The following is a 288,358-nucleotide window of genomic DNA, read 5'->3' as shown; positions in this document are numbered from 1 at the left end:
TTGCTCTCTCTACGTACCCTGATTATATATAAAACTCGCTTACGCCTGCACACACACATGCAAAGTTAGGCAGGCAACTCGATCGAGTTTGCAACCCTTTCGCCAGCGAAATTGTTAAATTACACGCTCTTGAATTTAATTTTCCAACACCTTTTCAATGTTAACACAACTTTTATGAAATATATATCGTGAAGTAATTAAATGAAGTGGATTTTTTTTTAAAGCCGGAGACTGAATAAAAATTTGTATGAATTTCCCTCCACTTTTACAACCTGCTGCTCGTGACGGGAAAATATTATTCGTGCAATGCATACCTGGCTTGCTTTTTACGCGCACTCACTTTTTAACTTTCATACAAATCTTTCTCGTCTGGAGTTTTTATTTTTTATATACCTCGTTTTTCACCATCACGTTGAAAGTCGTGCGTTAAAAACCCACTCAGTCTGAAATTCTAAAAAAAAAATATATAAAGCTGGAATTATTTTTCACGGCGCTTACTCGCTTGGAATTGATTTGCGTGTGCGGATGATGTAATTTATAAAGTCGCAAATGCACGACTGCCTCTTTCCCAGTGAATTTTGCTCTCTTGTGTGTCATAATGTTTGCAGAGCCTGCGGGGATTGCGGCTTTTGTGTCTTTCACTCATCATCGCGTGAGTTTATGTACGCGTTATTATTAAGCCCCAATTTTAATTAAAATTCAATCTCTCCCGCTTTTCACCGTCAATTTCTTTAGAGTGAATAATAATATAATCACCTCGGGCCGCCTGTGCTTTTTGGTTTCGTCGGAAAATGAGGGTGAGATTTTCGTATCCGGCAAGAGAAAGAGGTAATTAATGAGTCACCTGTCGCAAAAGGCGGCCTGTTTCGTATATCACACCTGCTGCTTTTGCTACACTCTGTTGTGCACAAAGGGATACAAACGCACAAACCGGCGAGAAGCCGAACAAGCCTCTTGTGTCCTTTTGCCAAGGATTGTCTCACTAGCCACGTCCGGACCTCACACCAGATTTGGGAACGATAATATTTGAGGCAGAAATTACCGAGGGTACAGTTTATATATTTATTTGCAGTTATTCAAAATAATAAACATATAATATATTATAAATTTTGCATAAATTATCACTTTTTATTTTACTAACAATAAATTCAAATTAATAAATAAATTTTTGACAATTTTTTTTTTATTTAATATTTGTTAATTTACTTTAATTTTGAATATAATAAATTTAATTAAAAGACAAATAATTTGATTAAAAATTTTAGCTTTTACCTTTTTTAGTAATAATTATATACAAACTTTTGTGAACAAGCATAATGTGTGGAAAGACAGGCATTAAAATGAGTTTTTTTCTTTTTTCTGAGTTGTTAGTATATATTATATATTTTATAACATTCAAATTACATCTCAAATTTCAATACACTGTGAAATGATCTTTTTTGTTGTGTTTTCTGCGTGGTTGTCTCATTCAATAAATTTGATAGTATATACATTTTTTTAATGGTAGCAGTCAATACAATTTATAAATAATTGTGTATAAATTTCAAATTCCATTAAAATATTGAAAACGTTTAAGATTCCTCCTATTGCAAAAATTCAGAAGTTCAGCAATATGAATAAATTGATTTGCATTTATTGTCAGTTAATTAGTCTGCATTTCTCCGACTGATAAAAATTTAGCTATCAAAAATATAGGTTTATTGACATAAATGAGAAGACATCGTGTATCATTTTTGTAGAATATAGATATGTGTAGATAAATAGAAATCTTATAAACTTGAAATTTCCTTAACAATCAAATTTTCATATGCATATTAAAGAGTAAAAAATTTAATATTGTGCAATAAAGTTTGAAGCACAAAAACTTATTTTGAAGGTCAACCGAGGCTCATGACCTTTTGATTTCAGAGGTTTTAGCGAAATTCTTGCTGTCAGTGGTGCCACTTTGTCCAACAATTCAATCTTTCCCTTAAAAAATCTTTCTTTCTGTTATTATTTTTATTAATTAATTAATTTTTTTATAATGGAGAATATAAAAAATAATAAAAACCCTTGTAAGCATTTTCTTCTTTTCTAAATTTTGGCCCTTCGTATTTTTCCACCTCAGATTTATATATAGTTGAAACTCAACAAGTTGTCACCGATTTCCTTCCAATTTCCTCTTCCAAGAAAAGTTCGCATTGCGTGCGCATCGCTCGGTCTCTCTATATCTTGGAAATAGAAACTGGGAATCCAATAAATCGAAACAGCCAAGGCCGTGCGTCCTCTCGGCTAATATCAATGCGGATAAATTAGTTTCCACGTCTCGCCTCGGCTGCAGCGAGTTCGTTCCCAGGCAGGTAGATACACACGGAATTTGCGATTCAATCTCATCAGGGGTTGCCATGGAAATGAGCCGCGCGTCGCTGCGCTCCTTGAGCTATTTTTCCACGTTGACCCTCGCCCCAGGCTGGCGAAGAAAAGGCGGAAAAAAAGCAGAGATTGGTATCGTGGAGTCGAGTGTAGAGATTCGACGACAGGACGAATTCCCCCTGAGCGACTGGGAAAAGCCAGGCAGTGTAAACAGGAAAGAGCAACGCAAGCTGCACGCGCTGATCAGCCACAGATATGCGCCCACGGAAGAAAGGAAGCGCACAACAGCAGAGATGAGAATCTCTTTGGCAAAAATTAGTGCTTTGTTAAAGGGGGCAGAAATAATTACAAGTTTGCCGGTTTTATTTTAAGCTCGACAAGTACCCAATACAAATAATAAGGAGAAGCTTTGTTACTTATTTGAGGTTTAATATTATATTGTTGATTTTCGACGATTCATCCAAATTTTGAAATTTACAATTGATTATTGATTTTTAATAACATAAAAATTGGAATTGTATATATTTGTCATGTTTTGAGTGCGTTGCAAATATTTCATAGTTTTAAGTTTTAAAACAATACGAAGAAGATTCTCATGCTGCAAAATTTATTTATATATTTATTACAAAGTTAAATAACACAAAATATGCCTATACAAAATTAATTCCATTATGTTTTCTAAAAATTACATTAATTTTTATAAAGAATTAGTATTAAAACAAAATTTATAATTATACATAAAAAATTGTCAATTCATTTTATATCTTGAATAATCGTTATAAGTAAATGTTGACATAATTAAAAACTAGTTAAAATTGTATTCTAAAAACCTTATACATTACATTAGTGTCTTCTCTACTGATGTATTTGACGTGGACTAATTAACCCTCGATAGTGCAATAAATTTTTACTCTTCTATAAAGAAATATTTATTTTTACTAACAATTTTATCAATATTGTTAATTTTTACCTCTATTTCTTTCAGTTCTTAAAATTCTTATAAAAAAATCTATTATAATTTTAAACATTATTTTTTTGATATATTGTTAAGCCACTTAATTGCTCGTCTACACACGCAATAAACCTTTTCAACCAGATTAACAATATTTGTAGAGAGGAAACAAAACGCGAACAAGGAAGGAAAATCCGCGGCAGTTTCATCAAGAATTCCGCCTCCGCTCTCTGGCAACAACTTTTATTTAAACGCGGCGCGCATTCACGCTGCGACTGCTGGAAAAGCGTCTCTTTCTATTCTAATTTTCCTTGTTTTTGACTTTCACTCTTTTTCATTTCAACTTTGTCTCTCATATCTTTTTAGGAAATTAAAAAAAAAAGAGAGAACCTTTTATTACTTGAAATGCCAAAGTTTATGTGCGTCATCTCGTCCGACGGCTTAATCACCACTTCCTTTGGTTTACGCGTGCTTTTTAACAGCAACTCGCACTCTCTTGTCGCAATTAGACTCTCGGCAATAACTGTCGCGCGCCGAACGATTGCTCTAATTAATTCGCGCATCCACCTCTCGTTATGGCAGGCGGTGGTTATGCAGCCCGCCCGACACGCCAACGGAAACGTGCTTTACCAACTTGGCTTTTTGCTCACCGAGAGGAAACTTGGCTCTGCGGCGGCGGTGGCGGATGCAAGTGCGAGCGAGACACGCGGAAAAACTTCATGCTCCGGATCAACTTTCTTTTTTAGACAAAAACTTCACCGAAGGATAAACATTTGAGCTAAAAATATGTCGACATTTTTTTCTAATTACCTTACGTTAAAAAATTGTAAAATTTTCTGAAAATTTACCAATAACAGAAATATAAATCAAGTGATATTTATTCTGAAAAATCAGCGGATTGCGCAGACCGTCGTACAATTAAAATTTCATTTCATTTCAATACAAAAATATGTAAACACTGGAAAAATGGGAACTAGAAGAAAAATAATTCAAAAAGAGCTAGTCACGATGAAATAAAAATCCATTGGTTGAAATAATTTTATATTTAAAATGAAAGTGAACAGTAGGGTTTTCATTTTAAATATATGATATATCTTTATTGATTGTCAGCCTTTCTCATACAGGTTGTAGTCATTTGTTGTTTTATGGAACATCCTAGCGATACATAAATAGTTCGCAAACATAATAAAAGAACTGTGAAATTATCTCTGACCAAAAATTGTTACTCTGTTCAATAAAGGTGATTTAAAAACTGAATTACGTTTGAAATATCAAATTAGAAGGATGCAATAACTAGATTTGTATATTTTGGAATTCATCAGTAAAATTTTTTAAATGTTATGATTTTGTTTCTTTTTTTAATTTAATCATCAGATTATTCCATTGTAAAATAAAAATAAATGCAATTTTAATTTAGGATTACGGATTTTGTGGATTTCGGTCCATTTTGCATAGACAGTGATGATGAAAGTATTTTAGATTTTTGCTATCGTTTTTCAGCAGGGTGTCGAATTTTGATGAAAAATTGACGGGTTTTTGTTGGCAGGCGAGAGCCACTGTCAGCCAGCGGGCCGTGCGGGATTTGGAAACGCGCGTGACGAGTCGTGCTCAGTGTGGACCTTGCTTGTCGCTGAATTCACAAAAGAATACGTTACGGGCGCACAATTCGTTTTGCAGAGCAGCTCGTTCGGCGGATTATTAAAATTTAATGACATGTGCCTATTCACATGTTCAGCAGCAGCGGCAGTTTTATTCTGCACGGCCATTCAAGCGCCCGCTTTCATCCGCTCTCCATTTTTTTAATGAAAAGGAAAACCGCCGTGCTGGAGGAGAAACAAAAATTCTGCATTTACAAAAGCTGGCGGCGAACAAAAGAGAGCGGCCGCGATAATTGATGGCGCCGGCGAAAAACTCGCCTTATTTTTTATTCATGGGGCCGGCGAAGATGGAGCTGCTCGCTGCTCTGCATTACGGGCCCTAATCCGCGGGCTATTTGCTTCGTTACTCCGTAATTGTTTCATCCCCGGCGAGACTGCAATAACCATTCAACTAGGCATCCCTTTTGCTGCTCTTTTCTTACCCGTTTTCGCCACATTTGTTTTTCTGCGCGCGCGTGTGCGGTGCAAGTGCAGATAAAGGAAGCTGCGAAACGGGATGAGAGGAGCCGTGTGATTATGTTTGGCACAGCGAACTGCTTCAGGAGTAATTTAAGTTTTTGCCGCACAAGTACTTAACTTTCCCAAGCTTGCAAAGTTAAAAAAAAAAACATGTAAAATTGAATAAAAGTTTCAACGCTTTTGTAATTCTTTTCAATAGGGAATCATGCGAACAACAAGCTGCTCTTTTTATTGGACGGCTAACACGAAAAAAATTTTATATTTCGTAAATAAGAGACCTATAACGTCTGATTCTGAGAATTTTCCAAACCTTAATATTTTATCATTCAAACTATTCTAACTAAATATTATAATCCCATCAATGGAATTTCATGATCGAGCGGTCATCATGATTTTATGATGAGGTGAATTGAAAAACGAAAACGTTTTCCTTGTTGTTTTATGTGTTAAAAAAAATCAGGATATTTTTTGTAACCCGAACAATTCGAGGAAAAATCTCTTTTAAAATTCAGCTCATCAATCATGAATATTTCATTTTTTTCCCCGTCATTTCAATGATAATAAAATCGTACTTATTTGGGAGGGCTTTTTTTTAAATTTCCATCATGCCATTTAAAAAAAAATCCTGGCATAGGTTTTCATGCTCGTTTTGTGTATAAAAACCATATTCAGTACTTTTGAACGTTATGAAACGCAACAGAAGGAAATTGTGTACCGTGATTTTATTTACATTTTTAAACCATAAGCACGAAGACGACCTCGACTGCCGCAATTGCTCTTTACTGTTTTCGCGTCATGAAATTTAAAAGAATCGGCACTGGCGAGAAATCACGAAATCCCAAGGGCGCTGCGAAATCCGCGAAATACGAAGCGAAAACGAGACGTCGTCGGACCAAACGAGAATTGCTTTTAGATGTGAAGAGGCGAGGTAGCGTCGTCGTTACCCTCAAAAGACGATTGCTTCTTGAATTCAACCACCACGCCCTGCTATCGGACGGAATTCCATTTGCGATCTGAAAATAAAAATAAACAAGATAGCGGTTGATTTTTTTTTCCTTTTAATTGCAATTTTCGGCCTCGTTTGTTATTCGCCATATTCGACGCCGTTTCAAAACTAAAAGCACCCCATTAGCGAGTTGCAGGTCATAATCATAAGTACGCGGCGGTTGATTCATTTACAAGTGCATCGCCAGCCAAGCGTCGTAAAATAATTGCATGCATGCAGCGCGCGGAAAGTGCAACACTTTGTTCGCCAGTGAAGCAAGCAAGGGATTGAGAGCAGGTCACCGCCCGCGAGGGTCATCGAGGAGCAGCGCTGAGCAATTAGCGCTAATTGCACGGAAGGAAAAATGGATGAGAAAGAGGAGGAAAGAGGAGTGGATCTTTTCATCTGGTCATTGGACGTAAAAAGCAAAGGAAAAGGAGAACGTGTAATTGCCCTGAAAAAGGAGATTAAGAAAGTATTACTGTATTGCAAAATGTATAAAATGCATTTCAGTCAAGTCAATATCAGTACACATAAAATAATTCAAATTAAATAGGAAAACGTGCATTTTTTTTTTAATTACATTACCTTCATTGCCGCTTCAAAAGTTCCAACAATATAATTATTTTTAAAATCAAGTGTTTTCAAAGGAAATCATGATTCCTCCCAATATAAAACAATAATTTAATGCTTAAACACAGTTTATTTATTATTGGAAAAGAAAAACAACTCCATATTTTTCATTTTGACGGGAAAAGATTGGAAGTGAATTGATTTACATTGAATTTGTTTTAGTAAAATGCTAGAGGCTTTTGATCTGGATGTGTGTATAAGGTCTTCATTTTTATCAAAATAGTTTAATTTTTGTTAAGATTGAAACATGTACATGAACGGCCTACATTTCACGCTAAAATTTGTTTTTTAACGTTTATATGCGTTACTTCATACATGTGATATAGTGCTAAGCAAGCAATAAATAATTGAGAAGCAAATAATACATCTTACTTAAGTTAATATCAAAAGTCGTATTTTTGTATTGCAAAATTTTTTGTAAATGGACTGAACTATTTAAAACACATATTTAAAATAAAAATGAATAACTATCATAAATAAAGAAAAAAAAATTAATAAAAATTTTAAAAATCAGTTTTTTTTGTTAGTTTTAAAAATAATCAACATAATATTGTCTACTATTATTTAAACTCAAATTTGTGTTCTCTGTAAGAAGAGGAAAGTCTTGAAGGTTGTTCATCCGACTGGGTGAGTCGTGGAGGCTGAAAAATTCCATCTTTGTTTATCTTGGCGCCTCTTCCTCGCTTTCCCTCGCTATCGTCAGAGCGATCATTTTACCTCCACCGCTTTCTGCATCTCTTTTCCTCCCTTTCTTTCTGCAGCACGGCCAGGCACTCTGGGGCATAAAACGAACGCGCGCGCGGCAATTCCTCTCACTCGCTCGCTCTCTCTGCAGCTCTTATTTCTTCACCTTTACATACGGAATGGCGCTTTATGGATGGCGAAAATAGCACTTGAAAGACACGATCGATGGACGTGTGCCTCACGCGGTGAACAAAGATTTCCTTCGCCCTTTCTTTGCCTCACTGATGGCGGAATGCATGAAACAATGATTGCGCCATTACCGAGGAAATTGTTCTTTTCATTCCCGTGGCTCGGTAAACAGCGGGCGATATCGAGAGCAATTATTTTTCCACCGCTCACCAACAAGTGTTTCTTTTCCGACCGCCGGCAGCCGGAAAATTGCTTTTCTCCGTTCTTTCATCTTGTGCGGGTTCTTTGAAATAAAAAAAGTAAGTAAAACGCAAACGCACTACTTGTTGTTGCTGCCATTAAATTATGACTTGGTTGTGCGGAGGCTGAGAGGATATGAGACGATTTTATTTTAATTTGAATAAAATACAAAAGGGAAGAGGCATAAATTGATTTAAGGTGATTAAATCTAAAATTAGTGTGCTTTGAAAATATCTATTTGAATATTACCCCATGGCTTTCAGCTGTTGTTTCATAGATCCTATACAAATATTTGGATTTTGCAAAAACAATCCTCGCAAGTTTTACTGCATTGTGAGAAAATCCTCTTTCCTCGAATCAATTTCGCAAGCACTGAGCCCTTTTCGCTTATTATAAGCAAAAGGTCTCTTGTATTTTCGGGGTCAGGCCGAGGCAAAGGCAGCACTCGACGGCAAATTGCCGCCGGCCGTCGCAGTCCTTCAAAGCAAATCCTTTGAACTCGCAATCAGACCGATGATCCGACTGCTGCACTTTCATTTGCTCCAGCAAGGTCAATTTGTTGCTGAGGAAAGACCTTTGACCCGAGCGTGAAAATCAGCCTAATTGGCTTAATTATGCTGGCGAATTCATATTTATTTCACCAGCGGGGACGCAATAGGCTTCCTGCCGCACGCCGCTGTCCAGCCGGTTGCCTACCCGCGTTTAAAATTGCATGGAGATGTAAAATTAAAACGCCAATTTCCAGTCGGTTGCTGACAAAAATAGACTTAACACGGGAAGGATGTGGTAATTGTAATTTGGCGCGGTAATTGCATTCCGGCGGCCGCATGAAAAATTCACCGGAACGTTGCTCGGTTCGCCGATCCATTATGGAGAGGCAGCATCAGCCTCCGCAGCTCGACCCAACAGGCGAATAATTAAGAAGCGAGAGATAATGAGCGGGGATGCAGGCAGCGTGCGTGAAGCGCTAAGAACGGATTTGCACGCTCCAATCGGCCCTCCTGCGCTACCCTCTGCGGATACGTTTGCAAAATACGAAAAAATTAGAAAAAAGACAATTAAATAATCAAGTAATTCTGAATCCTTTTAGGTAAAAAATGTTGCTTCAAATAAAATTATTGGAAGAAATTGAGGGAATTATGGTGTTAAAAATATTATCATATCATTAAAAAACCTCATTTTTGCCAACTCAACTATAAAAATGAACATATTATGGATTAGATTACATCACCCTTGACGTGGACAGTCGGCTCGGTCCCGACTGAATTAAAAATTAGCAGTCAGAGAGCCTCCGCCGCTTTCATGAGCTTGAGTTGCCATTTTGAAAATTAAAACATGCGGTGTGCCAGTCGGCGACAACTGATGACTGGCTTAATTAAGCAGGTGACGTGCGTGCGTGCGGCGGAAATAAAACACACACACACACCCACAAACGACACTGTCACTCGTCAGTCCGACTGCAGGGATTTCAGGGGTTATTTGCATCGCGCTCCTTTTTGCAGCGAGTTGCGCCGCGAGATGAGATGACAGGTGAAATCGTACGTGCGGCAAATAATCCCACACGTCGCTCGTGCAAATTTTTGTTTGCGCCTCCACGTGTCACTTTTTACACAAGCCGAGAGAGAGTGCAAATTTGATCCTCGTCTCGGAGCCAGCCTCGTATTTTCTCACAGTCACCACGGCACGTTTTAAGCTGGGCTGGGTGTAATTTGATGTGTTTCTCACTTTGTTTGAGAGTGCAAAAAAAGAATACTGAGGTTTGTTTTGTTTAACTGAAACGAGATGATTTTGTAAAGAAAAAGAAGAAGAAATAGAAGGTAGGCCAAGGGTGGAAGAAAAAGAAAAGAAAAAATAGCTTCGAACTATTTTTTAATTAATGGATTTTTTCAAAACACTTGAATCTACTAATTTTTACAATGAAAATGAATAGGAAGTAGAGTATGCTTGGAAATATAACTGCGAGAAAATCAGAATTTCCTAGCACAGCTGAGGGGTTCTGGTGAAATTTTGATTACTAATTGAAAGTATCTTAGAAAATTGCTGTGACCCAATTAGTTACTGTCCAATAAAAATTGTACCTTTTAGAAACTTAATAATTAACCCTATTCTAGAGTTCATATTAAAAAAAGTAATTAAAACAGATCAGATTATAACATAAAATTGTTGATAGAAGAAGATGATAAATTTAAATGTGGTTTTCAAAATCTATTTATTCTTTAGAAATATCCACCCCCCCCCCCCCATGTAATATGATCGCCCTGAAAGTTTTCGAACCGTTTGTTTTTTTTAATAAAAACGCTTTTTCATTTTCAGACGCATCATGTTTTTACTTTTTACTTTTATAAAAAGTTTATTTATTTGCCTCTTGATGCCCCAGTGGGTGCATTTAATTTCATATTGCCAAAGTTCGAGAATATTAAACCATGATTATAATTCATTCATATTCATTGAGAGCGCAGTGTAAGAAAATCGCACAAAACACTGAAATAATGAATCATACCATACTGAATAATAATTCCGAGCTGCTGTTCCGGAACCAGCAACTTTTGCCTCTGCGCTCGCGACTGAAATATATGGGAACGTAATCCAGCAAAGCAGGAAAGAGAAGAAGAAAGTTTAACCAAGTAAGTATAAGTTGGTTGTGTGATTATTCAGACGAGAAAAATGTATATACTCGAGAGAGTTTAGAGAAGAGAGAGATGCTGGCTTATTATTTGATAAATTAGTCCGCGGCGGAGAGTTATTATTATTTCCGTGAAATGATAAGCGAAGCAAACAAAGCAGACAGATAAGAAGCAGATTCTCCTCCAACATGCGGGTGAAAGGGCCTCTTCATGAAGTTCGAGGAGCCAGTCAGTCATTCGGAATATAACGTGTATGTGTGGATGGAGGAGGCCAAGGAGCAGATAGACCGACGCCACTTGTGGAGCCTCACGCATCACATACACTTGCAGGACGGCAGACGAGAGAGAGAGAGATGATAAAAATTTTAGTGGTCCAATTTCGATGAGCAGCTGCTTTACGGTCGCACACGCAGCCCTTTAGGTTGGCGGATCCGTTACTCCTGGCGGGGCTAATTGATTGGCGGAGGCGACCAAGCTTGAAAAGTGACCAAATTGGCTTATTTTCAGCTGTTTTTGTGCTAATAATTTTTTCAATAAGAAACTTTACAAAAACAAGGTAAAAATAATTAATATCAATATAATATTTGAAGAGAATTTTTTTTTAAATTTAAATTTTATTTAAACAATTTTATTAAAATAATGCATTTAATTTTTTTTCTTATGTGGTATTGTTTGGTGCAATATTTAATCTAGTTTGTCGTCTTATAAAACCAATAATATTTTTATTCACGAAAAATTAAATTTATTTTTATTATTATTTAAGAGATTTGACTAGATATAAATATATAAGCTGAAGAAGCAAATGAAAACAAAATAACATTTCACCTTTTATTAGTGAAATAAAATTTAATTGATCGGTTCTAAAACGTCTTAAGTAGTATCAAAGCTGAAGTCAGTAGTGGTAGCTAATTAAAAATATCTGCGAGAAACGAACCAATTTGCACCGGGTCGTGCACGTGATTCGCGCCGTCCCGACGGACACACCTTACGTCTCTGTGTTTTAAACAATGCCCAAATTACAAAGGGACCATCGGGCGGGTCGGCAATTCGTCGGCCGCGTCTCGCAGGAGAAATAAACGAAGAGAATGAAGGAGAACACGTGGGAGGAACAGCGAGCTGAGCGTAAAAAAAACAAACAAACGAAAGAAGGAATGAACGGACCGACGCTTATTGCCTGGCGCCTTTGTGCTCCGCCGAGGGCCGTAGGTATATCGGAGCTCTGCTAATTGCCCTCTGGACGCTTCTCAGGGGCTTCGGTGGAAAGGTCGAACGGGTTATTAATTTGGAGACTGGGCTGCTACTTTAGATCTATGTACTAATATACCTCTCTGGATTAGATATTAATTACAGATAAACTTGATAGGAAAAGTTAGAATTAGAAAAGATTATAAATTGATTTTTTTGTAATAAAAACATTTGATTTTAATTAGTTGATTATTAATTAGTATTATAGATATGGATATTTTTGTTGTAAGTATTACTTGAATTACATGAGTTATTCATATTCATAATGTTCAGTTCAAATGAAACCTAAATAAAGATTACAAAACAAATCTGTACATTTTTCATTTTCAAGTACAAAGCACCTGATTTCCAAGCTTTAAAACTGAAATAAAAATAAAAACGAAAAAATTACTTTCTAAAAAAAAAAACACAATAAATGCTGAAATAAATTATTAATTTTAAATAATTATATTAAATCAATTGAAAATTTGAAAATTTCATAAATAATTGTTGGAAGTTCTTAAACTATATTTTGAATCATTAAGTTGTGTCATTTTTTTTTAAACAATGTTTTACAATTTTTAAGCAGTCTTTTTTTTAATTTTTCAGTTAAAACTTGATTAAAACTGGAACCAAACTCTTGTAAACCACATTTAATTAAGACATTTAACTGTTTTCCCAACTAAACCAATGTACAGAACACTCTTCAAATCCAATTCAATCGTCTTAATTTCCAAGATAATTTAATTTAACTGCTTCTTTATCAAGTCTCTTGCATCCGCAGTGAATATGGATGGATGGATGCTGAAACAAATCTGGATTTCTCGCAATTAAAGTTTTGCACACGTCTTACTTAATCAAGCTTCCGAGGCTGGTGAAGTGTGCAAAACTATTTTCTAGAAGCAAACTGCTGGAAACTCGTTAATCACCGGGGATTATTTTCGCTGTCGGTGCAAATAAATGTGTGTCAGCCAACAACTGCAGAGCATCTTCTGAGCAAACTTGATAATCATCCGTTTTATTAATTTCCAGTAGGTATAATCGAGTGAGCTGCTCTTTGCCAGACAATGAGACGCAAATTGCAATCAAGACCGACAAGTGCATCGCGAGTGACATAAAAGTGACGTTAATGCGCGCGATAATCGTTAAATTCCCGCATCAAAGTTTTGCAGTTTGCGAAAAGCTCATTATTTCGATCAGTGTAAACGAAAGGAAAGGAGAGGCGCAGGTGAGAAAAGCACTCGCAAGCAACTTCTCAATTCGCTCTGATTAAAAGTTTTCGGACGTTAATAAACTGCGCGCGGACCTTTGAGCTAAGTGAGCTCGTATTTTATAATCAGCCGCCCGAGCCGAGCCATTTAGCAGACCCTGCTCTTAAATAATGAAATAGCACGCAAAGGAAGCAAACAAGAGGCCAAACTTTGAAATTTAAACGCTGCAGAGTGTCTATACCGCGCACATGGGCGCCAAAAGTGAAGTGTTTACGCCTGAATTTTAAGTTATCTTTTATGACTTTCAAAAATCGGCAGTAAACACGTCCATTTGAGATATTAATGGTCGAATAATGGAATTATATGCATGCATATTTAACTTATTTGTACCTCATCCAGCAAAGTTTTCACCATTTGAAATTAAATTATATATTTTTCATCCTGCACATTCAACCTCAAAATTAAATCAACGATTTCATTACTCGACAAAAATTATTCCTATCAATAGAAATGACCTCCTCATTTAAAAATGAATGTAAAAATATAATCTTTCAATATGAAAATTTTTCTGGAAGGTACAAAAGTTTTTGATATATTTTTTGTCTTTCTGAATTACACATCAAGACAAATTGCTATGATTGGAATAGATGATTGACTCACCAAGAAATATCATCTTGTACTCATAAAAAATAAAATTCATTCTGATAAAAAAAAAAAACGAAAATTTAGGTGCTAAATAAAATTGTTTTTAAGTCATCAAATGTATTTAATTAATAAGATGATTCAGTGCTTTGATCTAAAAAAAAGCTTGATTAAAACAAACGAGATCACTAATTGCTTTTTTATGTCCAAATAATTAAAATTGATAGTTGGAAAAAGGAGGCGGAGATTCCAAATTGCCTCATAGGCAGTTTTCGCCGGCGCTCTCTGTCGGAATGGCAAAGGGACATTTGGGGTGGTCGCAAATCAGGCGCGCAGGTGGAGATCGCTGGCAACATTACTGCACCTGTATAATCCTGCGGCCGCAGGGCCGACGGTGCGCTCCGGCCATTAGCCGGACCATCTGCTCGCTCGTAAGCCGCCGCTTGTTTGCAATTCATGCCGTGCGAAACACACACACAGTGTATAAATTCGGTAAAGCCTCCGGTGCCACTCTCGCTGATCGCTCGCTATGCAACCGGCAACAACCGCCTCTTTCCGAGAGGGTACACTTGCAGTTTACTTCGAGCGCGTTGAGCCCTGAATTTATTGCGTGCACACCTGATCAGAGCACGATATTCAGTTGTTGTTGTTTGGTAAGGTCTTAATTCCCGTTTTTTCTCAAATTCTTTTGCTCCTTAGCCCTGACGATGTCCGGAAAAGAAGCTAAAGAATCCAAACCAGGATGTAAAATGAAGGAAGGTGAAATAAAAGTGGATTGTGACATTAAAAACCGAAAGCGCCATGAAACGGCAGAGCTACTGCTAAGTCCACATCTTGGAGAAAATGGAGGCGATCAATTTGATGATGATGAGCAGTTTACTCTGCACACTAATAAGCGTAGAAGGAGCTCCACTTCACAGACAGCAAAAAATCCTCAAATGAATGAAGCCTTTGACAAAGTTCAAAAAGAGATTCTTCCAGGTATCTATCTCCAGTCTAATACCTTACAGCGTCTCCAGGATGTCTCAGTAGCGAAAAAATTACATGAGCACAAACTCAAATTTCATCAAGTAATCTCTAAAGGTAGAAGCCAAATACTGGTTCTGTTTGAGACTGAGGAAGATGCAATTAAGCTAATGCACAACTCAGAATTATTAGCAAAAATTGATTGCAAAGCAGAAAAATATAGGCGCAGTGAGTTTGTAAAAGGTATAATTAGAGGTGTAGATGACACTATCCCTGAACATGAAATTAAGGAGGAAATTCAAAGAAATTGTACCCCTGAAGTAGTAAAAGTCAAGCGACTAACCAGAAGAATAGAAGGAATCTCTGAAAATAAGTTGGTTCCTACTACATCAATTGTTATTATTTTTTCTGGCAAAACTCTCCCAAGCACAGTATCCGTCTACAGTGTTCGAAGAAGAGTAGAACTGTTTGAAGAAAAGCCTCTTGTATGCTATAACTGCCAGCAATTTCATCACATTGCTAAGCAGTGTAAATCGGCAAAACCTACCTGTGGTTATTGTGCGCAACAGCATAATACACGAGACTGTCCTGTAGACAAAAAGATTGTTCCACCTGTTTGTGCTAACTGCAAAGGAGATCATGTTCCCCATTCAACAAAATGTCCAGTAATGCAACATAAGCACCTACTCAAGTTTAAATCCACCCTGCAAAATACTCAATTTCTAAGCCCTAATAAACTTCAGTCCTCACAAATGTTCCCAGCTTTGTGCACTGTTAGGGGTGAAGGTAGTAAGGCTCAAGATTTCGAGGCGGACCATTTGGAACTTAAGCCAAACATCCTACCACCTGCAGTGCAAAAAGCAAGAATTAAAAAGTTTAGTGAAATTGTAGCTGCTCCTCATCTAACTGATAAAGATAAATTGAAAAACAGACAAGAAAAATTTATAAGCTCCCTACCTAAAAAGCAGAAAGGTAGTATAACTTCAGCAAATAAACCTCAAGAACGTGCTGGGCAAAACCTGAAGTCAGAAGATAAGAAGAGTGAAGATAACATAGAAGTAAAAATGCAGATCGACCTGGAACAAATGGCACCAGAAAAATTGTTAGAAATGTGTTCTAAAGTTATTAGTAACAAAACAGCCTTGACCATGTTAGTGTTCATGTTTCAATTGATTATGAACCTTACTACAGTGAAGAAAAATCAAGCTGAGCTAACCGATGTACAGATGCTGCAAGAGCAATTGCTAAATGGATGGAAACAAATCTTAGATAGCAAAACAGTTATATCAATACCTAGTGAGAAAGATTCAATGGAAACTGAGGAGGCAGCTAGCGAAGAAAGAAATTCATGATGGAACGCACCGAAAAATCAATATTACAATGGAATGCAAGAAGTATTAAAGCAAATCAACTAGCCCTTGAACACTATGTGCAACAAAATTCTAATATTCAAATCATTGCCCTAACTGAAACTCACCTTCAAAATGGTGAAAATTTTAAATTTTTAGACTTCGTGTCCTACAGAGCAGACAGATCAACCAGCAGAGGAGGAGGTGCAGCTATTCTATTAAAAAGCAATATACAAGCACATCAAATTCACTTGCATACCGAACTTGAAGCAGTAGCAGTAAAATTGAAGATTAATGGCAATCTCATAGTCCTAGTGAGTCTATATGCCCCACCTAATATAGGAATTAATAAAGAAATTGAAGATTTGCTGGAACAAATCCCTCATCCTGCAATCATATGTGGTGATTTTAATGCCCACTGTCATCTATGGGGTTCTACCTACTCTAACTCTCGAGGAAGGTTTCTTGAGAAATTATTGACAAATGTTAACTTCACAGTTTTAAACAATGGAGAACCAACATTGATTCAACGTCCTGGAACAAATCCAACCACGCCTGACCTCACATTGGTGAGTGAAGACCTCTTAGGTGAATTTACTTGGCAAGTTTCAGAGCAAACGCTAGGAAGTGATCATTTCATAATCACCATTAACTACCAATTTAGTCTACCTTCAAATCTAACTGTGAAGCCTCCTCCTCAACGTCACTTTGAAAAAGCAGACTGGGCCAATTTTAAAAAAGTCCTTGAAAATCTTCAGCTCCCATCATTATTGGATACCGAGATGACAAACTGGTATAATTCATTTACTAAAAATCTTAATGCTGCAGCAGATAGTTCTATACCGTGGAAAAAACAAAAAAATCCATTATCCAAAAAAGTTAAAAAGCCATGGTGGAATGAAGACTGCGAATCAGCTTATTTATCAATGATAGAGGCTCAAAAACAATTTAAAAAAAATCAAGCATCGTACCAGAAGTATGTTGAGACAAAGCAAACGTCAGCTAAGTTTAAAATAATAAGTAAAACGGCCAAATTTGAATTCTGGCAACAAGTTTGTAACTCACTCTCAAGACAAAAAGGCTCTTCGTATCTGTGGAAAACGGTTAAAATGATGCGAAACAGTATAACAAATCCATCTAGTCAATCAATAAACAAAGGAAACTGGGAAATGGAGTTCCTTGAAAGAGTCTGTCCATCTAACCTTAAGAAAGATGAAAACCTTGACTGGAGTGCTCTACAAGGAAGGCTAACAAAACAAAGTAAACCCAGTAAACCCTTCTGTACAAAACCCTTTACACTTAAGGAACTTGAAGGAACCCTAAACTTAGTTAATAAGCATGCTTCTCCAGGACCAGATAACATATCATATATGATGCTAGCCCATCTCCCGGATAAATATAAAGAAGAACTCCTCCATTTCTTCAACATGATTGTCCAAAATAATTTCTGCCCAATTGAATGGAAAAAAGCATGGTTAAAACCGATCCTAAAGGCAGGTCAAAAACCTGGCATAGAAAGTGCATATCGTCCAATAATGTACACTTCATGTGTAGGAAAACTTTTTGAAAGTTTGTTAAAAAGAAGACTAGTAGTATTCCTTGAAGAAAATCAACTCCTGCCACAAAGCCAAGTTGCCTATAGAAAAGGTCTTAATGTTCAGATGTGTCAAGCAGAGCTTTCAGCCTCAATTCAAGTGTCCTGGTTGAAACAACAAAAACATTTTGCACTACTAGTTGATGTTAAGGGAGCGTTTGATGGCGTCCCTCATAAAAAACTCCTTGAAGATCTTTTTCACATAGGCCTTCCTAAACAACTGGTTCAATGGATAGAGACATTCCTTTCTGGAAGAGTGTGTCAGTTTTATACAACCTCAGCTGGGCTACAACGTAGAACAGTTTATAAAGGAGTACCTCAAGGTGGAGTGCTCTCCCCACTGTTGTATATAATTTATGTCAGAGCACTAGAGGATCACCTGAGTAAGTCAGTAAAAATAATTCAGTTTGCAGATGACGTCTTGATTCATTTCGGACAAGCTAATATTAGCTCAGCAATAAAAATAATGTCAGAAACGATTGAAGCCCTGTTGAACTTCTTCCAAGAAAAGGGTCTTCAAATTAACCTGAAAAAAACTAAAATAATACCTTTTTCTCATCAAGTGATAAACCTTGATTCAGTGAATACAACACAAGGACAAGTTGAAGTGGTAGAAACAGTCAAATACTTAGGAGTTCTCTTTGATGCAAAATTAAAATGGAAACCTCAAATCGCAAGTCTACAAAAAGCCTGTCAAAACTCACTGAATCTTATAAAGTCAGTAGCGACGGTGTGGTGGGGAGCAGACCCGCACTGTCTACTGCAAATTTATAAATCACTGATTCTTTCCAAGTTGCAGTACTCCTCCTTCCTTTGGCAGAATGCTGCACAAACTGAGTTGAATACATTAGATGTGATGCAAAATACAGCCATGAGAAAGATACTGGGTGCATTCAAAAGCACTCCGATTCATAGCATGCAGGCCGAGCTAAACCTCAAGCCTCTTAAAATTACAGCTAAAATACTAGCTGAACAACTAGTAATAAAACTACTGAGGTTTGATCGTCAATGGCTGAGACAAATACTTGAAGAATGGAGTCGGAGAATAAAAGTTAAAAATCAAGTTGTTGCTAAACACCCACTTCTTACAGCTTTTAGAAAATGGACCTCAGATACAGCTTCTACAATTAAAAAATGGTCACCATCACACTTGGAAATCAGCCTAAATCAACACATTTCAGTGCTGGAAACTCCATGGTCTAAGTTCAGTAAGAACAGCCTGCCACCACAGACTAAGCAGCTAATTCTACAGTTCCTTCACACAACAGCATCAGAAAGCCTTAAGATTTACACAGATGGCTCCAAACAAAAAGATGGATCAGTAGCAGCTGCAGCTTACTTTGCTGGAAAGAATTTTGCTCTCATAAAGACCCTACCCTTAACTTACTCAATTTACTCAGCAGAAGCGATGGCGTTGTGTATGGCACTAAACTACATCAAACATAATTTGCCTCCTCAGAAATCATACCTTCTTTCAGACTCACAAAGTCTCCTGGTTGAGCTTTCAAATGATAAATTTATTGAAAGCAAAAATTTTATTATTGCAGATATTCGAGAGCACATACACGAGCTTGAAACAGCGGGATTCCAAATTCATCTGCTGTGGATACCATCCCATATAGGTATAAAAGGAAACGAGATAGCCGATAAAGTTGCTAACTTAGCTTGTCGGGGACCTTCTATCAGACAAATTGACACACCAATACCAGATTTGGAAAAATTAATCCGTAAAGAAGCAGCACAACAGTGGAATACAAGCTGGAGAGTATTAAATATTACAAAAGGTAAAAAATATGCTCTGCTTCATCCGTCAGGAATTGTTCCTCGTAAATCCTGGTTTACTGCCTTTCCTGGTCTTTCAAGAAGCTTTTATACCAGTATTCATAGAATTCGCTTTGTGCATGCACCAACCCCTGATAGGCTCTTTGCATGGAAAATAGCACACTCATCAGCATGTGTCTGTTCCCACGACCCCTGTTCGCTAGAGCACCTTTTGCTTGCATGTCCTCGACTAGCTCCTGCAAGAAAAAATCTGATGAGCTGCCTTAAACAGCTCCATCTTAACTCCTCTATCAATCTGTCTACAATCCTCTTAACAAATAATAGACAAATCTATTTTGCATTGCATGCCCTGTTTCAGGTCATCTTTCCTAAATGTAAATACAACTAGTAAAAATTAAACCAACATAAATAAGACCTGGCTAAATGGTATTAACTATAGCCAATTAAATCAAAATACAACAACAACAACAACAACAACAACAACAATTTTGCTATACTCTAGTTCTAATGCAAAGGGATAAAACAATATTTGTTTGGCATTCTGCATTAATCTTGATAGTGCTATATATGCTTGGCTAATCTGTCTATTTTCCATTGCAAGTTTGCAGTATTAATTTGTGTAGCCCAATGGTAGGTCATTTGTTCTAAAAATATTTACTCCTGAACATCTGTTACAATATATTAATAACAAACATATTTTTACATCATACCTACAGTGATATTGGTCCAAAAAATACTTAAAAAGCAATATAAAATATAATGAAACCTCGTTAAAAAAACATTTAAAAACAAAGTTCAATTAAAATAGTTGGAAAGATTATTTTATTTTATTGTTGATAAAATAAATATACATATAATAATTTATTATATTGAAAAATATGTTTGAAAGTTATTTTAATCAAAATATTTGATTGGAATTGTTAAAATAGGATTAAAATTGATTATGTATGTAATAAGTTTGATTGATCATCTTTTTAGCCGCACTTATTGCGATTATTTTCTTGTCTTTCCATAAATAACCAGATACAAAACAGACTGTCAATAATTTTTGTCTAATACCACAATTTTAATTACATATGTATGGAAAACTGTACATTTTGATCAATTGAATGAGTTTTTTTAAGTTATAATTTATAATTGATCATTAAAAAAATCACGATTCTATTTTTTATTTTTCAAGTTTTGCAATTAGGAACGCTTCCTAGTTATAAGAAACCGAATTAAACACGTACTTTTATTTAATTAAATAACTCCAGAGAAAAGCAGAAGAGAGCAACCGTTTTGATTGCCATTAATATTGACTGAGAAGAAACAAGCTGCTTTAGATTTCTTAGCCTCTCGCCGGATGGAATTTGCAGTTCAGTGGGTGGCGTCGTTGGGCATTATTAATATTTGTTTTCAGCCGTCGGTGGCGGCGGCGCACAAACAATGAGAGCCGGTATGTATTATTCCTCGTGCGCGCGCGTAAATCTAAATTTGCGAGTAATAAAACAAAGCCCGCTCAAATCCTTAACAATAACCCGTTGCCAACGAATCTCGTTGCTGTTTGTTTGCTTGTTTGTTTGTTTGCGAGCGCGCGGCAAAGGTAAGCAAGCGGGCGGTTCGCAACAATTAAAATAATAGCACCTGGCCGGTTGGTGGAGCTGCGCGTTTGTTTTGCTTCGCAGATAGCAAGCAGAATTCCGCAGACGAGAATTATTATTCTTACAATCACAAAAGCGAGTTGGCAGGGCGGGGAGCGAAGCAATTTCAGGAATTCGCAGCAAGGAAAAGAGGAAAATTGGATGAGATTTTGTGTACGGACCGAAAAAGAGAGAATTCGCGGAGTTGTTTACTCTTTCGTAGGACGGGAAATAAATTTGGTTATTTTGGGGATTGGTTTTGTGCCTTTTGATACGAATAGTTCAGTAAAATTAATTAAAAATAAATTAATCGCAATGATAAATTATCATAAAACAATCTGAGAATTTTGCTAGGAGCAAAAATAATTATTGCAGATCAGGGTAGATTCAATATTTTTTTGCACTGCTTTTAGTCGATAGAAATTATCAAAGCAAAAAATAAATAATTTAAAGAAAATTTATATGACCAAATCTTTATTGAAACTAATTGTGTTAACTGAAAAAGGAACTTGACAATAATGATAATATCTTAAATAAATTTAAAATTCATTCTCGCTTTTGATTATTGTCTGTTATACTGCCAAAAACTTAAAATCTAAACAATTTTTGGTAATCCAAATGCACATATAAATTCGGCCTGCAATCAAATCAACAAAATAAATGTTGAAATTCATATTTGGAGAGCTAATTGATAAATATGAAAAAGGAATGTCAAGATCGTGATTTTTGTGCAAAATATTCTTAAATGAGAACAAAATTATACATATCTTGCCTTTCAAAGTTTAACGTGAGTCTTCTCTAAGGAAATTTTAAAATAATTAAGAAAAAAAGCATTGAAAACATGAAAAAAATTGTGTTTAAAAAACATGTTCAAGTCTAAGCAATTATTAGTCAAAAGTTTTTAATTTTTTATAAATATATGATTAAATTAAAAGTACTGCAAACATTTTGCTCAAGCTTACAAAGGCTTGAATCAGAAGTAAAGAAAGCGGAAATCCGCTTCGGGATAAAAAACGAATGGCTGATAAAATATTTAGGCAGTCTGGAGTCTGCAGCAGGAGAAGCAGCAAATCTGCTAATGAATTATGACAAACGCCAGGCGTGAATTAATGATGAAATAACAGCAGAGCGAAGCGCTGCAGCGCCAGGATTGAAAGCTATCCGTGAGATTAGATTGCGTCCCAAGGTGCACGAGGCGCGCGCGCTCATGCCTTAATATAATCTGCCCATTCTTCGAGGTGGAACTGCGCCTCAGACTGCGGTTCCTCCGCACAGAAATTAACGTATATCGGCCCGACGAAGAAGACGTACCGAACGAACGAACAGCGAGCGGGTAGAATACCCGGAGGATCTCGGCAGCCGGCACAACGAGAGAGAATTGTCTCCTGATTAAATTCTCCGAGCGTGCAAAGAGCGCGAGAGATATGGAGATGGTGCGGTTTGGTAGGTCAAAGGGCGGGATCGTGTTAAAGGTCGCGGATCGACACGTTTAATTAATTGAAATATTTATTATCTTAATTAAAATCCAGAAATCATTCTGAATTTTGCAAGAGAAAATTATTTAAACATAATATATAGTTAAAAAACTTCTTTTGTATTCTCAAAAACAATTTCATTGGAATTTTTTCATTGTGTCCTTCTGAAATACCATATACCAATTTTTCTTAGAATTAAAAACTTTCTATATATACATTAATTCCTCCGTCCTCATTGTAAGAGAAGAGATAAGAAATATAAGACAATCATTAAAATTAATCCCAAATCGTTATTCGGTGCGGCAATATTATTAATTTTTTTCCCAATATTTTGTCTGCCAAATTTAAATAAGGTCCGCTTCAATATTGCTGACGATGACAAAAATGCAATCACACTAATTATCTGCAAAGAAATCTTCTCACAAAATGCCAATTTTGGCAAACGCCGTATTATCGGCGGTTGTGCAGGTTGCATACATTGCAGAATTATTATAATTTATAATAATAATTTTTCAAACTTTCATGACCCATCCATTCAATTTTTGGGAATACTAAAGAAAACTTCATGTTTCAAGAATTATATTTTATGAACATGAAATTGAATTTTAAAAAATTAAAAGTTTTTCTACTATAAATTTCCTCTACTTTAAGAGGAAGTACTTTTTTGTATTTAATTAAATATAAATGGATGACGATGGATTTATAATAATCAAATTGTTAATTATAAACTAGTGTGCTTCAGGGATTTCCAGCATGAAAAAATAAATAAACAATTAATGACCACTGCATTATATCATCATTCTTTCTCTCTGTATTACTAACGGAGCAATCAATCCTCCCTCTCATTCTTTTTTCATCAACTGATATATTAGGGCGTTTAGTCTGTAACATAAAGTTTTTATCGTTTGATAACAAATGTTGTTGACGATTGATGACAGTAAAAACCGGATTGTACTCTCTGTTGCACGCATTATTACACCCTCTCGGTACATGTATGTGGCGTGACGCGAGCTCATGAACACACACATTGCTTGTTGTTAAGCACAAACACACCGCGCCAATGACGGATAAATAATCCAATGCTCCGGAATGTATAGATTTCGCATCAATAACGCGTCCGATTGTCATTTAATACCTCCTGGGCACGGAACGAGAACTCAAAAACATGCACTCTCGGCGAATGAATAAAACACAACGCGTAATCGTGCACGCAGAATGGTAATTAATGAAAGCACTGACGCCGACGAATTTGTAAACGGAGATAGTTTCAGCTACATGCATGTATAAGCCTTCCAGAGAATATTTAACTTATTGAACATAAAACATTAAATTCAGTAAAGTTTGCTTGATATTCTATGAATAATTAACCTCCAAGTATTAAACAAAACATGGAGAAATTTAAAAAAAAAAAAAATTTCAAAATGTTCTTTTGATAAATAACATGAAAGTTATGCTTTATGCTCTGGTTATGCTGGACCCAGAGTAATACGTAAATGAACTCAAATTCAAAATTTTACCTAAATTTGTAGATTTTCAATTTAATTGAATTTCGTAACAACTCTGCGATCAAGTATTTATTAATAAAAAATAGACAACTGGGATCTTTTTTGCGTTATTCAGACGGCTTTTTTAAATTTTTGTAAAAATAATTACTTTTCAATGGCAATAATTATGTTTTTAGTCTTTTGATTCATATCCTTCCCCCAACCGAACCTTTTAAAATTATCAAATAACTTTGTCAAAGATTTCCTCTAGAAATAGGATCATAATAAATTTAAAAAATGCTGTATTCAACGATCTTAACCATTTTTAATTACAGGTTTTGCATGAAAAGCAGATTAAATTTTTTTCTGAAGATCCATCATCACGCTTGAGGTCTGAAGAAATTTTGTGATTTCCTCTTTTGGCTCCGTGGAGTCGTTTTACCTTCCAAAAGCGCACGCAATCTGCAAAGTTTTCGGCCGCTGAGCAAATAATTTTGCGCGTATGCGAACTTCCTCTCTTTCTCGCAAGTTTTGCTCGCGAGAGCTAAACCAGATTGGATTTATATTTGTGCTCGAACAAGCGGCACAATTCGGCTGATGCGATATTGATTCTGTAAGAGAGAGAGAGACACGCGCGCCCTGCGAGAAGATGATGCGCCCCGCGATTGAGCTGTTGCGGTTTTTGAAAGAGGCACAGAACACAGACATGAACAACAGCTGCCTCGCGGCCGTAAAGCCAAAAGGCAGCAGCACCTGCGAGATGCTCGCTCGCTCCAGCAGCTCTCATGCATTTTGCGCGCTCTCGTTTTATTGGCCTACTTGCGAAAACACCGAGCCCGGCCAGAAACGACCCAGTGTGTTGAATTTCTGATTTTTTTTTCCGCACAAACGACCTCTCTCGGCGCAGATATCGTAATGGGAAATCATATTCTCGCTGGCAGATATAATACGAAAGGTCCCCTCAAAAACTCTCCGATAATGGAATTGAGAGATGGGATTTTTATCAGCTAGATGGAAAATAAAAATATACAGATTCAACCGCAGAACGGCGCTTCTAAATCAAAATTTATATAAAGCAAAAGCCTTTCATTAAAATAAAATAACGTTTCCAAATGTTTGATTTAAAAATTATCTTATTTTACAAATCAGAATTAAGAATTACTTTTAATTCCATAATTTAGGTATCAATATTTATTTTATTATATTTTTCCCAACATATTTTTAAATAACTGATTAATTTAAGAATTGTTCAAACGCAAGAACTTCAAATAATTAGTTTACCCAGGAGTAGTTTATTTCTACTTTTATTTCAACATGTATGCGTGTAGGTGATTCAAAAGCTTATTATTATTATTTTTTGTATAATTATTGAAAACATATGAGTTTTAGAAGGTCTCATAGCTATAGCTGGGCTGCTGGCTAACCTCTTTTCCCCCCGAAGCTTAATTATTTTAATAAAAATCAACACATCCTTCAAATTGAAACAACACAAATATTACTGAAAAAATCATTTGAAGTTAGGTAAAAACAAAGTTACAAAATTCTGACTTATTTTGAACGTATTGAAATTTTGAAAGCTGGGAAAAAAGTGTTAAAAAAACGAGCAATATGAAAATAAAATTAAATTTTAATCAGTACCGAAAACTGGAAAATTTTTGAATCAATGAATGATTCATATTTTAATGTCAAACCTTTGATGAAAATTTTGATTAAAAATTTAATAAGCACGATAAATTTTTGAGTTGAGTGCGTAGCTCACTGAAATTAATTGTATACAAGGTGTGGGACGAACAATAGCAGAAGAGGAAAATATCGAAAATTAATTCTCGCTCTCTACGTTTTAATTGGAGCAGAAAATGAAAATTAATTATGGCCGAGCAAATAGAGCAGGCCGAGTGCGCCGCCCGCCACCGCATGCAGCGAATAATGAGGCGGCCCGTGTTTGACCCTTTGCCGCGCGCTCTCCTGTTTTATTTGCCCCTCTGTACTTTGTATGTTCATTTGCAAGAGAGTGATGCCGCGCCGCGTTAATAATTCAATTAATTACACGCTGCACTCGGTCTCGTTCTCGCGTCCAAATGCACTGACGTGCGCGAGTGCGAGGACCGACTGCTGGCTCTGCCGACCTTTGACGAGTTTTGTGCATCATTTAAGCCAACCGGCAGACGAATTGATTACACGCACCACTCGGCAATTCCATTCAACCATGGGCAGGCAGAATGATTTAATTATTGTCAAATATTTATTTAGTTTATAGAATTATTTAAAATGAAGCAATTTAATTTTACAAAATTGTATCCAAAAGAGTCAGCATAAATATCGGACATCGGAGAGCTCATTTTCTTTTTGCAGAGAGAGTGCATTTTTAGCATAATTATGCTGATTATTGAGTCAACACAAAATTGTTGATGTGATTTTCAAATATAAAATTGAAGAAAATATCTAATTTTTTGCTAAATTAAAAAAATTATTTACAAATAGTTATTCTTCTGAACCTAGATTTTTTTTAGCATGGACGATCAAAATTACGTTAAAATTTTGGGTTTCTTTGAATAATATTGCCTTTTTTAATTATCACATATCAAAGGAGTGAAGAAAAAAAATCAGAAAAGTTAACGAATTTAACTGTGGAAGATATCATTTTAAATTTTATTGGATTGGGCTTCGCATTACAGTTTTAATTCAATAATATTAAATTAAAAAAAAATCAAACATGATGAAAGAATAAAAACGTTTCTTATGATCCAACGCACGTCACCTGTGCTTCTGTTTCCTTTATCTGATTGTGAGTGAGACTATACAATGAATTTTGCCGACAGAAACCAGAGCCATGTAGAGAAAACGCGCGGCAGCGAGGTGCGAACACCTCATTAAAGTGGTGAACATACGCATGCTAATGCCATGCCATTAGGCTTTATTGACAAAACGATGAAAGAGCTTTCGCTGCCGCGTGCAGACGAGCTCGAAATTCGAAACCTTTGTTTGGCAAACACCGATCAATTTGCCTTCAATAACGCCGCGAAAATGTAACGGTTAAAATAAGCGTGAGAAGCTCGTTCTTCGCCCCCTCACTAAAAACCCGCACACGGCAACTCCTTTTCACCCTTTTGCTACAGATCGCGTGCTTTTAACAAGGTAGTGTGGAATTTCGTTGTTCATTTACTTTGATATTAACCAAAAGGGTAAACTTTATGTTCTCATTATGGGCGCATTTGTCGGTTTTCTACTGTAGTTAAAATTATTTTTGGCACAATTTTAAAATTCCAATGCACTTATTTAATATTATATTTATATAACTGAAAAATAATTTATTTAAGCATTTTTCTTCACTTTGCCTTAAATTTTTTATCATCATCAAAATATTTATTAAACACATGTGTGTACGACATACAAAAATGGTAAAAAAATGGTAATACAATTTACAATGTTTACAAAATTTACTTTTTATAATTTTTCCGAGCAACTTCTAAGAGACTTATTTTATTTTTACTACATTCAAACAAGTGGTACAAACCGACTTTGCATCCGCATTTTTCACATATACATTCGTTATTTGTTATTGTGTGGTAGTTTTTATTTTTACAATAAGTGAAGTGGAACCCGTGACAGGCATACCTTGTAAATGCGTGTCTATTAGTAAAACATGTTTGCTTCCAACTCGGGTTATTCATTGCGGGTGTGTCATAGAATTTAGGATCAATTTCAGAAATTTTGGAAATTTGATTTTCTAAAAACTTTTGATAACTCTCGGTCTCAGGGAGCTCAAATTTCTTAATTAAATCCGACACCAAAAAATTTGAGTCGGCTAGCTCGTAGACCAATCTGGACTTGGTGAGTTTCGACACTTGCAAGGCTCTCTTCAGGAATCGAGACTTAGCTTTTTCAAGTGTGTTCAAATCATTTAGAGTTAAGTAAGGCCAAATTGCCTCGATCCCGTAAGTTGCTATTGGCTCAATGGCAAGTTCAAATAGTTTTAGAGCAGTGTCGAGCGAGGACTTTGGCAGAGCGTTGTAAGTGGCTGAGGCGTAGATCGCTGCTTTCACTCTTTTATTAACGTGTTTGGAAAAAGAGAGGCCTGAAGTTTGGAAAGTTACTCCGAGATAGGAAAATTCAGCGACAAATTCAATTTTTTCATTTAATAAGGTAAGAGCATCTGACTTTTTGTATCTACCTCTGCCTTTATTTCTGAATTTCAAGATTTTACATTTTGTTAGATTTAGTTGCAAATTTTTTGATTTTAGGCACTCGATCATTTCGAGTACGGCAGATTCTAAATCAGATAAACTCTCCGAGACCATTGCCACATCGTCTGCATAGTAAATTACTTTAATATTTGGATATTTTTTAATAATTTCTTGCAAGTCAGCAATTGCGAAAATGAAAAGAAATGGAGAGAGACTACCTCCTTGTCTTACGCCATTTGATTGAACAACTGGGTCTGATTGGCCGACATCATCAAAGATAGTTACAAAATTTAACTCTAGCATTTCCGTTAGTAAATTTAGCTCTTTGAGTGAAAACTTTTTGCAATTTATTAGTTTTTCAACAATAATTTTTCTGTCGATTGAATCAAATGCCTTCTTCAGATCAAGAAAAAGTGAATATAATGGTGTTTTATTTTTATTTACAGTTTCATTTATTTCATGAATTAAATATTTTACAGCCTCGATAGTTGATTTTCCTCTCACAAAGCCAAATTGATTTTCGGGAATTGTTTCAATCAGATTAGAGTACACTCGGTTTTTTAGGACTCTATCAAGGAGATTATACAATGAGCAAGAGAGGCTGATGCCCCTGTAATTATTTACATCTGAAACACTGCCTTTACCTTTGTATAAAAGTTTTAAGTTAGATGTTTTCCATGATTTTGGAACTTGTCCTTTTTCCAGGCAGATATTAAAAAAGGCAGTGATTTCAGGTGCGAGAGAGAGCCATAGATTTTTTAATGTTTCATTTTTCAGAGAGTCTGGCCCAGGTGCCTTGCGATTTTTTAATTTTTTAATTGCATATTCAATTTCGTCTTGTAAAATTTCTCTGTGGGCTTCAGGACTTTTATAGTTAGAGAGCAAGCCCTTAAGCCCAAGAGGCTGATCGGCCTTGAGCTTTTTTTCGTTAAGAATGGTCTCGAAATGATTTTCCCACTTCGTTAGTTCAATATCATTAGCAACTTTTTTAAGACTTTTATTCTTGAATTTTAAAAATTTATGACACTTTTCTTCCGCCTCTATAATTATTTTGTTGTCTAGTCTCTCCTGATGCTCTGCTTTCTTTGACTTGCACATTCTTCGATATTCTCTTTTAGACAGTGAAAATATATATAAGATTTCATTTTGCTCCTGAGCACATCCACTGATAAATTGGAGAGAGTCGATAAAATTTTTGAGGAAGATTAAATCTTGTTTTAGCAAATAACATTCTGAATCAAACCAATCTTGGCTAGTTCTTTGTTTATTCTTCACTGGGGCCTTAGACTCCTGAACCAAATTCTTAATATTTTGATAGAAACTTTCAAAGTCCTCGCTCATAATATTTTCTTGCAATTTCTCTTTATATTCACTGATTTTAGAATTTAGTAAGTCTAATTTAATGCGTGTTTTTTCTTCGCAAATTTGATTCTTTTGTGCAGAAAAATTCTTTATTTTAAAATTGACTTCAACTCTTCTATGTTTCCTTAGATAAGAATCAGAAATTGTAAATTTAATTAATTTAATTTTAGCACTCAGTAAAACTAAATCAATAACACTCTTTCCTCTCTCCGACACATAGGTACTTTGATAAGGGTGGGAGTTTGCGAGATAAAAATCGTTGAAGTCTAAGAAATCACAAATTAAATCTCCTTTTTCACTGTTTTTGTCCATTCTCGCGTTATAATCGCCCGCCAAAATTGCGTGGTCGATGTGCTCAATATTATTTTGGATCTCAATAAGTTCGTCCCAGAATGTATCTGTTGACATATTTGGCTCAAAATAAGAAGCCACTACTGAGAGGCTAGAGAAATTTAATACAAGGCTGTTTTCTAATATTTTAAAACTTTTTAGCTCTCCAAATTGTGATTTATAAAAAATTGACACTCCCCGCATAGGCCGTCCGAGTTGATTTTTAACGCCAAAAATATTTTTACTGTAATAACCCGGAATTGAAAAACTCCCTATCAAGAATGTTTCGGTGAAGATAATGAGATCAAATTTTTGAAAATAATTGTGTTCAATAAGGGGATAAATATTATTCAGACCTTCCACATTCCATAGCAGCAGAGAGAATTCATTTTCAGAGTTTTTCCCGGGAGGACACTATTTCTTCGATTTCTTCTTATCTTTCTTAGCTGGGCGTCCACGCCGCTTCCTGTCCTTGTCCAGTTTCTTTTGGTCGCCAGTCAAGCTCTCCAGGCCATCGTCTTCGATTCTCTCCTCCGAGGCAGCGCTCTGCGAGATTTGCTTGACGGGCGCCTCGGGTGGGACGAGAGAGTCCGCTCTCCGGCCGACCCCAGCGGGGCGAGCTCGCGGAGGCAGATGGTAAACGTGGGCCTGGACTTTTTCCCCCTCAGCCAGGTGCGGTAGGTTGATGAACCGCTTTTGCATAGCGTCCTTAACCCAGACCCACGCCATACCATCGAGGCCGGCGCACATTCTTGGCATGGCAAACTGGGTGATTTTGTTCGCCACAATGTGCTCGACAAACTTGTCGAGTGCCGCCTCAACAGTGGGGATGAAGTCCTCTGGGCGCTTCCTCAACTTGTGCCACGCCCTCTCCTTGGTGACAAGACTGAGAAGGACGCCCAGCTCGCCGGCGTCCTGGACGATGACGTCACCGACCTTGGCACCTTCGGCAGGGGCAGGTGGTTTGCCGAAGCGTTGGGCGCACTGTCCGGCCACGCCGAGCTCGCAGCGAGTGTCCGCCGAGATGGCGTGCACGAGCACTCCTTCCTTGGCCGAGAAAAAGTTGGCCTCCTTCTCGACGAATTCTACTTGACTGTCCTGGCTTTCGACGGCGCCGCTCATCAGCTCATCGATCCTGTCCAGGTAAGAATTTGTATTGGGGGTGTTTGGGTGTCTGGTGGGATCCGAGTAAACTCGCCTCGGTCGGGGCTGCTGATGGTGCCATTGCTGCCACCGCCCCTGCTGTGGGTTGCGTCCCTCCAGTTGTGTGAGTCGATCGAGGACCTGCCTCAGCATTTCCTCGCTTCTCGCGGCTCGTGCCTCCGCCTCACGTCCTTGCTGCACTGACCTGTCCAGCATGGTTTGGTAGTGCAGAACTGTTCTCTCAAGGAAGGCCAGGCGGGCTTCCACGCCAGTATTCTCAATCGAAATCGGCTGCACATGGCTGGGGGGTGGCCGGTTGATTTGAAAGGTCAATGGTGGTGACTTGGCCGCCGTAGCGAAGGACTTCATAGGCGGATATTGTTGGCCGCCGTCCTTCGAAGGTCCCCCAGTGGTCTGTTGTTGATGAACCATCTGGGAAATGGTTGATTTTTGCGAAAAAACGTGGTTTGTTTACGCAGCGACTAAAAACGCGTCCGATCGGTTGCAGTGGTGCCAACCAAAAAAAAAATTTTTTATGCAAATGAATTATTGAAATTAATTAAATAATAATGAGTAAAGGCACTGATAATATATTTTTTTGGCCACAAATGAAAGTTGCGTGTAAAAAAATATATATTTTATTGATTTTCATTATAATGTGGGCACGATTAATTTTCAATCATACTCTTTTGAAATTAAAAGTTTTTTTACAACAAAGCGAGAGAAGTAAGTGAATGTTGAGGAGTGAAATGCTTAGTTTCTCTTTATTTCGGCGGAAATTTTATTATTGTGATTATAGGACTGAAAAAACTAAACATATACTTAATAAAATAGGTGAGACAGGAGATTCTGTATATTATAATAGATCAGATTGTTCATTATTTCACCCTCAATAATGCAGCAAAAATCGTGAACTTGGAGACTGTGTTTTCTTGGAATATTTGTAAACAGAGATGAATTGTTTTAAAACTTAAACTTAATGACCTTTGCTAAGATTTCAAATTTAAAAGGTACTGATTTAATTTGAAGGCTCCAAAATTGTAATCCACCTACAATACAATTTTTTTTTGGTTTTATTGAAGTTTTTTTTTACAATTAATAGACCTATTTAAACAAATTTGCTTGAAAATGAAACCAAAGGATTTTTGCACGAAAGCAGTTTGAAATAATTTGCTTCAGAGGCCGTAGCAAGTAATGCTCTAGTTAGTGAAACTTCTATATTTTCGTTATACGTGTGCGGTCTCGGCGCCGAAACACAAAGGGACACGTTAGCAACTCTGCGGACGCTCTATCGTTGCAAAAGGCGCGCGCGAGAGAGAAAGAGCAAAGAGCAAAGCAACGTCCATAAATCATGAAACTGCTCTCTGTGTGGCTCTCATTGCGCGCACTAATTACCTCTTCTCGGGTCTCTGCTTTCTCTCGCCGGACGATGATTGTTATTTGCAACTCGCGCCACGACCCATTCTTCCCGTTGCGTCCGTCGGGATTAATTACCTGCTGCTCTGCCCCCGCCCGGACAAAGTTTTGTTTCAATCGACTCTCTCTCTCTCTGCTACCAGCAAACAAACTTTGCAAAACACAAACAAGCTGCCGGTTTTCTTCCCAGCTCTTTTCCGCTCGTGTTTTATTCAAAAAGCAGCGCCGGTTGTAATTCCGCACTAGCTGCAGCCACGCCATGCTTTCTTTTTCCGCGCACACGACTTTGATTATTGCGTTAGGGCGACGGCAAATATGAAAAAGCAGCAGTAAGAAAAGGAAAAGGAAAGGCGGCAGTTTGGCAAAATGCCGACAACTCAGTGTAATTAGCCTCGTCGTCTCTCTATACGCACACACAGAGGCAAAACGACTGCATGTTTTTGCAGCGCAAGAGGAATAAACTTAAATGAACGGATGCTTTTGAGGCTCATTTTAAACATAAAGCGAATTAACCAAATTTTACTGTCTATGGCTGAGTAACAAATGTTTAATTTCTTTAATAAGTTTAACTAGACAATATTTTCTTATTTATTTGGCATAAATTCCCTTGAATTTATATGGAGCATATTCTGAAGTTTACTAAAATAGTTGTTAATTTTTTTTTTCAAATTAAAAAAAAGAAACTTATGCAGGACTTGCCTTAGTTTAAATTCACAGAATTTAATTTTAAAGAGAGGAAACATAAAAACAATAAGTCTCCAGCTATGTCAGAAATTCTAAACTTTAAAAAAAAACATGCAAAAATCCATTTTTTATTTGACGATTCAAAAGCTTTAAAAATTACCATGACCAGAGATATTGTTTAGGTTTAATTAATTGATGTCAATAAAACTTATTTTACATTTTGTAAAAAAAAATCCACATATACATAGTAGGAAAACCATGATAAAAAATGCGCTCAAATTATACACAGTGTCCAATCAAAATATCAAACAAAAATCTTTATTTAAAGTATAATTAACAAAGAAAAGGCACTGCAAGTTTTCATTTAATTAAAATAATTTATATTAACAAAAAGCAGCCGCTGGTTAATAATATAATGTGTAAAACGGTAATTTTAATCGCTCTCAATCTTAAATTTTTCTTGAGATGTATATTAATAACTTAAAATTAAATTTTGCATAATATATAAATATTTTTATAATTATATAAATAATTATTGTTGTTTATTTGTCCACATTGTTAAAAATACATTGTTTCTATACAAAGTCTCTATCCTAAATTATAATTTTTTTTTTGATAAATTTTACTTGCTCAAAAAATTGAAGCAATTAGAATGAGAAAAACAAAAATATACCAAATTTTATTTACTTGCTCTTTTTTGGCAATTTCTTGAAACTTGGTTTTGTAGAAAAATCATCAGTAGTAAAAGAAAATTACTCCCAGTAATTCAGACCTAAGACGAAGTGTATATAATAAGAAGCAGTCATTCGTTACTTGGGCAAAATGTACTTTACCCTTTTGGGGGAAAAAATAAAAGTACTACACTTGACCAAGCAGAGCGAAGAGCTCCATTTCTCTGCTGGCTGCAGAGGAAATTGTACTCAATTTTGAAGAGCAGCGCGGCCGAAATTCGCCTCATCTGCCACGGGCAGGGTAAAACAAATGAAATGACAGGCCACTTCACTCGGCGGCGTTAACCCGTCCGTGTGCCCCTGTCTGGCACCATGCCCAGCTAGGTTCGTCCAAAATTTGACTACAAGCAGAGCGACGCGGCCTGTCTAGCCGCAGCGCGCAGCCTTTGCCCTTTTCGCTGCTAGGGGCCCCTGCGGAGAAGAGTCGCATGCCCACACATTAGCACGCCATTTCCATGCAGATCTGCTTACCAGCAAACAGATTTCGCTTGAAAATTTCATGGCTCATAATTCCGACGCCGCCGCCACATGCTCGACACCAAAGGGGCTTTTATCAGCGGCAGGCCAAACGTCCCACTTTGGGCTTTGAATTGCGCCTGCACGAATTATCATGTAATTTGCCTTGCCTCTGAATCTGCACCATAAAAACTCCATATTATGCTACACAGAAATTAAATTTAGTTCCAAAATTTAAAATTTTAGGTTTCTGTTTTGCACAAATATAAATAGCAATACTCAAAATTGTATAAACATTGGAAGAAAAATTTAAATCAGTTGGTTCTATGGTTTGAGTTTTTTTACTGAATAAAATATAATTAAGTTTTTTCTAGGAAAAACAATTATTTTTATAAACGATTCGTGAAGAGCTCAGAAGACATTTGCTCTGGAAAGTTTACTCTTTTGTTTTTATTGTTTTTCCTTCTTTCTATTGCAGTCAAAACCCGTTGTGATTAAATAAATATTTAAATAATTTTAAAATAAGATTATTTTCATCAAACAGTATATTATTCTGTTTTTAAATTTACAGCTAATTTGAACTATAAAGAAAATATCAATTTGATGCAAATAAAATGACTTCATTCAATCTTTAAAAAAACAGCAAGCGTTTTAAATTGACTCTGAGCCGCTCATTCTGCCCTAATATTTGTTAAGCGTGCTCCTGATCTCTACGAAACTTTCATTGGACGTGACTGGGTTGTGTGCCTTGATTTCGCCGAAGATCCCCTCAAATGATTTTTCTTTGAAAATGAATAAGGAGGCGGAATTCTTTGAAAAAATGAGATGGTTGAGAGTTTTGAAGAAATTTAGCCAGGGCGTGTATTAAAACTTTGAACAAAGTCTGAAAGTTGACGCGCAGGGTCTGGAAAAAGGAATTTTAATACTGGAGAAGGAAAACGCAAAATTTGCATTTTTACAATAAAACCCGCGTTTACAGCCGCTTGCATATAAAATGGGTCGGGGGTTTTTGATGCCGTTTTACAACCGGTTTACTGTTGACACTTCACCTATTATAATCTGCCGAGAGCAAATAACAACACGGCGGCGTGTGCGAAACGACCGGCGGCGGACCCTCTCAGCATTTTTTCGCCTTTCTTTCCTGATAAATATTTTATTCGCGCTGCTGTTGGATGATGGCGGAAATAATGTCTTTCTAATGCAGCAACAGCCGTGGTTGTGCGCCGGCCAAATTTTTATACCGCCTCTTTTATGGGCCGAAGATAAAAGTCGAGGCAACTTTTTACTCTCATTCCCAGATAAAAATTATACTTTACGACCGATATAACCCACTTGGCGGCCCTGGGCGAAAAAGTGCAAAAAAGCCGAAATACCGTCAGCTTTAGACACTTTTCACTTAAACTTTTACACTAACTCACTTGATACATCATTGAAAAATTTCAACCATATATTTGGCATTAATTTAAGAGATCTGCTAAAAAAAATTGTGATAACTTTGTGTAAGTTTTGTTTTAAAAAAAGGCGAATTATCAGAAATTTTGTCAAATAAAGAGACAATTGATGGCCTGTATTTATTTCATTTTAATCAGCATTTATGGGTAATCAGTAGATTTGCGTTTGCGTTGGTGTGGCTTTCATGCATTAAGAAAAAAGTATGTATAGATTTCTTATCTTTTCGTTAATTTTTTCAACATTAAGAGTAAATTTTTTTGCCTATTTTTCTGATTTATATTCAATATTTAATTATATTCACATTAAAACGACGGTAGATATAGCTGGCCCAACAGATCTGAGCCTATGTAACTGATCACTTTGACACGCCAATTCACCCTCGAATGAACTTTTGTGCTGTTTTTTTTATTTATACCTAAAAAATATTATTTATGTGTAGAGAATAAAAAGAATTATCCACCTTGATTCAAAACAAGATTTAAATTAAGTAAAAACATTAAGCCCCTCTGTCAAGAATAAAAATTTGAAATACATATACGTACAAAATTTTAGCTGGACATCCTCCTGTGCCGTACCAGCGCATCTGCCCTAGCTGTGACCGAAAAGTGGTGACCAAAGTCTATTATCACCCAAACGCCAAGACTCACTTCATTGCCACCATTCTGTGTTGCGCGTAAATATTTCGTTTTTATTAGCGTCAAGCAAATAAATCAAATTTGGAAATCGCAGTTGCTGCTTGATTGCCTGCGTACCCTACTGCAGGGATGATTGCAAAGAGCCGCACCACTTCTGCTCTCATTGTGGAGCTTACTTGGGTCACGCTGCTTTCTAGCTCATACTGCTTTTTCCCACCGTCATCCATTTGAAAAAACAAAAATATGTAATGCAAATTCCACTGACACATTTTTTTAGTTATATACGATCAATTAAAAATTAATTTGACATCTCAATAAATTATTATATTTGTTATACTTTCGGCTTTGTACAGATCAGAAACATAGTTATTAATCAAAGAAAATTAGAGGTTAAAGCAAATTGCAACAGAACTTAGACTGAAGGGAGGTTGAATATTTGATAAAAAGAATTAACAGATACGAGGTTAATTTTTTATTCCCCCTATGGTTATAATCCAAGTTTCATGGTATTCATCTTGAGAAATTGCATTGACAAGAATGCAAAATGCCTATATTTCATAGTCAAAAAATATTCATGTTACAATAACTTGTAAAAAATTTAAATTCTTACTTAGAATAGATTAATTTATTATTATTTATTCTTCTCGGTCTGTACAAAAGTTTTTAAATTGGAGAATAATACAAAACATGATAATTGATAAATTACAACAACTCACTGAAACTCGTAGCCGAGTATTTACCAAGAGGCAATAAATACCCGAATACTTGCCGCACTGCAGCCTAAACTACGGGGAAAATTTTTTCAAATTTGTTTTACACGCTCTTTGCACAATTTTGGAAAATCATATGACGCACACGATTTTAACACAGAAGGGAGGGAATTCCATTGGGATGCGAGGCAAAAGCGAAATGAGTAGAGGCGCACTTTCGGAGGAACGAGCCGGTGGTGCTCTTCGTCATTATTACTGTCTTTTATCTTGCAGCCGGTCTTGATTCGCGCCATCGCGTCCATGTCAGTGTCTCCGTCCAGAAATTTTCAGAAGAAAGTCAAGTCATTGTATTTAGGCTGCTGCTGGACAGTGAGCAACTCGGTCTTGGCCGCCTCGGAAATGTGCCGCCCGTGCACAAACCGAAGGGCTCTATTTTGAACTCTCTCAAATTTTTATCTTTCTTTCAGCTTTCTTTAGAGATATAATATTTTTAGATTACCAATTGACTAAAAAATTTATTTAACTTCTTAATTATACATTGTTACTTTTGCATGATGCGTTATAATAGATTTTAGTATGCTGTTTCACATCATGTAGACTGACGTAGACAAAGAATTGTGCATCATGTTCACACCATGAACAGTATTCATATGCAATTTCAAGTCGAGCATTTCCCTTTTGCATATTTTACATTTCATTTTCTTTCTTATGTGAGCTGCGTCAAAGTGACGTTTCAAATTTGAAGCAGTGTAGAATTTTCTTGGACATTTCTCACAACTGTAGCGCGTTTCAATCACTTTGTGCACAACTGCCAAGTGCTTTCCCATACTTGTTTTGTTTGATAACTGCCTACTGCAGTGAGCACATGTGAGGCTTTGATAATGGGGATTATGAACATTCTTCATGTGACTACTTAAAGAACCGCTACTGGAAAAATAATCAGTGCAAATTGTGCACTTAATTCCAAGGTTTAAGTATTTTAAAGCTCTTAATCTTTTAACATTGAAAATATGTTGTTTATGGATGTGATATTTCAAAGGTGATAAAGAATTGAAAACCTTAGGGCACAAGTCACAATAGTATTCGGGCCTGCATCCTTTGAGTTTGTGCTGTTCAAGCTGACCTCGACAATCAAATTCCGTTTTGCACTTAACACATGAAGGCTTTTTTAAATGAAAGAAAAAAAGTGAGGCAGATATTTGTAAATTGCAAACTTGACATTTCCTGAAAATATGAATTTTTTTTGTATGAGTCTGTAAGGCGTTTCTGGTAGTGAACTTTTTGGGACACTTTGAACACTTTAACATTTCAGCTTTTCTTTGGTGGAACTGAATCTCATGTTCAACGACAACAATTCTACTTTTGGACCTAAAATTGCAAACAGAGCATTGAAACTTTTTGCTTTCCTCAATGCTTTTATGTTTAGCTTCTATGTGAGGGGCCAATTCTGCCTCAGATTTGAAATAACTTGCGCATCCCTTAAAATGGCACTTAATGGCAACATCAGAATGCTTCAGCTTGACATGGTTCAGGAAGGTAAATCGTTTCATTGCTTTTAGTTGGCAATAAATGCAATCATAGAGTTCGTGTGATTTTGGCTTCATGTGGAATTCTTTCACATGGGACTCCCTCTCGCCAGTAGTTTTAAAGTAAGTGCAGCAATTTTTGTGATAATTGCACCGAATTGCAGTTTTTGAATGTTTAGATTTTATATGGAAAATCCAGCGTGATTTTCGCGCAAAGATTTGTCCACAATAACAGCATTCTATATTCAAAGTTTTTTGTAAATTATTTTCTGGAACATTTGTCACGGTACTTGCTCTTTCCTCACTTTCTTGATGTTGAGTCGCTTCCTCTAACTGAACTTTGGTCAATGGAATCCAACACTGTTTTACCTTTCCAGCTAAAATCATAATGTTGTGTTATTAACCTTGCTTATGTTAATTCAATAGCGAACTTTCTTGCACACCTTCATAACCTTTATAAAGAATCATGTCACAGGAATCAAGCTCTGGCCACCAGCGCGAATCCAAAGTTTTTTCTTTATTTTCCATCAGTCTGGCAACGCTTTCGTAATAATATCTGCGTTAAAAATATGTAATGAAAAATTTAGATTGGATAATTTAAAGTTAAAAACAAATTTTATAAATTGGTCCCTTAATTCTCTCTTCTATTATTCAAAATTGATAAATTGATTTGATCTTTTATATAAATTTATATCATGGATAATAAACTTGCAATAAATATAATGGACCAATTCTAACGACTGGAAACTTTATTATTAGTTTATTTTATGATTGATTAACTGACCTAGCATCCCACACGCAGAAGTAGCAAAAAAGGTCGTCATCCTTGACTTCGTATGCCAGATCAGTTTCTAGGAAATTTAACAACTTCTCCTTGTCCAATTCGGCCGCTCGGTGGCCACCGTCGGCCGCCGGCCGCTCGCAAAGTCTGCACAATTCAGCCCACATTGGTTTGTTCTGGTTTTATCATCAGCGAAAGCAAAATAAATCCGATATATCCGATTTTGTTTACAAAAATGCAGTTGTGCAGGTCCAGCGTTGGGTCCAGCTGCTCACACTTTCACTTGTTTTGAACCCCCAACAGCCCTGTGGGCGGGGCTTATTTTTTACCTGCAAAGGGCGCAAAAAGAGCACGTGGCCCAAGAGCACGTGGCAACTGGTATCATGTGAATCAAGTTTTTAATAAAAAGCGGTTCAAATGCAAGCATAGTTTTAGGATCACATACATTTTAGAGTTGAAAATTATTCTTATATTTTTCTACGTTCATAGTGTACTGCTATTTTTTTACACTTACCTTATTCTGTATACTTATTTATTATATAAAAGTGTTAATTTAGTTGCAAAGTGTCTTGATTAATTTTCATCGAACTGATTGTTATTGTAAAACATTTTTAATTGGGCTGAAAGGGCAAACTATTTTTTTTAAAAATTATTACTTCAGATGGAAAAGAGTTTGAATTCGTGTTTGACAATGTGACAAAAACATAAAAAAAATAGCTTATGTTGTTTGACCAAATTCCAACTTAATTTATCACACAAACATCAAAGCAACTATAAAATAAAAATTTCATTTCAAAAGCAACTTTAGAAAGTAAAAAAAATAATTTTTAGCTATTGTTATTATTATTTATTGATATTGATGTTTATTTGTCCTCAGAATGACAACAGATTTTTTTTTTTAATTTTTATGTATTTAATGTATTGAATTAAATTAAATTATTTTATTATTTATTTTATATGTTGATTCATTTGTTGTTGTTGTTTTTTTTTTGCAGTAATGTTTACCTGGTGTATTTTTTTTTATTTGATAGAATTTAAAAAAAAAAATCTTTCTAATACTGGTATACTGACATATCCAGCATGTTCTGAAAAGCAACAATTCTTTTTAAATAAAAATCACACAATCAGAGTAATGTATTCATAACAAAATGTGGACAAATTAATATAATAATAAGAAGAAATTTAATTATTTTTAATTTCTAGCAGCATATCATGAACCCTTGCACCAATCCATAGCAAATAATTAGCTGGTACAAACAAACATTTCCGTACGTCATCGAAATGCAAAGACGCGTTCGGCAAACACGCGCGAATGGTAGAGAGAAAGGAGCTCCATCCATCCTCATCTCGGGGATGAGATGAAAACGCAACCCCGCCAAAATTAGTCGGCTGCGAACGCATAGATAGGGTGCGAGAGCGACAGAAAACTATTTTCGTGGCCTGCGGGCGCACAACTCCATTCGCACATACGGATAACATCGCACACAAGCAAGCAGCGAGTTTGGTGCTGTTTTGTAAGAATTAGCCGGGGCTGGAGAACTGCAGCGTCCCCCAGGAGCAGCGCACGGAGAGGGTGGATGCCGCCTGAATGAGAATTGCGGCTAAATTGTAGTGTATTGCCCGCAGCTATACGTTCGTTCGGTTGATTCCCCGAAGAACACACAGAGAGAGCGAGAGGCCTATTATTTGGTGTGCCCATAGTTACTCCCGACGAGAAAAATCACTTTGCGCTCTCCGAACCGGGCGCTTATTTGGCCCGAATGTCTAATTCACCCCTGCGAGAGCTACACATGCGGCAAATTAACTTTTTTTACCTTTTTGTTAGACCGACTAAATGAAACTAGAGAGGCAGCTAGGAAGAATATAAATATACTCAAAATGAAGACAAAATACCAAATTTCCCAGATCTAATTTGTTATGAAATATCTGATAATTTTGTATTATCTGTTGAAAGGGTCCATTATATTAAAATCTACTTTTTCCTGAAATTAATGGTCCATTTCGATAGAAAAATAAAATATTCAGACAATATTTTAAAAACATTAGAAATACAAAAATGTACATTTTAATGTTAGATTAAATAAAATATAAAATAAAAATTTTGCAAAAAAAAAAATGATAAATAAATATTTCTTGCTTCATTTTTTTATATTTTTGTTTGCAAAAAAATAGTCTTTAATTTGAAACTTGGATTATAAAAAATGCGAAAAAGTAAATAATTATTTAATTACTCAATAAGCGTTCAAAAATTAATGAATTATTCAATACATTTTCAAAGGAACAGAAATTGAATTTAATTTAAATATTAATTTAATTAGCCTCAGGAGCATAATTATTTGCCTATCGCTTTGCCAAGGAAAAATTTTGTGTCTGCATGTGACACCGTGAGCTCCGAAAAGGACAAAAGATCTTCTCTCATCCTCTTGTGTTTTCTTTTCTGGGCACACCGCATGTGTCACGTGTGTGACTCTCCGCAGGAGTGTGTTTGTTGAAAGTCGAAGCACCAAAGGATTTTCATCAACGCAAGGAGGTGGTGTCACGTTCAAAAAAAAAAAAAAAAAAAGGAGCTGGGCTACACTAGACCAAAGTAGAAAATGCCGTAAGCAAAAATCTCGGGCTCACGTTTCGGCTGGCGAATTATTTTGAGGTCTCGCCTGAAAAGCGATACCCCATTCTGAAATTAAATTAACTAATTAAATTAACAGAGTTGCTGAGCAAAACAGAAGATTGTAAAAGAGACCAAAAAGATAGAGCAGGTTTGCTTCAAGGTTTTAAACTACTATAAAATAAAGATACACTCATATGGAAAGAAAACTTTTATTTTTATTTTTAGTGGTCTTGCGTCTTCACAGCTCACCTTATTAAAAAGCCACTATAAAAATTTTTTTAATTTATGAAGAAGTAATATTCATCCTGAATATTCCGGGTTTTCGATTTGCTGAAAATGATTAAATGAAATATGAATAATCAAAATATTTGCGTCAAAAATACTTTGCATAAAGTGCAGTTTCTCTTAACTTATGACATATTATAATAAAATAATATTAAAAAAATAATTACATTACAATTAAATCAGATTAGATAAGGAAAACGTTACAAATTATTAAATTAAAATTATTTGAATAAAATACTTTTTAATTAGTTAAAAAATATGTTTTAATTTTAAAGAAAAATAAAAACTGAAAATTGCATTACTTTGATCAGAACAATTAGAAACAAACTCTAAAAAGTAATAAATTTAATAAAATAATTAATTAATAGCTATAGACATTATTAAAAATGTAATGTCTAATATCACATTTTCTTTACGCATATTTTTTTTTTATATTTTAATCAGCCAACAATAGTTTGAGCTTGTTGGACTGGAATATCAGACGATTGGCTCCTCACAGTTCTCTCTGTGGAACACTTAATCAACTCTTGAGAGAATGCAATTGATCGCCGGCTCGTCTTGCCTGGGCAACGAGAGATAAATTACCTATTTTGAATTGAATTCAACCCTCTCTCTCTCTCTGGCTCTTCTCCTTGGACTAGCTCTCTCGCAAAGTGGTAATTTATTAGGAGAGAGACGCACGGTTTTGTATACGTTCTGCGACACATGAGTTATACGAGCCGTATTATTCAGTAGCGTGTCGACAGGAAGAAATTGTTGTTGTTGGTCATTATAATATCTCGTCCGCTGCAGCCATTGTTCCTCTATTCGAAGGGAAATGATAAGCTAGAGATGATGAGTTAAGATGGTGCCCCCGAAAGGACGAGAAGAAGTATTAATATAATTAGCAGAAAGAGAGAGAGAGAGGCACCGCCTTTTTAATTTGCATAATGAATTGTCCCGGGGGCCGCGGCTTAATTGCACCACACGGAAACCCGCTGCGGAAAAGAAGTGACGAATTTCGCAAAGTGCTGCGCGTCGCATCTTGAGGGGTCAGAACAAAAAGTTTTTTCGTTTCCTAACTCCGCTAATTTTATTAGTTTCACTTTTAGAATTCAGAAGTGTGGATTTTAATAACTTTTTTAAAAAAAAAAGGAAAAATGTTAAAGGAAATAAAACTATTATTAATTTGGATGCCTTAAAAATTAGATTCAAAGTTAATTTTCATCAGGGTATACTTTTTTACTACATATTTTCAAACAAATATAAGTATAGAATTAAAATTATTCAATTTATATTTACTAAAAAATACGTTAAAGACGTTGAAGCTAATAAATAATTAGTACAAGAAAAAATTGTTTAAATTTATAAAAGTTAGCCCTCTATAGTCTCAAATATTTAATATTCAGCATCATATTAAAGAATGAAAAAATATCTATGAAAAAAAAGACAAAATCTATGTTTCCAGCGGAGTAGATTACACAATTAACTGAGAAATGACACAAGACGTAATTTATTATTTGTTAAGATTTAATTATAAATTTCTTCAAAAATCAACAGAATTAAACGATTTTTTAGCTTATAATTTAAATATTTTTTATTTCGAATTTTAATTAAAAATCCATAATTATATTTAAAGAATTTATTAAACAAAAATTATTTTTAATTATTAAAAAAAAAACCATGAATAATCTACCGTTTAAAAAATAATATTCTTTTGTTATACACCAAGTTTGTGTTTGCCAAATACAAAATAATTGAATAAATCTTTGTTTGAAAATATTTTGAAATAACAAGCAAAAAACATAATTTCCTGTTGTGAAACTTTTATAAGCAGGATTTTCCCAATTACGCTGGACTTCAATTCCAGAACAGTGAGATCAAACTTTTGACTTTTGGTCCGTGTGCTTGGCGTAACTTTGCAATAAAATTTGCTCATTTGTCGGGTCGCTTTTAAACTACCCCTTTCTGGCTGGCAGCAGCACCATCTGTTTTCTTTTGACGTCTGTCGCTTTTAGCCTAATAAGAAGGCGCAGACAAGATCAGCAGACCCTCTAGTTAGGGACAAAAAGCCGAGGCAATCAGCCCGCCGACTACAAGCAAGTCTTCATTGCACACACACACACACTAGGGACAAAAAGCCGTGCGCGCGTCATGTTGTTGTTCGCTCGCTTTCATTGCAAATTGCGCAAAACATCATTTGCTGGCGCGATTAAAACGCAGAGCAAAAAGCGGGCCGACATTCTTTGCACGCGGAGAGAGAGACAATGCCGATTCATAAATTCGGACTAAAAAAATCATTGCGCCCATTAAAACCAGAGTACCGGACAAAAATAATGTACACACTCTGTGAAATCAAAACAAAATTGCAACATTCTGCCAGAGAGCTTTATTCTTTGCTGTTTGTTTGCTGCTGTGGGTGGAAAAAGTGAAAAATAATGTGCTGCCGACACGCAATTTTGCAAACAATCTCTCTGCGATGAAGAGAGAAAATCTCAGTAGAGTTCTTTTGAATTTACGTAAACTCTTTCTGCCGTGATGCCAGGTTTTCTTTTAATAAGAATAATAACTTTTTCTTGGAAAAAATCTGGAGCTGGAAGAATTTAGGAGAATTTTTCCTCTCACATATAACTTTGTTGTGGTTATAAATTATAAACTGAATTTTACTTCTTTTTAACACTTTTTAATCGCACTGAATATGATTGTTTGTTTCCGTCAAACTAATTTACAATAGTTTAAATTCCAAGTAACTGCAAAGGAAACAAAAAACGTAAGTATAAGTTTTTTAAGTAAAAAAAGGAGCTTTAACAGAAAATTTTAAATTAATTAATAAATTAAGAAAATTTAGCTTCTTCTTTCAGACCAGAAACGTAAATACGTATTGCTCATTTGATGCATATAAAGTTTATCAATTTATTTGACCAGTTATGAAAATAAATTAATAATACAATGATATGAGATTCCATTTAATTGTTTTGCCGTTTGAGCCATCATCAACACAATGGATGGGGAATTAATCTTGTTCTTTATTTTTCACAGCATGAAAATTATGATTTAAAATGATAAATATTTTTTTCAGAATATTATTGATGCATATTTTAGAATTAAAAAAAAAGAATAACTTACATTTTTAGCCATACATAAAATATTAGTTGATTTAATAATATTTCTTGCAATGAAAAAGTATTTTTATCAGTTATAGATTTTCATATCAGCACTTCTGCTTGTGCTTTGTGCACTGAATTTCTGAGAAAAGATAAGAGCATGCAAAATTTCTGTGAATTCATACGCTATTCAATTTCATCTTGGAATATTGAAATTTCATTTAACCGCGGGCGCACTTTTCTTATCAGCGCGTTAATTTTCGCAGCAGCAGAACATATTCATCTCTGCGCGAAATGTCTTTTTTTTTATCGCAAGCCGACGGCTTATTTTCTTCTCATGATATTAAAACTCGGCAGCTCTCAACGGCAGCTGCTGGGCTGTGAACAGGGAGCACTACCTGTGGAGAGGCTGATTTGCATGATATAATATTTATCGATTTAGGCATTATCGTTGGATGAATTATTTCCCCACTTGGGCCAAAATTTACGACGCACCTAATTAAAAATCGATCTCGCGAAGAAGGCAAGATGAAAAAGAAGAAGGGGGTATTTTATATTTTAATAAAAATCCGCAGACCTGCTTCATCCATCAAGTGACAAATAATAAATCCCGGCCGGCGGACAAAGGCAGCATTAAAGGCTCGACGATAATCAGCGCGGCGAAATTGAATTTGGCGCGGATCAATGCGCCCTTTGAGCGAGTTTTACCTCTTCGGTTTGTTTTCATCCCCCCTGTAATGCAGGAAAGTCGCAAAATCAATCAATCAGACGATTTTCTCCAGATTTAACCCCGTGTCGGGGAAAATGGTGTCGCTCGCAGCTTTTCTGGAAGCAAACGTTTTTCCAGAACGTGCCATGGAAAAGGGGTCGAAGGTCAGCCCGAGCGATGCTATCACCGTCGACACGGGGTGTTAACTCGCACAATTGGATTACAGGTCGGCTGAAGCCGTCGCGTCCTGAATGTCAATTATTTTATTTGCTGCTCACAGATGCATCGAGCGAGAAAAAAAATGCTGCACTGCTTTTACGACTCAATGGCGACCTCGTTTCGTTCTTTCTCCTTTTTTATGATGGATGAGCTATCTGCATTTCAAGAGCAGGTTCGGCCCTTGGCCGCCAGAATTGAATTTTTATTGCGGTCCTTTATGGCCCTGGGGACACCACATACAGACTTCTCTCAATTTAGGCCGCTTTACTACTGGTGTTTGATATTCATTCCTGCACTGTGCGGCCCTCCAGTGCGATTCTCCTTAAGTCGTTATTCACCAAAATTGGCTCTATCAGATATCAGAACCGAAATAGGTTTGGAAAATGTTGTTCTGCACCAAGTCTTATTGGATGTTCCAACATTCTAAATAAATTTGACTTGTGGTGACTTCTGAGAGCTTTAAGGGCAATCAAAATCTGCGAGCGTTGGATCGAAATTTTTCTCTCCGTTAGCAATGCAGAAATCTCTCGGAACGAATTTTGGATAATGGCAAAAAAAAAATTGTTTTAAATTATTGCAGTACAATATATGGATGTACAATATTTCTTTATTATTTATTTTTTTTTCTGCTAAAGACATGATAATAATTGAAATGGGAAAAATGAGCAGAAATGGTGGGTATCACTTCTAGCGGCTAAAACGCTCGCCATCGAAAGAGACGCTGCCGCAGCAGCGTATTCTTGTCCGCGTGTGTATGTTTCTTTTTAAGAAAGTAAGAAGTAAAATAATTGTTGCTGGGTTGCTTCTTTGAAGATTTAACACTATATTACAGTAAAATGTATGAAATATATGCGAAATTCATATTTTTCGCAAATACAAATTAAAAAAAAAAAAATAAGAAGTTGTATTAATTATTTAATGTTTCAACTCCAAAAGAAAACATATTATTCGCAACTTCCATTTTTTGAAATTAAAAATACGAAAGGCATATTTGGCGCAATTTTGTTTGAGGCCGTTGTTTTATTTATACATTATTGTCAATGGTTAAATTTAACCATGGTTATTGCGTAGAGTTGAAGCGTCTCACTGTTCTCCCATATTTTACTTAATTCTCGCAATGATGTGGGAAAATCACCAATAATTCAGCAATTCATCCAAGTGGAAGGAAAATTTACTTGAGGATTATTGTATTCAACTAGTTATTTGTATTTATTGGAGTTCTGAAAAGAGGAACCAAACTACCAGGACCAGGGGAGGGAGGAAAGAGGAGGGAGTCATAATAATGAAGCAGAGGAGTAAGGAAATGGGAAAGAACCAGAAACCAGAACTGTAAAGGAAACACCAGAATCCAGATTGATTTACAGAGTATGTAACATATTATATTATTTGCTCCACAGAGATTCCACATCAGTGCAATAGTTCATACCAGAACTGGAGCTCCTCGGGCACAGTGCGTCTTGAACGAATCTGCTGTAGTGTGTGTAGCAAAAGCAGCTTATACGAGGAAAAAGAGTAAGAATTTTAAAAGGAAAAATTTAATCAATATTATTAATTTTAATTCAACACAATATTTTTACACTTATTAATTAAACACTTCCTTTCTAATTATTATTTTGATATGATTAAAAATAAGTTAATAATTTTGATATAATTTTTTCACAGCTCCATTTAAAAATGTCACAAAATGGTAAAGCTGGCACTGAGCAGAAGATCAAGGATTTGGAGCAGCTGCAAATTTTGAATGATTCTAAGAAAATGATGACTTGGCTGGAAAGTGGTGAACACTACGACTGCACTTTTCTGGTTGGCAGCACCAAGGTATATAATTTTTAGCTATACCATTTTGAAATTTGGGAAATTCGATTAGTTTTTTTTTTTTTTTTTTTTTTTTTTTTTTTTTATTATTGCGCTTTTAAATTTGTCTTTTGAATAACCTTTTGTCAGTAGAACCGGTATTTTAATTTAAAAAAATCAAATTATATTACAGGAGAAACTTTTCAAGTGTCACCGTTTGACGCTTGCAGCAAAAAGCCCAGCACTGGAGCAAATACTCTTTGGTCACTTTGTGGAAGCTGGAAAAGGAGCCGATGATCCCATCTCAATGCCTGACGTCCAACCACCCATCTTTGAGGCTGTTTTGAAGTACGTAAAATATTAAAAATTTATCGTTTCATATATATATTATTAAAAAAACTTTAAAAACAGGTACTTCTATGGACGAGAAACTTCTGGTTTCTCAGAGAGCCTTGATAAAGCCATGGCCGTATTTGAGTTTGCTTCAAAGTGGCAGGTGCCTGTTTTGGACAAAGTAGCTGCCACTATGTGCTTCAGCTTTGATTTCTCAGCGGAAGACCTGCTCATCCTGCATCACATGTTCAGTTTGCATAGTTTTGAAGAAGAGGCCAAGGAAATCATGGCTGTAAGAATGCATTTCTCTTGTTAATACGAGAAATTTCCGTTTTTCCTCTTTAGATGATCTGCCTTCGAGGAAGTGAGGTGCTGAGGTCTTTGGCGATTGCAAACAAGGACACATTTTTGGAGATTTTAAGCAAGAAAAAGTGAATGTTTTCGGCGAGAAAGACTTTTACGATGCCCTCATCAGTTGGTGTGAAGCCCAAGGAGGTGAATCTAATGAGGGTGGAGCTGTTGACACCTCTATGATGAATTGTAAGGTCAGGGAAATGGTTCGAGGTTTTCTCTCGCTGGTTAGATTCAAAGCCTTCAATGACAGAGACTGCTCTCCTTTTATTGGTCAGGGAGAGATTTTTGCTATGCTGGTAGCCAGGCCTTTGTAGATTGCAGCTAGGTTACATCAAGGCAAGTAGTAATAAAACAAATGTCTGTGTGAGAACTTAGCAAGAGATTTAAACAATATTGTACCTATTATAATAAATGAAAATATATACTCATCATTCAAGTGACTTATTTTATTCTTAAAAAAAGGAATAGGTAACTGTATAAAAAATTTAATAAATTTAATTAAAAATTTAAATTTTTTTTATAGACAAAGAACAAAGTAATATAAAATTAATCTGGACAGATATAAAAATTAATTTTCTTAGAATAAATATTTGGAGTTGCCATTTACAGTTGTATCAGATAGTAGAATTGATTATAATATTATCATTGTTTATTCTTCACAAGTAGTCATACATGAAATCGAAAAAAAAATGTGAAGAAACGGCAGCACCTCTGGCGAACACGTCGATAAAACGCGAAGCCTCAAGAGAGGTCCGCGCCGAGATGGGCCGCAAGCTAATGTATTTAGATATTCCCTTGCATTCGGAAAGAGAAAAACGCTTTGCAGAGGATAATCGTACAAAACTGCATAAACCATAATGAATATCTGATTAAAACTCATACACCGTGCTAGCGCAGTCTGAAAAGGAACTAATTTCCCGGCACCGTTCATTTGTGAGGCGCTTCAAATTGCGGCCAGCAGCGATATTTCCAGCAGCTCTAGTTGCGCCGACCTTTTGCTCTCAGCAGCAGGTTTTTGATTTGCATACATTTGAATTACAAAAATATATAAAAAGAAAGAGCCGTCCATTCACCAAGCGTTTTCCGTATCAACAGCCGAGATTGGTTCTCCCCAATCGCGCTCTAATATATTCGGCCAATTATTCAATATTATGGAATGTGCAGTGCAGGCGGCAAAATTGGCTATTCCTCTCTGGTGTGGAATAAAAATCCGAGCTTTCTGTTGCTATTTCTTTTGAAATGCAAAATCCTCCACCGATTAATTTAAAACCGGCACCGTAATCAATCAAGTCGGTTTAGAAATTTTTTCCAAGTGAACAACAGCTTAAAAAAAACGACTAATTTCCATCCCGCTTGCGAGGAAAGCCACTTTTCAAATTAACAGCGCACGCAGACTGATAACAGCTTGTGACGACCCCTTGCGACGAGGATGGTCGGAGAGCAGCGGCTTTTTAAAATTTATTGCCCCTTTCTCTCGGCCGCTGCTTCAAATTTAATGAGAGGACCCACGGTGCTGATATATTATTTTGCACCAAACTCCTCGCCCTGCCTTGGCATACGCAGCGTTTTTCATTTTACTACAATGCGGAGAAACACGGCCGACCAGGGAGCGAAAGAGACCTGCCTGAGGGACCTTTGTTTCGGCTGATGACCCTCATCTCTGCTCACATCAAAAACCTAATTTGGAATGGCCAGTTCTTGAAATTTTTCATCAGGTCATGTATTATTCTCCCAGAGTATGGACATATTGCATTTTCAAAATAAAACTGACTAGGGAAACTTTAAATTTTATCAAGAATATTTTAGCAAATAAAATAAAGTGGAGAAATTCGTTTGTTTCCATGGCTTCCTTTCCGTGCAGTAAAAATGCAACCTGAACAACGTGCATGACAAGAAAGTTAACTGAAATCGCCATATATTTAAAGCGATCTATGCAATTCCTCAACATATGTGTCCAGCAGGTTGCATAATTAAAAGATTTGAACGAGGATTACGTTTAGACTTGTGAGCAAATGAATGTTACAAAAAGCAAGTAATTATTTCAATTTTTTTACATGAATAGGCATTGAAAAAATTTAAGGAAAAATAAATTTGGACTTTGTTTAGAATTACATGAATTTACATATTTTTAAGATTTTTTTTGGTAATTAGAGTCAATTTCAGAGAGGGAAATGAAATTCCACATAATGCGGCGTCTCCTTTTATGACGATGGCTTAAAAAATTGTAAAACTTTCTGAACAGTTCTTTACTTAAACTCTCAGCTCAACGTACTAATTATCAAGTGCTCTTAACAGCCGAATTTTATACAAGACCACGACTGTAAAATTTCCCTAATAAGGAGAGCAGCTCATTCAACCATAAAAGTTTGGCGCCAAGTGCCGAGCGGATTAGCCACAAAAAGATACTTTTTACTTTGCTAACATCTTTCTTTCGTTTTTTTTTTATTCCACACGACAAGAAGCAGAGAGTGACTTACAAATAGCGAACTTTTCGCGCCTTCTCACGAGCAGTTCGTAGCTCCACTTTGGCGCAATAAGGAACAGCACAATAGCGTGTTAAGCACACACACACATTGGGACTATAATATGCGAAACCAACCGCTTTTCACTTCTTCGCAAACACCGCACTGCTCTTTAGCTATTTAAATGCTATTCATAACTCTCGGAGCCCCCGAATATTATGTGAGGGTATAAGAGGGGGTGGGCAAACAAGGCGCTGCTTTTCGCCCTTTCTCTCTTTTTCGGCGGGCAAAAGTTATGAATGATAACAAGAAGAGCAGGCGAGCTCGTTGCGGTGATACCAATCTGCCGCTCTCCTGCCCTGCTGATGTTTGCCGTGGCGTCTTCTTTGTGAGTTGCCAAGAAGAAAGAGTTCGGCTGCGGGAAGCGTCGTGACTCGAGTGCGCAACGACCCCGGAAACACGCACAAAAGTAGCGAGGAGAGGTGCAAAAATAAAATAAAACAATGAGATGCAGATGGGGAGAGAAAAAGTGCATAAAAAAATCAGACTGCGATGCTTGAGAGCAAAATGCAAATTGACAATCTGTGTTGTAGGATTGTTTTGGGTATGCATTGAATTATTCCGTGTTTTAAAAGACAAAATTTTATTAAAATTAGACTGGTTGTGGAAAATTGAATTATTGGTCCGTAAATTTGAGTTACGAAATTTGAAATTCAAATTATAGGGTTCTTCAATATTATAGTCTTCCGTGATTTTAAAATATTCTATATAAAAATTTCAATGTACAGAGCTGGTACAGAGTAAAGAATACAATATGTCTCTCATTGAAATTTATTTTTTCGTTAAGACAACTTGATCTGAACTAATTACTGATAGTTATAAATATTACGATTATTTATTGTTCAACAGCATTTAAAATTTACAATTTAAAGTATTTTAAACTTAATGTACATCTCGACAGTTTGATTTCTGAAGGCGATTCAAATTTTGCAAATAAGATGGTACACAATATATATTTATAACAAATAAAAAAATTAAAACAGATAAATCTAAAATTCAGACAATAAATTTGTAAAATTAATAGTTAAAATTATAAAATATAACAAAAAATTTTTTTATTAATTTTAATTGTTAACTGTTATAACAAAACCTTAATAGTTTAATTATTATTTCTAACCACTGTTATTATTTTTATATTTATTTTAACGTTTAAATAAATAAATTTTTTTTAAATCTATATTTCTGCCAAAACCATTTGATTGAAGTTCTCCCACTGGGAACCCAATCAATGTGCAATATAATTTTATTATTGATTGGCCCGTGTTGAAGTAAAATCTAGCCATTTCACACACACACCACACTCTCTATTTTTGATTAATGAACGCCACGGGCAGTGCTCGCCGTGCTCGCGTCGGAATCAATTTGGCTGATGGCAGCAGCGGCAGCAGTTTTCACACACACACGCGCGCTCGGCATTTTTCGCAAATGAAAATGTTGCAGTCTTTTTCTCTGGACGGCCTTTCTTCCTGCGATTAAAAATCGCCAACCGCCGCCGCAGCACCGTAAGCGAGGCCCACGCCGATTCGCATGCCTGCACGTCTATGGAGAGCGAGGGGTGCGTAAAATTTTACGGTGCAATTTCTGGTGCGACGCACCAACGCAGCACCACTACTCGTATGTACGTATATGACACGACCAAAAGGAATCATAATAACAACACGACGACGCTGCTGGGACGAGAAGGAAAGGAAAACGCGGCGTGCCGAGTGGGCCGTAAAAATATTTGCTGCTGCCAGCGTCCAAATCTTTATGGCTGCGGTGGATTTTGAGCAGAAAGAAAATCTAGGAAAATTTCTGAGGCGAAAAAATAATAATAATATTGCATGTGATAAAATCTCAAAATCGGTGAAGTTAAAAAATAATAATAATTTTGCTTGATATTTTTTTTTTTAACTAATTTAAGTTAAGTTCAGATCTTGGAACTTGAGTTTTTGGAATGAAATATTTACTTATACTGATTTTAACTTCAGACACCATGTGCGTTTTCTTTTGTAAATAGTGGTCATTTGGATATTTTTTTTAATGCTCGTAAATTGATTAGTTTCATTGATTATACTTTAAACTATGTTATTTTGATTTTTTGTTGCTCATGAAATTGATACATTGATAAATTGACAAAAACCGTTTTAGTGGTTTCTTTCAATTAAAGAATTTCTCAACGAGGAAAAGAGCCTGTTTGCAATACTAAAGGATTTTATTTGGTTTCAAAAATAATTTTATATATCCTATCATTTATTCTTATTTATATTTATTTATAAGTATTTCTGCACTTTTCCCTTAGCGCTATTTCCGTGGATCCCCTGCTAAAAATTTCCATTTATTTTCCTAATCTTATTATTATTATTCACAAGATTTCACAATTCCTTTATTCAATATTCTCAATCTCTATAATCCAAGTTTGCTACAGTTTGCAATTTCCAATAAAAGTTCAATATAATTTGGCAAATTTGCTCTCTGGTATAGAATTTGAAGTTGGGAAGTTTCGCTTATTTGGAAATCTGAACAGAACTCGTCCAAAAAGTTATACACAAGGTGGCAAGTTTCAAAGCCGTTCAAAATTGACTTAATGCAGCAACCCTCATCTTGCTCCGACGGATCAATTTTCAATCCATTTGGAGCTTAATTTAATAGTAAATTCTTCAGCCTGAGATTAGCGAGCGCTGAGCTAGTTTCTGTTTGCGTCTTGTGCGAATTTGCTTAACCCCCGCTCATCCGCAGGGTCAAAAGTTTGCTGGCCTTCTCAAGTTCTGTGTGTAATTGGAGTCCGGGCGAATTATTTTCAGTGGGCGAGCAAAAGCAAAAGAGAGACGGCCGTCATTCACCACCAGGAGCACCACCCGCTTTATTGTGTTTATTCAAATTGATTGAGTGAGTAAGTAAGTTGGAGCCGGAGGGATAATCAAGCCTCTTTGCATTTCAAGAGAGAGACCGGCGGCAAGCGACGCCGCCACGAAAACAAACATTCGCCAAAATCTGCTGATACGAGAGACCACAGCTCTTAATTGAATTGTTCCCCACCGAGATCCGCCACAGAATTCGTACCGACTGAAATGATTACTAGACAAAAATAAATGCTGCAATTAATTTGATTACCCCATTTTCAATCAGGGTGAAATTTCTGGCTGCGTCTGGACCATTCTGAATTGCTGATTTTCGTCTTCGAATGGATGAATATAAGTTTAATATGAGTAACTTGTGGATCAAGAACTCGTTACAGATATTGAAATGTAGCAAGTAATTCTGAATTCTGATTGCGAGTAATTAACAGATTGATTCACGTCCCAATCTCCAATTAATAAAAAATAATGAAATAATATTAATTAAATTGAAATTTTATATTTTGATACTTTAGAGCAAAAATACTCTCTTTTCTAGGAGCCTGACGAAATATATGGTAGTAACATTTGCTTTAATAATTAAAATGAAATCCACTTATTTCTAATCAGTTATTTTTTCTCCTCACTTCGGTTCCAATTGGAAAAATTAATTTAAAAGAATTACTTTTTATATCAATCTTCAACGCTCAAAAATTAAAAAAATATCATAAAACAATGGTTTTCAAGATGTCGCACCAAATATTTGCAGCAAATTAACACAATTAAGGGGGTCGCAATTATTCAAAATAATCTGCTACTTTCACAATAATCTAATTTTAGCAAAAGATCTAGACTTGAAAATATTATTTTACCTGCTTCTCTTATTCTTATCATTAAAAAATTTCTATCTGATAATTAAATTTTTTTAGATCGCTCTTCATATTAATAATTTCTTTAATTTAACGGGTCGTAAGAGCTTATAATATGGGTGAAAACCGAGAATCTACTTATTTGCTGTTCACACGAACCTCTATTTCGCTTTTGCGAATTTTCAGTCGCATTATATGAAGGCCGTGGCCGAAAAATTGGCAGGAATTTGGAAGTCAAAGGCCGCGCACAGTGTGCTTTGTAGCGTCGCTCGTCTCTCGTTGGCGCGTTTTGGCGCGTGCAAAAAGCGTCGGTTTGGTCTTTTGCGGTGTGCATCTGATGTGTCTTTGAATAGTTAAGCCTTTTGCCTCTCCCTCTGTGCGTTTCTCTCTTTTTCACTTTTCCGAGCAGCAAGCGTGACCGCAAAAATGCACGCTCTGCCCTCGCGAAATGAGCTTACGTTCAGCAGCTAGTTTAACTCGAGAGAGGGCAAGCAAGGGTGAATTAAGACACAGCAAACGAGAGAGTCAAAGCTCGTTTTAAGCTGATTCCGACAAATGTACAGGAAAAAAGCGGCTCGTCGAGTTTCTGCTCGTTTAGCGGGAATGTGCGCTTTTTTCATATTTTATAATATTCTGTGCTCATAAACAAGCTTTTAACTTTTTCCCTTCGTTTTAAAAAGGGACGAAGATTTGACGGTCTGGTGCCATTTAGAGTTACTGAGTTATTATTTGATGTATTAACTGTTATCGCACAAAATAATAGAAATGACTTGTAATTAAAATGTAAATAAATAATTAAATAATTAAAAAACCGATGTGTTATGAACCTAAAAATAACAATTATTATTTATAATTATACTTTCTTTACGTTTTGTTGAATATACCAATAATTTATTTCTTTAAAAAGTTACATTATTTAATAATTTTAAATCTTTAATTTCTTGTTTGTTCAAAACCTTTTTCTTTAATAAAGTGTGAAAATTATTTAAAATCTATTAAATATTATATTTACTGGAAAAAAATATAATTAGATAAATTAGATTTTAATGAAAAACTAAAAGTATTATTGTCAATTCAATGACATCATTATGAGATAAGCTCCTTTTGTAAGGACATTAACTTAATCTATTACATATTTCTTCCTGCAGTTTTCCAGCGAGCGTAATTTAATTGTAATTAAATGGCTCAAATTTCAATTTTAAGATAACAACTTCAGTATTTTTTTCCGTTCAAGCAGGCAAAGTATTTAATTAGAGAATATTTAATTTATTTTTTAAAATTTATTTATTTTTGTAATATATAGATTAAAAAATCAAAGTTTTCTTTTTGATTACAATTAATTGACGTTTTGTAATTGCCATTTGATTATTTGTCAAATTTCATGAAAAGTCACATTCATCAATGCTTAAATCACAAATATTAATAATTTGTCACAAAGGAAGATGTTAGATCTTGAGATTGCTTTGTCTCACATCATCTGAGACGGAGCATATCCAATTGTGAGCGGAAAATCGAGCGGCAGCCGTGGTTGGAGGTCTCGAGACAGATTGAGCCCTGAGCCGCCAGCAGCACTATTTTGTATTGTGTTCATTAGCAGACAAGAGTAAATACGAGGGTTTAATTTGCATGAATTGCAATTTAGATGCGCGCGCGCTTGGTGGCAGGCGGACGGCTGCGTTCGGCTCGGCTTTATTCCTTGCAGCGAGGCGCCCATAAATAAATTTGAATATTGCGCCCCGAGAAACGGCGGCGGCGGCGGCTTAATATCGGCGAGAGAAAGCAGCGAGGTCCTTCATATTTATAGGGCGGCTGCTTGCGCCCAACATGCGTGTGTGATAGTAAAAGGTCGTCGGCAGTTGATGAATAATCCAATTACACCGAGTTGCTCTCTGCATGTTTCAACGGTGAAAATCGACCCACTGGATGTGCTGCATGTGTGTATTTGCAGACACACACTTGTCAACTACCGAGGACGAATTTGATTATTTTATTCCAAATCAAATTTAAAAGTTGAGAAATATCCAAGTAAGGGAAAGGCAGAGGAAAGTAAAACAAAAATAACTTTCCGCATTAATTTTGAATTTATTTCCTAGGAGTTCTGAAATCAAAATTAATAAAAAATTAGATTCATTTAATTTTATTTGTGAAGGCAAAATAAAATTAAAATTAAATTTGCAAATCTGCAAGAGATTTGAATTTTCCACAAATTTCAATTTTAAAACGTCTTGAAATTTTTGATGGGATATGAATTTAATGAGAGCGGTCCCAGGGCGGCGCAGCTGCTTCCTCCTGCTTGTCGAGAAGAAGGAAAATTGTTTTCCTTCTCGAATTCGGGGCTCATTTAAAGAGCAGGGCTCAGTTTTGGGCTTAAGAGTTTTACATTCGCATGCGTCGTCTCTCTTGAGAACGGCTTAACATTTCCTCCAGGGTAAATTAACTTCTAGCTTTTGCTGACGCCGCAGCAAAAGCCTACGCTCGCGTTGCAAACAATTTCTCTTTTCCTTTTGTTTGACTGCACGAATATGAATAGCAACATGAGACAGGCTGTATATCCTGCTAATTTGGAGCAGTGAAAACTCGCTTTTGTCTGGAATTCTTATACACAGAAAATAGAAAAAAAAGGTATTTGCTAGAATGTTGCTGTTAAATTGCAATAAAAATTTAATTGAACTTGGAAAAGTTAGGGGTTTTTGGAGTTTTGAGTTTTTTCATAAGGTAATTTTTGGTAAATTTATCACAAAATTGCCTTAGAAATTGAGTTTTGAACGTTTTTAGTCGTTAAAATTGTCACCCAATATATGATTAAATTACTTTGGTAAAGGGCAAAATCTCTTCAAAAGTCGCTAATCCACCGGGCCATGGAGGAAACTGATTTAATAATACACAGGAAGAGCCGTCAGCGTGGTGCCGCTACAAAGGGGATATAAAACTGATAAATTTGGCGGCCGCGCGTTTTTAAATCTCGGCGGCCGAGCAGATTAAATTCAGATCACGCACTCGATAGAGTGTCACGAGAGCTGATAGACGTTTCGCCCAAATTGCAATAACCAGCCTCGCTTCGAAATAATAATAGAAGGCCCTGTTTTTTATCGGGGCCGCTTTTTTCTCGCTCTCTCGTTATATTCAGCGTGTCCGCGGGGACTTTATCTCTCTGCCAGAGGTGCTGATGATGCGTGTGCGCGCATTATGTAAATCACGTTCGCAATGCGCGCACACTTTTTATCTGCGCTGGCGAAAGAGTTGCAAATAAACAGCACCCGCAAATGACGCGCGCGCCAAGAATTATCACCAGGGGAAAAAATTCCGGCCGCGCCACACTAATGAATATTGCGCCAGCCTTGCTATACGCAAAATCCACCTACTTAGTAGTCTCTGTGTAGCCTCTGCCTGCAAATTGGCACAATCTAGAATTTAGATAAAAAATTGTGGAACATTCAAATTCCTCGCATCAAATTATTAATATTTCACCCAAATATTATGCATTTTTTTGACACGTATAAAAAACATTTTTAACTCTTAATTTTTTGCAATCAAGATTAAAATTTAATAATGCACTTTTTTGGCATGATTAAATTACAACTTTTTATTATTATATAGAATAACTTTCTTGTTAGACAACAGCACAATTATTATAAAAATTAATTTGCATAAATTTTATCAAAAGTAGCTGGTTATTAATTTTAAAATGTTTAATTTTGCTTCTAAAAAATTCAATCATTTTAAAATAAAACAAATTTTTTAAATATATTTTATTAAGTTATTAGTAATTTTATTTGATTGTTAAAAATTGGTATGAAATACAAATAAATAAAATAAATTTATTTAGTATACTTGCAGCACACAAATCCAATCACATGCTTTTTATCAAATATACCAAGGTACTCAATTTAGATTTATTTTTAAGGTAAATGTTCCTTGCATTGCATTACTTTGCATAAATTCTAACTGATGTAATTACTTCTAATGAGCAAACTGCGACCTCATAAATATATATTCTGCACTTTTTATTTTACCACTTCAGATTGGTAACAAATTTATAATTAGGTTAATTAATGTTAGAAAGAACTCTTTTAAAATGTCACTAAAAAGAAAAGCGCAGTATAAATTTCACACAAGGTTCGTTGCGTTTTGCCTTTTGCTACTTGCAAAGTAACAAGAGTTTTTACTGGAGCGTTAAATTAGAGCGCACTCGCCTAATTATTAATCGCGCTGGGATTTCGAGACTGAAATTTGAAATTTATCCGCAGTCGAAAAGTCGGATTTTAGAACTGCATGGGTGGTTGCCACGCGATTTGGAGCAATTTCACGGGCGAGTGCGTCTTCATGCGTGTTGCGGTCGAACGGAACCGTGGGGGATCGCGTTGAATTCGGGCAATGCAGGATTGATTCAAATTTCAATTCATACTTTGGTTTTGGGAATTAAAAATTGCTTGCAAACATACTGCTAAATTATTTGATGAATTATTAGTGAAGGCAATTTGGAAGTTGGCAAGGCAAAAACCCTTTGGCAATCGATGAACCGGAATGATCCACTTAATCTGACCAAACCGATTAAAATTGTCAAAAATATTTGACGTGCATAAATTATATTTTAACAAATATACACTGATTTTATTTAATTTCAGCTATTTTTAGAGAAATGGTTTGAAAATTTAATGGTTATGCACCGTGCTTTGCACGGCTGTAGAGCAAGTTGCATAAAACTTAATTTTAACTTTCTCATCAATTCAGAATTCCAAATTTTGACATAATTTGAGTGCAAGATAAGTTTTATTGATGATTTCCGCTTCGTCAGCAGCAAGAGAAATAAAAATAATAATTAGACCGAATGTTTTGGCCGCGTTGCACGAAGCATAGGGTGTTGTTTGTTTGCTTATCTCTGGCCGCCGACACACACTCGCTTGCATGCATGAAGAGCGTCGCGCCTGAAAGGTATGCAGCCGGCCGTCGTAAACAGCAGTGTTCCCTTATCGCGTCCCACTTACGACTACATAAAATAATTATTAAAATGAGGCCGTTCTCGCGCGCACTGCGGGTGGAAAGCGGGTGGATGGACGGCTCGCTTAATGTGGGCGCCGCATGCTCTTCGCTTCGCAGCTCGGTGTTCTAATTACTTCTGCGAAAGATGCAAGAAATTGCAGATGTTGTTTCGAAACATTACTTTAGAAAGTTATCAGTTTACTGCAGACTCTGTGAATTGATATAAAAATAAATAATTGTAAAAATCAATAATTTGCAAATTGAAAGTTTTATTTTTTAAATAAAAATATTCATTTTTATATAATTGTTTGATGTGGCGAAATTTATTTTACTTTCAGCTAAGACGTAAACTGAAATTCATCGGCTTAACTAAATGATCGACTTATCAGGCCCATAATTTCAGGACATGGTTAATTTAAAAATAATAGTTAATGGTCATTCCAGATTTTGAGCGTTAATTTTCCGAAGCTCGAAAACGTTTTTTTTTTTTTTTATTAATTAGATAATTAACTCTGTTTATAGCTTACTTGAATAGTCCTTTGGAAAGGATTAAATTGCTGTTTCTTTTAATTTTAAATTAAACTACAATAATATTGTTGATTTTCTCATTATTTCAAATATTTAAACGTTTTTAGGTAGTTCCATGAATTTTACTTCTGGCTGTTGCTTTTTGCAGATCTCAATTTTTCTGTTACTCAAAAAATGTTTGCTAGTTTCACTTTTTCCCTCTTCATTTACTCAACCAGCACATTCTTGTTTTTAGTTTTAAATTTTTGACAACTATTTCCCCTTAATGACACAAGCACATCTCGTGTTTCCTGGATCCTCCCCGCGGACACCAAACGCAGAGGCACGAGAGATAATCTTGCCTTGCTGTTCTCTTTTTTGTTTGTTCTCCCGCTATCGCACGGGCAAGAGAAAAAAAAAAAAACAAGCCCAAAGCAAAGTCTGCGCGAGGGAGAGACGAAATACGAAATCCCTTTGCCTTTTTTGAAGTTAGTTAATTCTCGCAGCGCTTCAAAAGGGATTAAGAGTGTAATTAGCAACATTTAAAAAGACGCCGGCCGGGCATTCGGTGAAATCTGCGCCAGCAGCCGAATAAAAAACCATCCAACGACGCCAGGCGAAATTTACGGGCCATTAAATTAACAGCAACAGCTGCTTTTTCCAGCGCCGCGCTGGATATTTTGTAACAAAAGCAGCGGCGGCCCCTTCGGCTCTTAATTAAACCAGAGAGTAAGTGAAAGGAAACTTCTAAACAATGCGTCAGACGAAAAAAAAAACTACCTGAAAAAGCGCATTTCATTGAAATTCAAAGTAGCTAAATTTTAATTTTCATTACTTTGGTTTAGAAAAAATTATGCTTATTCTCAAAATAATTTTGATATCCTTACACATAATGAACTTTTCAGAAGTTTTTTTTCCAGATGCACCTGTAAAAATTCAAGAAAAAAGCATCACTTTATTAAAAAACAGTATATTATTATGAAATTTGGAATTTGTTGACATTAATTATTTAAAGGAAAGAACCGGTATTAAATATCCAAGATCAAATTTGAAAAGAAATCCACTTTTCCATCAATTTCAACAAATCTTTCATGGTTGGGCAAATTCAGTTTATAATGAGGCGCCGCAAGTCGCACCAAAATAGCTTTCTTTCTTTTTTTTTTCATATAATTTTTTTTTCATTAGAGCTTTTAGAAATTGTTGTTACGCCGGAAAAAAAGCAGTGACGGATCTCGCCCAAGGAAATAAGAAGCTCTCATTTTGCAATAACGCGCGGCACTCGGCTGTGAAACAATGGCGCGGAGAAAATTCAATTTCGCAGATGGAACAATGGGAGAAATATCACTTTTCCAGCAGCAGCACCACCACTCTGCCGCCGTTCTATGCGTATGTATTATGTTTGTGTGTGCAAAAGAGAAAGAAAAAAAAGGAAAGAGCCGAGTTTTTGTCGCAAAATGATCGTGCGTATAAATATTAGATTTTTCCTCGAGCTCTCTTGCGTCTTGCGGGGAAGTGGTATTTATTTATAGCCTTGAGGGGGATTGCTTACATTGCTATAATAAAAAAGAGATAAGGGATTATAAAAAATTCATTTGTCAGCACAACAGAAATTAATTGCAATTAAACAAAAATATAAAGTCAAATGCTATAATTTTTCCCACTATACATTTTTTTCATTTTTATAAATATATTTTATGGTTTGTTAATTCATTGATTAATTTTATAATTATAGGACAAAAATTGCTCACAAAACAAAAGAACTTAAACTGCCTAAATAATTTTTCTTTAAATAAATTTTTACAAATTGTTTATAATTTTTTATTTCTTAAGATAAAAGACTGATACCTATGAATATTTAATTAATTTGTATCTTTTAATTTCAATTTTTCTTAAAATAACTTAAAACAAAAATTTAAGAATTTTTTTCTGTGCCCTGACTAAAAGTTTACTCAGAAACCTTTTGATTCACGCACATTAAAATTTTTTTGTGATTGTGATAGAAATAGAACAATTATAATTACTCATTTGCATGATTGGAAGCAAAAAACAGTAGCAAAGAGCACAGTTAAATTTTAATTAGAGAATGTTAAATTGAATTTCGCATTGGAGAGATCAATTATTTGCGCAGCAGTCAGAGTCACGCGTGAATTAATTGAAAGTCATTGAAGTTGAATGAATTGCAAACTCATTATTTAATCTAGTTGCAGTGGCGCACACACGTTTCCTCTCTCTGGATTATATTTTTTGCGCTGTTTAGCCGCTGCCGGATGGAAAGCGGAGAGGCGGCGAGTGAAAGAGAGTGAAATTGATGGCTGCAATCAATTGATTTTTCAATTTAGGAACGGCGGCGGCGGCGGCAGCGGTGGAGGCGAGCTAGCTAGCCCAGGTTTTCGGCTTGGCGGTGGTTGTGCCGAGCAGGGTGCCCAGCAATTTGCCAACGCTTGAAATGAACTCGCCGACTTCAGGCAGAAACGACCTCCCGCCCATGGGCTCTAGAAACTGAAACAGATTATGGGTTGAAAAAAAAATGGCATTTAATAGATTTAATGCAATATGAATGGTAATTTATCCTCTCTAATTTCATTTCTTCATTTGGGAGGATGAAACTTGTAAGAGATATTTGCTTTTAATACTTTTAGAGTAAATTTTGAAATTGGCATAAATTTTCGTTAAAAAAATAATATTTTAAATTGAATTCATACGTCATATATTTAACTGAGAAATCATTACCAAAAAATTCATATAACAAGATCTTTTTTAAAGGATTCTTAAGCGGTGTAAATTTAAAAAAAAATCTCTTTTCTTTAAAACCAAGGAGATTTTTACTTATTTGTCTTTTTAAATAAGTTAAATAATTGACAGAAGAAAAAGAATAAGGTTCATCTGTAAAACAATGAAAGAAATAATGAAGAAGAGACGCAGTTCAATATTGCAAATTGAATCACGATCGTGACGTACTAATGAGAGTAGAAAAATCTCAATGCTAGTTAATCCCCTTTGTGAAATATAGGAATTCTATCGAGTGCAATTTCTCAAGTGTCTTCTGCAGCATAGCGATGCATTTGTATATAAATTATTGCAATAAAAGAAGAAGTATATTTTATGGGCGCGCAGTTGCTTCCAATCTTGATCAGCGCTGCGTGTGATCGTGATTGGCACTCGGCTAGTTACCATTTCTTCTTGTTCTGCTCGGCGCGCCGTGGCAGGTGTCAGCTTGTCTTCCGCAGACGCTGACGATGAAGCACGATGAGGAGCAGAGTCGTCATAATCAAGGAGAAGAACAAGTCGGATTTTCGCACACCCACCGCAGACGCAGACGCGTCTCCTGCGAAATGAGTCAAAAGGATTTATTTTAACGGATTCTGTTGGCTTATAGAATAAGAGAGAGACAGCATAGTTAATTTCATAGAATAAAAAACTTAGCAAAATGGCGTTCGTCATTTTTTTCTTAATATCATATATGTAGAGTCTCAAAATGGCAGATCTTACATTCATCAACGTTCATGTACTTTGATATTTTTTACAATTAGTGTACAAATTTAATTGATTACATTACTATACAGAATTTATTTATAAACTCTTCTTTAAATTTGCTTTAATGCATATACTTACTTTACTATATATGTACAATAATGTAAATAAATTTTTGTTTGAACTTAATAGGCTTAATAGATACAAAAAAATTTAATGCTAAAATAATTTTTAAAATACTAAAAATATGTTGTTAAAAAAATATATTTGTTTGAAGAAGTTGACACTCGAGGAGATGATCATGGAAATGAAGATTCGGGCTTTTCCTCGTTGCGAGGAAAAGCCCGAATCTTCATTTCCAAAAAAATATATATTAAAATTAATGATGAAAGTAATAAATTTAAAATGATACATTTTATTGCAAATTACTTTTAAAAAGTTAAAAAGACTAATTAAAAGAATATTAATTTCTATTGATACATTGATTTTTATCAGACAAGTTAGTAGCATAATTTTGAAAAACTTTTGGAGAGAAAATCATTTTTACACATCAACATCAAATAATTTTCATTGAATCTAGGGTATGAACATAACCGAAATACCAAGTGTTAGAAAAGAGTTTGGTATAATCAGCGGTAAAATTCACACTGATGCTTTATAGATGGGCGATGAAACCGATAAAGTGCGCGCCAAAAGTGATTCGACCGCACGCAATTTGCGGCAAAAGCTTTCAACGCGCACAGCGGAAAAATCGACGAATCGCCCTCCGTGCAGCGAGCAATTATCCAAATGTCACCCACCGGTCCGCTAAATTATCGCCGAATTTATTGGCAAATCGATTCCCGAAACTCACCTACGACGATGACGAGGTAAATAAAAAGTCGCATCGAGTTCGAGGGAACCATCGCACAAAAACGCTTCAGCTGAAGTGATGAAATTTTGAAACAACAGCACCATGTAATATAAAATGTTATCAGTTTGTATAAATATACGAAACACAATAATTATGTTGTCAGGACAGTGAAAAGAAAATTGACTTAAATGTCATGAAAATTATAGGTCTAAACAAAAAAGGATTGTTTTCGAGTGAAATAAGATAATTTTCTAATTGCTTCTTTTTGGAATTGATAAGATTAGTTGCACAATGGAGAAGTTTTTTAATGTTTTCAAACACTTTCCTTTCGAAATGCACCTGGTAATGATGGTCGTCGGCGTGCTCTTGGGTTAGTATTTGCAAAGTTTGAGAATGTCATGTGTTAATTCGCGAGCATAGCAGTGCAGGTGGTCGCGGCAAGAAGTCTTGCAGAGGAAGACGCGGAGGCGCGCCACGGACTGCCAGAACTTGGCTACATTGTTCAAGCGGTTTTTGAGCAGATTGCAAACGTCTTTGGTCGAACTTCAACGACCACAACAACTACAAGCACGACAACTTCAGTTTCCACCGTAACAACGGCAGCGAAATAGTTCCAGTGCTTTAATGGCTTGAATAACTCCAAAATTAATTTAATTTTATTATTTGTTTACAAAGCGTTTCTAAAATTATTTCAAAATTGATTAATTAAAATTATGAATTTTTCCACTTTAATATAAACCACAAATCTGATTGTTTTCAATTGTCTGAAGATTGCCATTTTTGTTTTTAAATTTGAAGAATAAATGATAATGATTTTTTTTTTAATTTCTTTTGTATTTATAGTTCTATGAAAAATTAAAATGTGATAGTTTTAAAGTTTTAATTAAAATAAATTGTTATTTTAAAATATTTTATTTCGTCTATTGAATTTTAAATCAATTTAAATTCTACATTTTTGTGTTTGTAACTCGACTCTTTTAATACGGAATTGCCCACAAAAGAGCGACTTTTTATCACGTTGATCATACACCAGCTTTGATTTGGTCGATTACAAACAACCCATCCCCTTGATTAAATGTTTGAAACAGACTCATCACTAGCCATTTAATGAAATTCCAACCTTCACCATCAGAGATTATAAAAAAGTGATCAATTTTCCCGACCACTTAAACTCATCAATCCTCACAGAGAGCTTTTTTTATTATCACAAGCATGAATTGTTATTTTTTTTTCCGCCCAAAGGGCACATTATAGCTTTCGAATTTGAGGCTGGCGTATGGAAATGTCGGGGTCACTTTCAGTGAGAGCTGCGGATTGTTTGAAACAAGCAAGGCAGCTAATTAAATATTAATGTCCGAACGCCAACAAAGAGCAGAATATTATTTGCGCTTTTGTGCCCTCTGTGTCGGAGCGCGCCCGTGTGTGTGCACACGCAAAAGAGTGAGTTTTTAATGAAAAAAGCAGCTCAGCATGCGTTGCGTCCGGGGGCCGCGTTTTGCCGCTCCGAAAAGCGGCGCCGGCACATCAAGGAGCAAAGAGTATTTACCTCTCTCGCTACGTGCACGATGAAAAAAAGCATGCGAGTTTTTCGCGCAGCTGCGTGTATGTATAGCTGACGATAATATACCTCGCGAATATAAAGAGAGAGAATGGCCGAGTTTTATTCACGTGAGGCAATAAAGCTGGTGGAAAATATGGGCCCGTTAGTTCTTTGCTCTCGCCCGCCGTACTATAGGTATCATCATCCGGCGAATTTGCTCACTTGACTTTTGCACATATTTCTGTTTCCCGACGCGGCAGCTGCTGCCGTTAGCGAAGAAAAGAAAAGTAAAAGGGTATAAAATTCGTCCTCTTTTGGCAACTCGAAGAAGTGCTGGAGCCCGATGAATTTTGTATGAGCTTTGTCGAAACTTGGCCGGAAGAGACCCAAAATAGACCATTTCAGCTTTTGAGATTTTGAATTTTTATTATTTCCGTATCTCAAAATAAAAGTCACGCTAGATTAATGAAAGGGTTTGCAAGGCTGACAAATAATTATTTATTTGAATATATAGCTTAACTATTATAAAATTATGTATTTATGGTGAAAAAAGGTATTGATTTTATTAACATTGTGTGATTTTTTGAAAGCATGGTGAATATGACGAAATGCTAATGTAGCCCATTATAATTAATTATTATTAAATTCAGCATTGACTGAGTAGGATCAAGGTTATTTACTAAATTATTTTGAAATTTACAAATTAACAATTTAAATTTTTAATAGAAAAATTCAAAAATGTTAGCTTTAAAATACTGAAAAAATTGTTTATGGCTAAAAAAATTATATATTATAAATTATTTTTATTTAATATTTAATTTTCCAAATCAAAAGAAAATTTAATTTTATAAAAATAATGTTTAAAAAAATTTTATATTTATTTTTATTTTTCACTTCTTGTTATGCATAAAAGGTCATTTAACGGTGAACTGCGTGAGAAATAAGTATTTACTTGTGCAAACTGATCCATCTCAATACTTGTTGCCGTTGAGGTGCTGACTTGAGTGACGCGCCAGGTACTTCATAAAAATTCATTCATTCGTCTTCTTCCTCGTCGTTCTCACGTCGCACCGCGTGGCAACATGATTCATGATCGCCTGCGAGTTATTGCTTCTTATTGCCGTGCGAATTGCGTTTGCCGAACACGCAATTTCTCTCTGCGCGCCAAGGCATTGCAGATATCGTCTGCAAAGTTATCCCTGAGCAAACTTTGGTTCGGCCGTCGGAAGAGGAAAGGAAGCGGGTTGGAAAAGCCACGAAAAGAGAAAAGTTCAGGCGCTCAAATTGAGTTTATCTCTCACTTGATGCTATTCTACCTTTGTAATCTGAGATTCTCGATAAATTGCTTTTCATTGTTTTGGTATAAAAAAAATCCTTTTAAATATTTTAAAACTAAATGAAATATTTATTTTATTCAAGGTATTTGTGGTATAATTATGAGGAATAATTTAGTAAATAATAAAATAAAATAAAAAAATATAAATTTGATGGAAAAATATAAGATGCGCACACAAATCACAATTTATAAGGATAGCACTACCAAATATCAAATTGAGGACAATACAAATTCTTTTAAAATGTATTAATAAATCTAGAGGCTTCTTGATACTTGGAAAAAAATGAATTAAGTCAATAAATTGGTCCATTGCAAACATCAGTCTCAAATTAAAAAATATTCAAGCAAATATTTAAATGCAAATTGTATTGCAAATTTGTATGTTCAAAATTTTTTGAGGGCAAAAGAACAAGTCTTTGAAAATATCAAAGCAATATTTCTCAGACCTTTTTTTATTTAATTTAATGTAATTATGTTTGCTCATTCAGGACTAGAACATGTGTATTGAAAAAATTTTGTATAATAAATTTTTTCCATTGCACTGTTGACGACAGTAATTAATGAATTGTCACTTTTCAATCACAACATTACCATATCTTGACTTTTTGTTAAATAACTTTTACACACGCCTTTTTGATCGATTTTTTTTTACCCTCAATACACTATTAATATCTGATGGAATCTTATTTAATAATTGGAGGCCGTTTTAAAATGTTGATCGTCTCCAAATTTACTATTGCTTTTGGAAACATAAAAATCTCCAACTGCTCTTGTTTCATAATTATGTATGTCACCAACAATCTGCATTTCTTGAACTAAAATCTTCAGTAAACAAACTTGTATTTAACTAACATGACCTGCCTTAGCAGGCGTGACAGCCGTAATATCCTCTCTCGCGCTCGTCTCCACTGCTGAATCATTATCAACATGACCAATAGCAAGTGTAAAAACAGCGTCAACTATATGGCGGGTCAAAGGAGAAGCACCTTTCGAGTGATTTGTAATATCCGCATGACAAGTTTGCTAATAGCAAATAATAATACGTAAAAAAGTAAATAAGAAAGTAAATAATATGGAGGCAGAATAATAAGAGTAAATAAATGCCCCGTATAAAAAACGTTTCAAAACAAACAGCGGAAAATTCTCGCCCGCGGGCTGCGCCTCTTCCAATCAAGTCTCGTTTGAAATTGCGAGGACTGCTCGTCGGCTTTTTGTTCGTCGGTCTGAATTGGGTGCTGAATATTTAAACGGGCGTCCATTCAAAGCGAGCAGCAAACGGCGGACACGCTACTTTTGCGCAGTCTTCTTGCACCGGCCGTCGCGCGCGTTACAAAAGAAGGGCCGTGTTTTTCATTTTCCTCGGTCGTTTGAGGGCGGCGTGCAATGAAAAGAGAAGAGCCGCCGCGCCAATTTGCCCCGCGTATAATAATTGAGCGGCGGCGAGAATGCAAGCAAGCAAACTCGTCGTCGGTCGGATGAGAGACAAAGTGACGCAAGAGATGGAACACTCTTGGGAAAATTGAGATGCACACAGCCTCGGGCCAACGCTTTTATAAGTGAACAGCAAAAATTCATACCACCCGCGCGCGCTCAGTCAACTTTCCTCGTGATTATGTGCAGCAATCAAATTAAAAGTTGCCTAATTGCCGGGTAGAGATCGACGTACGCGTCCTATCAAAGAAGGTTTCTTTGTGCGGGACGACGAGAAATTCGACGGGCAAAGGCTGCAAATTGGCCCATTTATTTTAGCAGGCGCGAAAGATCCTTCGAAAGTTTTGCTGAATCGGTGGAAGATGAAATCCGTTGAATGTGAGAGCCAAACTTAAAATATTTATATTGAAGAGGTCTTGTAAAGGTTGAAGTTTCGTTGAAGTAATTGGAGCTTTAGTAACATTTGAGAGAGCAGCAATAATGCCAAAACTATCTTCTTTATTACTAAATAGGACCAAAATTAAATTACAACTTGGACAAAAACTTCAAAAATACACTCATTTAACTATATTCTGAAATTTCTTATTCATCGTACAACCCGATTTAATCTTTTAATGTTTGAAACAAACCCCTAATTTATAATTTATTTATGTTCACACTGATTTTTTTGTTTCTATTTACCATTTAAATTAAATTACCAGAATGAAGGGAAATGGAAGAGACATGACAATTTTATTCTTATAATTAGAAATCCCACTTATTAACTTCTCACCCACTTCTCACCAAATCCATCAATAATTGAAAGACTCAGGTCACTAGTAGCCAGGAGCCCGTAAACAGTCTTCTTTTTATTTGATATTTTATTGTTATTATTAATCCTTAGAATAATTCATCTTGGATAGTTTCAAGAGAGTTGAAGCGAGAATTAATAAATTTTTGAATCATAACTAACAATAAGTGATATTGGTCGTCACTGCTCCTTCACAACCTTTAAAAATTGGCAAAAGAAAAGATTAAAATCAAAACTAAATGAAATTAGTTCAAATAATAAATGAAGTCTAATAAAAATACTTTAATTCATTTATTTGAAGAAAAATTTTTTTGCATTAAAATTATCAAAATTTTAACAGCGAAAAAGAGCATAAATTAATTTAATAGTTTATTATATTACTTTTATCAATTTTTTTATTATTAAAATTTTCTGTAATGCAAAAAACTTATAGAATTAAAATAATATTGGGAGCAAATGTGCCAAGCCCGGTGAAGAAGAACGATTCGACCGTGAAGAGATGAAACAAATGGGTCACATCCAATATATTTCAACAAGATCAATGAGCAGGTTGCGGGCGAATAAATCAAATCTGAGAGCGCCGGCAGAATAGGTCACGGTTCACAAATTCCAATCTGGCGCGTACGTCGTCTTTTCTTCTCGAGAACAGAGCTAGAGCTGCTGTGTATAAATCTATTTATCCGCTGACGAGCTCAAGAGCAGAGAGCAGCCGATAAGAAGAATAATGCAGCTAATGCTGTTTTATAGCGCAGGCAACCTAATTTCCCGCCGCGCGAGCTTTTTTTGTTACCCTCCATATCTGCTTCATATATCATTTTTGCTCATCTCTCTCCCTCGGCCTGAAAAAAACTAGCACGCACGTACACGCAGCGATTCCACTTTTTTTCCGACTGCTTGTTTAATTTGATAGTTGGCCATAAATTTGAAACTATGAAGCAGAAATATTATTTTGAAATGGTTCGATGGTTCTTCAGCTTTGCTTATCATTGCTTGAAATGATAATGGGGGAGATTCAATAGACTTAGCTCTCCCGGGATAAAAGATATCCCGGGATATATCCAAAGGGATAAAATTTAGACCACTGTCCCAGGTTAAATATTTTTTATCCCTCCTTCAATTTTTTCTCGCCAAGTCATTGGGGGATATCTTTTCTTGGCCCCCTCTATACGGGATAAATATTTAACCCGCGCTAAAATCAAATGAGCTGGTAAATAAAAGGTCGTCAACATGCTCGCAAACTTTTTAAATTTTGGCCAATTGCAATGAATAAAAAACTTTTTCAAATCAAAATTTTGTGAGGATCATGAAAATGAGGGCAAAATTGAAATCCAAAGGTAACACAAAATTCTGTATCGAACTTAATTTAAAATTGCTTATTTATTTTGCTCAGAAATTTCTAAAGACCTCTTCATCAAAGCGAAATTATGCAAGGATTTTTTTCTTTTCTAATTTTGTGCACATAAAATTTCAAATTTCTCAACGCTTAAAAATTAAAATTCTCAAGCTTATTTTTTTATTTGTAGATAAATTAAATTCGCCAATTTTTTTTAATTACACTTAACAAATAAAAAGGAAAAAAATTAGTGAACGTGAAAAGTAGAAGAAAAAAGAATTTGCTTTTCTTTCATCTTAAGTGTTTCCCAAATATTTTCGTCAAAGTTAATTTGGGCAACTATATCTTTTTCTTATTGCTATCAAATCAAGTATTGAACCAGGAACCAGTGGCTGGCTACGGCTGCCGGCTGTCAAAAGTGCATCTGCAATGAACACTCAGCTCAGCCAATGTCAAGAAAATTTTTGACTGAATTTAATTTTTTATTACTAGCGGCTGACCTTTTTGTTTCAAAATTGATAGCAAGGTCAGGTGGTTCAACAGTTGAAATAGTTGACGGCTTATTGATGGTAAAATTGTTGGGATGTTTAAGCGAGGTGGTATATAAATATGAAGGGAGAACGAGCTTTGCGTGTTTTAGCGCATTTTGGGAGTCGTATGAGAGTCGAAAAAAACTCCAAGTTGACTACAAATTCACTACAAAACGACTACAAACGACTCCAAGTTGACTACAAATTCACTACAAAACGACTCATTTGAGGTGCTCATATGAGCACCTAAATTGAGCTGCTCATATGAGCACCTAAAATGAGCACCTCATATCAGGTGCACATATGAGCACCTAAAATGAGCACCTCATATCAGGTGAACATATGAGCACCTAAAATGAGCACCTCATATCAGGTGAACATATGAGCACCTAAAATGAGCACCTCATATCAGGTGAACATATGAGCACCTAAAATGAGCACCTCATATCAGGTTCACATATGAGCACCTAAAATGAGCACCTCATATCAGGTTCACATATGAGCACCTAAAATGAGCACCTCATATCAGGTGCACATATGAGCACCTAAAATGAGCACCTCATATCAGGTGCACATATGAGCACCTAAAATGAGCACCTCATATCAGGTGAACATATGAGCACCTAAAATGAGCACCTCATATCAGGTGAACATATGAGCACCTAAAATGAGCACCTCATATCAGGTGAACATATGAGCACCTAAAATGAGCACCTCATATCAGGTGAACATATGAGCACCTAAAATGAGCACCTCATATCAGGTGAACATATGAGCACCTAAAATGAGCACCTCATATCAGGTGCACATGTGAGCACCTAAAATGAGCACCTCATATCAGGTGAACATATGAGCACCTTAAATGAGCACCTCATATCAGGTGAACATATGAGCACCTAAAATGAGCACCTCATATCAGGTGAACATATGAGCACCTAAAATGAGCACCTCATATCAGGTGAACATATGAGCACCTTAAATGAGCACCTCATATCAGGTGAACATATGAGCACCTAAAATGAGCACCTCATATCAGGTGAACATATGAGCACCTAAAATGAGCACCTCATATCAGGTGAACATATGAGCACCTAAAATGAGCACCTCATATCAGGTGCACATATGAGCACCTAAAATGAGCACCTCATTTCAGGTGCACATATGAGCATCTAAAATGAGCACCTCATATCAGGTGAACATATGAGCACCTAAAATGAGCACCTCATATCAGGTGAACATATGAGCACCTTAAATGAGCACCTCATATCAGGTGAACATATGAGCACCTAAAATGAGCACCTCATATCAGGTGAACATATGAGCACCTAAAATGAGCACCTCATATCAGGTGAACATATGAGCACCTTAAATGAGCACCTCATATCAGGTGAACATATGAGCACCTAAAATGAGCACCTCATATCAGGTGAACATATGAGCACCTAAAATGAGCACCTCATATCAGGTGAACATATGAGCACCTAAAATGAGCACCTCATATCAGGTGAACATATGAGCACCTTAAATGAGCACCTCATATCAGGTGAACATATGAGCACCTAAAATGAGCACCTCATATCAGGTGAACATATGAGCACCTAAAATGAGCACCTCATATCAGGTGAACATATGAGCACCTTAAATGAGCACCTCATATCAGGTGAACATATGAGCACCTAAAATGAGCACCTCATATCAGGTGAACATATGAGCACCTAAAATGAGCACCTCATATCAGGTGAACATATGAGCACCTAAAATGAGCACCTCATATCAGGTGAACATATGAGCACCTAAAATGAGCACCTCATATCAGGTGAACATATGAGCACCTAAAATGAGCACCTCATATCAGGTGAACATTTGAGCAGTTGACACGACTTATCTTGGCTCCATTGAATCTGGGGAGTCGTGCACTTTTGAGAACGGATTGAGTATTCCCATGAATATGCCAGTATCTACGTTAAACGACTATGGTATCATCGCAATCTCATACTATTTTAAGGTAAGGCGGCCTTTACGATTTTAGTTATAATATACAAATTTTAATTAACATTTTTGCTTTAAATTATAGGCAGAATTTTCTCCAAAGGGCATTTATCGCGCTTTTAGAGTTGTGCTTCCAGTTGTGATGGGCACGATTCCCCTAAAGTGACCTCAGCTAAACGTCTTCCACTAATAATTGCTGACCCTCATAGGAACAATGAATTTGATACCATGCGTATTGATAATATGTTTATTAATTAGCATTAATATTTTTTATGAAGAGGCAGTAGTTCTTTGCTTATCAAACGCGACCATTCTGATACAAAGCATCTCATTGGATTCCTAATATTTTCTTCAAAGTATGTAGCAATATTATTTTAAGGGTCTTAAAAAATTGATATTTTTGTTGATAAAAATATTGAAAAGACTCCAAAAGATGCACAATGTGCAGTTCAGCAGTAAAATGCAAATAGCTCTGGTGGTGAATTTTGAAAAATAATTTTCAAATTTTTCAATGAATTAAAAAAAAAACACTCATTTAAATCGTTACCAAACATTATCCATGTTCAGCTCAATTTTTTAAACTTTTTTTTTAATTTATTTGGCCCATTTCTTTTCATAAAGATTTATTTCCTAATATATTTACGAAATATAGATGTGTTTGCTGCGTCACTATAATCGAAACAAAGTTTCCTCAATCTCCTTACATGCCACTTTTTTATAACCAATATTTTATTTTTCATTTCCTCCGATGATAAAAATCCTTCTGCTTTGTCAACACAACACCATACACCAAGGAAAGAAGAGCTCCAGCGATTCCTATTTACTTCTTTGTGCTCATTGTGCCCCCATCCCTGTCGCTCTGTGGTTTTCAAAATGGATCTTTCTGTATGATGTCGCCGCACGCCATCAGTGGCATTTACAAAGCAGGTATTAAAGTCAAAGGTGCATGTATACATAGGCGCGTGCTTGTTATTTGCAAAACAAAGTCGCGCCGTGTGCTGTTTACGACTCGCTTTGTCAAGCAATCGAGAGCAACACGCGGTAATTGCAAAATTTAAGTCCCCGGGCTGCACCCTCTGTGCTATTAATTTGGCCAGGAGCGGCACTAGCAAAATTCTCTTTCTTGTGTACTCACGTTTATGTGTTGCGGGGGTTTAATCGGCTTATTAGTTCAACTTTACTCCCGCCGCGCGACAACGCACGGCGTCAATTAAACCACATTAAACAAACACACACGCGAGCAAGCGCATGCAGTGCCGAAATGCGGCTGGAAATAAATCAAAAGCGGCGCAGAGTGGGGTAAATTAATGGGCTTTGCACAAATTCTAAACCGCTTTTTGCTACCGAAAATTTAGAAAGTTTATTCGCAAAGAGTAGGAAATGCCAGGAAACCTAATATAAACAAAAAGTTTACATCCTTTTTAGGAGTTTAAACAAACAAAAAGCTCAAAAAAGCTCATTAATTTGTAAAATGGAAAAAAATGGGGTTGTAAAAATATTTAGTGATTATGAAATGAAAAAGCTGAACAACTTCACATAAGTTTTCAATTGCTTTTTCTTATATTAGATTTCAAGTACTCTAATGTTTCGGGAAAATAATTTCATTTTTACCAAAAATTGAATTCATTAGATATTATCTTTGGCTTAATTTTAATAATAATTAAAAAAAAAATTAATTTTGAAGAAAGGACCAAAAAGTTAATCGAACTTTGAAGGAAGAGTGATGCTAATTATTTAATGAAGCACGCATTTAGTAATTTGTCTTTGGCTCTTAGAGTCTCACATTTCAACAGGCACTCGCTCGCTTTCTTGTCGCGCGGTCTGGGATGGAATGAATAATTGAGAGCGGTTTGCCTGCCCGGGTAAATTAGAATCCAATTTCGTGCTTGTGGAGAGCCACCTGCTTAGCCAAACATCCCCCCCGTCAAACAACGCGCGCGCAGAGTCACTTAAGGGGCTTAAGGGCAAATAATCGGGACGACGACAGGGAGCAACATCTTAATCAGCATTTATATTTGCAAAGTACGCTTGGGTCGCGGCAGCTGCATCGTCGTCTTCGACACCGAGGTGGTGCAACTTGTTATCCGAGGTAAATCTTGCTGCGGATGCAAGGGCGACTTGTCTCCGTGCAGTGTCTCCATTACCGCTCATCGGCAGAATAAACAACGGAGAGAGCAGAGACCGGGATTACGGCCGGGATTAGCGACGAGTGTGTCGGCGGCACCACCAGAGTTATTGCACACCACTGGAGAAAATCTTGTCTGCTCAGCAGCACCCACTTAGGGGTGCGCGCCAATTTGTTATCGGAAACACGGGAGACGATCTCGAGGACAATTATTTTGGACAAAGATAACTCGCCGGAAGCTAATTTAGGTTTTCCAATAATGTTAACAACAAAAGGGCCCCAAAAAAGCGTTTGTGTATAATTTTCCAATAAAATAAATTAATTCATACAATCGATAATAAAATAAAATAATATAAACATGGATAAAAATAATACAATATATTTTTATTAAATTGGCTTCTTTGAGGGAGGGATTCTGACGCATAAAGGGGCGCTCGCATAATGACTGAATTTTTCATTCAAGATGTTGTTCCTGTTGAAAATAAGGATTCTATTTAAAAAAAATTGATTATAAAAATAATGGGGAAATGTGAATTCTAAAATAGACTAAATATATTTACTTTTCAAAATTTGCAAAGGGGTAATAATTTCTGACTGTGGTATTGACGCTATTATTACTGCATCTTGTAAATTGAAAAATCTACAGAATCTCTTGAAAGTATACTTAATAATTAATCACAGGTGAGAAATAATGCCAATTTATTTTTATAATTTAAGCATAAAATGGATTATAATATTAAATACTTTCAAATTGAAACGCATGAATGTAACTTTAAATATTTTCTAAGCTCTTTCGCGCCTCTGCTGTCGGACGGAGCTCATTCGCGAATTGCCGCAATGGTCTAACGACCCAGCAATAATCATTCCGCGCCACACTTCAGCCCGCTGCGTCGGCCGGCTTGTTAAAAGCATAGAAACGGCCGCGTGTTTGCCGAGTTATTGTCACAATAAAGCGCGCGCGTTGTGCCTGCAATTCGGCGGAACGAGCAATAATCGCCTGCACTCGACGCTTTCGCATTCCGCCCCCGGATTCTTTTTCGCCAATCATCACGAAAAAGACGCGGAGAGGATCGAAAAAGAAATAAAGAAAAAGAGAAATTGCGAGAGGAGATGAGGCGCCCTTTCATATTGGCGCCGTAATTTAACTTAGTTAACGCTAAAAGGGCGCTCTCCGCCGGCGTGCGAACATCCTGTAGCTTATTAACGCGCCCAGTCAACTTTGCAAAGGCGAAATTATTTCCCTTCTCTCTCCACCGGCTGGCGGAGCTTAAAAATTTCTTCTGAATATCGCCAATAATAACTTTTTATATGCACGAGGGGGAAGAGCAGAAAATAATATCTGGAGTAAAAAATATATATAAATGGTAAAATTGGAAAAGAAAGAATTCCTCTTTTATTGGAGTTTATTCGCAAAAGAGATGAAAATATTGTTTCGCAGCGAAATTGAATAAACTCCGAGTTGAGAGCGGAAAAGATTTTTATAGAATTTGGCTCTGGATTCAGGCCGTGTGGAGGTAAAATCTCGTTTGCTGAATTGACTGACTGGCAGATGAAATTCGTGCAGGAAAAAGGGCCAGTCAAGCGAGAAGGCGTCGGATGGTCCTTTTAAACGTCGCCAGCTCTAAAAGGGTCGCAATCCCTGGTCATCTTCGCCACACACACAACCGACGGCCATCTCTCTCTTTCTCTTTTGCATGTGTGTGGTGCCGACAATAAGTAAGAAAGCCAGACCGGTGCTGCTTTTTGCTCTTGTTTATCTGCCGTGATCGCCGCAGAAAAGGGTTGCCTGCTCTCAGAGCGGCCGCTCGTCCCTAAAACTTATTGTCACTCAACTTTTGCGAGTGCCGGGAGAAAAGGGAAAACGCGCCGCTGCCACAAACTTTGCTTCATTCCCATGCACGAAACTTTTTACAGTGATCCTTTCGGCCGACGGACAAGCTGCTGAAGTTTGTGGTGTGTGATTTCGTACGGTGGTGGTGTTAGAGCAGCGCCCAAGATTTTTTGATCGGATTTGCCGTTTGGGCTTTTCCCAGTATTAGTTTGTGGTGCCAAGAAGTTTGAAGTTTAATTTTTATAGCAAAAATCTCTTAAAGTTGTCTCTTTTAAAAATGAAAGTAATAAAAAAAAGACAAGATATTGAAAAAATATTTGTTAAAATTAAAACGTTAAAATTGAAGTCGGTAAAGTTTTTTAAATATTTATTTTTTTTAAATTTAGCAAAAATACAAAATGAGCTAAAACTAGACAACTACAAATCCGTGAGAATGATACAAAATTTATTTTAAAATAAACTGATTTGCTGTTTAAAGAGTTACCTGATACATGTAGATGTATTTGTGTGTTTTCCTTATTAAAAAAACTTAATTGTTTTTAAATCCAGTACCTTTTTAATTATCTTTTGTTATTCTTCTGTCATTTTCTCAATAACAGTAGAGAATTTTAAGAAATCATCGATTTTAAATTATTTGCTGAAAAAAAATTTTGTTTGATATATTATAAAATTAAATGCACAAAGTTTAGGTAGCACTTTGATTTGTAAATTCAGTTAACTCTAACTTTGAAGTCAAAGAAACCCTTTCAAGTTCTATGACCTTCATCAAGTTAGAACATTTCACTTATTTCTCGCAAGTGCTTGATGTTCCTTTTAGACTTATTACTCGCAAGAAAACTCATCGAAAGTTGGCGGATTAGAGGCACGCGCTATAGTTTTCTTCCAGCAGCAAGTATAAGGTCAGGTAAGGCGGCGATTGTGGCCGGCGCGCTGAGTTATTTATAAGGTCTGCGGAGCGTCGACCGCAAACTGCAGATTAGCAGCTCCTAACCTTAAACTCTTAATTCGGGCCAAAAGCGAGCCGTCCGTCCACATGTAAATAATCCGCTTACACACCCTCTATTCTATCTGAATTAAGTTTTCGCTCTGGTCAGTCGTGTGTGCGTCCGATAGGCCCTGGCCTAGTTGTTTAGTCCCAGGCCAGCCAGCGTCTTTGCTTCATTTCCAGTCGGTTTTGTTGCTGGGTATTTATGCATACAAAGGCTCCGTTTGAAAAACGTCAAATTTTGTGACGGAAGCATCTGCGCCTCTGCCGCTTATTCACTCCCCCGAGAGAGCGGCTGCGGTTTCAGAGCTGAACGAATGAACGGATTGCGAATTAAGCGTGTGTTGTTGTGAAGCGGGTGGAAGAAACTGATGCGCCTTTTGTTTGCACAAAGCACGTATGCATGTGGGAGGAACGTTTCAAAACTTTGAAATCTACCTGTCGTATAGGATGATGAAAGGGGTCGAGAAACGTCCTAAACTTCAGCTTAGCACTTCAAGCGCCACAACGGAAAAGGTTTATTTGTGGAGGATGGAAAATTCAATTTACGCATTATAGAATATAATCATTGGCAATGCAAGATAAAAAGAGTACCAAGTTTATTTTAGCAATAAGTTCAATTAATCTCATGAATGATGAGGACACAAATATAATTTAAAATGTTAATATTTACTTTTCAGTATTTATATTTTTTAACCCAATTCATTTAACAAATAAATTAAAAATGCTTTTTCTTAATATTAAATAAAACTAATATTATAAAAAAATTTAAAATCAAATATTAAAAAGTTAATATCTATATCAACATAGAGGCAACAATATTTAGTTTCTTTATTGATTTCTTAAACTTCTCAAACACACACACACAGTATTTTCGTATTTATTATATTTTATATTAATGAAATTAATTGTAGTTTTGCTGTATAAACTGTTGAATATATTTGCTCTTGTTGTTTTAAACTGCAGTCTACCCTTTGACAGAGAAAATTAAATTTGTAATGCACAAAAAAGTAGTATTGAAGAAATTATTGTGTTCACATATATATAAATTTATGATATTATATTTTGTTTATTTATAGGGAGCATTTTACATTTTGGAATTATTTAGACCACTATTTTCTTCAACAATTACCATTTTCAACTATTTTCATTCAATCAGATTGTGAGCATATGCCAAATGCGCTCGCAAGTTTTTCTTTCTAATCACCTTTTTGCAATGAGTGCATTCAACATCTTCCCAATTGTGCTTCAATTCAATGTGCTGATTTTTATCAGAGCGAGTAAAAAATTTCATCGAACATTTACGACATCTGTGTCTCCTTGCAATCAGTTTATGAAAAAGTGCCAGATGACTTTTCAAGCTCACCTTGGTCAAAAATTCCTTTTCACAGTGCGCACAACTAAAAGTGCATCTTAAAGCTGGATGACTCCTCTGGACGTGTTGCCACAACTGATAAGCCCCTGAATAATAACGATTGCAAATTTTACATTGATGCTCCGTCGGCTTGACTTTCAATTCCTTTACTTGCTTATTTAAATGGCTAACAATGTGCGCCTTGATGGCCCATTTCTCTTTACAAACTTTCGGGCACAGGTCACATTTGAATAGTTTCATTTCACAAACACTTCCGTGCTTTTCCAGCAAACCGAAACATTCAAATTTGGCATTGCATCTTCTACATGCATGTTCGAGTAAATGGTTGCCAGAACGCATCTTAGAACCACAAAATTGGCAAACACTGAGTCGGTGTTGCGTCTTAAAGTGACTTAAATACTTCAATTTGCTAATAAAATTAGTCGAACATATTTGACACTTGGTCAACTGTATTTTCTTGTGCTGTACAGCCTCGTGGTTGGCAAGGTGAACTTTCACAGTTGTTTTGAAATCACAAAATGAGCACTTGTGATGTTTAATCATCTCTAACCTTGGATGGTACAATTCAACGTGATTAATTAATTCTGTGCGATTTCTAAAATATTCACTGCACAATTTGCTTTTGCACGGAATAGCAACTTCAATGTGCTCTAGTTTTACGTGTGCAGACAATTCTCCTTTCGTCAAGCCACCAATTGGGCAAAAGATGCAGTCGCGTTTCTTGGGCACTGGTGGCTTTTTGTGATAAGTTTTGACGTGAACATCCCGCTCAGCCTTTGTATCAAAATATTTTGTGCAAAACCTATCAAAATTGCACCTGATTGCAATATTTCTGTGTTTTAAGTTTACATGTGTAGTTAACAGTCGAGGCTGATCTTGAGGGAAGAATTCTTCACAATATCTACACTTTTCTTCCAAATTTTCTTCACCTACCTCATCAATCAAATTCTCCGCCTGTTCCGACTGTTTTGATTCGGATAATTTTAGTTTCACTTTATTCAAGGTAACCCAGCACTGCTTCAATTTTCCACCTGAATTGATAAATTTTAATTTAAAAATTTTATTTGTCACTTTCAAAGGAAAAAAAAATACCTTCGTAGCCTTTGAATAATGGTCCATGAAGAGAACTTTCTGTACTTTCCACAGGCCACCAGCAAAGATAATTCAATTCAGTGTCAGCATTCGATTCCTTTGCCTCCATCGCGATTAGAAATCTTCAATAATAATGAGATGAGTATTTTTATTATTTTATGCGCAGAATAATAATAAAAAAGTATACCTAGCGTCCCACACGCAGAAGTGGCAGAAAAGGTCGTCGTCCTTGACCTCTTGGGCCAAAGTTGTGCCCAAATAATTCAAACACCACTCGGCCAGCGCCTCGAAATCTATTTCGGCCCCTCGATAGCCGCCTTCGGCCGCTGGCCGCTCGCAAAGACGGCACAACTGCGCAAACATTTCAAGTTCAACCTGTTCAACTCAAAACATAAATACAGCTGACGATCTTCATTTCATTCCTCCCTCCACCCTGGCCCACCTGTATAGAGGGCGGAGCTTCTTTTTGACGTAAATGGCGCGAAAGGGTAAAACTCCCCAAGCACGTGGGGGCTATAGCGAGTAAAATAGGTTTTACGCTCCTTCGTGGGGGCCACGCTTGCTCTCATTTCAAAATTAACAAATTTATTCTGCACTGCATGAACTCTATAAAGATATCGTTCCAAATTTTTTAATTTAAAAATTTTTAGTAACAAAATTTTTACTACCAATTCTCCACAACATACACAATTCTTATGGTATGGCACCCATCAAAGCCACAAGTGTTAATGAGCACCTAACAACAACACACAACAACAATAAAAAGTTTAGTAAAACTACGGAGGTTGCGTTTTTTTTTAAATATTTGAGAAATGAAAATCTGATGAAAATTGTAAATAATTTCCTAGTGAAAATATGAATTTACTAATATTTTCAGCTTCCATCGAAGTATTTTTATAATATTCTGCTTGGCCTCCTCTGACGCAAGCAAAGTTCCTTGGTCATATATTTGAAAAATAATATTAACAAAAATTTTATCAATGGTTTCATTATTAATTATTACAGGTGCAACTTTCAAGAGTATCAAGTTGAAAGTCCGCCGGGGCCTTCAGCGATTCGGATCTCCTTACCGTGTTGATATCCAATCTGACGCCTGCAGGTGTGAAAAGCAAACAAGCAAAGTAATTAGCAAACTCCTGATGGCGCGCGTGGCCCCTTAATTAAATAAACAAGGTTGGTGCGGAAAAGCAGGGGAGGTTATTTTTGGCAGATTTTCAGCCGAGAGGCCGAATAATATATATAGATGGCCGGCAGCGAGAGAGCAATTGCCGCTGCAACTTCTGACTTAACGAACTTAGGGCCATTGTCTTGAGAGTCGCGTGTTCGAACGAACCTTACCTGCTTTGTGCAAATTTGCATAGCGCGGGCATTGTCTGGCGCGCTTTGAACGGAAAACGGGCGCCGAACGCGCGAGCCAACTTTGCACGCCGATTAATTATCCATGCACCTTTTCTGATTATTGTCTCTCGCAAGTTCTTTGTGCGCGTGCTAAGTTACTTTAGATAATTGATTCCGGGGAGAAGAAAAGACAATTGGCCGGGAAACTCTCCGCCACTTTGCTCTCCCTCTGATTTACAACCCTTTTCTTCTGCTTTTCGGACGCAAAGAGAGAATTAAGACCTTCGCTGTCACCCGAGGAATTTTATTTGCGCGAAAACTTCGGGCCGGGCCAAAAGTTTTAAAGTAATTATCCGCGTGCAAAACGTCGTCATCTACAATGTTAGTTTGTCGTTTTGCATCAAGAGAGGCGAAACTCACTCAGGGTCGTATAACGTGAGAGAGAAGAGCGTCTTGTTCGCCCGAACGACGAACGACGGCGGGCTATAAAGTCAGTCGTAAAATCAGCCAGTAAAATATCACAACAAATCTCATATTTGGTCAGGCCAGCGTTTTTTTCTTTCTTTTATTTTGCTCAGCACCCACGCGCTCAACACCCGAACGGTGGTTTTGTTCTTGGTTGGAAAAAGCTATAGGGGCGCGCGCGTTTTTTCTTCGGAGGGAGGAAATTATTATAAATCGCCGTGTTGGCGGCGCACAGAGAGAGCGGATGTAAGATTAGGGTCGGGCATGGCGCAATTTTTCATTTTGGCCGCCGCCAAAAAGGATACATGCATGTGCGGAAAGGTCATAAACTAGGGCATGTAATTCGACAACCATAAATTAGGCATTGTTTTGATAAAATACGGAAACAACAACAAATTCCCGGGCCAAACACTACGATTTATTATGGACGTTTTGGAAATTATTAACAAATACAAACCGAGACTGAATATAAAACAGGCGATAGTGAATAATAAGAGTACTTCCTATTCTATTATTTATATTATGATGATATTTCAGAGAAAACTGATCATCAAATTCACATCAAAGAGACACATATCATTACAACCAAGAAAAAGCAATTAATAGTCAAATTTCTTCTGATATTCACAAATTGATGCAGTTTCAACTCCACGTATATTCAATAATTAAGTAAAAAAAAGAATTGTTGGATGCAAAATAAGGTGTGAAAAAATTTAAATTAAAATATGTAAAACAAATTATTGTAGTACAATGAATATTAATGCTATAAATCTTTTTTTAATAATTTAAAAAAAAAATTATAATCTGAAAAATTACTCGAGTTTGATTATTATTATTGCTGTTATTTTTATTTTATTTTTTTTTTTAAGTTTATGTTCTATTAACACTGCTTACAATTAGTGTTCCACTATAAACAATATTTAACATTTCAAACTCTGTGGTTTTGGACAACAAACATGGTTGAAGATTTAAAAAATGATGCAATCATAAACAAAATTATATTTTCCTATTGTCACAGAAATTTTTTTTAATACTTATAATCAAACCCGGAATTAGAATTTAAAAAAAAAAAATGTTTTACGCTTTCAAGCGCCCTTTATTTTCTTCGCAGAACAAAAATTTCTTCCTCTTTAAAAGCAACTTTTTTCCTCCAGCGAGTAAGCGTTGTTTTGCACCTAGACCAGAGGTTTCTTCATCCCTCTCATTTTTCCACGCTCTCTCGTCCTCTATATTCATAAAAAATATATTTTTTGATATATTCCTCGGGTGCTATTTTGCCAGCAGCAATATCTTGTCCAGCCGCGTCGTGTGTTTCTCCGAGGATCGACGTACGGACACGGCGTGTCCAAACAGCCGCCGCTGCGGCATATAATATCTCCGACCTAACCCTTTTCCTTCCCTTTGGCATGTTGTAGTCGGTGGCGGTACGCGGGTGTAATATCTTATAATATGAGAGATAGAGTAGAGAGGGCGGATGGGCGGGCGGGCGAGAGATCAATACATCCATCCTTGTGTTCGCCCTGTTATTTATGGGAGCTGTGTGTGTGCACCGGCACTTAAAATAGTATGGGAGAGAGAGAGAGTGGCTGCTAGAACAGTACATACTACACACTACTTATTCCCTTGTACACAACACGCATCGAGAGAGCGAGTTCACTGCTCACTCCATTCCCCCGCTCGAACCACATCAGACGAACTTTATCGGCGGCCAAGTTCATTACTCGGCGCGACTCTCGACCACCCTCAAAATTCGATAACCTACTCAATTCAGAGGGTCCTTTCCTTTACACCCCTAAATGTTTTAAGAGCAGTTTTATGTGTCAGTTCTAAAAGGGTAATTTCATCTGAAATATAAAACCCAGAAAAATAAAGTTCTTAGTTGATCATAATTCATAATCTCCGTAGGTTTCTAATTGATCCCAAATCATCCGTCAGCTAGAATTTAGCCAAAAGACAGAAATGATGGATCTCTGATTGGGACGACTGGGATAAGAAAATGATTAAACTCTTACCAATTTTTGGCAAAAATTGTTTTCAAGAAAACACTTTCTTATTGTTTTACAGGGATAGAAAGTTTACAATTTGTGCGGTTTAATTGGTTTAAATGATCAGAAAGACAAAAAAAGCAGCTTATTGTTAGACTGACTTTCCATAAATATTTTATACTGAACAAAACAATTATGCTGTATCATTTGTAGTTACTAAAGTAGTTTGAAATGTTTTAAGTGTGAAAATATTAAATTTAGTACTTAGTAATTTAAATACAACTAAAGTATCAGATGATTTTAGTAAAATATTAAATTTTATTAATTTATTTTTATGTACCTACATTAAACACAAGAATTTATGATTATGTGCATAATGTCATTTAAATTTTAATTATATTTAATTTCTTTAAAAAAATATAAAAATCTAAAGTGGTTTCTGCTCTACTAATATATATATATAATTATAAAATACATCACTTCTTTCTTTTGCTGATGTCGATGTCTAAAATTAAGCCAGAGTTTCATTAACTTACTAACTTCCTAACCTTCCAAAATAGGAATTATTAACAGCCAGCAAAAGGAACTTTACGAAACAAATTTGCTAATTTTCCGACGCGATTTCTGCCCGCCCACTTGGAAATTTCGACATTTGGCTGCGCCGCCCTTGGCTACTTTTTCTCTCATTTGCCGGCAAAAGTAAATTTGTGCGTGAGGCCACAAGGAAAATGAACGAGCCGTGGTGACCGGAATGGCAAAGAGGGCCGGGCCGCTGCTTCTATGCAACATTACCCAGTTTGATTACATTTCCGCCTTTATTACTCTCGGGCGCGCTCTCTTTCTCTCTTATTTTCCGCCGCCTTCATTCATTCATGAGCAGCTCGCCACGGAGCGTCACGTCTAAAAAATATTATTTGTATTCCGGCCGACGGAGCGACGCAATTGCCGCACTGAAAGGGATTACTCATGACAGCGCGACGTGACTTTGATTGCGCGCCCGCGATAGCACAAAGGGCGCGTGCCACGATGATTGCGTTATGCGTGCGTTATTTTTCCGAAGAGAGAGGCAAAGGGTTTCGTTCGAACGGGAGACGAGTGCGGTCAAAGCTGGCTTTTGGCGACATACGGTCCCTCGAACGGCCGCTCCGACCGAGCACGGAGGTCTTTTTATTGGAAAAACTGCTCGGGATCGGGAAATTGAGTGACGGCGGCCCGACCGATATCGAGTGAATGAAGTTGTTCCAGACGACACCCACTGGATTATCTTCCCTGCGGGCAAATGCCAAATCAATCGAGAGCATTGCTTAATAAGAAAAAAGGGTAAAAAAAAACAGCAACAACCGGACGCAAAAGGATTTCGTAGAGTGCACCATGAAAAATTTATTTAGTAATTGATATTGCTTTGACGATTTATATTTTTCAAACGCGTCAAAGCAAAGGAAACGCATTTCTATCCGTTAGTTCCATCAAAATAATTAATTTCTCAATGTTGGCAAATAAAAAATTATATAATTAAAATTGTGCTAAAAATTTCGAATATTCCTAATAACCAATAACAAAAAAATTTTGGTTTGTTCAGTAAAGAAAAGGCATGACATTATTGTCCTAACAAAGGGTTAATTCTAATTAAAACTGTCAGAATATAGAAGAAATCTTCTGCATTTTTATCCAATTTTCTTTTTATAGAGATTAGATGATTCTCCTATGAATTCAAGTTGTTAACTACAGATTTTGAAGTATGCAACCTGCTTGACACGAATGTAAAGCAAATAGCCTAGATTAGACTAAAGTAAATTAGTAAATTAGTATCTTCAGGCCACATTTTGTTTGGAAAAAAAGAAGAAATATTTTTAAAACTTTACATTTTTTTGAACACCTCATTTATTACACATATAAATGTAAATTGGAAATTAATCTTCATGAAATCAAAATTTTGGGCCTAGAGCAAATAATAAAGGAATTATTAGATTCATGCAGTCAAGTGTTGACGAAATTTGAATAAAAAGAGCTTGATTTCATTTATTCAAATTAAAAAAAGCTTCCAACAACAATATATACAAACATGAACTGTTATAATCTCTTCACACATTTTTTATTCTAGAATTTGGAAAAATTTGATATTGTCAGAATGAAATATTTGATTCAAAGTAGTCACAATGGAGCTTTGATTTTAGCATTTAAACTATTTGCAAGTAATTTTTGTATCACTTAATTAACCTAATATCCATCTACTTTAGCAAATTTAATAATGAATGAGGCCGATCCAAAAGCCCATCCCCACCCAGGTCCACTATTGAATGGCTACGGTTTATTTTCCACCTATTTCCGTTTTTTTTTATCTATATAAAATTTTATTTTCCAACTGTTTTATGTTCAAGCAATATCTCGCCCACCGATAATTTTATTATATTATTTCTGTTTAAAACATAGAATTGCATTATTGGAACTTTTTACATTGTTTGATAATTAATATTCGTTAATGAAATAAGCAAACAATTCTCCTCCTTAATGGTCTGAATCAGGGAACAGGCACATTTTTTCCTCTTTAAATTGAAGCTAGAAGTTAATCCCCACGGAAAAAAACACATCGGATAACAAGGAAGAATCGGACAAAGCTTTAATTATCCCTTAGCATCGCAAAAAGATCAAATGAATACACAATGCGCGCGGTTGGCATAAAGGCCAGTTAGTTGACAAAGTTAAAAAGTCGAGTGTGCATAAAATGGTGCGGCTGCCGCAGAAACAATCAGGTACGTGCTCTGTCTATAGAGATCATTGCAGTTCAAAGCCTTTGTTTTCCATGTGGCTGGTGCTGCAGTGTACTCCAGCGATGCGGTATACATTTTTCCACACGTACGTCGCAACATCTATCCATCCATCCACCTACAACGTGCACAAAAGGCTGCAGAAATAGGGCTCGCAATTGCCGTGCTGCCGGAACAAAATTTCTCTGCAGCGCGCGCGAGAGAGAAAGAAAGAAAGAGCAAACGGGTGCGCCGTGCGTTTTTTTCGCTTCATCTTTGCGCCGTCACGAATCGCGCGCGCCGCCTGAAAAATAAAAACGCGACATGGAACTCATTATGCAGAGCAGAGCCCATCAGCCGGCGACCCTGGATTATTTGGATAAAAATATCAAATGGAAGAAAATAAACCAAAAGAGATTTTCTCCGCAGTGAACACTCTGACATTTTTGTTTGGAAAAAAATGGAAATACCTCAAAGAAATAGGACACATTTTGAGGCGTCTCTGATAGTGAGGGTTTCAAAATTTCCTGTTCTGAAGGGGAAATTTTAGAAAATATTCATACTCACAAAATTTCTCACTGATTTCTTCAATCTGGAGTTATAAATTCACATATTTATTTTTAATTAAACAATTTTAGTATTTAGTACTTAATTTTCAATTAAAATATCAGTTAGTAAAAAATAAAATTTTTAGTAAAAGGTCCGGCTACAATTTCAGAATTACCAAGTCTAGACAAATAGCAGCCAAAGAGTGGCGAATAAAAAAGAGGCCGCCCGTATTTGCTCGCATAGGTTTTCATTATGTTCGAGATTTGGTTGTGTGCGTGCCCTCCACCCAGCTCTCTTTCTCCCTTTGCTCTAAGTATAATTAGATTTTTAATAATTCAGTAGGTACACGGGCATAGTACGTGTAGGAAAGAGAGTGCGCGCCGCAGCATTTTTATTGCAAAAAGCAGCCGTGGGACTGTTTCTGTCGGTGCGTGCAGAGGAAAAGCACGACCATTCTTTCGGCCAGAGATTTGCAAATAGCGCGGCGGCATTTTAATAATAGACCACGTCGGGGAGGCCCGCCCGCCTTTCTGCTCCACGGCCAGAGGAAACAATGCGATATGATATTTGGAATTCTGCTCCGCAGCACAATGTAGACACGGAATTCTCGTCGCTACCCATAATAGCGGGGCAAAGTCGTTACACTTTTTTCATTTCGTCTCTCGTTTTTAAATTGAGAGAAGCTATGAAGGAAATTGAACCCATGAAAGCAAAATTCAAGATTTTCCTGTTTGAAATTAAACGATTTAAGCAATTTCTAAATAATAAACTACATAATCCTTAACTATTGAAATTAATTACCTATTTTACGAATTTAATGTAACATCAAGCGTAAAATATGAATCTTTTCAGCAATTTCACACAGTTTATTTATGCCTGCTTGCATAGTTCACTCTGGAATCTTTCAATGCCCAAATTTAATCGTTAAAATGATGATGCATGCAAAAAAAGAACAAATTCCAACTTTACTTCGGAAGAGGTGAATGACTTGTCAGCAAATGAGAGCTTATTGCCAGGTAAGAAAACACTTGAAGCGCGAAACCGTGTGTTTTTACGCGAATAATTAATTTCAATTGTCTCCGAATGCAAATGACGCAATTTACCTTCGGCAGCACTAACGGTGCCTCCGTCACAACTGCACACGTTTGCAGCAAAGGGTTCATTACCGTTTTATAGTCGCTCTCTCGTCGGGACGGGTGTATCTAAATGCAAGATGTAAATTGAGTTGTAAATGAATGGCAGCTTCTGGTGCCGCCGACCTTTTTCCCAGCCGAGCTAAGAGAAATAGAAAGAATGTAACATTAAAATTCAGAGACAAAAAACTGAAGTTAAAAAAAAAATTGTTAAATTTATGTGAAGTTCGGACAAAATTTTTTATTTTTATAAAAAGTCTACTTTGAATAAATAGCTCATTTTATTTAATTAGAAAGTGTCTTAATTTTTAATAATATTTTAATCAAGTTTTTCCTTACATTAAAATTAAAAAAAGAGGTTAAATACAGAAACTCGTTTAGTGAAGGAGGAAATCTGGAGCATTCCTAGATTATTGAATAATGAAATTTTTTGACTGCAAATTGAGCTCTGACATGAAAAAAAGACTTATCAAGCAAATCTCTTTTCTTTATTTCAATGATAATTATTATAATTTTTTTTATAAGGGTCAAAGTTGACCATAATTCAAACCCAATAGAGCCTTGCAAAAAAACGCCACAAACAATATGAAAAGAATGTCGTGCCAAAAGTGGGTCCCTTTTTGGCGACATGCAGACGATAACCGTTTTCCGATTCAATTTCGCCAGCTCCTTGGGTTGCTCCGTGAGTACGGGCAAAAAATTGAGGTCTTGCTTGCATCAGGAATAATTCATCGCGCACAGCCATCCATCCAAACAGCAGCTAGTGTCGGTTTACATAATGGAGAAGTTGCGCAAAGACAGCAAAAGCACTCGACGCGCGGCTGCATCTCTTCGCGTCCCCGCCGCGCCAGAGTTGCTCTTCTCGGTTATGTAACAATTCCTCTCGCATTTCCTTCCATACCCCATCTCTTCTTCGCTTCTACGTACTGTACGTCGCTTCAATAATGCACCCCGCGGCGTCTTTTTAAAAAATATCGCCCTTTCTAGCTTGAGCGAGAGATGCTTCCACCGGCGGCAACAACACGCCAGAAAATCAGCCGCCACCGACTTCCTGACGCTTGTCTGTCAGTCTTTGTACGCTTTGTTGCTTCACGATTCAAATATAATATCAGCATGGAAATGGTTTTTGATAGATCAAAATAATTGAAAAAGCGTGGCATGGACCAATCCATCAAAATATAGAGTGTAAAATTAAACAAAAATTATTTGAATGCTCCAAAAGTTCTTTTAGTACATTTGCAAACATTTAACTCAGTGTGTGTTCATCCACTTCTATTCTAGAGCAATTTTATGGAAAAACCATAATTATCTATTTGGTTATTATTATTAATTTTGTCTTTGGTATTTTGCAAATGGAATAGAGTTTCAGAGTCAAAAGTCAAAACCTACATAATTATTTTGGAGTTAAAGTTTTTAAATGTGTTTTGTCCAATATATAAAATTTTATTTTAAAAAAATATTTAATAATTTTTGAAGATGTCACAAAAATTATATTTAAAGTTAAAAATATTTTAATTGTATGATTTATAACATTTTTTTTAAATTTTATTTAAATAACTAAATTTTTTTACTCATAATTTGGATATTTATAATAATTTTTTTTTAATGCTAGACATTTCTATATAATTTATTTATAAAAATTATCTGATGAAACAAAATTTTTACACTATATCAAGTTCAACAACTCGTGATTCGACGGCAATCATCTGTTTTAATCACTTCATATTTGAATTTTCTAAACGAATGTCCTGATAGGCTTTGTTTTGGAAAAATAATTACGTTCAGGATGAATAAATATTTCAAATTTAAGAACTGTCAACTGTCACCAAAACGTTTAAAAGAATTTGAATTAATCAATGGTTACACTCAATTTCACATATTGGATAATTTTAACACATCCAGTGAGAGATGCTACGATTTTGCTAATTAAAAAATTCATCATTTATTCCAATTTCTTCTTGGCAAATTCGGGGCGCAAAAGCTTTTAATCTTTTGTAAATTAAATTTACTCCTTTTACCTCTCAAAATCTAATGAGAATTTATAATTCGAAAGACAAACGAGACCAGCAGCAAAGTTTTAATATCATCCCTGCGAGAAGGGCGTGTGCATAATTGAATCAAGCCGGATTTCTGCGAAATCTGACTCTCCCTGCGAGCCAGAACATCTGCTTTGCTTTTCTTGAGTAGAGGGTGGAATTTTTTATTAGGCCCATTCACGATCCACAGGAGCGGTGCTGAACAATTTCTCGCGCACCAGAATAATGAGGCGTTAAAAAAGGTGAGTTGGAAAAGGAGATTTGCTCCGACGCGCACCCACCCTGCAGCAGGACACTCGCATCCCTCTCACTCTCGGGGGATATGATTGATGTTAAATGTGGCGCAAATGGAAGAAAAATGGCGTCATTAGGTAGCTGCGATGGGAAACGTATAGCGCGTGTGTGACATTTTGGCGCACCTCCAACTGCAGCTTTAAACAATCCACGCAGAGAGATGAAATCTGCTTTAATATATATCGAGACGCGCTTTGCTTTGCCTTTGCCTTATTTTATATTTATTTTTTTTTCAAAACTTGCGCAACTCTCCGGCAGACATGCAATTTTGCCATAAAGATGTATTGTTATTATATTCAAGGAATGCCTTTCTTTCTTTCACTCTTTTTTGGTTGGCAAGACGAGAAAACGGAGAAAGTAGTGCGGCGCGTCTGTTTTTCTCTCCGTTCTTTCCTCGTCAACGCTGTTTGTCCTAGCCCAGTTTAATTTGAATTTTTTGCCTATTGTTGGAACTCGTCGTCGTCTCTCTCCATTCGCTTGCCACGTTTCTTCCTCTGGCTGCCTCCAGAGAATTTCCGCTACAACTACTTTTCCCTACAAAGTAGCAATTCGCGTGATAATTAAAACATTTGACAACCAGAACTGTGTACAACGAATTTTAACTTTTTAATGTAAATTTATGATATGATTAATCAATTTTTCCCAAGTTAGATTGCGACTGGGGCAGTAAATTAAATTTTTTAGTTCCCCTTGCTTCATGTGAATTTTTTTGAAATGAGTGTCTCGTTCCTCGATTGTTTTAAAAAGGTTCTCAAGCATTTCACTTCTAATTACATGTAATCAAACCATTGCGTAGTTTAATTTTGCGTATTGCAACATACCTGTATTTCTTATAAATTTTTCAGAATCTCTTGTTGCCTGCAAGTCAGACTTTCTTAGATCTAGATTTTATTCTGTTTCGTTTAGATTATTCAAGCTGCGCTATCTCCAGTGGCACATGTTTACTAAAATGGAATATTAATATAATTTATAAGTATTATACAAACCAAAGATATATAAAATTTAATTCATTGCACCTAGGTATTTTTCAAATAATAATTTCCTAACACCAACGTTCAATAAAAACAGATCTAATGATTTTGGAATCAGATTAAATTTGGAATAAAAATTATATTCATTTAATAGGTTATTGTATGAATGAACTATGAATGTTATTCTCTCATTATTAGCCAATGGAGCAATTGTGCAGCCCTCAAGGCGTTTGTTCGATTATTAGCCGTTCAAGGCAGGTGCATCAAATATAAACGGGGGTGCACATTATACACCCGGGCTGCGAGGACAATATTGTCGAACAGGGAGAGATGCAGCGGGCAAATATTGGCTCAAGTGGTTATAGCTGCAGAGCAAACATCGCCGACAGCGAGATCTGTGGTGTGTGAGAAGAGAGCTGGAATTATGATTCGTTAGGTCTTTGCAATTCCGAGGATATAAAATAAATCCTCGCGAGTGCAGCGGAGCCTGAACTTTTGGAAAAGTTCCCCTTGCCTGATCACAAGCGGCAAAACCGCCACGTGAGTGTGTCTCGGCATTATTTTTGCCTCTCTTGCTCTTCACTTTGAAAGTCAAAATTCTTCCCTAAGGGGAAATAAAATTTATTTGAAACACGGCCTGCGAGAAAGGAAATGTTTTACGTCTTCTTTCATTCGCGCTGCGTGCCGTGATGGGCACGGACGGCGTTTTAATATTTTCACAAATTTTTTCCGAGCGGCACCCGCCACGCCTTTTTATTACCGCGCGAGAAGAGAGCAGAAGTGACATATAATTTAAAAATCTTATTAACTTTCTTTCTTTCTTTCTTCTGGCGCTCTTGCTGCACAAGCGAAAAATGGAAATCTCTCTCGGGGAGCAGTGCGAGTCTCTCTTTCCCTTCCTGCTGCTTATATTTGAAGTTTAATCAAATTTCGGAACAATGTCGTGAAACCCATCAAAAGGTGGAAAAGAAAAGAAACGCGCAAAGCCGCTCTCGGTAATATACATACATTTTCTCAAATCATCATCCGATGAAGAAACTCGCAAAAGATGGGGAGCTGAGAAAATTTGCATGGTAATAAAACGCCCAGAGACGTAAAACGTGCTGTAAATTGTTGGAGGGCACTTTCAGTTGAGCGTCATTGATAAAAATGCTTAGTGAGTGACAATCAAAGAAATTTTAACAATATTTTGCATTTTTTTTTTTTTAAATATTGATTTCTAAAAATGATGGTATTTTCATTTTTACATGTTAAAAAAATGTGCAGCAATAAAATATTATTATTATGCTTTAAAACAATTTATTATGTGATAAAACGTTATCAGCACTGTCTATATAAATTGAATTTTGTAATCTGTCTATTTGTATTAATTAAATTCTCTTTATGCAACACCTGTGCTCGAAGGGAAAATATATTAATATGAATTAATTCAAAATATCGCAAAAGTTGACTTGTAAATATTTTTAATCTGGGTATTATTTAATTTGTTAATGCAGCTTCTAATTAATCAAAATTAGATTTCATAATTTTTTATATTCCAGAGCAAAACTGAAGCAATTAATAAAACACCCTTTCCCTCTTTTCTGATTTATAAAGTAGGCCACTTTTTCTCTCTCCCTCATCGCCGGGGCATATTGCAGAAAGTGGCAGTCAGTTAATTCAAACTTGAAAGATGGCATGCTGTTAGCTCATTTAAAGCGAATCGCGACATTTTTCATGCGAAACGACTGCAATTTGTTTGTGCGCTCGTCGAGCAGAGAGGCCTATTTTGCACCCAGCCGCGCCCGTAAATCGCATAAATGGCCCAGTATATAGTCCGCGTATTTTAGTTTGGGCCAAAATTATACGCGAAATAAAAGCAGAGGCAGCCACGATTTAATTTATCTGCAGCGAAACAACTTTTGTTTCTGATGGGGTTTCCACCGCCGCCGCCGACCGACCACGCAGACGTTCAAAGTTTTCGGGAAATCTCAAACTATTAAGATGATTTACTCCCTTCTTGAGCACACGAGGGTTGAACGGCGGCCGCAAGACTTCGGGCCTCTCTCTATGCTTTGACAGCCAACGGAAATCTCGCTCTCGGCGTTTGCAGACTTACCGAGGGGTCAACTTTTGAATACCCGCCGCCCAAATCCGAGGGAAAGAGAGAGAAGAAGGAACGTCAGCTTGTTTTCCGGAATAAATAAATAAATAAAAATAAGGAGGAAGCAAATTTTTGCCAGCCAAGCAGGTAGGGGAACTTTTTAAGCCAAATTTGGCGCTGGCAAGTTGGAAAGGGATTCGGAAAATATATTATTTGTTGTTCATTTTGAATATTTTTACTGGTTTGTTTGGCAAGATTTTTTCATATGTTAATAAAAAGAATAGAGTTTTTGTAAGAACAAGATTATATACCACTTAATTATTTTAAATAATAAAATAATTTTTTCTGTCCAGTTACAAAATAAAGTGCTTATTAATATCGATTAATTTCTCTAAACGCTTTGATATAAAATGCAATTTGACTTAGTCTGCATTTTACAGTTGATTCATATTAAAAATAATAAGAATATAAGATAATTTTTATTAATAATATTTCTTTTGTATTTTTAAAACTTTGAAACTTGCTCCTCAGCATATTATATGGGCTCGCAGAGTTCACATATCTCTCTCCTCTTGACTTCTCAAGATTTGCCTCGTTGAGTTTCCACAAATGAAGGGGGTTGTTAAGGCTCATTCTCAGCCAGCATCGCTGGAGAAAGCAGGCAACTGGCTCGACGGAAATGAAGTGCGGGTGTGCCTGCTTGGGCCGCGAGCAGGCGTTCGTTTTCTTGTTGTTGCAGGAGAGAGCGAGCGAGAATGCAGGCCAACAAAAACAAGCGCGCGTTGTCGCCCTCGCTCGCTCGCTCTCTCGCTGCCTGTATTTTTGCACAGGCATAAGTCCGGCCATTCATAATAGTTTGTTACACCTGCTCGTGACGCGAGCGAGCGAGCGCCGAGCCGCTCCACATATACACACACCTTTGCTGTTTTTCTTTGGGCGAAATGAAAAATAATGTCGGCGCAAACTAAGTTGCGACATAAAAACGTACAGCATAGGCACACAAAGAGAGAAAACTCGGTGTCGTTTTTTTTCGGCTCCGCACAGGGGCTGGTTGATAAATAGGGGGCTATTTGTTTGCGGCCGGCTCGGTTTTAATTAGCTGCAGGTGCTAGAGCGCAAATCCCCACACCTTTGTTTCCTCTCCAAATGAAAGTGAAATTGTAGAAAAGATTGTTTTAAAATTACCGTGCCTGTGAATATTGATTGCATTTCCACAATCAATTAATTTTAAAGTGATTTACAAACCGGGTTGATTTTTCCTTATAAGTTGATAGATATTTTCATTTTAAATCATCGTAGCACTGTTTTAGAAATACAACTTACGTTTTTTACAATTATAAATCAAATTTGAAATCAAATTAATGATAATAAATTAATAAGATACAAAATATATATTTTTTATATGCCCAATTTGAATGTTATAAAATCAGTTCATGTACAGAAAAATAAAAATTTTACTTGAAATTGACAATACAATCTAAATTTAGTACACAGCATGGACGACATTACTATAAAATCATGAAGTAAAATAATATAATGAAATTTGCATAACTTTTACTGCATGGCTTCTAATTATTTAATTTTATTAGTATAATTATTGATATTTTAAATATTTATATATATATGCATGGAAGCTTAATCTTTTTTTATAGATAAACTGAAAATGTGGAAAGTTTTGTAATGTTTAGTGGAATCAAAGTTTTCTTAACAAATTAAAAAAACAAAGTGGCAAGTGCGCATTAAATCTAATGATTGAATAAAAATTTGCAAATTGCTTTTAAAGCATGATGCGTGATGGATACAAGATTTTTTAATTTTAAATTAGAAACATGTTAACCGTCATAAATAAATCCCAACACGCTTACGCTTATTTCAGCGTGAGAGATGGTGTTTGTTTCCACGTGCTCCCTCCTTTCGCGCTTCACACTTCTAGCCCCGCCCTTCTTCGCCAGGTAGAAGGTAGATAAGTTGGCGCAGAAGCAGAAAGGTTTCAGGTCAGGTAAACAGGTAGAAGCTTGTTGGGTAGAAGCAGCTGTTTCTTCAAAATTGTACACAAGCAAACTAAAACAATTCGCGATTCTGAAATGTGGCCCAAATTGTGTCGACTTTGCGAGCGTCCAGTGGCCGACGGAGGCTACCTGGGCTCAGAGTTGGACAAGGAGAAGCTGGCTGAGTGGTGTTTGAACTTCTTGGGCACAACTTTAGCTGACCAGGTTGACGACGAGGATAACTTTTGCTTCTACTGCGTTTCGGATGCTAGGTTATTTTTTTTTTTTAATTTTAATTAGTGAATTTGTGTTTTAAATTCCCTCTTCATTTGTTCGTATGTTTTTATTCATTTTTAGGTTCCTATTTGAAAATGAGGGAGGCGTCGAAACTGAATCGAGTTTTCCCAACCTTTGCTGGTGGCCTGATCAAGCGGCGGAGACTCATATTAGAAAATTACTATACACAAATTTTAAAGGTTAGTACTTACATTAATTAAATGAATATTTTTATAAAATATAACTTTAAAAAATTTTTGATTTAGCTAACCAAGTTCTTCAATGCTGGGTGCCTTTAGAGAAAGTAAAAGCATCCAAACAAGACCAACAGAGTCATCAAATACGTTCTCGTATGGGGATGAAGCAATCAAGTGTTGAATGTTGTATTTATTGCAACCAAAACTTATCTCGGGCGTCTTTGCTGGCGCACGTGCGGTTACTTCATGCAGATGTTATGCTAAGATGTAATTATAATGCAAATAGAAACTGTGTGATATTTTTTAAAACAATCGAATCTCGAGACAATCACGTCAAAGAAGTTCACCTGAAACCAAAAGAAATTAAACTCAGTGACTGCATTTACTGCTCCAAGCCAAATTTAACAAAAAGTGATTTGTACAATCACATCAAATATTACCATTCAAAAATTGCTATTCGCTGTACAAAATTTAAGTGTGCTCAATATTTTTTTAGTCAAGCAGAACTAACGAGACATTTTGAGGAAAATCATGTGCTAATCGGTGGAAAAGAATTCAGTTGCAAAATGTGTAATTTCAAAACAGACCAAAAAGCTCACTGGAAAAACCACATGGATAGGTGGCACAAAAAGACGCAGTATGTTCAATGCCCTCACCCTAATTGCAAATCTATGGTAAGGAAGCTTAATTTAAGAGCTCACATCACCTCATTTCACAAATTAAAAAAGTGTCCTTTCTGTTCTTTACAAATAGGGGTTCATAGCTTCAGTAAACATTTGATGAAAAAGCTTTGCAAAACATGCGGCGATGTGTTTGTATGTTTGGGATTGTTTAACAAACACCAATTAGTGTGCAAAGGTAAATTAAAAATATTAAAGTGTGACATGTGTCCAAAGGTTTTTGGAATAAGGGCGGCCATAACCCAACACATACTGCAACATTTAAGGAAACAATTCATAAATCACCAGAAACCGCAGAGACCTACCAAATATCAATGTAAAATATGCTCTAATTACTTTCCCAGTTCTCGTACTTTGCGTCTCCATTTTGAAAAAATGCATTCAACCACTAGAAAAAAAATTTGTTGTGCTCATTGTGATAAGAGGTTTTTAAACAAATGTAGTTTGCAGAACCACCTATCAATGGATCACAATCTAATTGATAAGTCCAATACATGTCAATATTGCGGCAAGAATTTCTACTTACTTTCAAATATGAAATCGCACATACAGACTAAGCATACTAGGGAATCTGTTGACAGTCATATTTGTGGCAAAGTGATTCTAAGAAAGCGTTTCCGTAATCATTTGGCTTACCGGCATTTATTATTTTAAGTAGGAAAAATTTGCTCTTGCAAAATGTAACATAAATTTGAGAATAGATTTTCACTTACTTGACAATGTCATTCTTTTTTTAAATATAATAAAAATATATATATGATATAATAAATATTTTAAACATTTTTGAACATTTTTCTTAACAGTCATCATTTTCATTATTTCATTAATGATCTTCGCCAATCTTTGTTTTGAGCGTGTAATGAGCCAGTGATGAAATAAATTATTTGCAATGAGGCAAAGGGTAATAGTTGGCATTAATCTGAAGGAAAATATTCTTCAAGCTTTCATTTCAAATAATTCCAAGCATTCCAAAGATAGTTTAATTTGAATGGTAATTTAGATTTGAATGAATCCATGTTTCCGTAAACATGCTCTTTGGTTATTTTCTTTGAAATGGTCGACAAGTATTTTTTTTTTCTTATGTCAAAGTGGTGATTGTTAAGTCATTCATCTTTCTAGCTATCCAATACAAGTGGGCTTCTTTTTCTATCCTGCTCCAATGGTTAGGTATCGCATCAAGATCTTCTTTGAGTTTAGGGCACCTAAAGAGGTGCTCCTTGTCTTGCTTTTCTGATCTACAAAGTTTGCTGTTCTACAAGTATACATTCTTATGGTTTAGAATGTGGTAAAATATACTTAGCATGTTAAAAAAGTATTAATATTAATTTGGGGGACATGACAAGATCAGAGATATAACAGCAAAAGCCCTGTTCAGTAAATCTTCCGATAAATAATATTGACATCAAATTCTTCCTAAAAATTTATTCAAACAAAATTATAATATTTGTTCAGACACCAAAAATAATTTTAATTGAAAATAAAACAAATAACAAATGAATGTTTAATAAAAATTTCAATAAATTTATATTAACAGTTAAAAAATGGCTGATTGAAAATTCTCCAGCTTCAAACAGTTGGAAGAAGCAAAAATAAATCCACGAAATCAGCCGCACCAACCACGAGTGATCGCAAAAAGGTCAAACTAACTTTACAGGCCGCAAGCAGAGAGTGGCAAAAAGCACCCAATTTGTTGGCGAACAGAACGACGGCAGTTTCACTTGAAAGGCGCATTGCTAATTAAAAATATCATCGGCGCCGCACTCACTTGGCGCCCCATAAAAAGAAAAGCTCGAGGGACCTGGCTTGAAAATGAGCAAGAAAAGGAGGCTTTTTTATTCTTCTTTTGGCCCGTTTTCATTAAAAATTTACGCCACCCTCGTGCACTTTGCTGCTCTCTCTTGAGTTAATCTCGTTTTAAACACAGGCTGTTTTATTTCGGACGGAATTAATTTAGCGCGACTGCATTTGGCCGCTGCTGCACTCCTAACGACGCAACAATGGAGCACTTTGCGGCCGCGTTTTGATGCCACTCGATAATAACGGCGGCCTCGTTTCGGCTGCGGCAAAAACACACGCCCGAGCGCATTCCAGATTATCTTTCTCGCTATTCTCTGCAGGCCCGTTTTTGATCCGGGCGAGCACCAGGAGGGCTCGAGACGTGAAAAGGGAGAGGCTCCACTTTTGCAAAATTGCCTGTTTTTGAAAGAGCAGCTTGGCGAAAGGCGAGACGACGTGTTGCGTTTCTGCGCGTCCTCTGCGCTCCGGAATCGGATTTCGTCAACATTTTAAGGCGCCTACATTTGCGAGCGGAGGCACACATGAGAGAGACTTACACTTTTAAGCATCAGCATTTTCTTTGATGCAAAACATTTCCAAGTGAAAAGGATCATAATACTATCTTCCCTGAAGATTTTGCAGGAAGATTGGAAGAAGATTTAAAATAAAACAACTAAATTGAAGCTGAAAATATTTGGGAAAAAAATTATATATTTTTGGGTTTTAATATTTTGATTTTTAAGACAATTTTTTTATTTTATAGTAAATACGATTTTATCACCTTAATAATTAATATTATTAGCAAATATTATATTTTTTTTGGCAAACAAATACATAAATAAATACTTATAAACAAATCTTTGAAACTATAAATAATATCACCTTTACTTTTAGTTCTCTGTGAGCGACATTTTGTCAGCTATGTGAGGAATACATTTATATATATCTTAAATTTTATATGTAAAAAAATAGCTTTTTTAGAAATATTTTTTGATTGCATGAAATATGCTTGATAAATGAAAATAAAATATATTTTTTATATATTTCTTTAATATTTTTCAAGTGAATTACATACAGATAAATAACTTAAAATAATTAATAATTAAAAATAAATTTTAATATTAAAAATATTCTGACGTGAGAACAGACCACGCACCCTTCAAGCTATTACTTTTGAAATAAAATGATATGCAATATTTTTATTGGTGCTGAATAACGTTAGCTTGTACCTTTTCACCAAGTCGCTTCAATTTTGGTAAAAATATAATATATAATAATTATTTATCAAAATAACTAGGAATTTCAACAGATATACATATTTTTAAAGGAGACGAGATTGTGGAAAAATTTCAAAATAATGAATAAAACAATTACTAGAAATATCCCTACTTCTTTTATTAAATAATAAAAATTTCATTTTTTTTCCATTTCGGTAAAAATGGAGGCCTAATTGTCCATTTGGCTGGTTACCGTTCTTGGTAATAATCATTTTCAATAAACAAAACTCATAGTCGCAATTGTCAAAACAATAAAAAATCAGCTTCTGGAAATCGTTTCGGTTTCCATTTGCCTCCCATTAAGACTTTATTGTCCGAGTCACTGCTGCCGGTCGGTTTCATGCACGCAGAGAGAGCAATTTGCAAAAACAACAACAGACAGCTAATTTCGGCATCCGACCGCATACTCGGCAAACTAGAGCAAACAGCGCCAAATTGTCGACTGCTCTCCGCAATAATATTTGAAGTGGCCGTTGAAACGCACGATAAATTACGCAAACAAACATAGAGAGAGAGAGAGCAAACCAAGGGGACACACAAATAGTATAATAATATGTATTTTCGCAAACAGCAGCACCACCCGACGAGCCTGTGTATTATCCGATCCGTCATAGACTCTTATACCAAAATTTATATTTGCAATGTTTGATGGCTGTTTTGCGGTTTCGATTCATTGCGGTGTGCGTGATGTTTTGTCTCTGCTAACGCGCGCCAACCGCAAGATTCGCAAACAATCGATTAGACGCGGCGGCGCTTCTTCTGCTACTAATAATTGCCTCTTCGCGTGGCCTCGGTCGTCGGTTCGCGAATATTCATCAGTTGCTAACGAGCCGCCCCTTTTTGCTTCTCGTGTCGTTTTCGCCTCGGGTCTCCAGACTGACGCAGAACGGATATTGTCCTGTAATTAACATGTAAATCCACACGTCTTGATTGTTGCGAGCAAGACAAAAAGCGTCTCCGTGAGTGGTCGGATTATGGTCGATTACAAGCACGAATTTGCATATGGAAGGGTAAAAAAATATTTGAAATTTATTTTGATAAGGAATTGTAGCCAGTTAAGTGCTTTTTTACTATTAATATTTTGTCTAATTTTGTATTGCAGACTTGGCTAAAACGAAGCACTTAATAATTGTTTTAAAAATTTAATTAAATTGTACAAACCCATGGTGAGTTACTAGAGAAGAAAAATTTAAAAAAATTGATTTAAATCATTTATAAAAATGCATCGCATTGACAACTCAGGTGATTGTGATAGTAACAATTTTATTAATAATTTTACTATACTTCAACCAGGTGTTGTACAATTTATATAATAATATATTTTATTTGCTAGATTGTTGAATGAACTATTTGTTCAATTTTATTATTTAGCGGTGTGTTTTACACTCTTTAATTAAACTATTTTTAAATAATTTAATGTGCTATTAATATTAACTAATTATACAACAAAATAATAAAATAAATTTATGTTTTAATAATGCTTGTAGAAAACTTTTTTTTATCTATGTATATATTTGAATTTTAAAGTTTATCTAAAATAAACAGTAATCATGCTGATCATAATCAATGTGTGCCGTGCCGGATTTGTTTGTCTGAATATCATTATCAACTTCATCGCCGCACTTTAGCCCACACAGATTTAACGGTAGACTTTTCGTTTTTATCGTCAGCCCGTACATACGCGAAATCATAAAGGAGAGTTTAAATGGGCGCTGTTTTTTCGTCAGTGCGGTCTGGGCAAAAATTGGCGGCGTGAGAGCGAGTGGGAGTTGCATAAATAATGAAACTAGGCCTGGCAGGTAGCAGGGCAGGTTTTATCAAAAGGTGTCTGCGCCCGGCCGCCATCGGCTGCACAACCGCTCGGGGCGTAAATAAAAATAGCGGGGCAATATTTGCATTATTTATGAGCGAAGAGAGTGTAAAAGTAGCATTAAATCATGCGCCGAAGCACAGAGAGTAGAAATATAAAAAAAGCACCACACGCATGCGAGCGTATGTGTGTAATTTTTTAATCAAAAGCAGTAAACTTTTTATAACTTTGGTGAGTGCTGGAAATTTCACGGATTAAAGAGAAATTTTCAGCAACCGAGAGTGTCATTCAACGAGATTCAACTCAATTTGCATCACGATCATGTGTGGGATGTGGCATTTAAAAAGTTTTACGTTCCTTTTTGACTCGATAAAAAAGGGTTAATTTAAAATTCAGAGTGTTGTTGCGTGCGTTATTTCTAGGTGGTGGCGTTGGGAGCTTTTAAGGGGCGACAAGCCAAAGCCCTCGTGACTGATTGCACTCGGAATTGTCTGCAACAAAGAATTTTTCGTCGGATTCGTTTATTATTTCCGATGCCCGGCGGCGTTAATGAATTTCTCGGGCGAGACACTCTGCGAGATTCTTCTTGGCTGCGAATGCTGATTTAATGAGGTTGCTGCTGCCACGGGTTGGACGAGCGCCAGTTGATTAATGACCTTATACGAGCGAGAAGAAAGTAGGGGTGCGCCTTTCAAAGGAAACAGCATTGTGTGTAGGAAGAATATCTAAATTTTAATTGATTCAGAAGAGGGGAACATTTTTATGCGATCGCTTTTGTGTTGTCTTCGGTCTGTAACAATATATTGATGATGATGCTTTCGGAAATGTAACTCACTTCGAAAAACATTGATATTCATTTTACGGTCATCATGCACAAATAATTTTTTTTTAAATCTTCATGTACAACGGTTTTCTTTATTTCTTTCATTATCATTTTGTTTCAATAATAATAATAATAATATTGTGTAAATTACTTGTTTCGTCGTCAAGAAATATATAAATTCTCGGGGTTCAAAAACTGCCTGTTTTATTTATTAGTTTTTCACTTTCCTTCTCTTTTAGTTTATGTACATGTTTTGTTAGTTACTCAGTTCATTTTTCGCGATTGATTATAACAAAGATTACTCTCGCAGGATATAATATGTCATCGTGAGTACTCATCTCGGCGTGAGTATTTGGAAATTAAACACACGATTTTTTTTTAATCTTATTAAACGGATGAACTGCGCACTCTTATCACTATTTTGTCCCGCAGTTTTGTGCAATTTCGTCCTTCCTTTCAAATAATGTTCTTCATCTTTCGTGATCACTCCAGGGCATTTAGATAATCGGCACTAACACGAAGGATAAAACTGACAAGGGGCGTCACTTCTCGTCGTAATTGAAACAAAATTCTCCATTTAAAACATAAATTGAAAATTCGGAGCAAGCAGGAGAAACGATTACAATACATTAGGCGTACAATGGAGTGCGAAATTCACAATAAGGGCAGGAATTCTCGGATGCTATTAATCACTCGGGCAGCGGAAAAACTGGCCGAGTCGAAAATTGCTTGTTTTCTGCTGCAGCCGGAGTAGGTCACTGGGAAAAAATAAGACTGGTTCTGACTTTTCGAAATACGCACTCGAGACTTCCTACCCTCTCTGCCGGAGAAAATTTAACGGCTTGGAAAAAATGCGCGCGTGGTTGCGAAAAAGAACCAATTTGCATAATATTACATGACGATGAACAGTTTGCACGAGAAGTGGACGCCAATTTCTGCTAAAAAAAATTATAATAAAAAAAACAACAAGCGTTGTTGTGCCAAAAGTTTTGGGGTGAGTGGAGAGGAAGAGGGCGAAAAATGTTCTTGTCGCACAACAAAAGCACCAGGCAAAATTCCAAATAAAAATTTAAATTCTCCGATCTTGACAAAATAAAATGTAAAACTCTCGTCACAGCACAGTTAGAGTGACACGAATTCGGGCGGCAGGGGTGTGCACATTGGGGGTGGCGGAGGGGTGGGTATCTCCTGCAGTTTTTGTCCTTTAGGGGAACCACTCATAGCTCCGTCCTTGTCCTCCTCCTCTGCTGACACTTCTGGAAGGGACAAAACGGAGCCGCTGCCACCACTGGCCGTCACCCGAGGCCCAACCGTGTCGTAGTGAGGCCGCACCCGAACCAACGGTGCCACTTTTCCACCCGAGTTGGTTCTCGGCCGTCGTGGCAATGTCGCACAGGCGGCCGCCAACATGGCGTCGCCGATGGCCACCTCGGGCACGCACTGCTCGAAGACCTGCGAACAGCACTGGTGCGCCTGATAAAACTGGGCCTGCTGCTGATGGTTGTGGTGGTGGTGGTGGTGCCGCAGCGTATGGTGGTGATGAAGATGCACGTGCTGATAGGGTCGTTCACTACCTAAGGTGACACTGATGGCGCCCTTTGAACGATGCGGCAGGTCAAGCAAGTCAGGGTACCGAGTCACGTCGTCCCCCGAAGGCGAGGCCACGCCCGCGGGGTCTTTGACTGAGATGAAGATGTTGCCAAAGGCGCTAGGAGGTAACGTTGACGAGAACTCTGGCGGAGGCGCCAGGGCGCCCCTCGGCAGGATGGATCCCTGCTGTGAGGTCTGCGGCAGAGGCGGCGGAATCACGTAGGGGGCGCCGTTGCCAGGGTAAGGTCCTCCCGTGTGCGAAGAGGCAGCCGCGTTGCCGAGGACGCAGTCAGCAGGGAGTTTCTCAATGGTGATGTGTGCAGGTTCGGAGGTGGAAAGGTCCACGGTCGAGGGGTCTCTAGTCAACAATTCCATATCAGTCTGCGACATGCCCTCGAAACTAACCGTGCCGGACGCCCGCTCCGTGATGCTGCAGTCCAGCAGCTTCTTCTCCTGGTCCGTGTAGCTGACGCTGCCAGACAGTTTGGACTGGCGTTTGTTCTTTTTCCGCCTCTGCCGAGAGCAAAGGCAGAGACAGAGTCCAGCCATGAGAGCTGTGGCCACTGTTCCTGCACCACCGGCCACTAAACCGGCCATAAGTAGCCAAGACTCTGCTTTGCTCAAGGTCGTGGCCGTTACAACCTCGGGTAGAATCAAGGTGAGATTCTTGATGGCTCTCCCGCGCAAGTTCTCAGCAACGCAAGAGTACTCGCCCACGTAGGCATCCGTCAGGTTAGACAAGGTTACGTTCAACCAGCCTGAGTTGTCGGTGTCTATTTGCACATTGGGATCTGTTCCGTTGAAGTTCAAGATATGGCCGTTGAAGTGCCAGTCCCGACTTGGCTCAGGGTCTCCCCTAACGAGGCAACCAAAACTTGCATTGCCCCCAACTTCTCCCTGTACCATGGTGTCTGTCAGCTCCACTTTTGGCGCGCAGGCAAAACTTTGAGACTCAATATCCCCCCACGAGCGATCCTTTAGAGCCACAGGTTCAGCACACGTGAGGGGAAGGGAGAAGAGTTTGGAGCGGAGATACCACTCTTTGAAGTCGCGCAGGTTGCAGTCGCACATCCAGGGGTTTCCGTCTAGAGATAAAGACTTGATCTGCGTAAGTGGCTCAAAAACGTTTGATGACAAATATTTAAGCTTGTTGTTGCTCAGGTTCAGGGTCTCCAGGGCTGCCAGGTTGACAAAGGCACGTTTTTGCACGTGCTTCAGCCTGCACGACTTCATTTCCAAAGTCTTCAGGTGTGGCAAGGTTGGAAACTGCTCCTCACGCAGCACATTGAAGGGGTTGCCACTGAGGTCGATGACTCTCAACCTGTTGTTGCCCTGGAAGGTCTTGATGTCAAGTTGCGTGAGACTGTTGCTGGATAGGTCAATCTCTATGAGAATTGTGAGGTCTCGGAAGGCCGTTGAATCGATTTCTTTAATTCCGCAGCCGCGTAAATAAATTCTCTGCAAATTTAAAAGTCCGACAGAGCGAAAGACGTCTTTTGATAACACCGGGATAGGGTTGCCGTTGATGTCAAGCACCTGGATGTCTTCATTGAGTGAGCTGGGCACGGTGGTGAGACCAGCGTCGCGGCAATTGGCTGTCTTTTTGCCCGATATCCACTTGCACTTGCAAGACACCGGGCAATGGTCTGTCCAATCGGCGTCAGCAATAGCGTCGGCCGAAACCAACGCCGCCGTCGTTGCCAACAGCAGAATGGCTAAAGCCACCGTTCGTTGCATGTCAACAACCGGGGGATGAAGAGGTGGGCGCCCTCTGTACGGAAAACGGGCGCCCTGCTCGTGGCCTCATCCCCGCACCTGCGGGGCAGGAATCGTCGGCCGCCACGCCAAGAATTTGCAACTCCGCTCCACTGTCATCAGCACCTGCAACAAATGAAATCCAGATTTAAAATTGGCAAAAAATATTTTAACATAAAACAAACAATGAAAAAAAAACTAAATAAATACAAAACCTTGTCCCGCTTTTCAAAAAATATATACCATATAAAATAACTCAATACATAATATTTATTCCGTTCTCAGATTATGCTTATTGTATACCTCAAACGCTTACTACACTGATTTATTTTTATTAACATTATAATAATATATAAATAATATTTTAATTTGAATTTTCCCAGTTCATAAATATTACTCGTTTTTTTCATTTATTGATTTATTTGTCAAAATTCATTATTTAAATTTACTTTTGCGCTTAATTGCCAATTTAAAATTATTAATTCTAAACCATGTTTACTATAAACGTTTTTTAAAATTTACAGAAAATGCAGCAACCTCTACAAACTATCTTATTTTAATAAAGTATTACATATTTTTCAAATTTTAAACTACATTAGAAAAAATTCTGAACCAAATCAATTTTGACTGTGAATTACAAGTTTCCCTTCCTCAAGTAGATGAACTTTTTTCCTCAGAATACAAATTTTATTCTTTGGCGAGATTTGCTCCGCATAAATTATTTCTCAGAATAATTCCCACTTGTCGCAAGAGAAGCAAAACGCCTTCTCACGGCATGAATAATTAGCGCCCGCGGAGAAGTTCTTATCTCCTAATTGGAGGTGTATAGCTTTCGCTTTCGCCGCGATATGCTAATTTCGTTACTCTTGCGCTGCCGCCAGATGCATTTCAATTATTCCCAAACACGCTTTTATCCGCAGCAGGAAAATAATTCAACCTATCCTTGGCAATCGAATATAAATAGGCAGAGCCTGGCGTGGAGGAAACGGAGGAAAGGGGCGCGGATATATTTTGGCCTGTGCTCGTTACAGAGCGATGTTCGCAGCCCTCAGGGAATCGTCGCCGACTCTGGTCTAGCCCGATAGCAAGCGAGCCTCTCGTTATCGGCGCCGCCTTTGTCGGGTACATATATATGTATGTGAAGAGAGGCTGCGCATTTTTGGCAAGGTGACAGCGCGGGACACCTTTTATGGATTAGAAAGCGGACGGGGAAACGAGAAAAAACTCCATCTCGGCGAAGTGAGTCTGAGAATAATAAATTCGTATATTGAATCGTCTCTCCTTTTTCCTACTCGTGTCCACTTTTTATGACACTTCCCCACAGCAGAATTAAACGAATAAATTTACGATGTTTTTCTACCGACCGCGATTGAAATCAGCGGGGAGAAAAAGGTTTCACTGGAAGCCATTAAAGAATTCCATTTGAGTGCTCTTAATTTCCATGCCACTGCATTTTTCGACTCCCTCTCTGCATAAATTCGATTTAAACCTCCGATTCTGGGCCTTGAAATGAAACCGACTCGTTTTACACTGTAATTAGACAATTATGTTCGCCCGTTGCCACGCGGCGCAATTAGCGCGTTTCTACTACACGCTGCTGTTTTGTAAATAAATTATACCAGGATCGAAAAGTGGGAGTATTTTTTTTTATTCCAATGCAGCTCCGACGTGACACGACAACAACAACAACAGGCAGCGACGCGCAACAGCACGAGAATCGATTGACTTCTGTTGTTGTCACACACAAATAAAAATTCCATGCATTTAAAATGAAAAAGAGCTGCCAGAGCGAACAGGCAGGCGTGCTGGCGGTTCACTGCTGCGACATCGTTCCGCAAAGTGATCTTAATATCCGCGACAAGATGCTCGCGGAATGCAAATTCAAATGGAAAGGAAAATAATAAACGTACGAATAAATATACCGTGGGTGGCGAAAGAAAAGGAGGAAAGATTGGATAAAGCAACACTGCCATGATTGTCTCTCATAATGGTTTGTTATGACAAGCAAGAGTTGATTTGCATTTTCTTGTGTATATTTCTTGTAATTTGCTGTAATAACACTGTCGTGAAATTTCCTGTTTATGAACGGAAGAAGTGCAACTGTGGAGGCGGACGAAAACTTGAAAGCAGAATTATAATTGAAAATAGTTCATTGTTCATTCTAATAACAACAAAAGTAATAAGAATGAAAGAAAGTTGAAATTAAAAATTTATTATTATTACATGGAAAACATGATTTCTTTTTTAATTATTTGAATCAAGACTAATGAGAAACTTCGGTAAAGTTATTTTACCAATTAATTGCTACTTGAAATGAAGTAAAAATTATGCAATTTACTCGTTAAAACTAAGAAACTATATATTATTTTCTGTTGTGGGTGATATTTTGTCAGCAGAAACAGGTGATTTTAAGCGAAGAAAATCAAATATGTGAAAAATTGCTGATTAATTTTTTTACACCTAAATGATGTGTTTTAAGGTGTTTTTGTGAAAAGTATTTTTAAATATTCCATTTTTGAAACAACAGATATGTATGTAAATAATGAAAAGATTTGGAAGATCTCGGATTAAATTAATTAAGTGAAATTTGATTGCAATGTACTTAAAAGGTCAAAGCATAATATAGATGATTTCCAACGTGAAATTTAATACACATTACTATGAATTGTCAATGTTTATATAAAAATAATATTTCTGCCTTTAAATATATTTCCAACAAATGAGTGAAAAGGAGATCACCTCTACTTTTCCCATCCCTAATGTGTGTTAAAATATTTAAATCTAATTAAATATTTTATTATCCATATAATTCAATAATAATCATATGTAATGTACAATATTTTAAATCAAAAATATTTGAAACAAATAAAGGCTTTTATTATTGTTTGTTTCATCTTGTTGATTGTTTTAAGAAATATTTTTCTCTCAATTCAAGCTCTGAAACGTAATTTATATCCTGGTAGTTTCTGGAACGACTAAAAGCAGAACGCACACGATCACATTATTCGTTTAGGATTTTCACCATCATCTGACGTCAATGGTGAATTTCGTTCCCACTTTTAGACCGCACTTCATGTACTGCACGATACGCGATCCCTTTTCGCAGCAGCGAATGAAAGCACCACTCTCTCGGCTCTCGTGTTAAAAATGCAAAGTCACTTGTTTCGCCGAGTGGCGCAGGATCATCTCCGCGTCCGCCAGCCCGCCCACTGTAAAGAGCGGCAATTTTGCGAATGGGATAATCGTGCTCTCGGCTTGTTTGCATAAGACGAGGCGCAAAACACACATACATACACACGGGCCTCCTCTCGCAGCTCATTGAATAATAATTCTGCGCGATTTTCCTCAGCACCTTGGGCGCTGCGATTTGCATTTTACGCGCTGATAACGCGCCCTGCTATTATATTTGCCTTGCTCTCGACGAGCGGCGCGTTTCGTCTCCTCGCCAAACGCACACAAAAACCGCCTGCTCCGTGCCGGGTCATTTGCATGCCCTGCTTTGTATCGTGCGCGTATTATATAATCTGGCGCAAAGTGCGAAACTTTCCTCTGCGATATTATTTGCGGTCGGGCTGTGAACTAATTGCGAACTATTTGCAAAGTGGCCTGCGATTGAATTAGCGGTCCGAGTGCCGGGCGCATTTAAACCCGGCCATTAGACGACAGGAATTTGGTGCTGCTAATTTGAATTATGCATTAAATTGCGCCCGGGGATGTGTGAATGTTATGTGCGGCAACGACGAAAACGAGAGTGGCGCACATTTCGCTCTAATTTGTCAGCACATTAGCTCCATTTTCAGCTCATTGTTGGCAGAAGCTTCTAATATCCTTCACGAATCAAGCAATAATTGAAAAAAAATACACTAAATGTAAAGGAGGTGAGAAAACAAGGCATTAAATCTATGAAATGAGGGAATTTAGGCATATTTCGATTAATAAAATAAATGCGAGCACTGCTTTGTGTAAGTTTGACAAATTTGCTAATTAATGTGATAAATTTAAATACAAAATTAAATCTGCATGTTTGTGTTAATAAAATTTGCATTTAATTTCCATAGCTTAAAACTGGAACTAAAATTAAACTAATTTTATATGGCTTCAAATTGTGTTTCATTAGCGCTCCTAACAGCATTCTCATAATTTCCATACATCATCAGATTTAAAATTAAGCACAGAAGTTTCACATTATATTTTGAAATTTCAAATATTAACTTAACAATTATTTCATTTAAATAATGTTTCACGTCTAAAATATTTGTGTATTTTTAGACTTTTAGACTTAAGAGCATTATTTATTTTATTATCTAGTCAATTTTCAAATAAAAATATTTGGACTAACAAAATGTCATACGTAAGTCCACATCCAGTTTCGAATTCCAGATAAAATTAATTGCATAATTTTATAACAAGATTAAATAAGAAATTATCTTTTAATTTCCATGCAAATAATTTGGAACACTTTAAGCACTTGAATAATCTAATTAAACGGTTTAAGCTTTTATCCTCATGCATGCGAGCACTTATTGCCAGTGCTCGGAAATAAGTCAAGTTGAGCCCCAAATTTCGTGTTGTGTCGGCAATCGTGCCAAAGCTTTTCGGAAGCCGTTAACAAAAGCTTGTTTCGCGTTATCGGGTCGACTGGTGGCCGCTTGATAGCGCCAATAATTGTTAACCACCGCTCTACTGCTGCTGCTGCTCTATCGGTTTTCATTCACGTCGTTAAAATTACGACCTGTTCTCGGATCACGCGAAGCCGATTTATGCAACCGGCACGATTCGTCCGGCCAGCGGGCTGCATACTCTGCGCCTGCGAGAATCTCATCTGCGAAAAGCATGAAAAAATATCCAACGGACGGAGATAAACAAGCAATAATTTATTGGTAATTTGATTAAACTAGAAAGTCGTACGTTTGCTCGACTGACTAATGCTCGGAGCGTAATTGCCAGAGCTGTTAGAAAAATTGCAGCAGCCAGAGCTAATTAACGGATTAAACTGCTAAAGCATCTCGTCTCTGCTGCTTTTATCCCTTTATATAAATTACTTTTATCAAATCGAGAGCACTAGACTGGCAATGACAGGTCGAGGAAAAAATTCTTCACGAGTAATTATCAAAAGTTTGTTGGAAAAGAGGGAAGGGGAACTCTGCGGGGGAGGGCAGAAAGGTGTGTTTTTAATCGGCGCCTTTTCTCGCAAAAGGGCAAACGCACACTTGACGCCCCGCGGGCGAGAGAATAAAAAAATAACATGCGTGTGTGCCCTTTGTTGATGCATGAATACGCAAATGCGTCGGAGGCGATATTTACTCTGCGGAGAGGAAGAAAAACGGGCGCAACACTACTTTTCTTCCACTTTTCCCCCGAGAGCAACCCGTTTTTTCCACCACCGGCACTCAGACCGACAACATCAAGTTCTTTACCGCCCAAGGCCCACCCGACCCACTGCAACTCGAGAGCAAAAAAATTAATGTAATTGATTTTGGATTTTTCTTCTGGCAAACAACGAGCAAAGTTGGGAAGTTTGTGATGTGAATCGCAAACAGTTTCCGCTTGAGTGAATATTTTTGCCAAGAGAACGGACGCTGAAAAGTTTTGAGAATTGGCCGTTGTAAAGAAAACTTATGCAAACAATTTTTTGTGCACGAATATATGATATTTTAGTTGATATTCAATAATGGGAAACTCTTTATTAGGAAATTAGTGAAACTTTCGATAACATACACAATCATCTTGAACGAACCATTACCACTTGTTTCTTCACTCTGTTTTGTTTCAAAAGAAAGTTAAATAGAGAAAGCTAATTTTGGAAGAGATTGTAATTTTACGAAAAGGAAAAAATTTTACTTCAGCATATCAAGTTCTTATTTTACATTTTTAAAAGGGCTCGTTAATCATTATTCATGCTATTTCTTCTAACTTAATTTTTATATCTATTAAGATTTTATTACAACATTTGTGACAATTGCAAAAAAATACCAAAAAGTATTTGTGCAATAATGTAATAATTGGATTAAATAAAGTTATTAATAAACAATTTTCATATTACAATTTTTATTAACGTTATTTTCTTGATTAACTAATTTTTCATGTTTTAAAATAATGTTTTTTTCGTTTTTTTTTTCTAGAATAGGCCGAGATGAGCGATAAATTACAAAACTTGATCATAAAGTGGCTCAGATTCTGTGCAATTAACCCAATTCTCGGTTGTTTCGCAAGTCTTGTCTCATTATTAAGCACCGCAAACGGCAGCAGCTCATTGGGTTTTATGCAACCCGGTGCGCGCATCCATAATCAAAGCTCCGACAGTCGAGGGGCGCGAGACGGACGAACAACGTGTAGGTGCTGCGCGGCGGCGGCAATTTATCATCTCGTCGATTCATTACGAGCAGACAATGCCGATAATGGAAACACGGCGGGGCCCTCGAGACCAGCATTACGGCTGCGATTACATCGCACGCGCACAGAGCAGGGCCCTCTCGTGGGGTCGCCGAGGTTCACTCCCGAGAGCACTAATGATGTGCGCGATTTGCTTATTAATTAGCCAGCCCGTTCCATGAGAGGCCTGCCGTAATTAATCGAGCATTTTAATTAAATTTCAGCCGACAAAGTCAATATCGGCAAGTGGCGACGAGACATGAGACAACGCGACGCCTAATCGGTGCACATATTGACACAAAGTGTGTGAGGTCTTAAGTAGATCCAGGCGTGAGATTGGTAGCGACAGGATTTGCAGAATTTAACGTGCTTAATATTTTCCCATTAATAAATAATCAAAACTGATGAAAGAAATAAACTAACAACATTTTTAAATAATTTACCGTTATTAATTAACCAACTCAACCGAGGCTATCTGTGGCGGCTGATGTATTTTTTTTTTGTCTGAGAAGTTTCAGCAAAATTGTTGCTAGTGGTTCTGCAGTTTTTCCCAACAATTCCTTTTGTTAAATAAATTGTTTTCTATGATTGAATGTAAATAACGTGATGCAACAATTTGGAAAAATTAACAAGAATAACTTAACCAACTTAACAGTAATTCTGTGATAAGAAAAGTCTCATTTGGAGAAGTATATTAAAATTAAAATTTGAATAAATTATTTTTTTACAACGTTGGTGTAATTTACATTCTAATTTTTTTCTCCTATTGATGAGCAAAGTAAGTAATTGAATTATTATTTACAGGCAGTGGGAATTTCTAAAGGTTAATATTAAATAATTTTATTCCATATTTCATCTGTTAATCTTTTAGAATCAATATTTCCAAAATGAAAGAGATTCTCTTTAAATAGGGGCATTTGTTGCTCTCATCCGACACTTGTTTGGGTGCAACTATAGGCACAAGTTCATGTACTTAAAATAACAGAAATAATTTTTATTTCGGTTTAAGTTTCTAAAGAGAATTGAAATAATTAACAATATTACTAACGCAAATAACGTGGAATTTAAAATTTTTATTCTTTGATATTTATAAAATAAATATTTGATTAATTTGATCTAATAAATAAATAAACAAAAATAAATTACTATCTTCTACAACATTCGGGTACTCAATGAATACTTGATGTCTCCAATAATTAATGGGAAAACCAAAAAATTATATTTTGGGCCAGTTAATTCACCTTTTTTAATCAGAACGAATGCAAATAAGTCGGTAGAATAAATTTTTAATAACAAATATTTGATTTTCAAACCAAATCCAATCATGGCTCTATTTGCGCTGCAGAGTAAGTGCAATTTGGCTAATTGATTTCCATGATCAAGCTCAATCCCATTAGACCACTCGGCAAATTTACAACCATATGATTTTTTTTTTATATCAGAAAATAAAAAAGTGAAAGAATTGAGAGGGATGGAGTAAAAAAGACATTTTTCCGGGTGCGATATTTAGGATATTATTTTTTACTCAACCGAGCAGAGGACTTTGAAAAGAATCTCACAGCGGAATAAAAATATAAAACAAACGCGTTTCGTCGGCTGGTTGCCGGCGGGCGAACGAATGAAAAGAGTCGGAAAAAATGGGTCCGAGCGCCTGTTGTGCGTTATCTTAGAATATTCGAGCGCCGTTTTTCGCGTTTTGCGCATTCGTGTGTGACGATAAAGTTAACACTCGGCTCCGTATCATTACATGGACTGCTGGCGAGTGCCACGCATGCAGTGCTGGTCGAAAAAAAAATACAAAAGGCAGACACAGACTGCGCTGTAATATCGCGCCGTTGGCTTTTTTGCGCGGCGAATGCAAATAAACACGCCGTTTGGCCGATGAACGGACGTCAGCTCTTGTTTTTCGTTGGCTGGCTGAATTTAATTTCGCCGACGACGCGGGCAATATTGCATCAAAAACGAATCTGCGCGCGTCCGATTCAATTTCGCGCCAGGCCTCAACGCGCGGCTTCCAATTAAAATGTAAACGTCTGTGTGCCGCTTTTTGACCGGGAATAGTAAAAAATCCGCGGCCAGTTTGTGACGCACGAGTGGATTTTAATATTGCTGTTTTGAATTAATGAGTTTTTCATTTCTGGCCTGATTTGTTTTAATTTTGCAGTTAAATTCAAAATTTGTGTCGTTTGTGTATGTCCAATAGACAAAGGAAGATATTTTAAAATCGAGAAATAGCAAAAATGCACATTATTTGCAATTAATCAACCTTTTTCATCACTCCAGAAAGTGAGGAGAATTATGAATAAAGTAATGAAAGCTTCAAAGTTAACAACTCTTAAAAAGAGTTTCTCCTTTTTTTCCAAATCCTATTAGTATTTAGTGTGTAAGAAATTTTGATTAGCATTGATTGAAGTCTTAATTATTATAGATTTCGCATTAATAAGAAAGCAAGTAGACATAATCAATAGACAGGCCAATAGTACAAAAAGAATTTTATTTACATCCAACTGAAATAAATTTTCATACTGAAGTAATATATAGAATAAATTAGTAATGTTAAATAAACAAATAAAAATATGATACATGTCATTAATGCTCAACAATATTTCAACACTTATTTAAAAATAAATTTAATTTAAAAAAAAAATTATATTAGTTAACTACAAGAAATAATAAAATATAACACTTGCTTAATTAATTTCTGCAATTTTTGTTTATTAAAATTAAATTCTTCCATTTTTATTTTTAATTTTTATTAATTCCTCCCACTTAGTTTTAGTTGGACACAAGAAACCCTAGGTTTTAAAGTACCAGCAGACCGCAGGTCGCCTTTGGGGTCAGTTGTCCTTTATATTTTTTCATTTTTTCTTTGCAACGAGGTTCCCCCGGTTTCAATCTTTCATACTCGCAATATTTATACTATTTAAAAAAAAATTTTAATTTTATTGTTATTAAATATTGATCCTCATTTTTCACTACATTAGAATTTCACAGTTTTGCAATTTCTGTGATTTATTTACTTTTGCCCAATACTTTGCCAGTTCTTTGATCAAAGAATTATTTCTTAAGTAGATTATATTTTTCGTATGTATGTGATTCAGAAGACATTATTCATCGAGTTGGGCCGTTGAACTCGTGTCGGTTCAGCGACCCGCCAACGCAAACAAACAATCCACGTAAGCACCTCTGTAATTAGTGTCGCACGCGGGCAGAAATAAATAATAAAACAGCACCGACTGAATATGACGAATTGACACAATGGAATAAATAATACGTTCTCTCCACACACAGAATGGACATTCGTCACAGAGTGTTTGTATCGAATAAACGAGAGAGAGCTCGCTGCATTGTGCAACCACAAAAGCTGACAAGCGGCTCATCTATTTATTAGAGGGCCAAAAGGGCCGACGGATAAATAATAGGCCCGTGTGTGCGTACGGAGCGATGAAAGTGTAATTATTATTCCCGGCAAAAAGAGAGAGAGAGCTTTGAAATTGACTTGTTTTTTCGGTGCGTGCGGAATTTAATTAAACGCCCGCTCATTTGCGTCTCCGTTCGCGCCACGCATGCGAAAACACATATAATTATTAATTACAGAGAGAGCTGAAATTCGGTTTGAATGGCGAATATATATGTCTGTACAATAAAGCCAGCCGCAGATTAAATTAATGAGATGTCAGGGCGCAGCTCTGCGGGCTCTGTTTTTAAAGCCAATTCCGTTTGCGGCAGACTAGAGAGACGTGTCGTTATAATTTACGGCAGAGTTCTCCGTCTTGATTCGCAAACTCACGCATGTGTTGCCTGCCCGCCGAGTGTAGGCGGAAAGTGCTGCGAGGACTTATGGTGTTTAACCGAGACAGACTCAATGACTCCTTCGTCGCAGGCGAAAATTGAAATTTATATATGTACACGCATAACTCTCTCTTGGCTGGTGCTTAAATCAAATTCAGTTATCGAGCAGTCTCAACTTTGGTGTTCAAATAAAGACGAGAGCGTCAAATAGAAATTAGCAGTTCTCGCAATCCGCAAGAAATATTCAAACCCATTCTCCACAATTTTGTATTTCATGAAAGTTTTATTTTCCCGGAGAATAAAAAAATTAATTTTGAAGAAGCATAAATGCAAGACACGTTTTTGTGAATTTACTTTCACTATCCATTTTGCAAATTTTATTTTTCTTAAAGTAATATTCACGATGCATTAACAAATCTTCCAAATATTGCAGCAAAGATATAAATTCTTGTATCCATGATACTTATTTTGAAGGAAGTTAAACGACTCGAAGCAATTTTCTTATATTTTTTTGATGATTTTGAATTACAAAATGTAGTTAAATATGTTATCATAGTTGGTGGTAATTTTTATCAGAAAAATTTCACTTATTTTAATAAGCTCTTCTTTTCAAGCTGGATGATTTTGATATTTATGTTTCCCATCTATTCAAAAATTATTTTGCAAACTTGAAAGGCTTTGAGTGTTCCCAATTAGTGGGGATTTTCTCTCAAAACAAAATAAAAATTTTTTCAAATGCTTTCCTCATTGATGCCAATTAAAACAAAAATAACCAACAAAAAGGAAACATGCTTGCTTGGAACATGAACCTAATTAAATTAGGGACTTAATATTGGAAATTTAGAACCTCACTGCTGTTTATGCCGGCAAGGGAACCTTTATAAGTTTGTTTTGTTTAATTGTCCGATTGTAAATAATAAATTTGGAGGATTTTTTTTTTCAAAAACAGCACCTCACGAGCTAGAATTTTGACAAAAAAAAAAAACAATTTTTTTCTTTGTACAGGCAGAATTAAAAAAATTCAATCTTCTCTGCTCAATTTCGGCTTATTTCAAGTCTGTCATTTACTTAAAGATAGCTTATTATTTCTAAATGATTTTTCTAAATCTGATAATTTATGTTCAATTTTGTTGAAGAAATTAAAACTAATTGAGCAAGCTGTAGTGAAATATAATATGAGCTGGGTTTTTTTGGGAAAGAAGACATCATAGGCTCAAATTTAATTTTCATTTGTCTTATTCTTGTAATTTCAATCTATAAGGAAAACGCTCATAAAATTTCTACGAACTCCAAAATTGGCTCGCAAGGCGATCGTTTGTCTCTGCTTGATTTCATTTGATCAAGAAATGAAGCGTGGGCGACGCGTTTTGCAGCTTCTCACTTTACCGCATAGCAACCGAGAATTCACTTATAACTCCGCAACGACCTTTTCACCGCGCGACAATGCCACTTTTTGATAACTTCAGCCATTGTTTCCTCGCACACTCAATTTTTGCCGACGATTCCATATTGAAAAAAATAAGCCATCGTGAGGAGAGCGAAAGCTTTCTTTTGCAGAAACTTTTTCAATTCGATCGAATTAGGTGCCGGAATCATAATCGACTGCTCCCGGCGCGAGATTACACAACTTTTTCGCTCGTCCGACTGCAGCCGATTTTTTATTTTTATATCTAATACGGCTGCATTACTTTTTATGGCGGAGGATGACCTATATATCAGAGAACGTACAGCGAAAAGGCACTTGCGCCGTGCTTGTGTATGTGTCATGAATATTATATGACCCGGCTCGGTCGCCCACGTTCGCTCACTCGATTTTTGAATAAACACAAAACGACCATGCTCGGCGGACATTTTTTGCCAATGGGTTCGAATAGAGTCGTAACCTGGCTGGTGACGAAATCACGTTTTGACATTTCACGCACCGGCGCGCCTCCAAATTAGATTCCACATCGCGGGCAAAACAGAGGGAAAGAAATTCGTCTCGCGACTGAAATAGTATGCAAAGTTAATCAACAATATTGCAGCCGTCGGAGAAAAGGAGGAAAAAGTTTTTATTCGCCGGGACGTTTCTTCGTCTGTGTCGGGCGAAGTAGGCGGACAGCTGCGTCTTCCCACCGTGTCTCGTCGCCTGCCAGATTTTTCACACTGCGGGCATTTCATTCATTACCGGAGCTTTTGTGCAAAATTGGCGCCGACACGACTAGAGAAAGCGAAAGACAAAAGTATTTTGTGTATATAGACAGCAGCCCATTTATTCACTGGGATGTTAGCCGAGTTCTAACGAGATTATAAATTATCAATCATTAAACACCGTAATTTTTTCTTGTAATTTTTTTTTCTCATTTGACTTGATTTGTGAAGAATAAACAACAACAATAATTATAACACAAGAAACAATTTCTTTAATGGTTTGAAAAATCTTTGAATAAAATCCATTCATTAATTATAATTCATATTTTATCTAATATGTGGCTTGATGAGGATCACGTTAATGTAAGATTTTTCAACTTCTAATTTTACGATATATTTGGAGTAAAATTACATCTTCAATTATGTGTCACTAGTTTCGGATGCCTAATGTTCATAGAGTCCTTCACAAAACGAATTTTGCAAATCGAATTGAACTCATGGAGCAGAAAACACTTATATTAAATATTTAAGTTTTGAATGTTTTGATACTTGAAAATTGTAAATCGAATGTCATTTTTTAATAAAAATATATTCATACATAAAAATACAAAATATTTAAATTAAGAAATTATTATCTTTAATAATATATTTTAAAATTTTTATAACTAATTATTTGAATTTTTGTTTGAAACTATTAAAAATATAATTAAAAGATAGCTTATGTAATATATTTTTGTCTTTTTTTTCTTTTAACTGTTATCTACTTGCGTTCAAGAAAATTGAAATTATTTACATATGTTTGGAACATACTTGGCAATGTAATGCTAGGTTACCACTAATAAAAATACATTGTGAGTTAAACTTGCCATGTTATTTAATAAATAAATTAAATCTAAATAATATGATAATGGAGTTAATTGTAAGAATTATGAAGGAAGTATCAGCTGATTTCAGTATTTATATAATTTTACTTTTTAATAATACTGAATAAATTCATTAATTAACTTTCATTCATCTCCATGGTTTGGAAATTTTTCAAAATAATATTCAATTTATACAATTTCAGTCAGTAGATCTCTGAAAATAAAGCATCAAGACAAATATTGAAGATGCTGTTCATTGTAGGCGCGGTTCTCGCAAGAAAATGAACTTAATTAAGCGGGACGGCGTTCTCAACGCTTTCTAATCCCTTAAGAAGTCGCCTATCTGTGTTATTCTAGCAGCTCGCCCGTCGGGCAAGCGTCGCACAATTTGTTGCCGCTCGACCGAATTGTGGAATCCGGCGGCGAAAGAGCCGGAGGAGCCTCAAGACACGCGGATCGATAATTTTGTAGCAGCGGCCGCATCTAATGGAGCCGACGCCTGACGAGCAAAAAATAACATCCTCATTTCGCTAATTAATTTAAGCTCGCCTGCGGGCACAATTCATCAACGAGGAAGGAGGCAGGAAAACTGCAAGCGGTGCAGCCTGTGCATATTAAATGGGGAACTTCCACCTTTGTAATCAGCCGAGTCCTCCTTTTGAATTCCATATCGGTGCGGGAGGGAGAAAGGCTTTAAGTAAGATGGATTTGCAGTGTAGAGAAAAGTTTCGCCGGGTGGAGAGGCTGATCTATTGACTCGGTGAAACGAAGCCAACCTGCTTTTATTGTCGGAAAGCACTCGGAGAAATGTGCCAAGTCGCCCACTTTCTGGCGCCGAGAGCTCTTTAAGGACGCGCAAAACTTGTATAAAGAGCGCCGATCCATGCTGGTTTGATTAAAATTCATGGAAAATTGGCAGCACACTCTGCAAATGGGTGCCTCTTAGCTCGAGATTTTTTATGCAGAGTTAAGAGGTGCCAGAAAAGAGGGCTTAAATATTTTAATTTCTGCCACTCTGTTTTAAAAAGTGAATTACCTCATCCGTGGAACAAGTTTATAGAACTAGTAATAATTTTTGTTAATGAGCTAATTGAATACACAAAAATTGGCATAATTTTTATGCGTAATATTCAGAAATAAATTTTAACAACTTAATATATGTTGAAGTAACATATTCTCCTCTCTCCTCGTTGAAAAAAAATGCTTAGTTTTCATGGTTCTTAGAGTAAAAAATCTTCATAATTTTTAATTATTTAAGAACTAAATTGTCCAGATTAAATAAGGAATTGTTCAATTCCTCATGAAGAAGAAAACAAAATTTCAAATTTTGCAATTGAATTTCCCTAAAGAAAATCGTGGTTATTCAGAAAGCCACACTATTTTATTAGAAATATTAAAAAATAATTTGATAATAACTCATATATTCATTTACACGATCCTAGCATTATTAATTAATATAAGACATGACAATATAGTATTCAATAAAATTATTAGTTGATTTATTAATAAAAAATTAAATAGAGATGAGACCGTTTTTGTTGTCAAAAAAAATCAAATAATAATTCCATTATTTCTGCCAATTTACGAATACAACGAAAATATATCTTCATATATTTTTCTAATCATTACGTGCGGGTCAACAAGAAAGTTAATGGTGCGTTATAACTTTTAATAAGCACTTCCTGCTGGCACTTTTTGAGTGAATGACGGCACAAAGTGGTTTCACAATTGCAGACGTATTATATAAATGGCACTCGACCACTTGCAGGCTTATCCAGCGGCTCAAACCCTTTCCACTCACTGGCCGCTCCATCGTGCAAAATGCAGCAAAGTTTGTTATTGTGCAGTAGCTGCAGCGGCCAAGCGGCCTGAAAGCCTCGCCATTATTCTCCTCTCTGAATGCACTTTACTCACTCGCGTATATTGTACATTCACTCCATTCACTTCTCACAGCCCAGAGAGTAGGTGCGTTTCAAACTAACGCAAACTACTCTGGATTTGCGCTAATTAACTGTAAGCAGCCGAGAAGAGGCGTTCAATGGGAACTTTGGCAACTTGTTTTGCATGTATGTTCTAGAAGGTATTTATTTTCCTCACGATAATTGAATGGTTGTATTTCTTACTCCACTTGCAAAACGGAGTGAAAGAAGAAAGTTCAAGTAGGGTAGCAAATAAAAACAAAACTTGCACAGCCCCGGGTTGAGGAAAGAGGAAATGATGTAAAAGAGTGCAAAGTGGTGTGCTTGTTGAGTTCATTATTGATTCCCTTTTTTCCTAGACTCTTTTTCCTGCCTCTTTTTTTTAAATAGCATTGATCTAACTAAGGTGTGCTGATGGACATGTAATGAAATCAAGTATTTACAACAATGGTGGTTAAAATTCCCCGAGTTTTTTCTTCCAATAATTGCAAAACTTTGTACATCACTCCGATTGTTTCTTGAAAAATAGATTTTGTAGCGTCAATAAGAAGTTCTGAAATGACACTGAGAGCTATATATGTTATTATTTGAGACGCTTCTTAAAACAGAAATACATAATTAAGTATTATTATTGCTCGAAAACTGCTCACGAGGAAGTTACCCAAAAATGTGGTAAGTGGTGTATTTTTATTAACTTAATTATGTTTTTTATAAATAGCGATAAATGGAATAAAAATAAAAGTTATTTCCCCCTCTTTAAACCTTGCTCAAATTGTAAAAAGACGAATAAATTCAAATAATAACTCTTTTTTCTCAACTTCCCCGTCTTTGATATTTTAGAATATTCAAAAAAGTGATTTTTTTATAGAGGTAAATTTAATAACACCGGCAAAAATTTTGCCCGGAGCGTGCAACGTGTTCCTATAAATTGTGTAGTCAATCGCAGAGAGTTCCGAATTCCCTTGTCAAAATTCGCAAAAGCTCCGGGCTCAAAATAAAATCGGCAAAACTCTTGGATGTTATTATATTCCAGGCACCAGCCCACGCTCCTGACGCTCCTGTTTGTAGTAAATCCTGCTTAATTTTAATGCTCGATGACCCCTGAAATTCGAACAAAGAGCTGAATGTGACGCCTCGCATGTCCGTTTTGCGGACAACATACATATTTCACCGCGAGGAAAATTGATTTGGCGAAAGGATGGAAAGGGCAGGAAACGAACGGCGCGGCGCGGTAATCCGCTTTGGCAAAATAATCGTCGGACGCTCGCTCGTTCACTGCCTGGCACTTTTAATTCTGCCTATTTTTCAATCAGCCAAAGCGATAAAATGGAAAAGCTAATATACCTGCCTGCCTGTGTGGGCCAAACGCACGCCCAAATTCGCTGCCTGCGTGTGACGTGAGCTTGAATTATTCCTCTAAATATATAGTATACGCGCGCGGCAGCAGCAAATCCCACTTTTTGCGCACATGCTACCCACGTATATAAATCCGCCGCCGCCGCCGCGATATACTTTATTATTATTCCGTGTTTGGTTCCCGAGTAAGCCCTCGAACTTTATGGATTCTCGGCTGATAGAAGAGAGAGAAAGCGAGAGGGTGGAAGAGACTCGCCCACCCCGAGGCATGCTTGTGAATATAGTGTCGGTCACTTTGCCAACCACTGGCCGAAAGGGTCTATTAGGAAAGGGATGTAAAATTTATCACAAAGATAGGAGAAAGGTCGAATACCAAAATACCAACATTTTTCCTTTAGATTGTACGCATCTTTGGTGTTTTTCAAAAAATATAAACAAAGCAAATTGTTTCTATTTACTACATTTAAATACATTTTAAGTTATAACTTATAGGATTTCATATCTCATCACTAAAAAAGAGTAATTAATTGGTCGCTTTTTTTAAACCTCCTTGTATTAAATCCCTGAAAAAAATTCAAGTCAAGCCTTTAATCGGTGAGCATTGAGGATCTGCATATCCAAAACAACACTATTTTACATTTATTTTAATGATAAATGACAGTTTACTCATTTTTTTAGGACATTAAAACCAGTTTTCACTTATTTTGATACATGTCATTTGGAATTTCAGCTAAAATAATATTTTGTTCAGAAATATAGCCAACTGAAATATATTTACACTAAAAACAGCCTAAAACAATTTAGATAAAACAAATAAATTTTTAATTTCAACTCCTTTGGCAATTAACACTTGATATCACTCTAATTGGCTATTTATATTAGCCAAAAAATCAATCTCAGTTTAATACCAAGCGTAAGATACAGCGAGGATAATTGCTTATAATTTAAAAGGAAATATGAATTTCAGAATATTTCATGCATCCCCACTAATTTAATGCTTATATTGCGACAAAAAGGCAAGCGTTATATCACAATAATAGTTTTTTTATTTACAATTTGAACTGTTTTTTCACGAGAAAATGAAGTCATAAAATTGATGTAGTATTAAGGAAACGTGCGAGCGAAAATGAAGGAATCATTTGGGACGAGATACAATTTTATTTGGTTTAATAACGGTTCGTGACGGCAGAATCGTGTGCCAGGCCGCTATCTCAAAACTCCACTTGCTATATTTCGCCGCTCAGGGGACCGCTTTTGAGGTGCCGAGAGCAAATCTCACTTGAGCTGCGAATTCCTCGCACGCACGTTTCGCCCTCGCCCAACTCGGGGCATCATTCCATCCATCCATCCATTCACAGGCAATCGTTAGATTTATTTTGGACCTGGCGAAAACGAGCCGGGCCGGAGAAGAAAGTGAAGTCATCACGCGCCCCGCTCAGTCACGACGACGGCCTAATCCTTTTTGGAACAACTGCTATGTTCGCCCAGCGCAGCACATCTGCCGCCCAACTTTGAGCGGCCGGGGATAATTTAACTTTTGCGCGCGCCATTAATGGGGGCTCAAGTTTGGCCCTGCCGTGCTCTTCTCTTGGTCAGAGGGGCATAATTTTAGATGCTCGGCCGAAATCTTTCTTGGCTAATAATTTTCCCGAGCTGCAACAGGATTGTTCCATTACAAAGGGTCTCGAGTTATGGGGGATTTTGCAATTAAGGTCAAACCTCCCTAGTGCCACCCCCACCCCCACCCACAGGGACCATTATTAGTTTGATCTTATCAGCCTCGTTTAACGCTAGCAAGAAAACAGTTTTCGTTCCGACTTCCTGGCTTGAGCTCGTAACTCGAATGACACTGCAAAATTTAATCTGAATGTCTCATGAAACTTAGTTCTAAATTCAACGCAACTTTTTGGCTGACCTGCATACATCTCCATCGATTAAGATACCTGGTACAGCGATACTCCAATTTGGTATAAATTTATATCATGATATCGCTATCAACTGAGCAAATATGTTAGGCTGTGTAAAGAGGAAATTCGATATACATACAACGAATTTCAAGAATAAATATCAGTTAGATTCAGCTACTTCATTGTACATGAAGAAGATAATTATTAATGCAACTTTTAAAAATTGAGATCAACATACCGCATTACATAGTATTCTTTTCGGAATTATTCATGTAATTTTGTAAGACACATATTATATATAAATATACTTTTATTCAATCTCCAACGTGGCGTCGTACTTTGAGCCTAACATGTGCGTCGATCAGTTTTTGGAATGGGCTAGTTAATAAAAATAAGAAACAAACAAAAATATAATAATTTTATTTTTTGTTAATTATAAAATTAAATACAATTAAATGAATTAAGAAAAAAATAATTATATAAATAAGTATTAAAAGATTTTTTGCAGTATTAATAAACGGCAAGTAATTAACTCATTTTCACGGCCAAATACGCTTTTTATAAGAGCAATAATTTGGGACATTAGAATCTTAATGACACAAAATTAAAAAAATATTTAAAAATCCTGGAATTTTAAGCAAAATCGTTATTAAAAACTTTCTATTTTTGTAGATTTTCCATACGATATACCAAATAATATTGTTTTAGTTTTTGAATAATTCATGAATTCTCGCAATTTAATGCAATTTCTAGCTTTTTACAACCTGAAGCACAAGTTGCTTGAACCCAACTATCAGCATATCTAATTTTTCAAACTGTCGTTTTTCATATTGTTTGACGGATATTTTATTCAAAATTGAGAAAGAGGCAGGAAATGTAATATAAATTCATAAATTGGAAAAACAACGCGTTCACAATTCCAAAGCCCCTTTTCCAATTTAGCTTCAGCAGTCGGGGTTGAAAACTTCCATTTTCTGTGGCAGGCAGAAATGTGCGCTGCTATTAGAATGGGAAAAATTGCAGCCCTTGGAGCACTCGGATGTTTTATTTACGTCTCGAGAGCAAAAACTCACTCATCCAAGCAAGAGTGGAGCTGCAGCGCCATCAAAAGCGGCGTTTTTGCCGCAGCAGCCGTGAAAAAAGTTCTCGCGCGCTGTTATTAAACGCACACGAGGGCAACAAACAGCCCAGCGGTGCGGCTGCCCACCTGCGAGAGCGTACATGTAATTTGCATCGAAAATTAATTAAAACACAAACATACACGCGCCAATATTATTACAGCAGCGAGGTCGCTCGCGTGCCCGCCGAAATTTACCTACGCAGAAAGTTAAGAACGGTGACCCGGACGCAGCGGAATTTTTGCACGTGATTTAGTGGCGGTGCTGCTATGCCATGCCGTGCCAGCGGATAAATTATCACCGTGTCCCCTGAGCAAACCGACCTTGCTGCGGCAGATTTTGCGTGCACGTGTACACACAGGAGATAACTTTGCCGGCAAAACCTCCCTCGCACAAAAACCCATTTTTTCCAGAGACTTTCTCTTATTTAATGCGTTTGCTAGGTTTTTTTTTGCAGTACTTTTCTTTTCCTAATTTTAAGATCGTGGCAAAAAATAATAAATGAGAATGAAATATTGAATTTTTTATATATCTATAACCAAGTGTATTCAATTTTTTTTTTAAATTAGTAAAGATGAGTGAAATTTTCTTTTTCATCTCTTTGTCTTGTTTGATTAAAATGATTAACACCAAATTTTTAAATTAAAGAAAAACAGCCTACAATTTGCTCAGAGTGCCAAACGGGATTATTTGTTTTAATTGAGGAAATAAACGCTTGTTTCCAAGCTAATTACAAAATAACATTAACAAAACATGAACGTTTAAAACAGAAAAAACTCGCGACAACTTTGAGGCTGCTAAAATTGGATGATGAATAAAAACGTTTCAAGCAAGAAAATTGAAAAATAAAAATTATATTTATCTCATTCTAATTAAATAATTATCAACCCCCTCCCCCTCACAATGAAATATCTGAGGAAACAAAGCGGTTGAATGTTTTTATACCCTTTTTGATTTTTTTTCTTATTAATTTCTTTTCTCTTCTTCTATTATAATGAAAATTCTCAAATTAATTTATGGATTATGGCAAACAATCGTTTTTCCTACTATTTCTTCTTCTTCTTCTTCTCTGATTAATATCTAAATAAACCCATTTATTTCTTCCTGTACGTGAACCTCAAACTTAAAATAAATACCTTAAAAAAAAATTAAAAAAAAATAATAATAATAATTTAATTCAATTCAGATTAAAACAGTAACAACGTCTTTAAAACTGAGTAATTTCTTTCTTGTCGTAAATTTTGAACTCAATTTTTTAAAAATAAAAAAACAAACTCAATTGCTGTGAAATTTAATTGGAAAAAAGTAAAAATTTCCAGACCTATAAACAAAACCAGTTTTTTTTTTTAAAGAAGAAGCAGGAAAAAGAAGCTTTTCTGTACTTGACAGTTATAGAAAGAAAATTAGTTGAAGAAATTAACTTTCACGACTGTTTCGCTAACGGAGAGAATTGTTAATTATTTGTGTTCCTAGAAATGATATATTTTTTTTCGCTGCGAAACTCTGCCCACACCAATTAAAAACTGATGATATTAAACCCGACGGTGAAAAAAAGCACCGCTGCGCAGACAAACGAATTTTGCTCATACTTTTTTCGGGCAGTTTCAAACACTCCTTTTTTTCGCACTGAGAGGGTGGAAAGATTAAAGGGCCCTTTTAATGCGTGTGTACGGTACACTCGCGCAAAATGAACTTTCTTCCTCTCACTCTCGTGAATAATAGATACTTTTTCACACCTCTTCGCACCTTTCTTCCTCGTCCCGGCACAAAGGCTGCTCTCGAGAACACACCGTACACTTTTTGGCGCTGCCACGCCACTGCAGAGGGCATTAATTAAATAAAAAGTCCACGCAGCAGCCAACGAATATAACGCACGACAGAGAGAGAAAGAAAAGCCGGCGGCCATATTTCCGACGAGGCTTAACTTGTTGGTCCGTTTGTTTAACAATATTAAGGGGGCCCTTCCGCATGCATCGCTGTGTATAAACTGCATATTTATTTTGCGACCATTACTCATCGCGTAATGGTCGCGTGTCACGCGGTTAAAATAATGCTGCCTCCGTCGAAAAATGGACCCGGTTTTTATATTCTTTTTTCTTTTGTTTTTCTTGTATTTCATTTTCTTTTCCTTTCTTGTCCCGAGGCGAAAAACGACACACGGGCGTCAAACGAGCTCTTGTTGACACATTTATCAACTTCGATTGCGCCGAATTTCCGCCATTTTCGCTACCCCGTGACAAAAGGAAGCTCTCTCGAATATTGGAAAACTTTGTCGGCGGTTGGTTTATGGAAAAGCGGCTGAAAAATGTCAAAGTCTGCGGTTGGCGAAGCGGAATTTTTAATCGAGTGCAACGGCATTCTTGCTTTTCACTGGCGTTGGAAAACGCGACCGCTGGTTTAAAATTCAAATTTTGAAACACACCGTGTGTCGTGTGTCAACCGCAGAAACAACGCAGGACGAGAGAGAGCGAGTGAGTGCTCTTCTGGGAAACGACAAATACTCTGTTGAGCACAAAGACTGTCATGGGTTTATTTTGAAGCATCCCCAATATTTATGTATGTAACTTTGTTTCAAAATAAATGCACTGAAAGCTTACAAAATTTTAGCTTTTTGCATAATTAAAAGAAATTAATTCTTGAATTATTTGCAAATAGTCATGAAAAAATTAAAATAAAACTGTTTTTAAAAATTTAAATAAAAATTTTTAATTTCATTCATAAAGTGTATAACTTTTTATATTTTACAAACTTAATATGGAAAAATGTTATTTTAAATTAAATAATTATATTTTCATTTTATTTTATTAAAAAAATTTGTGACGCGACGGCTTTTTAAGACCGTGGGCAAAAATAGGCCTTTTAATTTACGTGTCAGATTATTATTTTAATATAATATTTTAAATAGCAATCAATGCTGTGACTTAATTAAAGATTAAAAAATCTGTCTTGGTGTCACAAGAAATAGTTTGATTAAAAAATTATGTTCACAACATATAATTAAAAAAAAAAAACATTATGTACTTTTGATCTCACAAATTTTACTTCCCTGTGCTGTGAATGAGAATGAGACAACTTGCAATTATCTTTTACTAAAATTTTTAAAGTGAGATGATGAATAATTTATGTTTACAATGTTGTAAAATATAGTGCATTATACATAATTAATCCATTTTTTTAATAAAAATCAGTCACTGTATCATTGCTTTTCTTATTTTAAATTAAGACTTGCATATTCATAAACATTTTTATCCCAACCTAACGGGTGAATTATTTGTCATTTGACACGTGGAACATAATCGTGACGTCAGCAAAAGTCAAGAGTTCAAGACATCAGCCTTTTCGGCTTCTCAAATAATTGGAAACGGATCCCCGCCCACCGCTTTCCTTTTCATCGCCAAGATAATCAACAGTGTCACTCTATACAGCTGAATGAACTTTAAATTATTCACGTGGGCAATTATTAAATTCAATATTTCCAGTTTGAAATGTTTGAATTGATCAGCCCACGCTTGTCTCGTTCCGATTTTTAGAATCCAAAATCTGATTTTCGCTCTGTTGCAATTCAAATCCGACTTTATGACTCGTTTCAACGCACGCTGCTCGTCCACATTCAACGGAATCCGTTTTATCGTCAAAACCACTGACAAAGGGGGTATCATTAAGGGGAAGGCAAAAACTGCAGCACAAAAAGGGCCCGACGCGAGTTATGTTTATTTTTGCGCGCACGCAAATGGGGACCGCGAGCATTGCGACGAGGGTCGTCCTCCCGCAAACCACCCGGAGAATTTCACTCTGCAGGCAGAACAAATGTTGGTTTTGGCGTGCGTTTTAAATATACGTATGAACATCCTCCAAAAATAATAATGGTCCTCCCGCTGGATTCCGACGCCTCCGCGGGCAATCGATCTTTTTGTCTGCCAGCGAACATTATTTTCACCAGAGCTTTTATATTAATGCGGCATTCATTTTTTTCCTATTCGCCACTTTCACTGAATAAAATGTACTCTTTTTGCGAACGTAATAATTGTCTGCAGAAATAAACTTGTCCGCCGGAGAGTGGATTGGCAATTTATTGTCTTTGACGCGTGCAGCAGGAAAGCAGGTGATCGAACAGGCTGTATAATTTCCCAGGAGGATGAAAAGGCCGTGGAATGAGGCAACGAAAAACTGCTTGCGAAATGACTGCGAATTTGTTTTCCAATTGGAGACGAGCAGGACGTAAACAAGATTGTCGAGGGAAATAAAAAGCACGGTTGACAAAAAAGGTTATTTTATAAAATATTTAAATAAATAAAAAATACAATTTATATAAAATGAATGACTTCTACAACAACTAAATAGGCAAAAAAAATTCAGTATGCTTATTTGTTTTTAAATATTTGAAAGATTAAATTTGTTAAAATAACTGTTCAAATTTTGCTACTAATTATGTCATTTAAATATTGATAAAAGTTTGTAGTTTTCTGTTTTAAATGTAATTACTAATTAGAAACTTACTAATTTCAAATAATGAAGTTAAGTTTGCTACCAGGAATTACACAATATAACAGCCACAGTTTTTTTAAAAATCTGATTGAATTGCAGTTTTCGAGAATTTTATTTAGGTATTTTTTTTCCAAATAATACAATTAAAATCTTCATCACCTCTTTTATCAAATAAATACTGATCAAAATAAAAAATATACTGAAGTCTGCATATTCACCTGTTTTCAAAGGAATGAACTTTCATAATCTTTTTTTTACATTTTAAATATGTCAGATCTGTGATATTAAACGTAATGAATTTAAAATTATTTTGTGTGTAGTAATTATTGTTTTTTGTAATGGAAAATATAAATATGTAAGCAAAAAGTTCTCACGCTTTAAATCACTTCATTCTACGCTTTTGGATCTTATCGTGTTATCGCACAAGTCAAAAAGTAGCGTGGGAAATGTGCTGGCCACTTAAACGGTAAGCAAAACACACGCACGTTACTCTAATCTATAACCCCGTCGTGCGTCTTTTTTCTCCTTTTTGTTTTTTTGCTTTGGATCGATTGGGCCACGGACTGCGAATTCGGCTCTCACTTGTAGAGCTGCGGGATTAAATTTATTTCATCGCCGCTCATTACACCTCCCTGAAAGAAGGAAAACGAATTGGAGCAGCAAACGAGCAGTTTGTTTTCCTTCTCCAGCAGGTTGTTTTGCATTTTCAAGTAGAGGCGAGAGGCAGAGATAATGCGACGCCACTCTTCCCCAGCAGCAGATTTGAATAAAAACGAGCTGAAATATTAGGCCGCTTCCTTTCTTTGTTTGCTTGTAAACGATAAAAGAAAAGGGCTGGGGAAATGGAGAAGGGTGGAAAAGTAAAATAAAAAAGCGAGGAAAGAAAGAACAAACCGACTGAGGATGAGTAATCACGTGTTGATTTCCTCGCTTTACCGGAATGAAGTTGTTTTGCACCAAAGAAAAAGACAACACGCCGTTTTAATATTCTTTCCAAACTCTGAAAGCGGTCGAAGAAACTTTCTTTCTTTCTTCGCACTTCCTTTTACTTAAAAGTCCTATTGTTGTTCTTGTTGATTAAAAAAAGTTGGGAGAAACATTATTGGTGCGGGGTGTATTTTAAGAAGAGTAAGTTTCAAACTTAGATTGCCAGACTCCTTCCATCATCGACGCGAGAGCACTAGGGGAGATTGAAAGCTGCTCGCTGATTCCAATAAAAATAAACACACGCCTTCGTTTTCTCAGCTGTCGAAAGATTCCCGGGGCTGTCAGCCGAAGCATCCCTCTCTCGTCGTAAAAGTACCGAAATAAAAAATTCATGTGCGCCCAAAAACGGCCAAAATCTCATCACGTATGTGCGGCAATAATTAATCCTGTGCGGTGATTTTTTCGCCACTTGTCAAAGTTGATGATCGCAACAGCTGATGCCCAGGAAAATCGATCGCGGTCGGTTCGTTTTATCAACTGTCGCCGTAATTAAATAATCAGGCTGCCGAACCCGGCGTGTTATTTGATTGAAATCGCTGGCGTGGCAAATTGAATGCGAGATGGGAAGTATATATAGAGAGCGAGCTTCACCAACCGTCATCATCGTTCACGCAAAACTCTTCACAAGTGCTGCTGCTTCCTCTTAACCATTCAGCCCGGCAGAATTTTCAATTAGCGAGGATGTTGAAAAGATCCGACGATGGGAGCTTTCCTTTATTTCTCGCCACTCAACGTACGTCAGCAACAAATTTCTACCTCCTTGAGTTCTTGAGAGCGTCTTGAAGATTGACGTTTGATTGGACTTATAGATTATTTTGAGACTTGGTTGTCCTGTAAGTTAATTTAAACAAAGGCTTCGAATCTTCATGTACATTTTCAACAGCGTAATATATAAAAAATAAAATAGAAAATTCCACTTGAGTGTTTGATATGAGTAATAAATTAAAAAAGAGCTTGATGTAAATTAAACGCACTTTCATTAATTAGCATTAAATACAATTAATATCTAAAGACAAATTTTTTGAAGTTATCTTTTAATACTTAATGAAATTTTCAAATCTTATCTTTAACCTTCGAGTTTACTAAAATAAATTGTATCTATGGTTCTTAAGAATGCCTGAAGGGGATTATGAAAATCTGCATTTTTTTTAGTAGCATTTCCTGCGACAATTAAAACAAACAGATGACTTTGCAGAGAAGTTTCTCCTTCTGTTAAATTATTTTTTTGTATTTTTAATAAGGACGGCGGAAAAACCACGCAAATATTTGCCAAAAAATCTCCAATTAAAACGGCCTTCCGGAGCTGATGATAATTAAAAAAAGCCCCACCGCGGCTGAACAAACGAATTCTGCCCTGGATTCCAGAGTGGCGCACTCGCTAGCTCTTGCGAATTTGTTTCGCATTTTAATGGGCCCCCGGTGTCTGCCGTGAAATCTTTTTATCGCATCACACGGAGGGAAAGGAGCAGGGCTCGTATTTAATGCAGGCGCGGCCCGGATTTCTTGCCGCCGAAGCAACGAACGAACGAAGCTTCTCTCCTTGTGGGTGTCTCTTTTGCTCGCCTATAAATTAATTTTATCACGCAGCCGCTGACGTCGCAGCTTCGCACGGAGGCTGCCCTATGAAAAACCAATATTATTTCTACCGAGAGACTTTAATAAGCTTCGCTCCGTGCGCCGTGAAGCTGAATTATTGCCTTAATTAAACGCAGCCGTCTTGTGTAGCCGCGACGGATATCGTCGCTGAGAAAAGGAGGACGTGTCACATATGGTCCATTTGTGACAGCTGAAGTTTTCTATCGTTAAAATTATAAATAGAATATTTGGTGATACACAGAAATTGCAGAATATTGAGTGTAAGAAAATTTGTAAGAAATGTTTTCAATTAAAAATAATTTTTCTGTAAAATCAGAATCAATTACCAATTATTGTAACTCTTTAGAACTTATTGCTTTTTAGATATTAATTGATTTTTGATCAAAATTATTGCATTACTATTGAAAAATTAATTAATGGTCTATTTTCTTTCCTTCGGTGCCTTATAAGACCACCAAAAATCATGCAACTTTAAACTGAAAAACAAAATCGACAAAACACAGCCTGAAATTTATTCCTAGAAGCAAACATTATCTTATTAATTAAAATTTCTGCTTCAAAATTGAGGAGAGCTGACAAAATAAAGCAAATTTTTAATGAAAAGAAAATGTTTTGATAAATTCTAAATATTCTGAATTTCGGCAACGCAAATGCACACAAATTATCAACTTCAACCAGATTATTAATGGCAATAGCAAAAAACCAAATTTGTTTAATATCCTAGAAAATTAATTGATGAAAAATAATAGAATTTTTTTGCATTTTGTTTTTCAAATTAGTTTTTTTTTTCTAAATCTGATAAAATTAATCCATAAAAACATAATTCTGACCGATTTAATATATTTGAGTAATTTTCCTTTGCAAAATATGACGAAAGTTTGCAAGTCAAATTATGAATCCTTTAGTTATATAAACTGAATTTTGAATCAACCTTATCGATCCACGTCGTCGGTTATGCGGCGTCAGAGTAACCCTTCAAAAGGAGATCAAGCTCTTGATTGCTCACGTGTCAGTTTTAAGTAACTTTCACCCTGTTTAAGGCCGGGCTGTCGGAATTGCCCCCTTTTTTAACGGCTTCTCATTTCAAGCCTGCCAACCTCGAAAGTGCAATCAGGTGTCCTTTAGCATCCCCTTTAAATTCAATTTGCCGCGAGAAGTTCCAAGGGGCTGCCTCATCAATTCGCAAAGCCCAAATCATCCCTGCGCTGGATTGACTTCTGCGTTTTCCGGCCCACTTGCGCGCACTGCTGCCGGCACTGCAATAAACCGCCCTTAATCAATACAAATACACACACACAGCGAAACTTTCCTGCTGCAGAAGAGGCAGTAAAGAAACCTCAAACTGCTGCTTCTGCCAGTGTTGTGTGTGTGTCTCTCTCGTAAAATTTAATTCACGGCGTTTCTTCGCCCCGGGCTGCTCTTTCCTCCGCCACCGAGTGAGCACCTAATTCGTGAAATATTCACAAAGCCGCAGCTCTTTTCTCCGGGAGAAGCGGATTTTCTCGCTTGTGTTGCAGAAAGAAGCAGCCGGCTTTTCTTAGCAACTCGTTCCCACGCAAATATCAATAAAGCCAGATTGCAATGGGAATGCGTTTCAATTATGAATGCCGGATCGATCCATTTTTGCGCCGCGGTAGGAGGCTCTTTTAGTGCATTTAGAATACTAAAAAAAAAAACGTAGAAACATATATAACTGGTGAAATACTATGTAAAAGCTATAAATGGCAACATTTAAGCATACAAATTTTAGTAAAATCGATTGGTAAGTCGTTTTCAACAATAAAAAGGGACCAAGAAAAATAATTCACATAGATTTATTGTCAGAAGGAACTTAGGAGCAAATAGTGAAGAGGTTCGGCATGTTTTGATGAAAAGTAGTGGCAAATTATTTGTGACACTCAAATTCAGGGATATTCCAAGAGCTGGTTTATAATTTAAAAGAGAATAATTTATCTGAATAAAACAAAAACAATGCAGGATCAGGAAGAATTTGACTATTAAGCTTCTTTTTTAAGTGTTCTAATATTGAGAAGAGTTTGACTTTAAAAATTATTAAAACAATACACAGGATCTATTGTTTTACCAATTATCATCCATAGTCCTTACTGTTTTCCGTTTATTCATTACATTAATAATTCAAAACATTAATAAATATAAATTATATTGAATCAATTATATTAAAAATTTGTAAAATATAATCAAATTATTGTGCATTTTTAAATTAAAAAGTTTTAAACGTTAAAAAATTAAAAACAATTTATTAAATCATATACATTTATTAGCATTATTTTTTTTTGTCTTCTGTTGTTATCCAATAGAAGAGCACAATTGGCTGCCTGGTTGGTTAAAGCCTGTGCTTCTGCTTTCCCGCTTGCCATGATGTAGTGTCGGGCGAGAAACAGTCGTTTGCGAACTTCTTCGCAATGCCCACCGGAGGATGGCAAGTATGGAGTTTAGTGAAATATCGCGGCCGGAAAGTTTCTGCCGCGCCTCGCTTGCAGCCGTTTCTCCTTTTAATTTACGCGTGCACGCCCCAATTATTGGAAATATTATAATTTTTCAGCCACACGCGCGACCTCTGACCTTTTGACCTCGGCCACAATGTGTGCGTTTGAGCGTGGCCGCTGGAAAGTTCCACTTACGCTCACCCGACTGATTTTATTGGCCGTCAAATAAACACACAAGGCAAAAAGCGCTCTTTGTTTGCAATAAGTCTACCTCTGTGCTGGAAATCATCGTCGGATTGTTTTTTTAAGCAAAAACTGTTGCGCTTACAAAAGAAATCATCCGTTCGTCCCAGCGAGCGTCAGCCATTCAATTTCTTTATCAACCACAGTGCTTTCATTGTCACTGCGATTGGACAATGTAAAAAATTGTTTGTTCGGTAAAATTGAATTTTTGCTGATTGCCATGGGGAGATTAGAGAGGCAGACAAATTCGCAGATTTGCAGGATTTGTTGACTTTTTACGATATCTTGATTTTTAATCTGTTATTTTCACATGATGAGTGTTGATTGAAAATATTTTTATTTTTATGTTTCAAGAGTATTTAGAAAAAAAATCAATCTAATTATATATTCTATCTAATTATTACATTCTTACTCATTTGAACAGATACACAATTTCTGTAGAAAGGATTAATAATAAAATTTTTGCAAACTCATGTACAAAATTAATAGGTTTTAAAACTAAAAATACAATATTAGAAACCCCAAAAAACCTCAAATTTATTCAAATGTTTGCAATAAATTATAAATAAAAAAATTATATAAAAATATTTTATCATAATCAATAAAAATTTTTCCACAAAAAAGTTTTTATTAATAATTTATAAATAATAGAAAAATCTATTAAATATTAACACAATTTATTATAGTGCAAATATTGCTATCATTTGTTCCAATCGGGAGATTTTGCTCTAGTTACAAAGTTGGTTGCCAACAGAAACAAACACACTGTGTCCCAGAGCGACGAGAAGCGCCCCAACAGTTGATTAAAAAGTCAATTTCACGCGAAGCCTCTGCTCGGATGGGGAAAACAAGTTGCGAAACTGTGCGTGCGTTGCTCCGACTGCGAGTTATGCAACCCGGCTGTCGCGCACTTTTTCCAGCAAATCCTCCGGTTCCTGATATTATTCTCAGGAGCGGCTTCCGAGTGAAATCGCGCGAACTTTGGCCCTCGGCTCGTGCGTTACAACCCTTGATTTTATCGAATCAAGGAGCGAGGGTGCGTGGAGAGAACCGCACATTTTTCTTCCTCTTTTGTCGGCCTAGATGAAACCATTGATCAAAAGCATTAGTATGATTTTGCTCGGCTGCGGCCAGCACGGGCGAATTCCTTTACAAGTGGATAATGGGATCGAAAACATGAATCACCCCCTTCCACGGTATATATGAAACCCGCCCTCGCAACGGCCACTTTAATGATGATTCAAGAGGCTCTCGTCGGAAAGAGATTTTCCGTTTCATTCGGACTCCCACGTGATCCGTTTTTCCTCCCCTTGGCAACAGAGTGGAATAGTTTTTAATCAAAAATACATTTTCTATTGCAGTTTGTTGGATGAAATACGGCGGAAATTTGCACACCGTTGTGAAGGTAGGCTGATTTTATACGGCCAATAATAAAAAAAGTTTATATTGCAGTAATATTTTCATATTATAAAGTTGGTGCTGTGGATAATAAAAAAGAGCAGCCCGGAAGAACGACCGAGATGATGCTGATGTTCTTATTTCTTTCCTTCTTTCTTTATAACTCTCTATGCGGATGGGCAGGAAAATAAAGCTATTGACTTTCTGTAAGTCAATTTTATCAGTACGCGCATTTGTTTTTGGGATGAAAAATGTGTAGGTTTGGGAACTTGAGCCTATTTTACAAATATTTGTTTTCTGTTTATATTCTGACTGATTTTGTAAGTTCTTTTTGTTGCTTTTCAGATTCTTAAAAATGAATTAAAAAGCAATATCATCTTAATTAGAGTGAAGGTGAATTTTCAGGTTTTGTTTTTCAAAATAAGCAAAATCTTTCGTTTTCTTTGAATTTTTAAAGTCTCTATATAAACGCTTATATCCAGAGGTAATCTGCCAATATAGTTCTGGAATAAGGTGTTTATACTAATTGAAAGAATTTTTGGCTATCTCATAAATTGGAACTGCCATTTACATAAAGAATATTTTTGCGCAAATATTTTATATTTGAAATATATATAATATTTTAAATAGTTAAAGTTGGATTTTTTTTGCATCCTTATATTAATATTTTATTCAGATTTAGGATATCAAAAGTCCTGATTTTTTTTTCATAAATTTTACAGACTTAATCATAATGAGTTAAAATGTGAAAAATCTAAGTTTCCTAGTCCACAAGAATGCAAAAAATGCAAAAACCCCATATTTTCATTCCTTTTTTATATTTTAATAATTTTCTTTGCCGTGCTATTCAGGGAGCATAAATTATTCTGTCGGCGCGCAGGAAAAGAACACTGCAGGGGACAAAAAGCGGCGCAGCATCTCTGGAGGCATTTATTAGAAAAAGTGCCGGCGGCAGAAGTAGCGAGCCGACGACGACGAAATTCGTCTTTATTTTCTGTAGGAAAACAAGCAGCGCGGAGAGCGGAACGGTCTGGCTTTGTCTAAGTGCCATTTTTGTAGTTTTACCAACTTTTATGGGCTAATTGGACTCGCAGCTTTATGCGAGCCCCGGCCTGACCGCATTGAATCGATTTTCGCAACAGCAGTAAAATAAATCGAGACACTAAGATGATTCTCTTGCTCTACATAATATATGTGGAAAAAAGAGACAGTTTTCCACCCCTAGGGCACAAAAAATATACACAAACGGAGGAATCCGGGCCTCGTCGTTATTGGAACATTTTCCCACTTGGAAGTGGAATTCGTTTGAAGTGGATGTGATTTACAAGTAATAATAAAATTGAGACAGATATATATCGCGCGGCTCCGAAAGCTATCGGATGACACGTTCGTCCCTCGGCAAATAGATTCGCTGCTCTCTCTAGCTTTTTCGGGTCATTGCACGGCGGTTTGAAGCGCGAAAGTGGGCACAATTTCAGCCCTATCGTGACCTGCAAGTTGATCAATCTGTGTCAAAGTGTGTTTGCTTGTCCAAATTTAATTTTTGAATAGAGCCTCATTATAATATGATAATATGTTAAAATTGTGTTCAATTTCATTTCACATAAAATATTGGTAATATCGCCCTAAATTTTAAATAACAAAATTATTCCATTATAAATGTTTATAATCAATTTTTACTTGGATTACAAAACAAGGCAGAGGATTGAAAGTAAATTTGGCTTTGTCAATGTGAGATGCAACCCAATTCTGATGGTATATAAAATAATTTACAGATAAAATATTTACTGGAATTCAAAAATTAAATCATTTTGTAAAAAAACATAACTAAATTATGTTAAGATAATAAAATTTAATAATAAAAAATTTTAAATAAAAGAAAAAACTAAAGATAAAATGAAATTGTAGTGATTAAATTATCAACGTTTTATTTTTCTAACATTCTGAGGGTTCAATTTTTATATAACTCTATTTTATAAAAAAGAGCCTAATATTTAATGGTTTAAGTAATTAATAGAAAAAATCTGATCAATGTATCTTTTTACAGACAGTGATTATCTCTGTGGTATGTCATTAAATATTGTTTGTTATTTGCAACTATAATTAAAGTTGTTATATTAACAAGAATTTTTGTATTTGCATACTTTGCTGTTAAATTTTCAGTTTCTAACGGCATGTGATGGACGTTATGGACTTGAACATCTCAAATTATAATTTTTTTAAATCATTTGGCCTCCTCCTTTCAATGAAAAAAATTATATTTTTATTGGCCCATCGGAACGGTGTAGTTTGACAGTTCCATTTATGACCATCGTACAAACAAAGGAAACTTGATATCATTGTTGCAAGGGCCCCCATTGATTTCAATTTACTGCATTACTGATGTTACAACATAACTAAAAATATAATTAATTTCCATATTAAATTTTAGATTATACAGTTCAAGCAAATTTGTATTTAAATGAAAACGACTTTTAAAGTTTGAGTACACATTTCCATATCGGACAAATTGCTGTCAAAAAGTTATTTCGCGTCCAAAATTCAGAGCCAGCGGCGAATATACATACATCAGTCATGCAACTTGTGAAGTTTTTGCTCGTAAAGCCAGGGAGAGTGCTTTTGCCGGTTTAATTCGGAAAGCTCGTGTGTCGTTCCTCTGCGAATGGCTTGTGTACATAATTGTGTGGACTTTTCATGTGACAATTTCACGGTCCGGCAGTAAAGCGACGGCGCATTTTACGTACTCGGCGTCAATTTGAGTCGAGATGCATTATTGAGCGGGTAATTTGAATTTTCAATTGGGACGAGCGCCGAGATTTATGGAGAGAGATCATGAGTCATGCATGTGGCGCGACGGCTCAATTATGAACCAGCCAGGCAATCACTCACTTGATCAAATGTGCATGCTTCGCTTAATCAAGCCGGATTTCATTAAAAATTTATTGGCCTTAACACGACGTGTAGAGAGGAGCACGTTTATCCGCTTTCCTGTACATAAAACCGACCGGCAATTTGTGTGAAAAGAACCAGCCCCGTGTGATGCTACATAAAATTTTTATTCATTAATTTTCTTCCCCCGGAACGATGTTGATAGGCCGCACCATAACCAATCAAAATGATAATTTTGGAAGAAAAGAAGGAGGGAGAAAAACGCCATCAATCAGATTTTGTGACTTTTTCGCTTCATTTACGAGATAAGAGTTTTCTCGAGAACGCAGTCAATTGAAAATTTAGATATTTTTGTCTCTATAAAGAGTAATGAGCGTCGTTTTGACGAATCAAGAGAGTGTGTATAAAAAGAAGAAGTGCTTCAAACACTGTGGTGCGGTTTTTAAACGTTGGCCCCTTTGAAGGAGCAAAAAAAATTCATCCACTTGGAAAAATGTATGAAATGAACGATGGAGGAAGAGAAATGGGAATTTATTTACTCGTGATGAATTTATTTATTATTCCGAGCTAATAAATTTCCGCCTTCATCCGTTGTTTTCTTGACAAATCGTTTGGCTTTTTTGCGCATCTCAGCCGAGAGAAGTGGGTTGAAGGAAGGATTTGCGCGAAAATGCAGCTGCATCTTTCTCTCTTGGCCGATCCGAATGAAATACGAGCGTTTTTCCGAGAAAATAAGTCTGAGCTCTGCACATACATGCGACGACTTTTTGCCTCGGGCTCGATGCAGTATATGCATGCGGGTGCAGCGAGAGCTAAAATACTGGTGCAGCGCAATAATGGCTCTCGTAATCAGCAGTGACACACGGTGGGCTCTGTTTGCTCGCCATATTGGATATATAACAGCGCGCGAGTAAGTATAAGATGATTTATCTTCTTTCTCTCTTGCTGGAGAGCAGCGCGACAAGGTATTGTGAACGTTCAAAAGATTAATGCACTCTGCTCGAGCGCAAAGAGATGTAGCGTACGAATGTGCGGTGTGTTTTGCTCCGAGCTTTGCAGCGGAAAAGAGAGACACACCCGCGCTAAATTTATATCTGCGCAGATATCTTCATTTTCAGAGGTTGAACTGTGACATAAATTCAAAAGTGTTCATAAAATAAAAAGTATATCTTGATATTTTGTGTACGTTTTAATTATTATTTGTTCTTTTTGCAAGGCGCAGCAGCGAATTATTTTAAAATATTTAATATCCTGTAAATTACATTGCTATCTACTATAAAAATAACGAAAAAAGCCAAATATTTATCTGCTTTTAAACCACTTTTGCCTAAATTACTTGGAATTCTTGGAAAATATTCAAATTCTTTGAATTTGAACAAAATTCAATAACCACTTTGAAATTCTCTAAAGGTAAAGTGAATCAAAGCTTAAAGAAGGAAATTATGAAATTAATGTTAAGGAACGGTTATCTGATTGTGACTAAAAAAAAAAAGGAAAAATTGTCAATACATCTCTCAGAATCTCCAATATGAGAGGCAATAGGCAAGAAAAACTTAGCCAATACCACAAAAATACAACATGATACATAAATTTATCTCATAGCCACTCATGACTATTGTACTAGAATTTCAATATCCAATGCGTATTTAGGTTTAAAAAGCTATTTCAATATTAATTTCAGATTAAAATTTGAATCTCCATTTCCATGTTTTCTTAACTAATATAAAAAATTTAATTTACATCAATTCCAAAAAAAAAAAAAATACAGAGATTTTTTGACTATAAAATATTGAACTAAACTTTTTCTTTGTGGAACTTTTATTAAATCGGAACGGTGCTTTGATATTAAAAAGATTTTTCCGCTCCGTTTCCACAAAATTTCCCGTTTGATCGTTTGATTCGTTCGATATAATCATACTTCCTTTATGGATTATCCGTCCCTTTGCCCACAAATCGTTTCTACCTGATAGCTATGCTGAATTCCACCTATAATCGAATCAGTTTGAATGCCTTTTATTAAACGGTAGCAACGCGGAAAACATGAAAACTTGCTCTAATCAAACGCAGAGAGTTTGAACCCACCACAAAGCAGTCACGAATTCGGCGTGTGCCAAGAGAGCGAGCGTTGAAATGGATTCAATTTGGAATCTCCGCTTTGCGGTCTCGCGCGCTTTGCCTGCTCGCGATCCTTAATCATTTGCAGGCTCGGTGTGTGTTTGTGTTTCAGTATTTCTGTGTTGGCGAGGCGAATGCAAATGAGCAAATTGCACCGCTGCCTTGATTACACCGAGCTGGCGAAGCAGATTATCGACGGCCGCCGGATAAAATGTGGACGAGCAAACACCAGGTCGCTGTTGCTGCCAAAGCGCACACAATGCATTTGTTTTGCTGTTTGATGCGATGTCAGAGCAAATAATGCTGCCGGGGGAAATTCATAATTCCGCGGATTGCTATATCGCCGCCCACGCACATGTATGCAAACAACACAGTGCAAATTCATTCTGGCGTTGTGAGATTTATCGTAGCGGTTGATCGACAATACGGAGCAATTAGGATTGGAGCTTGATTGAAAAGATAGAATTGATCAAATCCATCTGTTGAATTAATAAAAAAGAACATCAAAGGGGAATTTATGGCTGTGAGTGGATTAAAAATGGTCTATTTTTGAAAAAAATAAAAACAAGTTTTGAGATTTTTGAAGACAGTTGTCGTTGAATTGATTTTTTTTTATTATTATGTTTGATTTATTAATAAAATTGAATGTTGCAATAAATTTAGAATAAAATATTAAATTTTTTCCATTCAATTAAAAAAATTACTACAAAACAAATGTATTTGTAAGAGAAAAAAAGAATGTAAATTAAATTCTGTACTCTAAAAAAGTTTCCTTTCCTTTCTAGTGATTGACAATTTGATTGGAACTTGGCGAGAACGGAAATCTTTGTATGGTTGCTTAAAGTAAGTAATTTATAACAGAATGAGAAATCAAATTACTTCCTCTCTGTTTACTTACGTTTCCACCGCTTTATATTGAGAAGGGGTGCTTTTACAAAACTCCAAACTCCCCAAATTTCAGGATCCTCAGTAACATCGAAAAGAGGAATTTGTTTTCGGTTGCCAGGTTTCACCAAATCAAAAGTTTGCTCCGATTTATTCCAAACAGGGAAGCCTTTGCAGGTCGCGACTCGATCGGAATGATCAAATAAAGTGCAACACCAGTGAGTGAGTCGGTTGATCAAATACACGGTGAGTGTCAACGTTTATTTTCAGGCTGTCGCTTTTGATATGCGAGTAAATATGAACCGAAAGGTATACAATGTTTTTTGTGAATTTCGGAACAGCTTCCACTAACATCGCAGCTCATGCCGTTTAATCAAAAGTCGTCTAAACAGACGGCAGAAATTAATTCCTAATTGGCAACTACAAGTTGAAAAGTGGCGCTCGCTTTGCTGCCTCCTCCGCAGAGTTAATTTGCTCCAGAAACGTCGTTGCCGCGCTTTTTTCCATAAATTCCCGCGTCCCTGAGATGCTGTTAATTAACCTAGGACGAGCAGTGCGCCGTTAAGTTTTAATTAGAATGACTGCTCTCGCAGTTACCTTAAGGTGCGCCGGCCTGAATATTTTCTTTTAAGACCAACTCGTGGTCTTTTTAAAAGTGTTAACATATGAATTTAATAAAGGTATCCTCACAAATTTTAATTAACATAAAAGTAGAGTTTAAAAAAAAAACTTTTAAAAAATTATATGAAATTCTGGAAAATTTTATATTAAGTCTTGGTCTAATTGTGAGAATTTTTAGAATTCTACGAATGAAAATGATGCAACCTGCTGGGCATGATTATCAATAAGTTGTTTAATTATGCGCAAAATTATAATCATTTTTATTTGTTTGTTATTTAAGAATGACCTAAAACTTTTTGAATTTCTTCCTTCAAATTTTATATCCTTAGAAATTCTATTAGGATTGGAAAAAATTTACAAGTGGCTCATTTGAAAGTGGAAACAACCCTTTCCAAGTAAATGGTCTTGGGAACAATTTGCTAAAAACACAAACGGCCGTTTCGAGAGTCGATTCCGTGGCCGTATTTTATTAAGCGTGACGGGCTCTTTCTCGCAGTCCCAAAACGATTCTCAACTCTCGGCTTAATAATAAATCCCGATGAGGGCGGCTTTCCGAAAAGCGGGCGGTCCAAGTGCAAATTGATATTTGCCCAAAAGAGTCGGTCGGCCCGTTTCAATGGCGATGTTGTTGCCGCCGCCGAGACCCAAATCATTTCTCGCGCGTTTGGATAAAGTGATTGTGCGCCCATTCGTCCGTTCTTTTGATGGATGTCGGTGTGAAAGCTGAGGCTCGGGGGCCACTTTGGCCCGACCACATTCATCGCTCAAAACCCGCCGCCCCGCTTTAACTAACAACCAAGACACGACTTTTCTCCTTTGTTTCGGCCGGCGTACGCAAATCTTGCGGATTTGGAATTCGTTCCGAGAACACGCTTTAACTTTGCACACACACAATCCTTTTTCCTCCTGCTCGCCACCACCGCCGAGAGGGGCTTTATAGCGGCAAGGGGTTGGAAAATCGCACTCTCTTGCGCACTTTGTGCTAATTCGCACGTTCCCCCCGAAAACAAACGTTTGTTGCCTGGAGAGGTGAAATTTACTGCGCGTAATCTTGCGTGGCTTCATATTTGCTCGGAATTGTGTTGGGGAGAATAATGGACCCTTTTGTAAAGTTCAAATCTGTACAGAAAATTTCAGATGAGGAAAAGTGGATTCAATCAATTTCATATAAAATATTCTTCAGTTCTAATATTAGATCAAATGAGGCGGCTTTCTGATCTCGGAGGCTTCAGAAATATCTTTGATGGTTTTTTTTTTTTTTTTTTTTAATTTCAAGTTACCCTCAAACTAATATTTTATTCCTCGAAAGTAAAATTAGTGTAAACTATCTGGAATTCAAAATAAAATTGACGAATATAATTTTTTTATCAAGCAAGATAGTAAGACTGAAAAGGGTGAAGAATTTCAAAGTCAAATAAAATGATCCGTCTCTTTTTAAAAGAAGAAAAATTCAGCAAGGAGTTTATTCAAGATCTAAATTTCATTGTATAATTTTTAATTCTAAAAGCACTTAAAACTTAAAGAGGTTTTCGTATTTGATTTTCTTCTTTTTTATCATCTTCACTCCAAAAACACTTTCGTCAATTTAATATTTTTCACAAATCTGAGGTATTGGAAATTGATCCTAAACTAAATAATTTGTTAATTTTAAGCCCTAGAGCTTATGAGATTTAAAAAACAATTGGATGGAAACATTCTGATTTTCTCAAACAAACAAAAGTTATTTTGGTACGTTTCGAGAAATACGCTTCTAATTTCTTTGTGATATATATTTCTGATTCTTTTATAAATTAAAGAAGAGAATGTTTAAATTAAGTGAATAATTTCACGCTTTATATTTTATCTTGAGAGTTCAAAAAGAACAAAAGCTTTTGAAGAAAAGAAAGGGGAATCATTTAAAAAGGAAGAAATCGAAACCCGATGAAAGAGTATCAATTTAGATAAATTTCTCCCCCACGTTTTTTATATATCAACCAATTTTTCCTTCGTTCTCCTTTTCCACTGACCCGAAATGAAGCACGCAGAAAAAAACTTGTTTCGCGTGCAGCTTTCTTGTGTGTCGAACGAGAAATATCACTTTTCCGCCGGGAATTCGCGACGGCCAATATATAGGGAAAAAAGTGCGCGGCCCGTTCATATTATATATATTCGTATTTTCCTCGTCTTTCTTCCATTTCTGGTGAAACCCTCTCGTCTCTGTGCGACTCAAATCGAATTCGGCTAATGGCTTTTCCTTAACTAAGGAGCGACGGGGAGAAAGAAAGTCAGACTTCGGATTGCTTTCAGTGACGATGACAGCCCTGCTGGGAATCCGTGTCGCCGAATGAATGCATTGAAAAGACGCACCCTATCTATCCATCTCTCTCCGTGCACACAAGTTTTTGGTCCTCGGAAAACAGACCTGTAATTAAGGAGAGAAAAGTACCGGTCGCGCTAATGGCCTCACTTTTTGCCCTTTCGCCCCGTGTTAACGCATCGGGAAAAAGCGGCCGAGAGGAAAGAAATTCCGTGGCCAAATTGCTTTTTAATACACGAGCCGCTCGGCCGAATTTAATAAAGATGAAAGGAACAATAACGGTATTAGTCCGCGTACTACATAAGCCCCTGCCCGCCTAAATTAAAAAATAATAACACAAAAGGGGTCGAAAAATTAATGAGTTGGCAGAAAAATTAAAGCAGACCGTACCTGTTGTCTTTTAATCCAAAGTGGACGCAAATCCGGCGGTCTCACGACGATTTCATTTTGCGGTCACTTTTGTCACTTTCAACTCGGATGCTGTGTTGCGGTTTCTGCACCGACTGACACACACCTTTTCCACCGCGAACGACTGCAAAAGAGCGTCACTCGTAAAAACACTGCTGATGCTGCACGTTTCTTTCTTCTTGTTTTTTATTCTCTCTGATGGCAGGGCCGATGGAGAGAGTGAGTGAGTGAGAGGTAGAGCGCGTACTTTGGTTCCAGGACGGGAGTTCGGCACTCGCTGCCAGCCGGAATGCTACTGCCGGGAAGAGCGCAGGCGGTCCTGCCGCAATCGCCCGCTGCTGCAGCGCCAGCCTGCCGGCAACACGCACAACAGGCCAGATGTCGCCACTCGACGATGCACTTCTGCCCCCCTTTCACTACCCCAATCAGTTTTTCGGTGCGCTTAATTAGTTTGCTGAATTAGCGCTTCATTTTAATGTTTTAGCGCCCCTAGGAAAAAAGTAAAGCTAATTTGAATAAAATTATTTGTTGCATTAAAAGATTTCAACTAGGTTTATATAGTATTGTATAAATTTTACTTGTCTTCATTTACATAGATGAGCAAAACTTTTAATTAATGATTATAAAAAAAAACGAAGTGCAATTAAGTTTGGATTTTCAATTATTATTATAATTAATAAACATCAATATATGAGAGAATCTTGCTTACCAATAAGTTCAATTTTCTATAAACATTTGATTTTGCTTTATCTAAGTTTGAAACTTTTTAGCAGACAAATTTATTTCTGTGTAATATTAAATATCAGATATGTATATTAGCATATTATCGTAGTTATTACACCAAAAATTTTTCAATCCGCTTTCAAATTTTAATGCAAAGGATTTGATACAGGGGTTAATTAATTTCTAATTGCAATCATAGTTATTAATAATTTTTATCAAGAAAAAATCTATTGCTTGTAAATGAATTTAAATGTAAGTCTCGAAAAGATTTTAATACTGAAAATAATTTTGGTTTTAGTGATTTTTAAAATATATTAACACAACTGTTAGATTTACAGTGATTTACAGATCTTAAATTTTTATTTTACCAAAGGGCTACTCTAAAATTTTGAACACTCACAAAAACGAAATGAAAATATATTTTCTGATTTGAAATTTCCATTGCAACTAAATCGAACACGTAGGCGTGTACGTATGTGTGCAGGGAAATCGGCAAAATAATAAAACGCTTTTCATGCTCGCAATCGAGCTCATTATTCACATCCAAATACCACACACGGCCCTCCATTCTCTTATTCTCTCTCTCTCTATTGCGCCGCCGGACGAATACAATACGGCCCAATTCGTTTGTCGGCGGTGGGCACAAAACAGCTCTCGAATGGGCTACATTCATTTGGAGCGCGGCGGCGGCGGTGGAAACAATTTCCTTCGTTCTTTCAGGTCGTTGCCCATTCCATTACACACGCTGTCGTTTTTTTCCGCGCGCAGCACAACTTTTCAACAAGAGAGAACGAACAAAATGTACACACAAAATTTCTTATTACACGTCGTTTTCCCGTCGGTCGCTGCAATATTACAGCACTAGCTGGAAAGTGCAAAACACACAAAGAGCAGTTTTTGGCTTTTTTCTCTCTCCCTCCGGTCGGCAAAGGATTTTTAAAGCAACAGGGCGTTCTCATAAAGCAGTCGTGAAATTAAAAATTGAGATTAACCCGTCGCGTGCACCCGTAGTCTTGTAAGCACCTCTGATATTAAATATTTCATCTCGAAAAAGCCGTCTTATATGAGAGGGTGGAAGAAAGAAAGAACTTTTCCCCTCTTAAAAAATAAATCTGCGAGGAAGTTGAAATAAAAGTCCATGAATGCGTGTTTGACCACTTTTCGAAGGGTTATGAATGTGTAAAAATGGTCGGTTATCCAAAGACAAAGGATAAAAAGATCGCCCAAAAGCTTTTCGCACTCTCTCGATCTTTTCTCAATTAAGGCGAGTCAATATTGGAGTGAAAGGGGTCGTGCTTGAGACGGTTTGTTGATCAAGTGCTAATCAATTCAGAGGCCCGGGTGGAAGATGGAAAAAGCGTGAAAGCTCTTTCAACTCTGACCTTCTCCGCGTTAAATTGATTCATCATCCATTCCAAAAGCTCTTTGTTGGAATTATTTTAGTTTTTGTCGAGAGCTTAGCAAAGATTGAAAATTGTCTCAAAACGTAAAATTAATTATTGGGCAGGATCGGGCAAAAAAGGAAAATAGTTTCTCCTGCGGTTTGATGGTTAAATTTTAAATTTAGCCTCAAGTACTTCAAGTAGCCTATTAAAATGCCCGAGAAGATATTATTTTATTGTAAATTTATTAACAAATTTTATTTTTCTAGGTGATTAAATCAGTTTTTTTTTTAAATTTGTAAACCCATTCAACACACCATCAAAGATAAAAAAAATATTTTTAGTTTAAAAGTTAGTTATGTTATAATTAAAAAAAAAATTAATATGTATTTGATTAAAAAATAATTATGAACCGTTTTTTATATAATTAAATTTTTTATCAATATTTTTATTTAAAGTTTAAAAAATTTAAAATTTGTCAATGCTTTTATATTTCATTTTGAATTGAGACCTCAAAATCATTTAAAACTTACGTGTAAAATCTTTTCAATAAATATTTATATGTAGTTTTGTCAATCAAATCAGTAAATTACGTACGATTTATCTGGCGATAAATTTTTTTCTTTTTATGGCCTCCGAAACGTTTTATGTTGAATCGTGATGAAATATAAATCAGAAAAAATCTTATGATTCTTTTTAATAATTTGATCATCTTTGCTCAATTATTGTGCATGTTCTTGATTCCGTTTTTAATTGAGCTTACATGGATGCAATTGACCTGATTTGAAGACCAAAAGGTGACACACAAAGTGAATCTGCCGGCCGATTGAAGTCATTCGCGCTCAATTGAGGGTAGAGAACGAGCAGTTGACTGGCCTTTGTGAGGGAATCTCAAAGGTCCGCAGCTGATGTGCTGGACGAGCTAGACGTTTTCTTTGCTGCTCGTGGATTGCTGTGGGAATTGAATAAAACAGAGATCACTCTGCTACATGTTTAATTTAATGAGGTGCACTTGAAGTGTGTGCAGCACTGCAGCAGCACACCCTTCAACTCTTGGTTTGCGCAATCGAGGAAGATATAAAGAGAGGGCGGAAAGAAGAGGGGTAAAAAGGAAGTTGACTCAAGAGCTTTCGTTCCTTCATCGGTGAATTTCATTTAACGAGACGTGACACTTGGGAGTGATTTTAATGAGTATCAATATCAATAAGACGTGATTATTTCTGAATATTCAAATTTAATGTAGTTGTTTATTTATTTATTCATTCAACGTTCATTAAAAATAACAACGCAATAACATTCGTACAAAAATAATGCTGAAACTCAATTGATTAAAATTAAAATATATTGCCATAATGGCTTTTGTTCATTTTGTTATAATTTTAACTTATAATACTAATTGATATCAATTGTTTATTTAAATTGTTTTTAAAAATAATTAAATGATGTTCCAAAATTTGCATTATTTATGTGCAAAATAATTTTGAGCTTATTTAATTATTCAGTTATTCTTATCAAAAATTGCTGCTTGTTAAAAAAGTATGTGACTAAAAAAAAACGTGCTTCAGACAAATGCTCCCTGTTTCCCGCATCAAAAATAATCACAATCGATTTCTTTTTATGTGCCAGTAAATTTAATTTCCAGCATTTCATCACATCTCATGACTGCAAATGAATCAAACGGGCGTTCGTAAATTTGGCGCAAATGAAAATTGCAAATCGCTAACCACCAGCAGATTTGGCCGGCGCGAGCTTCAAACGCGTATTTCCCAATTAAACCAGCCGTCGATCGATGCAAAACATTGTTCGCAGCAGCACAAGTTGTCACAAATCAATCGCGCGTGCCGCTGAAAATGTGCAAATCCCGCGTTCGCTGCCCGTCACTCGACGCGGCAAAATTTAATGCGTCCCCTCTGCGTTGTGTGCTCGGTTTTGCGAACAGCATTTCCATTTCACACATCAAAGCGTTTCGAGGGCAAAAGAACGAAACCCTGATGTGCATTCAAATCCAACGATTGGCGGTCGGACGAGGAACAAAAATAATAATAAACATACACTCGCCTCTGATCAAAATTTTTTGGCTTAACAAAATGAATGAATTGTTCCGTGTGGCATTATTAGCTGTAATTAAATGCCTATTGTTGGAAAAAACAAAGCGGCTGAACAGCCCGGGGGGAAAAGTTGAAAACATGAATATTCATAATTGGCATTTTTTGTTGCATTGTTATTTTGTGGCAGCTCAACAGCTTCAGGGGCGGCCGATTCTAGATTATAAACAATACTGAATTACGCTGAAGAGCTACACATATTTCACTTCCTTTCAATATAAAAATAATATTATCAAGCCACTCTTTTATTGATAAAAATAGTTAAAATACATCGTAGATATTTGAAAAGGTAAATATCATATTTTAATGTCGAAAAATTGTGTAATGGCATATAATTTTTATATAAAGTTTTCATTGTTTTAAAATATTATTTTTTTATAATTTACATAATATTTATAAAGACATTTGATTTTAATTTCTTTTTTCCTTAATAAAACACATTTTATATTTATAAATAATGTTCAATACTTAATATTATTTAAAAAAAATAGCTTCATAAGGAATGAAAAAATTAAATGTACTTTTTTATAAATACTGAAGGTTATCTAACATTTTGCCAACAAAATTTTTTAACATGACATTTGCTAATCCCACTGGGGATGAAATTTGTGATCTCATTTGCACCAGATGACATTGAATGTAAAATAATACAAAAATTGAAATAAATTTTATCAATTCAGTTTTATTAAGAAAGGATGAAAGTAAAAAAATATTCACAAGAAAATAGGAACTCAACTTCCAGAATGACCTTTGCCTTTTTTTTCAGAAATATGTACACAGTCGAAATGGACTCTGTCAAGAGAAAAATAAATTAATCTCTACTCCCTCTTTTGTTTGACAGAGTGGGCAAAGTGTCAAAATCGGGGAGCCGCAGGATGGATGTATTTATATGTCATCAGTCGGCGGGGGTCTATGCGATGATGGATGGGGGCGCGAGATTTTTCACGGCTTGGTCGCCTCAGTCGCTCTCCAGTGTTGCACCATGTTCGCGTTACACTGCGACGCCTCGACGATGTCGACTGTAACTTCAGAAGTGCCGCAACTCGAACTCGGTCTCGGCTGTTCTTTCGAGCCCTCTGAAAATAGAGATTTCACGCTTCTTTGAGCAACTGAGAGCAGACGCCGGCATTCCTTCCTTTGTTTGGTAGAAACGAAAGACAGAAAGAAAGTCTGGCGAAAACTTTCTACCTTTTAGAGAATGAAAGAAGAGAAAGTTAAGGACAATTTTTCCTTGCTTGCGTCTCTTTTTCTCAAATGAAATTAAAAAGAAAAAAAAATTGTGCGACCAGAACTTAGGGATTAGGGAATTGTTTATGAAAGTGGAAAATTCTAGTCTCATGAATAGAATGCAAATAAAAACAACAAAAACACACTGCATATTTTTAACGTTTCTGAAAATTTCTCATTCTGAAACAAAGCAAGAAAATCATATTTTTGCAACAATTTTTTAACTTTATATTAAACAGAAATTAAAATCAAATTTATTTCTATATTTGAGAATTTCAATTTTTCATTAAAGTTGTTTTGGTTGATATAGTTTTATCTCAAACAGTTTAGAACCCCAAGTTAAATTGATTGACGAAGTTGCAAAAAAAAAAATAGTATCAAATAAAAATTAAAAAAATGAAGAACTATGCAACATGCTCAACAATGATGTTTCGCAAGTTGCCTAGCTCTGGCACGTCGATCGCCGTCGATCAAAGTGCTCAAGTCAAAACCAAAAGGCACTTTTCGGCTGAAAAAGTTGTCGTGAAAGTGGCGGAGATTTGGCAGCAAAGTGCCGCATTTCGGTTGCAAAGTTGCCCGCCGGGGAGTTGGTCGGTTGTTTCGAGGCTTTGCGAGGGCAAATTTACTCACCTCTTCTGAGGAAGATCTTCTCCAGGCCCAGAATGGGCGACTCAAACATCAAGGAGAGGCCGAGGGCTGCGAGGAATGAGACGACGATGTCGCCGCACGTAAACCACACCTGCGACACGCAACAAAACTATGACTTTAGTTCTGAACTTGTGCCAAAAGACACTAGAAATGACTAATTGCCTTCGCTAAAACATGAATTTATATAGTTTGATAGAGGAAGAACAAAAGTAAAAAGTGGCATTCAATACACTATTTACATAATAATATGAAAAAATATTGAGAGAAGAAATTTCTTATTAGTACGATTGAATTGAATTTTCACAAAAGTTTGTTTCTTAACATGCAAAGTTTTAAAATTTAATAAATAAAAATTATTTATTTTTTTTGGATTTTGAATTATAAATTAAAGTTTTTGTTTTATTTAATAATAGTTAATTATAGAACGACTGAAAAAAGGATTTACTTAATTATCTTTGCCGTTAGTTTATCATATTTACAAAGTTTGTTACTTTCTCAGTTTATTGTTTACAGAACTCAGTAGCCAACTCATTGTATCTTTGTTTGCAAAAAAATATAGATATATAAAAAAGAATGGTCGGACTTTGGATCTTCCTCGTTACTATCTTTTTTAGCGAATGCGGCGGGCAAACAAGCCACGCAGACAATTCGGCGGAAAACACCACTCAATTTCGCCAAAAGCGGCGGGCTCTGCGTAAATAATGCCCTTTTTTCATTCCTTCTTTTTCCGAATCTCTCTTTCTCTCTCTCTCTCTAGTCGTCGGCAAATATATCATGTAAAAGCATCAGAGAGAAATAAACGAAATAACTCACGAGATTGTAAACAGAGCCGTAGAACGGGTTGCCACTGGAGGCGACCGAGTAGAGCTGCAACCCGCCGTGCGCCAGGAACGCGCAGTACGTCAACCTGCTCAGGGGCACGATCGGCCGCCAAGTCAGAATCGGCTCCATGAAAGCTGGAATTGAAAGAGATACAGGCACGGTAAGTAAGTGAATGTGGTTTATTGAACTTCCTTTGACATGCAAAAAGTACATCAAACTATAAGAATAAGAAGAACATCTTGTTCCAGAAAGGAAGGGTTAAAGGGAAATATGAATGTCATGATTGTATTTATCAACTAGTTTTCTACTTTCTTTTTCTCGGAGTGAAGTAGAGAAAAATATTTAATTTCTAATGTGTCCATAGACCTCAATTTTTCCTCAACAAGATCTTTTTTTAAATTATTTGTTGAAAAGATATATTTGTAGAAACAAGTTTGGGCCAACTCTTGACCTATTTCTGATCATTCCGGTATTTTCAGCTATATAAAATGAATAAATAAATTCTATTCCCATTCGGAAGTAAAACAATTTTTTTTTTCATTCATTTTTCTTTCGAATTAGGCATCGGTGGACAAGCGTTGCGTGATTGCAAAACATAAAAACGGGCGATCGCTCTCAAAACATTGGTTGATCTGGCAATAATAAGTGTAATTTATTGCCGCCCACCAACAACTCTTCATTCCAATATCCTGTTAAAAATTGAAAAACGTACCGACGGCGAATTTATTCATTATTGACACATTTCGCTCGCTCTCTCGCCGACATTTTGCACGGGAAAAAAATACGCAACAGCGATCATAAATTTTTCGTTCAAACTCGCGCCGGTGAACACTCTTTTTTTTATTTATTCAGCAGGCTGCCATCATTTCCTTCCTGCCAAATAATCGACGCGCGTTTTTGGCTCTTCACTCACGATTCGTTTTTCCGCCTCTCTCGACAAATCGACCTATTTTTCCTTTCTCTATTCATCGCGCGAAATGACTCTCGCGCGCGCGTCAGTTTCCATTCGCGAGAGCACACATTTTCGGCTGACACGACGCTTCCTTGTCAGCTCCCGCGGGAACAATGGATGGAAAAAAATATTCATGGAACATTGGAAAAGCTGTGCGAATCGGTTTTTGTTTCACGCCGGTAATTAACAGCGGGGCCTCTCACCTGCCTTTGCCGCCACGTCCGTCTGTCACCGGATTTTCGCGCCCTGTCAATCACTGCGAATTTCCGTTCGTTTGAAACCTAACCAGACACTGTCGTTTGCAATTGAATTGGACTTGGGTATAAAAAAGTTGGAACTTTCGAGTCGAATTAGCTAATTGGTCTTTCGGCTCTGGTTAAAAGAAAAGCGCACCACTCTTTTGTGGGGGGAATCAGATTGAGTTGAAGCAACGTTTGGCGCCGGGTTGAGTTTGTTTGTTGTTACAATGTATTTATGTAACAGACACTCTATACAAAATCGTGTTCCGCAGCCAAAAACACGCTCACACCAATCGATTGGAAATGCCTAGCACTAAATTTTGCCACTTATTCTGATCAATTAAATGGAATCAGTATTTATTTTAATAATATTAATTAATTTAGTATTTGGGTTCTGTTTGTTATTATTATGAAAATTAAGTTTTTTGTGTGTTTGATGAACCGCAGGGCATTTATGCCAAAAATGAGGTATGTCATTTATAAATTCAAAAGCATCCAGAAAGCATATTATACAAAACATTTGTTGAACTGGATTATATTTTCTTAAAAATTATTTGTTTTTTAACAATTTATATGCTTGAAATAAATAGAGGTGTTAATTAATTGCAATTTATTACTTTCATCTGAGCTGAAAAAAAATTTTTTTTTTAAATTTTCCTCCAATTTGACGAAAACATTTTCTCATACAATTAATTACACAAATTTCCTCTTATTCTAATCCAAAATTCATTCGCCCACCTTACCAACCAATCCATATTCAAAATTCTCGTTAAATAAATTCAAAATTATGATCCATCCATACTTTAAAAAGCTATAAATTGATTGATATTCTCGAAATATAAACATATTTTTGGAGTGAAACGCAGCTTTTTTCAATCAGCCAAACCGATGGTGTGTCATTTCCCACCGCGGCGGCGATGGGAAGCGTCGTCCCGCGGCGCCAATTTCCGCCGAAATCCACCACCACCGAACTCTGGTATATAAATATGGCAGAGACACTCACCTCCGTTGCCCGTGGAGATGGCGAGGATGAGCCAACTGGTGCCGACGCTCCACGTGATCCGGTGGAAGGCGCCGTAGAGCGCGTTGAGCAGTGCGTTGTACTCCCTTCCGGGCAAGTAGAAGACCCACGCCGAGAAGATGGTGCCCTCAATCAGCACCAGGGCCACCACCCAGCCAAGCCACACGCCGATCTGCAAACAAGAAAATTCGTTCTTATTTCAGCCCCGATGATTTTTCGTGCATGCGGATGACAACTCGAAAGTGGCCGAGTAAGCACAAAATAAAACCCTCTTTTGAATTTCAGCCGCGTATACAAATTGCGAGCACGCGCTCAGAATATTGTGTGTATCCGCACCAGAGCCATTTGCGAACGGCAAATCTGCTCCCAGTGGCAAATGCGACTTTTTTGCGACCCGCGAGAACCAACGCGTCCGAGCGTGCCAAAACTCGTGCGGGCGGCAAAAGAGATTTGATCGGCCAGAGTGATAAAAACTACTTGTAAACAACTCTGTTTTCTGCATAAACACATCAAACGGCAGTTTTGGATTTGAAGTGCCATTTGGATATTTTGCATGTGCAAGAATACTAATACTTTGTATTCATATAAAAGGAAAAATATATTAAATTAACATTAAATTATTCCTTTCAAACCAAATGCAGAAAAAACAAAAAACATACAATTAAAAAATTTTATGTAATGCTCATTGGAACCAACAAAAATATATTAAATTTTATACTATTTAAAGCACATATCCAGAAAAAAACTAGTTTTTGCCAGTTTTACGAACCCCAGAATTTTTAATTAATATTTTTGTATGTGCTATTTCTTGAATTAATACAAATTGCAATAAATTACAAAGCTAAATCGTTCCCTTCGAAGTAAAGCAAAAATTAAACAGGATTGTTAACACCCACAATCAAACGCAACTTCACGTATATAGCTTTACATTTTACGTGCCATTAATAAATATCTTGAAATTGATATCCGACATGCAATCAGGGAATGTTAGGCAAGACCCTGTGAGATCCGATATCGCGGCGCGAAACGAGTAAAAAATGTGTTCTGCTCTGCGTCGCGAATGATTTTCGCCTTACCTTAGGCAACTTGGTGTCGTTTTTCTTGATGAGGTATCGCAGGTAGCCGGCGGCCATGCCGATAAAGTAGGGACTCGCCCTGGTATGAGTGGGAATGTACATCTCGCGGAAGGTGTTGTTGGCAATCGGGTCACTGAGCGTTCTGCAACACAATCGATAAATCATTACATTTGCAGTCGTCTCGTCTTTTGTCAGCGCACCCAAGCACTGCCGATTTTTTACCCCAACCCTGTCACAAGTATTAAGAGATTTCGCTTCACTGCAGCAAAGGATATACGACCTCTCTACGACCTACGCGACTCTTCAATGCACAATGGAGTTGCAATCTTACTTTAAGAACTGTTTCACATGCATGTAAGGTAGGTGAATCTCAACATAAAATGTGCAGTGAATTCTACAATAAATCAAATCAAGTCAAACCAAAGAGAAAATTCTTTGAAAGTAAAGAAAGGTATTTTTTTTTGTTAACACATTTTTTATAATTTTGACTAATTTAATTGGAACATTTCAGACTATTTTTTGGCATTTTTCTGTGGAAAAAATTGAAACATTAATTTTTAATTAAATAAAACTAAAATAAAAAATCAAATTTCATCATCAAGGAGTGTAGCTGTTTTTTTTCATAATAATTAAATTTTGACTCCGTTTTATTTGGCCCTTTCAATTTGTTCAGCAAAATTCAATTAAGGCAGCACTAATTACCTCCAATTAATTAATTATTATGTCTCAAATTGTCGTTAGCAAAGCGTTGGAAATTGAAGACGAAACAAAACGAGAGCGCGAGATGAAAGGAGCAGCACAGCCGGCTCCATCCTTTTCACTCTGTTATTACTCTTCCGTATCTGACGGCTGCTGGCTGAACGGAAGCTGCGCCTTTTCGCTCTTTCTTTATTCTCTCCAGTGCACATAATTTGCTTATTATTGATGTTGGCAGTCTACCGGAATGATGATTTATTTCAACTCAAAGCCAGATGAAGTGAAAAATCTCTTCTGCTCGCGCCAGCAGATGAAAGCAGCCTAACGTGCCTCTCTTTGTATGGAAAAGAAAACACGGCGTTCCGTGTGCTGCAGCGGAATCTTTCATTTTCAGTAATGAGCCAACATTGCAGTGAGAAAGAAAAATGAACAAAGGAACACGCGTTCGAGTGGAAATATATTAAACTGCATCGCAGGATCAAGAATGAAATATTAAAAAACTATTTTCCGAAGGCTATAGAAAATTTTTCATTTTTAGAAAATAAAATTGCTTCTGAAAAATATTAGATATCTACAATAAATTAAAGAAAATCCAAAAAGTGAAACAAAATTGAAAACGTCGCCTAAATAGACAATTTACGGCTAAAAGTCACAATTTTTCAGTTATAAATCTCGGAAACTTGCAAACAGAAGTGCAAACCAAAACTTTTTAAACTTTCAAAACAGTATATTATTGGAAATTTGAAAAATAATCAAAATTATATCAATTTTCCTATACTATTGTACAGAAAAGAGCGCGTATTATGCATAATAATAAAAGAGTTTGCAAAAAGTAGGTAAGGGTACCAGAGTTTCAGTGACGTCTTCAATTTTAGCACTGAAGCACCTCTCAGAGAAAAGAGGGGTGCACATAATATCTCGCAAAAAAGAAGCCGCGACTCATACAAAGTAGCACGTGGGTACTCTCTCCGTCGGCTGCGGCTGTGAAACGAAACCCTCGGCTGTCTGTGCAGTGCCTTGATTAAAAGACTAGCTAACTAGCTGAGCGCAGAGCACCACCTAATTACTTTATGTGAATGACTGCGCTAATATGAGGCCGCAGCGCCGCCGACGGGGACGTTCACCATCGCGAAATTACTCAGGAAGTATTTAAAACAAAATTAAATTTAAAAATTAAAAATTGAAACCAACAAAGATAAAAAGTAAGAAAGAAGTATTTTGTTAATAAAGAAATTGTTCATATTTAATTTTAAAACTGAGTCCTCTGGTTTTGGTTACAGTAAAATATAATTTAAATCTGCAAAAATAATCAAAAATCTTACTTCTTGACTGATTTTAACTGGTAGAGCTGTTAAAATATGTATAAATAATAACTATTTCTTCAAAGACAAGGACAAATCTTTAATTTACTTTCATAATAATTTGAATCTATATTAAATTTATGAATATTAAATTGTTATTGCAAGGGAAAATACCTTCTCCACTTTCCTTTGCAGAAAAATTATTGGAAAAGAAATATATTTTGCGGAAATAAATCCGATTTTCTTCAAAAGAGGACGAACTATATATGTACAATTTTTTTTTTCTCGCACGGCCCTTCTTTCTCTTTTCTCACCCGCTCTCGTCGGTATGCAAAAGGCAGAAAGAACGTGCAGGCTTTTCCATCTTCCATCTAGCTCTGCATGTGCCTCTACGTGCACCTACGCTCCTCGCGTAGAGGCGAATGCAAATGCAGCCCAGCTGCTTGTGAGCATTTACGTGTGCAAGAGGAAAAGTGGCTGCGAGCGGTTCAGCCGGGCGTCCTCGCGTCTCGCGCGACCTTTCGTCAGATGAAACGCGGCAGGTGGCAATGAGCGCCAAAGTTCATTTGCTTCGTTTCGCGACCTTACTCTCAGCAACGAGATTCTCAACTGGAAAACGCGGCAAACGATTCGCGTGCTCGGATAATCGCTGTTGCGCCTTGCGAGTTAATTAAAACCGATGGAATTAATTTCTGCACTCACGCACTGCCACTCAAAATAGACGTGCTTTTCTTTTACATTAATTAATTTTTATAATATCCCAGATCAGAATAAAAAGAAGAGACAACGGGGAAAATAATTGCGATCTCTATAAATTTCGCATAAATTTCTCTATTTAAAGTGTTTCTTTTTAATATTTCAGAGAGTTCAGTTATATCTTATTGAAAAATTAATAATAGTACCAAAAATCTATCAAAATATTGCAAATATAAGCATAGAAAATATATTTTAAAATTTTGAATGGCATATTTTATGATTAATTGAATCAACTGAATAACTTATTCAGTTTGCTATAATACTTTAAGGGATTCAATGAAATGGTATTATATTAAATTTATAATATGTTTAGTGCCTTTTATGCAACAATTAATCCTTCTCATATTGAATCATCAAATTATTTATAGATCTGAATTACAAAAGCCACACGTCATGACTACAGATGTACCCTTACGTGTTCTACATTATAATAATAATTCTAATCAATGATGGAAAAATATTTATTAATTTTATATTAAAAATATATTTTACATTATGAAAAATATAAAGACCTTCAAATATTTTTAATGTAAAAAAAGTAAAAATTAAAATAATATTCACCTGCATTTTAATTTATAAAATTTTTAAATTCTAGAAATTTAATTTAAATATCAATAATTATTAAAAAAAGTTATATTTATGTTAATAATTTATGTACATAAACTAACTTTAAATGTTATAAATAAAAATAATCTAAATAATCCATAATTTTCTCATCCTACAGTTAATTTTTTTTTTATCTCATTAATACTTTTAAACGTAGTAAAGAATTACTCAAAGTTAATATCAAACAGTTTGAAAAAAAAAATTGTACTTACTTCATGTACAGGAGAAGAAGAGCGTCGAGCTTGCCCCAGTAGGTGACGAAGAATGCGATTAGTACCGAGGTCACGGTCACCGTAGCCAGGGTGATTTTGCCCCAGAAAGGCTTCTTCCACAGCAGCCAGATGATGGGCGGCGAGATGATGAAGAGGTGGAAGTCGCACGTGATGTACCACGACTGGAACATGCACTGCAGCGCAAAAATTCAAATTTAATTCGCGTGCTTTTGGCTCTTTATAGCACTACTAGACGATAAATAATTCGCCGAGGTACTTTTGCACGCCTGCATTAAACAACAACAAGCATGTACATATGCATGCACGTACATACAAGAGAGAACAACGAAAGGGGCGCGACCGCATGGTGCTGGAGCGCCTTGAATAATTGATGCCGGCGTCGAGCACCACGCGGGTCTCACTGATAATGCATTGTCAGTGTTGCCGGCGGAATTACAACGCAAACAACGGACGGCGGCTTGTTACTCTCTCACTTCCACGTAGCGAATTTAATTTCAACCCCTGGCCAGTGAAAAACCAAAATAACACCGCCGGTGCAATTATTAAAAAGTTTTCCCGCGGGGTTCGGAAATTGAATTTTACATTTTACGAAAACAATTCTTTTTTTCAATTTTTTTGCAAAGGGCATTAGAAAACAAGTAGTAAACAATATTCTTTGTGTTTTTGAGGACAAAAATTTAGAAAAAAATCCATTTTTTTTTTAAATTTCATTCCTGCTGATGTTAAATAAAATATTTTACTCAAAAATACAGTTTTTTTTATTTTTGATTGATTCTATAATTCTATATCTATTGAAATCTATATTTGTATTGCAATGTCCAAAAAAATATTCGGGAACAAAAATTTTGCAGAGAGTCAACACTATAATATTTTTTTTTTTTTAAAGCTTGTATTACTTCAAGTTTTTACTTTAAATGTCACTAAATAAATCAATATTTTATCATTTTAATGATGTTATAAAAAAAGCAATTTGTGAACTTACGAGTTGGTCGGTGTTGACGTAGTTGTTGATGTAAAGGATGTTGGCCCACCAAGAGGCGACGCACCTTTCCACCTCCACGCCTACTTTGCGTTGCCACAGAGGCCCAGAGCCGATTTTCGCCAACAATGTCGCGTAGAAACCAAGCACCACCATGTAGACAGGGGTCAGTCTGCCGGAATGGTTTGTTTGCTAATTAGTACCCGGGTCGATCGGCAAACAGTTTTGCCGGATTAGAAGGGCTAAATGTATGTTTGTACGCACCGAACGTATCGGTGGAGGTAGAGGGCGAAAAAGTTGAGTTTGCCATTCCTGCGGTTGAATTCCTGAAGAAGAAGGTAGCAGACCAAGAAGCCGCTGATAGTAAAGAAGGTGTCGACCACGATCGGTCCATTGAGCAGAATCATGGCGTCAATGCGACCATAAAACTGAAAATAAAAAAATAAAATTATATTAAAAAGAAAATTGCATTTCATCAATTCTATCTGCAATAAAGAAATCCCTTTAAATAAAATTTATTTTATTTTTTGGAATTATATAAAAAAAAATGAAATCTTTCTTAAATGAAAGTGGCTTTCTTCATATTTGTTCACTTAAAGTAAATTGAAGTTGAAATTAGATAAATAGATTTTGATCAAATCTATTAAAAAATTCAAAAACTGACCCCTTCGATGAACTCCGTGTTGATGAGAGGAGAGCCGAGGTTGAACATGAGTCTGTGGCCCATGATGATGAGGAAAACTGACATTAGTTTCAAGCCGTGGATGCAATCCAGACCGTCGGGACTTTTCTTGTGCGCCAAAAGTTTACCAATGTTGGCCACGGCCGAAAAGGACATGACCACATTGTGGCCCACATCTGAAAATTAGGAAAAAATATTGCGTTGCAGTAAAATTCCAAAATTTGAAAAATGATATTAAGAATATTAAAAAATATTAGCAAAAATATAAATAATTTTTTCAGGCACATGCAATGTAATGTAACAAATATTTTTAATCATTTTAGCAAGATTATTATTTTGTATATTATTGAGGCTATAAATTATTTTTTAATTATTGTAGGTTTTGCTCTAACGTTTATAAATATTGAACTTTTATTAGAAATTGAAATCAAGCACGTTTTACTTCCTGTTCCTTACCAGATTTCAACTCGATCCACTTGAATGTGCGAAACCGCCTGATCAAGTCATATCCGGTGCTAGCAGAGACGATGCTCGCGAACAAGAAAATGACGCATCTGTGGAAAAGACACACGTCAAGCCTAATAAGAAACTTCCTTTCATTCCCATCGCGCACACAACAGGTATTTTATATAAATATTGTAATGAGCGCGCGGTCACTCTCGCAAACCAGTTGCTGCACTTGATATTTATGTATTTATGACGCGACAACCTTGGCCGTGATTATTTCGCTCCTCATCGGGAGCACAAACGATAAACTACCGCGCGGTTCAACAAACGTCACGCAAGCTAATACGCCTGTTCTGTATAAAACCACTTTTATAAATTTTTCCGTGACACGCGAGAGCGTGATCGAAATTGAGAGTGATCTTGTGTGCAATTAAAATAATGCAACTTGTTCACGGAAGATGTAAGCGTAAAAGTGGAAGTCGATTGCAAAAACGAGTTTAAAGCTTTATTTTTTCTTCAACTAGAGTCTGCGTTAGGTTAGATTTTTATTATTATTATTATTATACTTATTTGGATTTGCAATTTTGGAAATTGCTTGTACAGCTATCAAAACATAAAACATAGCTTGGTACAGAGTAAATATTGTGCATAATTGTTAATTGTGCAGTCTCCATATTTCAGTTTCCGTTTTCAATAAAAAGATATGTAAGTAACCCATCAATAATCTACATAGTGAAATCTAATCCATAAAAAAAATGACCATGCGTTGTTAAAAGATATTGTTATCTCTAATTGCCTTTAATGATCATTGCATGGTTTATACTAATTTATATTTTATTATACTTTTGATTCCATTTCTATCTATATAAAATGATTCTTGGAGATCTATTAAATTATGATTAAATTTATAAAAATCAATTAAAATAAAATTAAATTTGTAAATTAAATTATAAATTAAATTAATAAGTAAATTTATATATAAACATGAATTTAACATATAATAAGTTAAAACGCTAGTAAAATCTTACATTCTTAAATTCTTACATTGTTATGATGTCCCCTGTGGTAAGATTGAAGTCCTTATTGACTGTGCACATGTCACCTTCAACGTCGACGCGTGCAACAAATCCGTACTGCTCGGTGTAAACCGAAAGAGCGTCTTCAAGGTGCACGGTCAGGTCCTCAGGTTCACACGAGGACGGGATGCAAAAGGCCCAGTGGACTTCGTCACGTCGCAGTTTCGCAGGATCTTCAGCGATCATCTGCCAATTTCGTATTCAAAATTAAAGATAATGGAGTGAAAATAACCAAAATAGATGGATTGAATTTAAAATTAATACCTTTTTACTACATATAAATTATGCATTGATAAACAAAAAGATTAAATTTTGAAAATAAATCATATTTCTTTTTTTAATCGTGTAAGTTGTTAATCAACAAATGATGCAAATGGTTTAGAGCTTTCCTGCTTTGACTGTAAAAATTATATAAAAATTCCAACAATTTTATTTCTTTGTAAATTAAAGAAATTTTAAAACCAAAAAAATTCAGGTTATTAACAAGGTTGAGAAGAAATATTAATGATATTTAAAGGGTCCTAATTAAATTCATGCTTAGAATCGCTCAGAAGTAAATTATTTCAGATCTTTTTGTGGGAAGCACATTTTTTTACAATTTTGTTTGTCAGCAAAAAAAGAAAACAGAGCTAATTAACGGACGCAAGAAACAAGCCGTATTTTCCGGGCAAATGAAATTACCTCGATTTTCCTCCAGGCAGACTCGTTGTTGACCCCAGCACCGTCGTCAACAACAAACGGCGTGGTCGACGTGGGAGGCGCCACCGAGGTGGCGGTCAAAGTTGCCTCGTCGGGCATGGAAGTTGAGGAAATTGAAGCGGCTGCCGCGTCGGGAAAAATTCTGATTCTAGCCAGGCAGTATTTGCCCTGAATGTTGTCTCGTTTCGACTGCACTTGCATGCACTCGTCGAAGTTGCCAAAATCGTAGGTCGAGCCGTAGAGCACTCCGTTCGGGAACTTTACTGAAGCGTCGAACACTGCAAAAAAAAATAATAAATTAATGAAAACGAGAACTTCAGTTAGATTTTTTTTATTCAAAATAAGAATTTAACTCTTCAATATTATCAATTGCCCTTTTCATTTTATTTCCTGTTAATTTGAGACAATTTGAAATGCCATCAAAATGTTTTTTTTTAACTAAAAAAGGTTTAATTCAATCACAAAAGGTTATGAAAGAAAAATTTAAAAGTTTGAAATGCCAAGGGCTTCGTAAAACTTTTTTTAACTCTCAACTTGCACGGAAAGATACAAGAGTAAACCATCTTGAACATTATCACAGTTTTCGCAAAGCGATTGATGGTGACCTTTAAAATTTTGGATATTTCCAATTTTCCTGCTTAAACAATTACGCGTCCCAGATCGGCTTTGTAACGCGCGCGTGGGCAATCAATTTTATTGCTGTTCTACAAGAATAAAAAGCGGCGAGTGACTTTGATGAATGGCCCGACAAGTTGCGAGCAAAAGTTCGCAGGAAAGAAGAAGCGCTACCCTGTTATTAATAAGCGAACGGATACGTTATCATCATCGTCCTTGTGCGCAATAATTAACAATTTGAGAGATGAAATTCTTCGCTATTTGACGCCGCGATCACTCCCGGGGGCTACAATTTCTTTCTTTCTTTCCTCCCTGTCTGAAAAAGAGAAGAAAGAGGAGAGAAAGGAGTCTTGCATTGACAGCTTCTTTCTGGCAAATTAATTGCGCGCAGGGGGATAATATTGCTTTTAGGCCCCGCCGCCTTTATTGGGAAAAAGTTACTTTCCCTGGGCGGCTGCTCTTTGGGGACAAGAAAGCGGAGTTTGCTTTTAAATCTTGGCCTCGAAACCTTGATCAAAAAGTACAATGATCCAATTTTCTGTGATTAATCTATAGCAAGTCCGAAACTTCTGACAGTTGTGGCATTTCCAAAGTTTTAATTTCACTTTAAATTACTGTGTCGTGTTCTGTTCGAGAAGCTTAAAAGTAAATTTAATAAATTTTCTCTTCCATTGAACAATTTAAAATTACTTTTGTAGTTCAACGAAATAAATTGGATAAGAAAATTTCTTGATTATATTTTCTCAAAAAGATTAATTGCACTGTATAAAAAGGGGTGATTTTTGATTTTTTGGCATTTTAGAGCTCAAATATTGTCGAGTCAAAATAAAGTGTTACATTAATCAATTATGAAATTTAATGAATACCATGACTATGAACAGAAACATTTTCATATAAGCTCAAATCTCAGCACATTCTTTACAAAATTACTTGTAAAATAATGTGATACGTTTTGCGCTTTTCAAGGTATAGGAAAAATATGTTATTTAAAATTTCTCCTAGCTATTTTTTTCTTTCAAATATCTGCTCTGGTGGAAAAAATGCAAGTTGGGAATGAAAGAACAAATGAAGCACAATTAAATAAAACAATATTGATGAAGTCAATTCATAAAATAATTTTTCTAATTCACATTTGACCTAATTATCATTGTGAGCGCTTCTTTGATATTAAATTGCCTTTCATTAGTAAATTGTTCTTTCAGAAAGTTGAATTTCCAACGGTTATGTTATTTCTATAATAAAACGTTGGCGTTCCAGCAAAAAAATTTGCTTCAGCATGTGATTTATTTTGTGAAATATACGCAGCCCACATCTGGCCCACACTTAATGTAAATTTTGAAATGAAAAATAAAGCCTTTTTGGTTTTATTTTTTACTACTTTCTCGTCCAGAATGTAAATTTAAATATTTTGTCTAAAATATTAACAAATGTGTGTGTTATGAATTGGTTATCAAGTATTATGTAGCGAATATAATATATACATCACTGTTTTTTAAACCACGCTATTTTTCCCTTTTCTTCATGAAGGCTTTTTCTATAATTATGTACTTTTGCATATCCTTTCATTGCTTTTAAATTCATTTCTTAATAATAAATTATAGCAAAATCACAAAAAAAGTAGAGCCAACAAAAAAATTGTCTGATAAAAAAAAACGCAAGACTCACTTTGTGTTGCCCACAGGGTGAATTTGTGCAGCTCACGAAGGAAAAGGTGGCTGTCCCTTCGGCACTGCTCGTTGACCACCCTGTCGGAAACGGGCGCGAAAACGGTCATGATGGCCGAGAGATTGACTCCCTGTTGCAAAAGTTCCGCGTACTCGCTGCGATGGGCCTGGGCCGTGCAGAGGCCCATCAGCAGCACGAGGAGAGCGGCCACCCACAGAGGGGTCGGCACGCGGACTTTGAGGGCCACCATCTTCAGACTTCGCTGTCCGGAGTGCGGCTCGCAGCAGACTGACCATTTTCCCGCGCACTCCGCTCCTCGTCGACTCGCTTTTCCGGCTAATTTGCGAAAACACGCCAGGAAGCGGCTCAAGAGCTGATCGGCCTTCGGTCCACTTTTCGCATTGTGCGTCCATAAAGCGCAGACAGGTTTGCTCTCGGCCGGGAAAACAGGAAGGAGATGGTTCGGAGTTCATCTCTTTGACGCCTCCGACTCCGCGCTGGCCGAGCGAGAACGGCGGTGGCGGCAGCCGCATCGATCCATTTGTTTATCTGCCGAGCTGCATCGGAAAGCAAACGGGTTGTAATTACGACACCGACAAAGTAAAGAACTAGTTGCGCTAATGCGTGGGCGGCACTTAAGCGCTCAATTAATTTTGGTGCCACATTTATCCAATTTTAGGGAAAGAGTGTAAATTTTTATAATTTTGAATTAATTGCAATTTGTGATAAAAATAAATAAATTTTGCGTTCTTTGGCGATTAAATCGGATTAACAAAATTATTTTTGACAGTTTTTACTTTCTCCCTGATTTTGGAACCAAAATGTAGATCTTTTTTAGATTATTTCTTTGCAAAGTATCTAGTAACTGGCAGTTTTTGTTCCTTGGAGATTTATCATTATAATTTGTTTTGGTGACCACTAAAAAAAGGTGAGTCACTCACTTTAGCCAATTTGTATCACCTTTCATTTAATTATCACCATTGTTATCTTGATTAACCTTGATGCTTATATTTTGTTAAGAGTAATTAAATTCAATAATTTTAGGGACACCTGCACAGATTTGAGTTTAAAAGTTTAATTTTGTAAAATAAAATTAATAAAAAAAAGGCAAGTCTTTAAAAAATTGACAGTTAATAATTTTTGTTGCAAAAAATATTCTTTTCCTGAAAGCAATCACTATTTTTAATATGTACATTTATTTATATATTTTAATTTTTTAAATATTTCTACTTTTTGAACCATTTTGGTTATTTTGTACATAAAATACTTATTACAAAGCATCATGGTAACTAACGTGATTTTAATATAATTGCAACTATATCCATTTCTCTTCTTATTTCAAAACACATTTTTTTACCTTACATAAATATTGACGCTCCTTTATTTTGATCAATTTGTAATTTACAGATTAATGCTCTAATGTGGCTCTAGGGTGTGTATTTGCTGAATATAAATCAATCCGCAAACCAACGACGAACTCACGTACACGTAAGTCTACATAAATATCTTTCTGAATATCAGCTACCGCGTCGTCGAGTTGGCGGAAATCACCTTGAGAGGAAAAACTCGCATGACTGCCTCCGCTACGCGAGTTCATCAGCATCTCTCAAGTTGCACTCGACGCACACATGCAATATTCAGGCGGCAGATGCGTTCAAACGTAATCTCGTTTCACAATTGCAAACGCTATTTGAATGGGTTAATATTTTGCATGCTGATCGATCAGAGGTGGAACACACAAAAGACCTTGAGTCCCTTTGAATTTATGTTTGGTAATTTCGAGGCTGGGTCGACCAATTTTTTTCAGGCGAAATTGCTGGTGCTTTAGCTTTTCATTGTTTTTCACTTGGTGCGCAGGTGTTGCAAATTATGCACGCCGTAATTCAGAAAAAAATTATCCTACGGTGAATCATTGGTAAATTTTATATTGCACAAGAATTAATGGTTGATCAAAATTTGGCATCTTACAATATATTTATTTGCTTATTTTGTAGACTTATAACATCACAAACAATTAAAACGATCAATAAAAAACAGCAAGGAATTATTTTCAAATTAAATTATTATATAATTTTGACACTAGAGTTTTAAGAAATTCCCATCATCATTATTGCGTCACAGAAAAAAAAGGCAAGGAAGTTTCAGATTTCAGTTGTCATTATTTTTTATTCAATTTTCAATTCATTATTTCTTTTAAAACTTTATTATTATTTTTTTTTTAATTAAGTTTCAAATTACATTCTTTTTATTCAGTCACGCATGCTCAGATAATGTTTGAGGGATTAAAAATAAATTTGGTATCTTCTTAATTTAAAATATAATTTGTCTAGCTCTAATTTTGTGAATTCACAAAAAATCTCTCTTCGCAATAGAAATTTTCAATAAAGGGACGCAAAATATTAACCAAATTGTTATAAATTCTTGCCTCTAAATTAAATTTTTGCTAATATTTAATAATATTGGACAAAAAAATTTTCCTTAGTAATAACCATATAACTAATTTAAGTCCACATATCGCATCCGGCAATACAATAAAAATTTTTGAGAAAATAATCATTTTGTATTTAAAATATATAAAAAATATAATTTGATCTTCTTTTGAAATTTTTTTATTATTATGCTTGACACTTAAAATTAAAAATTGAGGTAAGGGTTTTGATTCTTACATATAATATAATATGAACTATGTTAGTTTATGAAGCATTTTGGTGAATCATCATTTTTGTCTCCCATGTTATAACACAAATGGGGCAGTGCCAGTCACGATGCAAATTGAGCGATTTATTCAAACTGCAACATTAGAGAGGTGCTTGAAATTCAGGTCGGCGCTGGGCGTGCAGACACCGGAATCCATCGAGGAGGACACGCCGTTCGACGCGACGTCGCTCGACGAGTTCAGCTCTTCCATTGGCAGCTTCTTGTTCTCGTCCATCTGCATTTTGATGCTGCAACACAACAATGAGAATATTTATTTATTCTGCTCATTTCCACGGATTTTCATAGCGCCGCTGCTGAATGCACGACCGACCCACTTTTCCATACAAAACGCGCTCATCAGTGCTCTGTCGCTGGAAAAGAGCAACGCCAAACAAGCGCCTCTCTCGATATAAATATAAATGCGGGTCAGGCAGCAACAAAGGCGAGAGGGAAAATTGAGAGAGAAAAGTATAAAATTCCTGCATAAAAACTCCCAATCATTATAAATATTGCAACTTTTAGTTGGTAAAAATGATGAAAAATACACTTTTAATAACAGAAATGTGATAGGAGCTCTATGCATAAAATATATTATTAAATTTGTCCTAGCTGTTGAGTAAATATTTGCTATTTATATTGTAACTCTAACGCATTTTTTTTTAATTAATAAAAAAAGTTTTGTAACATTATTTTTACTTTGTACCTTTTAAAAGATATTTTCAATCTACTGACCAATTATTTTAAAAAGAGAAAAAATCTAGGAGATTTTTTGTTACATAAGGATCGCTGAAGAAAAGTAGTCTTAAAAAGAAAAATTAATTATAAATATTTTATTAAAACTCACAGATTGATATCAATTTAGAAACAGTTTTGAAACTACCTAAAATTGACCAAATGGACCTCAAAACTTAAAAGCTAATTTGTAAATATTTTTCTTTAAATAAAAAAAATAATAATAATTTACACACCTTTTTTTGAATGATTAAATTATACGTCAGCTTCTGTTCAAATTTATTTGGACTGAATTTTTGGGCTTATTTATGAAAGAATTTCCGTTTTTTTATGTTCTGAATTTTTAAGGGAAAAAATCATAAAAAAGTAAAATATTGCACACTTTTGGGTTTATAAAAAAGAATTTCTGGGGCCATTGGAGCAGGAAGAGAATTATCACGTCTATAAAATGCTAAAATAACGACATCGCATAAAATAAAATAAAAATTCCAGCGCCTTAAAAAGTTAATTTTCTGCTCCACTTCCGTGGAGCCGAAGCCAATCAGCGCGGCAATCGATTTTCGCGGGCGCGCCCCGCTCGTTCTTCGCACTTATTTCAGCGAATTCGCTAAAAAAGGACGGAGATGGCGGCAGCCGATATCAGAAGCAGGGAGGACTGTAACTTACCGCGAGCTCAGCGCTAATTTGGTCATATCTCTGATCGGCGCTTCGACGGCGAGGTAGAGCAGCAGCGCCACGCCGAAGGTAACCGTCGTATCGCCCATCGTTTTCAATATCTGCCAGAAATAAATGGCTCCATTAATTTCATCCGCCGCCGCTGGATTCAATAAAATCCACCGCGGCACATAAAGAGCTGAAGAAGATAAGAATTGCTTGCTACGGAAATAATAAAAAAGAGCGCGTCACCGTCTTTGTCGTGAGCGGAAAATTACAAAATTAGCACCACGGAGGGTGTGATTAGTGATTATATTGGATTTTTTTACTCGCATAATATAAATTTGCAAATTCGTTTGTGTTTTTATTTAATATTTATTAGTTTTTATCTTTTTCGGTTATTCAATTTTAAGCTCAATTTTTGTTTTAGCACGTTTCGGTTGCTAAATTAATTTTTATGGATTAAAATTTCAATTAATTTAGTGATTTGATGTTCAAATTAAATTAGTCGGTTAGCCTAAATTCTAATTATTTCAGAATAAAATTATTGTATACCACAAGGAAGGTGTTGTTGTAAGTGGCTTCTCTAGCGGTGCCCGCACTGTACCAAAGAATGATGACGTGGATCAAAAAGGCGCCGTAGCTCAGTTTGCTTAGAGGAATTAAGGGTTTCCAGCTGAGAATTTTGCGCATAAAAGCTGTCAAATAAAAACAGAAATAAGTTTAAATTATCATATTCAAAATTTTTACCAACGTATTATACAATTTTGAATGGAGTGAAGAAAATAACAAAAGTGTTAGTTTCAAAATTGTGTTGAAACTTCTTGAGAGTGAAATTAAATCGGATAACACACTGCATTATCAAAAAAGAAAATGAAGCTATGCTATTTTAATCACCATTAGCCTAAATTAAATGTTAATAATATTGTAATGCACAGGAATGTATTCACCCAACAAATTTTTCTTTACAATTAGAATTGAGATTAATAAAAGTTTCAGAAAGAAGGAGAGTTTTTGATTATAATATTTTTAATTTTAGGCACAAAAATTAAACTGGAAAGAAAGGAGATTATAAATTTTCAAATAATATGAAAAGTCTAAATATTGTTTTTAAAGATAATATGTGTTAATTAAAAATATTTAAGTAAAATGTTTAGAATTTAATTAAAAGTTAATGCATTTTTCATTAAAAAATTTATCAGTTTGATAACTTCTTGTAATAATATGCTAATTTAATTTACTTAATCTTCCTCGTGCAATGGCAAGCACTATGAGTCCCATGGCGAGCGTCCACATGGGCCTGTGGAAGGCACCGTAGAAGGCCCTGGCGGCCGGCGAAGTGGCCACGGCGCCCTCGGTGTGGTAGAAAAGCGCCGCCGAGAGACTTGTCGCCAGCGCCAGCGCGAATCCAATTAGGAGCAGGGGTAAGGACTTGGCCTGCGGATTATTATTAGTCAGACAGGCCAGTACAAATTGACTTGTCGTCGCCTACTTTGGCCAATCTAGCCTGCCTCTTGCTCATGTAGATTAATCCAATTATCACTCCGATGAAGTAGGGACTGGCACGCACATGACTCTTAACGTACAACGACGAGAAGTACGGGTGAACCCTTGAGCCGCGCAAGAAACTTGGAAGCAGAATGGCAAAAATTTAATTATTTTTATTCATTTAATTGAAAATTTATTCTAACTGGGCCTTAAATTAAAATATTCAATTTCTTGTGCAATAAAAAATAAATTAACTATTGAGCCACATAGTATGGCGAGGATTTTTTTTAATTAGGCTAAAAAAATCGATCAGCCGGGTTAGTGATTATAAATGAAAACCGTCTTACAAAACTAAATTAAATATAGCAAGCAAAAATTTTTTGAATAATAATTTTTTCCGCAAGTTCATGATCCTCGCAGAATTGTGGTTTAGAAATGTATATTTTTTGTTAACTTTATTCGGAACAACGAATAAATTAAAATAAAAAAGAGGGAAAGCCAACTAAAAATTCAAATTACCATATAGATAAACCCCGATTGTGAAATTCAACCAAAAAAACATTAAAACCATATGATTTTTTCGTTTTCTAATTTGATACAGAATAAACCTTCTTATTCAGACAAAATTTTCAATAATTAACTAAGAGATGTAAAATTACTGCGAACTCACTCGAGGAAGAAGAGGAGCATGGCGTCGGTGTCGAGGATCCAGATGGTGAGCAGGGGTGCGATCACCGAGGCAAAGGTGAGCGCCCCGAGCAGCGGCAGACCGACCTTTGGCCTGCGGTGCACCAGCAGCACAAGCGGCGCGCAAACAACAAACATGTGCATGTCGCAAGGCATGTACCAGCCCTGTTCGATGCACTGCCGGGCCGAGCGGATCAATTAATTATTCGTAATGGCGAATTAATTGCTTCGGAGCTCAAAACTCACCGAGCGCTCGACGCGCACGTAGTTGTTGACGTAGAGCGCGTTCGCCCACCAGTTCTCGCGGCAGTACTCGCTCTCCGGCACCACGGTCACTTTCCACAGCGGCCCCGAGCCCATTTTTGGCAATATCGACACGTAGAATAAAATGGTCAGCATGTAGGCCGGCGTCAATCTAACAATAAATTATTGAAACAGTAAAAAGGATTAGGCAAAATCGTAGGTGACAAAGTTGGCAAACCAGATTAAATTAAATGTTAATACGAGGACTTTTTTAACGTTCACTGATGCATTTTTTTTTTTTAACTATTAAAAATTTTCTTAATGATTGAATGTCTCTTAAGATGAAAATCAAAAAATGCAGTCAAATTAAAACATTATCAAGAACCGAGTAAAATTGAATTAGAGTTGGTGGTTAAAAAAATTATTAATATCGGCTTACACTGCGGTTTTCTGCAATAACGTTTTAAGATTATACAGATAAATCTTGAGAATTACTATTAATTTTTTACCTGTGGTTGTGCACTATTATAAGACTGTAAAAAAGTTAATTGCAAGTTTAAAACACTTATAATTAAATTTTTTTTATGTTTTAGTAAAAATCTTTTAATTAATTAAAATATTAAAATATAATTTAATTTATCAATAAATATTATTAAACTTTATTTTAGTGAATTTGTAGACGAGAAAAAAATGGAGATTCTTTAATTTAAAACTTTATTGCATTTAAAAATATTATAATAATACTAATGTACGTACATGTGAACATTGCCCCTATCAAGGATGAGTAAATCATATTAATGCATTTTAACCACTAAAACCACTTTGCGCAATTTATGTTAAATATTCTTTACTGTATTATGCAAAAAATGTTAAAATGTTAATAAAGCCTAAATGATTCTTGACATGAATGAGTACCTAAAACCTGAACTATGCAAAGCGAATAGAATTCTTTTCAAATCAAATAATATAAGTATAATATTATCTGATATGATATGATAACATTTTTCTGAAATTTATTTACAAACCCCCTTAAAATTGATCATCATGTTGAAAATTGATTAAGTAAACCTCAAAACTATAATCATAAAATTATATTGTTTCTTTCAAATCAATACTCTGATTGATTGATTCTTCACATGACTCAGAGAAAGTGCAAAAAAAAAATTGTGGTAAATTTCTGTGCAACATCCACCTACGTCGAGGTCGACTAATAAATCTTCTCTGGTTAAAATTGCGGCTCCCCTACTGACGCACTAACCTTGATCTGCGCCCGAGCGCGCTGGTGGGTCAATTATGCAACAATTTCGCACCATTCTGACAGGTGGGTGGGTCAAAATTATTCAATAAATTCGCTGATTCTTTCTCTCGGGACAAAATTTGAATTACACACGCCCCAGCAATGAAATTTGCGAATTAGAAAAGGCCTTGGATTCGAATCCGCGGGTCGGTTCTGTTGGTGCAGAGCCGAGAGCAGAACAGAGGGTTTGTTTTAAAACGCGTGCGGGAGGCTAAAACTGCAATTTGGCCGGCATCCAGCTGCGATGGATGCCTACAATATTGATCCCAGGGCGGATTGAGTGCCTAACAGAGTGCACGAGGGAAAACGGGCCGCTCTAGAGCAAACACACAAAATGATACTGCTGAAAATAAAAGGGAACAAGTAGTGCGAATGAGATAAATAAATAAATAAAATAAACAGTATTGTTGGACGGGGTTGAGGGTTCATAAATACAGTGGGCTCAATAAATATAAACTTTCAAGTACGCGCAATTTTCTTATTTTGAGGGGGATTTTTTGAAGTAATAAAGTTGTTTTATTTTTGCAAAAATATAGTTACATGAAGAAGAAAATTCACGTTCTCCATTAAAAAAAAGAAAATGTTATAAATGGGATCCAGGGATCCAGATATAAAAATATAACTTTTGCAGCAGTTTTGCAGGATTAAAAAACGAATGATTCATTAAATTTTTTTTCAATTCTTTTTATAACCATACAGAAATTATTTCGGAGAACGTTTTTCACTAGCAATTTTTAAAGTGCTTTGGTTGAAATTTCCGTGATTCTGTCTTCATTATTTAATTTAATATTAATTAAGTTTAGAAGATTATAAAACAATAATTTATTTTTCAAAAAATTTTAAAATGGAAACTAAACCTTATTATTTTATTTTTCAAAGTTTATGAGTGCTATACATTGTGTAAAAGTAATGTAATTTTGAAATGGATTCGATTTTGAAAAAAAAAATCAGTAATTGCTTTTACTTCTTTGATTTTCAATTGTTTAAAACTCCACATGTTGTGCAAAGAGCACTCTATATTTGATTTTCTACTAAAAATATTCATTAATTTTCCGTCTTTTCTGAAAATGCTAAAGAAAGCTAAAAAAAAAAATCCTGCAAAAGTGAAATCATTGAGTGGTGGTTTTTTTTCTTATTTTCTTTCCAGCTATCCATTTGTCTCTATGGTCTTTATTGACTTACCTCAAGTATCGGAAGAGGTAGAGCGGCCAGACGGATACTTTCATCCCAGCGATGGGTCTCCTGAGAGCTTTCAGCAGACCGACGGTGAGCAAAAAGCCGGCCAAAAAGAAAAACGTGTCAACCACCAGGTCACCATGCAGCACCGGCATGTACTGCAGTTTGCCGAAAGACTGCAAATAACAATCCCTCGGAAGTGAGCAAATCTCTCTGATAAGTGCATTAAAATTGATCCGACCTGTTCCTGAAAGTTGGGGTTTTTGACGGGGCCGGCGGTGGTGAATCCGACTTTGTGGCAGGCAATCACCGTCAGGATGGAAAAGAGGCGGATGCCAAACAAGAAGTTGAGATCGGTGTCGCTCTCCTTCTCCATGTTTGACAACCCTGAAAAGTTTTTGCCCGCCGCGAAACACAGAAATATCTGCAGACCTAAAGATTGTATTGCTGCGAAAAAAATTAAATATAATTTTGAATTGCAAGATCAAGGCAACATTGAAATTTATTAAATTTTAATTTTTTTTTTGTTTTTATTTTATATAACTTTTAATTATTAGTATTTTCAAAAGTAATAATTCATTGAAACTTTCAAAGTTTTACTAGATTTAATTTAAAATGTTTGCTTGAGATTCCGTTTTTGTAAGTTCTTTTTCGTACATTTGCAATTCATCCTTTCATCCTTTCATCTTTTCAAATTGTAATTTGAAAAGTGTTGAAAAGAAATGTTTATTTTCTTTGTGAGAACTGTTGATAATTTTTTTTACACATTTTATTTTGAATTATTTTTCAATACATTTTCCATGAAAATTTTTTGAAGTTCAGAAATTGATTCCTGTTTTGCTCTGTACACCGATCTCTTTTACATTTTTCCAACTATGTATCCGCATACAAAAAATCTAATTAATTTTGTCAGCATTTACCTTTTTCATCCCTCTTCTCTCTTCTGCTCTTCAAAACGTGTTCATAAATAGAAGCCGTTACCACCACAACAAGCAAAACACCAACAACGGCACTGTGAAAATTCAAAATATGAAAATCCTAAACAACAAATAAATAAATAGAAATTCACAAAAATGCGATGTCCAGAGAGGATATTTCGAACGGCTCGTGGGTGGAGCACAATCGTTGGGGCACTTCAACGTGCAGGGTGCCGTTCAGAAGGGCAACCCGGGGGGCGAAGGCGGCGTGCATGGCTCGCTGTACGTCGCTGTTCGAGCACGTTTTTGGCACACAAATAGCAAGTTTCACCGAATCACGCGGTGCACGCCATCGCTCACCTCGATTCTTAAAAGAAAAATAAACAATATCAATCATAAAAATTGAAGAAAAATCTATAAAAAAATTAGTTTAAGATATTAAATTGAAGTCTAAGAATTTAAAAAGAGAAATTTTAGTAATCGTTTAAGTACACGGAATTTAATGATGCACGTATTTTTTTTATTAAACATAAAAGTTTCTTTCAGAATAAAATTGTTTTGAAACTGACTTGTATGTGGTGCCATGCATTGCTAAAAGGGTATGGCGTGAGTTGAGCGTCGTGCACTGGCCGTCCCCTGAGGTTCTCTAGGCGAGGACCATCCACGTTTAGGGAGGCCAAACAGTATTGGCCCTGGATTTGTCCATTGTCGACGGAGAGACACTCGTCGAAATCGCCCAAATTGTAAATGTTCCCTTCCAGAATTCCTGATGGCGTGTTTGCCGATGCATCCAACACTGAATTTGAGCGTGTTTACGATTTAAATTTTATTGAATAATAGAAGAAAGCTAAAGTGAATGATGTATAATCGGGAGAAAAGATATTTCTTTTAAATTTTATTCAAATTTCTGTTTAATGCTACATCAACATTATATATAAAAAATTAAGAAAAGGAAAACAAAAACTTTAATAGTTGGCTTTGAACTTGCGTAATAAGTTTTAGTGAAAATATAGTTATTTAACAAATAAGAAAAATTAATAATTAAAGGAAACATATTAAAAAATTATTTAATCTTGTTCATTATAGTATATTTTTCTTTCTTTAGAAATTGTATTTGAAAACAAGTTAACCTTGTAAATTAATTAAATGTTCAAAAATTTACTTTTTTCAAAATTTACTCACTTTGGACAGCCCAGAAAGTGGCATTTCTAAGACTTTGGAGCAGCACCTTGGTGTGGTTTCTGCACTCGGCACTTTTGCCCTCCGCCAACTTCTCGAACACCTCGATGGATGACCAAAAATTCTGCAGGCTCTGCGCTGAAACATTCTGGCTGAGAACAGGGGCCGACAGCGCGAGCCACGCAAAAAGACAAAGCGCAGCCCTCGCTGGCAGCATTTCTCGATCAAACTAATTCGATTTACCCACCCTGAATGAGAAATGCATTAAATTTCAAAAATCCCTACTACCTACGTGAGGACGATATTTGTTATTGAAACGCAATATAATATCCCAGATTTCACAATAACAAATCGTCGCTTCCGAGTAAAAACTATTTCTTTCTCAGCGGCCGCAGGCGCAATTCTATATTTCATTACTGAGGACAATCGCACCTGCGACCTCTGCCATGGTAACGACGATATTTGTGAGAAAACTTTGCATTCCTACCGCGTGCTTGGTAATAATAAAGAAGAAGTGTAGTGCAAAAAGTTTGCAATGCAATATTCTGTTTTATGAGAGACGTTACTTTTTCTCATTCTTCCTTCTCTCGTCGTAAAAAGTGCGTTCCTGATAGCGAGTGGAAAATAGAATCATCGTGACCCAATTCCGGCGCCACCGCGTGCATTAAATGAATTCATTGTGTGGGTGCCGGCTGGTGAAATGGGTGATTCATAACAAAGATGACGAACGGCTTATGTATATTTTTATATTTTCCACTCCTATGGCGCAGCGGATTAACGCCCTTGAGGTAATTGGATGGGCTTTCAAATGAGAAATGCATTCGGGGATAAGTGAAAAATAAAGGGAGCTCTGCATTTCTATTATGCATTAATCCGATGAGGGGAGGAGGGGGGAGAAATGTCAAGTGCTCTTCGGCAAAAACAGTTCAGAGAAAAGCATTCACGGTTTAAATTGGATGAAAATCAATCACGTATAGTAAATTGAATAAAGCAAATAAATCATAAATTCATAAAAGACCAAGTTAGCCTTTCAAATTATTATTATTTTTTTTTCGCATATAAATTAAGATAAATTTATGTTCTCTGTTTATGATTTATTCTAATTAATCAGCGGTAATATATTTATTAAATTAAACTGCCGAAAAAAGAAAATGTAAAATCTCGGTTATTATGCAATTTTATTAAAATAAAGTTTGATATAAAAAAAAATCTTTGGTGATCTTTGGATGAAAGTTGCAACAATTTAGAGCTGTTAACTGTTAATTAACAAAGCGACAATTTCTAGAATGAGCATTGTTGAGTTTGGAAATTGAAATATTATTAATCAACTAGTTTAATTGCTTTTGAGCATAATAAATGTTAATTTCATATATAATTTGGTGCTTGGATTATTACACAACTCAGTTAATTTATTTAAAAGTTCCCTTTTCAGTAGAGAAACATCAACAACAAAATTGTTAATTAAATTGACCAAATTGACCCAAATAGTTTTTACTAATTAATAATTTGCGGTGGTAAACTTCAGTGTTAAAAATTAATCCACAGCCCTGAGCTGAAAGGGCGGATGCATTCTCAGTGTGTATGTGTTTTTTTGTTTTTTCGCGTAATGAAACGCGAGAGGGTCGATAATTAATTTCGCATTCAAAATCGCCAATCCGCTCGCTGGCAGTTATTTCGGTCTCGTAATTAAATTTGGCCTGTCATTGGCGTTGCACATGAAATAATTACGAGAAATTTGACGTTTGCCGCCGACGCTGGAATTATTTTCATATTCGACGATGACATAATTGCCATTGTTTGGCCGCGCGCACAAGTGAAAGGCGTCCGCGTGTTGACATTTTAATAAAGCCGCCGAATTATTTTTGACTCTTGAACGACGAAAGTAAAATTTTGAGGCGATGGGACGGCGAGATTAACGTTTACTACGTGTTTGCGGGCGAGGCCTGATTTACGATCGCATTGTCTTGATAAGTTTTATATGTTATAATGTGGTACAATGTCAATGCCGTGCGAACTACGCCCTTCAGCCGCACTGCTTTTATCCCAAAATTCCAGATGATTCAATTGTTATTTCACATATTTGCATAATTCCAATTGAAGTGAGTGATATAATGAGCAGGTTGCACTCTTTTGCAACAAGAGGAGCTGAAAAAATACGTGTAAGTTAAAAGACAATTGATCAACAATTAATGAAAACAGGCAAGCAATTTTTTAATAAATTTGAAGCGAATTTCCATTTTTGTTTTCAATTTATTTATTTTTAAGTAGAAAAATTTGAAATTCTTTATTTAAATAAGCTTTCCTTTTAATATTACTTACTAAATCAGCTACGATTCAAGTACGGGAAAAATAACTTTTACTTTCAGATTATGCTACTATAATGCAATGCATTTTTTCTTTGTTGATATTATTTGTAAAAAGAATAAACTCAACGTGTCAGACTGAACATTGAAAATTAAATTACTTTTTTTACTTTATCTTATTTTTCTTTTCCAATGAAAAATAAATCATGATCGCAGAAGTTGGGAATTTTTAGATATAGTGCGAATGCAAAATATTAAATCTTCATAATATTTTAAATAATTACTTTTCATGACGCTAAAAATATAACATGTTTTAATTTGCTTGTCTAGGCGACTTGATGTGAGAAAGCAAGAGTAGCGTCTGCAATTTAAGATGAACGTGTTGTCGCCCAGAATTAAATAGTTAATAATATTGAGACTGCGCGACCAAAAATCAATATACTATAAATTTTCTCCTTTTGACCAATTCAGTATACTTTTTATTACAGTGTGCTAATTAATTATGTGGGCCGAGAGACGATAGCAAATCTTTCCGCAAATACGCCAAGGTCATCAACTGCATCTTGTTTGACAAAGAGTGACGGTGGCCTAGACGAATTTCTCGACCTTGATGCTGAGAAACCCGATTAGTGATCGGTACTTAACACAGTTTCCTTAAACCTGAGAATGGATCAGCTACTAAACCAGTTATTTCTTACTTTTTGATTTATTTTTTTAATGGGTCGTGAAATTAAGCAGGGATATTTTTAAAATTGAATAGATGTATTAAAACGAAAATAGAGATGAGCTATAATTTCAAATTAAATTTCCCTGTTGGATAAATAAGAATCAACACTTTGCAATTTTCTCATGTATTCTTGTAAGATCCGGTTGCAGGCAGTTTTCTTTCTGTTGCATCTGCCACCAATGAATGATGAATTATTGAGCCATTAGCACTACATGAATTTTTCATAGTGACGCGCAGAAAAACCGGAAAATGAGAAAGATTGCCCTGGGAAAGACAACATTATGGCTATGTGGAAACTCAAAATAGAATAAATGTTGAGATTTTCCAGCTGGCACAAAGACGGCGCGTGTCGTTTGCATAACAATTGATTTAGAAAAAAACACTCACGTTTAATTGACGTACGCAGTAGAAAATAGACTAGCATTTCTTGCCGCGATCAATTTGATGTTTATTTAAAAGAAAAAAGTAAAATAATTCATTATATTACATATTAATTAATACATAATATATATTTTAAATTTAACCAAATTTTAAAAACTTAAAGAACCTTTCTTCAATTTTCAAAGATATTACAATAATACATAATTTCACATCATTTCAACCAATTTTAACATTTTTTTTTTAATAAATCATTATTATATTCTTCTTGTGAGAAAATGCATTAAAAATTTGACACAAATAATTCAAAAAAAATTAAAATATATTGTTCTGTGACATGGTTAACTTAAAAAAAAATTACATTTTATTCTCATCTTCTGTTCTCTAGTCACTTTCAATTTTCAAGTAGCCACTAGATTATAAAATATAGTTATGAAATGAATATTTAACATTGGCATTGTAACTATGTATTCGTTTTAATTAATTAAAATTATAATAAAAATTTAGCAGGTATTAGTATTTTGGTGAAAACCTTTCCCTGCCTTTAAGATAAGTTTCACGCCAGCAAATAATTATGCAGAATAAGTTCAATGAACAAAACAAACAACCGCGTGCGTGTCTGCGTGAAGCACCAAACGCATTCCTACGTATTTAACCGCGAGAGGTCAACCGGCCTAATTAGCCGATCAACAATCGCGTCTGCAAGTTCACTAACTCGAACGGTCCATTCGGGCTGCTCCAACCTTGCAGATGCCCTGCCAGGTTGAAGGTGGCGGGAGGAGTGGGCACCGCTCTGCTCTGCTCTCTCGATCCTCACTCGTTCGCCGCCAATCTCATTCATTTCGGCGTGAGATGCGTCCCGACTGACTTCAGACCATGCTCGTCACAGTGCTTGCGCTGGCCGTCGCGAGCTGGCCGTCGGCCGCCGTGGCCGCCCCGCCCCAGTTGCAGATGCCGCCCATGCCGCTGGCCATGGCCACCCCCTGGTGGGCGCACCTTCACGGTGACAAGTGCAAAAACGAAAGTGCCATGTTTGTCGAGGAGCTGCACAAATTGACCTTATGGGCTGTTCAGAGTAAGTAGACTTAATAAATTTATCTAAAAAAAAAACGTCTATCGGTGTAAAATTTTTTTATTTTCAAGTGTAATGTATCAAAAATAAAAGTAAAAACGCACAAAATTTTAATTATATGTTAGTGAGTCTTGCCAGTTTTGTAAAGATATTCAATTTTTTAATATTAACTGGAACCTTTTTTTCATATCTGATAAATTTTATTGAAAGCAAAGTGCAAAGGAAATTTTGCAATGCAATTATTTACGGTTAAAAATATTGACAATAATCTGATAGGAAATAAGTTTTATGTTAAGGGATGCTAATCGATTATTTTTTTATATTCAATGAAAATTTTTGTAGAATATAAATTAATTTTTTTTAATAAACACATCATAAGCAATATTAAATTTCATCTTGCTAACTCTAATTGTAAGCTTTCTGAAATTGTACCACTAAAAGTGAATTTGCAACTCATCACAATTCACAGAAAACATGGTCATACAACCTCATATTTGCACTCGTCGTTTACAATTTGGGTTTGCACTGCTCCATTCATACAGTTTTTTCTGTTTTCTCTTCACGAGAAAAACGGAAACATCTCTCTTAAGAGGTGAAAGTTGCTAAAAAGCAATAGTTTTTTTTTTTTAGCAAAATATCAATTTTTTAACGTTTTGAATGAATTTACTCAATGTTGAAAGTACATAAATTTGATACAAAATTTCTTGTTTTCCTCCCATCCTTCATCAAAACAAAAGAAAATAAATTCAACCAAATCAAATAATATTTTTTGATCTGTGTATTAACAATAAGTTATTATTTTACTTTGCGGTGGTGCAGGATCCCATTGAAGCCTTAATTTTTTTATTTTTGTTCTGACTTTTCATATATGACTTTTTTTATAAATACGTATTTTGATAAATATGACATTGGCTTTGAAATGAGTTGAGCGTAAATAATATTAACTATCCATTGGTACCGTTAACGTCTGCTTAATAGCTTTTCTTTTCTTGGTATTGCTGGCTAATTTTAATCAATTTTTATAGAAACAATGCTGGAACGATACCAAATATAATTAATTATACTATGAACCTTCTCAGAGGTAGCTGTGCCAATAAATAAAATTTCAAATTTTCAATTTAATTCCAATTGTGATTGTTTAGCACAAGTAAACTGGATTATTGTTATTTTTAAATTTTTCTTAAAACAGAAATTAAAATAAATCACAAAATAAGTAAAAGGTAGATAAATTGTTAAATGTAAAATTATTAAGTTAAAAAGATTTTCATTTTGAGTTCCAACAGCGTTTTAATAAATTTTTAATAAAATATATTAAAGTGTTTGTATCAGCAATTATATTAAAATTCGCTGCTCTGCTTGGGCAATGCATTAAGGCTGTTCATCTCAAAGGTTAAAAAGTTTGCGCACAGCTATTGAATTATGGACGGCACACCCTTTACGGCCAAGATTAAGTGGATTTGCGCTCGGTGCTGCTGCTGGTGCACGGGGCGCGTGATACAAAATACTGGTTACGGAGCGCGAAGCCTAATGCCCAACTTTCGTGTTTAAGCCACTTACCTAACACAATATTACACTCGCGCCGCTGCTGCAGCACGTCAGTAATAGAAGAGCACTTCGCACGTGCGCGCCGCACAAAGAGCCGCGTAATTGTTTCGCAGCCTTGGGCTCCATTAAAATCACGACGATAAATTAATACCAGTTTGTGTGCAAAATTTGCGCGCTCCCGGCATTTAATCTTTCCTAAATTTCCTTAATTTAAATTAACAGCATGAGCAAAAAGCTTTAAAATTGCGTCTAGACGTCTCATCTTGGTGCTGAATAGCGAGTCGATATTTGACCTTTTTAATGCATAAAATTACCAAAAATATAGTTTTATGGCTTGAAATTTGGAAGGTAAAATGCGTAAACCGTTAAAAATTGAAAACTAAACCAATTTTAAAAAGTAACATCATTTTCAAGATTTGATTATCAGCGAAGTAAATATTGTACGGCGACGAATTGATCCCACCTCTTCGATGAACGTTTTCCACGCCCAATTTTGTTTCTAAAAGAATCAAAATCAGGATTTTAAAATTTTTTTCTTATCAAAATTTTTCAAATTTAGAATTAGTGGAGTGCAGATCTTGTGCAAAAATGGTACATAAATTGTGCAGTACCGGTGCAGATGCTCTGCATCAGTTCTACACAATCTCTGCACCATTTCTGAACCAGTTCTGTACAAGGGGTCCAATTAAAGATAGAATGGTTTAATTTCGTTTTCCATGCTTTATTTTTATGCCTTTTGCATAAAATATTTGCAGTCATTCCATTTCTACAGAAATTCAAGCATTGCTTTTACTAAGGTTTTATAACTGTGAGGAAATAAATCAATAAAGTAGCCTGATAGATACATAAGCATGTCAAAAATTTAATCCTTTAACAAATCTATTAAATTAAAATATCAGAAGATTTTACTTGATTTTGACTGTTAAATTTAAGCAAAATTCCTTCTAATTAAACGCCACAACAATTTTCTTTCTAATCGGTTTTACTTATTGTAAACCAAGATAGAAAATGACAAGGAAAAATAAAAAAAAAAAACTAATTTGTTATTTTGTTCCAGTGTTTGACTCGTCGGCAAAGTTCCCTTCCGGAGTGATGTACGGTCAGACGTACGCCTTCGGCAATTACGACGAGTGCATGAGCCTGTCCAAGTCAGGGTCGCCCGTCCCAGGGCAGTACTGTCTGGCCAGGGTGCAGCTGCGGCCGAGCGACCACTTGCCCTGGGGGTCGGCGGCCGAAGACGACTCGGCCGCCCGCACCTTCCGTGAATTCATTTCGGCGCCGATGCCGCCCAAAGAACACGAGCCACGAATCCCCAAACACGACGACGATGACCCCAATGCATCCGTCTGGCTCAAAGTGCAGGTCAGTCTAGCCACCTAATACCTCTTTTATTACTTTTTTCCCTTTTTCGTCTGGGAACGCAAAGAGTGAGAGAGACGCTTCTTGGGAGAAATCAGAGATGCTTGGGTGTTGGATTTCCACAAGGAATATAAAGGGTGGGTCGGTATTTTGGGTCAGGGTTGAGTTTCCTCAGCTTTCGTGCTCAATTTCGCTTCATTATTTTCTCAACAGTCGAATAATGCAAACATTTCAAGTTATCTAAGATATTAAGCAAAACTTTTCAAAGAAAGCGATATTGAAATTAATCTAGCTATTTATTTTTTGGTAACGTGGAAAATTGGCTTTCCTTCCTTGATTTTTTTATTATTCAGATATAAAAAGCTCTTCTAATTTGATCTCAATACGCAAGAATGATAGAAAAATATCAAAATTTAAAACAGTGTATAAATTTGTCCAATTTTTTAAATCAGAGCAAAAATCAATATCATTTTTAATTAATCTAACATTCTCATTTGAATTATGAGGTGTGGAAAAGGAATCTTTAAATAGGTACCGAATTGACGTGTGAAATTTTTACTTGAATTGTTGTTGCAAAACACAAAAACGTACAAAAGATGTTAGTTTTTTGGTATAAATTTTTGGCACTGCAGATGCAAGTGCTCTTGGAACCATATATTATCTGCAGTGCCGAAAATTTCCACCAAAAAAACCGTCAACTTTCGTGAGTTACAAACAAAAGACGAGCGTGTTTAATGTACACACGGCACGTATCTAAATTTCATTCCCCACAGTCCCAAAATATTTAAAAAATTTAAAATCTCATTTAAATAAAATTGAGTCATTAATAACATATTTTCTTGGAAAATAAATATATTGCGGATATTTCCCATTATATCAATTTTTGCTGAAATATTTAACCTAAATTGCAAAATTTTCTAATTCAAAACAAAAATATATACGTCACCTAATTAGGCTTTACAAAATTTCTCATCTTGTTAAAAATTCAAAATAAATATATTTGACATTTACTTTGATTATGGAATAAACATTAAATCATTGTAAGTAAAACGATAGTGACTCTAATATTTATTCACATTAGCTCACAATTTCTATTTTTGTCTTAACGTGCAAAATTCCAGTCTCAAGGTTTCAAATCGCAAGTGTAAACAACAACAAGGTGAAATTTCAGCCCTCGTTATATTCACAAGCGTGCTACCAATTTCTCCTCCAACATAACATGACACAAACGAGTTCCTTGCGTGCATTTATAAATATTTCATGTTTGTTACGCGGCTTGTTTGGACTGACTCACTCTCAGCCTCTCGCACAAGTCACTTTTCCATTTTGCGCCCTCCTTTGGTAAATATAAGAAGACCCTTTGGTGCGAAATTGGCGAAGGGCCTCGCTCTCGTCGACGGTGCTGGAGAGGCGCGAAATCGAGTTTCCAGGGCGCGAAATTGAGGAAGGATGTTGTAAATAAATTCGACCGACCCCCGCGCTTTGCCGCCTGGCTGCTGGCCAATCTAGCCCGACCAACCGACACACATGCAAATTATGCCTCCGTTGCCACCGCCGCACCTCCAGGGGCAAAAACTAGAAACACCGTGTCGTCGATATATTTCACAGATTCATTGCTGAAAATGGCCGCAAGGGAGGAAAACGAAAATACCCACATGATGCGAACAGGGGATGGAAAATAAATTTAAATAAACATAAAACAAAAAAGATTGTGTCTTTTTTGAGTAGGCCAGTTCCCTTAAAATTATCTGATTATTAGAAAACTTTATATTATTCTATTGCTGATGGTATTTTTTTTAAATTGCCCAATATGAATGTAATTAAAGAAGATGTCTAAATAAATTTGTTTATTAAATTAATTAATTAATCAAAGAAGTATGGTCGCAAATTATTAGTGATCCAATTTTCTATCCGTGAACATTTTTACTAAGAATTATTATTTGTTTTTCTTCTTTAGTGTCTTTTTTTTACTTAAATATAATTTGTCAATAATTCATAAATTTCTAAAAAAAAATTTTTTTTTAAATCGTAAATGAAAATTACTTAAGATTTTGTAAAAATTATCTTATTTTTAAAGATTTTAATAATCAAAATAAATATTAATAAAAGTGGACAAGATGCTAATCTTCATAAAAATCGGTAAACGCCCTTTAAAAAATAAAATAGATTTTATTAATACTTATAGAGGCTAGTTTGTCTTTTCTTTGAAAATTACTTATAGCTGTTTAAGCTTTTTGTTATTTCAAACACTGAAAATATCTTTCTATGTCTCTTTTTTAGCGGACAATTACGGACCCATCAAAGAAGCGCCGAGACGTTTTGCACTGGGGACTGTGCGTTCCTTCCTCGTGCGATAAATTGGACGTGGAGGCGCACTTGAGGGCCATGATATCCCCACTGGGCGCATCTTTGGGCCTCGAAGGCTCCATAAGAGTGCAGACCTGCGAGAAGGCCGATACCGAAGAGCCTCTTTCAGTTGCAGCCATTATTTTAATGCGAGTAAAAAGTTACTCATCTTGAGAAAAGAGTTAATTAGTTTGTTTCCAGAATAATCATCTGCGTTTCGGTGGCATTTGTGGCGTTTGGTACCACCTACGATCTCACGCATTCCATCAAAGACGGACGGAAAAACACTAAGTGGAAACGTATGTATTATAATATATTTTTATTTATATAAAAATGCACAGCATAGTAAAATTAATTAGTAGAAATGTATTTTATCCTAATAAATTTAATTTCTTTTAATATTATGTTATACATAATTATTTCTTCTTTAGTTAATTTAATTATTTTACTTTATAATTTATTCAATTTGCTGAAATTATAAATAGCTTTTTATAAACTATTCAACTTTTGTTATTAAAGTCACATGCCATCATGGCGATCCTCAAGATTTTTGCCTTATCGGAGATTGCATCGCTCCAACCAAGTGTGTTTAAATTTTATGAGTAATTATGATTTTACCAAATTCATGGACGCGGATATTCATGAAAACATACGTACTCATCATTTTCAAATTTTCATAATTACGAAAAATGTATATATACATTACATTATTATACAAGGTTTCCAAGAAGAATAATTAATTAAGTAGTTCATTATTATCATCATCATCATTTTATCCAAAGGAAAATAATGATCATAAATTTCATATTAAATTTTGTAGTAAATATTGAAAGATGTAGACAAGAAATGGAACTATCTGAAAGTCTCCTGCATTATTAATCGAGCTCCACGCCAAGCCTCCTATTCTATTCCCTTTTTTTGCTGACAGATTTTTTTTGCAATTCTTTTTATTTCTTTCCCGTTTCCTTTTTTCTCCGAATTGCACGTCAGCCGGGCGGAAGTTTTGGCGTCGCTCTTCCGACCGTCTCGCGGCGCAAATCCGCAGCAAGCGTGATTAATCTTTGATTCTTCTGCTTTTGCAGCGTCGCGCGGCGAGCAGGTCGTGCTGTGCTTCTCAGTGTATCGCAATCTCAAGCGGCTGGTGAGCACCGAGGCTGACGAGCACCACTTGAAGTGCATGCACGGCATCAAGCTCTACTCAATGGCGTGCGTCATGCTCGGCCACCGGCTCATGTTTTCCCTCGGCAGCCCCATCCACAACCCCGAATTCATCGAAGGGGTCAGTTTGCAATTGTAAAAAAAATCAATGCAAATTTTAAAACCGTACACGAGTTGATCTAAATATAGAATTAGCTCATTAAAAAAATAGAATATCTGATATTTAAATATTAAATAATTATCAGAATGTTAATCGAATGATTTTTTTACAAAGTCTGGTAAATTGAATTATTTTTTTTTTCACTTATTAAGTTTATCACAATTTGCACCTAAAGTTTCATTTGAGATTACTTGATTGAACTTGATATTAAAATCCCTCTACTCTATTGAATTTGAATTACAAAAATGACACTTTCTTAAAAGGCTTTACCAGCATTCATATGAGACACAGTTTGCAGTTTTTATGATGATTTTTTTATAGTACTACGAGCGGCTGGACACGATGATTTTGCTCAACGGGTTCATCATAGTGGACACGTTTTTCACGATCAGCGGCTTTCTGGTCTGCTTCCTCCTCTTGACCGCGTACAGCAAGAACGTCAAGGTGCCCATCCCAGTGCTCTACATTCATAGATACATCAGGCAAGTATCTTTGCATTATTTGTGCCGTGAAATCGCCGCAAAAGTATGTTCCTCGTTTATTTGGGAGGAAAATGCAAGTCGATAATTGATAACTTAAAGTTTTAAATTTAACTGCAACTTGAAATTTTGAAGAAAAAAAATGTAGTTAATTAAAAAAAAAGTAATTTAAATAGAAGCGTTAATATATAATGGCAGGATTATTAATTAGATTACAGAAAAATATTATTTGAAAATATATTTCGCAAGGTCTTGTACCAAAATTTACGCCAAATTCTTTACTATAATATAATTATACAATGTTTAAATTGTTGTATGTTTGAAACACAAATACTTAAGAAATTAGATCAAATGTGTCCAATTCAAAAGCAGATACAAAAGAAAAATCGACTGTATTGAATACTTTTGTTCAAATTATTAATTATATATTTTTCTACACGTCTCTCAGGATATCGTTTAATTTTCCTATTATTCGCGGCTATTCAGATTGTAAGAATTCAGATTTCAACAATTGAAACAGAATCATTACGATTGAAATAAATCAGGACAAATCCAATCAATGTGCCATTAGAATAAGCTTTTCGAATTCTAAGTCATTTTTTTTTTTAATCGCAAGTAAGTTCTAATCATCAAAACTTCTTGTTAGTTCCACCCCCTGTCAATGCCCTTTGGATGCACCTGTTTAGCAAGTCGGCGTGCATCGTCCATTAACAGAAGTTGCGTCTGGCCAATCAGTGGCCGGCTGCACTGGGGCGAATTTGCATTTCGCAAGCCAAAGGGGTTGCGGCGGGCAAGGCTCTCTCTTGCGTGTGTGTGCATTTGTATATTAATGGAAGCAAACGGCTCATGTGTGTTTGTGTTTGTCGGACAGATTAACGCCGGTGTACGCGGTGGTGGTTTGCGTGTACGCCTGTCTGCTGCAGCACCTCGGCTCGGGGCCCATTTGGAGCGCCAAGGTGGGCCGCGAGGTGACCCGATGCGCCGACAACTGGTGGGCCAATCTTTTGTACATCAACAACTACGTCAACACCGACGCCATGGTGAGTTACCGACATTGAGCCAGATGCGTTTAATTGCACCCGGCCGCAGCGTTCGATTATTCATCCACCTGCATGCGCTAACCGCTTTCATTAATTTGCCATGCGTCAAAAATCGTCAGGCCAAGTGAACCATGATTAATTTCCTTTAAATATTTCTGATATTTATGACTGTTTTTCTAAACTTAAAAGCATTAAATTAATTTCCAATGATTTCCCAATATTTATTTATTATAATTAATTAATCTGGCTAAATCAAAAAGTCACTTCCATGTTCTCATTCTCTTTTAAGTCAAATAATAAAAAAACCGCACTTGGAAATTACTCATTAAAATATGATTTAAAAATTTCTATAACAAAAAAATTTCATGTCCGATGTGATAAAAATTTCAATTTTGAGACACTCGAATTTTATAAATACGATTGACTTTTCTTTGAAATTTTACGACTATTTACTATTTTATATTTTTCATCGCAAGGTAGAAAATAAATTGTAATTGATTAAATTGGGGGAGAAATTATTTTAAAACTTCATCAAATGCCCGACAGTTGTTAATTGTTTTATTCAAATTGCAAATAAAACTTATTTTAAGTAAATGTTGACCAATGTTTATGACATATATTTTGCGGTAAAATTAGTCTGTAAAAAAACTGGTAAGGTTAGCAACCTGCACGACGCTGATGCCAATCAAATTGCATAGCTTTTCTGTATCAATTTAGCAGACCGGTCAAAACAGCATTTTTTTTCTTAATCAATTGAATTTTGAAATATTTTTATAATATATTTAGTTTTAAAAGGATCTCAAATTCAGTTTTAGAATCAAATTAAGTTAAAACAAACCTTAAAAAAAATCGTGTCTGTTGTCAGTTTCTAAATTAAATTTACAAATAAAAAGTTTCAAATTTGCCAACCTTGTCTTCTAAAATTTCTAGGAAAAAAAAGTTTGCGGAGAGAAACACGATTCTGTGATGGAATAACTTGGTTTTGTTATCTATTAACGGTTTGTGGACCTTTTCCTAAGAAAGTTTTTTTCAATTTTCTGGTCTCATTGCACTGACAATGAATGTCAATTTAGTCTTGAAGCTTTTCAAAAGGATGCATTTGATTTATTGAAAAATTGAGTTAGAATTTTTGTTTTAACTTCTCACTTTTAACTGTGATTAATTTCAGATGAAAATTATCATTGTGCCGCAAACCAATTTCCTGCTCAAATACATCTGGAAGTTGAAAACTCTCGAATTTAAAATTTGTTTTAAGTTGGAAAGAAACTCCTTCCATCGTAACGCACGGGCACACAAAGCAAAATTCGGGTCACGTGAGAGGTCTGCTCTCTTTGCCGACCGCCGGTTTCTCCATACATTTCTCAGTCAGAAACCCAATTAACGCTGCGCCTGAATAGCCACTCGTCCGCAGCCTGGCCGACGGACGTGCGTCGCAGATTGCCTACCTTCCCGGCCTTTCGATAATAATTTTTCGCACATCTCCATATTCTACAGAGAATGCATCTCCGTGTTTTGCTTTCAGTGCATGTTCCAGTCGTGGTACTTGTCCTGCGACATGCACCTGTTCGTGATTTCCGTACCGATCGTCGCGTTGCTGTGGAAGCGACCCACGCTCGGAAAGGCCGTCCTCACCATGGCCATCGTCACCTCAATCCTGGTGCCGTTCGCAGTCACGCTTTTGCAGGAACTGGACGCCCTCTTGCTGCTTTATATGAAGTGAGCCAATTTTCATTTTTTCCGCAGCTTATTCATACAAATTAAAAAACAGAACATGATGATTTTTAAAAATTTTATAATGATTGCTTTGTATTATTTTTAGTTTTAGAAAATCTCGAGTCAATTTAGTTAATTCTCATTTGAGAATATTTATTTTACAAACGTGAAATTGATTCCGCTTTTAACTTAAACCATCAAAATTAATTCAAAAGTTAGTATTTCATTCAGTTTGATTGAACTGGGTAAATTGTCCCATATCTTTTTTTTAATTGTAATTAAGATAAGAATGAAAAGATAATAAAATAGAGTCAGTTAAATTTTCTGCTTGAGTATTATCTAGTTAAATTCTGAATCACAATCATTTAAAATTCCATCGCTTAAAAGAGAAGAGTAGATTTCACGCAGCAATAATTAACCAAAAGAATTACTGGAAAAACGGCACATCTAATAAATATAGTGATCATCCCCTTGGGCTTCACATTGATTACAATGAGGAAAGTAAATTAATAATTATATTGTATTTTCCCTGATTATCAGAATGTATTCAAAATATAAATATAACAAGTGGAAAAATCCGTTTGAATATTGAAATTTTCTAACTAACTTAAAAATTGATCCAAATGTTGCTATCGACGGGATAAATACAAAATAAAATGACAAAAACTTCGTATTATTGTCATATTTACGATTAGAAAAATAAATTTAAGAAAATCTAATAATGGAAATAAAAATTAAAAACAGTTAAATTGAACTTTATTATTATTAAATAGAAATAACAAAAGAAATATAAAAAACATTTTTTTAAATTCATATTTAAGATTAAAAAATAAATTTTATATAAAAATTACAAATGCAAAATAAAGCGGTCGTTGTTCAAGATGAATAACGATCGTTCCTCTCGATGCGTCGCTGAATCAATTTCAAGCGTGTTGACGCAGAAGGGTGTCGTTGGCGCCCGGTCGAATTCCTCCAGCCACCCTGCCAGAGTCGTTAGCATGCGTCGCGTCCCTTATAATGCATAATAGAGGGTGTAATTTTGAGTGATTGACACGCGTCTTCTTTCTGAGAAGGTCGCTCGCGTCATCACATCTTTCCGCTTTTGCGCCCGTGTAAACATATCACTCACTTTCAGTCTCTCATTCAATCTCTTATCTCTGCGGCTCATAATTAATGGACGCTGCACCCTTTCACCCTTTCTCGCCCTCTCTTTATCAGAGGTCCCGGATTTCTTCAAAACAGCCACGCATTCAGTGTTCAGTTCAGCAGTTCCTCTTTGCCGGCGGCGGCGGAAAAGCGGCGGCCTCTTATTTTTCCATGCGCGGATGTGTATTTCATTGGTAATTAATGAGCGCCCATTTATCTTTCCGCTTGATTAAAACATCGCCTGGAGAGCTTCCGAAGAAAAAGAGTTTTCTCACAAAGGAGCAGAAACGCACCTGCTTTATTCACCGTGAAAACTAATAGCGGAATATAGTAGTTCGGAAAATAAGCTTCTTATCTTCACAAAAAAAAAAAAAAATATTTTTCATTAAACGGATGAGCACGATTTATCTCATTAAAAAAGTTACGCAGACAACTTTAGTTACAATCAACGTGATCTCTGCTACACTCTATTATAAAATATATTTCTTTCAATTTTTTCATGTTAGCTAAATTTTTCTAACCATTTATTGCCGGATATATTTTCATGGCCAAAGTATGTCAGATAAATTTTGTTACCAAAATTTGAGTGCCCGGGGTATCTTTTTGTGGTATTGACCTGGAGCGCTACGCTTGATAATATTTATCCTTAAATTCAAAAGGACATATGACAATTGAATAATACGTACTCAAAAATACGTTGAGCAATTCAATCTTGTCCTAACAAGGGTTCCTCTCTTAAAATTTAATTTTCATTTGATCATCTAAATAAATATAATCTATTCTTTGATGTGAAAGTGGATAATGAACTGAGTTGAATCATGAACAAAAAAATATCTAAGTGCTTTTGAATTGCTCAAGGTAATTATTAATTTTTTTACCAATGAAGCTAATCAGGATTACCTTCCCTCTGGGAAAAAATTCATTGGGTGGCAAAAACCACCTGTGATGAAACGGCTTAAAAACTACAATTAAGCTGTGCCATTTTTTCTGGTCTCCTATTCAAGATCAGTCCGGTGATGTCATATGTTTATATTTTAATTTGTAAAACTAAATATAAACTATTGTGGCTCTTCAATTCAAAGATATTTTGTTTTAAGGAGAGGCTTTTGAAAAAAAAACGATTAATTGTGATGGCAATTTTACTCTACATATTATAATCATTGGATTTTTTTAAATCAGTTCCAAGGAGACAAAGTAGGAAAAATGGAATTTATTGATGGAACTGAATTTTTGAAATTTAGCATACTTTCTGATCGTAATTTTGTAGACTGATTTATTCTCAAAAATTGGTCAGAACAAAATAGATAAAAAAAAATACAAATCACGTTCATATCCCCCCAATTAATATGTAAAAAATAAAATCAATAGGTCAGGTGACTTTGATCTTGTCGGAAAAGGTTGAGAGGTTTTTTAACAAAATATAAGTGTATAAGTTTCCTGGACGAATTTTTTTTTAAATGCTTGTGGTTTCTTAGTTCCGATGCAGAATGTTTTTTTTATGCTGTTCAAGAGATCAATTTATGTTATGTACAGCTTTTTTGGCATCTAATGATATCCAGTCACTCATATATAGTTAAAATGAACCATATCCAACAATAAACGGTCAAAATGAGGATTTAGCTCTTTTGCTTTTTATCTCCTCTGGCACTTGGCATCTTTTCTACCTGACCGGCTATGGATTGAGCTCCATTGAAAGGAGCGCAGTTGAAATCATGAACAAAAAACTTTTCCTCTAAGAGCTTTTGAGCCGCTCAATGTCACTCTAGCTAGAGAAGGAGGTAATTATATTTTTTGCCCAAATTATTTCGTGATTTAGCAAATCAGGGCTCTTCCCTGGGGGGAAAAATTCATTAGGTGGTGAAAAGCCAGGTGGGCCTCTAATGAAACGCTGTCTAAAAACTACAATTAAATTGTGCAAAATTTGTTTATCTCAATGTCAACATCGGTGATGTAATTTGCGTATATTTTCATTCAAGAATAAAAATATTCAATATTGTGGTTCTTCGCAATTCAGATATATTTTTCTGCTGTGGTGCCAAAATGAAAAGACATTCATGTTTAAAATAAATTTAAGTGTAGATCAATGTTTGAATAACCCAGTTTTCAGAATAGAAAAAGTAACGTTAATGCTTTCGATTGTTTCTTTTTTTTCGGGAAAATGGTAAATTAAAATTTTAATCAACTATTTTAATCTTATTGATATTTCTTGTTGCAGATATTTTTGCGTGAAATTGTTTTGTGTTTACCAGAATCCTGAGATTATTATTACTATAATTTCTTTTAATAGCTTTTATTATTTTTTATAATATAATCGAAATAATTAAAAACTTTCAGTGTGAGTGTTTTTTTGAATGCTTTTTTTAATCTCTATTAATAATTCTTGCGTGAAACAGTAATTTAAAGCTTTTTTTTTAAGATTTAGAAAAATAAATATCTGAAAACTCTCTTTGAATTGTTAAAAATTACTTGCGTTCTTCACCCATCACAATTCAATTGTTTTCACCGCAAACTTCCCGTAATCAAATTTAGTAAACAACCTGTCTGATTGAATTTTAACAAAGTTTGGAGGAGTGATTATTCGCCTGGTTTCGTGTTCGCAGCACGCTGGAGGACCCGATTTCGAACCAAACGTTCCGCATGATGTACGCGCCCACGCACACCCGCGGCAGCCCTTACTTCATCGGCATGGCGTTCGGGTACCTCACCTTCCTCGCCAAGCACCAGAAATTCAAAGTTTCGCAGGTAATTTAAACTGTATTATTCCGCTTGAATGCGAACTCGGGAGAAGCGCGGATTTCGACTACACAAGGTAGAGAGAGATCGAAAGCAAAAGTATATATGCACGTGAATTTTCGGTCGATCGCCGGAATTGAGACTCTGCGTTCCTTTTGTGTGTCGAAATGACGACAAAGGACAAATAAGATTAGGGTGAATTTTGATACGGGTACTTTTTCTAATCAATTTTGGATTGGGATTTATATGAGCTACCGCCAATTCATTAATCCAAATTAAATAGAAATTTTGATAATTAAGTTTTACAGCTTTCATAGATTTAATTATTAAATTACTTAATTAGAAAGAAGAGAAAATATTTATTACAAAACTTTGATTTTGAACAATAACATTTAAAAAAAACGTGGCTTTATATATAGACGAAGTGGACGAACAAAAAATAATAAAAATTAACTTCAAATCTTACTTTCTATTTCCTATGATAGATGTAGTGAATCTCTTGCTCTTTTAATTTTGACAGATTTCCCCTATTTCTTTTTCCAATAATTTGAAAAATTTTGTACTATTTTTTTTACTATCCATTTACTATATTATAAATTTTCTTACATAAGCTATCAAAACTAAACTTGGCTACTTGAAATTATTAACCTCCGATTAAAAAAAAAATGATAAAAATATTACTTACACTTTGAGCGGAAATTCCGACGAAGATATGCAAGGCGCAAAAGAGCCAGCAGAAGAGGTGGGTTGCCATCGTCGCGACTCGACCAGAACTACAACACGAAATTGTATCTGGCAAATATTAACCTCTCCCGCATCGGTGCGAGATGTTGTTGCGAGTATATAGGAAACCCCCAACAAACTCGCTTTATAGGTGTGCCATATAAATTGTTACCAGACGAACGCGGAGAATGGAAGAAAGACCGATTATTAATGTGCCGAGAACGAGAAAGGGTATTAAAGAGGCGGCCAAGATGAACAGATTCCAATGTGAACTCTCGGATTCGCTGAATCGCACTTGCATTAAAATAAGTACAATTAATCGAGTGACAACAGGTTTCAAACCGCATTTTTAACTTTACCGTGAATTTAACTTCAGAAAAAAAAACATCTGAGGTATTGCAAGTCTGATTTTTATTCCCATTATATTTTTTTTTCGTGATTTAATTTTCAATATAATTAAATCATAAAATAATTTTGAAATTTGAATACCTTATTTCTCGTAATTTGGGTAATTAATTTGTATGTTTTAAACAAACCTAAAATAAGTCTCAATTTTTTAATTGAGAATTAATTTAATTCAAGAATACTAAACAAATTCTGATTTCACCTCTAAGTACAAGATATTGCTAAGAATAACCCAACACGATTAAGGTAGATGTCATAATTGAAAATGAAAGGGGAAGAACAGCATGTTACAGCATTGCACTGTACAATGTGATGTGGGCATGCCTGACATATGTGAATTTCATTATCACTTCATTTATTTGTCACTTTCGCTAGCGGCTACTTTCTCGAAAAAAATTCCCTAACCTTAATCAAAAAGAGCAAACTCGTCAAAACCTTATGAGTTCGATGAGCCACATTATTTAAAACTCAAGCAAATTTGAGTTTGTTCTTGTGAAACAAAAGCCTCACTGAGTTTTTTTCACCAACTTATAAAGTAAATTTGAAACTGTTGTTGTTAAATGCAAAACGTTTTAAAATAAAAAATTTTCAGTAAAATTGTCCTAACAAATTAAGAAATAATTAACAGCAAATTTATCACTTTTTTTTAAAGATTTACTTGTTAAATGTCAAGAATAATTTTCTGCCCTTCCGTATGACACGCAATATTACATAAACTCAGTAATGTATTTTCAAACAGATATCCACTCACAATCACACTTAAGTCAAGGTTGTAAATATTAAGTATGTTTGCTGCGTCCCTGCTAATAAGCTCCTGAGTAAATTTGCATGACTGTTTACCAATGTAACTAATATGTATATAAACATCTCAGGGCTTCAGCGTGACATATAGTTTAAAAAATTTAACTCTTCATATTATTAAATCAGTATTGCATCCATTTTCAATAACATGGTATTTTTTAATGAGAGTTAATCAAACATCGGTCTTTTTTTTGTTTGGCACTGAAAAGTATGATGCGTTATTTCTTCAGAATGTACTTGTACTTGTGACCTTTAAAAAAATGTACATTCTGGTACACTGACCCAAGGATATTGACTAATGTTAATGTAGGTGCAAAAACTCTCAGACTGGGCCGCGATTATATAGAATTTCACACATACTAAAAATTCACGAATACATGAAACACGAACATTTCAGAATTGGGACAGAGAAACATTATCATCTAATTCATATCTCAACTCACGTAAAAAATCAGGCAAAAATTGTGTCTGAAAAATTTCTAAAGTTTTGGAAAATATGAATTTTTAGAGGCTTTTTCCGTAGAGACCAACCATAGGCTAGGTGTGAGTATTCACAATGAATTGGCATTGCATTCAATGAAATCAGAAGTCTTTCCAATTATAATTATTAAAAATTTAAGTTCATCAACTAAAGTTATGTAAATTATACCGTTGCAATGAGGTTGGAAAAATAATTATTAGGGACGGCTTGACTTTAAAACTTACATTTGTTTTGAAATGCATTGGTATCACTTTTTACAACGTACCGCAAAGTTACCTCAAAGTGGAAGCAAAAACTTTCATTTTATTTTTTAATTATTCAACACTTAATTTAATAAGTAAATCGGGTTTAGCGCTAAATATCCGGCGCTCTCGTTCATCTTCCCCAAAAGTTCTCCACTCGCGTTGAGAAACAATGACATTTGCTAAAATTTATATTTCTATTAGTGAAAAATTTAACGGTCACCTTACAGATACGTATTAAATACCTCAACTGACAACGAATTGGAGAGGAAAAACTGATTTTATTATCCTAAATATTTAAAAAAAAATCCAGAGAAAAGCTTATTACTTTATGACGTGTTGATTTTTCTTTCCTTTCTTGATAAAAAATTACCAAAAACGGGTAAAAAATTTGATCTAAATTTTTAAATATCCGTTCCAACCTTGTTTAAAATTTTTGAAATGATAAAGAAGTAACATCTCTTTTATTTTTGCTTATTTAGCGCACCCGACGCATCTGCTGGTGGAGTTTGTCGGCATTGCCTGCCGCCTCGATGTTGTCTGCTTGGATATTCTACCTGCCAGGGCGCGAATACATCGCGCTTGAGGCGGCTGTCTACGGGGCCTTGCACAGGGTCGGCTGGAGTCTGGGCATCAGTTGGATTGTGTTCGCCGTCTGCACGGGCGGCAAAGGTAACCGGATTCTTACTCACTCTCGGGCGAACATAATTTGTTCATAAATACAAATCTTGGAAGACTCGGTCTCTATAGTCAAGGTCAAGTTAGGGCCAGATAAAATTAATCTGAACTGTCAAGAGCCCACAAGTGGGTTTTTTTCGCGTAGGCGCCTTATTGTTTTGATATAAATTAGGCGGTATATTTGTTTCTAAAAATACGCTCCGAATGAGGATTCGGCCCAGGCGCATTAAATATTCTAGGCAATTTTCCTTGTATTCAGAAGAATAAATTCAATTCAAACATGTTGACCTTCAAAGCGGAGGAAACAAAGAAGAATATTGGTTGACGAGTTAAAAGCGAAAGTGTGAACAAACAAATATTATATTTATCAAATATATTAAGAAAAATAAAATATAAATTGAATTTGAAGAGTTTTATAAATAAATTTCAATTCTCAAACTGAGATGGGAAACCAATTTTTAAAGGAGACAAAAAAATAAAGTCATTATAATTTAAAATATTTTAAAATTATTCTAGAAAAAAAAATCTTTCAACCCTTCATCATATAACAATTTTGATGCTATTTTTTTAATGCATCAAATTTCAGTTCGATTAAATTTTTTCTTAGTTAGTTGATTTTGTGGTTTTCTTGTTTTTCCTCGCTTCTTCTTTTTATACTTTTGTCAGTATTTTATATGAATAAAAAAATTGGCCGGTCCAACAAAAGTCTATCGATCACTGGAGATCATTATTTTATTAAAATTATTTGGCGGCTCCATTTCACGTTTATAAGTTGTGATCAATCAAGTTCAACATGTTATGATTTTTGTTGATTTCCGCAGGTGTGGTGAATCTCATGCTGAGCATGAAGCCCGTGATTGCCCTGAGCAGACTCACCTACTGCGCCTTCCTCTGCCACGGCGCCCTCCAACTTTACTCCGTCGCCACCATTCGAGTTCCCGTCTACATGAGCATTTTTTCTCTGGTTGGAAATAGTTTAACTAGCACAAATATTCGCAAAAATTTAATAAATTAACTTTTACGTAATATTGAATTTCGCACTGTGCTCTTCATGATTAAAACCGCAGAGTCGCGCTTCAATATGTTTTTTCTATTTTGTTGGTTGGCTTCGCGCGCGCTCCCCATCTCGCAGCAACTTTATGCTGCATCAGTAGTAAAATTTTATGGAGCAGAATGAGAGCAAAAGTTTTTTCTCCCTACACTCTTTTTAATGCACTCTTGTCGTTAAAAGAGTGTTTCTATCTGCCAGAAAAGAATATTTATCCTTTACTTTCTTACTTTCCATCAGCTGTGGATGACGATGGGTGACATTCTGATGGCCTTTTTCGGCGGCGCCCTCCTCTCCCTGCTTTTCGAGTCGCCATTCCTCGCCCTCGAAAAAATCCTCCTCAGGAAGAAGATCAAAGGTGATGATCTTTTGTTACATAAAATTTATTACAATTATCCGACAATCGTTTTGGCCCTTGCTGAGCCCATTTTGCAAAAAAATATTGATTTGTTGTGCGCTGCTTTTTTAATAAAAAATATTACAAATTTTTTTATTCCCAGAAACCATTGGCAAAGCGAGTGCCGAGTTGCCAGAATGTGACTCTTTAAACCAACCTATCACTGTTCTTCACCAGGATGAAACCCACCAAGCAAAGATCAATCACGGTTTGCAAGAAGAACCAATTGAAATTTACAGAAAAACGGAATGACAAATTTTTAATATTTTCCTATTTAAATTTTACATACATTATTACTTTTTTGGAAACAATTCAAGTATCTTTAAAAATATAATTAAAATTAAGCCACGACAAATAATTTGAGCAGGTGTGAAAACCATTGTCATAATAGTCTTTGAAAATTATCATCTCAAGTTAATTTCGAAAGCTTAATGTCAAATGGAATAAGGACACACATATTACTTGGTACATTTTAAATTTCCTTTTTCAGAACCTTGAATAAATTACTTTCTTGCTATTGCCAACTTTCAAATTTTAAAATATTTTACATTTAGAAACTTGAATTGATAAATTGTATGTCATATTCATTATAACCAGAGTGCATTTGTGGACTGCATTGTGTTTAAGTCTTTGCTTTTGTGATCTTCTTAAAAATCAAAACAATTTCAAACGCTTGAATTTACACTCTAAGGATATCCTTTAAAATTGTATGTGTGACCCACCATATAATTTAAATAAGTAATATAAATGCAAAAGTTTGTGTTGCCATTAGATAAAAAACTGAATGATAATTTTGATGCTTTATTGGAATTAGTGAAAGATTTTAATTGCGGAACCAAAACTTTTCCAGAAGACTTTACTAATCTCTTAGGCTGCACTAAATTTTGTAAACATTCTATATATTATGTGTCTATTTTTATACAATTTTATATCTTTCTCTCTTCAACTTACCGATGGGATAGTATTGAAGACAATTTTGTAAATAAAGTAAATTAAGAAACAAATTGATTTAGAGTGTAATTTTTTTTTATCCTAGTTTAATTTCATTGTCAGGCAAAACAAAAATACTGGAAATTTTTTTCATCAGTCTTCAAGGTGCATCACTTAATTTTCACTATCCCCAATTCTGTGGTTGAAAATTTTCAAAATCCCTGACGTGCACAGGTTGCAGAGATGGAGGCAAATTTTGGTGCATGCTGATTGACGGTGGCGGGGCCCAGACCACCCTGTTCACATTGTCCTCCGACCCGGAAGTGCAGGGCAGTTTGTGCTGCTCAAGAGCGGTTGATCGTTTTTGCAGCCAGTCGGTCAGGGATGGCTCTTCTGATTTTTTCCTTCGCTCTTCTTCAACTGCGGAAAAGTTTTCATTTAGTTACTCCCGGTTACTCCTTAAGATTTCGTTTGATTTTTAAATATGTCAAAAAAATACCCTGCTGACGGAAAAACTGCAGTTGGCCTGGGGAGTAGTGACTGAACCGACACATTGCTCCAAATTGGCAGTCACCATTGGCAAACCTCGAACACGTCCTTTTTGCACTTTCTTCTTGCAAGATTGTCGCCAAGTCTGCAATTCAGGCATAAATATTATTTAATATCACTGTTAAGAAAGGCTTCGAATTAAGTATAATTTATATGATCAAATAATGTTGATTTTTTTTCCAATTGAATGTTAAAACCAATTGATGACATCAAATTGCAATTATCAATTAATCATGGAAATGAAGAAATCGGGCTTGTCCTCGTTGTATTTATTCAAAAACAAAACGGCTAAATACAATTTTTTACAAAGAGAACAAGCCCCATTTCTTCATTTCCATTTATCATATACTCGAGTGTCAACTTCTTCCTCAGAGTTGGAGATATATATTTATTCAATTATGTGACTTCTTAAAGAAAAATTAATTAGTAATTTTAGACCAGAATTTTTTAGATATAAATCCCATTGAAAATTTACGCGTTTTCGATTTTCACAGTTTACATTTATGATAATTAATGCTGATCACACGATCCATGGAAATAAATTAATAAATTGACATTCAGTTTTTTTCAATATTATATTCTCTTTAATATACAAAATAAAGAACACATTTATATTTTATAAATAAATTAAATAATAATTAAAATTCAATTAATATAAAAATTTAAATATTGGTATTATTACTTTTTGTAAGTAAATAAAGGTAAGAGAAATATATAATTTACAATTGTATTTTAATGTTATTTAGTTTTACAAACAAAAAATTAAACTAACCTTTAAATTGGGCATGATATTCCTGCCGTGCTCTTTCATGGTGAAGAGATGATAGATGCTTTTTGATGGACACCACGTCGTTCTTGAAGGACTTTTCACAATAATCGCAATGATATCTGCGACCCATTATTTTTATTATATTTCGCAAAAATTGCAAAAGTTTTTAGGAGCGGTAGTGTTTACAACTTTTGTTGTGCTTCTTCCTCGATTTTGAACAATTTATTACTTCCATTCACTACGCGAGGGCAGCACCCAATTCAATTCAACTATTGATTATTTCTGGAGGCGCTCACCAGGTGCCGACACGGTTAACTTTCTGGCCCCCTGGTTTTCGCGCCTTTTTCTTTCGGCGCGAGGAGAAATAAGCAACGCACACAAATCTTTATACAAAGTAAATTTGAAGCCCATTTAATCATTTTTTTTTCAATGCTTTTTGTACCGACTTAAGGCTTATATTATGTTATCATGCAAATTAAAATTGAATTCCAGAAAAATTTACTGAGCTTTTAACAAATGCATTTTATTATTTTTAGTGTTTAAATAGGGTGTGGATTGGAATAACATTAAAAATCAGTATATTATTTTACCATTGTAAACATTTATTTTATAAAAGTATATAATGATATATACCAAAGTCGAGAGAAATACAATTGCAGTATCAATATTTACAATCAATGAACATTCTCAAAGCAAATCAACAATCACGTTTCTTTGCCGTTTTCCTCCAATAAACACTTTCTTCGCACGTATCAATATTTCAACAATTTTTCAGCGCAGACATTTTATAATACAGACAATCACAATTTCATTGAAGAGCATATTAAAGAATTTTTCTCGCGGCCTCGGCGTTTCCACCGCTGCGTCTCAAAAAAACACAAAAATATAAAACTTCGCCATCAAGAGTGTGCTTCTTTCATTTCCAAAAATACAATTTTCCAAAAGTCACAATAAGGCACTTTCCAAAAATTTCAGATGCGTTTGCATCTCCAGATCAAAAAGTGTTTGGAAACTTGAGACACGCGCGTGAGAACAAACAAAACTCGGCATATTTGATTTTCAATTCACGTCTACCAGCACATTAGCGCTACAATAATATGAGATCAAAAGACTCTCTTGGGTTACAACATCAAAATCGTGGTCCAAAAAAAGATGAAATTCTTCCCGAAAAATTTGATACATAGCGTTATTGAAGTGTTTCCCAGGAAGAGATCATCAATGTAAAATGTATCCAAAAATCAAACAAAAAGGAACAGCAAAAATTTACATAATTATGAAGAGCAGAGCTCCTTCCGAAAAACATTGAAAATTTGGTCGGCGAAAAGCTTGTTTTTCATTTAAGCGGGCAGAGAGATCAGTACAAAAAGTTGCTTTCCCTATTATAGTTTTGGATCATATCGCACTAACCCATTTGAATTTTAGCTGTGGACTCGAATAAAAATGAGCAAAAATAAAAAATAATAAAATTATGCAAAAAAAATCTGCGAGATCAGAAATTTGGCAAAAGTTGACGTGTGTTGATTTATCATTAAAAGCTAAAAAGATTTACTAATAAAATTCTGTTGGTGGTTCATACATATATGTAAAGGGAACATTTAATTACTGGTGGGGGAGTCTATATATGCACAATTATATAAGGGAGCACCCACTTACATCATAAGTGATAATCGTAATGGCCAATAAAGTCTCTTGGTTTGCTTGAGAACGTGTGAAATATTTTGGAATACTTTTTTCGAAAGGAAAACTTTAATACTCGGCACAAAAGAAATATTAAACTTAAATAAATTACAACCTTAATCGAACTACAAAGGAAAAGCAATTTGGTGCGAAAACCAAGTAATAATTTAATTACTATTAACAAACTGAGATAATCCGGAAAGCTGATTTAATAATAGGACAGCTCAGACGTCCGAGTCCACCCCACCGAGATCAGGCGGAGGCGAACGGCCGAGTAAGAATTAAATTTAGCGACGAACTAGCATTTAAGAAAACGCCCTCGGAAGGCGAGAAAATGGCAGTTTTACACAGAAAATGCCCCATATACTTAAGGATCTAATATGAACAAGGGCGCCGCGTATTTTGTTTTTATGAAAATCGCGGCTGAATCACAATTTGATCATTCATAGGGAGGTTGAGACCGAGGCGGCCTGCTGCGTCAAAAGTCTTTCAAGTTGAATTTCAGCAGGCGCATACCTATGTAGATGACGGTGGCCGAGTAGCTGAGCTTCTTCGGCAGGACCAGCGCCAGCAGACTTTGGATGAAGCTGGGTGTGTTGCGGGAAGTGTCAGACTGTCGAGCGGGAGAATTGCAACTCACGCGCTTCAGCTGTGAACAAAAATTTGAGGGGAAATTTAAAAACTAATTCCACACAGAAATTTAAAACACTTTTAAATCAAGTAATTAAAAAATGGTGAAATTTAAAGTTAATTTAATTTTGGAAAATTGGAAAATTTCGGTACTCACCCTGAAGTCGGACGAGATTTCGTCAGCGAGGCGCCGCAGGTTGTTGCCTACTTGGTGCCAGGATTGCGCCGATCGCGTCGCGGCGGCGCACGTGGTGGTTGCTGCTGGCACTGCGGACACTGCTGGGTTTGGGTTTGGTGCGTCTGGAGCAGCACATCTCGCAGCAACCGCAGCTGGAGGCGCGTGCGGTGGATTTGCGTGACAGCTGATGAGAGTTGGGTATGCAGAAAAAGCATCGTCGTCGTCGCCAACTGTTGTTCGCCAAGAAAAAGAAAGAAAAGAACGCTCGATAAGATTAAAACTCAACTTTGCTTAAATTTATCGTAACTTAAAATTTGCAAAATTATAGATCAAACAACAAAACAGGGAGTTTGGTACGAATAAAAATACTTATCAAATTTATAATTTTTTTAAATTTATTTATTTGTTCAAAGTTCAAACTTACTTCAAAACTAAAAAAAACTTAAAATTTACGATAAAGATTTGATCTCAGTAAAGAAATTATGCATTTTAAATAAAAATGGCAAAACAGGAAGGATCACCGAGCACCGATTACCGCCCGGCACGCAACCGAGTAGCCGCAGGTATGACCCTGACCGCGATCAAGCTCATTGTCAGGCTTGTAATTTTTTATTCAATTTCCAATTTTTAGAAATGATTACTTTTACTTGAGTTTAAAAATTTAGGGTCCACCACCAAAAATAAGCGTAAAGACACAAATGCCTACCTACTCGGTCAAAGTTGTCCTGGTGCGTGGAGGGCGCGACGGCCCTGACGGCCTCGACCAGCAGCTGAGGGTTGACGGCGTGCAGCGTCGGCTGCTGGCCATCGGCCGTTTCCTCCTCGTCGTCCTGGATGTACCAGTCGGACGGCTGTTGGAGTTGCTCCAACTGTCCGAGGGTGTCCACCAGGTCGGACAGGAGTTGCTGGGCGCGGGCCACGAGTGCGGCCCGCGGGTCGTGGTAGGTCGGCAGACGGAACGGAATCGCCATCTCTTCACTTTGCAGGTGGATATCGCGAATTCGACAGAGTTCGGCGAACACTAACTGACGGAGCAGAGCAGGTGTGCGATGCGAACGCAACGAGAGATCGAGTGTTTGTGTTTCACGACGGCGGTGGAGGGGCTTTTTATATTCGCGATCGCTCCGCCCCTCGTAGTAGAAGAGTCGCGGCAGCCGCGCACCGCACACCGTCCGCGGTCGGAAGCAAAACTTATATACGCACGGAAAAAGTACAGTAATTATGTCACTTGTTGGGCTCGGATTCGCTGCCCAAACTGGTTTTTTTATATCGGATGATCGGGTGATGTACCTGGACTTTGTTATGAGATATAATTAAACGATTACCATCTCATATGCAACCCAAGAATAGACTTATAAAAAAGTTGGACCGAAATAGATAATCAAATTAGGTTGCAAACTAACTTCGCTTTTTAATCTTTGATTACTCAGTGCAGAGCAAAATATCAAATTAATTACTGCGCAGTATTTAAAATCAATACATGCAACGCAATTGTGGTTTGGAAATTCAATTTTCTTCCAATTTGAAATTTTTTTCTCTTATACTTTTTACTTTAGGGATATTGCGTAATTGGAGGTCACCAACCTTACCCAACTTCCTTGTAATTACTTAAGGATATTTATAAGTTTATCTGAAAGTGTTAATGTATTAAAAAACCAGAAGACAATTCAATTTCACACTGACCTTAAAAAATTGTGTAAATATGAAATGCAATTTCTTAATTTGTTTAATTTTTTCAAACCAAATAACTAAATTATACTCAGCATAAAAGTTTTTTTTAAGCAGTTTACTATTTTTAGGTACCGGCGGTACAGCTAAGAAAAATTTAAATTATTGAAAATAATTAACCATAGACACAACAATTTGGAAGAAGCAATTTTAATTTCAACATTACTTAATCTCCTACTATCTATATGTTTTCTTAAATAAGTTTTTTTCAGGTACTTTAAATTATAGAATTTACTTTTCCTGTACTAATTCACTGGAAATATAGAAAAACGAAGAATATTTTATATATAATTCCCAAATTTTTAAATATATTGGTAAAAGAAAGAAATAAAATAAATTAATGCTCCCTAAATAATAATAAATTATTATTTTTAGCTTAATTTTAAATTTAAAGAGAACTAAAATAAAATCAAGAATTCATTGCTATCGTCTCAATTTTTCCATTTTTACGCTATATTCTCTATTGCGTCACTTTTTAAGTTTTTATTCTACACATTATTATAGTTCCTTGTCAGCACGAGCGACTTATTTCCCGCAGGCACGCAGCCCCGAATCGTATTACAAACACTTGCTCGTCGCTTCGTATACATATTTTTGAGAAAATCTCCGTCGCAAGGTGTTTATTATTTTTTGCCCGCGATGGAAAACGTCACATTTCAAAAGGGGCTCTCTTTTCTCGTGATGTGTTCTGCAGCGTGTATATCATGTGTGCAGCTCTAGTGCCCGCGTTTTGTACTCACTCGACCCATCTGCGTCTTGATGAGAGTGAAATTGTACACACTCCCCAGCAGCAGAAGCAGCAGCACGCCTCGGCGTTCAAAACAAATATACAGCCCCACGCGATTAAAGCAGAAAAGCGGCGAACGCCAATTAAAAGCGTAAATCTCGGCGTGGCCGAGAAATTTAGAGAAAATAAAAGGCGCACGCTGAAATAACAAAATTCGTATAGGGTTGCGTCAGCTTTTGGGGGATTTCAACGCCGGTTGCCTAACCACCCGAAATTCAGCAAACCAAAATATTGCTAACGTGGGGGAATGGATCATTTAAAAAATGACTTATTTATTAGAATAAAGTTAAAATGCACATCAGAAACCTTTATTTGTTCCGAAATAAGAGCACGTAAAAAGTTTTTTTTTCAAATTAATTTTTGTGACCTAATCTTTTAGAAGAAAACACTTATTTTGCAAAGACGAGCAAAAGGTTCAACCATTCATACAGATTTTTTCATCATCAAAAATTTAATAATAAAATTTAAGCAATTTGTTTTTCAAAAATCATGATTTTACTACAGAATAAGATTTTTAATCTCTTTTTATTTCCGCACATAGCAAATTTTTAAAGCGCAGAAATTAATTTATTTTTCACCTTATTTCACTTTTTATCCCCAAAAATTGTCTTTTATTTTCAACCCTAAAAGCAACTAAGCACCTATTTTGCCCAAAATTTACCATTCTTTGCGTAAAACTTTAGCCGCTATAATATTTTGTTTCCGAATACAAGACTTTTTTTAATTATCTCTAGCTCAGGGTTGCCTCATTATCATCTCATGCGACTGTTCATGGAGACAAGTCGTCATCGCCGGAGCAGACTGCACGGCACCACATTCCCTGTGTTGACAACTTGACAATAATAAAAAGCACGCGTCACACTTGAAGGACGAACTGTGGGAGGGGCGGTTATCAAATTCGTATCATGTGTAATTCAATTATTAATCGATCGCTTATCAAAGTTTGCCTTCGAACCGGATCAAATTTTTTAATTTTTTTCGGCGTCGTGCATTCTGGATTGCCTTAAAAGGTGCAAAATCATAGCCCGCGTGCGTCAATTAGAAAACTTTGAGATTAAATTCCAAGGTGGGATTTCGGTGGCTAAAAATAAAACAAATCATACACAAACGTCAGATAAATAGGAGAAGAAGTGCGCAGTTAATAAAAACGAGAGCTTTATAAGAGAAAAATTATTGAGTCACGCCTTCCGAATCGCTTGACTCATCCTCTCTGTGCCGCCGTGTAAAACGGTACCTTTTCCCTTTCGATATATTTGTGCCGAGCACATGAGCGGGCGCCTAAATAGCTGCTTGCTGAGGGCACGAGAATTGCGAGAAAAATATAATGGAGGATAAATAATGGAAAACTATATAATTTGAGTGTGTAACAGGAAACAATGGCGTCTTTAACAAGAAATAAATAATAACAAACTAACCGGGAAGAATATGAGAAAAAACTGCGCTTTGATTTCCTGTTAATTTTATATATCCTTTATAAACCAAAACGCACAATAGAAATTTGGATTAAAAAACTGAATCAATATAGAAATCTCGGAAATACTAAAAATCAATATTTGGAAAATGGAATTAAAATCCAATATTAGGAAAATAATATACTTAATAAAAAATAGAGATCAACAAAACAACTTTGTTGTAAAAAGTTTTAATTTTCATACAATTTATTTAATTTTATCCTAATTGCTTCTGAATTTTTTATTATTTACTTTTACTTTTTTGGCTTTGTTTTTGACATGGGGTGTTGCATGAATCATCAACCTCACCGTCCACGTGCACAGGTATGTATTACGCCTCTGCTTTGTCACTTTCTCGCTTCGGCCGGGTTTTAGCTCATGCCTGTGACTCGATGATGCGCTTCTCTTTATTGCTCTATGGATGAACGACATTGAACTTCGCAATTAGGGCAGTGAGGCTTATTTTCATTATCAGCGCCTGCAGTGACCCACTTGCAGCAAACATGCACCGACGCAAAGTGCAGCTAGATTGCAAAAATAATCATTTTTTATCGCACCGGGGTGCATCAGGTGCACACCATGCGAAATCTATCTCTCGGCAGCTCACGTGCGTGACTCACCATTCAAATAAACAGCAAATTTTCAGGCAATTCAATATACCATGTGGAAATAAAATGTCACGGTTATTTCTTTGAATATTTACATTACTTCATGAAAAATTTGAGCACAAAATTAATAAGTAATTAAAATAGTAAAAGATTGTGCGATAAATAGCAAGATTAGTAGGACTTATTTAAAATCTAAAAGGAGTTTTTGTAATATCCTGATATAATGTTAATTTTAATTATTAGAATAAAATTTAAATAAATTTCATCTATATTATTGCTCAATTTTCGTCCAAATTTCTCAAATTTTCATCAATCGAATTTTTTCATGCCATATTGCGAAAAATTACAATATAAAAAATATTTTTACTCATTTTAAAATTTTTATCCTAAATTTTCAGTTTTAAAATTCCCTGTTCAAAACCATCTTTTAATGATTGGAAGAAGCGAATTGCGTGACAGCAGGCAAATCCAGCATGGCAACAAACCCTTTTTCTCACTCGGCGCTGGAGAGCAAAAGAAAGAGAGAGGGTTGGTTGTTTTTCACTTTCAGCCTCTCTCGCGTCTTGCACCCTCGCTTTTGTACACAAATCACGACCCTCAGGGCACTTTATACTTTCCAGTTTTTTCCTTTGTGCGTTTTCGCTTCTCGAACGAAGCGTGAGTCACCGCAGGCCCATATGTGTCGTTGAAAATTTACTTCATACGAATTCGTCCTGTCCCTTTCTGCATACCTGGAAATTTCGTCGCAAGCGAAAACTACGCGTGAATAAAATTTATTAGTCAGCATTGATATGCGATTGTCCGGTGCAAAAAAAAAAATAATATTACATTCAAGTACCGTTATAAGTTGCATTTGCCGTATGCACAGGAAACACGTGCACCTCATTTGTGCATGTGAAAATTGCATTATGGGTCACTCTCTCTGACTGCATCGTGAATGCAAGTGTGTGTGAAATAATTATTTCACTCTCTGCGATATATAATGTTTTCCATCACGGATGGGAAACGACTAGGGCAGCGCGACAAAGGACGGCAGAGACTCATTTGCATGCGAGATGAAATGCATAATCACACCTCGCTCATTACCGTGTGCGAGCTGGAGAGCACAAAGGGGTGCTGAGAAAGGCAAGGGTGATTGATAAGTCGCAGCAGAGGTGACAGCAGAAAAGATAAAAAGATTTAAGAGAGATGAGCAAATAAAAGGCAGAAAGAGCAGAGAGGTGCAAAATATCAGCGAGAGGGATTTAATAAGGGCAGAAACAGATTGGTAATCAGACGAAGCAAAAACAAAATTTTTGATGTTCATTAAAATAAATGCTGAAATTAATTTAAAGGTCGATTGTAGTAAAAAAAAACCCCATTCAAATGTCAAATCTTATCTAATCTAATCTAATCTATGAAGACCTTTTTTCTTTGGTAAAAAGCTAATATTTTTTTTTTTTTACATTTTTTAAAATGAAATTGCACTGAATAATATCATTTGAATTGAGATGACTCATGTATCCGAGAGATTTAATGTAAAAGCCATCCGCGGGCTAAAATACCGCTATAGCAAATATATACACGCCGCGGTCACTTTTTGTTGTCCGCAACAAGCTTGACTTCATGATGTGTGATAAACGTTGTTCTTCGCAAAAGCACCACTGAGACTTCACTATTTTTAAATAAAAACTTCCCTTTCCACATAAATAATCAGAATTAATATTTGAAATAAATATTTTAATGAATATCCCGTCACTTCACCTTAATCTTGACTTTTCATTTCACTGCCAGTATTTTTAAATTGAAAATTGAAGAAAGATTGCATAACATTTGTCATCAACAATGCTTTTCTTTATTCCTTTCTCCGTCTCCTCTCGCGCGATTAGCATCCGCCTCCAGCTCTGTAATACTTGTTGACATTGGCACTGATTTGCTAACACCTAACGGTACCTTCCTTATTTATATAGACCTAATGGGACTTGGCAGTGGCCGGTTCATTCGTCCGCGTGTCTCTTTATTATATGCCTTTTTTCTGTTGTCGCGTGTGTGCGTCAGCGAAAGTATATAATTATACCTTGCAGAAGCACGTCGTGGCTTTTTGTTTCCGAGTGTGAATGTTTGTGTGCGATGATGATGATGTGATCGCGACGTAACGCAGAAGGAAACGGGCAATAAAATGGTGAAAACAAAAAGTCTCGTAAAAGTAGATCGGCCTTGGGAGAAAGAGGAGATAGATTGTTTTGTGTTGTCTCACGATGTAGAAAATTGAGCGATTGACGTCAAAAGAAAGACCCCGGTGAATATTATTTCTGATAAAAGAAACGCATCGGTCTTACCTGGTTGAATTTTGCTCCGGCTCAAGCACCGCAGCTCCTGAAACATTAAATAAACGGAAAGTGATGAGCAACGAAAAAGAAATGCATATACAGTGATTTTGAGTCACATTTCTCTCTTTCACGCAACGGAATTATACGGGAACAATTAAGAATGTACTAGATGAGAAAATATGATGTCAATGAGAGCATCAAAAATTATATAAAATGCGTGGCAAAGAGTGAAAAAGAAATAAAAAAACTTTCAAAACTTTTGCTGCAAAAAATTAAAATAGGCAGACTATTTTTATTTTATTCAAATTCCGTCAGCGTTTTGGTGTAGGATTATAAATAATGAAATATAAATTTGATGCAAAATAATATAATTATGCTGGAGGGGTAGCAGCATTTTTTTACATTAATAATTTATTTATTTTTCAAATATTTTTTACTATGGCAAAAAAAAGCCCGACTTCCACATCTTATACATTCGGCTTTGCAATGTCCTGAAATTTTTAAATTGACTTTAGTTTTTAATTTGTTTTAATTTAAAAAGCTAAATTTAATTAATTTAGCTATTGCGTATCCTTTTAATATTATGCAAATAAAATTATTTCACCTTTGTCAACGCGATGAGTTAAGACAATATTGGTCATTGAAATTGCCACAGCAATGCCAGAATGCTCAGTAAATTGGAATATTAAAAAATAACTTCAGGAATATTAAATTTTTATAAAGCAGAGTCATTAAATCTGAATCCAGGAAAACAATTGTCTAATTTTACCAAAACGCTATGTATATAATTACGTTTCAGAAATCTCGCATTAGAAAATGTGATACGCAAATTTTCGCGGAAAAGCGCGCTATTATTCAAAAGCATTGTGTGCGTATAAATGTAATGAAGTGCATTTCAATGTACTCTTCCATTAAAAAGGTCACGCACCGCACTCAATTTATTTTCTCCATTATTCCACGTCGTTGGAAAAAAATGAGTCAAACTTGAAGAGTGGCGCACAGATGCATCACCTCATACAATTAATTAACAGGCTCTTTTTTTCAATTGCGCCTCGTCTCGCTCCCTTGCCCGGCGAAAATGCAAAAAATTATACACATACGATAAAACCGCGTGTGTTTCGAGTTCTCGTTATTCTCGAATCGCTCGACCGTGTCGCGTACACATAAAATATACGCGAGCAAACAATTAAACTGGCGACGTGACCTTTCAGTGGCGGCGCCTCCCTGCCGCGGTTCGGCCTGTCGTGAACCCTTTTCAGCGCAGGTTCGGACGCGTGTCGTGGGCGTGCTTCTTAAAAAAAGTACACAAGGAGGATTTCCGCCCGTTTGCACGGGTGTCATCGAATTTAATTAGAGGCACACTTAAGATCACCGCACGCACGACGTGTGCCGCCGGAGACAAATTTTACTGCAATTTATTTCCGCAAAACGAGGAAAACCGCGGAATTGAAACAAAATGAGCTCTTTTGAGTTAATGACCGGCGGGTTACGCAGAAAAGCGTTAGAATTGTTTGAGACGCAGTTGAAGCTTTTAAATTTGGCTCTTTTATTTCATATTTATTTGAAGGGGGGGGGGATTTAAAATGCAGACTTGAATTAAAATTGTATTAAAATTTTAATGCAATAAGGAAAAATAAGCTGCCAAGATTTTTTTTTTTTTTTTGAAATATAAATAGGCATTAAATAAACAAAAAGTTGTTAACTGCCAAACAAAACAAAATATAAAATATTTCCGCAGAAAGTGCTATAGTTAAATAAGAAGAATGCAGTTCAAATAACTAAAATTTCTCGATTCAAAGAATATATTTTTAATATAAATTAATATTGGCTAAAATCATAGTGACTCGGCTTTTCCCGATGCGTTTCATTGTTTTCCAATGTGATGTTTATGCCGTTTCTGCGTTGTTATATTAAGTATATTAATATCCCTGCAAAAAACAAATCGTCCTCCTATAATTCTTCGTTCCTGCTGGTTCCTTCGAAGAAAAAAAAATTGTTCCAAAATATTTTTAAGCTTTTGATTATAAACAACAAAAGAAAGTATTTATAATTTGTTTACCCTAAGCTGAAATCTAGTTGAATATAACTCTTTTCAGGGTTGGGAGGAAAGTGTCAGCTGTGCATCCTGCGTGGTTAATTTTTTGTGATTTTTGCACATTTATATTACTCTGTTTTTTTTTAAATTTTTTTTTCAAGAAAGTAAACAAAAACAAATAAAAACTGACACCTTTTCTCGTTTCTCTCCCCCAAACAGCAGCAAAACCAACACCAATTTCACGTTCTAAAGCAATAAATCTTTTCTGATCAACAAACTCTATTTTTCAGAAGATCGTGCGTCTCTTTCTGGTTTGGATTATCATGAGCCCTTAGATAAATTTGATGCTTGGGGCGATTTTTCCGGGCGTCGTGACCGAATTTAGGGCTCCTTCTTCAGTCCCTCGCGTGTGTTTATATTATTATATATTACTCGAGGCGTGAGCCACGACCTCTCTTCTGCTGCTAATCAATAATGCCCCCGCCCCCGAGGTGAGAAACGCATATAAAATACACAATCTCTGCACCAAAGGCGCAGAGCAAGTAAATGATACGTTTCACGCCTCAAATTATGCTTCGATACACGAGAGAAAGAGAAGCAACGGAGGCCACTAGGTGATTATTTTAACACCTTGAACGACTGATTTTTAAATCATAACTGTTCGTCAGCGACCGAGACGCCCTGCTTGTTTCTTTCCTAATTTATTCTAATTTGGAAGGAAGTTTCTATCAGTAAATAATACGTAGGTCTAATCATTTTTTAGTGAATCGCATTTTTTGTATGCTGCAATATTAAATATCAATAATGGGTTAATGTTGTACTATATTATGTAAAAATGCCAACAATGAAATTAAAATTTGTCCAAAATTAATAACTAAACAGGAATAAATTCGTTGAATGAAATGGTATGTGTGGTTATGATATGCTGTGATAAATAAATAACATTACTAAACATCTCATAATATGAATTCCATAACCCTTTAATAATGTCATACCAAATAATATGAAAACAGTAACCAAATTGGTGCAACCAGCGGATATAATTTATTTTCATTACAGTTCACAAGCATTGACATCTCTGGAAACTTATTTATCCATGATAAGATAAAAAATTTATGTATGTAGCTAAATTTTTCTTTAAATATCAAATAAATAATGGAATTAAATCGACCACTTTTAAAATTAATAATAATATATGAAATTACATTTAAAACAAAAAAAATAGTTTATTTTTATTTAATAATATCATAATGTGAATCCGATATAATTTTTATTCAATTTTATTGTTAAGTAACTGTATTTTTTGCTTAATTTAATATTTGCAGCGCAATTACATATTAAAATATTATGCAATACAGAAAATATTATATCGTCCCCTGTATCTGCCCTGCAGTATTATGCGTGAACTGTGATCTCGGTTTAAAACGTAAACAAAGGAGTTCTTGATTGTGATGCGCATCGGCAAATTTTATCACTTTCACAGATCGTATAAACAGACCCTTATAGTCTCACACTCGAGCATTTCTGAGTTTTGACGCTTGAAGTACCCCGGCGATTTTATTTATAAATGCATTTACACCTCTGGTCCATTAAAAGAAGCTTTAAATCTGAAATTTATTTTATTATGGAAAACGGTCGCATTTCTCACACAGTGGAGCGTTATTTAGAGAATAAAAGAGGGACAGATTATGATGCTTTAATATATTTTATTATTTCCGAGCGAGGACACCTGTGCGTGCAGCGAGTTGCAGGGCATGTGTTGCACTTTGTGAAATCATACACGATAAATCTCCCCCGAAAAGCGACCGACCGAAATAAAGAATGGCAGAGAGCAGAGGCTTTTTACAACCGCATTTAGCAGGTGAATTATTCCATCAGGGCGCTACTATGAAGCGAATAAGAGGGGAGACGAGCGTCGTATTTATGCGTTTTTACGAGGCCAGCAAGACCCCCTTTGAACAGAATTAGGGAGCGAGAGAAAACAAATGACTGAAGAGAGATGAGAAAATTTATATTAAATTTATTTGAATACGCAGAAAAAATTTATTAAAGGGCAGATGTGCGAGTTTTTGTTCTAATAAATGCGGTTTCCCACATAATTAACAAACCTAGTTTTGACACTGATGACTTTGCTAATTAAACGTTACCGTTTTAATTAAAAATCTGAGACGCGAGCTCGATATGCAAATGAGCTGCAGCGCGAGACACTTTAATATTTTGTCAGCTTCCCGCTGTGCGCAGGAGAGAAACGAGTTTTCATCTCTCTCCGTGTTTCTTTCTCTCTTTTTATTTTATACTTGTTTCAATTTACAGGTCCATAAAACACGCTCTTTGTTTGTCTGGCTGCTGCTGGGCATTTAATAATCTTTCTCAGGTGAATGCAGATGAGCTTGGAAAAATTATCGTCGGCCGGGGTCAAAATCTTTTTTCCCTTTTTTATTTTGGTTGCAGGCCAAGCGAACGTACACACAACAAAATCCGGCGGGTCATCAATCAATCCGGTGAGTGTCGTCGCTGGTGAAGAAGCTAACCCTTTTTCTTATATTCTCTTTAGTGCCCACTTTTTATTTGTAACAGCCTGTTTTTAATGTCAATACACATTTTGTTTGCTTTTTATGGCGCGCATTTTGGTTTTATGCATCCGTCCCTATAAAAGCCGCGCAGGGACCTTATTTGCATTTTTATTTATATAAGACGATATATTTTTTTTTTTCATTCGTCTCGACAAAAGAATTGCGAAAGCACACATGGCACAAAAAAGAATAATAATCCACTCAACACGATAAGAGCTGAAGCTGAAGGACCCCACCCTCTTATTTTCACTCAAGTGATGCAGGCTGCATCACTCTGTGCGGAGAAAAAAAAAGAGTCTCAATCGACGTCAGGCAAGATCAACGCGTAGATAAAGAGAGGCAACATGCTCCAGGTGACCCGGGTTGCATATCCGATTACTTGTGCGCGCTCATTTGGTTGCAACAAAGTGATGATTGTTTCCGAGAGCAGGGCAGGAGAAAACTAAGGCATGATATAAAAAATATCGGTATGCAAATCATGATACCAATGAGCAAAAAAACGTATAATAATATATATTTGCTTATTTTGCATAAAATATATAATAAACAAAACATTTATAGTTAAATAAAAATAGTTAAAAAATAATATTTGACCTATTGTGAGAGAATAAACGAATTGAAATAAATACATTCCATAGTTTTGGTTTAAAATTGTACAGATATAAAAAAAATTACATCAATTGAAAATTAAGTTTTCTAAATCCGCGATGCCTTTGTCTTCAAGTTCTTTTTTTACAAACCAATGTGTACCAATGTTATGATCCAATACTGATTTTAGTGAATTAATTTTAAAATTTTATATTCAAATTTTCATTAACCATTTTTTGCTTCATCCTTTTTATAATAAAACTTTTCGTCTTGGATTAATTTAAAATTGAGATTTAATTGATTTCAAAAAATAAATTTTTCTATCATAAATGACTTCCTTTTTTTTAAATAAATATATATTTTTTTTTAAATTGCAGTAAAATATGGATATTATCAGGTAATCATTGTCATCATTACTGTAAATCTTTATTGCCAGAATTAACTTTTGTAATTTTGAATAACAACTGATTTTATGGTATTATTTCTCTCAATTCCATATGTTGTGCTCTAACTAAATAAGGAAATTTTGATAAAACCATTAGTACTGGTTTATCAGAAGAGCTGAGAGTTAAGTAGAAATAAATTTAATGACACCCGAACGCAGCCGACGAAGTAAAAAAACACATCGACCTCGTTTAATGCGATGAACCTGACCCTGCTCGCGGACGCGGCTGCAGCTCGGGACGATTATCTATCTCTCTTGGAGTATAGTGTGCCGTGTTGTACTACTATGGTGTGTGCATGTGCTCTCGTCAGCCCGCGATATTGGTGTATACAGAATATAAATTTTAAGTGGGAGCAGCTAGTGCATCATGCACGTCCATTAAAACAACCAAAAAGTGTATTCGGAGAGATAAATGTTGGTGCCTGAAAAAAGGAGGGAAAAGCGACGCTTCTGGCCCCAAGAGATAAACCAAAGCAGCGATCATTATTCAACAAGTATATAGAAAAGAACACACGATTATTTATACTTGGAACAAAAATTCAAGTGTCTCTCCTCGGAAAAAAAATTAAAATTTTAATAGAGAAAAAATAATAAAGGGCAGAATTGGAGTGATTGGGAAAATAAAGGGAGCCAAAATCTCGGCCAATTTGGGCGTCGGCAACAGGTGCACCTCTCCTCTCTTTCTTTCTTTCCTTTTTCCTCTCTAGACGTATATATAGGGATCAGGTTGTTGTTGTTAAAAAAGGCCCGAGGCAGCGTGGCTGGCTGGTTTTTTAACCCTTCCATATGTTCTTGACGTCTCTGACGTGTCGGCCGTAGATGTAGTAAGATTGGCCTTGAAAACGAGGGGCGTCGCGCCTCTGCCGCTTTTATTATTATACACACGGCTCTTTTTTTTTACCATCCTTCCTCACTTGCACGGCCAGAACCTGTATGTAGCAACCATCGTCTTCTTCTCTTTTTCTTCTTCTCAGCTGTGTAATAATAATAATACGCTCTCTCTCGCACACAGAGGGGAGGCAGCAGCAAAAGTGTACCAAGAAAAGGAGAGAAAAAAATATAAACGACGACACTACTACTGATGCTGCTGGAGAAAGAAAGAAAGAGTTTCTTAAAAAAAAGGATTGTCCGATAAAGAAGATGGGCACAGAGCGCGGACAAAAGTTCTGTATTGAATTAATTAAGTTTAATGACGCGCCTTAAAAGCGACCCAAATGCGTTTTCCATAATACTAAATATTTATTGATGTGTTTCAAGTGCCCTCTCGAGCGGAGAGAGAATCAATAAAAAGAGCGGGACAAGCGAATTAATGAGGCGATTAAATTTTATTTCTGCGCTTTTAAAATGATTGCGAAAAAAGTGTTCTATTATTACAAACGGAAAAAAATGTATTAAATTAATACGATTTGGTTTGCTTAAAAATCAAAAGTTTTAATTAATAATATGTTAAAAAAGCAATACTAAGTTCTTAAAACTATTAAATTTTATTTTTAAACTTGTTTTCAGTAATAATTTAACTTTATAAAAATTTGAGATGAAATTACTAAAAAGAAAATTATTTATTATCAAAGCAATATTTTTATTATATTTATTTAATTATTTTGATTAAATTTAAACGCAATATTTCTACTTTACAAAAAAAGTTAATTTAAATCTATTTAATTTTCCTTTTAAAACTTATAAAATAAATTTTTGTGAATCAAACTTTGTTTTTAAAATATTTAGTACCATTACTAATAGCTACTTCCATCTGGCATTCAACTATGATTATTATGAAACCTTTAGTAATTAAATTCTGGAAAATTAAGCTATGAGAAATATTTTAAAGAGTTAACAGTTGATAAATCCCTGTTTCTTGACAACTTTCTCGATCCCAATTTAGAATCGAACATCTATAATGGCACCGTGGGCAATAATTTATGCACCGCAGCAAACAAGATTTGCTGCTTTCTCACGGTGATGTAATTAAATTCATAATCATAATCCGCACACGGCGCCGTCGCTTACGCGTTTTCCTCTCTAATGTACGTGCGTGTACACGAGAGACCTTATTATATTGAAATTTTGATTCCGGCGGTCTGTTAGCAAGTGCGTTAGCGCGCGCACCTGATGCACGTCGGGGAAAGACAATGCCGATTTTGGTATTCAACTCGGGTGCACCCCTCGCTCGCGAGCAGAGTTGTAATATCATGAATCTCATTAGACATGCAACACCCGCCCTCGATAGACGCCGCCGCACAAAACAGAAGCGCAGCTACAAACAACACATGCTTATAGGGAGGCACAGCATTTACCGTCGCTTTCCGTGTTAAAAGAAATATATGAATAGGAAATTAGCCTCTTAATAAGCATAACGTATCAATTTGTTGAGTTGCTGGGATTATTCCACGCGATAATTTTCTAACTCTAATAATAATGGGAATTTCGGTTAATTTTATAATTTTTTCATGTTTTTCCAAGAAAGATTATTGAAAATAATTTGCAGGCAAGGGTAGTTGATTCATGATGCTTGACTTTAAATTCGCCTGTACCTTGATTTTTTTTATGCAAGCCATATTCGCACCATTTGTATTCCAACTTTTTTTCTTTCTTATTATTTGATTTTTTAACCAAAAATTTCCTAGCCACGTATTCCATATTGTAGACTTACGTGTGACATTTTTAAATCTTTGCCTCATCATCAGCTAAAAATTGAATGCACACATTGGAAACAAAATCTATTATATCAATTTAAGCCTGTCATAGCGACCATAAAATTGTTCTGGTCTCCGGAGGTATTAATGAGCCTGATAATTGAAAATCTCGTATTCAAATTAGGCAGTGACTGCAGTGAGTCTCATGAATAAATTAAATCCGACTTGAATTGTAAATTAAGGCCACCTGCTGCCGCCACTGCACTAAATCCTGCTCGCCTGGACAAGCCGAGCAGGTTGCCTAACTCATCTTAACTGTCTAACTTTAAAGTGAGATGAAAAATAAGTCTCCTATTTCCTGAAAAAAATAAAACAGATACATTTGCCTTGATTGAAAGAAGAGTGATTTAACATTTTATATTTTTATATTAAATTTGATTAATTCACAGTGTCCTTTTTAATTATAATCTATATCTTATTGCAGCATTTTAGCATTTCTAGCACATCTTCATCTAAGAAGTAAAAGGTAGTGAATGAAAAAATTAGCACTTCTTCCAATTATCCGGTTCAGTTTGTTTCATATCAGTGCAAAAATAAGTTTTCATTTGAATATAAATAAAAGGTTAAAAATTATCAGAAAATCTCCTTGGAACTATAAATGATTCAAAGAAAAATATTTAATTTCCGTGTCTATTCTAAATATAGAGTATTTATCATCCTTTATGAGATCGATGAACCAATAATTTATTATATTATTTATAGCTCTCATTTTCCACTTCAGTATAACAAAGTTGTTGTTTTTGCCGCCGTTTATTGCCACTTCCAGCGCGTCATTTTCGCTGCTCTGGTCCGTCGGCCGCCGCAGCAGCAATAAAATCATTATATGGTACAACCAATATACCGAGTTCAAACTTAATTGCGCTAACCTTCAACTCTGCAGAGCGCGCATCGAAAAAAGCCGCGCTGCATCCCCGCGTGCTGCCGGGGATTGTTGATGTTTATTTCTGTCCGTCGCGCGCGCCTCCTCATGTACACACATACAACGTACGTTAAAGTGCAAATTGAGCATCAGACGAGTTAAACAACCGCTCTCTCTTCTTTTTAACTCTCCTCCATGCATAATAACAATTACCGGCAGCGACCGGCTGTCTGCGCGCGGCCGGGATTGTTTTTTTTTCTCTTATTCACGTGCAGCCGAGGTGCATTTAATATCCCCGATGTGCTGCAGCACCAAGCGATGAACCCGGCCGATGATGAGAAGAGAAAAAAAAAAACACACACTAGTATGATGCCTCTTTATTGCTCCTCCCCTGACTTTTGCCTCCCGGCGCGCGCTGCAGATCGGAGACACCTGATTTCGTGGTTGGTTGCGTAACTTTATGCAAAGGCATCGCTTGATTTTGGATCAGGTCTTTGATTTTTTAAGATAAAATTAATTTCAACGCTAAATATATAATATGCAAATATTGGCCAAATTAATTGAGTATTTTTACTTTCAAAGACTACAAAAAAAAATTCCTTAGTTAAAATATTTAAAAAATATTTTTAAATTTCAACTGTTTCTCTTAATTTAATAATTATTTCTCAAATATTTAACTATACATCCCGATTGCATAAGTTTAAATATTAATACATGATCTTATTTTCATATCATTATATAGACTTACAACTAGCGTTAAGTTAATTTTATAACTTAATCTAATTGTGCGTGAAAAATTACTAGCAACCAGCAGGACACTTTAAAAAAAAACTTGTCCTGCACTATAAAGATTAGAATAAACAAGATTATTACATAAAATATATGTAATTACAATAAATCATTACTTTGGCCAAAATTATACCCCAACAAGATTTTATGCTCCTTCATTATTAGCCTAAGCAGGTTACAGATTTAAAGAGAATTGAGGCCAATGTTGCAGTTAAAGTGATTTATCATTTTTGATTATGTTGGATTGCGTGGAGACAAGTTATAAATATCCTTTGTTAAATAGAAGTGCTCAATTTTAATATAATATAAATAAAATATACAATTATTTAAAAAAGCTAAATTAAAGCATAATATGCATGCATAAAATTATATAATTTAATAAAAATAAATCAATAAAATAATAATTATTTTAATTTGTAAAGATAAAAATTTAAAAAATTAGCAAAGGAAAAAAGAAAAAATATACAATAATTTTTTCATGTCATAATTAACTTTAAAATTCCAGCTAAACTTTTCATTAAAATATTTGCAACTATATTTCTATATGTACATTTAAAAAAAAAAGCTTTAAAACCTATAATATAAGAGTTGCGCAATTAGCGATTATGGAATTCCTCGAACGTAATCGTGCTCAAAACCACATTAAAATAATTCTAATTACTCGAAAGTCTTCGCTCTCGGCTCCGGAGGCGTGTGTTCTGCGCTTCTGCTGTGTTTACGTCGCAGTTCAACGACTCCTTCCCAGTTTTCATTTTCTCAAAACTCGACCACCGCGTCTCAAAAGTTTTTCGTCACGTTCAAGGTCTTTTCCTGCAGAAATTAGAGGGAAAAGCGGCTGCGATACTTCAGCTGAGGCGCCGCGCTTCGCGAAATCTGCACTTCGCAGAATCGCGCCAAGGCCCGCGTGTTCGCGCCACAACCGAGCGCGTAGAAGTGTCAGTTATAAAGTTTTGCATGCGATATCTCGGCCCCGGGCATTATTTTTACGACTGCCCTCTCGAGACGTCGGGTATAATGGACGTGATATTTGTTCTGTGAAAAAGAGCGCATGAGAGAGATTGAGTTATAGAAAAAAAATAAACAAGCTTTTAAATTATCTCGCGCGTATCGAAATGCGTTTCTATTAATTATGTATTCTGAAGTGACGAACAAGCAGAAAAACAGCTTTTATGGTTCGCTAATCTCTTTATTAACACATCATCGTTTGTGAAATTAATCAACCGCCTGGAGGATTTTCACAGCATAAGTTTTGTATCAAGAATTGATTGGCGGATCAATCAAATTTAATGACAAATGGACAACAAAGCTTGAAACAAGCTGCTGGGATCAAAGTTCTTAAAAATCTTGTAATTTAAAAAAAAATGGTTATTTGTACGAAATAATTATTTATTGGGAAATTTCCTAAATGCTGCAAAAATAAATTTAAGTAAAAAAATCACATAAATTTAAAAAAAGCAAGTTGTATTGTGAGTTAAAAAAAATCTTTTTTGTCTAACATTATTGGCTAGAACGAAATTTTTAACATAATTTATTGCAAAAATTTGATGTGAATAATAGAAAAAAATCCCATCAAAATATTTTTAATATTGCAGGATTTAATAATCAACAATATTATAATTGCTTATAATTAACTGTAATGTATGGGATGGATTGTTCGATATTTTTATTTCAAAAACTTTCTCACTCAAAGTTCATGCGATGAAAATTTGAGAAATCAAATATAAAAAAAATATTTTAAAAATAATTGTACTTAAAAAAAATTGTGAAACATAAAATGTGTTATTAAAAATAAAAAGGAAAATAACATATATAGCATTTGCAGTGTAAAATTTGCACGTAATTCATTTAACTTTTTACTAAGCGACGCAAAAAGGAAATCTCTGCTTCCCAGCAAACTCATTTTATGCATGAGAGTGAGAGAGAGAAAAACGCCGGCGCTTATGTAAAATAAATTAATCAGCAACTTTTCTGCGCCACTCTTGACAACATCAAGCGATTTGCTCTCGTCTCTTGCCAGAGAGAAGAAATCAAGAAGTTTCTGCGCCGAAGAAACTCAATTCTGTGCACATGCACATCGCGCGCGCCGCGGAAGAGAAAAAATTTCCGAGCCGTGTACACAATATATAAGATCGCTCTCGTTGTCGCCGCAAAAGCTCTTTTTCTGCATATATCAGAGAGCGAGAGAGACGAACATGGATGGCAACAGAATAATATAAACACAAATGGCCTTCGGAGAGCAGAGCGCAGTAATGACCTGTAACCTCCTCTCTTTATTCTCTCCCTGCCTCGCAGCATCGCGCAGATGAAAAGTATAAAATCATAATATTGTTTCCCCCACTTGGGCTGCAGAGTGCACATTATAAATTACATACGCGAGAGACTTGTGTAGTTTACGAGTACTCATGGGCGCACGGCCTGCTGGAAATTGAAACCAGCCACCGACATTATTCGTATTATTGTTGTTGTTAATATATAAATTAATGGCGACGCTGGAAGCGGCTGCTGCTGAGCGAATTACCCAGTCTCCCTGTCTCGCCATCAAAGCCCAACCCAATCAAGCTCTCCCTGACGTGTACCAATAACTGCGCCGTACTTGGCGAAAGGAAAATTGCATTATTGTTCAATAAAATCATAAGTGTTATTAATCTTCTGAATCTGAGTCGCTTGGGTGAATTTTTCATTTTTGTTAATTTATTTAAATTTATTACTGATTAAAATTTTGATTTGAAAAGCTTGTAATCGAGATTTTTATATACAAAAAAACTACATTACATTACTGTAAAAAATACCAGCGAAAAACAACGCACTTATTACTTGTGATAGTTCATGTTTCATTGATAAGACTAATGATTGATAAACTTATGGTTGAGAGGTTTGAATTTATAATATTAAAATATTCTGGATAGTAAAATTCTATTTGTAATACAAAATTTAATACTGAGATAATAAGTTAATGTTAAAAGAAATATATTTAAATTTGTTTAAAAATTTAAATTAAAAATTCTTAAATATACTAAATAATCTGTTGATAATAATAAAAAATAAATATTCTTAGATATTTTTAAAATCAGATTAAAGCAGTTCATTTTTAACGCTGCATGGCGTTAAAAATAGCACATATAATGCTAAAAAATAGAGACACTTGGAATTTACTTTTTTGTTATATTTTATGTTTGTCGGACAGTCTCTGTTTTCAGGTTAATTAATCAAAAACAAAATCTGGTCCGAGAGTCAGCACTTTTGGGTCCAAGTGACTTAGGGTGCTCTTTGGTTATTGTTAATGCGTCTGGAAGTGACCTTTCCCCTGTAATTATTATCACACTATGGCTCCGCGTGAGAATAAATCATCCAGAAAACAACCTTATAAATAATATTTTATTTTGACTTCATTTAATTCTTATTAATATTCTTTTGTATATAACACGAGATGTAATTTGATTTGAAGTTACAAATTTAATTTTAATGCAAATTAATTAGAGAGTCAATGTACAGTTAGCTCAGCTGAAAATGAATAATTGTTCACAATTTTTGTGCAAAGGGAGAAAAGCGCTCATCAAAAGGACCATTTTTGAGTATACTTGGCCCAGCACAATTTGGCAAATTACTCCATTTAAAAGAGACTAAAAAAAAGAAAGAGATTTTTCCAAAACAGGCGAACTTTCAAGCCCTCTACTCTTGAAAACTCACCAAAATATAATTTCGGGTAATTGCTCTCATTACCTTCGGACAAGGCCAAAAAAGAGCGGTTCTCTCCTCTCTTTTGTTGTGATTATGAAGTTTCTCTCCCCCTTTTAAATCGACGCGCAACGTTGTATAAGTTGTAATCAACCTTTTTTTTATTTTCCCGTAACAGTACTCTTCTCTCTCGAGATGCGTCTCTCGCGAGAGCAAACAAACAATAAACTAACTGCTGCCCGTTGGTCTATCGTCCAGCCGAGCAGTGCGTTTGGGAGTTAAAAAGAAAAGGACCTTTGTATAAATAGAAAACACACAGTCTCTCTCTCTCGTGCATGGTTAATTGATGCCTTTAAGGTGTAAATAAAAGTAGTTGGGACCGATCAAGCAAGTCAGTACTGCAGTGTTTGATTATTTGATGGGCCACAACATTGATTGATTGAGCCCTTAAAATCGAGTTTGGTCCATAGAGATAGAAAGGCTCTTTTGAAACAGCACGTGCTGCATCACTGCATGTGTTGTAGGTAAATGAGCAGAGAGAGGAAGGAAAAACTTTCCAATGACGGACAACAAAGGAGGAAGAGACGTTAAGCGTCAGCACAGGGCGTTAATCTTGTCTGTTTTGTTAAAAATTAATTAGACGGGCATTAAATGTGGAAAAGATAAGCGTGAAATTAGAATTTATATAAAGAGATGAATATGCTTTGCAAGATTTTAAATTATCACATGGAAAAGTTTCTTTCAATTTATATTATATCAAAATAAATATAATTTTAAATTTCATAATTACATATTTTTTGAAGAGTATTTTGAAAGTGTTTCCAAGTAGTACAGTTGGTGGAATAAAAGATGGCCACCGCAATAAAAGATGGCACCCTTAATTTTCAAGGGTGAAAAAAGATGGCCACGGTGAACTTAAAATACGTAAAATATGCGGGAAGCAAAGTTTTGGTTGCTCGGGGGGATTATGACCATCGATGCTGCAGAGTGACGTTTTAGAAAAAGGTAAAAAGATGGCCACCGAATATGAAAAAAAAATCGGTGACGTCACGCTCAGGGTGGAGAGTGAAAAGACATTCGCGGTGAACTTGTATAAAAAATTCACTGCGCGGAGGGAGGCACGCGATCGAGCTCCGGCGCCGGTGGACCTTTTTGCAGTGTTTCCAATCCATCAATGCAAAGCGGTTTTCAACTATATAGCGATTCACATGACAAGTTAAAAATTATTCATGAAAAAACTCGTTCTTTTAAGAAAAACGCAAAATACATCTGGGTGAAATCGGGAAAGGATGAGGTGTAATTGGCAGTGAAAAGTTACCATTTTGATTTTCACATATGTTGTTGGGGTTGTTGAAAGGTAGCTTCTCCTAAATTTTCAGCTTAAAATATGGTGCGCTTTTCCGGGAAATCGGATTTTTCCAAAAACAGAAAATATTGAATATCTTTGCTAAAAATGAGAATATATGAATGCTCTTTTCACTACCAGACGTAACTTTTCACGCCCGACAACTTTGCTGTTGATTATTTTTGCGTAGGTCAAAGGTCAAGGTCACTAATTAGCAAATTTCACTTTCAAACGCAATTTTCGCAAAGAAGCACACCTTGGTTTTTTTTCGTGATATACAAAACAATGTAGCCCTAAGTGTGTAGAACAAAATACTTGATTTTCAGATTGGTAACTTTTTCTGTTTAATTGATATTTTTAATTGAAAATAAAAAAACAGTGAAAAATCACTTTTCCGCAAACGAAATTAATTTTCAAACAGCGATAATTTTTTTTCTGCTAGAGATACGCAAAAACATGTATGTACAAAAAGTGTTTCTAATGACCTAACCTATCGAACCATGTATCGATCATGTAGGTCGAGTCACTTAAGGTCATTGACCTCAGTGACCTGTGACCTTGAAAAACGATATTGCAAAAAATTGGAAACGTTTCAAAACAGGCGCACTCTTTTTCATTATTTAATGAACTAATATTTTGCAAAATCATTTTTCAAGGTCACAGGTCACTGAGGTCAATGACCTTAAGTGACTCGACCTTCATGATCGATACATGGTTCGATAGGTTAGGTCATTAGAAAAACTTTTTGTACTTACATGTTTTTGCGTATCTCTAGCAGAAAATAAATTATCGCTGTTTGAAAATTAATTTCGTTTGCGGAAAAGCGATTTTTCACTGTTTTTTATTTTCAATTAAAAATATCAATTAAACAGAAAAAGTTACCAATCTGAAAATCAAGTATTTTGTTCTACACACTTAGGGCTACATTTTTTTGTATATCACAAAAAAAATCCAAGGTGTGCTTCTTTGCGAAAATTGCGTTTGAAAGTGAAATTTGCTAATTAGTGACCTTGACCTTTGACCTACGCAAAAATAATCAACAGCAAAGTTGTCGGGCGTGAAAAGTTACGTCTGGTAGTGAAAAGAGCATTCATATATTCTCATTTTTAGCAAAGGTATTCAATATTTTCTGTTTTTGGAAAAATCCGATTTCCCGGAAAAGCGCACCATATTTTAAGCTGAAAATTTAGGAGAAGCTACCTTTCAACAACCCCAACAACATATGTGAAAATCAAAATGGTAACTTTTCACTGCCAATTACACCTCATCCTTTCCCGATTTCACCCATCTTGCTCATAATAACTAGCAAGAGAGAGAACAAAATGAACAATTGTACTGATGAACAATAATGTTTGTTTTTATAGTTATTCTTATATTATGTGATTTGATTTTTTAATAAAATTATATGTAATTGCATAAGTTTTCGAACTAAATAAACTCTCATTAAACCAAACCAAGCCCAACTCTCCGAATTGGAACATGGTTTGGTTTACTTTGAAAAGATTTCATTTCCTGGTATACGAAACGATTTAGGTTTGAATGGATTAAAATTAAATGATTAGTTCCAGATATAAAAGCCAAATATAATTTCCTAAAATCATTCTTAAGAATGAATTTCTGATTGAATTGGTTTTCTGAACTTAATCTTAAATTTATTTTCTAAATAACATGTATAATTTTGCAAATCATTATGTGTACACATATCTATAGCAAATTAACAAATTAAAGTTTTTATTTGTTATTCTAATAAAAGTAAAAAATAATTATAATACATAATACTAATAAAAATAAATATATTTATTTTTTTAAACAAAAATACGTTACATAGAATAATTAGTTTAATTAATTTTTCAAGAATTTTAATACAAGTAACAAATAAAATTTAATTTCAATATCTTTATCCAATACCAATTTCATTTTGCAGCGACTTTATTGTTTCCACTGTGAGTGATCTGGTGTGAAAATACCAATCTAAATTTTGTACTAGGAAAATTCACGTTTTAAAGAATTGATATTAACCAAGTAGCGCGGACATTAAAAAAATTATACATATACTCCGCATTAAAATCGGTTTGTTCTACACGTCCTAATTTCTGAGCGACCTGCCCGATTGCCTCCCCCTGACGACAACTTGAAGAGCGATCGAGGAGGAAAAGAAATCGGGTTTCAGGTTTTGAGGCGGGCAAGGGTCACCTGTGAGCGAGTGGCACAGGTGTATTTATGGAAAAAGCAGGCGCTGCACTGACTCAGGCCTTTTCGTGCCCTCCCCGCCGGCCGTCCGCGTCTCAGCGTAAAAAGAGAGCTGGTGTGAGCAGCGCGTATTATTATTATTATTACCATAATACAACAGGGGGGTCAGTGGCCTGCCGGCGCGGAGCTGCAGCGTCTGCATCAGCTTGTGGTTTTTTATCTCCCACTGCAGACGCCATGCTTCATCTCTCTTTTACTCCAATGTTTACAAACAAATCTCTCCACCTCAACTCGCTGCTCTCCCGCCTTTTCTTGCACTATTAATTTTCACCATAACGGTTCCAATTTTGGCTTTTATAACGTACGCACTTTCATAGATTGAATAAATCGTTACAGTTTTTAAAGCGAAAAGTGCGGTGCATTTATGGTTTTAATCATCCGTCGTTTCAAACGCGGAGCCGAGAGCGTTCTCTCTTCAGATGTGTTTCGCAAAAGAGATGCTGCGCTGAAAGGTCGAGCACAGCAGAAATTGCGAAAGTTGCTGTTGGGTCGATGGTGATGCGCGCCACTGGCTGAAAATTTCCGCCTCGGATGATAAAAGCTAAGCACGAATAAAAGCTGCTAATGGACATCCGTGTAGAGAACTTTCAGCATCAAGAGTTGTATAAAATTCTAATTTGAAAGCAAAATGTTTTCCAATGCTGAAATAAATAAGAATCCAAGCTTTGTATTATCGTCGTGAAGTTCAGTTTTTCAGTCATGTCAGAAATAAAATAACTTTTTCTTATTTTGCGCTTCCTTTTATTACTTTAAAACTTAAGCTGCATTTTGGAACCTTAAATTAAGCTCCAAATGGTTGTGAAATCTAGTCATGAAATAATTACTTGAAAAATATACACGATATATAAGTCTCAACGAAGAACAAACCATATTTTGGCTCACATTTTGCATCCAATGAGTGTCTCAATTGCGCCAAGTTAATTCATTACAATTATTTTCACACGTTCTTATTGTATATAGACTTCAATATTAAAATAATGCAATAAAATATAAACAGTTTGTCCATTTTCAAGCAATTTTAATTCGAAAAGAATTTAATTCTTCAGTTTCTTATAGTGATTTGATCAAAGTTATTTAGGAGTTATTTTAAAAACTAATAATGCTCTTAGAATTTTTTAAAATACGTTCTCACGAAATAAAATTCAGCCTGGAATATTTAATTCAATTAAAAAATTTTGGCATTTAAATATGATAAAATATAAAAAAATATATAGTTGGAGCAAATTTAAAAGAAAATGTATTGACGGTCACAAATTTTTAACTCTTGTGATGCGCGAATGGAAGATTTCGCAGCTCGTTAACTGCGATTAATTAGCAGGATAACAATAACGCTCGATTCGACGCACCCTCCATGTGAATTGCGCCACAGCTGTGGCTCCCGCAAGTGTATTATTCCCTGGCAGCAGCTCTCGCTCGCTCGCTCAGCTCAAGTTGAAGGTCGCAACGCTTGTTTGTGCGCGAAAACGACTCCAATTTGTATTGTCCGAATTGACGGGTCGATTAATTCACTTATAATGTCACCAAAAAGAAAGGAGAAGCAACCGGGAAATAGGGAAAATCGCCACGTGCAGGCAACTTTCTGACCTTGGAAAAGTCTTAGCAAAAAGTAAGTACTTCTTTATGCAAATTTAAAACCACAAGTCAGGTTGAAACTTGTTGAGTCTCGATCAAAATTCGAAACTTCCTGCGGAGGAAGTTTGAATTTTCACATGAAAAACGAGGAGACTCTTTAAAAAAAATCATCTCCGGAAAGGTGATCTTACGAGAGGCGTCGTTTTTTTCTCCTCTCTCGTGTTCTCCGCGGCACAACAAGTTGCAGCAGCGGCGCAGACTGGCCTGTACAGAAACTAACCTGTTGGTACATGACTAATGTAATAATAATAATATAACACTCGAGCGAGCAGGCTCCGAGGGCTTTTACCTGCCGGTGAATAGATTTTTAAAAGCGGCTTTTTGTACAAGGCGAGTTTCGCCAGCAACAATATCGGTCGGGCTCACACATCGCCAGTGGCGGTTCTCGAGTAAATAATAATTGCCGATGAGCTATAATTGGACTGACACTGGCCACGCATGGGAATAAAAATAAAAAGGAGACTCTCTTTAGCAGTCTTTCTCACGTGTGGGGTTTGCTTATGCTTGACTCACAAAAGTAAATATACACGTACTCCTTTTTTTCCGATTATAACCTCAAAATGACTCAACCTTTCATGTCCAGCAGCACCTTTGTTTGCAGATCAAAAAGTATTTAGTTCGTCTTTGAAAGTGAAAGTGTTTCTTTTTAGCTTTTTTAATTATTCGAGGGATGAAAGTTTCATGTCCTCTCGTCTAGCCGGTTGCGAAACTTTTGTGTAGTTGTTGTTGTTGTTGACGTGATGAAATCTGGCGGAAAAGAAGAACCTTTGAAAAAGTATATTCTAATTACATCTCGAGCAGAGCACGTTGATGGTGTGCACCCTTGGAAAAATAAACTCGGGTGCGTTTTTGATCTCTGACAAGCAGCATAAAGGCTTAAGTTGTTTTGACAGAGGAAGATGGCTCGTTGTAAAATTCATGAAAATCCGCCACTGGGCACAAAAAATAATATCGTACGTCTGCAGACAGACAGACGGAGGATGACTCACAAAGGGTCCAAGCGAGAGGCAGGAAATCGCGGCGATCTCAGGTCTATACAGGCAAAAGTGTTCGGTGGGGGTTCTTATGTGTGTCGTCTCTCGGTCTAAACAACATTGTTATTATAAAATTCGCTTTCCTATATTATTGGTCGCGCAGGTAGCGAAAGGAAAGAAAAGGTCCGCGAGCACCTGAGAAGAAGCAGCCCCCGCACAAAGCGAGGGTTGTTTTCATTGTCTGGCTGCGGGCTGGGAATGGAGAAATCCGAGGCCGCCGAGCTTAAGTCACATGGTGAAATTCTGAGAAAAAGCCACCGGGTTCTTGGAATCGCTGAAGAGATTAACAATTTAATGATAACTCGGAGATAAAGGTGTTGAGAAAAGAAGGGCAATCCCCAGAATATTAAAAAAGTCATATGACCGCGTGCAAAAAAATTTAAATATTTTAATTTGTAGAAGTTGCACAATTTTATTCAAGTTTGGTTGACATAATAATAAAGGGGCATGACGTTAGTTGTTGCCGAAGTTAACGACCTTCTCTTTTATCAACTTATTCGGAGTGCGAGCTGCATTGCCTGCACGTGTATAGGATTTTATCTGTTTCAAAATTGCGCCGTTCTTTTTATTTTTTTTATTTTTTACTATATATTAAATAGCTAACCGCAACGAGTTTACAGGAAGAGAGCACGCGTAGATGCACATTACATGTGAATTGCTAATATTATGGTATAGGAAAATTGCGAGAATTCTAGAGTTTTCTAATAGCACTTGAAATTTTATCATGAAGCAATGCTTTATGCGATTAAGATATATTTTAATCAAGTTTGCACTAAAAATGGAAATATATAACAAGGAGGATAAGGAAAAATGAGAAACTGGAATGTTCTTTTTTTAAAGTAAATACATTTTTTTAGAAGGTCAAATAATATAAAAGAACTGTTCAGAGATTATAAACCAAACAAAATATTTTTTTTTTAAATATTAATAATATTATAATTATTATTATAAAGACTTCAATCGTGTTTATTATGCAATACTTAGAAATAATAACCTCAACGTGTAGATTAGTAGCAAACGAGATTTTAAGAAATGTCTCTTATCTCACAGGAAGCACACAGGAAGTAAAAATAATCAATTATATAATATAGAATGTTCCCGTCTACGTCCTCAAAAAATATTAGGAGACGATTGCTTATTTTGGTTGATTAATTTCACACAAAAAATATTACATTGAATAACTAATACGTTTATTCTTCAAGTTCGCTACAAAATTAAAAAATTTATCAGCAAAGATGAACAAAATTTGATCAACGTCTCTATATCCTGCACAAATAAACCCAAGACGAATTTCATTGAAAATTAATAATCTATAAATAAATTATGAAATCCTTTTTTTCTTTAAAAAAAAAATGCAATCGTGAAATACATTCAGAATTTAGAAATCATTTATCATTTCGGATGAAAAAGTCCAGCTCATTCTTATCGTAATGATTTAATTTCTTGACAGTTTAGAGGCCAAGCAACCCCTTTGTTTCGAGCAGCCCATTCAAAACGTTCGACGACACAACTCTGGACTTGAGGTCAAAATCGGCAACATTATATGTTTGCTTGGCGTCATTACACGCTCTTATCTTTTCTGTCCTATTCTTTTCGTTACCAGCACTCGATCAAGGCCAATGTCAGCCGACAGCACCAATTGTTTCCCTTTTCTGATTACGCACACTTGTGCGTTTTTTATCGAGTTCATATACGACTAATAGTAGTAAGTTGAGTGCGTGCGATTTGCAAATATATTCGCACACACGCATTACATACACAACTGTTGAAGAAGAAAAAATTGACGCGTAATTAGCTGATGGCAGCTGATGTGCGATAATTTCCCCTCAGCTAGAAGAGCTATTTTTATTTTCCAATAGCGGCGGTGCACGTTTCTCTCCGGTCGTTTGACATGTGTTTTATTTTTATAATCTCCTAGGCTATGTCGTTGATTTGCATTTTTTCTAATGCGTATTACAATGCAGAATAATAATACAGGAAAAAAACCACAACCACATTTTTCTCAAGAGAGCCTCGTCGGTTTGTGGAGGTTCCTCTCTTGAATCGAAAAGAGCAGCGGATATGTCGTGGGTGGAGGTTAATTGGAGGTTTTCTTTGAGGTGACGAAAGAAAGTCTCTCTTGATTAATCAGAAATATAAAAACGAACACAAACAACTCATTTGATAAGAAAAACGGACGCACTTTGAGATATTTATAAAACGGTTGCTGGTTTTTTTCCTAAAGCGTCATGTGTCACACGGTACTTTTATTCTCTTTTACTCACATTATTTTCATGCAGCGATAGATTAATTCACTGCAGTGACCCACTTTTTAGTTATCTCACCGATAACATTTTTCTATTACCAGACACCTTTCAGTACCTCACTTTAATCACTTTATTGCGCCTTCCTGTAACAGCAAGGAGATTATTTCATTTTTTTGAACTTCAAGTTTAAATTGAATCATAAAAATCAAAACATTTTACGATGCTTTAAGATAATTTGGATATTTTAAGCATTAAAGCTTTTATGAATATTTTCAAGTTATTGCCATTTTTAAGGCGGCTCTAAGTCTTTCAATTACACGCAATATAAGAACAGAAAATTTGGATTTTGTTGCCATGCTTTCTGAATGGGTATACAATTTTACTTACCCAACCAAAGAGCTCAAACAACAATAAAATCATATTTCATTGTTGTGATGCGCGGACCTTGAACATAGGCATTCCGCAGGTCAATTCTGTTAAAATTGCCTATTTAACACATTTCAGGTCATAATTTTTTAATTTAGTTATTAATTTTTGCTTAAAAGGAAAATGTTTTGCATCTTAAATTAAAAATTCCGACATTATTATTTTTCTATTATTTGAAATTAATATGAAAATAATTAAACTCAAATAATACAAAATCCAACAAAAATAACAATTACACGTTTTCTTTTACTTCTTGTTTTTTTTTCAGTCAAAATTTAAAATTGTAAATGAAACTTTTATTATTATTTTTTTTTTTAAATAAAATCGTGGGAAATTCTAGGATGGTGCATAACTTAAAATTTAAATTATTATGTATAGGTGGTTTTATTGGAATTTTTTTATTCTGTACAAAAAACTGGTAATTTCTTATTGTTAGATATTAATTATTTTTTCAACTAGTAACATTTTTGAATTTATCTTGGAAAATATTAATATTTCCCATTATAGCCTGTACTGTGCGGTTACCGATAATGAGCCTCTGACTAATTTTTCCAGTTCAGTGCAAGCATGGGAACCGCCAGAGGTTGTTAATTTTACTTGTAATTATTTTGTAGTACTCACTTTACAGTTGCCTTTTACTACTGCCGAAACGTATTTAATAACGATCAACATCCTCTCTCTTAGCTTTTGTGCTTTATGTCTGCGTCTTTTCAAGTGTTACAAATCTGCACGCAGCGACAATAAACGAATAACTGCATTTTTATACACCCATTTTCAAATAAAAAAAATGAACGTCTTTAAAATAGTAACATTGTTAGCGATTTTGACGTTAATTGCAAAAAGGTCATAATTCAAGTACACGCAGAAAGATTTAAAAGCTTTAATATGTGGCAAGCTAGACGTGTGTGTCACAATGCATATTATCATATCACACCGCAGGCGATAACCAAATAGAGAGGTACGTCTCTCTCCGAATTGTGGTTTCAAACCTGGTTTCCGAATATAAAAGACGAATTAGCTTCAATTGTGAACTAAAAGTAGTCACCTGTTGTTTATTTTCAGGACAAAAGGCTTTAGGTGCAGAGAAGCCTTTCAACTTCAGCCGGTGTGTTTTATTTGTTGGTTTTGTTTTCTCCCTCAGCAGATAAATATGAGAGATGAACAGTCTCGTGCATGCTGTTGTCAATAAACAAACCATGACCACAGACAGCGGAGAATATTTGCATTTTCCAGCAAACGGCACGTTTCTCACGCCTCTCTTTCGTTTTTTGTCAACAATTGTAATAAGAAAAGAATCAACGCGGCGGTGAGCAGCTTTGGTGTTGCGAAATTGGGCGGAAAAAGAAGGCGTGAGAAATTCTGGCTTTGGAGTTTTCGCCGCAGAAAGTGGTTTTTTCGGACGAGTTAATGACCGTAAAGGGTAAAAATAAAAATAAAGGATAAGGAACAGTAAGAAAGGAAGTAACACGAAATTGAATTAAATAAAACCACAAAACCTGCATGTATTGCATAGTATTATATAAAGTTAAAATTTGAAAAACAAAGCGAGAAATTATTTAGATTGAGGTCAAACAGAATGTCTTTAATAAAAAAGGAGAAAAACGTAAATAATACAGCTTGATATGCTTTTTTAAGTCTTTTTCAAATTATAATTTACTTACAATATTGTGCTTTATTAAAATTATATATAACAAGTATATGAAATATTATATATAAATTTTTAGTAACACTTTATTTTTTATATTTTCTTTTTCTTTTTAGATTATTTAATTAATGACGGAATTGATTTTTGTTGACAGTTTCAATTTTTTCCGTGTGTTTATATACATAATAAAGCATCTCTCACAGAAAATGTTACTCTTTAAATCCGAAACTTTAATTATCAACAGAAAAACGCGTTATTGATAATGTTTTATGTGATTGATTAAACCTGATGAAAAATATTTCGATTCATAACTATCGTCAAAGGAACAACCGCAAAATAATTCAAAACTCTGCAATAAAAGTTTTGACTTTTGACAATACCCACTTTATATATTCCAGAAAATTTGATCTCATTTGATATAAAAGGAAGCAACCTCTTTTGCACCTCTTTTGGAAACCGCGATAATTAATCATCCGGCAGTGGCTTTTTGTATGCACTTCTTTTGATATTGCACATCCTGCACGGTTGATTCGATTGCACATGCAGCTTTATCGCCCTCGAAATGTAGGCCGACTGCACTTGATAAAATGCGCCACTAATATATAATGAGCTTTTGCGGTGGCTTTTTTCTGTATAAAAAAAAATGCCATGCCTAATTAAGAAACAATATCGTTGCAATTGAAGCCGCAATCTTAACCGAGCTGCACAGACTCTTTATCCAATATATACACATTTATTTTCCTTTTTAGAGCTCTGCACACTTCCAGATGTAAACAAACATCGTATGATAATCTGCAACGCTCGGCGCGTGCAGCACGTGTGGAAGAGAGGCGCGCACAAAATAGAGTGTAATCGACGAGTGCATTATAATAATCAAACGGGGCTCGACACTGTGTGGAAAAAAGCCTCTCCGAGAGATCAGCTGACCTAATTGTCCATGGAAGAGCTGTCGACAAGGCTCTGCCTACGCACTTCAATGAGTTTGCGCTTTTTGTATTTTTTGTTAAATCCGTTTTTTTTTAAGTTTTTAATTTTAAAATAAAATTTAATTGTATAGAAAAATTGCAGCTGTATTGAAAGTTTTATTAATTTAATTTGAAGTTAAATAACCAATCTGCTTTTGAAAGATTTGAATATTTTTTTTTATTTAAATTTGTTATATTGTTAATTAAGTTATGTTGTGAATTCATGCGATTAAGATCGAAAATAAGGAAATATTTCATCGCTCTCACTCGTCCCATGACTAATTAGTACCCATATTAAAAGATAACAATTTTTAAAGGTGATCCCGTGCTTAAGTCACATGTCAAGTGATAGTAATAACAATGATAAAAGATTCTTGTTTAGCGAAATGAAGCATTGTTTATGAATATAAATATTTAATATAATTTCAAAATTGAACTATTAAATATCCTCATTTTTTAATTTATTATTTGTATTTAGAGTGATCACAAATATCAGATTAATTGATTTTTATTTATTTTTTAATAACCTTCGTTTTATATTTAGCGCAAATTAGGGCACTAAGGACGTTGCGCCACTTCTACTTTTAATCTCCGACAGGGAAGCGGCAAAGGAGAGCTATATGTACTGATAAGGAAGAGGCGCGAAGGGGTTCTGCTGAGTGTCTTATTTTTCCCAAAACCGTATTCTGCGCTCTGCTCTCTTGTCAGCTGCGTCTACTTAATTACAAGCCAAGAAAAAGCTGAGAGAAAGGAATAGAGGCGCTCACGGTTTGCATCAAAGTAAGAGAGAAGCGACAGAGCGCGTCAAAATGATTGGCGCAATGACTAATGGCCCCGAAAGAGTCAATCAACACTGCCACTTGTGCGGCCCGCGTGTATAAGCAAACCGGACGAAAATTTATGACCCCAACTCAAACCTATATTATGTACACGTTGTGTCTGTTTTTTCTAACAAAAAGTTAAGTTACGGGTGTCAATCAGTTTGAAAAATGGATTTTGGCTCTAATTTCCGAAAAAAAAAAAGATAATAATAATAAAATTTTCTATCTGCATAACATGAATCAACCCACTCAAATCACTCAATCGTTGGATTTGCAATTTTTTGTAACATTTTTATTTTAAATTTACTTTTACACCAGGCGAATACAAGGATTTGTGTTCAGTTTAATTGCACTCTTACAAAAAGTAAAAATATTATTCACTTCTTTCATACACATTAAAATGCTTTCAAGTTTTGATTATGCAACCTGCGTAGCAGACTCGACTTTTTTCTTACAATTATGTTAAAGATTTTAAGAAAAATTGGCAATGGTAATTTTATAACCTCACACAAAGGTTAAATGTTGCCTAATTATAAGTACAAAATATACAATAATCAATTTCTGTTTCAGATCCATTGAAATGAATCATCTATATCAAAATCAGCCACAGTTTATTATTTCATTTCTTGTTATCAGTCTAAAACTGATTTCTACAGAAATCTTTTTATCTTTCAATTATTTCGAAGTAACTCAATATTTTGTAATAAATATTAATTCATTTAACGGGGCATTTGAAAAGAAAATCAATTTTAATAGAATCAAAAATAAAAATTAAATGTGATGCAACGCAATTGCAGTAATTTTTGCAGATAATTAGTGCTTGATATAAATAATAACGACCTACATCGGAATGGTTTTAATGACAAAAACAATTTTATAATGAGGTAAAAATTGCAGTAAAACAGATCTAACTGTTATTCGTGAATCATGTAATTCTGCACGTGTGTTTTCGCATCTCCCCGCACGCTATGTGTTGTGTACGTACTTCCGTTTATTCTTTCAGCAGTGAATTATTATGCAAAAGCGTCTGATTAAAAAAAAAGAGAAACATCGAGAAAGGAAGCGGTGCCGATTGTAAAGAGTAGCAAATTTATCGGCAATGGTCATTTGCAACGCACTTTTATTCTCTTCTTATCAGTTATATTTCGAAACAGCCAGAGCTTCTCTCAGCTGCATTTCCCACGACGGATAAATCCAGCGATAAACCGTCAGTGAATAAAAAAAAAAAAACGCGTAATTCGCCCGCACGCATATGCACTTGAAGTGCAACCGCCAAGTGCATTTATATTTATTTTTACACTTTAATTATTGCGTCGGCGGTTAAAAAATTTTCGCAATCGAAACCCGCAGCCTTGGTGTATATTTGTGCATCGAAGTGATTTGTTCTTTTATATTCGCCGAAGACATTGAGTGCAGAAGACAGGATATGCACAAATCCGGCCAGACGTCCAGCAGCAGGAAGGCGTGCGTTGCCAGCAGGTTGTTGTGGGTGCGATTTAATTGCAACCGTGAAAACCGCGTCGACGGCGCGATTAATTTTCTCCATTCGTTTACTCACGCGGCTGCTGACACACAAATAGCCAAGTTCAGCTGACAAGTTCATTCATTGTTGCGCTGCACAACCACGGACCGTGAACGCATTAGCATGAAAATAGATCAGAGTTGCAAAGGTGCGGTGTGAGTGTGAATAAGAAGCTTAAGGTCATCTATTTACTCAGAATTGACAGAATTATTAATAATTGATGAAATTTAATAATATTGGGCGCTATTATCTTGACTTAGCTCTCCCGGTCTAAAAGTTATCCCGGGATAAATCCAAAGGGCTAAATTTTAACCCACTGACCTGGACTAAATATTTTTTTTTCTATCCCGCCTTAAATTTTTTGTTCGAGATAACTTTTTCATAACCCCTGCGTTGGCGGGATAAATATAGCCCGCGCTTTAATCGAATCAGCTGTTTTTATTAAACGACTCGTGAACATTTTAAATTTTGGCCAATTGCAACAAACAAAAAATTTTCTCCAATCAGAATTAAGCGAGGATCATGAAAATGATGGCAAAATTGATTTCCAAAGCGAACATAGAAATCTGTGTGCAATTGAATTTGAAATTGTGATCATATTTTACTTAATAAAAATATTGAACGAAATTTTCATCAAAGCGAAGATAGGCAAATAAATTTATTTTTTCTTTGAAATTTTATGCAAGTAAAATTTCCAGACCCGAATACAATTCTCAAAATTATTTTTTATTTGCTGTGAAATTTAATTAGATAATTTTTTCATTGCTTTGCAAAACCAAAAGAAACAACAAAAATAAGAACTTAAAAAATTAAAACAAAAAAAGGTTTTTAGCACTTTGGATTTATCCCGGGATAACTTTTAGACCGGGAGAGCTAAGTCAAGATAATAGCGCCCATTGAAATTTCTACAACAAAATAATATGGTTTATGCTGGTGCTGTAGTCCGAATCAGATAATAGTTGATCAAATAATATATTATTGGGTTGCATAGATTAGTTATTATTATAATTTTCGATTGAATATTAAAAGGTAAAAATTTGGGGCTTTTAAAAAATAAAAATCCTTTAAATGAATTATAAAAAGAAATGTAAATTAAACTATAAAATTATTTACTTCTAAAATTATATTGAAACTTTTCTAATCAGTAAAGTCAATGAGATAAAAAATTAATTTGCAATTACAATTACAAAATCAGTAATATACATATCAATAAGGGCCTTCCAATGGCAACCTGACCCAGGCAAACTTGACCCTACACGCCATTTGAAAGGTGGATTTAGTTCAGGTACTTCATGTTAGGCAATTATTATGAGCTCGCTCAAAATTTAAATTCTGAATCAATTAAAATTACATTATGTATTTTACCGCAAAACAAAATCGTGTTATTGACTCAATTTGTGTGTAGGAACAGAATCGAAGCATTTCTGTCTGAAATTCAATTTTAGTATCTCTCTTTTTTTTAATTTTCCCACTTGTTGGACATGCTCTTGAAAGTCGGAATCATTGTCTGATGTTTGTTGAGTCTGCGGCCGAGCAGATGAGAGTCTGCGTCTGAACGTGTGTATGTAAGTAAGTGAATAAAAAAGTATAAATTGTTCTGGCGAGCAGCGGAGCGTCGGTCGGATTGCGAAAGCCGCGAGTAAACCGCCACTTTTTATTTATGCAATTACGGCGGTGCTGTGCTGTCTGCGCGAGGAGCGCTGCATGCGGTCTGCCGCCGAGCGATGTGCATTTTACGACTGCTGCTGTGCACTTTTACACGAGAGCAGGCTTTTCGCGCCACCAGCATCTCTCTGTCGTAAATGCACTCCGCAGCTCTTTAACCTTCGGTGAAATAATAATACTGCGTTTAACGTCTGCCGACATTGATCTTGAAAAAGAGCCGCATTGTTCCACCAATCGATTTGTATAAGATAAGGCGGCGCTTCAACTTGACAATGAAAAATTAAAACGAAATTCGCGGTGAAGCCACGAACCGTTGCGAAAATGTATTATTATGGCAGAGACCTTGTCATATATAAAGTGACGAACTGACAATTAGTCATGCAAAATGCACATCACAAAAGCGATTGATTAATTACGTCATTGCTAGGAACCAATTTTTTTCTTTCAAAACTAAAATTAGAACAATAGATATTAAAAAATAAAACTTTAAAAAAATTCAGGAGTTTGAACTATAATTAAGTGATGTTAGTTATTTAAAATTAAAATATTATTCTAATCCACAAAAACTATATAAATTATTTAAAAATGTATATTACCATAATTTTGTGATTCTGAATTGGTTTGCAATCACACAAGTTTTGTCCATCCTTGTATTTTTTTTTTAATTTCAAAGGAAAAATTACGGTTTCACTTACCATATCATTTTTTTATTTACCTTTTCTGTTCGAGGATAATAAATCACGCGTAATGTCTTATGCGTCATACATAATATGAAAGTGCGTGGGGAAGAATAATTTTTTTTTTTAAATAATTTCATTCTATAAAATAGTATTATGAAAAGTCTTTTCCAATCTGAATTTATTCCAGCAAAGTTTTCCTGAATAAGAAAATTGAGATTGAGCAATATAGAGATGCTAATTGTTAACAGAAAATAATAAGGATGTATAATTATTCGACTTCAAATATCTAAAAGCCTAAAACTTGCTAAGATCGCTCATAATTTCGTAGAAAAAGTAAGCTTCATTAAATTTTTGGACAATCTGATCAATAATAGACTCTCCAACATGATCTCCTCAAAAAAGTTTAAGACTTTTTATCAAGTTGGCCAAGTTGGTATGAAAAACATTACTAATTACTAACTTTTAGCTGGCACGCAGTATTTAATTTGAAAGGACAGAAAACCAGTTTTAGCCGTTTTAAATTTTTTTAATAAAAACTAAAAACCTTTTGCTGTCGTCTTGTAAAATCTTCATATAACAAACCATGACTTTCGTGTTTTTTTTCTGATTAATTTTATTACGGAAAGAATCGCATGCAAGTGAGACAAAGAAGTGCATCTCTCACGGCGTGTGCATCATCATGCGTTTTCTTTATTGGACTTTTATTATTTGTTTACCTTTTTCCAACACACACTGCACTGCACCGCTACTCACAAATTAATTAATTATTTTACATCGCCCGCCGCAATTAGTTGCAATCTCGACTTGGCTCGCTCTTTATTTATCCGCTTTTTGTGCGTTGCCACAGCCTCGCGCGTGTTGCAGCTCAAATTAATTTGTCCGCGCAGCTGGATTTATTATTCAATCCTCGTCCGCTACTGTGGCCGCGCCGTCGACCTTTTTGCTCTCTCTGCTCGAAAGAAAGATTGGAGTGTGTGTGCATATCGTAAAACGAAACGATCTGCTGCAGTGCAACCGAAGATGGAAACCGCATGCATGACGGCGAAATTAAACTCACATCACAGGAGCGGCAGACACGTTCGACCTTTGACCTCGCGAAGCAGCAAATGGAGAAATAAATTAATGCAATTTGCCTCGGGCGCTATTAACGTAAACAAATGGTAATAAATTCAGATTTGAGCTCAAGATTAACTTAATTAATGGCAATGAATTAATGATTTGACTTCAGACTTCATCAATTTTAGTTTGTGTACAGATTAATTTAACGTTGATATAAAGAGGACAACTCATCAGTTTTTCCAACAGAAACTCGATTTATCACAATGTGTGTCCTCTTTATTAAACGCCATGAGTAAACATAATTATTTCATCTCATTTTAATAAACGGATTTAAGAAAGTGGTATTAAAAACTGTTAACATTTATTTTGTGTCTCGACATAAAAATTGGTTTTAAAATACTAATTTTTAAACTTATTGAGAAACAAAATTTAAAGTAAAATATACAAAACTTTTGATTTGGAACATTTTAGTAGAAAAAATGCTGCAATAATTAGTTGAGGCCATATTTAAAGAGAATTAATTTAAAAGCCTTCTATAATTATTAACAAATCTATCTTTCACAGTTTCAAATTTGGTAAAAATTCAGAACGGAAAATTATTTAATTTGCTTTTTTGGAGTTTCTTATAGACATGGCAACTGCGTAAATAGGTTATTTCCAAAAATAAGCCAAATCTTTAATGCGGTTTATTGCAAATTGGTTATTTATATAAGATTGTCCAAAAATAAAAGATTTTCTGACGTATGTCTCTCAATCATCTACTTTTTATATCTTTCAATAAAACTCGAAATCCCTCCATCCACTCTGCACGTCCATCAGAAGCAAAATTTGCATCAAAATAGCAAAGTAATCCTGCAGCTCTGCTCGATTTCTCCTCGCTTCTTGCTCAACGCAATCTCTCTCCTCGCTGCTCCAACCAGAAAACAAACACATATAGCAAACACTCTTCCCTTTATTTCTGCTTTTTTTATTAGCACAATACCTGGGCATTGAAAGCGGCAATCTCGGCGACGGCGGCGGCGCTCATCATTTGTCAAGCGTCGGTCTTTTATTTTATGTACACTTGCAGGAGATCCTCTTTTTATATATCTGGCGTGATGTTTTTAAATAAAAATTTATGTACACGTCTCTCTCGTGGTATAGGCTAGTTCTTTTTTCTCGGGCGATTTTTTTATTACTCAGCTGCTTTGAGGTAATTTATTGTCGCGCGGTGCTGCAATCTCTCCGTTATCGAGCGCACGCCACGCGGAAAGTGCATTTGAGAGATGAGAGAGTTTGTACGTGTGCATTATAATAGGGTAAGTGGGCGTGTTGCAATACAATTGTAAACAAACCGTCTGGCCTTTCTTGCTCGGAATAAGTATGGATTGTTTATATATGTTTCCTTGAATTTTAACAAATAAATAAACGCAGATTAAAATAAAAAATAAAAAAATTATGGGTCGATTTAAATGATGGCTGCGGACAAATGGAAATTTTAAATTATTGCAATTGAGTAAAACGGGTATTGCTGTTTGAGAGGTAAGAGAGGATGGCGTGATCGGTGACCATTGCGACCCGTCAGACAACACACAGGGAGTCATGATATTGCTCTTTTTAGTGCTTGTGCAATTTGACTGCAGGTATAAATCTTATTTAACTTTGATTTGAGTGCAAATAATGAGATTGCGGGAAATTACGAGATAGACAAGTTTGTGCTTGACACTTTGAAAATTCAATATTACAAAATGATAGAAAAATAACTAAAACCCTTATCATACTTTAAAATAAATTTTACAATTAAAATCGATAATTCCTTCTTGACAAATAGAAAAGCATATTATTTATTTAATTTATCCATTATCCAATATACTGATGTTTTGCATTTTAAGAAAACCACACAGACAAAAATTGTTTTTGTCTGGTTCTTATTAAGAATATGATATAAATCGATATAAATATAAAATATTATAGAACTAATAATATAATAAAAAATAACATTTATATTCTGTTTTTATTTCCCGGATAATTAATTTTAAAACTAATTATAATTTTATATATTATTGTAGATAATTCATTTTATTGATCTTTCCGAGCCATCAAACCAAGCGCCAGATTCATTTTCCACTTCATTAGAGCCGACATTATTATGTTTTCAAACATGTGTCTCAATCCTTTTGTTCAACAAGTCCGAGCTTTTTCCAATTCTGCTGATGCACGCCGCTGTCATCGAAGGGTACCCTGACCCTTTCATGTGTTTTGATATTTCTTATTGCTGTTCACCTACGCAGAACAATAAATTTTGGGATTTTTTTTTTAACTTTCCGTGCAGCCTTTTATCACCCGGAGCGGTGGAGAAACAAAATTAAAGTTATCAATTTAGCTGCCGTGTTCGTGTGAAGAGCATTATAGGAGAGACAGACGTGTATACAGTTGGAGCAGAGAGAAGCGGTCAATGGGAATAAAATAATAAAAAGGAGCGAGTCCATTACCTGCAGGCTGCGTTTTTTATCGCTAAGTGGCGCCAATATTGTTTGGTTTATTGTACAAGAGAGGAGGAGAAGAAAAGGTTCAATAAGAGGGGTTCATTAGCATTGAAAAAACATAATGCACCGACTGAGAAGAGAAAAATTATATTTGTCCAGTTTTGTACTCTGGAAAACAAAGTGGCCTCTTGTGCACTCGGAAATTTGCATTTTTTTTTTCAAAATCACGTCAAACAATTAAAGCGCACGCCCTTGAAGTTTAATTTGCCTTCAAACAAAGAATATTCTAGAATGGAAGATTATTCCCCCTTTTCCTTGTTCTTGAGAAAATTGCGCATTCGGCGGCGGGCTTAGCCCGAAATGGAGGAGCGAGACGAATTTTCGGGAAGTGGCGCGCCCGGTTAATATTTGATTGCCCCTTAATTTCGCCAGCCTGATAAGACGGTCCAATTATCCGGAGAAGCTTTTAACTCGTTGCTTTTCGTCGTAACCCGCTCACGAATGATAAATTAGGCCTCATATTGTTATGTATGTACGCATCAAGGGAAGTGCAAAATTGAATAAAGAAAAAAATTGAAAAAAATTAACGAAACTTTTTTTATATAATTTTATTCTCCTTTTTAGAACCATTTTTTATTGCAATTAAAAATCCATATTAACAATTAAGTTTCTAATACTTTCATTTTAAGACTCGTTCGTTCAATATACAAAAGGACCATTTTATCACACTGCCCCATTGTGCACAAAAAGCTCGGCGCGCAACAAAGTAAGCGACTACTTTATTACCAGGCACGCCGTAAATTTTGTTTTATTGCCGCATTGGAGCAGCGTGCAGCGTTGAGTGAATAAAAACATTAAAATGCTCTATTCTATATTTATCTTTACCATACGCACATGCAAAAAGCCCCCGGTTTGTATTTTAACACAATGGTTAGTGCCTCCCAATGGATACAATAATATAATTACAAAGATCTGCAATTAAGATTGCGGGTTGCGTAACCATAACCAGACATTGTGCGGTACATTTTTCGCGGTCGGATCGATTTGTATTTTAGGGGAGACGGCATGAATTGTTGATGATCCAGAGTGGCAAATAAAAAGTGAATTTCGTCTGCACGCAAGACAGACTGGTAGAATGAGTAATTTAAGACCACGAATAATAGGAACCAATTTGGCACTGAACAGGTTCATGTCTGTCATCGTCAATAGGGTGTATCTGAAATTGTGCCAAAAACATGTTAGCAAAGCTTTCTTTTATAGCATTATAATCATACAAATGCATTAAAATTTAACATAAATGACACAAAAAATCAAGTAGTTTGAATCATACATAATTGTTTAATTTTTATTGAAAACTTTTATTTCACACAATTAATTGTGTATTTAATTTTAAAATAATTTAATCACTTGAAATAATTTCAATATTGTACATAACAAATAATTTTTTAAATATTTTTATTAAATTTAATTTGTTACACTTTTATTTAATTATATTCATTTTTTTTATCTAGAAAACAAAATATGCTTATTAGCAAAAGTTTAATGAGTTTAATTAAAATCTATAATATATGTTCATAATTTATTAATGCAACTCCATCAGTACAGATCAGTTAATGTTAGCATGAAGTTGACTTTATCAGATTTGCCAACAGTTCATTGTTCATGACTTTATTTTTGATTACATACAAAATAACAATTTCACAATTTAAATCAGGACTAATATTCTGACAGTTAAAAAATGTACCGTTTAATTATTATTCACTCAGTAGAATAGAATCTAATAGAATTAAAATTTTAATTGACTGTCAAATTGAAATGAACCCTATACAGAGTCAATATTGTTCTTATGCGAGCAACATATGTTTTCCACCCCAGCATGCAAATGACCCTCGAGAGCAAAGGGAATCCCGTCTGGCTGCTGTGTGCGTCTATATTTGAATGTTTGGAGAACTTTCGACATCTGCCCGCGCGCGGCCGCACGTTATGGTCACGCGTGTTGTGCTCGCAGCTCATTTGCATGGCGGACGAAATTTATCATGCGAGTCGAGCACGCCGCGACACATGTGCACGCTTTAAACTCGCGCCAACGCAAAAGCAAGGGAAAAAGATAAGCCATCAGCTGATCGTACCATCTGATTTCGAGCGAGCCGTAATAATAAAACGCACTAATTGTTTTCGGCCAAAATTTGCATTGTTTTTGTTTAATTGCGCCCTGACTCACACAGGTTTACTTGCAAAAGTCAACAAGAGAATAGAGAGACACGTCGTCATTTTGTCCGAATCGATTTTCCAGCAGGACGTTTCCGGGAAAAGTGCAAGAACGCAATAACGAATAAATTAATCACACAGGCATTTGTGGAATGCAAGCGAAAGGGAGGCTTGTGGAAAGAAAGGGTTGCTCAATAGTTTGAAAAAGTTTAAACTTTTTTTGTTCTATTGAAAACAACTTGCGGTGTAATTGTTTTCCTTAGAATTATTTGAAACGGTCATTTGATTTAAACAGCGTCGCACGAATATTTGAGTTAATTTTAAACTGCGACTTATGTTTCTGTCAGCGGGGGGTATAAAAATGTGGGACAGCTAAAATAATGCACACCAAAAGAAAGCATGTAAAAATATCTATGAAAGTGCAATGGCCTTTAAAAGTCAAAAGTCTTAGTTATATAAATAAAATATGGAGAGATTGAAATCTGATTGTAATTTTTATTTAATAAATACATTAATTTCAATTTTCCCAGACAGCAAAATAATTTTCTAGTATTTTTATTCTCACTAAGCAAACATAACAAATTTATTTAAATAATGTAATCTCAAATCCCTTGCAATGTGAAGTTTGGAAAATCATCATCAAACATCTTATATAAAATAAACATAAATTAAAATTCTGACTTAGAAACAAAATTGCCCTAAGATTTCTGGTTCAGGCGTCTTGTCGGCCTGTACCCTTTATAAGTCGTGTGCAGAACGCACCAACCAATTATTCTCCATCATTTTTGCTGGCTCTTATTTGATATAAAATATTCCGAAAAATATAAAACATTTTGCAGATCATTAGCTTATTTTTTGAACACTTTTTACTCTGAAAAATCTGCTTTAAATAATTGTACAAAATCTTCCCAAAGCTTTTTTTTAATTTAGCAAGACAAAAAAAAATGGTATGAAAAGGATCAGACGCTAATTTAGATTGATTCATCATATAATGAATAATTCGTTGCTTTTTTATGTCTGTGCATTAATCAATTATTTTTAAGTGAAAAATTTAAATTTAAACATCTTTATTTTTATTCTTGTTCTCAGCCATGACACATATTTTATTGTATATTTTCTCTTCCGCATATTCTGCAACAACAAAGAAAAGTCTTACATTAAATTACTCTCGATTTCATCAGGCGAAATCGTTTTATGCAGTTTCTGCTTTGCACTTTTCCGACATCACACAAGAGGGATGAAACTGCGCCACAGAGATAGACAGTCGCGATCAAGTTGCGCGATTTTCCATCACTATTTACTTCCCGGTGGCAGCAGCGAGAGAGAGTGAAAGCATTTCCGCAGCAGACTCCTGGCGAATTTCGAAATGGAAAAGTGAACGCGGAAGAAGCGTGGCATTGAAAGTAAAACACGGCGGCGATTGTCGGGCCGCCCGGGCAGCAGCACGCGCCGCTGCACCGACAGACCGCGCTGCGATCGATACGTGCATTGCATGTTGCACATTGAACGTGTGTGTTTTCGTCAAGTTCAATGCTCCATACCTGGTGTGTGGAGTGACGCGCGCCCGGCGCCCGTGACAACACGAAAGGTGTCGAGCGTCACTCGCCAATCATCGCAAAATGATTCTAGGTCAAGCTTTTTCGCACTTGCAAAAATATAGCCTATACTTTGAATAAATAAAATGGTATAAAATTGTAGCACAGCAAAATTAAGTTGTATATTACCAGGGATAAAATTGAGATGATACAAAAATTTCAGTTGCAGGATTAATTTGTAAAATAGATTTTTGCATTATTAAGCAACATCAAAGTCATACCCTTAAAGTTTTTAGAATTTTATTGGAAAAAAGTAATATGCATTCAATAGAGATACTTATGAAGCATAAAATTTAAATTCATTTCCATAGCATTCGGGATTCAATGGATTTGTTGCTTGATTTAGAAATATTTTGTTTTAAATATCGTATATTTTTTTTTCATTAAAAATTTTAGTTATTTTTTAATAAATTTATTAAATTATTATTGCCTTTTTTATATTTTTTATTTGTTTAATAATTTAATTTTTTATTATTTTCTGTAACCAAAAGTTTATGAATTATGATGAAGCTCTTTGCTTGCAACCAAAATAGCTGCACCTTTTTACAAACAATTTAATTATTATATTGGTCAACGTGTCACGCTAAATATGTAGAAAACAAATAATCAATAATTCGGAAGAATTCTAAATACTTAGTCGGGCTCTTTGAAATTTAAATGTTTATTTCACCCACGAATTTAATAAGAAATACTTCTAACATTGAAAAAAAAATGATAATAAATCTAAATTAGTCACAAATTTTGATTAAAAAATTTTAGTGCAATATTTTTATAGAGAAATAAAAAATAACAAATTTGAACTTATTATTATTATAAACGCATAACTAACTATTTTTTGCCACCAAAATAATTATCAACTATTTATTATTGTTAAAATTAATTACCTAATTCTTAAAACTATTCAATATGATAAACCTTTGGTCTCTGCATAATGTAATTCCTTTATTTCTTATTGTAAAACAACCCCAGTGCTTCTTCACATGTCTTCACATGTCATATTTTGTGTGCATTTTGGAACAGATAAAAGGTCAATGTTGACGTAGATCAATCGACCGACCTTGCATAAATGGCTCATCATTGGCGCGTGTGCGAGAGCGGCTGTCAAACGGCCCTAGCCGATTTCCTTGATAATATTTGCACTACACCAGCTGATAAAGCGAGACAATGGATGAGCCAATTTTTCCCCGTGATTTATACGCCGTGTCCGTTGTTTGTAATAATTCCGTGGCGCGAGTTGCGGCAACACAACCCTATGGCATCGCCACGGTCGCACCCCCGTCAAGGTTGTTTGTGCAAAAAGCAGCCGCGCATTTCTCCGCTATTCAAGCAAGGGTTTCGCAAATTGCTCTGTCCCGCTTGACAATTCAAAGTCGCGCACATAAGTGTGTTTTTATTATATATTTTCCACTCTTTTTCACATTTTTATTTTTGTCGAGAGAGAACAGGAAACCGGCACTGCATTGTTCGCGTTCGCCATTGAAAGTTATTCGAGGTAAAACTAAATATAAATCAGAGCCAATAATAAAAACACGAATTTCTGACAGAGAAAGATTGGGTCTCTGAATGTTGCAGGCAAGAGGTCCGTGCCATTGTGCTGATGCACTCGAGCACGGTCATTAAATATTCAAAACTTGCCTCGAGCTGCACCGGAAAATTTCCACTGTAATGACGGTTAATTTTGTAAAAAAGTGGAAACAAAACAACAAGGGTGGAAAATTATTTTAGAAAATAAAAGAGAAAGTTTTGAAATTTTTCTCACTTCAAATTGAATAGGATTTATGAATAATTTAAAAATTTCTGCTGGAAAATATTTCACGTCAGAATTTTTTTCACCCCTTCATCTTTTCCGGTGGAACATTTTTCGCTCGGAAGGCGCTGCTTTTGCCGAAAAGTTGCTCATTTCCTTTTCGCTCCGGAGAACAAATCGAGTTTCCGAAACGTTCGCAACCAAATTCCGACATGCAGGAAAATTCTCTGGTTTTTCACACGACCGCGTTTATTTTCCACGGACGCATCGTTCGCATTCTTGACATTCATTACATTCAAGCACGATGATTAAATGGATCGATCTGCAAATTCCTAGCGTGCTTGGAATTCCTTTCCGGAAAATGAGACCATCGATTTTCCGCCACTTGCCTTGGCGCCACTTTCGGAGAGAATAAAAAAGCGGGTCGCGTGCTCTTGTCGAACACGCGTGAGCCTCCGCGATTACTGGAATAATTATTACGCAGCATTTTTTTCCTAAAAAGATCCAGAAGTCTTTTCTTTCGTGGAAAATCAATGGTTAATATGAAGCGTATATAAGAGTACTTTTTGCTTTTTTCTAACAATAATGAGATGAGAGTAATTACACGCAAGCGTTTTATGACCATCTTACTTTTTGGAGGGAAATAAGAGGCTTTTTTTTCATTTTATTGCCCAAACCGCTGCTTGTAATGATGATGAGCGTCGCCTAATTATCACAGCTTCTGGTGAAAAAATCATCACATGGCCGCAAAGTGCGCGTCCACCTTGTTTACCAGTGGTTAGATTTAACGTATAAAATTAGATATCCGCGCGTATACGTTTTGAGGAGGTGTAATAAAGAGATAATTACACAACAAAATTGGCTTGAATTCTAAAAAATTGATATTATATAAAAAAAAATAAATATAAATTTTCTTTCCATATTCATGCTGAAAAATGTCAGATTTTATTTCAAATAAAATAATTTTTATTAACAGAGTATTATATATAATTGAATTATGAATGATGTTTAGAAGATAAGTAAATTACTTCTGCTAAAGAAGCATACATGCATGCACAGTGGAACAAACTTAAGTTTGTAATTATTACAATTTAGGTAATACATAAACCACAAAAAATAAATAGATTAAATAATATTAGAAATGAAAATAAATGCCGCAAATAATAGTAATATAAAAGATTACATTTTTAAAATAATCAGTTTATGTAAAAAATAATATAATAATTATATTGCTGTTTTTTATTTCTACCAAAGTTTCTTAGAAAGCATTTTTAAAAATTATTCTACCATTTCTTAACAAATTTAATTTTCATTTTAATTTTTAAATTCAATAAATGAGCGTTTAAATGTAAATTGAATTGTCATATGAATTGTATATATCATATGAAAAATTATTACATCAGTTAATCTCAAAATTCATAAAACCATTATATATTTATATATTGGAGCTCTTCTAATTCAATTCAGCAGCTCTGATAACACAATATTATAAAAAAAAAAAATTGAAATTTCTTTGGCCATCTCATTTGTGACTTCTGAGCATGATTATTATTGGATTGGGCGTTATATTCTTTAAACGTTAATACGTCTGGCGGCGTGTGTTGTTTTATGCGAGAGAAGAGGAGCAGTCAGTAAGTCAGGTAGCAGCGAGGGCATTTATTATTTCTTTGTTCTAATCAAGCAACGCTCGTCCGCAGCATATAAACACTTTGGTTTTTTCTTCATCTCTTTCTCTGCTGGCTGCTATGGTGTGCAGGCCCCTATGTGGTTAACCACTCGTGGGGCGCATGAAAAATAATACACGGGTAAAAAAAAATACAAGATGTGATGATGATGATGATGGTGCTCAGCATCAGCATCAAGGAGTGAGTTTCTCTCTCCGGGCGCTTTTTCCTTCGCCAGGCGAGGAGAGCCACAGAGAGAGATTAAAAAGGCGGAGTGTAGGACACACTGGCAGCCCATCAACTCCTCCCTGGTGCGTTTCGTACCACTTTGGCCTCGCTTTTAAGCATATGCAGCGATGGAGAAAAGCAAGGCTTCGGAAAAATCACTGGTTCGGGAAAATAAAAGAGAGTGGTAAATGAAAAAAAAGTCGGTTGTGAATATGAAAATCAAAATAAATAAATAAATTTAATTGCAAAATTACTTAGTAATTAATGTTTTTTATTAAATGGCACGCGCAGTAATTTATAAGCCTTATCAAGAATAAAAAACGTAGAGGAGTTAAATGAAAACCATAATAAAATGACTAGTTATTGTGATATGGCGGTTAGCTTTCTGTGTAAACTATACTATTGAAAGGTATGGATTTATTTATTTAAATTCTGATAAAAATGCGAATTTAAAATAAGGCCGATTTCCTCAAAAGCTGATTAAAATTAAAATTTAAAACAAAAAAAAAGGAAAAAAATTATTAAAAAACATTACCATTTATTTGCATTAAATAATATTTTGGATTAACTTGGAAATAAAGAATTAAAATAGAGACGATTTTAACAATAATCTAATCTAATCTAGTCTAATTTTAACAATACTAGTGTGTTTTACTTTGATTGTCAATTTAAAAAGAAAAATATATTTTATACACTGCCTTTTTTATAGGACGTTGTAAAAGGTAAGTGAATATCCCAATAATTTCCGAATTGAAAGTCAAGTCGACCAAATTTCCACGAACGGATCATTGTAGTATCGAAACCGCAGGTGGACCACGCCGGCCCGCGCGTCATGAATATCATATTAAATGAAAAAGCACACACGATTCGATTTTGGAATAGATAATGACAGCCAGGGCCGAAAGGAGAGAGAGAACGGGCTACTGAACTCGTCCACACCGAGGGAGCACTCTCTGATTTATAATAATGCATTAACGGCGTTGGCCACATTACACTAGAGCAGAGTGGTGGAGAGAGAGAAAAAACAACCAGATTTAATTCGGGAGTGTGTCTGGCCGAAATTGAAAAGCTGCGGACGATCGAGGAATAAATAGAAAAAAAAGAGAGACACACTTCTTGTGATCGGGTTGGGAAAATATATACCGTGTTTATAGGCAAATGGGCGGTGTTTATGTTAATTGCCTTTTGATTCAGGACTCCCAGGTGTTCTCAGGTGTTTTTTTTTCTGTAATGTATCTCGTTTTAGATCAAACCCATAAAAAAGGTTGGTTTCTGATTTTTTTAGAAAAAACTTACAAATTAAATTTTAGTTGTTTCCCTGCTAATAATATTATGAGGTTTTGAAAGACTGAACTTTATATAAATATTTAGTCCATAACTCAAGAAACTTTTGAGCTAAAATCCGCGGATTTTTTTTCACCCAAGTCTCACTGCCGCGGATGGGAAATTTTTGGTCTCAAAAGTTTATTTGACTTTGGATGTTGAAAAAGTTTAAAATTTCCCACCGTAAAACTATTTGTCTTAAATTAAAAAAATTTTGTTACAATTTGAACAATTAATAAACATAAAAAAAAGTTGAAATCTTCGACATATATTTTTTTATTCATTTATTTAAATTTAAAAGCCAAATTTCAAAAAATTGAAAAATAAAAAAAAATTACACAAAATAATGATTTTGGTACGTTTTAAAATAAAATCGAGTGAAAAATGACAAAATTAACAACTGCGTAGTTTCGATTTCACCCTGCAATCCTAAAAGACATTGCAGCATGCACCCTATATGCACACATGTGTTTTGGAAGAAAACCAACCGACCCTGAGCTTAAATTTTGTTTGTCTCCCTTTCTTTCTTTGTCCTTTTTAACAGGTTCCGTTTGCTCGCCTTCGCTTTTCTATAACATCGTTTGTTGTCAAGGAGAGGAGCAAGTGCACGTGGCCTGCACACGGTTTTCTGCTCCTTTTCCACCAAAAACCCGCGACCACAATGGTCCACAGCCTGCAGGCTCTTTTTTCTTCTTCTGCTCTTATCTTGCGTGGAAGGGAGGCGAACGTGTCTGGACATGTTGCTGGATAAAAAGCAGCCTGGAGAGAGAGCGATAGCGAAACGGCGTAAAAAGAGCGGAGGAGGGTACCTGGGGGGACGAGACAAGTGCGGAGCTTTATTAGCTAACCGTGTGGGTCGCTGTATTATTAGACCTCTGGCCAAGGTCAGGGTTTTGGCTTTTGTCTCCGACAGGAGGATCACAGATTTATGATCGCTAAAAGTTAAAAGATAAATTTTATGGAAATAAAAAGGTCTACACAATTTATTGTCATGTATTATAATCTTCATATTTCTTGGATATCTTGATTAGGCCTTGTCACCAATTAATTTTTTTTCGCAATCTCTAATTTCTTGGAAATTTATGTCACAACCACGAAATTATATCTGATTGTAAATCGGAACAAATATTTAACGAAAAAAAATTGTGAAATAAATTGTTCAGAATATATGAAAATTTTATTATTTATTTTGTATACCAGATTAGGAATTTATAAATAACAACTTGAGAAGAAATAAATTGTCCTATATTTGTATATGAATGCACATTTATCAAAAGTTGTACTTCAGATAGGTTTATTACTAAGAAAAAAAATAATAATATCAGAACATTGCACTAAAACAAGTTAAGTAGCACATTTTCTCCAGTCTTACTGATTATTTATTATTTTCATATTCAATGACTTATCTTTGCTTGCTGAGAACAAAATTAAATTAATTCGCACAGAAAAATTACATTTTTCATATTTTATTTTTACTTTTCTTTAATTGTACTCGAGTGGTCATAATAATAATTTCATATTTTAGCTATACTGATCTTTAAAAGATAATCCGTATAAAAACCTGAAAATTAAACAGAAGCTGCTGCTGTTTAATTTATTTCCGGTCGAAGAATCATCATGGAATCGTCATGCAGCACAATAATATGCAACCCTTTCGCGAGGGTGGCATGCTCATCAGCATGATCATTTAATTGCAATTCACAGGCCAAATGTCGTCCGCGTGCAATTAAAAGCCAATTTGAATATCTGTCGCGCGATGCTTCCGAGAGATAAGAGACAGACGCTTCGGGAGGGAGAAGGGGGGAGGCAGGTAGGGAGGCTTCACTAATTTGAATAGTGGCGCGAAGCTCCAATTAAATTGCAGCACATCTGGCGTTTGCGTTACTTCCGGTCTCGGCGTGGCTGCTTCCGCGAGTTTGAACGCTTCCCGCCATAATCTGACCAGAAATCGGACGCTCCGATCAAGCGGAAGAAGAGCAGTCTTTGATTTCCACCTGCGATTGTTGGCAGCACTGACAAAGAGCAGAGCATTGTTTCGCTTGATTACTTCTTTGCCTCCCTCTGCAGACGTGCCTGCGTGGGAATATGCCAAATCGTGGGAATCCGACTTTTTCTTAAGGTGCTCTGCTTTGTAAATGCGTTAAGAGAGGAAAATTTATTCAAGTCACCTTACACCATAACCATAAGGGGCAATTACAATGGAAAACCATCTGCCTATTCGAGCTTGAAAAGGCAAAAAATCATGACTGCACCTGAACACGCGGTAATTCGGGAGCTGAATGAAAAAGCGGGGGGACAAACTGAATGGGCCTCTATACATACATTAGAAAGAGAAACAGACGCAAGGTGGCCCCTTTAAAAGAGACCTGCACCCGCGAACGCACGCAAACACCGCGCACGGCAATTAGAATATTGTCGGAAGAGCTCAATTGTTTTATCACCAGCATTTCATCGCAAATGGGGAGGAAGTAGAGCGCATTCTCAAGCAGTGAGTCACGGCGCGAATGACAGCAGGTGAAAAAAAAATACTTTGAAGATAATAGAATGGCTTTGGAAAACTGATTTGCCGCGCGTATAACATTTTTAATAAAAGTAATTTTCAATTATTCCACTATGTAGTGTATGAAGTTTCGTAACTCTTTATCCTGTGATATCCGAAACGCATGTCAGCTTAGGGGGATGAAAAAAATGAGGCATATTTATCGGCAGCTTTGTTAAAAAAACATACTTGTTGAAAATTTATGCACGACGTGTGCCTGCATTTTTGCAAGCTGCACTGGTGAGTTTCTGCACTCGTTAAACTATATCTCAGGATTCATTTTGCAAACTTTCATGTGTGAATTTTTAAATGAAGAGAAAACGAGCATAGTTTTCTGATTGATTTAGCATATAGAAAATTGTTATGGGTGCAATCAACGAGCAGGATTCATAAACAGCAGTTAGGCTTTCGCACAGTGAATTTGATTTTGGAAAATTATAAACGCAGCAATTATATACCTTAACAGAATGCAATGTAGACGCCTTGCGCAGGTGAAAATTTAAGCGAAGCGACGGGAGGAGAGGTGACGCCGCGCGATTGCAAGTGGGTCAAGAATGCTAAGGGGTTGTATATATCGGAGACGAAGACACAGGTCTTTAAATTTGGTTTCAAACACCTGCCACTTTTGCTTTTAGGACGCCGGAAGTGGCACGGAAATGGTAGATAATTTGAATCATAGTTATGTGCTTTAATCAATCTGCACGTGTTCTAAAAACCAAAGTTGCTTCTGTAAGAAATTTTTTCATATAAATCCTCGATATAATTCATTTTAAAATAATTTAAATAAATGGCAATTACCTTGTGTGAGCTAATTGTTCACAAAATTTAGGTTGCATAAAAAAAATTTTTTTTAATAAAATTAGAAATAAATTAAATTAAAACCTCAAAATTGTTAAAAATTGAAAATAGTAAATTTTTTAATCAAGTACATTAAATTACAATGTATTCTTAATCAAATGTTACAGATTTTGTGCAATTTAAATTATTTCTGCGTTTTGCTCATTTTTGCCAAAATTCCGAAACACAAAGAATACTTTTTGCTAATGAGAGACGCACATGAAAGTCTCTTCGCAAATATATCCCCCGTCGGCAAATTACTCGAAAAAAGAACCGCTTCGCTAATCTGCCAACATGTAAGCACGCGTACATACATTGCGCTAATTACGCCGTCCGAGCCATTAAGCGTGACATCAAAAGTTGGCGAAAAAGCGCACATGTCATTAACAATTTTTCGTTTCGTACTTTGGCGACCAACCCTTCTTTTTCCTTTTCCTGCTTCGTTGTCAAAGTCTTTGAAAAAAATGAGCATCCCTTTTTAAATGCCCCGCTCTGCCTTCTCTTTGGCAAATAAAAAAAAAATCCGTGCTGGCTGGCCTGCACTTGAGCCCCGCACTTCCGGTCAGTGCAGTAATTGACATACGGCGTTTCCTATCGCGTGCCGCCGGCTTAATTTTCGGCCACGAGCTTTAATTGTCGGACATAGACAAGATAATCGATTACACGCAACAAAATCACCTGCTCATTTAGCCAATTTGGTGCGTGGTTTTTTTTTTGTCAAAAGAGGGGATTTTTGATAAAAACAAAGGTCAATTATCGTGATCAATCAAATTTCACTCCAGGGGTTAGGTTGTAAAAATGTAGCAGATGGTCTATCGCGTCGCTTTTTGGTTAACTTTGACTTGCGGGTGGCCGAGGTTAATCAGAATAAGTGCTAAAAGTTCAATAAAGTCATAAATCCAAAATTGTGTTGCTAACATTGTAAAATAAACTGATATCATCCCCAATAAAATAATGTTATATGTTATTTACGGAAAATTGTGGCAAAGAATAATATAAATTTTGTAATGTAATTAAATTAATTTTATATATTAAAGAGTAACACTAAATATATTTTATTTTTTGTTTTCCATTCATGAAATACTAAATAATACTCAACATTTAAAGTTGACAAATTATTACAAATATTTGTTCTATAAAATTCTATCTGCTGAAAATTAAATCTAGAATTCTTATAAAATTTAATCATTTCGTCTTAAAATGATTGTGATTGTGATTTTGGAATCTTAATCCATTACATCTTATACCACCCCGCAGAACGCCTGTGCCACGCAGGTTGCATACCTTTACACCCCAGATAAATAAGCTGCAGGACAAACAAATCCGAAAGATAAATAGAAAAACGGACACCGGTGCCCTCAATTGCGAAACAGGCAGCTCGACACGTAAAAACCCAATCATGTCAAACGCAATTAAGCAGAAGCGGTGCATCGGTGCAACTTGCAACGCCCATTACTCATTTCTCTCGCGGCTCGCTGTGCTCTCGCAAAAAGCGCAGGCACTTTTCCCGGAATGGGACAAAGGAAATAATCATGAAAAAAGTGGCGTGTGTGCGTTTGTTGTTGTTGCGGGATGAGGCAACGCGTGTTGCATAGCCGGTCAGGCGAAAGCCGGCAGGTGTGCTTTGGATTTAGAAAAATGACTCGGCACAAAGGATGATTAATTTAACTGGGTTACATTCGTCAACTTGTGCGATACTCGCCCCGTAAAAGTAGTACGGACAGCATTTGTGCAGGATTCCGCGAAGTGGTTATGCAACCGATGAAAAGTTTTTCCAACACCCTGTGCGCGGAAGTGGAGCGGGGAAATGATTGTACGTGGTTGCACTTTTATAATATGGATCCGCGTATGGCAAGAGACCTCAAAATGTCAGCAGGCCTTTCAGCGACCGAGACGGATGGAGGTGTGTTTACATTGCACCTCTCGGTCTTATACACAAACCCATCTCATTAGTGTTAGGTAACATCGATTTGCAACGGCGATAAAAAGTAAAATAAAAAAAGAGTGTTGAGCTGCTAACCTCCTTGCAAACGGACAATCAATTCCAGGAAAGTCCAGCATGACAAGAATAAGAGCAAAAAAAACTGAAGGAATTTCTCAGATTAAATTATATTGCGCTTTTCTCCCCCTAGAAAAGAATACAATTTGTTTGAATATATTTTTTTCCTCAATTTTTCAAGTAAAAATTAAATTAAAAAAAAAATTCATGACACACCAATTCAGTTAGAAAAATGAATTCATTTAATTAAAATGCGGATTGACGATTTAATTTCATTATAATTCTCAATCCTCTGCAATTTCACAGCTACAGACTGATGAAAGCGTCTGCTTTTTTAAATTCACTCTATAGCTCAATTGAACATGGGATCTTTCCAAATTGTGTAAATCTGATTCCATATAAGTAGCTTCAAATTTTTTGTACTTTTTTAATATCTGAACTAATTTGAGACAGTAATTTGTTTTTTCTGTTGAACTTTATTTTTTTCCAGAAATTAAATTTCTTCAACAATAGTGTTTGAAAATTATTGTACACGAGTTTAAAAAACTTCAAGCAAATTCTGATAATGTGCATTTTATATTTTGTTAAAAAATATAATGCCGTAATAAATTTTAAAAATTAATAAATCTCGTTTCTTCCGATTTTCTGCTGTAGAAGTTTATAATTAAATTTTGCTTTACAAAAATACTTCGGGAATTTTTCATCTAAAATGTCACCTTTTTCTGGAAAAGAGACTTTAATCATATTGTCTATGCAAGAACATTTTTTATCTTTTTTGTAAGCGATCACTGTAGATTAATTAATAAAATCTCTAATAATTATCGCATTATTTTCTACAAATTTTCTAATATTTACATTTTTTCTCCCAATCAAAGCAATTTGTGAGGAAATCAAAGTTTACTGAACTCGTGCTCTAATTTGCTAAAAATCTATAGCGGTGTCATCGTTCGATATAATAATCCCTAATCCACACTTCTCGTGAGCAGCTGTACGATAAATACAGGTATTATGGGGATTAATTAATATTTCACGCGACACTCGGCGACAAATAGACCGCGGGCGGCGTGACCGTTTATGTAATCGAACACGCTCAGCTACACACCGCGCCGCCGAGTCAACGAGCGTGATGCACATTGTTTACTTCGCGCGCGCGGCTTTCCTTTCTTTCTTTAATGTTATGCACGACGGCATTTGAGAGAGACGTCCTGGGCGCCCATTCAAAAGTGAAAAACGCAACAATGCAAGGTACTTACCATACTAACGGCTGGCCGAGTGTGAAAACGGGTGGCGAAAGGTCAAGGTCGGAGGCGATTTCCTCTTCTATGCCAGACGCCAGACGCGAGCTGCCTTCTATAATTAAGCGCCGCGGCACGTGACCTGCACAAAACAAAGGAAAATGTGCGTGAGAAAAAGTGTGTAATCTGAGAACATTAACGTTTGTTATCAGAAATATGGTTGTCTGTGGTGGTAAAATAAGTTAATGGGAAAAAGTTAGAAATATTGTTTCAGCATTTGATAGCTTATTTCATCTGCAAAATTCTAATTTAGAAAGCAAGAAAAATTTAAAGAAAGTTTATTAGCAATGATTTTTATTTTGAAAATTTAAATAGAAACTAACTACATTGAGAATTTTTAATTTTATTTATTTATGTTCCATTCGAAACACAATCATGAATACAGAAAATAAAAACTATAACTTAAAAGTACAGAAAAAGCTGATAATATACAATTGAAATGAGACGTCAATTTGGGAGCGAATGGAGAAATGGCTTTTCTCTTCCAAGCAACTTCCTAAAGCACAGCAAACTCTCCTTCGATGGAAATTTCACTAGCCGCTAGAGCCATGGCTGATTTTTTTTATTTTGTTAATTTCTATTTTAGTTAAATCTCCTTAATTTTTTTGAACTTTTGAAAAAATAAACAGATAAATGTGATTGTTGGAAAGAAAAAATCAAATTCTTTGTTTGAGGTCTCGACTATATATTATGCTAATAAGAACTCCGAAAATTCAAAGCGTCAACAAAGCTTCAAGCCAACAAAAATAGCTTTCGCCAGATTGGCCTTTTTTGGACAAAATGAGAATATACTTGTGAAAAATGGGCCAACAAATTTTGCTTAAAATTGCAAGCTCTGCAAATTCAATTTAATTAGATAATGACAAGAGAACAGAGGAGTTTTCTTGACCTTTGTGATCCACCAAAAAAGCATAAATATATAGTGAAATAGGAAAGCAATTTTATTTTGAATGTACAACAATGTTCAACAATCAAAATAATCCCTTAATGATTCCAGAAGCAAAAGCCCCTCCTTAAGAATCATCAAAACTGTCTTTTGGGAATCCATTCTGGAGTAAATCCAATATTTTCTACTCTCCCTTTTGTCAGCTAAATTTTTTACAAGAATTTTGTTTTTAAAAAAAGTATTTGTTACCCTTTTGAATATAAAAATGCCAATTCTCTGGAGACAGCGAATTTTTTCCGCGCACCCTTTTCCTAATCTCTTTGACCTCCACGTTGGCCAATTAAGCGTCAATTTAAGCAACAGAGTGAGTCCCTCTCCCTTTGAAGTCCGTCTTTTTTCCGTCAAAGCTTTTTGCGGCCCCGGTACATAATACTAAATTGTACATCTTGCTCTCTTCATAAATCAAGCTCTCTGATGCGGCCGGCAAATAAAATCCTCCCTTGAGACGAACACACGCGCGCGCAAGCCTTTTACGAGCTCAATTACAGTCGCCGGAGAATATTAAGCGTGCATGTGTTGGTTTAGCTCGCGCAGTGCGATGGTCATTTTCTTGTCTCCGGCCGGCGAGAACAAATTAATACCACGGAACGAATGACAAGCGAGCTACTGCGCAAAAGGAAAAATGAAATAAATCGTTCTCGCGAGAAGATGAAGACGGAGCTGCAATTGTAAATGAATTCATACGGCAATTATCGTATTGGCCGCGCACATAATTATCCTTTGTCGTGGCAGCAAGTTTCAAAAGTAAACAAGCGGGCATCATTAGAGCAGCGATTGAATACAGAGGATAATACACAGCAGAAATATAAATTGATTGATATAATTATAGTTGGAGATTTTGATTGTCGGCGCGGCTGCAACTGGGTCGTCGTCGGAGGTTATTGCATGTGTGTGTTTGCATAGAGTGCGTGGTGCATCCAATTATGATATTATGATGTCGCTCACTCTGTGAAACCGAACCAGACGGTCTAATTTCGCGCAGATATTATTCACTGTTTGTGTTGGTGCACGAATCGGCCGTGCGCTTTGTTAATGCGACAGCGCAGACGGTTGCATGCTGGGAAAATAGATTTGTGATTGCGTAATGCATAATTATCCCTATTTCTATATAATTCGAATAGTCGCAAGGTTGCAAAAATTACAACATTTAAATTAATAATAATCAAATGCTCATTGCGACAAATAGATATCCTTAAGATCTTAGAAGTTTTGGCAAAATCTTTGCCAATGCTAGTGTCTTTAATATGTTTAAACATTTAAATGTTTAATTTATTATCATTACCAATTATTAAAATATTTTACATCTTAACCAGTTCTACTATACTGAATTTCAAACAAAATGTGCTCGTTAGTTAACATGAGCACCAGCCGATAAGCTTTTTAGCTTGGCTGGACTTGTACCATTCGAATAATAAAATATCTCTTTCAAAAAAAATAAATAAATAAATAAAAAAAAATATTTGCTACTGTTTCGTGATTTGAAAAAAGGCAGAGAAAAATGCAAAAATCAATGAAACTATACCCAAAGAACCGATAAAAATTTATTAAGCTGCAAAATTATATCACATAGTAATGTTATATTATTAGCTTATTTTAATTTAGTATACTAAAAAATTATTAGTATATTTTTCCTTACGTTGATAGTTCGGATTTAAATTTATTTAATGTAAAATTTGAAGGTACAGTGAAATCTTTTTAATGTTGCCATCAATTGATACATATATTTTTATCAAAAATTAATCCCACGAATGTAAAATAAGTTGAGATTTAACGTTTCATTATAACAGGAGATGCTCCATTGAATGTTGAATTACTAAAATAAAGCTAATGTTGCTACAGGGAACGAGTCTCTTTATAATAGTTACATGATAATTTTGAGCAGCTAGTTTTATTAAAGATATAAAATCTCTTCAATCAAATCCATAATTGAATACATAAACCAGCCGCAGATCAATTTTTCTTCTTTTTTTATCCTTCTCATCTCAACCCCGATCTATGCCGCATCTATCTTCAAATCATCCAAGCGTGTTTTTTGTCCACTTTTTAATTTAAACATTACCGCGCATCGCTCTATGCTCCGGTCGCACATGACACACCTAATTATCGCCTGGATTATACTTTGACAGATAATCTCATATTCATCATCTCTCTCCGCGCGAGCAACACTATATATCTGCCGCTTTCCTTCTTTTTCCTTCTCCTCTCTTTTCTTGCTACATAATAAAATGGTAATTTTTTTATATTCCTGCAGCTCCCCTTTCGGTGTCTAATCGAAAGACCTGTTTTCTTTCACCTCTCTCTCGCGCGTAATAAAGCACATAGAGGAGAAAAAAGCACGGACAAGTGAGAAGACGAACTGGCATCATTAAATTTTTATACACACACATACAGACCGAGAGTCATTATTTCAGGGAGAAGTATTAAGTGTCGCCGAGCACCTGAAAACCATTTTTCATCCGGCGCGAAATCGTTTTCGACTTTATACTCTCTTTTGATTCAAGAGTGTTGGTTTTCCGACGAGAATTGAGAGAGATGCATATCATATAATAAACACATGCAAAAAGGAGCGGATCGTTTATTCAAATCAGCGGGGAATTCAAAAAGTTAAAGAGAGGAGCGGGAAATTGCTGGGAAATGCGTTATGAATAATTTTCAGATTTGCAACTGCAGAAATTTCTCCTGAGAGCTTCCGAAAGAGACAAATCGTCTTATCCGCGACGAAGGGGAGGAAATTTATTTTTTATGCTATGATATTTTTTGTATCCTCTCTCCATCCAAATTTAATTTGCTTTATCAATCAGAAAATTGTGTGCAGGAGAAAATTAATCGCTTGCGATTTATTTTGCACCGCGAGGGAAATTTTTATGTGTATCTTTTATCTACCCGCATCTCTCTCGGCGAAATAAAAAACACTCATTCTCACTTCATTTGCTGGCGTAAAAAATTGCCGCACATTACCAGAGACGGAGGAGCATCAGGGGTGCATTCTGCCTCGTAAGCAAAGTGATATTAAAAATTGCATTCTGATCTCGCGGCGCGCATTGAAAGTGCATTTGAGCTGATAAGTGGGAGCAGGCGATGCAAATTTGCATAATCACCTCTCGTGCTGTCGTCGTCGCATTTGTTAAATTGCGTGCACTTTTTATGCGCTCACCAAGACAGCTAGACGGTGAAAAAAATTTGTTATTAAAAGACGAAGAGGGAGAGAGAACTTTTAAATTTAATAACAAAAGTCAAATCAGGATGGGAAAAGAATTATTTTTAAAAGATAATACATTTATTTTTGTTAATTAAAATTTTTGATTTCTTTAAAAAAATAACTTTGAATTATTCAAAAAAGTAAAAAATAATACATTTACAAATGATGCCCAGAATCCTTGTAAAATTTCATTTGCATTGATCATTCAATCCATAAAATTGATGAAAATGTTTTTATAATATTAATTTTAGAAAGATACAAATTAATAATTAATTTGCCTTCAGCAGTGTATGGCTGAGATTTATAATTTTGTTTTACAATAAATTGCTTTAAAAATACTGCAATTAAACTTCTTGTTAAAAGAACAAAATTCTTATTTCAATATTTGACTGAATTACAATTTTTCATAAAAAAAAAGTTTTTCAATAACAACTTATTTAAATATTTTTTCTTCAGACCGAATTTGGCTGATGTGAAATGAGATGATATTCAGCTTTCAACATAAAAAATGCGAAAAAAAAAATGAAATTGCCTTGGCGTGACACTGCAGAAATCACTTCAATTTGCATCCGCCGCAAATTGCTCTCTCCTATGGTATTATTTTTCCAACACATTTGAGGATCATTTTTAAACTTCCCATTTTCGGCCCCCCTCCAGTAGCTAATTTGAATAATTACCGCGGCAAATATAACAGGTGTGCAGCCGCGGGTGTCTGGTCAGCGTCAAAGTATTAAAATGAGTAGCAGAGGGAGGGAGAGGGCGGCTTTTGCTTTTTGTATTTTTTAAATTAATGCCGCTTTCGCACGCCACGCACGCAGCGCGGCACAATGAGTCATTAAGCAAAGAACGACCGAAAAAGGACTGTGTGCATGTCTGCATCATGCGCTCACCAGACACAAACTCGACTTTTCGGTTGTTTGTCTTGCTAGCTTCAGGGCGAGGTGGAGTGCTGATGCACGTGCACTTGAGAAAGGTGGCGATGACGCACCTTCAGACCTAAAATCATCCACGTTGGGCAAATAAAAAATTATTATAAATATTGAATCTGTTTTTGTTTATATTTTTCTTTAAATTAAAATTTTAAAATATTGGAACTATAATAAAATTGAATTTTCCAGACTTATTGCAAATTTATTAATATAATTTTTTAAATTTTTGTTTTTAATTAATATCATATAATTTTTTAAAATTTAAACTTCTTTAAGTAAAACAACTGGCTTTAAATTGATTGATTCTTTGAAGCTGATTCAATGTTTTTTTTTTACCAAAAATATTCATATTACATTGGATCCATTCAATTTCCATCAAATTTCAGTGCTTAGCAGGCAATTAAAACTGTCTCAACACTCCACGTCTTCAATTATTTAAATATAAAAGCTAAGAATGAACTAAAACTTAGCATTAATGAATTATTAATAATAATAAAAAAATCCACTAGAGCGCCATTTTAATTTTAAAGTTTCATTATTTTTTGTAGAATTTATTTCAACTGGTTTTTTTCAACTGGATATCAACATTTACACACTCATTTCATGGCCTTGATATTGAACTCTGCGGCGAGTTGAGTGAGTCAGTCACTGGGTTATATTATATTAGCTCTCTCCGACTGCTGTTACTTTATAACGATAATCAAAAAATCCAGCACACTTTCAAGGAAAAAAAAGGTTTTTTATTTAGCATAATCTGCCACAGTTTCGACGTTTGGAAGTCAAACGGATTAGAGAGGCAAACTGTCGCATCTGCTGTTGTTGAAATAAATTAACGGAATGATTAATTTGTGCCAATTAGTGACGCGGCGACGAAAAGGCAAAGAGCGTGAGAGCGACGAGATGAGGCGTGAACGAAAACGCACCCTTGGCAGACCAAGCGCGATTTTATATAAATAATACTCAATGATCTTTTTGTTTCCATTATAGTGTTTTATATTTACACATACGGGTTGAATGATTAATAGAAATTGATGCCTATTTGAATCTGCCCTTTCTCATTTCACCCCCAAAAATCGTTCATCCCCCAGGTGTGCAGGTGTGCCGTTGAAAAATACAGCTCGGTCGGTTTTCGAAAAATAGGGCGTACAACTTTGACCTTTTTTGTATTGAATCAGCCATAGGGGAGCACCTGTTGGCACCTGTTTTTCTCTATTCCAAATCATCCCCCTGTCGAATAAAAGGCAAACCCCCAAACTTTTCGAATGGAAATTCGATCCTGCTCTATTATGTGAAAAGGGAGGTTTTATTTAACGCGATTACGCTCGGTGATGGTTTCTGTGTGTAAAAGTAAATAATTACGCAGTGTCGCTTCTTTTCATATAGCAAAGAGCGAATGACGACGTGGTCTGCGAAGGGAGGGGATAATTTTAAGTTTAAAAAGAGGACCAGACTGTCAAGTCATCGATACACGTAAAATGTGTGTATGAAAGTAAAAAGTATATAGAGAAGCAGATCAAAAGGGAGGGGATTGAATACATAATGGATTTGGGTGAGCACGAAAAAAGCGGCAAAATCATTAATATACATATTAAATTTGTGGGTATACCAAAACGTAAAAGTAGTTTTAATTCGCCAACGACGACATCGGGTCAATCTCTATGAGATCATTGCATCTTTAGATAAAAATCGGTTTGAATTATATATTTATTATTAGTTAAATCTCACAATCAGTAAATAAAAGAATTGATGGAAATAAAGTCTGATCCCATAAACAAAAATAAAAGAGCTGCAGTTTTGGACAGGAATAGGAGCAAAAACTAAAAATAAAAAGCATCATTTGGAACCACTAGGCAGTCTTCAGCAAAATTGGTTCTTGTTTTTCAATTTTGTGATTTCTCAAAATTTTTATTGTAATGAAATCAGATCTGTATTTATTCCCCTGCTCTCTTAATGATATTAAATGCATTAAAATTCAAAGTAATTACATTCATGAAATTACTTTGAATTTATGATCAATGTATCTCGATATTGGGGATGGGGACAGTGATTGCCTGCTGTGATATTTAATAAAACTATAACTTCCAACTTAACAATTAATTTTAGTTTTATTAAACATTATAATAATTAATTTTTGTATTCTATAATCAAATCAATTTATTTTTCTGTATTATCAAATATTGATAATTTAACATAAAAATCATGTTAAAATACAATTTTTATTGTGCAACACAATATAATAAGAGAATATTTAGCGTAAAAAAACTTACGTAAATATTATTTATAAGCAGGACACAAAGCATCATCTTAATATCTTGTAATAAGTAATTCAATTTTTTTCTGACTTCGATAGCAGATATAACTGTAAAATTATATGAAATTGTCATAACAATTATTAACAAAATAATTTCTGAAAGGAAATTTTAAATCAATGAATAAAACAAAATAAAGTTGAAAAAAAAATATATATTTAAATCCCATTTTTCTTATTGCAAAAAACCTCTATTTCACATATTTTTGGAAGCTGAATATTTAAAATGATATAAACTTCTAGAAGCTGGTGCATCTCGCTGCCCCTTGTGTCCTTCTCTGCGGGTGGTCACTGCTCGCCCCTTTCGCCGCTTTACACCTCGTTAATGGCCAGCATATCTGCACACAGACAAAATCCGTCCTCTCACTTTATACTCTTTTTCGCTTCCTGACTGACACTCCAACGTGAGTCATGTTACATCGGAGGGCTGCACGTGTGCGCGACGATAATAAATTCATCGCTGCTTTTCCGAAATAAAAATAAAGAGAGTCGTGAAGAGAGCGAGCGCAGACTTGATAATCGACTCCACATGCAGCCCTTTTGCTCGCTCGCTTGCTTTTTATTGTGATTATTTACAAGTGAGCGTTTCAGAAACGTAATCATCTCGCGCGGCCAACCTGTTTTCCCTCTCGGCCGACCGACGACGGTCATTGTCGTAAATACACTTTGCACACAGGTTGTGCAAGAAAAAAATTATTAAAATATAAAAATATCGGTGCGGAGAAGGAGAGGAAGGGGAGAGCAGCGTCTTAGGACGAGTGCATTGTGCAATAAACCCCGCGGGCGAGCGCGCGGATTAAACTCTCGTCAAGGGAGGAAGAGGGGAAGAGCCTTATGTATTGCTATATATATATATATTTGCCCGCGCTTTATAAATAAATGTACATACATAAACGGCGAGACCAAACACCTGCGATATGCGTGCATCGGAATCATTATAGTCGCTTTTCACGTGCAAACGCAAGAGCTACGTTTTATTTGTTCTTTATTATGCGGCGAGGGATGATTTCGTCAGTGCGGTGTTGAAGTGCAAATAATCAAGAGAGGAAGTGGGAGTGAAAGATTGAAAATTTTAAAAATGAAGAATATTATTATTTTTTCCAGAGAGAAATTTAATAACGAGTCTTAAATTGAAAATGAAAACTAATATTTTTATAACGTAATAATTTGATTTGTAAATTTAATCTTAAAAACTGGAATTGCAGAATTAAACACATTTTTTGGTAATTTTAATAAATGAAACTTAAAAAAAAACATATTTTCCTCACAAAAAATATAAAAAAAGCTCAATTAACAGAAAAACAACTTAAAAACTTCAACCTTCAAAGGCGACCCAAAAGACGTACCCAGGCTAAATTAACCCACCACCTAAACAGAATGGCGGATTAAATTAATCCAGGGTAGGTTAATTTAACCTTTTGCTAGATCTTTCATAAAAAGATTTTTTTGTAACTTCCATCATGAGAAAAGTTAAAAACTAAATAATGAATTAAAACTCAGTAAATAAACATATATCGGAACATTGACAAATTTAGGCCAGCTTTATTTTTTAATAGCGAATCTTTCATAATTAAATGATGATGATTATTATTAATATTTTTTTTTAATTTTTGCCGTTGAAATGGCATTTTAAATTAACTGAATTTCATTTGTCTCTTAACGTTTTCATTTTCTGTGGCGTTGCTCCAGTGTTACTCGAGCAGAGTTTAATCGCGCAGCACATAATTTTCGTTTGAGGCGCGCGCGTCTGTGTTGGCAGCGGACCCGCTGATTACATCTCTCTGCGGCGGCAATTATCCGCACACTTAAGGTCATTAATATAAACACGAGTAGCCGGCAGCAGCAGCAGCAACTGCGCTGATATAATTTATTTTCATTTTCCAACTCGCAGCATCTTTCCATCCAATTTCCCCGCGTCCATCTCACGCAGCGTGAGCCTTCACGAAACGTGGGCGTGATCATAATTTTCATCTTTTAAAACGGTGTGACAGGCGATTAATTACGTCCAACTTTTCTCACCTTAGCGTCCGTCGCACTGGAAATAAACATAAAAGTCCTGATTTTATCACCAGTGCCTTTTTTTGAAAAAATTGTCCAGAAATCACCCAAGTGTCTGCGCGAGATAAAGATCTGAGAGAGAAATATAAATAATTTCCCTCGGAAAAAGGTTTTAAAATCACACCCGGAGCGGGCGTTGCTACTATTATTTATTTTTCTCCTCTTTTATTTTCAAACGCGGCAACGTCGCCTTACTATATAATAATACTACATGCACTACTCCCCGCGCGCGTAAAGGCTTCTTTTTACTCGCACAGCAGAGGTTTTTTTTATCCACTGCACATCATCTGACGTGGAGAGAACACCTGCAGAAGTTGCTTCTGTTTGTACGTAGTAGTAAAAGTGGGAGAGGAGGCTGCTCGCTCGTTTTGTCTCGAAAAAGGAGGGAAAACCAGCAGCAGCTCCAGAGGGGGTTTTTAGAGGTCAAAGTCTCTTTCTCTCTCTCTTGGAGCACCCAAACCCAACCAACTTATATTATACTTACTTGTAAACAAAACAGATGTAAAGTCTGAAAGTTGACGGCTGGTTCATTAGCCGACAACCAAACAACCCCTCCCGTGAAATTTAATATTATATAATCGGTAATGAAGACGCGGCGGCCGGCTAATGTGGAGATGTGATAATGGTCACTATCCCGAAATCCGAAATGCATCACAAGTACGGAGGGTCAGACAAGAAGTTTCCAACACGCTCCCTAATTAGCAACATTTCGTGTTTCGAGAAAGAGCAAACGAACTTGTTCATCTCCGCAGAGCTCGATTTCAGCAAACTTTGGCGATGCAATTAAAAGTTTTGTAAACATTTGAGAGATTTTCATGCTTGGGAGCAAGAAAATTACTGTTCATTAAATAAATGCAAATGCTTCAAAAAATTAGGGGACCATTGATTTAGCAAAAATTAATAAAATAACATGGCTAATTAAATGCAAAAAATCATGAACTTAGAGACAAATTATGTTAGGAAAAAATGCCTGCCAAATTTTAAAAGTGCAAAAATAATGGCAAAAAATGAAACATATCAAAGGTGGAAAAAGAAGTCTTATAATATTTTTCATTTCGAATCCAGGATAACGTGCAACAAAGATCTTAATTTGTATAATTTCTTTTAAATCGGAATTTCCTATGACACATGAAAAAAATGCCTCCGGTGAGGTCCTTTGCCAAAAACACTGCGCAAAAAGAAGTTATAACTATTCTGAGCGACTTCTAGAACATTTTTTGCAATGATTTTACAAGAATGCCCCCTGGTACCAAAAATTATACCAATTCTTTCAAATTAATTTAAATTGACATGAAAATAATATTTAATACAATCTTGTACTTGATTACCAAAAAAATTATTTGTTGGTATGAAAATAATAAATCTCGAGATGGCCCCTGTTGATTATACATTATATGAGCAACTCCCGCACACCCAAACTAATTTACGATCCGAAACGTGTTTTAAAAACCACCGCTCGCGGACGTATTAAAAAAAAGGAGGCATCGCGTGCAGTGCATGCGAGAAAGAGAGGAGTGCGTCGGAGAGAGAACTGTCTATTTAGATATACATCTTGGATTTCAGCATCTGCAGGACATATGGCACTCACTCGCCGGCCCCAATTGAATTTATATAACGCGCGCTCACGAATTAACGAGCTCCTGTGAAAATAATTATTATTCAAATGAATTCACGCGAGGGGTTTATTTTATGTACATTAAAATAAAATTGGCCACCCGCACAATTAGTGCCGTCGCTTGATAATAATTTTCGAGTTCAACACGCCGTAAAAACCGGCGAGGTTGTATATTTTTGTATTTCGGTGACCATCGTCGGCCGCAGAAGCCTGCAGAGATAATTTTTTGAAGCGGATAGCGTGCGCCTCTCTTGCATGGATTTGTGTGATTTTACGACGGGCGTGTGTATTTTTTTTTATTTCTTGCGGAGGGCAGAGGTCGAGAAATTATAGACGTTCGGTTTTGACATGCAAAGTTGAGAGACAACGAGAGTCGGTGCTTCATTCTCGACTTTGGCTGCCGGCGTTCCGAAGAAAACCATCAGCCCGTGCGCTGATGCTGATTGTCTGTTGTTTAATTGCATACGTGCGTTGGCCTCTGCTTTTTTTAGAGGAAAAAAGTGGAGTTTGTTTGTTGTTCACGTCTGGATTAGCAATTAAAAAAGCTGTGAAGAATGGTTAGTGTGTTTGGTTATCGTTAAGGTGATGACCGCGCGGCGGCGACTGGCGACGCCGCGGGTAAAATCTCCACTTTTAATGCTTCCGAACACAATTATACGTCGCGCAATGTTATGCTGCTTTCAAGAGAGTGCCTGACGTAATTAGCTCCAGCGCCTTGATTATTTTCACATTACCTCGACGCGAATTATTATTATTATAAAAAGCACTGCCGAGACTGCAATATGGATCAAGAGTTTCAATAAAAATAAGATGGAATTTTGTTAAAAAGAAAAGCCCATCGCAATAAAGAATAATGCATGCGGTACCGTAATTATAAAATCCAGTACGAATGTGCAAAAGTTTCAATCAAATTTATTTGATTAAAAACTTATTTATAAATATTGTGGAATCTTAAGCATTCTTTCCGGGTAAACCTTAATTTTTTCAAATAATTTATTTTAATGCTAACTAATATTTTCCATTCTATATTTTATCGATTACTTTAAATGAATGAAAAAATAAATTAATTTTAATAAATTGCCTCTTGAATTTGTATAATGTTTTTCACATAATATTATTATGTTTAATTTGATTTACAATTGGTATGAATTAGAATATTTTGATATGTAACACACCCAGCATAAAAGTGGTGCGCATAGGCTAAATTATAGAAATTCATGAGTGCAAACATTACATTGAATAAATTCGATATATTCTCAATATTCTCTTCAACTAACATCCCAAGAATCAAAAATTTATTTTCATTAAGAAAACTCGCCCGGGGCTAGAATTTATATAAGCATTTAAAGTTATCATAAAACAAGTAATAAAAAATTAGCAGTAATAAATATTAAAAGTTTATTTAAATAAACAAACATCATTAAAATTTCATTAAATAATGCTACTTAAATATAATAAATTTAAATGAAATATAATTATTACAAATTCCATTTAAGAAATAAAGAAAAAAAAATATTATTTTACAATAATAACAAATTATAACCAATTAAAATTAGGAGACTCTCACAGAAAAAGTTTGCTACCTATAACTATATTTCCAAGTGCGTTCAATTTACAGTTTATTTCAATGATCAGCCTAAATTATCACACACAAGAACAATAAAATTAACTTTATAGATCCACTGCTTGCGCAAAAACAAGTTCGTAAATCAAAATTTCCGTCACGACCCGCCCGCCTAATTTCCATTTCGCGACCAGATTTTCCTTATTGCTGCCCTTCGCGTCCGCCCAATCCTCTCTCTCCCCCCAGCTTGATCATTATTATTATAAACCCGCGAATGGATCTACCTGGCTCTTTCGTTTCATATACAAGAGGAGCACTCGACCGCAACATTTAATAACAACATTTGAGCAGAAACTAAAATTGCATATCAGACACGAAACGGCCACTCAAAATCTTTTTGGCATAATAAGCATAAAAATCTTTATGGCGTTTTAAGTGCTCCTCGCGCCAAAAGGAAAATATATAAATAAATAAAATCTGCACGAATCTTCTCCTTTAATTCTGACAGCTCTCGTCAAATTGGAAAAAGTTCAGGTTTTTAATAATAGGGGCTGGTCATCGGTTTGTTGCCAGCAAGTGGCTATTACACCCGTACAAGAGAGATCAAGACGTTTTCTTTTTCTTTTCACTGTTCAATTAAATCGGTCCGTGTTCTTCCTCAGCTGGTCTCGACGATTTTCGTATCGGGCAATAAAAAATCTAATTAATGCGTTCGACTCCATTATGTGTGTTTAGACGGTGCAGGCCGCGCACGGGAGCTGCCGTGAAATAAATTAACCTGGCCCCACGATATACCAGCTACTGTTTATAATCATTATGATTGCGTACTACGTGATGCAGCAGTAGCAGAGCAACACACTGGCGAACGGGACGCGCGGAGAGAGAGAAAAAAATTAAACCAAAGAAAGACCAAAGACCAGCAGCAACCAGTGGCTATCCACAATTTTTTTTTATCGTCCAGATCGCTTTCGTCACGGCACTCGCCAGCCTGATATATTTTTGTGATTTAAAATTGGAAATAAAATTCATAAAAAAAGCTAACAAAATATATACTTTTTTCTAAATAATTAATATTCAGCGCATAGAAAAGATAATATTTATTAATAATTGCTATTTAAGCTTATGTGTGATTATAACGAACGTCTACATTGAGTTGAATAATTTTTTTTTTTAATTGATCTTTAAAAAATTATATAAAATTATTTTTGTTGAAAGTATAAAAAAAATGTATTAATATCAAACGTTAATTTCTCTCAATCTATCATTAATATCATATAATATTATATTCAATTTATACTTTTGGTCGCTAATTTGGAAGACGAGCACCAAATGCGTATTTAAACTGGTTTTCCTCCTGGAAATGAGCAACCAAAAGAAAACAACCGGAGGCAAGAGATCAACACTTGTTGCAGCCTTTCTTTCCTCTCCCGTTTTTCTGTTTCTTTCTCCGCGTCGTCGTTTTCTGCTCTGCCAACGCCTTCATTATCTCTCCATGACGATCATCTCATCTCTCTCCGGCTGCATCTCGGAGAGATGCACACGCAGGGAGGAACGAACTCGGAATGACCTATTATTCGTCCAGAGGTGCCGAAATAAAATTTAATTAAACTCGCCTTTTACGGCTTTTATACGCAGCGCAGGTCGACCGATAACACTTGGAAAAAGCCGGTGCCACAGAGTTAAATTGTCCTGATTTATCACCGAAATTATAAAATAAAGAGTGTCTCCTATTTTTATTTGATGAAACTAAAAATGGTAAGAAAAATAATTAAAATGTTATATAGGATCCTGACATAAATTTGAGCAAAGATTGATTTTTTCCGCACCAGGAATTTTTTGCAAAACTTTTCAGCGTAATTTTCATCCAAGGTTTAATCAAGCGGAAGACATGTTTGTTTATTCCGTGATTGGTTAATTTTGAAGTTCATTTTCATTGTTCAGTCCATTGTTTGGTCTAAAAATAATTTTATAATAACCCCGTCAATTAATCATTGTGGAAAAAAATTATTGAGCATCTCATTATTCAAATAATTTCCGATTTTCTGGAAGTTTTCAGGCCCTTTGAGATTTTTGATTTAAAAAAATCTAATTTTTCATAAATAAAAAGCAATTTGGCTTGACAAATTAATGCCGCACAATATGAGCAGGTACTAACTACCGAGATGATTAATATCACACAAGTTGCATGGGAGACTGGCTACGCATCTTCCCATGACAAAATCGCCTGCTAAGACACCAAAGGCGTCATTTTTCCTCTCCCTATATGCCATTGTTGTCTTCTTGCTGCTCTCTGTTTTGTTACAGTGATGATCAAGAAGTGTCGAATGATGACTTTGATAAAACGCTTTTTGCCTCTTCACGCTAGTGATCTCCTCTGCACCTCTTATAACAGAATAAGATTTCAATCTCAATGTAAACTCGCCTTCTGTTTAGAAAGAAAAAACGATTGTTTGCGAATGCTAATTTTGCGTCGCAATTCGCGAGCGGGGAGAATAAACCGCATATGCGGGATGATAATTGATAATTGAAATCAGCACACCGACAAAGTGTGCGGCTTTCAAAGCGGCATATCAAAAGGCGTTGGCGGTGCAACTTTATTTAAGTCGTATATTATTTTTCTGGCTTGCGATGAACCGCAAGTGCGTTTTTTCTGCTGTCTTATTTTAATCCAAAAAAGAGCCGCCGGAAAGGGAAATAAAATGTTGAGGTCAAGACATAAGAGGAAACCACTTATGGAGGCGAAAATAAATTGACATTAGCATGAAAATCTTATAATTAGATAAATTGAAGTTTTCGAAAAGATATGACCGCATTTAATAAAATTAAAATATGTACCAAATTATAATATTCTGATTGAAACGAAAATGTAAATTAAGATTCTGCAAGGCTTCCATAATTATTTGTATTCATAATTCATTAATTTACTGAATGAACACAACAAACCCCATAATGTTGGTATTCTGATCACTCAAATGATAAAATAATCTTAAAGTTTGACATGCAACAAATTTATTTTTAAAATGAATAATTGACTATGAGATGAAGAACGAGTAAAATAATAATTGTGTATTGCTAATAAAAAAAAAAATTAAAATAAGATTTATCATTTAAACTTTAAACGGAAAAATTTAATAATTAAAATTTGTGTGCCAAAATTATTAAAAAATATTTAAGAAGCTAAACTTTCATTGCAAAAAAATGTTTCTTGCAAAACTAGAGGAAAATTGCGCAATAGCAGAATCATGATGATCTTGACCCTTTCAGCCATGCTGATAACTGCGCACCTCTCTCAACTGTCTCAGTAAGTTACGAGTAAACGCATTAAAATTTTTTTTATTAAAGACGAGCGTGCATAAAAATATCACTCGCTGCGCGAATACCGGACAGGGAGGAAGTCGCGGTTACAGACTGCCAATGCCAAATACATACAATAAAAGTCCAGATATATTATAATAATTTATTATTTCTCTCGTCACGTTTTTCTTTGGCGTTTCGCGCGCAACTCTAACAACAATAAGCCGTGTGTTTATTATATTGTTGTCTGCATGTGAGTACAACTGCGAGAGAGATGGATAATATACCCGCCAGCATCAGTCTCTCTCTCTCCGGGTACTCGACTGGTGCGCGGCGCACGGACAGGGTGACCTTGACCTGAGGCGCTCGGTGCTCACTCGGCAACAACCACCGCGTCCCTTTATATACTTTGTATAAGCTTCAGTTGCTGGCGTCAGGTTCAGGTCTTCGATTTAAGGAGAGGAGTGAGTGACCTGATTTTGATCCCCCCAATTACCGCCGCACTGACCACTTGATTTTAACGTGTCAGAGGAAGATGGAGAGAGATGCATCTCCGAATTTTGTTAAAGGACAACTCGTCAAAGCAATTTGCTTTATAGATAAATAAAAATGATAATAGAGGATAATAGGTTATTAAACATTAATAAATAAATATTCAAAAATCTTTGAAATTTTAAATAATTATCATTATATATAAGTTAAAAAAGTCATTAGAAATTGTATATTTAAATTTTTCGGTGGTAAAATTTGTAAGTGAAAAAATAGTATAAAATAAAATTAATTTTAACTATTAGCTATAATAATTATAAAATAATTATATGATCTTTATTACATTATTGTGGAGATGAATTTTAAAACAACAAAAAATCTCTATTTTCATGATTATTATTTTACTACTTATGTAGCATTCTAAAATTGCCTGAAGGAAAAATATTTAAGTTAATTTTAATAAATAAATGACTTGTTTTTTAAACAAAAATTGACTGGATGAACTTAATCACCTATAAAATTTTCAAAACAAGCCGCAGTTAAAACCATTAAAGCGTTTTAAACTTCAACGTGTTTAATAAAATCACCGAAGCGTTTTGATTTCCCGAAAGCACGTGTTTCCAATTCTCAAGTGCTGGCGCATCTTCTCCACTTTTCATCTTGTAATAATCATGCATTTATCTCTCGAGTCTTAATTTTAATTGCGGCCGGGCCAGAGTCGTTAAACAACTTTCAAGGCGTGCACTTGCTCTCGCTTCAATTTTCGAGAGCACATGTGACACCAGGAGGGCCACGCGGGGCCAGAGGTCGGCTGGTGCGTTTCTGGCGATGGAGAGAAAAAGATGCACAGCCGCGTGCTGCTCACGGGTCTTATTTTTTTCGGCAGCAGGCGTGATTTTTCATCTCATCTCATCGTACTAAATACAAAAACGTAACTCACACTCGCCCCTCTTTTCCTTTCTCCAGAGCTAGAGGCGGCAGTTGATCGCGTAATAAAATGAAAACGCGCCAACATCTGGCCGCAAACTGACTACCAAAAGCAACCAACCTTCCATCATCTCATATAATCCTTTTCGTGATTTAAATCTCGACTTGTTTATGGATAACAGATTTTGTTTTCTTCTTCTCGTATTTAAATTTAAAAATTTTTAAAAGAAATTTATTTTTTATTTTTTAAATTATTAATTCACCAAGGAATGCTAATTAAAAGAATAACAATAAAGAATGGGCCGGATTTGGTGAAAAACTCGGCTCATATAACTCTTATAACATTATTAATTTTGTTTAAAGATTTTGATCTAAAATAGTAAGAAAAACTCGGGTTATACTTGTATGAATTATTGTGTTGTAATCAATTTTCACGATCCATATAAAACCTCTTTTTAGTTTCACAATAAAGAAATTTTTTTTATTTTAGATAAGGAATTACTTTGAAAATTTAATTCAATTTTTTGAATAAAATATTCTGACTTTTACTCTTGATGAATTCCAGCATTTACGATCGGATTGTAAATTAGTCGGATTAAATTTTGCGGCGGTAAGCGAGACAAAATCGAATCTCGGCGGCAGAATTACACACGATTGAGCAGCTTCTCTGTTTCTCTGTCTCTCATTGCAGAGCGTATAATATACATGCGTGCGTGCCGTAATTGCATTAAGCGAATGCACCTCTCTCGAGCGAACTCGACATCACACATCAGCAGCACAAGTTGGGCGTGATTAACACCCACCGGCATTAACAGGAGCAAAAAGTGCTTCGCCTGCGAGAAGCGAGAGCAGAGTCGGCCCTAATTGGCATACACCGGAATTAACGTCTCGTTCGCTGCGTCGCCATGCAAATTGGACAATGCAGAATTCAATTATTTGATGCTTGATACCCTTTGGTCAAGAGCGCCGGAGAAGATCAGAACATGCAGGTCATTGAGTTGCAGATTTGATTAAATGCGAATCTAAATTAATTATGAGGACAAATGGAATTCATTCCCAGAAAAATCGATTATATTAATAATTATAATATCATCAACCTTTAATTACATAACCATTCATTTGTAATGAAGCAATTATAATTAATACATTAATCAATAATATCGACAGGTTGAAGCGTCAAAAGGGATTTTCAACTTTCAGCGATTAAGATAAATATGCACTTTGAAACGCTTTATATACCATGCATGAGAAATATAATTTAAAAAAAATTTAAAAAAAACACTGATCGAGTACATTAGACATATATTTAAATATAAAGTAAACCATAATTAAAATAGAAAATAGCTTAAAATAAACAATTATTTTGGAAAAACGTAAGTAAATATTAATTTAATTAAAAATTAAGTAAATAAAATGTATAATTTTTTAAATTGAAAGATTTATGTAGATTTCTAGCAAGAAAAGCATATTGCAATATGATTTTCAATGTCACTTGCCTCTTGTCAAATTATATCCCTCCTTTTTTGCGGATTAACCACCGTTTTAATTATTCACGATTGGCGCAGGCAGTGGCTCGTGAAGGCGAAATTGCACGCGTATCGCGTCAGCACATTTGGCGCGGCGTCACAAAAGTGATTTGGTTCGCGCACATATATATATTTCAGTGACTCTGGGGATTAATTATGTAATATACCGCCCGGGTGTAATTAAAAAAAAGTGACGTTCTCTCTCCTCTCTCTGCTCCACGTGAGCCCACGTTACACGCACGACAATGAGAGAGGGTGCGTTGAGCGCGAATTTGAACGCAAGATTGAACCACATTAAAGTACTACACGTACTAATCACCCCGACTGCTGTGCATCGTTGAATTCACGTCGGACCCGCGCCCATCTCCAGCATCCGTCGACCACGATATAGAGTTTCTCGTTGTCGGCGCAATTTACGACCGTCCTCGGGGCTTATGAAATAATTCAATAAACAATTAGAATACGCGCGTGGTATGAAATTAATGCTCCTGACGCTAAAAAGCGTGACCGAGGGGAGATTTATCACCACCGACGATGTACTCAAATAAAAATGCACCACGGTGCAAGTAGTAATTTCCAAAAAAATTATCGGATCATTTTAATTATTAGATATTATATTGTAATTTATAACATTTTTATTAGCTCAATCATAGCTTATGGCCAGATTGAGTTAAAAAATATTTAAAATTACACAATATTGAAAATATAACTAGAAAAGAAATCCTAAATAAGAAAGTACATATTTAATTTTTATAATTATACCAATTTTTTCACTTTTCATTAATTCATTAACAACTATCAGATAAAATATCACCGTCCCATGCACAATCTAAGGATTTGTAAATTTTCAAAATTATTTTTTTAAATATAAATAAAATTTGTTCATTATATGGAGAATTTTTTTTGACTGTTGAAGATTTTTTGTTGTTAAAAGTCTAAATTTGTACTAAATAGAGACTATTGTCTTTTGTTATTATTTGTTCTATTCTTGTTAAAAGGCTTCGGGGCGTGAAAAGTATAATATTTCCATTAACACTTGTCGCCTCCCGTCCTTCTCTCTGCGCCTTTTCTCCCCTGAAACCGAAATCATCAAAAGTTATATCTTGTATTTTTCACCCTCCCTAGACGTTTCCCAAGTATAATAAGTTTTAAGCCACTGCCACTTTTTTATCTTCAGTCTGCGCGTTTATTTTGAACTTTCAGTTTTTTTTTTACTCGCCGGCCTGGAAAAAAAATTAAACACCCCTCTTAGGCCCGTCGCCGGGGCAATAATGTGATTATCGACGTGCTTTACTGCATCGAAAATATTTAGATGGCCCCGCTAATGGGCTATTAAATTAGTGCACGCGGCGGCAGATGTGCGTGAATGTGAGTTATTTGATGTACATACGGCGCGACGTCACTAAATCAGCGGCAACCCGCACGACAAAACGGCCGTCTGCCTTCTTTGTCGAATTTAAAATTCTCGTTTAAATAAATTAAGACAAAAGATCGGCGATTGCCTCCGCTTGAGCAATCACGCAACATGTTCCAACACGCGTGCTGTGTGTTCGCGAAAATTTGCAGCACTTGCACGTCATCCGCGAATAAAGTGACAAGGGGGAGGGCAAGAGAGAGACGCACACAGCGCCACACCCGCTGGGCTTTTTGCAATAAGGCCTTCTGCTTTCAACAGATTCGCGCATTTTCGAGAGTCTCTTCACGTTTCACTTCATAATTTTATTTTCTAGTCAGAGAAAAAGTGATGAAACATTATTAATAAATAGTTTAAAAAAAGTACAATAATTAACGTTTTCTGGAAAATAAAGTTGTAGAATTCTAGCTATTTAATATTCCTTATAGAATTTAACTTTAAAATTTTATAAATATCTAATTTATCTCAGCTGAAATGAATTGTATTAACATTTCCCTTCTCTTTTGAGTGTCTGCATTTAATGAAGAATAATTAATAAACTGGAAGGTTTTTTATAATAAAATGTAAAGACTTTGAAATAAAATTATTTTCAAGTACCTATAGTTAGGATGATAAAGAATTAAAACCTAAAAAATTTGACCTATTAAGCTTGCTTTTTAAACAATGGAAAAAAATTAGTTTACATCTCATATTTCTTTGATTTTCCATAAAATTTTGTAGACTGGCTCATCTGGATTTTGAATGTCATGTAATAAAATCCTTGGCAACCAAATAAAATACTCAATTTCTAAAACCACTTTCAGAACAATAATAAATATCGCTAAACTACGAATGTTGTTTTCTTTTTTATAATTACTTAAAGCTGAAGTTTTCAAACCCAAATGTCTCAAAATTTGTGTATCATTGCAAAGAAACTCCCTCCGAAGAAAGTATTTCTCACGCAAATTATCCTGGACAAAACTCTAATTTCCTCTTTGCTTATAATCTTCGCATTCAATTGTTCCCTCCAAATAAGATGTTGGCCGCCTTATTGTCTTACTTAGCTTTGTCGCAATAAAAACACCCCTGCTCAATTGACACGCAAGCAATCTTGGCCGAAAACGATCTCCGATCGCATTGTTTCCGAATTAGTAGCCACCTGTGCAACGTTTCTCACACACAATTAGCCGATCGGTCCTAATCCCCTCCGACACACACGAAAAAGACAAAAGGCATAAAAACGGGAAGTGGAAAATAAAGAATAAGAAATGTATAAATATGACATATTCAAATTTCAAGAGAGTTGTTAAACAAAATTATATAAAGACCCTCCGCGCGCTGTAATTACTTTACAGTCTATGGATTTATTGCTTATAGCACTCACTGCTTCCGCCCTGCGACTTTAAAAAAAATCTAATTCATAATATTTTCCACTCTCGATCAAGCTTCGGGCTATTGTGAGTTTTTTAGCCACACACAAATATCAAAACGGCTTGATAGCTTTTTTTATTTCGTTTTTATTATTTATTTAATTAAACAATCGGCCGGGAAAATAATTATGCGAGAGATTATCATTACGGTTGTTGGCCTCTTTTATGGCCATTGAGATGTCAATTAAGTCGCCCCACAGATCCTTTAATACAAAATTAATTGTGCAGCTGAGAGTCTTGTTTATTTTCCTTCAGAGCTGATCAGAAGCCTTTGAGGAATAAAAAGGAGTGACGGCAGGTATAATTATTTTTTTACAAATACGGTGCCGTGAATTAGGGAGGGAAACCATCGGGAGGATTTTTTATGGTTTAATCAACTAAAAACTGAATCAATTGTAGAGTTTTTAATGAAAATCTACTCTTTATGATTGATCTTATAGTTATATAGTAATTATTTAAATATAATTTCAATTTTAATAATACTTTAATATTATTACATATTACTTACATTAGTGATTCTTAAAATTTTTAAATTTCATGTTATACTGGGTACTGTGACACAACACTATCTTCCTCTAAAGCCTGGAAATTAAAAATTATCCTTTAGACTTAAATGAAGATAATGTGCAATGCAAAATAAATATTCTTTTCAAAGCAATATTGAAAATTAATTTTAAAAATCAAGTACGTACATCGGCACGAAAACATAAATCAGCAGATTATGAAATAATATAAAATAAAAATTTTTTAATAATAAATTTTTTCAACTTCATCAAATTTTGAAGAAAAAAAATTGTGAATATTAATTTCTGATGTAACATAGTTCCAAAGTTGAACAAAGACAATTTAATTTAAGTTATCTAAATTGATGATCTGGTAGATTCTTAAAATCAATCTTTTCTTTTCATCCACTTGTAATTTTCAAGCGTTTGATCAGAATACCAATCGCAGACACTTAATTGTAAGTGTTGTTGGCACTTGCGTAAGACGCGTGTTGTTAAACAATCTGCGACTCGCGTGGCGTGATGTTGTGGCGCGACTTTGACTTTACAGCTTTCCAGCAACAATATAAATATTAAAGAAAGAAAGATAATTGAGGCTCCGCCCCATCGGCTGATCTCTTGGTCGAACTTGCAAACTGTAATAAGTATTAGACTTTAATTTCTTCGACACATCATTCTATATTTACATTTTATGTTACTGAAAGTTTTATTTGGTTTTGTTATTATCTAACAATAAATTGTAAAAAAAACCGCAAGCGAGTCGTTGACCTCGTTATAATTTTTCTCCACCGCTACTTCTCCTTTTCTTCTCGATTAATTGCACCCATCGTCGCAATTACAACAATAATTCCACCTCTTTTATACAAATATTTTGTGGTCAACCACAGGCAGTCTCGTAATTAATCGCGGGAAGATTGTGCAAAAGGAAGCTCGTAAAAGTGGTCCATAAAACGGCGAGCAGCTGTCATCACATGCGCGTGCATCCTTTTCTCTCTTTCTATCTCAACCGACTAATTCGCTCTCACAAGTCTGCGTCGTAAATCAATTTTCATATATCAACTTATCATCAACATCGTTTTCCAAGAATGACTCACAGTTTAGCAAGACAATTATAATTTAGCACCTTTTGTGGTCTTTGTTTAAACTTTAATCTTATAGATTAAGATGAGAGAAAAATAAATCAAGAACCGTGTTCAAAGTTCAAAGCTGCCTAATTATTTATAATACTCCTTGTTGCTCTCGATTTTCAAATCAACTAGTAGTTTTATCTCTTCTCAAATTAACAATGAGGTATTGTTTTAAATCTATTGTAATGTCTGATAATATCAAATAATCATGCAAATTTTTCCTGATTACCAATTAAGTGGATTAAATTGAACTTGATCACACCAGAACAATATCCAATCTGGTATAATCTAAATAATAATTTTATGGGTTGAATTTTATAAGTATATCAATATATCAAAAACATTACATATGATAGAAGGAGCGTTAGTAATGTTCATGTGAACATGATGCTTAATGATTCATGTGTATTACAAGATAATTTAATATGGCTACTTTTTCTGAAACTAAAATTAGTATGGAATTAAAAAAGTGAAGTCAGTTTTGCGTATAAGGGCACTTATTATAGAAACAAAAAATAAATCAGTATTTAAAATTAAATAAATAAAATTGTATTTTATTTCAAGTTGAACTGTAAAAATGAAATATTTTTATAGTAATAAAATAAAATAAATATTATTTACATATAGTCCAGTATTCTCTATTCCAATCAAATCAGTTTTCAGATTGTGGTGCTGAACTCAAAATGGTCCCAAATTTTCTTATGGTAGTTATGATATGATAGTAATACAGAAATATTTCATTATGTGAAATTTCTGAAAAAATATTAAACTAATCAACTTCTTTTAATTATCATCAAAATTAGGTATTTGAGTTCCATTTTTTTTTTCATTCAAATTATAGCAGTAAAATTCACATATTACATAAAGCAACATGAGTTTTAATTATATAAAGTTTTAGTTAAAATTCATCTAAAAATAGTTTCTTTTGTGTGCTATGCACACAAAATCGCGAGTCAAAAATAAAATGTACAGTTGGAAATTTGTTTTAAAACGTGTCCGTGAATGAAATGTTTTGGTTAATTAATTAATACATTTTTGAGCTCTGTTTAAAAAAAATACAATTTATGCATGTTTTCAATGCGCCTGAGAAATCTGTTCCGCAATACGAAATTGACCTTCGTTGGCAGGGTTGAAGGTTCGATTAACGAGCAAATCTCTCGGCTCATTTGTCAAAAATTTCGCAACTGTGCTTGATGCGTTCGAGTGTTAAAGTAACATAATCTGCAGTATGAAATCGTAAACCGAGCAATTTCGCATGCGCGTCTCGCCGGTCATTAATAATTTCGAGCCTCGTTCACCCTTCGGCAATGTTTATTTTCATCTCGAGCAACCTGTTGTGCAACATATAAAATTAAATTTTCCTCCGAGAGACCTGTTGGGCTGCTGCAATTGCTAATTTGCATCGCGAGCACGAGCCACTTTGGTCCTCTCGAGAGGAACGATGGCTTTTATTTCGTCGCTCGAGCCTTGGGGTGCTCAAGTCACCCTTAAGCGTTTTTCATACAACAGGCATGTAATGGGCTCATTAGAATTATTATTGCGCATTAATTCCCATCTCATTTCAGACTCGGAGAAAAAGCAGCAAGCAAAACGTACCCCAATCGCCAAAATTACATAAACCAGCAGGATTGAATGTTTTCTTTTTTCTATTTTAATTTTTATCGTTTTGATTTTCAGTGTTTCAATGCAATAATTTAATCTAATTTATGAAAGGCCCAGTTCAATAATATGAATTTTTAATCCTCATAAAATTAAATTCATTTTACATTGAAATTTCTATGGAAAAATTGGTACTCCTGAACAAGGGTTCTTCGATGGTTTGCAATTTTCCTGCCAAAAGCATTAGAACCTGGAGGGACTTTTGTCATCGTGGCTAAATCACTAAAATCAGCCAAATATGCAAGTTATTATTCTGATAAGGCATGGAGGTCGAAACGTTCCTTGAGGTTTATGCTTTTGGCTGATCACCGTGCAGACGAAACCCTTCAAGCCTTCAGAATTTTTTTAAAATTACCAAGTCTGATTTTATTTAAAGAATTCGTGATTAAATTTATCGGTACTGCGGTACGCTTTAATTGAGAAAAAATAATAAAAATAATAATGAGAGCCATGAGAGGAGAATTCGAAAAAATACATATTTTACTGACCTTTTTGTGAAGGTGCCATATAGAAGAGCGTAGAACTTTTCCAGAACACGAAAAGGATGATCTTTCGTTGAAAAGGTGAACCAAACGACGAGAAATGAACTTGAAAGGTCCATTTTGCACAAATTTAAAAAATTCGGGTGCAGCGAAAATGCCGGTAACGCGCGACACAAGTTGTAAACAAACTGCGTGAAAGGTGAAGGGGTGAGCAACACGTGTAGGAAAAGGAAAACAAAAAATCGCCCGCGAAAATTTTGAATTGGGACCACGTGGCGCGCATAAATAGTAATAATGCCCCTTAAGCCCCTTTGCATGGAAAATTCGCCCTACTCCTGCATGTTTGTGTTCTTTTTCGCCAGACACTCTTGAGCATTTGATTTTTCACTGCCCTCGGCACGTCGGTCCCGTTGCAGCATGTTTTGCAACTCAAAATTTCACTAAAGCCAAAATATTCCATGGATAACTTAAAAATAAAATAAATAAAAATATAATAAAAATTTAGAAAAAGATGGGACGAATATTCTTTTTTGCACGTCTTCTTGGAGCGATATTTTACTTCTGGAAGTAACAACAAAGAAAAATTAAGATTCAAAATAATAAGTCGATAGACTTAAGTGCATAAAATTTCCAAAATTTAGCCGCTTATTATGATACTTGATTAATTTTTTTTATTCATAACATAAAGTATAATAAAAATTATATTAGAAATAATTAAAAGAAATTCTGGGAATACAAAATTCTACAGAAAAAGTATTAGAACTGCCAGTCCCCAGTCAATTTTTTTTTACAAACTTTTGATACGTTATTTCTTTGCGGCTAACGTGCTGACAAAATTAGCACCACAGACGAAATGTGAGATTTTCTTATTTTCTTTGTAATAAAAAGCATAAAAAGTTTACGCGCGCGCCTCTCCATCCGTTGGTCTTCACTCTTTTTCTGTGGTACAAAAGTCCGATTAATTGGTCCGTTCCAGTCACAAATCACTCTTGAAAAGCGCTGCCGGTTTTCATCTCTCTCTCCTCCTGTGAGCGTTTTGGTACATGCAGACATTTATACGTTTTGAAAAAGAAAAAGCAACAAAATCTGTTACTGATATACATCGGAGCCGTATATAGTGGCCGGTTTTATGGCTCGAGTGTGGTGTGTAATAAATTTCATTCGAATCAAGTGCGTGTAATTGCTTTGATTAGAGCCACAAAACCAGGTGTGTCTGGAGATGAGCTCCCGCTCTTTTCACGGCTGCAGCATCCACAATTACAAATCATGAAATCTGTCGTTGCAGCTTCAAGACGTCTCTTGAGGATAAAAAAAATAATAATATAATTTCTATATATAAATCCGAATGCACCTCCTTCGCCCGCGGTCCTTCGCACTGCAGCACAAGTGAGTGACGCTTTGTGTTTAATATAAAAATCCACATATAATAAATCTGGCGAGTGAAAAGGGGAGAGAGAAAGAAAGATGAAGATGCAGCGCGTCGATTTATTTTTTTCCCCAGAGGTGCTGCTTTCAGGAAATCTTTTCATTTCCACACACGCAGCAAATTAAAAAGAACCGCAGCCCTTATTATTATTTCTGGACACTTTTTGTATTCAAA

The 288,358-nt window shown here is 35.6% G+C and overlaps 10 protein-coding genes and 1 long non-coding RNA gene across 12 annotated transcripts; 3 read left to right on the top strand and 8 right to left on the bottom strand.

The window, feature by feature from the left end:
* Nucleotides 1-37,031: 37,031 nt before the first annotated feature.
* Nucleotides 37,032-39,801, bottom strand: LOC132200270 (zinc finger protein 808-like). The gene is made up of 3 exons (XM_059625613.1): nt 39,539-39,801; nt 39,198-39,310; nt 37,032-39,131 (listed from the first exon to the last, which is right to left on the bottom strand). The coding sequence occupies exons 1-3, from the start codon at nt 39,700-39,702 to the stop codon at nt 37,813-37,815; spliced, it is 1,596 nt and encodes a 531-aa protein (XP_059481596.1). The 5' UTR covers nt 39,703-39,801; the 3' UTR covers nt 37,032-37,812.
* An 8,112-nt stretch (nt 39,802-47,913) lies between these two features.
* Nucleotides 47,914-49,303, top strand: LOC132201337 (uncharacterized). Its single transcript, XM_059627435.1, has 5 exons — nt 47,914-47,951; nt 48,102-48,257; nt 48,427-48,581; nt 48,645-48,858; nt 48,912-49,303. Exons 2-5 carry the CDS (start codon nt 48,114-48,116, stop codon nt 48,999-49,001), a joined length of 603 nt encoding a protein of 200 aa, XP_059483418.1. The 5' UTR covers nt 47,914-47,951; nt 48,102-48,113; the 3' UTR covers nt 49,002-49,303.
* A 13,726-nt stretch (nt 49,304-63,029) lies between these two features.
* LOC132201750 (uncharacterized) lies at nt 63,030-65,010 on the bottom strand. The gene is made up of 3 exons (XR_009442307.1): nt 64,939-65,010; nt 63,786-63,939; nt 63,030-63,113 (listed from the first exon to the last, which is right to left on the bottom strand). It is a non-coding gene; the product is annotated as an uncharacterized LOC132201750 (long non-coding RNA).
* A 14,637-nt stretch (nt 65,011-79,647) lies between these two features.
* LOC132200346 (telomere zinc finger-associated protein-like) lies at nt 79,648-81,678 on the bottom strand. Its single transcript, XM_059625749.1, has 3 exons — nt 81,483-81,678; nt 81,296-81,417; nt 79,648-81,234 (listed from the first exon to the last, which is right to left on the bottom strand). Exons 1-3 carry the CDS (start codon nt 81,656-81,658, stop codon nt 79,976-79,978), a joined length of 1,557 nt encoding a protein of 518 aa, XP_059481732.1. The 5' UTR covers nt 81,659-81,678; the 3' UTR covers nt 79,648-79,975.
* A 15,223-nt stretch (nt 81,679-96,901) lies between these two features.
* Nucleotides 96,902-98,904, top strand: LOC132200187 (zinc finger protein 317-like). Its single transcript, XM_059625450.1, has 3 exons — nt 96,902-97,153; nt 97,239-97,357; nt 97,424-98,904. The coding sequence occupies exons 1-3, from the start codon at nt 96,978-96,980 to the stop codon at nt 98,686-98,688; spliced, it is 1,560 nt and encodes a 519-aa protein (XP_059481433.1). The 5' UTR covers nt 96,902-96,977; the 3' UTR covers nt 98,689-98,904.
* Nucleotides 98,905-103,619: 4,715 nt separating this feature from the next.
* On the bottom strand, nt 103,620-147,166 carry LOC132199890 (leucine-rich repeat-containing protein 24-like). Its single transcript, XM_059624979.1, has 2 exons — nt 146,875-147,166; nt 103,620-107,191 (listed from the first exon to the last, which is right to left on the bottom strand). Exon 2 carries the CDS (start codon nt 107,045-107,047, stop codon nt 104,843-104,845), a length of 2,205 nt encoding a protein of 734 aa, XP_059480962.1. The 5' UTR covers nt 107,048-107,191; nt 146,875-147,166; the 3' UTR covers nt 103,620-104,842.
* A 4,690-nt stretch (nt 147,167-151,856) lies between these two features.
* On the bottom strand, nt 151,857-286,912 carry LOC132199888 (nose resistant to fluoxetine protein 6-like). Of its 2 annotated transcripts, XM_059624977.1 has the most exons (15): nt 286,765-286,912; nt 261,268-261,391; nt 212,472-212,508; nt 164,545-164,840; nt 163,832-164,049; nt 162,797-162,894; nt 162,323-162,516; nt 161,923-162,086; nt 161,662-161,830; nt 160,659-160,852; nt 157,088-157,229; nt 155,994-156,183; nt 153,791-153,933; nt 152,960-153,068; nt 151,857-152,178 (listed from the first exon to the last, which is right to left on the bottom strand). In XM_059624977.1, the coding sequence occupies exons 2-15, from the start codon at nt 261,268-261,270 to the stop codon at nt 152,045-152,047; spliced, it is 2,091 nt and encodes a 696-aa protein (XP_059480960.1). In that variant the 5' UTR covers nt 261,271-261,391; nt 286,765-286,912; the 3' UTR covers nt 151,857-152,044. The 2 variants fall into 2 exon arrangements, with proteins under 2 accessions (XP_059480960.1, XP_059480958.1); XM_059624975.1 differs by lacking the exons at nt 212,472-212,508; nt 261,268-261,391; nt 286,765-286,912 and adding an exon at nt 166,843-167,091.
* Nucleotides 168,914-196,872, bottom strand: LOC132199889 (nose resistant to fluoxetine protein 6-like). The gene is made up of 14 exons (XM_059624978.1): nt 196,757-196,872; nt 177,916-178,045; nt 177,303-177,529; nt 176,886-177,100; nt 176,737-176,828; nt 176,058-176,263; nt 175,823-175,992; nt 173,347-173,515; nt 173,084-173,277; nt 172,418-172,553; nt 172,167-172,362; nt 171,481-171,623; nt 170,938-171,047; nt 168,914-169,787 (listed from the first exon to the last, which is right to left on the bottom strand). Exons 1-14 carry the CDS (start codon nt 196,823-196,825, stop codon nt 169,628-169,630), a joined length of 2,217 nt encoding a protein of 738 aa, XP_059480961.1. The 5' UTR covers nt 196,826-196,872; the 3' UTR covers nt 168,914-169,627.
* Nucleotides 182,152-201,838, top strand: LOC132199887 (nose resistant to fluoxetine protein 6-like). Its single transcript, XM_059624974.1, has 13 exons — nt 182,152-182,395; nt 184,995-185,299; nt 187,577-187,791; nt 187,844-187,941; nt 188,725-188,921; nt 189,282-189,442; nt 190,311-190,479; nt 192,002-192,195; nt 195,939-196,080; nt 199,206-199,395; nt 200,223-200,365; nt 200,690-200,807; nt 200,950-201,838. The coding sequence occupies exons 1-13, from the start codon at nt 182,197-182,199 to the stop codon at nt 201,096-201,098; spliced, it is 2,280 nt and encodes a 759-aa protein (XP_059480957.1). The 5' UTR covers nt 182,152-182,196; the 3' UTR covers nt 201,099-201,838.
* On the bottom strand, nt 201,420-203,321 carry LOC132199891 (zinc finger matrin-type protein 5-like). Its single transcript, XM_059624980.1, has 3 exons — nt 203,098-203,321; nt 202,276-202,410; nt 201,420-202,196 (listed from the first exon to the last, which is right to left on the bottom strand). The coding sequence occupies exons 1-3, from the start codon at nt 203,222-203,224 to the stop codon at nt 201,961-201,963; spliced, it is 498 nt and encodes a 165-aa protein (XP_059480963.1). The 5' UTR covers nt 203,225-203,321; the 3' UTR covers nt 201,420-201,960.
* Nucleotides 203,687-206,688, bottom strand: LOC132199847 (uncharacterized). Its single transcript, XM_059624890.1, has 3 exons — nt 206,286-206,688; nt 205,559-205,809; nt 203,687-205,420 (listed from the first exon to the last, which is right to left on the bottom strand). Exons 1-3 carry the CDS (start codon nt 206,548-206,550, stop codon nt 205,250-205,252), a joined length of 687 nt encoding a protein of 228 aa, XP_059480873.1. The 5' UTR covers nt 206,551-206,688; the 3' UTR covers nt 203,687-205,249.
* Nucleotides 286,913-288,358: the final 1,446 nt, after the last annotated feature.

The sequence above is a fragment of the Neocloeon triangulifer genome, unplaced genomic scaffold (assembly GCF_031216515.1).
Source record: "Neocloeon triangulifer isolate White Clay Creek 2 clone unplaced genomic scaffold, ASM3121651v1 ptg000014l, whole genome shotgun sequence".
In the NCBI taxonomy this organism is placed as follows: Eukaryota; Metazoa; Arthropoda; class Insecta; order Ephemeroptera; family Baetidae; genus Neocloeon; species Neocloeon triangulifer.
This window is presented reverse-complemented; position numbering and strand designations above follow the sequence as displayed.

What these genes read in the sequence shown, in the direction of transcription:
- LOC132200270 (XM_059625613.1), bottom strand. Translation starts at nt 39,702, where the DNA reads ATGTGGGCTGAATTGTGCAGACTTTGCGAGCGGCCGGCGGCCGACGGT. An exon ending in TTCTGCGTGTGGGATGCTAG is followed by an intron (nt 39,311 to 39,538) that starts GTCAGTTAATCA and finishes TTTTTAACGCAG; the next exon opens with ATATTATTACGAAAGCGTTG. An exon ending in TCTTTATAAAGGTTATGAAG is followed by an intron (nt 39,132 to 39,197) that starts GTGTGCAAGAAA and finishes TTATGATTTTAG; the next exon opens with CTGGAAAGGTAAAACAGTGT.
- LOC132201337 (XM_059627435.1), top strand. Translation starts at nt 48,114, where the DNA reads ATGTCACAAAATGGTAAAGCTGGCACTGAGCAGAAGATCAAGGATTTG. An exon ending in TTCTGGTTGGCAGCACCAAG is followed by an intron (nt 48,258 to 48,426) that starts GTATATAATTTT and finishes ATTATATTACAG; the next exon opens with GAGAAACTTTTCAAGTGTCA. An exon ending in ATCTTTGAGGCTGTTTTGAA is followed by an intron (nt 48,582 to 48,644) that starts GTACGTAAAATA and finishes CTTTAAAAACAG; the next exon opens with GTACTTCTATGGACGAGAAA.
- LOC132200346 (XM_059625749.1), bottom strand. Translation starts at nt 81,658, where the DNA reads ATGTTTGCGCAGTTGTGCCGTCTTTGCGAGCGGCCAGCGGCCGAAGGC. An exon ending in TTCTGCGTGTGGGACGCTAG is followed by an intron (nt 81,418 to 81,482) that starts GTATACTTTTTT and finishes TTATTATTGAAG; the next exon opens with ATTTCTAATCGCGATGGAGG. An exon ending in ATTATTCAAAGGCTACGAAG is followed by an intron (nt 81,235 to 81,295) that starts GTATTTTTTTTT and finishes TTATCAATTCAG; the next exon opens with GTGGAAAATTGAAGCAGTGC.
- LOC132200187 (XM_059625450.1), top strand. Translation starts at nt 96,978, where the DNA reads ATGTGGCCCAAATTGTGTCGACTTTGCGAGCGTCCAGTGGCCGACGGA. An exon ending in TACTGCGTTTCGGATGCTAG is followed by an intron (nt 97,154 to 97,238) that starts GTTATTTTTTTT and finishes ATTCATTTTTAG; the next exon opens with GTTCCTATTTGAAAATGAGG. An exon ending in ACTATACACAAATTTTAAAG is followed by an intron (nt 97,358 to 97,423) that starts GTTAGTACTTAC and finishes TTTTTGATTTAG; the next exon opens with CTAACCAAGTTCTTCAATGC.
- LOC132199890 (XM_059624979.1), bottom strand. Translation starts at nt 107,047, where the DNA reads ATGCAACGAACGGTGGCTTTAGCCATTCTGCTGTTGGCAACGACGGCG.
- LOC132199888 (XM_059624975.1), bottom strand. Translation starts at nt 167,029, where the DNA reads ATGGGCCTCTGCACGGCCCAGGCCCATCGCAGCGAGTACGCGGAACTT. An exon ending in CTGCCTGGAGGAAAATCGAG is followed by an intron (nt 164,050 to 164,544) that starts GTAATTTCATTT and finishes CGAAATTGGCAG; the next exon opens with ATGATCGCTGAAGATCCTGC. An exon ending in ACAGGGGACATCATAACAAT is followed by an intron (nt 162,895 to 163,831) that starts GTAAGAATTTAA and finishes TCTTTTCCACAG; the next exon opens with ATGCGTCATTTTCTTGTTCG.
- LOC132199887 (XM_059624974.1), top strand. Translation starts at nt 182,197, where the DNA reads ATGCTCGTCACAGTGCTTGCGCTGGCCGTCGCGAGCTGGCCGTCGGCC. An exon ending in CGTCTGCACGGGCGGCAAAG is followed by an intron (nt 199,396 to 200,222) that starts GTAACCGGATTC and finishes TGATTTCCGCAG; the next exon opens with GTGTGGTGAATCTCATGCTG. An exon ending in ACATGAGCATTTTTTCTCTG is followed by an intron (nt 200,366 to 200,689) that starts GTTGGAAATAGT and finishes ACTTTCCATCAG; the next exon opens with CTGTGGATGACGATGGGTGA.
- LOC132199889 (XM_059624978.1), bottom strand. Translation starts at nt 196,825, where the DNA reads ATGGCAACCCACCTCTTCTGCTGGCTCTTTTGCGCCTTGCATATCTTC. An exon ending in ACCCCAACTTTCAGGAACAG is followed by an intron (nt 175,993 to 176,057) that starts GTCGGATCAATT and finishes TGTTATTTGCAG; the next exon opens with TCTTTCGGCAAACTGCAGTA. An exon ending in TACCTCTTCCGATACTTGAG is followed by an intron (nt 173,516 to 175,822) that starts GTAAGTCAATAA and finishes ATTTATTGTTAG; the next exon opens with ATTGACGCCGGCCTACATGC.
- LOC132199891 (XM_059624980.1), bottom strand. Translation starts at nt 203,224, where the DNA reads ATGGGTCGCAGATATCATTGCGATTATTGTGAAAAGTCCTTCAAGAAC. An exon ending in ATATCATGCCCAATTTAAAG is followed by an intron (nt 202,411 to 203,097) that starts GTTAGTTTAATT and finishes CCTGAATTGCAG; the next exon opens with ACTTGGCGACAATCTTGCAA. An exon ending in GCAGTTTTTCCGTCAGCAGG is followed by an intron (nt 202,197 to 202,275) that starts GTATTTTTTTGA and finishes ACTTTTCCGCAG; the next exon opens with TTGAAGAAGAGCGAAGGAAA.
- LOC132199847 (XM_059624890.1), bottom strand. Translation starts at nt 206,550, where the DNA reads ATGGCGATTCCGTTCCGTCTGCCGACCTACCACGACCCGCGGGCCGCA. An exon ending in GGACAACTTTGACCGAGTAG is followed by an intron (nt 205,810 to 206,285) that starts GTAGGCATTTGT and finishes GGCGAACAACAG; the next exon opens with TTGGCGACGACGACGATGCT. An exon ending in AAATCTCGTCCGACTTCAGG is followed by an intron (nt 205,421 to 205,558) that starts GTGAGTACCGAA and finishes TTTTGTTCACAG; the next exon opens with CTGAAGCGCGTGAGTTGCAA.